Source organism: Sylvia atricapilla, chromosome 3 (assembly GCF_009819655.1).
Source record: "Sylvia atricapilla isolate bSylAtr1 chromosome 3, bSylAtr1.pri, whole genome shotgun sequence".
NCBI classification, from domain to species: domain Eukaryota; kingdom Metazoa; phylum Chordata; class Aves; order Passeriformes; family Sylviidae; genus Sylvia; species Sylvia atricapilla.
The window spans coordinates 73,823,320-74,111,677 of NC_089142.1; the positions used below are offsets into that span (position 1 = coordinate 73,823,320).

Genomic DNA, 288,358 nt, shown 5'->3' on the forward strand with positions numbered 1-288,358 from the left:
AACTGGGTGCAGCCTTGTCTGGATGTGGGCCACAAGTGCCTGGCAGTGTGAGCAGCTGGGTGAAGGGGACAGCAGGCTGTAGCAGTGGAACACCTGCAGGGACTGACGTGGTGGCAGTGCTGCTTGGTCAGAGTGGGTGGGAGACACTGGCACATTTCTTTTGCGGGCTCTAAGACCTGCTCTGTCAAAAGCAGGTGAGACTCACCTGAGCTGAGACTCTGGCCAGGATCTGGCCAATATCTCAGCAATGAGGATGGGACCTCAGCTGCCTGGTGCTAAGTGCCAATGAAGTCTGATCTGCCAGGGTTGTTTTCAGGACTTCTGAGAGTCAACGTTTGTATGAGTCTGTGTCATGGCATCTCCTCTATCTCGTGCCTGCCATTACTTTATCAGAGCTTCCTCAGGACTTTGTGCCCTTTTCATTTTTTCCCTTTCCACTCCTTTTGGGAAGTAGATGGTGTCCAAAAGTCCCTGGCATTTTTTGAGGCTGGATACTTTTGCTTTCTTTTGTCTGTGGTGAGGTTGCCTTGCCTTCAAGCTTCCCATCACCACACCACCCTGTAACTGTGACACTGTGTGGCCCAGAGCACACTTGTCTGCAGGACTCCAGTGTGCTCTCCATGCCTGGCCTTGTAGTGTGCAACCTTCTCTGGCTCTCCCAGAGCATTTGGGGATGTTGGGATCCTCTGTGCTTGGCTGGTCTCTCCAAAAACATGTCCTGGGCAAAAGCAGTTGTCCCTGCCTTGTGCAGAACCAGACTTGCCTGCAAACAGGCAGAGCTGTCCTCAGTGGCACCACCCCAGGGGGCTTGGCAGGGATGTTCTGCAGAGGGACCACCTCACCATGCCATGGAAGTGCAGGGCTCACTTCAGGAGAGACACAGCAGGAGCAGGCATGGCTACTCACCTCCAGTAAGAGGAGGTGAATGGAGAAGTATGAGTGGAGAGAGCAGCTGCTCTCTTGGCCTGTGTGGCCTGAGGTAATACCTGTAGTGACTTCTAAGCTCATAAAAGGTCCACAACTAGACTGGGTGCAGTCCTGGGGATGTGGGGATCAGGAGCAGTACGTGTGTGCTCAGGTGTTGCATTTCCCTGCTGCATAACTTGACATGGGGAAGTTTCTTTACCAGTACTTCAGGGCCCTTTCTGGGACTGTGCAGGTAGCTTGCTTATTGTCTTGTGCTCCATGTCCCCATGCAACTGCACATTTTAACATTTTTGTTATTCAGCAATTCTTCTGTCTTTTGTCTGTATTCCACGTGAGCTGAACTCTTGACATGCAGCTGGGACTGCAAAAGTTGTGACATTTTGATGTGTCTGGGTTTATGGGACTAAGGTCCTAAGAAGGGTTTAACATAGGCCTACTTGGGATGCAAGCAAGAGGCCTACAGTTTTCCAGCACATGTCCTGAAAGTGGCTGTAGTGAGTTTCTTACAGCCGGGTGGTGCCCACATCAATGTGTCCATCAGAACAACTTTCTCCATGTTAATGTGGGCAAACAAAAGAGCTGATGCTGCTGAACATGTAGGTACAGCTTCCTGTGTTCAGGCATCACTGGCATATCCTGCCCCTTACTGTTGCAAATGTTATGCCAAATCTAGCAGGTAAACCAGGTTCTGGTAAGGAAGCAGAAGTCAAACTTTCTTCTGTATGGAGACTGGGAGGGCAGTGGACTGGGCACAACTCTTCATAAGGCAGCATCAGTGGGGGCTATCCAGATGGTACAGTGCCCTTTATGGTCCCTTGTCTTTACTGGATACAGCCCAGGCAGAGGCTGTTGCATTGCCTGGCACCTTCCCAACACCTAGCTTGTTGTCCCTCTGGGCTGAGCCCGATGCCATCTCCATGAGGTGTCCCTGTGTAGATCCTGCAATATTGAAGTGCCTCCTGTGAACTTTGTCCTGTCTCTGTTGAGAAGTGCTTCCATAAGTCAGACACTGTGAAATAACTTGTCAGATCTGACTGCCTAAGCTTGGTTGCATTAGGAGACACTGAACACTGGCATGGTAAATACCTGCTAACCATTTTCCATGGATTCAGCCTTGGCAGCAGAGCCCATCAGAGCAGCCTGGGTTCCTCATCTACCTCATTTCTAGGTAGCACATGGATCACTGCATGCATCCACCCACACTGAGCCACCTGCCTTGGGAGAGGGTGTGGGACATGGGTCAGGAGTAAAGGACTGCAGACACCTGGATCTGAAATGCAAACAGAACTTATCAGATCATGTGTAGTGCACATTGTGACAGAAACATTGGTGCTGCTTGGCCAAAAGGCTGGAATTATTGGAGGCCCAGAACGAAAGCCTTAAGAAGCAGTGCTCACTAGTGTATCGGCTGCCTTGCAAAATGCTCCTGTTTCCAAACTGAGTTGTGTGTTTTCCCTGAAGCTTTTATAGTTTAACATGACAGCTGAGAGAATGTAGGGGCATTGTATGTGTATGTGTGCATGCTCAGAAGGAGGTGGAGGAGGTTCATGCTACAAAAACCCCAGACATTTGAAGGGAGGGGGAAGCTATCATCTTCTGTCTCTTGGAACTTCAAAGCTTCTGGTGTGGCTTCCAAAACTTTTTATAGTAATGGGGTGGGGCTTTTTTGTTGGTGGTGCCTTTAGTTTATTTGTTTTGTCTTGTTTTATGTAGAAGAGGGACACAAGTCCAGAGGAAAATGAAAAGGAAAACCACTCTTGGTGCTGCCTTTAAGTGAACTGCTGGGCACTGACTCATCCCAGCCTGGATAGCAATTTCATGTAACAGAAAGAATAAGAGGGGATATGTGTTGGAGGAGATACTTGCAAACATGAAGCCAGGGCAGCTGGGAGAAGAAAGGGATGATAATTTGACTTAACTGAGGTTCCCCAGGGAAATGAGCAGTGGTGCAACTTCAGGCCTGCAAGTCTGTGGATAAGGTGTGCTAATCTCATGAGATACATACATGAATTCAAGAAGGCTCAAATTTAATCTTAAATTGTTTAGAAATAAACAAAAGAGGAAGATCCATCACAAGATAAAACCTGGTTTGATAAAAGTGGATGTAAAAGAAGGCAAAAATACTTGTAGGCAGTGTTTCCTCTCTCTTATGCCCTTCAGTTAGATCCCCCTGTGCCCTCCATTATATGATATGTGGCATTTTGATCTGGCGGGGGCTGTGTTAATGCCCCTGTTCAAATGCCGAGTTGGTTTTGTGAAAGGCTACAGAACCTGTGGCATCCCTGCACTCTGGGCCTATTTTGCTCCTCCGTGAGCAGATGCTGCTGCTTCTGGCTGGAAGGGAATTGCAATCCCATCAGCTTGTGACTGCTTCTTCATAGCAAGAGCCAAAAGTCTTTGCCAGTAACCACTTCATTCTGCCTGTTCCTTGCATTTTGCAAGGGTTTGGAAAAGTGCTTCATAAAATGGAATCAGCAATTTAATAACAAATTAAACGTTTTTGTGAACCTTCCAATGCTGATTATGGTTTCTCTAGCCTGGCTAAAAGCAGGCTCTCTTTGTGGTATGGCTGCTGCCAAATCATGAAGCCACCCATGGAAATTAAATATATAATTTCAAACGTCAGCATAGGTTGAAGTTTTGCTTAAGAGTGGGCAAAAGGCACTGGCTGGTTTCATTACTGGTTTGTTTTAACCCTGTGATGATAGGTAGCTCTAAGCAGAACTCCTCCACCGCGCCCAATCACAGTGCTTTCTTGGGCTCTGCTGAGAAGAGTGTTCCTGGGTGATGAGGAAGATGAAGGGCTTGTCTGGAGGGGTTGCAGAGTGCTGTGAACTGCAGTGTGGGTTTAGCACTCAAAGCTAAAAAATGGTAAACTGCCCTGCACAAAGAGGTATCTTGCAGGTGCCAGGTCAAACATCTTCAGAGAGAACTGATAGAGACCTGCTCCTGTGCTACTCTGCTCTGCCTCGTTTCGTGCTGCCTTTACCTGTTCAGAAAGCTGACTGCTGCAAAGGAGCTAGAGACAGATTTGCAAAGGCTGAAAGATGTGTTGGACCAGCACTGCAGAGCTGGGCAGGCACAGTAGGGTTCAAGGCTGAAAAACCCTCCATAGCAGTTGCATGTTCTTCAAGATAAGGTCCTTGAGCAATCAGTTTCCCTGGCTGTGGCAAACTGAGAGCTGGTGCTCTAAACCCTTTGCCTTCACTCCCTTGCTAGACTAGGGAGTCTTCAGAGTTATTGCTGAAAGTCATCTATCCTCTTAATCCCGTTCCTTTGGCTGCAAGGCAAACCACCAACCACAGCTGATAAAATCCATCTGTAATGATAAATCCATGGAGAAATGTGGGCACCAAACTGCACCTTTGGGCCAAATTTTGGACTTGTACGTTAAAGGTCATTGTGTGATTATAGATAAGTTTAGATTTCTGCTAACTGTGTGTAAGTTTACACATTCCTGTGTCTATTACCCCAGACAAGCACTTGTTGCTGTTATGCCTTGGGGATTGTCTGGCAGAGTCCCATTTTCCTTGCCCCATCTCCAGATCTGCTGAATGGCCTTCAAGCCAGAGCATTCACATGAATCTTTGAACTGGATCCAGTTTCTGCTTTCTGGGGGGGGGGGGTGCTTGGCCTATGGGAGTGTGGAAGCTGCTTCCACTTTTAAATAAGGTTCTCTGGAGTACATCTGCATGACTGTGAGACCCTGGGCCTCCCAGGCAGGTGCTGTGCTGGTCAGGCTTCACAGCAGTGGCTCCTTGGCCACTTGGACACTAAACCAGGATACTGAGCACCAAAAGTCTTCACGAGGGCAAATTCTTATTTGCTGTGGTTTCTGCAGTGGGCATGCTCTTTGAGGAAGACTTGGAGGTTTCTGGATACTGTTGCTGAAATTATCTGCTCAGCTCCTCTACAGGGTGATGAAGGCAGCAGCATAGACTCAAGAAAAGCTCCTGAAGGCCAGTGCCATGGGTAGTTTGGGCTTGTGGTGCCACATCATATGGATGTGTGCCTATTTCCTAGGGCCAGCCAGGTGACAGGGCAAGGTGTGACATAGATGAGCACTGACTAAAATGTCACTGGAGGAGAATGAGACCCCAGCACTGGAAGGTTAACCTGTTGACTGCCACCAAGGCATGTGGATCATGGATTGGAAACAGCACCTCTCTATACTGGGCAGCACTCTGAGACAGTAACCCAGTGACTTGTCTGAAGCAGCGTTGAGAGGGCTCCAGCTTCAGTGCCTTCAGACACCAGATGGATGCTGCATTATGTACTCATGGACTTCACTGGAAAGGTTCTTCTCCTGATTTATGTTGTTTTCACTCTCTTTTTGTTGTGCCCCTGCCCTTGCAGAGAGCTAAGTTGTTTTAGCTTACATAGACCCATAGACTACATGGGCACTCTTAAGAACAGACACCTTTTTCCTGGTCCTTATGCCCTTCTATCTCAATATTTCAGAATGTTTTCAAATATCACTTTTCTTTCTTTCTTTCTCCCAGTGTTGGTATGTGTGTTTCAATTTTACAGTGAGGACTAGTTGATCAGGACAGGCCTTAGTGAATGAATGAAATCTTGAGGTCAGCTCTATGAATATCTGTCACATCTGCTTTTCTAAAATGTAATTTCAAAGCATGAAAGATCTAAACAATGAAAAATGACAGCAAAGAAGTATAGGGCCTTGCACATGCTGTTTTGCTTGCTCTCCAAGACATCAGTTACATATCTGAATATCCTCCTTTGGCAGGCCTGAGTGACTCTTGGGACAGAAGACAGTTCAGCTTAGATGTGGGAGTAAAGCCATTTCACCCTTACAACTTTTACGCTTCTTCCCTTCTGACACTGGGATTGAGCAATCACATCTCTATAACCCAGGAAATTCCAAACCTGAGAGTTTTTAGAACAAAATGTTAACCCTGCTGCCCTGCATATCCTATACACTCTGTTGTGCAGGTCAAACAGTGAATGATATGTTATGCTGACAAGAAAAACAGGAGTAGGGAATGCTGCATACTCTCAGTTTGGCAGAGTGAATGTTAATGTAGAAACTTAACCTTTTTGCTCATATTTGAGGGGTTTATTTCTCTTCTTCAATAATAAGTATTGCTGCTTTTCTCCTACAACAAAGATGATAAATAAATCCAAAGTTTTGAAGGGCAGTTTTTCAGAAAAAGAAAACAAAGAACAGCCCATTGCAAGTCGCACTTCTGTATAACACTTAAAAAAGTCAAATCCTTAAAATATGGGAATTTATAACTGCTGGTGGAATCAGCCCTTGTTACTTAACCTCTCTTTAAGCTGTAATCCAGGCTCCTTTAGTAGCCCAGCTGTCCAGAGACTAACGTGAGCTTGAAGCTGCTCCTGCATTTCATTTACCAGGCTGACATTCCTCACTGACACTTTCTCACCTGAGATTGCTTTACTGACCACTCAGCTTCCTAAATTCTGGTGGCCAGATTTGTTTTCTACCCCTCTGTTACTGCTGGAATCAGGTAAATTAAGGCATTTTTTACCCTGAAGAGATTATTTAGGAAAGCAAGAGTTATTACAGCTCTCTGGTTGGATACTTATGTTCTGAGCACCAGAGCACTGCAAGCAACACAGCAGCTGTTCTACATTCAAGGGTGAAATTCCAATAATAGTATGCTACATAATCTCTCAATAAATATTTGTGCTTGTGAAGGTTAAGTGATTTGGAGTACTATAAACTCCAGCTTTTGGGGCAGGCCACTGCAATTTAAGCCTTCTTGCAGTGACCTAACAACGACCTCTCTCCCAGTTTAGGGACAGGGTAGCTGCTGGTGGAAAAAAAATTAAGAGTGGCTCTTGAGGCCTCTGCAGAGTAATAATTTAGTGCACAGAACACATCAGATGTTGCTTGAACCCAACTGTTCATCTTGAACCTACTTCTCACCTCTAACATTGCTTAAACTGTCTTGAAGCTTCTTCCAGTGTCACTTCATTCACAAACCCTGCATGATGTTGTCTCACCACTAGTGTAAAAGGGTGACAGCCTCTTGCAGGTGACAAACAGCATATCACAAGCTGCTGTTTGGTGTTTTGTGTTTTATTCCTTTCTTAATCTGCAGGCACACTCCAAGGTTCTGATGTGTTTAACTTGCTTCAGAAATGCAAGTGAAACCATAGGCCAGATTACTTACAACAGTTGTACAAGTTGGGTCCCATTAGGATCTGTAGTTCAGGGCCTCTCAGCATTCACGGAGCAAAAATACCCCCAAACAGGCAAAGCTGTGGGTTTAATGAACTCAGCAGAGCTGGGACTCATTCCAACCATTTAACTTAAGTGTGTTTTCAAAAAGTTGTGTAATCCCTCATTTGCTTTCTAAGCTACATTCCAGAGGGATAACAGATATAGCCTTACTCATTTTTCTCCATCTCACTAATGCCATTATTTCCTACCTAAAACCAGAGAACAAAACTCCATTTAGTACAGCTGATGGGTTCCTTTACACTCCTACCTGCTGCTAGTGCATTAGGAATGACCCCATCCATGCTAGATAAGAAGAATCAATAAATTACGTGTCTCATTTTAATCCAAGTTGGGAGGAATATTTCTCTGGCTGCTTTGAAGCACTGGAATTTAGACTTATGACTTTTACTGAGAATTCAGAATGCACCCTTGGCCTTTCAGAAGCAAACCCTCCTAAATCAGGGCCCTGTTGACTTAGGGCAAGAACTAAGGAAACACATCACCAAAACCACGTCTTAAAGCCCAGTTTATTTCTCTACCATTCCACCATGGTGGGTAGCTGTTGTCAATACTTGCTATTATCTTTGGAGCAAGAACATCATTAGGAGCTTTATTGCTTACTAAGGCCATGTTGAGGATTGTTTATTTTATCTGGCAATTGATATCTAAAAGAATGGCTTAAGGACAACAATATATATTTTGGTCTGAGGAACTCATTAATGATACTTTAATCCACAGGAGTCTTAGGTTTTATTTTCCTTTACTCAGCACTGGGAAATTTTTTTTCTTGACTTGTCCTCTCTGAACTTGCCGAGCACGAGTTCCAAATCCCAGAGACTGCATTGATTCTGTTAAGTACTTTTGGCCAGGAGAGATGCACAGCATCACCAACAGTTTAGCATCACCTCCTAAAAGCAGGGAAAAGACAAAACATAGTTATTTACCTCATTATTTTCATTAAGTTATTCACTGTTACTATACTGATCTACATAACAGTGACCACAGATTACCATTGTTTTCATGAAGCAGAAGACTGCTCCTGAAGAGGGCTGTTGAAACAGACATCTCCTTCATGGTGAGTCTATATCTAACAATATGATATTTGCCCCCAAGCATTTCACAATTTGTAGATTTTTTTAAATTTTTTTTTTTAATTGATGTAGATTTTTTTTTCCTTATTGGTTTCATCAGTTAAATCAGCATGTATGTTATGGGTCTGGGCACTTATTTAAGTTTTGTCAAAAATTTGTAAATTTGGGGTAATGGCAAAATGGCTTGTGTGACAATAAAACAAAACAGACTCGAAGTTTAGAGACAATGATTAAACAAAGGAGGAAATGGCCATTTTCAGCACTTCACCAAAGTCATACAACAGACTCGGCTAAAATCAGGCTCAGTGCCCATACAACATAGCTCTCAGTTCTCTTTCTAGCTTTCCCTATTCACAGCAGGGGCTTTAGTACTAAGTGAAAATCAAAGCTTAGGCAAAAACATTCATAGTATTTCAGAAACTCTGAAGAACTGTTACCTCATTCACTGTCAATGCCTTGAACTGGAGATTAAAAGCATAAAGGCTAATATTTTCTGGCCGAAGAAAAATGGACTAATGTACTACACACATGGAGACAAACCTGACATTAATGCAGGAGTAACACTCGCTTTAAAACTGCTTCTGTGTAGATTAGGAGTTAAAGAAGAGGAAGTGACCCCAACACAAAAGGAATTTTTAGCACAGTGCCATGTCCTGTCTTCCTGCTTTGCCTTGCTGCTACAGGGCACAATGTTAAGGAATGTGCAAGTAGGTGATTATACCCTGTAGTAATAAAGATTGAAGTTTAACCTTTAAACTGTACCTGACATGAAACACCAATGAAATGCAATTTTTACCCTTTACACGATCCTGTTGAGATGTTGTTCATCAACTGAGCTTTGGAAACAGCAAGGTTTAGCCAAATTCAGTTCAGAACTGTCACTTGTGTATTCACACTCAAGAGTGTGTACAAAGACCTGAGCCAGTCTTTGACATAAAGACAAAGACTAACATTCAAGCAAGGAGTGTAAGATCATCTTCTAGTTTTACACAGCAAAGGAGAGGCAGAATCAGGAGAAGAAATCTATATTGTTGAACAAGAGTCAGAGTAACCCCTCACCCACGGAGTCCTGCAGCAGATGTGTAAGTTTGCTGTTCCGATACGGGATGTGAGCCCGTTGCTCAGCTATGGCTCCCAGAACGTCGGCCAGGGCGGACAGGCTGCGGTTAATAAAGGAGGTCTCTCTCAGCGCTGCCCCTGTCACTCCAGACATACCTGGTGTAGAAAAGGCACTGGTAACACTATAGCAAAGCTACTTCAAAAACTGTAATGTGGAGATTCTGTCTTCAAAACTGTACAAGAAGATTCAATGTCTACAGATAGTCCAAAGCATCTCACGGTAAAGTTGATCGCTGTAGATGTACAATGCATTTTTGGCTCCATACATATTAACAATAAGGAACCAAGAAAGTAGGAACATCTTAAGATCAGACAAGACCACACTGCTTTTGAAAACACAAGTCCACAATGGCTCAAAGAGAAGCCTATTTTGTCCACCATTTCTTTTTTTTTTATAATAGTTAGCTTCTCATCTGTATCCCTTTGGAAAAAGAGGAGAGGCACTGAGACACAAGCTGTAGAGAGAAAATTGTACAAGAGCCACAAGTGTGAAGTATTTGTCTATAATAAATCCTGTGGAGTGGTGTTTTATGGCATGGTTTGCTGTAAAGAAATGGATAAAGGAAAATTATGCCCTTCTACCACCCAGCCAGCATGACTGTAGATAGTTCATACAGTATGTAGGCTGTATGTAATTCAACCTGTTTAAACTGCTGATTATCTGCATTTGGTTAGATGAAATTTGACAAAGCATTTAGCCAAGTTTGCAAAGTGAAACATGGTTTGCTAAGAAGGGACCAGTTGGCTTGTAAATGCTGCAAACAACCAGGCCAGTTGTACAGCCAGCAGGGCTGGGTGCTGGTGTGTGTGGAGAAGCTTGAGGTACTGCTGCTCACTTAGATTTGCCCCCATTTTAAAACAATTACAACTTAACGCTGCCCTCACTTTCAGCAGAGTATGTGCATCAGCACAGCTGATGGCAGAGGTCAGTCTGCTGCATGTGCTGGGCCACATCTAACACTGATGCGAGCACAGCTCTTCTGGCTTCACTGGAGGATCTGGCCTGTGGAGCCCCAAACCAAGGAAATGTTTGTCCTCCTTTAACTGAGAGAACAAACACACGCCCTGTTGCTCAATTACATGTTTTCAGCATTTAGAGAAAATGAAAAAATAATGTATTATATTATGTTTCTCTGTAGAACAAAAGTTTAACAGTGAGCAACAGTACGAATTCTTGGCAGTAAAGTAAAAGACTCTTTCATAATACTGGTTCACTTTTCAAAACATTATTTCTGGAATGATACATTTGGCTGCACGGTTTTTCTTGGTAAGAAAGCTTGTCCTTTAGGAAATAATCAGGTTTTTGAAATTATTGTGTGCTTAGAGGAGGCAGGAGGAAAATGCTTTGAAGAAACAATGAAAACAGTATTATCTTTTCAACACTAATTTCCTCCAAGACTTTTTCCACAAGAAAGCAGAAAAATCCACACATGGTGATATCAATTATTACAGATATTTGTAATATTTACATAATTTATGCCCTTTAAACATTTCTGTACCAAAGACATGCTAATTTTTAGAGTAGAAAAACAGGCCTAATAAAAGCAGTCTGAATAAATAGTGTATCTATGATATGGGTAACCATCCTGTGCTTATTTCAAGCTTATACAGCCATACTTTAAGTTAAACTGATCCAGTGTAAAACTGGATCAATCAGCCCTCAAAATTTTGTTTATGCCAGGATCTGTGGGTTCAAACCACCCCTGTGTGAGAGCAGGGAACCATGTATCCCTCCATAAAGAAGTAAGGCATTTACTGTAACCTACATCCATGAGGATCCATGCCCACAAACAGACACGTTCACTTACCAACACACTCACTCCCAGCCAGGTCCACCAGCTGCAGTCTCGTTTTGACTTGTTTAATTTTCTCAGTTGCTTCAAGTTGCACTGGTGAAGAGGCTCTGGAAGAAGAGGTGGATTTATTGTCTCTCATTTTTTGTGGAAAGGTGCAGGAAGCCTCTTTATTTAGTCTCTGACTAGTTTGTTCATCTTCCCATAAAGTACCTGGTTAATGGAAAAAAACAAAAGAGAGAGAGCTTCTTACTGACAGTGAAAATTGAGATGGGGAAAAAATGGAGCATTAATAGGGTATGTACAGTATCTACTGCTTCAGGCTATTCTAACAGAAGCAATGTACAAGCCAGAATCCATGGCACAGGCAGGCTAAATAACTTTTTCTATCTTATTTAAAGTTTTACTCATCAAACTGATTTTACCAGTTGGTAACAAGCTTTGGTGTTAGACTCTGTTGTATCCAATATCCCCAGTGTTCACACATCTGTGTGGAAAACAAGAAGTGGGAGTCCAGTAGGGACTTTAGAGAAGCTTTTTTAAAGTTTTAGACTGATTGCAGTGAAAGTGCTATTTCAGGTGCTTGGGAGCAATAGGCTCTGGAAACTGGTTCCATGTATTTGAAACATCACCTGCTGGTGTTATGGGGAAAAAAAAAAATCCTTACCCTGCCTGTTCTATTTTTGTCCTTTGCTGCCGTTTCCCCTAGACTTCCTTCAGCCCTCATATCTCTCTGCAAGATCTCCACCTGATGAGCTATTAGCCATAATAGTGTTATTCCCACTTGTTCAAGTTGGTTACCTACTAGTATCATTCCTCAGCAGAAGCATCTGGCTTTCTCTCTTTGCTGGGAAGGAACACAGATTCTCTGGGAAAGCTCTTTTGCATTAGCTTAGCAGGAATATTTGCAAAATGGATTTCCTAAAGCAGGTTTGGTTGTTTTGGTTTTTTTTCTTAGTGTTTTGGTTTCTATTTATCTCTCTGTTTCTCTACCTGAAAGAACAAAATAATAAAAGGCACACATTCTGCTACAGGTCATAGAGACAACAAACCTCCTTGGGTACTTACAGAGTTCTAGTTGGAATTGTAGAATATTTCCAACTGCAAAACTTGACTAGGGAGCAGACTGACTTGCATTACAGAGCTCTGTACTTCTCCAAGTAGGCTGCTGCTAAACCCTGAGCCAGCTCTTCCCAGTGTAGGCAGAGCAGCTGTGTTGGTTTACACACAATAAATGGCTTCAGGCCATACAGTGTCAAACTAAGTGTTCTCACTCCTCTTCAGTTTTAGATAATCAAATTAAAAAACGGCTCTCCTCAAACAACAGATAATACTGATCAAAATGCTAAAATACCTTCATCGAACCTGAAAATGTGCTGGCTAGTCAACCCTGGCTTTACATGCAGAACTCATCACAGACTTTACAACTTTTTATTTAGTGGCTAAGGTGCCTGACCTTGAGACATTTGACAATAGCACCTGGCTTTTAAATCAGGAACCTTTCCTTTTAAGCAAGAGACAGGCTGTGCCGTCACACGCTGCTGCAGTGCTGCTCTGTTCCCTTACAGTACACATCTTCACCCACATGCTGTGAGTCAAAAGCCAGAGTCTGCATTCAACAACTACACATTTTTGCGGAGCTTTGCTGCCAGGCAACGCTGCACACTGGGGTGGCTGCAATTAGAAGTGGCAAAGGGAATTCTGAACTAGACAAGATGGCTGTTGTGCTAATGGTGCAAGCACTGACTCCAGAAAAGTACCATCAGTCTAATTGACAAGAATCTGGAGCTGGCTAGACTTAACATGGGGAATGCTGGAGCTGCAACTTGTTAAGTAACTGTGTCTTTTGGCAAGGCCCATAGGTAAGAGAGGCCACTGTTTGTTCTGCTTTGCTGATACTGTTGGTTTAATTTCTGATAGCCATCTAAGGGAAAAAATGTTAAATATTTCCCACTCTCTAAAATCATATTGTTGTTGCAGAGTATGAAGGAGATGGACCACAGCACTGAAAGCAGAGAGCCTAATTATAACATGAGCAAAAGAAAACAAAGTTACTCCCAAGAGGCCCAAAAGAAAGTTGTTGCTCAACCAGTAAACTGGTAAGTCTTGGTGTGGTAGTGAAAAGTAGAAGTATCAATGTTTCCATAGTAAATAGGACAAGTATTTTCTCTTTTCATACAGTGGCCTATTATTACCAGTTCAGAAGATTCTGAATTTAAAGAACATTTTTGCAAGGCAGACAGTAAATAAATGTAATTCTTTCTCAACCAAAAGCACATGATGATCCCTAAAATTTATGGTTAGCTTAACCACAAACTTTGTATGACATGTAATTATTCATTCTAAGTGATTTAACGACTTTGAGTGTCTATCTTATCAAGATCTTTACTAACTTATACCTTATCTTACGACTTTCTGATAGCACTTATTCATTAGTTGCCTCATGCAATAAAACTTCAGCAACTCTGTAAGTCAAGGCATGTAAAGAAAAGTGCTAAGATTTTATGAAATTGAAACTTCCAGTAGCATTCAAACATGAAAATGGTCTGTTGTTTAAGAAGGAACATATAAGTTCAAAAAATGGAAAAGAACTGAGGGAATGTATCAAACACTGGTAAAAGGAAGAAAAAGCAATATCAAAACCTCCCAGTCCACAGACTGTTTTTCTAAAAACAACTGGCTCTAGATGGAATTTAGTTACATCCTACTTACCAAAGTTATCTCCAAAGACAACTGTGGTTATGGTCAATGTCACGACCAGATGAGAACGAGAGGAATGAGCATGCACCAGTGTTGGGTGTGTGACTCTCAGCTGTAGGCCTTTGTTGACTAGATGCAAAAATTCAGATGCATTTGCAACAGTCCTGAGAAGTAAAGAAACAGGATATTTAACTGACTCGCAGGAATAGTCACACAAAGAAGCTGACAATTTAAATGAGAACTTCAGCATTTCCACTTCCCTGCTCTTGTCCTTATACTACTCTCAGTTTTGAGCCACACAAACAACTGTATTAGACTTTTCAGGTGGGATAAAGTTGAAAATTCAAGCCAAAAGTCCTGAAAGTGCTGCAAAAGTGGCCTGCCAGCCTTGCAGGTCCAGAGGTACTGTAGCTCAGCTCTTGAAGCAACAGACATTTCTATATCTCCACACTTTGGATGAAAAGGCACCAGTTTAGACATTGCTGGAATCTCTGGTCTTACAAAAGTAGATTTGTCCAATTTATGCTGAGGTAGCTCTAGTTTTCTTAGGTACAGAATTAGGCAAAACCCCCCAAAATTTCTCTGCGCCTCTGGAAGTCATATTTCACATTTGGAATTAAATCCAGAATCCCTGGAAAAAAAGTCCAGTTCCACTGTTCAATAAGCACAATGTCAGAACAAATAGACTTAATTTTTTATAGACCATTTATCTCATACTATCTGTTTTCTTTTCTTGTTAAAGGAAGTACTGCAAATATGATCAATCCAAGGGCAAAGATCTAACACACACAGTGAAATGAACACAGAAAATGAAATAAGCAGGTTAGGTCAAGAAAAAAAACACTGCAATTTTCTCTAGGTTTGCAAATGTTTAAAACAAATGAGATAACAGTGCCTACCCTTTTCTTTCACCGTGTTGCCTTCTTCAATAATAACTGATTGTAGAACACCTAAACAATTATTTTTAGATGGGAGTATAAATTATGATTGTGTATCATAGCCTGGTCACTGAATGCTCTGTAACAGCACAACCATTAATAACTCCCATGACAGGCCACAGATTTGGTTCCACAACATGGCAGTCAGCAAAAGCAAGCATGTAATAAAAGGCAATGTCTTTATGACTTAGATCTGGCTGATTTCATTAAAAGTCACATTGGGCACAAACTTATTTTATGCTAAGAGCCATACTTGGAAGAGTTTAGACACAGAAAAACCAAAAGAAAACAAACTATACTCAACTAAAACAATTTCCTGAAAAAACAAGGCAAGGGCATCTGAAGCACAGAAAACCATTCAGCCACACTCTATCTATAGGCACTTAGGAGAAGCAGCCATCTAAGTGCAGTTCCCTGTGTATCCAGGACTGCATGAGGTAAACAATCACTACAGACCTCCCCTAAGTCCTGAGCCACACATGCCAGCCTCCACTGTAACACCTCCACCTCTGGGCACCCCCTGGGGATGTCTCCTGCTTGTCTGACATGCTGTCAGCAGAGAACTACTGGCTCTAGTTCCTGCAGTCAGAGCCTGACACTGGGGTGATCTGACTATTGTCTCACATCCAAGGAGGCCCACATCCTGCCTTCACAAGCCTTGAACTTTATTTTTCAGTGGCTAGTCAGCCAGGACTAGAAGGCCTGACGGAAGCAGCCGTGGCTAGGTGTCTTGGTTTGGAAAGACAGGTGTCTGCCAGGGAAAAGCCAGAGCTTCCCTTGGAATGGAGAATGTAAACCCCCTCCCTCTGAATTATTATAATTTTGAAATTAAACAGCTTTCAGGCAAAGACACGGGAATAGGAATAACAGTTCTTTACTAGGAATATTAAAACCCCTAAAACTGTAGTAGTACAAAAAAGCAAACAAACAAAAAAAAAACACTGCCAGAGTCAGAATACGACCTGAACACCCTGTTGGTCAGGGTGTTGGTAGCAGTCCAGTTAAGGCCTCCTGGAGTGACAGATGTGGTTCTGTTGGAGTAGAGATGATCCTGTGGAAGGGTCCAGGGGTGGCAAGCTGGGTCCAGTCTTCCACTGGGAATCCAGTAGAAAACAGGCTGTCCTGGTGTTTTGAATCTCAGCTTTTATCTAGGTAGGAAAGCTTGGCTCCTCCCACTGGGTGGAGCATTTCCCAATGGGATGATGTAATTTTATCAGTCATGTGGTGAGCTTTAATGGCCCATTAACAGCAGATACCTCGTGGGGGAGGATGGGTTGTGGAACAGATAAAGAAGCACTGCCCTACCTGGTTTTAACAGCTGGCTCATTAACAGACAGACACCCATCCCTCCCCCCCTGAGTTATGAGATAAAGAAAAACACCTCTCCAACTGCTTCCAGCAGATGGGAATAGAACACACCTTGCATTGCAACCCAAGACACTAGGGTGCAGCACTAGGTTGTTGGCTTCTGCAAGCTGCTGCTGTGAGCTGGCCAAGTGTCAGTGCTCCAAGCTGCTGCCCCGTCCCTGTATTTGCCAAGGAAGACAGGGCTCCGGGTGTGCTGTCAGTGCTGGTCACCCATGGCTGGGAAGCTGCAGCTGGCTTTGAAAGCAAGCAAAATCCCTAGCCCAGTGTGGTGACCTTGGCACAGTAGCTCCTGCGCAGGACTGACAGAAATAATATTTTAGTATAATCTCTACAACTTCATCGTGCTCTATGTGCTGCACGTTCCAGGACCAGATTCTACAAAGAGAAGCCCTGTTGTGGTTATGTTAAAAATTTGATGCTGAAAGTTCTCCAAAGTCAACCAAGCTATAAAAGAAGAAAGAGACTAGGGTTTTTGTGATTCAGTAAGATGAACATGTTAGCAGGAAAGAGACTACTGTACTTTAGTGGATATATGGAGAAGCTAATGAGACCCAGCAGGCCAATATATTCTAGATCAAATATTATCATAAATGAGGATGTGTTTTTATTCAAAGCACCAGCTGTTTACTTTAGATTTTTAGGCAGCTGGGTGGCCTCATTCAATGGTTCCTTCACTTTGTTTGGGTTTGTTTTTTCTTATTAACCTTTCTATGTAATTATTAATATAACCTGTTTATGGATTGGACTTTTTTCACTGCTTGCACTGTAATTGAGATACAAGTCCATATTTTTATTTATGTTTGCATTAGAATTTAGTATTAACTGATTGAGATAAGTGGCTTTTAAGAGTTTTAGTTCAAGGCGCCAGGCTCCCTCGCCATAAATTATAATTTGCAGAAATAAACAGAGCAGCCATTTTATTAACTGGAAGGACAAATGAAACCTTATTGCAGCTGCCTTTTTTTGTTTGGTTGGTTGGTTGGTTTTTTTGGGTTTTTTTTGTCTCTATCACACAAGTCCCACTGCTTCCCACCTCTCCCTTTCCCAAAACCTATGAAAAGAGTATGCAAAGCTCCCTTGGGAAGTGGAACAAGCATTTTTCAGGAATAAAATTATGCCAGGCCAGCGTCTTAGTTACTGAAATACCATTATTAAAAACTACTTGGAGGTTTTGATGAAACAGGAGAAGTCATGCCTACACTACATGCACCAGTCTTCACTTTCTAAGTCATATGGTTCCTTTCCTGTCTAGTCAAAGGAAAAAGATTAGCTCCTCCAAGAAAGATTCAGCACACACAGGTTAAGTTCTGCTCCCAGCCTCTTCTGGAGTTTTTCATTCCCTTGCCTGCAGAGTCTTAACTAGACACTAAAAGCTTGGGAGTCTAGAGTCACAGTTGTGGAAATACAAGAATAGAGACAGAGAGAAACTAGTCAGCATAATACAGACAGAAAGGGCAAAACGATTCATCACTCTAAGCTCCAGTCACTTTTCATTCATTCCATGTTCTTATGGAGCATGCAGAGTGCAATCAAGCTTGCAGAATTTCCATGGAAATTGTATTTAACCTCAAGACCAAAGAGCAGGCAAACCCCAGATACAAATGTTAATCCTTCTGAGAATATTGCAGTGCTTATTATTTCATAGAAATAAAGGAGAGTCCTATAGCTCCCATAGTGAAGAAAACTACTTGACAATTTCTCTGGGTTCCCACTTTTCTATGAGCAATTACATGGCTAGAAAATACAAATCAATAAATGTGTATCACTAGGTAGAATAAAAGTAGGTTTGCACAATCCTTCAGTACATTCTTGTATTTTAATCAAGGCTTGCTAGGAATAGTATTAAATCTACATAAACAAACTACTGTCTGCTTATGTGACTAAGTCCCACAGGACAAAATTATCTCCACTGATGATGCATTTTATTTAATTGGCATGGGATGCATTTCATATCTGATTGCTAATTCCCCTAGGAAAAGTAGAGATTAGACCATGACAAGAATTATTATAGAGAAGTGAAGAAAAACATCACATTTCCTCAGAAACACAGAAAGCACTAATGCTGTTCGAAACATTTCACTAGAGCAAGATGTTTCTTTTCACAAACATTATTTACTCAAGGAGCAGGAGGACACTTCTTTATGTGACATCTCGATAAAGCACATGCTCCCTTCTGGAATCTGTTCTCATGCTGGATGTTCACAGAGAGATGTCCAGTTTAATTCCACTGGGTACCATCACCTCTCTGGTGCCACTAGTACTGTTTATCCTAATTTATGTTTTTTCTAGCTAATATTGATACTACTAGCATAAGGCCCAAAGAAAGGCCACAAAAATGGTGAAAGGCCTAGAGGGGAAGCTACATAAGCAGAAGCTGAAGTCACTTGGTCTGTTCAGCCTGAAGAGGAGATTGAGGGGAGACCTCAATGCAGTTACAACTTCCTTGTGAGGGGAAGCAGAGGGGCAGAAACCAACCTCTTCTCTCTGGTGACTTGAGGGAACAGCCAGAAGTTGTGTCAGGGGAGATTTACATTGGATATTAGGAAAAAGTTCTTCACCCAGAGAGTGGCCAGGTACTAGAGTGGGATTCTTGGGGCTGTCCTGTGCAGGGCTAGGAGTTGGCCTCAGGAGTTGGTCTTGTGAGCCCCTTCCCACTCAGGACATTCTATGATAGACAACACAGCCATTATTAAAGTGAAGCATCTGAAACAGATTCCCTCTTGTTAATGGATGAAATTTTATGAACATGTGATTTTTAATATCTAATTACCCAAGGTAAGTTTTTTTATATATAACAAGAAAGCACTGTACATTTGCTTTGTATGCCACACTTACCTAATGCTAAGAATCTTTTCCATGAGTACTAGAACAAATCTTCCTAATGCTCAGTAAGTAAAAGAAGGCATTAAAGTAAGTATAGCTGTAGCCTTAAATGCCCTAGCTTTCCCTACCCTGTCAAGTTGTGTAAATAAAGATCAAACCAGGCATACACCAATGCTGGGAAGGTACATCTTGAAAGTGAATGGTGAGAAGCTTTTGCTGCTTCTTAGCTTTTAGTTTGAAGAACCTCGATTTACAAGACCTACAAGTTCAAGTGCCAACATAACAATTCCAGCTTTAACACCTCCAGTAATGAAAACAGAGCATTAAGCAATATTAAGATGGGTATTTGTATTAAAAGATCACTTAAAATCTTATTCTAATTTTTTGTAACTCCAGTGCATAAAGGGAAAGCTAACACCCTACAGCTGCTTAACTATTTGCAACTGGTACGTAAATTTCTATTATAATCTGTAAATTTTACAATTCAGCAAGACTGAATGGAAAGTGCTTTGTGACTAGATTATCCCTACTTTTTCTACAGCTGAAAAGATGCCAGAGATCCAGCAACACCTAAATATGCAGCAGTCTTCAGGCATTCTGAGTCGAAGGCACTTAACACAGGAGGATAACTCAAAGTAATTGTACCGTTATTTCTGGAAGTATTTTGACATTTGCGGCCAACTGCAGTCTAATAGACTGAGCTAACAGAAACAGCACTATTCTTTTGCATATGGTAAGGACATTGTTTGGAAGCAATCTGGTGCCTATAATGCAGTTTGGTGGCAGCTCTAAAGATCGTGTTTGGCTGGTGGGAACAAGCCGTGTACTCACTCGTGTGTCAGCAACGGCACATCGCTCTTCCCTTCTCGGGTTGTGACAACATCGCGTTTGATGCCAAACACTTTTCCATAACTGTCTTTGGCCAGAAGATCAAAGATTTCATTATTATACACTTCTACAACAGAAACCTCAACCCAGTAACTTCCTGGTGGCTTTTCTGAAATAAGCCTGGCAAAATAAAAATAAAAAAAAAAAAAATAAAAAAAAAGAAAAAGAAATTAAAATTTGAAGATCAAAGCCCAGAAATGTAGAAGTCAACCCCCAAATGAACAATCTGTAAATAGACATCTATTCTTTAATTGTCATATAATTACAATCTGATACAAGCGTCTACTAAGTATCTGCAGGCATGGAATTGCCTCATCCATATATTAATGTTAACTTGAAGTATCAGAATATACAGTTTATTTATACTTAAAGAAGTAAATAGAATTTAATTTTCCAAACAGCTGTGCCCAGCTTGCTTTTTCCACTAGCCTCCCACCTCAGGATTTTTTAATACCATTTCTCTGCTGGCAGTAACTGTACTCAAAGCTCAGAGTATAAAATCTGGCAGACTGCAACCAATGAACAGAGATGGGAAACTATATCTTTAAGAAGTTATCTGTTCACAGCCCGAGAAAATCGATAAATTAAGGGCTTCTCTATTCAGGAGAGTATTTACAGTTAGACACTTATTCATACAAAATTGGTAGTTTGATTTAGCTTATACCCTTCTCCAAAACAAAACAGGCTTAGCTGGAAATACTAAAAAACTTCTAAATTAGAAGCTGGAAAAACTTGTAATGACTCTTCTGCTATAACATAGCAGCGTATTAGTTCAATCCAGTATTAGGTTCAACTTAAAAAAAAAATCTATGAACCCTAAAACAAAAACTGACTGTAGTTAAAAATTCTATTATTCTTCTTCCTTGGGACTGGGTTCTAATCTGAATCCTCTTCATGTCAGTTGTCAATTTTCACATAACTTTCTGGAACTTAATTATCTTTTGGACTCCCACAACTATGGGTTCAACTATGGTTGAAACATTTTCAAAAGTTTAATTAGAGTCTGAAAGCCAGATGGACAGATAACACACAGTAAAACTGCATAATCTTATTGTTTTAGAAAATCGGATTAAGCAGGAGAGAGACTAGAAATCTATATAAATATCAAATAAGTATCAAATACCTCAAATATCAAATGGTGGTCAGAGAAGCTATAAATATTAACCATTGTGAAGCTGAACTCTGTAATGATAAATACATTACAATCATTATTTAATCCTTTCTATACAGGTTAGAGTGACTGCCACTGACAGCAAGGCTTTACTTAGTTATTACCTGAACACTTCTTGGGTAGCTCGAGGAATAATTCCAAGTTCTGATTCCTCTTCTATGGAGAATGCTAAGTTCCCCTCTAACTGTGGTCCCAACATTGTGTATGTCTTCCCACTTCCAGTTTGCCCATAAGCCATGATACACACATTGTACCTGAAAAACAGAAGTGCTGTAATTTATTTTACCGTTACCAAATGTGTCTGTTAGGTGGCAAGTCAAACTCCAAACAATTTGGGAACACAAACCTAAACAAGAAAATAAAAACACTGCCCTGATTTCTTTCTGCAGATCTCGAAGTCTGACAGTAATCACTGTTCATAACATCGTCTAAACAGATTTTATTTTTTAAGCAGAGTTAAAGGGATGCTTTTAAGTAAAAGTTTAAAGGATCCTTAGCTTGGAATGATTGATACTGTTAGACCTCCTTGCCTGCCCAACTTTCAGCCTTTGCACTACTGAACTGCTTTTTAATCAGCTCCTGAACTACTTCAGTTTACAGTATAGCATTTTAAAGTAAACTATTTCCGGGCTTGATTTGTGTTACAGTGCTGTGTTGCAAACCACTGCACTTGTATCCTAACAGCTGGGAACAACTCATCTCTCATAGCCTTTTTCAGACAGGCTCATCAGTCACAACCCTCAGAGAAGACAGCCCTGAAAATAGGAGGCACAAATTTTAAACCAAGAGCACCAGTTGAGAATGAACATGCACATAATGACTACTCTGGAACAAAGGTGGCAGGAACTGCTCTGATAAGGACAAGAGGAAATGAGAATGTACAGTGTCAGTGCAACCTATCAAACATCATCTTCTGAAGCAGACAAGTAAATATGTCTAATGAGCAGAACTCTGAAAAGGCCTCTTGACTGCACTGAAAATAATAATAGAAGAATTGTTCACAGCTGTGAGCAGTGTTGTGGAGTCTGTGCCACAGGGATCTGAGCTGAGATATATGAATCCTATCTAGAAAGTGTGTTACTAACACAATTAGATCAAAGTCAACATCTTAAGCAGAATAAGTGGGTGGATACAGATGCATCCAGCCACAGTACTGCTTTGCATAGAGGACCAACACTGTGCTGTGCAGCTGCAGTTTTGTCCCCCCTTGGCTGTGCCTGCTCTGCTGCCCTGCCAGCAACTCAGTGTTGACCACAGTACTCTGCGAAACCCTTGGAAGACATGCAGTTAGGCTGAAAGGACTGCTCTCTCCCTGGACTGTCTTGTTTGTTCAGAGATACATTAGCAGAACCTTCATACACAAGAAGTGCTTCACAGGTTGCAGAAACTTCTGTTCTGCTGGAGACTTGCAAGAATGAGCTTGCTCCTGTTCTGCCAGGGAATAAAATTTCACTGCCTAAGCTACCTCCTCTGTGGGCAGACCTGAAACAGCTGCTTTTGATTATCTGATGCTTTTCCTCATATCAAAAATGTAGTTTCAAGCACATGCCAGCTTATTTCAATGAACACTCCCCATCTAATTGTTTTAAATGTATGGTTTCAAGTAATGAAATACTTACACACATATTAAATATGCCTAGAAGCATTTCAGGAGGATTATTTTGAAAGCTTTCACTTGTTATTAAGAAATGTGGGCTGATAAGCCACATGGAGAATACCTGTGTACCCTTTCTGGGAATGTGAAGTCAAAGTTGCAGTCAGTGAGTCTATAGGAAGATCCCTCCAGATTTTAGCATGCACTGCAGAGTATAAAATTGAAGTCTAGTCATAGATTTGATGAAGTAAAGGAGAGGAGATAACTGTAATTGAAAACAAAGAGCACTACAGTAAAATTAAATGTGATAGCAATTAGGGCTGTAAATCTGATATGACGGATTTCTTGAAATATTCACTGCTGACATAACTCTGTACCAAAGTTCCCACTAATTTTAGTAGTTTTTAGCTTGACTAACAATGAGTAATTTTCACAGTTCCACCCCTCATACACACTGCCTGGCCAGCCTGTACCTAATTGAGACTTCTAGCCTTTTTTCAAAATTAAACAGATCTTTGGAACTAAAAAGGGATCCAGATGCTTTTCCTTAGGAAAAACAAAATTATTCTTAACAGTCTCATCTAAAGGACCTTCCTATAGTCTAACTATTTAAATTTTCCTTAATTGCTGTTAGCTATCAGACAGGAAACATCATGGACAAAATAGTTCTGACAAGACAGGGATGATAAGATTAGAAGTTCAGTGGGCAGAGGATTGTAACACTGAAGACAGAGGTGCACATTGGGTATCAATCAGTGGTAACTTCTCTGCAAAGCCAAAAGAGTGTTTCAGTTAACCCAAATGAACTAAACCTGGCCAAAGCAGTATCATATCTAAGTAGGTATAGGAAATGAATTGTTGGGGGATTCAACAAGAGGACAATCAGCAGATTACTTTATATTTATCTATATAATAATAGTTACTTATTATAGTTTACTTCATTGGTGTTCTAGCTCCAGCATAAAGCTTTCAAATGGAGAAGTCTGAAGATTTTTGACTTTTCTTCACCTATGTGCCCTGATATTTTTCCTTCTCCACTTTATTATTACATATAACAGTTATATTCCCATTTAGAAAAGTTCTTATTGCCAAAATAAAATACCAATAGTTTTGTAGCACTCCTGTCCTGAAAAGAGAGACTCTAGCAAAACTCTTTGCTAGAGTTCACTCTAGCAAAGTTACCCCTAGGAGAGAACACTGTTAAAGGAAATGAAAAGAGGAGAAATTAATTCTTTTAAATAAACAAACAAGTTGGATTCTTCAACACTGTAAAGAAAAGAAAAGTTATCTTACTCCCTTGTTGGCCCTGTATGACTCAAGGTAAACTTTGAAGCCTGCTATACTTTGTCTGGTTCACATATGGAACAATCTTTTCTTCCTGTATATTTGTACTGAAAAATGAAAGAATCCATTAAGACAGAAAAACATAGAAAAAAATAAGGAAAAGGAGAGAACACTCCCTTCTACTCAAGCTAAAAGTTGTTACAGACCACTTTAGAACCCAGACTAAAACAATCAGGAGCAGCAAAGAGGTTCAAGGTTCAGACTAAGTATGTCTGTTTCCCATTTACAGTGGGAGGGCTGCTGTGCTCAAATGCATGGACTTGCCTTTCCTGAGAATCTGCTTCTGTACAAACAGCACTTCTGGAAGAACAAGACAGGTCTTTTGTTTTCAGTAACAGAACATTTCCTAACTGAATACAAAAATCTTAGCTTTTAGGACACGAGTCTCCCTATGTAGGAATTAGTAGGTGGGAAATGCAGCAGATCAAGGTACAGATCAGATACGTCTGAAGACACTTAAGGGACGCGTTGAACCAAGGCAAAATTATGATCGTTGCAAAAGGAAAAGTAGGGAGAGAAAGCAGTAGCTTTAAGACTTCTTTAAACTCCTGCAACTTAGTGGTCCTAGGTTGGTCAGCTAAAGAAACTGTGGTTATTCATCACTGCTAAACAAGAATAATGCAATCTATACTTCCCTCATCCAGGGAGCCCATGGGGACCTCTCTGTGGCATATGGAATTCCCAATATTTCACAGTATCTTTAGATACCTCTTACAGGATGCTTTTAAGACTTGGAAACTTCAGTGTGCAGACTTCTGGGAACAAGGATTGCCACTGTGAATGGAAAGGGACTGTCTTTTCCTCTACAGAGAGCAGAAGGTCTGTGACAGCCCTACCATATAATTAAGTGGTATTGGAACAGGGATAAAAAAGGAGCAGAAAGGAAGTTATGTATAAAACTCAGTTCAAGTCTCAAGGAATATAACAATATGCACATCAAAGCTTCTTTGCAAGAGTAGCTTAAGTTGGCTCAGGACTTAAGAAAAATCACACTTTATGAGCTTCAGTAGCTAGAAGTAATTTCATATATTTGTTAGTGCTTTTTACTGATCAGTTTTTATTCAAACCAGAACTCTGTTTTACCCCAGTGATGGAAGGAACAATAGAATGATTGAGAATGCTCAGTTGTGGTTCAACCAGGAATTGATTGCAGCACCTCCTATGGCTTGTGCAGGACACAAAACCAGAACAGAGAGTGGCCCTGGCAGGCCTTTTGCATGGAACACAACGTTCACAGTGAACACACTGATGGAAAAGATGTATCGTACAATGTCTGCAACTGGAAAGGTTATAAAACATAACCTAAAGAACACAAAGAAAAAAATACATCTTCCATTATAAGCATCAGTTTCACAGAAGCAGATTGGGGGAAAAAAATGGTGTTTTTTTATTTTTACGAATTTGTCTGCTCTGCTAAATTTTGTAAACCGTATTTTCATTGTTTATACTGGGAAACAACATTCACCTGGTGGTAAGTAGAAAGAAAACAGGAAAATGGAACTGCAAAGCCATAAAACTTCACTAGATCACCATTATTAAGTATTTTTTTTTTAATTTATAGATTTCAGTAGATTATTGTGCTTTAGCTTTTTTACTGCAACCTTTTAACTTACCCATCAAGGAGAGATGTAAGCAAGGGGGCCACATCTGCAAATACTGCATCTTGAGACTCCAAATCATTGTAAACTCTGAGGAAAAAAGTGCAATGATTAACCAAATCAAAACTATAAATGTTGTCACAAGAACACAGACCATAGAAACTGTAGGCCAATGTCATAAAATCTGGGGCCTGCTGGTATTTCCATTCGGAGAACTGAAAATCAGAACTCCAAAATTCTCACTCACATTTTGGGAGTAGCTGTTGTGTGTTTTGGGGAGAACAACACATAGGTGCATCCTTGTGGATTTCTGAGCTCATCCTAAATCTCCTGCCTGACCCTCTGGCACACAGAGTCTCTTTTTTTTGGCTGTACTGGATCCCTGTAACTTTTCCCCACCTACTAGAATGTGAAATAGCCCTGCTCCCTGGGTTTCCTATGTATCACATTATGGAAGACAGTGGTCAGGTTGTACTGCCCCTTTAGATGTAGGTAAAGTTTGGGAGAAAAAAAAAAAAAAGACTGCAAACTTGCTGAGGACTTGTCTCAGAAGACTCAGTGGCATAGAAAAAATCAGAATGCTCCTGAAGGTCATGTTTAAGGATGTACTGTCTTTGTGAGCAATATCAGCCTAAGGTATTTCCATCCCCAGCCCTGATGAACTACCTACTCTGAAATCAACACTTTTCACTCAAGTGAAGACTTTCTTTTACATAATGATGTGGAGTGCAGATCTATTTAAAACAGAATGGAAGACAATTAAATTGCATGAGTTATTCCACCTCTTAGAAAAGAGCAACAGCCATTCAATACTTGGGCCCTACAATGATGTCTGAAACAACTCCATATGTTTTTTGAATGCAAGGAGAAAAAAAAACCCTAACAGTTATCTTCAAAGAAATCTTTCCTCCAGCTCTTTCAGGTTTGTACAACATAAAATCAAGATCTGAAAATAGAAAATCATCACAGAGAGGAAATTCTGATCATAAAACGTGGATATCCTAACTTGTTAATTTCTTCTGTAGCACACCAAAAATGTATCCTCCCCAAGATTACAGCCTTCAGCACCCATTGTTTATGCAAGATGAACAGAATCTAAAATATGAATGTCATTACCCACAGTAAAATATCTGAGGTATGAATGTTTATATTTTTCAAAAGCTTCCTTTTCTGGTGTCTTTCTGTGGTGGTGTTTGTGTGGTTGTTTTTTTGGTGTGGTTTTTTTTTTGGGGGGGGGGTTTGGGGTTTTTTTTTGGGGGGGAGGGGGTGGTTGTCTAGCTCTGTTTTCCAGTAGGTGATATATTTTCTTTATAGTTCACAGCGAAATGGCTGATTAGAAACAGGAATTTTGGTAGCAGCAAACATTACAAAGCGTAGTCACTTCTCTGTGTATACAGTACACTTAACAGTATCCCACAGACTGTACAGGATACTACAAGGTTAACTGAATAAAGACAAAGTGTGCTCTTCAGCATTTATTCAAGCCTCTTTGTATATCTGACCATGATCTGTCTGGTAGAGTCTACAGACTGCGCAAATAGAGATTTTGTATTCATGCTCTCCATAAATAAGATTATACAGAGGGATCACTGACAAACAGATACAGAATTGGAGCCAACACACTGAACTCAGCATTTTTCCTGACAACAGCCAGAGGAAGGAGCAAGAAACAACATGGTGGCCAGAGACACAATAATTCATCTCTGTGCCTCATCCTAATCTTTAAAAGCTGTATACTGGCCTCAAAACTGAAATATGAGTTGAATCTCTGTTTCAAAAAAAATATTATTAGAATTAGCATTCAGTTTCTTTCTGCATTTTGCTAAATTCTTGGCCCAGAGCAACATCCTGTGGCAACGTGTTCCACAGACTAATTGTAAGCTACATGAAAATGTACTCTTTTTAATCAGGAAAGGAACACTTGTCTGGCTTGATGGACAAATACTGCTTGTATTGCCAACTGATCCACTGATATGCCATCACAGTGTGCTGAGAAACCAACAAATATGCAGGGATGTGGCTGGGAGGACACAGGCACTGAACACTCTGTCCCTGCTTTGCAGGCACATGAGCATATGCTTCAGTAAACTTTGCACATCCAATCTGCAAGGTCAATATAAAAGAGTAAAAGCATTTCCAAACACTTTTGTCTGCTTCATCTATCATCTGCAATTGATGAAATATTCATTAGCACCCAGTTCTCCATCTTAATCAACCACGTCTCTAATTCAGTATGTGTTAAAATATTTTTTCTTTGCACAATAAAACATCTCAGAGCTACTACGTAAATTAAAAAAAAATAAAATAAAAAAGGGAGAAAATACTAAGAAAGGCATTTTAATGATTAAAACATTCACAGTTGATGACTTTTGTTGCCTAAGAAAGCAAACACATTGCCACTGGCCACAACCCAGGCTAGAATCAATCAGTCTTAGCAGTTAATTTGCACAGCAAAATAGAATTACTGAATCGATTAGCTTGAAAAAGACCTCCAAGACCATCAAGTCCAACTTTTGACTGAATGCCACCTTGCCAACTAACCCATAGCAGTAGGTGTGACATCCAGTAGTTTCTTGATGGTGGCTCCATCACCTCCCTGGGAAGCCTGTTCCAGTGCTAAAGTACCCTTTCTGTGGAAAAAAGTCTTCCTGATGTCCAACCTGAACACAGGCTGGACACACACCTAAGCCCTAGTGCAGCTTGAGGCCATTTCTTCCACGTACAGCCACAGCTGGGGTCAGTACAGCTGTGTCAGGGTCAGGCTCCAGTAGCTGATCCAAGGAAAGGCACGTGATTCCATGCTACAGTAACTACTCAAATATTTGCTCAACTTCCTAAAGGGGTTTTACTGCCACTACTTAGCTGCTGTGGTTCAAATGCTATCCACAGTGAAATAAAGTGGTTTAAAGTAGTCTTGAACTAGTTTATGCTACACTGTAACCACAGCCTTGGCTGAAGCATGGACACTCACTTCATTAGCTATCTGAAACCATGAAAGATGCTGCAAATCCAAAGAATCTCTTTCTAAAACCCCATGTATTTTTACCAGAATGATAGATTTGTCCCTGTGTACTGATTAATGTGGATTTCACATTGAAAACTCTGAGCTTCCTTTTTATTTTGCTAACTGATTTGCCAATAAAATTATAAAAGCATAACATGTTGAAAGCTGGAATTTTCTTCCTGAGCTGAAATCAAATATTTTGACATTTATTAGTTCCATAAAACATTGCTAAAAAAATAAATATTTTAGAGTTCATAAGAAACATATGCTTTTCTGTTTATAAAAAAATAGCTGTACTGGGACACTAAAAAAACATTCCTGGAGAACTGCATTCTTTGGGGGATTTACATTTTTTTAACCCTTTTCCTGATTACCAGGATCTACACCACATTTCCAGAATCACAGCACCTCTGTGTCAATAGCATTAACTCTGCTGCTCTACAGAGCTGAATTCCAGCATTATTCTGTGTTTACTTCAACTGGTATGGCTGGGTTAGGTACAGTTGAACAATTAATTACTTTGAGTAACTTAGCAACATGTGTGGAGGCCATGAAGAGATCTCATATGCCTTGAATTAAAGAAATCCTATAGCCTGTAGGATCAGTAAAGCTCCCCCAAGATCTGCGTTATCTCAGGATTTTTCAGGTGCTTGGTGGCCTACATGACAGCAGTCCCCATTCTCCTGTGAGTAGAAAACTGCAGCAGTTTAGAAGAACGTCTTGAGGAAAGGGTCAATGACTAACAATATTTAGCAAAGCTACAGAAATTTTGGCTGAACAGGCTCAGGCATTAAGTTTAAACCAGGACAGATACTTCATGCTGGGTACATCTGACTTCAAATCAAGTTTTGCCTTCAGGCAAGGAAGCATGAAATTGTCCTCCTGTATTCTGTTTCTAAAGGGCTTTGCATCATGGTTCACAGTAGACAGCCTCCTGAGTCATTGCAGTATATAGATGCAAAGTTTTCATTAGAAAGAGGCATTGGGATAAAATTTTGTATTTCTTCATTTACAGAGTTCTCATTATATTATTTAACTCTTCATTCCTGTATTCAGAGGTCCAGGTCAGCACCATTTTGAGAGAACAGAAGGCACCCTTCAGCCTGACTCCCAGCAGTTTTCTGTCTCGCTGACAGAGACTGGCAGTGACTCTGGTATCCCATTAAAGCCTTATCACCAGTGGTGCATTCAAAATCTGATTCCTCTCTGTGGACTTTTGAGAATTTAATACAGAAAGTAGTCCCACTGTAGGCTTTTTCTTCGGGAGCACTAATTCCCATGCCACTGCTCTGCCTTGCTGCCTCTGGTCAGTTGTTTGAACATCAACTCATACAGGTGCTCAGTCCAGTTTCTGCCAAAATCCTCTATGTCTAATGCTGAAATCTTGCAATCCACCTCAATTCATAGAATCAATGAATTGTCTGGGTTTTAAGGAACCTTTAAAGGTCACCTAGTCCAATCCCCCAGCAATGAGCAGGGACATCAACAAGATCAGGTTGCTCACTTGGCCTCAGATGTTTCCAGAAATCTGCTATCTAGTCCCTCTCTGGGAAACTTATTCCAGCATTTCACTGCATTCATTATGAAAATATTCTTCCTTATATCTAGTCTCAATTGACACTCTTTGGGTTTAAAACCATTACTCCTGTTCCTATTGCAACAGGCTCTAATAAAAAGTTTGGCCCCATTTTCTTATGAGCTCCCTTTAAGTACTCAAAGGCAAACAATACTTCCTTACCTTTAACCTTGCAACATGTTGCAGGGATCAGGACAGCTACTCAGATTGTGAAAAAAGTCTCTATACAGGTTTCAAACTTAGCTGTATCAATAGTCTTTACTGAGAGGGAAGACTCTTATCTATTCCTTGAAATGCATTATTTTGTCCTGGGAAGAACATAATTATCACATTAAAAAAATCCAAGAATTTTTCTCCCTCCTTCTCTGCTCCAAAAACCCAACCAAAAAGAGCATTATCCTCTAGCTAGTGCCTACTAAAAAAAATTAGTCTTCACTACAGAAATCTTCCAGCAATGCAGATTTCCAGATTGCTACACAGGACTACCCACCTCTCAAACTGAAAAGTCTTGTTTACTGAGGCATGACCTGGACGGCTACACTTGACAAGGACAGTTTCCTAAGAGAAAAAGGCAAATTATCAATAGTTAATATCACAGGCACACACACAAACCCAAATATGAATCAATCCTAATTTATCAGGTGACAGCTTTAAGGATCAAGAAGTACAAAACCCTTATCTAGCAGTCACCAATTCATGAGGCTTCAGAGCATGTATGATGCAGAGAACTTACAAAACCATAAGAGAGGTTCTCAAAACCCATTCAGGTTATTAAATAACAACCAACAAAACATGCACTTAACTTCAAGAGAGAGATCCAAACCCTTACCTGAACTTTTTATCGGACCTAGAATGTCACAGGCAAGTATATGCAAGCTCCCCAGCTGCCACTACAGGCACAAAAAATTGCAAGAAAGAGTTCTTTTTTTCAGTGTTGGGCAAATTTTCAGAGTGCCTTTTCAGATTGTTTTCATAGATAGTTCTGTCTAGAAAACTAAGCAGAAGATGCACATTTCATTAAGTAACATGCTAGCCCACAACTAAGAGAAAGAGCTGCACTACAACAATCTGTAGAATTCCGTGAGTTTTTAGTGGAATCCACTTTCCAGATAAGCTATACAGTAACTCTGTAAGTCTGACAAATATGTAAGCAGCTCTTTAAACTCTTACCAGAGTACAATCACAGCAGTCTGATGTGGCTTAGCTAGCAAATTCTGTGCTCTTCTGCTCCTCGTAGCAAGTGTTGCTTAATTGCTGAGAAAAGCAAAGAAAAAAGATGTGGGGGCTTACAACAACTTGGTGGAAGCTCTCCAGCACACAAAATAATTCATCCAATTCAAGGAGATTTTCTATCTTATTAACCTGTGATTACATTACTGCATTTGATGGGAATGCATAAATTCCTGAAATGTGCTTCAGACAAGTAGGTTGGAGTGCTAAACTAGTGGCCTTCAAATAAGTATTGCCAGAAGTTATAAAGAGCTGAGCAAATAACAATCACATAACAGTATGTCCAGCATGCAAAAGGCTAATAAACATCACATTTCTTCCTTTGAGTTTATGAGTATTTCTACCTCTTTGGAGAAGAGAAATGTATAATTATCAAACTAATGATGACAAAACACTTACTCTACAGAATGAGCTATGTTACCCACCCCACTACTGGCAAATTTAGCTGAGTACAGATGTCAGTATAACACTGTTACAAAATGGCCAGACATAAAAATTCTAATAGGGTCAGTAACCAACAGGCTCCTGGGGAAGGAAAAAAGTCTGAAAAATATATAGAATTATGGAATATATTTCTAATTCAGATATCAAATTTACTTCCACACCAGCTTTCTCCAAAGTGAGAAATAAGAGAAAAAGCCTCTACTGGCATAACATAGAAAGAAAATAATTGACTGTTAACAGGCAGAAGTTTTCTATGAGCATTTGTAATGACCACATGCAGTCAGGTTTTGAATATCTCTAAAGATGGAGATCCAAACCCTCTCTGGGCAACCTGTGCCAGTGTTTAACTGCCCTGACAGCTTCTTCTCACGTTTAGGCTGAATTTCCTGTATTTCAGATTGCATTCATACCCACTTGGGCTGTCACCACCAGAAAGAGTCTGTGCATTCCACACCTCCTCATCTGCTCATTTTCTCAGGTAGTGACAATGTCAACACTGTTCAATGGCCTAATCTGTGTGGAGTGGCTCAATCTGATGTGTGGTGTGCTCACTCTCCACAGTTATTGCACAACAAGCTTCAGAAGAAAGGCTCAGGCAGTTAATGTTATGTTGAGGAGCTGAGCATACACAGGAAAGCAAAAAGAAAACTTAAAAAATCTTCAAGTGACTCAAAAACTGAAGTGCAATTCTCTTCTATACATCTAGTAAAATCTTAAGCCTTTTTTAAACTTAAATTCAGAATAATGTTTCTCTAGACAAGATGAACAATATGTTAGAAAAGACCACGTGTCTTAAGAATGATATGAATTTCTAAACAAACAAAAAAAACCCCACTCAGAGACCAAATGGAAGTAATGTAGTTTCTGTGCATCTGGTTCTCAAATGTGGCTCTGCCTTCTAACACAATCATGGCAAATAGCTGCCTGGTTATGTTACACACAAGTATTTTCAGGAAAAGAATCTGGAGAGACAGCCATGATCTAAAAGGCAAAACTAATAAACTCAGCATCTCTACCACATACAGTCTTCTTTCATCTTGATCTAAAATTTCCTTTAAATCATTGTCTGGGAAATGGTTAACCTGTTTCCAGAAATACAATCTTTGACTGTGTTGCAATAACAAGTCAAGCTTCATATTTTAATCTGAAAATTGCACATTTATCCTAGCCACAAGCTAACAGCTTCAGTTGTTAACAGCAAAGTAAACAGGCAATAAACATTGTTTTCCTTTACTTGTGTAAGATTAGTCTAAATGGACTGCTTTTTGTAAGAAGGATTCTTGCAACATTTTTTTTTTTCTTAAAATAAATTCACATTAAGAAACTAACAAAAAGACTAGAGGTGTTTGATCAAAACTGAAAAGTCTTTTAACTAAATAAATGTCAAGGCAAAATAAAACATTTGAAGTCTATGTTGTATTTTCCAAAACCAGGAAGTTAGTATTTTGCAAATTTCATTTCTCAGTCAAGCCCATGCTTATATTTATATTCCTAGAATATTTAACAAGATTGAAAGTCATTCTTTCATACAAACTAAAACTTATAAATTGGGATAAGTAAACAGACACTGCCTTGCCTGTAAACACATCAATACTGCAATACATCAGATATCTATATTAAATAATCCAAAACCTAAATATTGCCTAATTTCATTCTTATGCAATAAAATTTATTGGTCAGAAATTATTGCACTATTTTATAGTACAATAAATATGTCAGGATATCCAGAATACTATGTCTACCATTACAGACCCCTGTTCTTTATCTCCTGACATATTTACTCTTTCTTCATCTCTTTATGAGTTCCATTAATTACCTAATTGCACAGATATAGATATGGATATATATAATTCTCCAGAATATGCAAGTGAGAGCTGCCTAATAAACCTATAATTTGGGAGATTTAAATGCATAACATACTGTAGGTAACTTCAGCAATATTTTAAGCACTACACTATAAAAGAGAATTTGGCTCATCACCATGTAAGTAACAGCCAATTAAGCAGCCAACTAAGAACTATGGCAGCTATGAAAATTAAAACCCAAGTTAATACTTTGACCTTAGTTCACATTACTGTTCCTTTTTAAATTTTTATATCTTGGTAATGGCCTCAATTAATGCTGGAATGTCATTTGAATTTGCAACCTCAATGACCATTCTTCCTCCAATGGATCTAAGCCAGGATACTTTAACATGCTTGACTGCAGCACCACATAGGCTGCTGTGGTTCACGAGGTATCAGATTTCTGTCCTAATGCATTAGTTGTGTTGCAATAGTAAAATCTGAAAAAAGCCTGACATAATTTTAGAAATAGCTACAGCACATACAAGTGGCTCAAAGGGACTGACAGCAGGAAGTCAGCAGTGGTTTGACTGTTGCAAATATTCAACCTCCAGTTAAAGGATGGCTGCCCCAGCAGAAGCTCCAAAGTTATTACCACTACAAAGAGTCAGGCTGAAAATAGCAGAAACCACCTGCTATTGGACCCATGGGTAATCAAATCTGAGCACCACCCGACCTTGTTGTTTCAGGTGTTTTAAACTCATGATTCTCATGCCCCTTTTGTTTCTTCTAGTATCTATGAAGGTGCTGTTGAATTCCACCATCAAATACTCACATCATCAGCTGCATATGCTGCTTTTTCTGAGAAATTTCTTTGCCTGTAAGGGAAGAAAAAAACATCAAGAGGAGAAAAAGAGGTACCTTTCAAACCGTAAGTGTTCCACTTAGCTGAGAGAAAACGATGTTTAAAGTGTCTGTGGATTACACACCATCTGAAGAGTACCTTTCAGAATAGCCAGTATTATTGTGCCCTATGTACATACTAACACCACAGTTAATTTTGGATAAAGAACAAATTAAAGTGCAATCAAGCAAACTAATCTGCTTTAGAAAAGACATTTAGAACAAACCAAATTAAGATGAATGCACATGCAAGCCATTCTATTATTTTGAGATTGTTGCATGAGCTTGAAACAAGAGGCTTTCACTTTAGAAAATTAAAGTGAAAAACACCCTCTTTTCAGGTATTTGTCCCCAATCTTGAATTAGTGATTAGTCCAAACTTTGACTTGGATTACTGAGGTGCATAAATCTATTTATGTGTGCAAGTTTTTGAAGAATCAGTCCATAGTTTTACAGATAAGTTTTCTTTAAATTACTTTTTGATACATTAGGAAAAGCTACACGTGACAATTGTTTGCTTGGCCCAGTCCATCCTGTTTTACACTGCAAGTCAGCATCTGATTGCGCTATTTCATACCGCAGCAAAAAAAAGTAAGTGGGTTCCTTCCCATGTACACCAAGCACAAGTGAATGCAAGTTTTAACTTCAGGCTTATTGAAATTTCTTGTCTGTTATTTTTTATATTGTTTTAATTAAAACTTTTTTGTTTTGTAAGATTTGCTGAATGTACTCTTTTGGAATTACCTGGTAGTAAAAGAAAGTCCCAAATCAGCTATTTACTGATAAAGCAAATTATAATGTTACTGGTTTCTAGCCACCCACCTAGTTTTCCCCTTCTTTCTTTCTTTCTTTGTATACATTTCAATCCCTACTTTCTTTCATGTTAGTCATCTATTGAGAATTCAGCCTGTTAAGCAGATACTTGCATCTAATCCCTCTTTTCCTTTTGGATCTTGGAATGTTTTGACACATCAGTTACAGTAAACATTTTATAAATTAGGCTGAAATAGAATTACCAATGTTTGTGGTGACAGCCAATGTGTTCTACAGCATTACAAAACAATTGTAACGCTGAGTGTGTTTCTCTACCCACGACTTTTGGCAGCTCTCACATTACAGCATCCCAGAATTTGTATAGGATAGTGAATACACTCTAAACTGATTGCAGCTGTGTTACTTCTGCCAAGCCAAGGATAATCCTGGCTTGGCAGAACAACTATGGCTTTCTATTGAGATGGTCATACTTTTAGTCTGGGGGATGAGATTGGCTAGAGCCAATTTAGCAGGAGAAAGAAAGCAGCAATTTGTTTTTATGATACCATCATTGTGTCCCCACACACATAAAACCAGAAGAATCAAGGAGACTGTTGTTCTCCTATAAACATAACTATTGTTTTCTCTGTATTTGAATTATGAGTCAGATAGGATCTAACACAACCAAAACTGATTACCTGTCTTGTGATACTGAATGTCCAGCAGCATCATCAAAAGGTAGCAATGGTCGAATCCTGCAGTGGACTCTGATATTTCCTCTCAGTTCCTGGGATAAGAATATTAATCTGTATTTAACACAAGTGACTGGAGAGGATAAATACAGTGAAATTTGTCAACAGACATGAACATGTTTAAGAAAGCCAGTGTTTACCACATCATAGCCCTAGACTCTGCGGGGAGAAAAAGAGAATCAATATAATTTGTCTTAATAAGGTAGGAAAAAGTACTTGAGGAAGTATGAGCTCTTCAGAGCACTGGAATTGTATAGCCCTTTCCAGCTCATATGGAAAAAAACCAAAACAACCTCTGAGCCATTTTTTCCTTCCCTTCATGTTTCTCCTTCCTCCTTACCCGAGCTTTTTCAGATACCTCTATTAACACAACAGACAACATTACACACTCTATTTCTCTTCCACCAGTCCTGAGGAAAATGTGGAATATAAAATATGTTGTATATTTTCCTCTCCACTGTGTTCCTACATGATTAAAAAGCCAGTAGCTGATTTTTCACTCTAGGCCATTTTAGACCTGTTTCTCTCTTCCATTTGCTGGTGATCAGTTCTTCTCATTTTGTATGATTGAACGTAGCTTGCCTGTGAGGACTATTGACTACTGGTATTAATGCCCCATTGCTCTGGGGAATATCCTTTCAGTAAACTGCAACACAAGGTAAAATTTAGAAGGTAAGTACTTTTTAACAAGGAGATTCATTGTCCCAGGTAGAAATACTTTAAAAAATTTTGTTTGAAGGAGGCTTGTGTTTCTAAAAACCAGGTCCTAAATCAGGAAACTCAAAACTAGTCATTTGTGGGGATAGGAAGAAGACTAAATTTAAAGTACAAATAGGAAAAAATTAATCCCAACTGAACCATCACTAATGGCTGAGCAGGATACAGCTAGAGATATCTGGAAAAATAAAAGATGGCTACTTTGCAATATCAAGTTAATAATGTTAAGAATTTTAACACAATTTCAGAAGCTGCAAATTTAGAGAAGAGGATGAAGAAACTCAACTTTTGTTGACTATTCAAAATGGATATACTCCTTAGATCACATGAGTGCATCTGGAAGATCTTGTGTAAAAAGAAAGGAGTGAGGTTTGTTGTAAGACAAATGTGCCTCAGCAAATAAACACATCATATATAGACAGCTGGGGCAAGTGATATATCCATGTGAAATATATTCTTTACTTATATTGGTGAGAAAATAATGGGAATAATTTCAACCAAATAAGCCAATGTTCTGTTGTTAAATATACTTACAATTAAGCTGTTATGTAGAGCCTTCCTCTTCTGCTTTTCTTTCTCATACCTCTCTGTCACCTCTTGTAGAGACTGCTCAAGATCAAAAGCTTTCATCTGACACACTAGAAGAAAGCAGTTTCAGAGATATAAGCTCCATGACTTTACAAAAGGAATTGTCCAGTAGCACCTCATGAAATACAAGCACAAACTTTTTCAACTTCTACAACATTTCAGTTAGGAGGGTTAGCTTCTGATTTACTAGACACTTATGAAAAATCTCAACATAGTTCTTGCTATGTGAAGCTACAAATAATTACCACAAGTGAAGTCTTGAAAAGCAAGCAATAATGTAAGATATTTAAAGGCATTTCAGTTGTGTCAGTTTAGTTAGAGTGATGTTACCTGCCACTGAAGCCTGAAACCTACATTTGAAGCTGCCTGCTGCTAGGATGGGGCAGTCACTTGCATGGCTCATACCACATCTGCACTTATTAGACTCATGTGGGCTAACTTTACAAGAAGTTAACTTGTCATTTATCCTCAGCCTCACTTACAGTGCTACTAATTCTTTACAACAGTTGTAAGGCTTCTCTTTAAAATAGGTCTATCATTCCATGAGGAATTCATAGGAAAGATGGATCATTTGAACCCTAGAGAATCTCTTTCACCAAACTGAGAAGACTTGTACAGGTCATTACAAAAGCCTTCTGACTTCACTAATAGTTTTATTTCAGCTCAATTACATAACACTGAGCAGGCCTAAAACAAACATACAGCCCAGAAGACACATGATGTGACTGTAAGCTTGCGTAAAAAGCAAGCTTTTAGGAACTCCAGCGGGAAATCAATATCCCCAGCAATTAGTGAGGAATTTAGAGATGCAGAGCATCATGCAGTCAAAACTAGGGCCTGAGAGCTGAACTAGTAAGATGGCTACCAGCCTCAATGTGTGCTGCCTTCCAGAGCAAGGAACAGACTTAGTATCTCAGCATGGTCACACATACAATTTAATCTCTCTGGTACAGACCAAAAATCAGATCATTTCAAGGACATTTCTCAGATTTTTTTTTTTCTAATACCTATGCTGTTCATCTCCAGCTCGCAGTTTTCCTCCACAAGTGTATGCATGCAGGGGAAGCACGATGTTAATAGCTGGGGAACCAACATCTAGGAGTTTTACTACAAAAAAATCCTTCTCTTGCATCAAGCATGTGGAGTAATCAAAGCATGCTTTAGTTTGGAGAATCCCATGCAAATATGTTACCATAAATGTTCAAAAGGGCTGCTTACAGTCACTGACCCCTAATCATACTATAATTTTTAAAACACAAGGTTAGATTCAATTGATTATTTCAGTAACCTCCAAAATAAGTATCTTCCTTTACATATTTGTGTACACACACTTCGAGTTCCCTAAGTCTCTTAAATAAGCAGTAAGGTAAAGCAATAGATGCTGAGGGTACTCTTCCATTATTCCAGTCCTGAAAGGAAAAAAGTTTCCTAATGCAAATTTTTTTTTTTCCTGAAAGTAGAGTTAATGCAGTTACAAATACAAACACTCATTTAGCATTTTCCTAGTTTTCTGCTTGGCATCAGATGCAAGCTATACAGGAGTTACATTTTCATCCTTAACCAAGGGGCAGACATTGGGTACATCTGTTATAAAATAAAAATAACACACTCTTCATTAGGCAAGAGAAAGAATCACCACATGAACACAGCCATTACAGACATCCCTTTTCCCCATCCTTTGCCTATTCCATTGATGTGTATGGAAATTTTTTGGGAGCTTGGAATACCAGCAACTTTTCTGTTTAAATGTTACCCATCACAGTAACATCAGTGTAACAGTTGTGATGTCTTGCAAGCCTATGCAAGGCTGTAAAGGCTACAGTCCCTCTCCTTTAATTGACAGTCCCAGAGCTTTTTATTCCCTCCCCTACAGTGCCGCACCAGACATTTTGCTCTGCTCACACAATTGTTTCCTCAGCCACACACAGGTCTAAAAGCAATCATTCCTTCTGAGGAAATTCTCTCCTGGATGATGTGTGGTTTCACAAAGAGTTATACAAACATAACAGAAAGGTCCATAACAGGGACATGAAAAACAGAAGCAGCATAGCCCAGCACAGCCACAGCACATCTGAGATACAGATTTGTAGCCGTCCCCATAGTTCCCTGGGGTTCTTAATATTTCTTGCCAGTCTAGAGTCCTTTTTAAAAAGGAGATCAATCTGACCATGTCTTCTAGGACATACTGCAGCTATAATACAATAGACTTAATACCAACACTTTTGAATTCAGCTATATGTTATATTCCATACTGCAACATTATTTTTAGTATGCCTGTTGTAATAGGTCAAAGGTTTTAAACTAAAAGAGGATGGATTTACATCAGATATAAGAAAGGCAGCTTTTGCAGTGTGGATGGTGAAACACTGGAACAGGTTGTGCAGAGTGGTGGTGGATTCCCCATCCCTGGAAACATTCAAGGTTAGGTTGGATTGATCTCTAAGAACCTGATCTAGTTGAAGATGTCCATACTCACTGAAAGAAGAATGAAAATAGATGACCTTTCAAGATCTTTTCCAGACTATTCTGTGGATTATTCTTTGGCCTGCTACAATACTTCTGTTGCTGGATCGGAGGTCCCTCTCCTACTTCCTTACTCCACACTAAGTGGAATGCTGTTAACAGGCAGCTGACCTGGTGAAAATCACTTGTGGAGTTGAGGATAAACGATGATAGTAGTTCACATTCCACCAATACAAGTAATCAGCACAGTGCAGAGCTCACTTCCTACAACAAAGGCAAAGCACATAGGTGCTAGCACGTGGACAAAATGGAAAGCTTCTTTTTTGATCTTCTCCAGCCCAGAGAGAAAGTGTCCCAGAATTGCAAAGCATATCTAAGTTATTAGGCTTATAAGTCACCACAATTTCCTCTTTCTGATAATATCTGCATGGTGAAGCAATCTAAAAACTACTCTTAAATTTTTATGAATTCTTACCTTTCCAAATATCTCCTGAATTACTGTCTCAGTAGTATCATTTCCATTTTGGTGGCCAATATTTTTAGCAAAAATTATAGCAGGTTTATCCCTGAGGGAAACAGGCCTCCAACAACAGAATAATGAGCACTTCTCTCTCTTATGAATTGCTACTGCTTAAATTCCAATGGGAAAGGTGGCAGAAGCCTGGCTTTCAGACGGTGAACAAATATTTCTAAGCAAAGGACTACTCAGTTATTATAAGAAAGTTTTATAGTTTGTTGCATGTCAACTACAACCTTGAAATTTACCTACTCAAATGCTTCTTCTGTAATTTTCTCCCTTGTTTTCAATTTCTATTTTAAGATTAAACTGGTAATATATACTGTCTCCAGAATATATACTTAGGGCTTTCTGTCTACAAAAGATTACATGTAATTTGAGGATAGCAATTCCAATGGTCATGTTTAACCTTAACAATAGAATCTCCATCTAAAACACTTGACAGAGAACTGAAAACCAGCAAATTCAAAACAAAAGTCATCCAGCAAAGTACCAACAGACTATTTTGTTACAGTTAGGGAAGCTTCTCCTGTTTATGATTTCAAAGAACAATGCACCAGGAAGTGCAAATTGGGAACAGTCAACACAATTTTCCCAAGCCTCTGAAGGAATATTTATTATTTATTTACATCACAGTAGTTTACGTGCCAAATTCAATCTCATATCTGTTCATTTAGCCCCCTGCTTCAAGAAGAGAGAAGCTCACTTTTTAGATAAAGTAATTTTCAACTTTGAGTTTTTTCCTTGATGGAGCATTTTCTCTACAAGAATAATACAGTAATGGAATAAATTTTAACTCAGTACTTAACATACAGGAATAAGTTCTGTAAACACCCATCACCAAGTGTGCTGTTTGTTGCTATTGACAGGAGGAGTCCCACCAGAATCAAATCAGTCCCAAAATGAAATAATTCAAGGAAAGAAAATGTACCTTTTGAATGGCAACACATGGATATCAGAGCATCATAGAGGGTCTCTGAATGTAAATTTGTGTATTTGTTGTAGTTCAAGGCTACATGTCAAACAATTTACTGTGTGTTCACTGCTACACATCAAACAATTTAAGCATTGCATGTGCCATGTGATCCTCAGGCCTGGCAGCAGCTTCACCAGAATCAAGGATATTGAAAGCAGGTGCAGAAATCCACACCATGGGATCCAGGTGTAGGACCAATGCACTTAACCCTCAATGATGAGGGCAGAGTACACTGGCTCTCTTTCCTATGTAGATATGAACAAAGAAGTTCCTGAATTCCAAAATAGCAGTCCATCTGCTGTTAGTATCTACAGCCCAGAAGATGCAACTGGTTTTTGATTCTGAAGTAATTTTTTTTCCAGTAAATACACAGGAATACTAAAAATCAAGTCTATCCTGATTTCAGGCAGTATTTTCAGAAACCTCTGAAATCAACCAAGTCCTTTCCTAGTACAGTCAAAAGCAGACACATTTCAGCTTTATAAAGCAATGCATTCTTTATTCGGCTCTTCTAAAATAGCCAAATAACAAGCCTGAGAACTTCAGTTTAAAAATGTTACAGCTGAGCCAACTCAGCAGCAGCCTAATAGCAGCTGTAATCCACACAAAAGACAAATCCAAATTATCAGTCATAACTTCTGCAGAGTTATTTGTACTTCTAATGCTTCAGAACTCCTTGATGATTTAATGTCAAACAAGAAACAAGGGGTACAATTTCAGTGACACATTTCTCAAAAGTCAAACTCAACCTTTTAATGTTAGTAACATCGAACAATTACATTGTTGATGTTGCATGTTTGAAATCTAAGTGCAATGAGCCTTACTTTGCATTGCTTCATTCTGCAGCTGCATCCCCTGGACTGCTGCCAGAACTTGGTAAAGACAAATCTTGCTTTGACGTTGGAAGTCTTTTGAAAGCTCAAGAGCAAATGAATGAAGGCTCTTCAGGTCTTGCTTAAGCCTCTTCTCAGCAAGAAGAAAAATATGTTATAAAGACACAGAACCAGCAGTTAAGAAGAATCAATATGCAACCCAAATTATTATGGTGAGACATCACAGACAAGGAAGAACCCTCTACTTGATGGAATGAAGCCCTCAGGGGTATATCTTTCAGTATGTTTAGAGAAGAATCTTGCAAAACATTTAGCAATGTAATTTCCTAAAAGTTTCTGAAAGACTTTATGGATCCTTATAATTTTATCATACCTATTTTGACTGTAACACAGCTTCAGGTATAACCAAGTCTCTATTATTTCATCAGATAAAAATAAGTGTGTGTGAGCATGTGTGGGCTCTGTCCACTTTTAACTCATATCCAGAATTAGCAATGAAAAACTGTGATCCATATATCCCTTACTACTTTCATTTTCCTCACTTTGATCAGAAGGTATTTGCTAGGATTCACTCAAGGCATTTCTTGTATAGGCCAGTTCTATGTCTTCCTATGAGAAGAGATGTATTTTGAAAAGATCAGAAACTGATGTTGTTCAGAAAACTATTGTGAATGTAACTCAGAGTAATATACACGATGAGTTTTAAATGTTTGTAAGATCAGCCTATATTCACTTGCAAGACCACTTAAATAAAAACAAATTTACCTGATTTTAGAATCACTAAACTTCTTGACATCCAAGTCCTGAAATGGCCATGTAAAGCCATCTCCAAGGTAAACTTTATGTCACAGAAACAGTGTGATATTTCGTTGTCAGCCTGTGTTACAAAGTGCTACATATTCTGTGACATTTTATTTTTCTAACTGTGGTACTGACCTTGAATTGATAAATTAGTTTCAATGATAAAAAGGCAACTTAAAGTAAAGGGACAAAATCATTGCAATTTGCACTCTCAAAAGCTAAACAATGTAAATGGGAAGGAGTATTTTTTTTGCTATTGTGGATATAGGATGACTGTTCTTCTAGACTTTAATTATTTAGAGAGCCTTGCTCCCTCCTAGTATTCATTGATATCTGATAGTTTACTGCCTCAGTCCACTGGTATTGCATCACAAGCAGTTCTGCCATTCTAGCTAACCAAAAATGTAAAAGACCAACACAAAATTTACAAAGCAGAACATCTGTAATTGGAATAAATCAGCATTTTTACATTGGAAGGGACCTACAACAATCATCTAGTCCAACAATGCTGCAGTTAAGCTGCATCCTGTTGTCTGTTAAGAGTCTGATTTTTTTCCTGAGATACTTGTCAGTCATTTTATGCAGCATTCAGTGCTGCCCTGAGGAAAGCTGATATTTGGTAGTGTCCCTAAAAGGAAGTCACTACTCTATGGAGTAACTTCATAAAAAAGTACTTCCACAAAGGCAAATGTAATGGCACTGGCACTAGGTGAACAGTTTCAGCCTTTCTGACACAAAATTACAACCTGAGTGAGCATACAGCAAACTACCCTTCTTGTGAGATCTGCCAGTGAACTCTTAGTAATCAGTGGAGCTCTCAAATGCTTTTTTTAAAGGATTTGCCTGCCTGGTTAACAAGTATCACAATTACTGTTTTTAGGGATGGTCTCTATGACAGTCAAATGGGGAACTGTAAAGTTTTGATTACAAAAATATCTGTCTCAGGTATTATTAGCACCCTATATGTAAGATCCTGGAGCTCAGGACCATCAACTTTTACCAGCCTCTCAGATGACTTTGCAGCCTATTACAGCAAAATCACTATGAAATCATTCCTATACCTTACTGTAAGCTCTGTTGTGAATACAGTAAAGCTATAGATCAGGTTCATATCACACCATTTTCTGGGGTTTACTATATTTGATAAGCATGTAAATGTTTAGGGTGTTGATTATGCCTACATTATTAGTAAATGCTTTTACCTTTATTGCTCCATGCAGCTGGGTTACAACAGAACTCCTCTGCAATTTCATCTGTTGGCCATGAGCAGCATAGAGCTGCAATATTTCATTAGTGCTTCTTCCAGCCAACCCTTGATACTATTAAAAAAAATCACAAAAAATCACTTAAACCACTCATGTTTCCTATTGCATTCTGACCCCTTTTTCTCTGTAAATATTTGTAATTCAGTGAACTGATTACATAGGATGTTGCTAATACTAAATTTCTTTGATTTTTACCTTTTTCTGAGTCATGTGAAGAATCACCTCATGGTAACAGGCCAACATCATAAAATTCTACTTTATTAGGGTTGTAAACCTGAACACCAGGTTACTAAAATGCTTTTGCAGTACCTAAACCCTCTTACTTATGCTTGAGCTGAATCTACAGGGTTAAAACTGTGCCTTCACTTAGGGAAAAGAGCTGGTTACACAGCTGGATTATGTGTCTCTGGCAACTAGATTTAATGCAGAAATCACTGTGGAAGGACGTGAAACAGAACAAAGACAAATATACAGGTGTTAACTGCTGAAGTCCTGAAGTAGTTGGTAGTACACAGCCCCCAGCTTTGTGCCCCACCCTAACACCAACCCCACGACAATCAGTAGGGGTGCAATGGTGCCAAGATGGGCCAACAAAGCCCTACTGTGGGTCTTCAGAGATCACAGCAAACCAAAACACATTTTAAAGTTTGTGAAGAAGAACACTTTCTAACAATCTAAAATTACCTATTATGAAAAAGAAATTTTTAAGGCGAACTTGGGAAATTTTTGAGATGTTGAAATCAAAAGGAAAATAGAAATAATGCACCTTTAAACATGTACAGGCATGAATGCAAAAAGAGTCATATTGGTAGAGACTTCTTGAGAAATTTGGCAATATGGAAGAATCTGTATTATACTAAGAAATGCATTTTTGTAATTTTCTGACAGTCTTGGTGATTAAAATGAGCTGCAACTTCTTCATCTGTTTTCCCCTGCCACCTGTTGACATCTATCACACCTTAAACAGTACCACTTGCCTCTTCTTCTATTTTTGAAATGCATTTGTCTCTTGCACAGACTTATTTCCTACTTTATTCACACCACATATTCTGTGACTGCTATTCTCTGCTATTTAAACTAGGAAAGCATAGCACAGTAAACGACATGAAAGAGGTAAATTTGTTCACACAATGGATGTGATTCAATTCCAATCATGTGATAACAACAGGTAAAAAGCAAACATTTTATTGCAGTTTAAATACAGGCGATATTGGCAAAACCAGTACAACACCCTGAAGCTGTTAGGATAAAAAAAGATTGTATTTTCAAAAGAAAAGTGCTTCATCACCTATCGAAACCAATATTTTCATTTGGCTTTTTCACCTTCACAAAGCATGACTCTTCTATTTCTACATGCAAGTGGAAGCTGTATGACAATGCACCACCTTTGCACTAACAGAAAAAGTTCTTACAAGAAATAGCAGGAAGAAGATTTTTTTTAATTGTTACAGGCTTTAAGCTCCTAGATATTGAGACTGATTCTATACAGTGCTTAGATGCTCTGAAAATCTAAGGATTTTCAAGACTCGCGTTACTCAGATGCAATTTTTACAAACAGCTTCACAAAAATGCACAGGAGTAGTGCACCAGAATCAGTATCTCTAATCACACGTGAAAAGTTAAGCATATGTATATAAGCAATTGCAGTACTCAAGCCTTGTTGCTAAGTAAGCTTAGGACAGTTAAAACCTCTTTTTAGCACCTAATCTGCACCATCTGCACAGATTCCCCTTGACCCTCCACATTTCTCAACACTAAGATAAAAGCAGAAAGGTCGATGCTATTGTCATTGCAGCTCTTCCACTATCAAGTTAATATTTATTGCAAATGTTGCCTCGATTTTGAGGTTTTCTCCAGTAAAAGTTTTAACATTCAACAGAGTTGTTCATAGGCCAGCACTTGCAAACCTGTGCTTAAGCATAGAAGCAAAAAATGGACTGAAACATTTTTATAGTCAGCTTTCTTATAAGCAGAAGTGAAATTGAACTACTCAGTAGAGTTCTCCAAAGGGAAATCTCAGTTTTGCAATCAGATTCATTCTGGCAGACAGCTTTATGTAAAGAAGGCTACAGGGTCAGGACCTCAAAGACTGCTAATAAGAGCAAGGGCTTTTATTAGGTAGATAAATAGACTTCCAAACAGGAAAAAGCAGGGCAAAAGGAGGAAGAAATAATCTGACTTCCTACGTTCAGTAACAATCCCTCCAGTATGCAGCTGGGACAACAATATACCAGGCTGCAGAACACAGGAGAAATGTTCAAATTCATCACTGTCACAAGGATGTAAGAGAAGGTCTACAGCAGGAGACAACGTTTTAATAAGACCGATGCAACCCTACAGACAAACATTTACACTGAAAATCCTTATTTATGGCAATGCTCATAAGTTTGTCTCCAAAGCTTCCCAGCTCACTCCAGCCAAAATGAATCCAATTAGCTTTTACAAGTTCAGAATGAGACCTCTGTTAACCCTGGTCCCTGTGACTGAACATGTTACAGCTCGATCACTCAGGCAGCTCCATGGGCAGATCTGAAGGATCAGGGACAGACAGACAAGGGCAGGAGCTTTTCTCACCAGCACAGCTGGTAGAATATTAGGACATATGGTGCAACATTGCTCAACCTTAAATAATACTAATTTCAATTAGTATTGCTTTTAATAGAGAGTCTTCAATTAAGGTAAAACTATTTCATAGATTTCAGTTCAGCTCATATTTTCAGATTGCTGGGGCAAATTAACCAAGAAGAGGCAAATTTTGAAGGTGTATTTAAATAACTGCCTGAATCAGTGCAAGAACCATCAGCTCAGGGTTAATTGCAAAGGATTTAATTTGACATTGTTTCTGGCTGATGGTGGTAACACAACCCATACCTTTTGTGTGTCTGTAGGTGCCCACTTCTTCCAGCACATTTTTCAATAAAATGAAGCAGCTCTTTATTTCAAAATAGAGGCTTCATCCTCTAATACACAGGCAACTCCTTCCTACATCTGATACACCTTACTGACTAGAATAATTTCTTTCTTGTGCTTGTGAGGATAAAAAAATAATCAGCTGAAATACTCAAGGCTTTCAATGAATATTGTAAAGCAGAACAAAGACAATAAAACCATTTCCTCAAGAATAAATTAGCGTTCTTCTGTATACCTAGCAAAACTCATTTCAGATATACCACCTGTTTCCAGTTAGACTTTGAAAAATGTTAAACCCATTTTTATCCATGGGTGTTAGCAAACCCACAAGGAGGGCAAATGGCTTCCGTGAGGTCACCCAACCAGTTAATGTTTCAGCCCAGATTAGAAACTCTTGGCCAAGTTTGTATTGCCACTAATACTCACAGCTGGCTCTGCTCTAGCAGCCTAGATCTATATTCAAAATTCTTTAAATCTCTTGAAATCCCCCCTTTGAAGGCCCTAAGCATTATCACAGACTGCTCTTTATTTCAGTGAGGGTCTAGGAATAGCTTATGGTTGTGTAGAAGGCCATAAGGGAATGAGGGCATCCAGCTGTTGCTGTATGCTGTGTGACAGGGCACATGTGCAACAATACCAGTATTAAAAACACAGACAGCAGGGCAGCCCTGGTAAGTCTACTCCTAATGCAATGTCTCTCCTGCGCTCTGTGAACAGTTCTTTCAAAACATCATCCCAATTGTCTATAAATTGTCTATAAATATTCCTGAAAAATCTGCCATTGTCTTTTAGACAAACATGTTCCCTATAAGAAGAAATAGTCCATATTTAATGCTTCCCAAGTCATTCCCTCAACTTAGCTTTCTAGATTTAAAACAATAGCAAACATTAAAATTCAAGCTGACTTCTAGTTACTTATCAGCCTGTCATTACTGCTACCATTCATGATTCTGAGAAGAGATGCTGAGCCTTAATCCCTTCATAGATTTTCCCAACTGGTAAAGAGGACAAAACCTGAAAAGAAGATGGCAGATTTCAGTGTCTTTTTTTTCTATTTCCACAAAAATTCTTTTTGAAAAAAATAAACAACAGTCACCTCTGCAAGTTTTAGATGAAGAGCAGCATTTTCAGTTTCCAGGACAACTATTCTTTCTTCTTTGGTCTAAGGAAGAAAACCCACCCAAATACACAAAAATGAAAATTCAAAAAAACCAGTCTGATTATCTGTTTCATTACCATATTCCACTGTTTCTCGAACTTCTGAGATCAATAGATTACCTACCTCATCTCGTAATCACAATAATATTTGTATATGAACATGTAAAAATTAGGATAAACTCTTAATAAGCCTTCATTTCTGTCTTTTCTGTGATGCTGCTTGCTCGTGTGGGAACGCATAGGTACACAATTCAAAGCGCTTTTGCTTTGCGAAACCACCTCCTCCTCCTGCCATTTTCCAGAACCGTGGTCCTTAGAAAATCGCTATTTTGTTTATTTATACATAAGCACGTAAGTTTCACTTCCAAGGCAGCACTACCGGAAGTCTTCGACAGTGTCAGACGCTCCCTCCGCACCGGGGCGCCTCCCGAGAGCGCGGAACGCCCGCCCTGCCCTGCCCTGCCCTGCCCGGCGGCGGGGCCAGAGGGAAGGGGCGCTGCCCGCTGCTGACACTACTCTGCCCCAGCTGGAGCGGGCTCCTCCAACACCCGGGGGCCGCCGAGCCCCAGCACCGCCGGAGCGCGGATCCCGCCCGGGACCGAGCAGTGCCGGGAGCGCGCCCGGCCCTCCCGCCCGGCGGCCGAGGCGCGGCCCCGCAGCACGTGCCCGCCCGCAGGCCCCGCCCCCGCCCCGCGCCCCCTCACGCGCAACCGCTGCTCCAGCTGCCGCAGGCGCTGCGCCCACACGGAGCCCGGGTCGAGCCCGCGGCGCGGCCACATCATCCTCCCCGGTCCCGCGCCGAGGCGGAGCGGGAACTCCTCCGGCTCCGGCTCCGGCTCCGGCGGGGATTTAACCCCGGACGCGTCTGGGGCGGTAGCGCGGCTGCCATGGCGACGGGCCCGCCCCTTCCCCGCCCAGCCAGCCGTGCCCTGTCCCTGAGTGGCACAGCCATCAACCAATCCGTGAGCAGGGAGCGGGAACGGGGCGGGACCACGGCGGGCACCAGCTGGGGAGAGCGCCCCCCGCAGGGAGGCTGAGCAGGGAACGGGCGTGACCCTAATGGCGGCCTGGGGTCACTCCGCCGGCGGCGTTCCCTGGGACAAGGGGCCTCAGACGTCCATACCCATTATCCAGAGGGTCGGGGGATCCCTCCGCCTGTGGCGTCCCCATCTCAGAGACCAAGGCCGAGGATTGGGGCAGGGAGTGCAGGAATAGAAGGAAGGACTGGAGCTCCCAAGGCTGCCCGGTTCCCGGGCCCAGGGGCACAAATCTCACACCCGCGCAAAGGGCGAGGAGGAGAAGGACAGAGTTGGGAGCTCTGATGTTGTCTACGGGACTTCCCGCTAAGCAGTTGGTGATGTGTGCTTTGGGCTAAGGCTGTAAGGGCCACAAAGAAGATTAAGGGATAGGAACATCTGTTACGTGGAATGTGCTGGGGGAAGCGCAGCCTGGAGGAAGGGAAGGCTGAGGGGATCCAGTCAGTGTGTGGAAATACCTGACGTAGAGTATGAGCTCTGTGGGGACAAGAGGCAGGAGTTATTAGGTAAGTCAGTAAGGATAGTGTAAGCATAGTCAAACACTGGCGCGGGCTGCCCCAAGAGAACATGGAGTCCCCACCCTTGGAGCTACTCAAACCCCAGTTAGACCCAGCCCTGGGCAAGCGGCTGTAGCTGACCTTGCTTTGATGCTGAGCTAGATGATGTGCCACAGAGTCTGCTTAGTAACTGCGACCATGGCTGGCATTAGGGCTGGTCTTAGGACAAAGCCTGTGGGTTCAGGTGGTGTGGGACTCCTGAGAAGCTGCCCAGAGCAGGAGTTATTCATCCAGGCTATGGCTGGGGGTCTCACACTAGGGCTCCCAAGATGAAAATGTCACATGCATTGGCAATATTACTTGGTACTCTACAGTATTGCACTGAAAGATTTACACGGTCTTGAAAGCAGTCATTATACTATTTGGCTATCAAACATGTAAGTATACCAGATACTGAAATGTCAGCTTCTTGAAGTGGGAAATAGCACTATTTTTGCACTATAGTTGTTTGGGTTTGGTTGTGTTGGTTTTTTTTTTTTTTTAAACCAAAACCAACATGATAATTACAGAGGAATCCAGTTCTGCAAAATAGCAGTCTCAAGTTACTCTCTACTGATCATGGCAAATGTGCTCTCACGCAGGCAGTAGAAAATCGAGAGACCCAGAGCAGTGAATCCCTCCATGTTTGGTACAAAAGGGACAGTGTTCCTTTACTGAGGAACCCAGACAGAGCCCATCTATCACAGACCAAACTAAACACCCCTGTGCAGCTCTATCCACCATCTTCTGGGATCCTGCATCTTCAACAGTTGCTACAATCTATAACCTCTTTTAAAAAAGCCTCTAGTTTAAAAGAAAAAAGACCCATCTGGCTGGTTGGGTTTAGGCTTGGCACACAAAAGTGTAACTCAGCAGTTCCTCCTTGCAACTAGTTCTGGTTTGATGGGAAAATGAGAACTGACAAATGGATACAGGCTAAAAAAACAGTTCAGAAATGCTGCAATGGTGTGGATGTTACAAGATGTTTGCACTAGGTAAGGCAGACAGGATTTTAATCAACATCAGCTATTTGGGGGAGGAAGATTTAGTTGCTTGCCGGGTGTGACTCACCGTTCTTGACAATGAGCTGTGGTTTTATATGTAATGCTTATCCTGCAGCAGCAATCAAGTCAGAACAATGTTATTTTCCAGCAAAACTCAGCCTCATCCCAGAAGGATCACCTCTGAAGTGTTATGGGTAATCTCTGCCTTACTGTGGATTTTACCCACTATTAATGAGATTAAGGATCTTGTTTCTGTAGGCTGTAACAGACAATACTTAATTTACCATCACTCTTTGAAGTAGTAACCTAAAACTGAGCATCCACTATTCCTATTTAGTCATTTCTCTGTGCACCTCTGAAGGTCAAATAGTACTAAAAATTGCCTCTTCAGTAGAAAAACAATGCACCTCAGTATGATGTGTGACTCATCATAACAGCAAAAAATCTCCTTAGGGATCTTCCTTCTGTTTTCAAAGCTCAGGAGAGGTTGCTTGATGGGCAGGGAACAAAACAGCCTGTTGTTGATACTGGTCAAGAAACAATTATAAAATCCAGCAATCTTCTAGAAATGCTGCCAGACCGTACTGCAGCCCATCCTTCTACACTGATTCTCTGCTTTGAACAATCTTTTTTCCCCAAACTTTTACCAACTTGATCCCATATTTCCCCTGCAAATGCAAGGCCCTGCCATATTACAGATCTTTCTGTGGAACTTCAGGGCCAGAAATTTAATGGAACTGTCTAAATCCACATTTAACTCTATTAATTTTAGCATCAGTGAAATACTATACATGGATTACAAAATCCATCAGTGGATTACAGATCTTAGGATACTATTAAGTAAGCATTGTCTTGAATACTTCTCATGCATTTCACTTTAACCCCAGCAATGGAACCAACGACACCCAAGAGGTACCAGCTTCATGAACTTGCGATGAGCTGTCCATTGCACCATTCCTAAATGCAGTAACAAGAAACACAATGGGTAGAAAAGCATTTGGGAAAAAGCCCAGGAGAGATAGCCACTCTTCTGTCAAACACAGAGAGATTCTGCTGTACGTCCCCATGTTTTCTACTGCCTCTATGAGGTGACATTCTCCACACTCAGATGGTAACTTGAGACTGCTGTACTGCACACAGCCTCTAAAGATTATGTGGTGAAGCTGTAAACCTTTCATTGCACATTTTTTGGTAACTGCAGTTCAGCTCTGAGCACCTGTCAGTAATGATAAACTGAGATTCTCTGGGGAGGTGTCTTGCACTGTGGTCTCATTAAGTTTACCTGCTATTACAGCTGAGAAGGAAGTCAGGCAACTCCAAATTTTTAACCTGTGAGGCTTTGCCTTCTGGGCCACACAGCCAGTAACTGACCCTGAGATAGCAGTAGCATTCGAAAAAACAGAAGGAATTTTGTTCCAATTCTTATCTTCACATACATGAGTTGCTACATGTGTTTTATGATTGTTATCACTGAAGCTCATTTTTTACCAGCACTATGTTTTGTTATTTAATTGAATTAGCAGGTAAAGAACAGGTTGTTTTATTCTCCTACTTGGGTACCCATTGCTTGTACAAACAGCAATCTCTACGATCGAGTATATTGCTTATTATTTCAGGGAACAGGATGCATACTATGGACTTTGTCAACATCTTCATTTCCCTGCCTTTTCCTCAAACCCCGGCAGTACTGTAGTACAGACTACCTAAAGGAGTTGAAAATGTGTCTATGGATGATAGGTGCACAAGGGAGAACTTCACACAGGTGTAAAATGATTGGTTTTGTAGCGGGCTGACTGCCAATATAACTTCACACAGTTAGCACCGTAAGGGCCATGGTCAGTAAAACCAAAGCTGTGCTGCCAGGGCTGACAGCTCACGTCCCTAAAGCACAGCAGGTGCTGCACTGCCCTCCAGCATCACACCGCTCACTGAGCAAACCTGACCTCAGGGCATAGCCCAAAATATTTTTCCCACTGAAAATGCATTGCTACTGCTGCACATCACACATAGCTCCTCTCTCATCATCCCTGGAATAGTTTGGTCTAGAAATAAAAGTTTCTATTACAAGTTTCACAGCTGCAATATCCACAGACTGAAATACACCACATTTTGCTTGTACTGGCTCTTTTGTTTAGACTGAGGGACTCACATACAGAAGGATTGTTTCCATTTTCTTCAAGTCTAAGAAAATTTCAGTATTAAAAGCTGAGTTCTTGTGAGGTTATAGGTGGCTCTCAATCCCATCTTCAGCAGATGTGCAGCTACAGCAGAAGGCATCCACAGCACTTCACCTCCCCAAGCAGAATTTGAACTGCTGACTCCCATTAACCACGGCAATCCCAGTTAGAGACTCTGCATACACTGTTTACTTTTCCAAAAGACGCCATGTTCTAGGTTCTTCTTTGCTGTTAGGAAAAACAACTTTGCACTTAAGGAAGATACAAATACAGTGTGATTAGTCTGTATAATCAACACCACTGGTATTGACTACTTTGTAAATTGCTGGTTGTGCTGTAAAAATCACTTCCTTCAAGTCATCACTATAGGTATCAAACATTAGGCTAAGAAATTCTCCTCTCTGATTAGTGAAGGTCAGTCTCTGTTGATTCTCCATGTAAAAGTAATTTAAGGTTTTCATATGAGATACACTGACTTCTCTTGTAAATAAATTTTAAGAGGACAGGCAAGGCAAAAAGATATTAAGAGCCACTCTGGCTTATCACAATGTTGGCAGGAATGCAGAATTAAATAAGAATACAAAAAACATTTAATGCAAAGTTAAATACAATACAAACTTTATTAAAAATAGGTTGCAAGTGAAATACAGTAGAAATGGGAAACTACAGCAGTTTTGATGTTTTTTTCAAATAATGCACAGACAAATATGAAAAGCACTTTTACACATATTCACACTTGACCCGAATGCCCAATAGCGGCCAAATCCACTCGACTGAAGGTTATAGGTATTTTTTGCTAAGCCTTTTTCAGAGTCTAGCAGCAACAGTAATTCAGCCACAGCGTAAGTTTTTTTTCCTCAAGAAAAATTTGTCACTGTAAGGCTGCTAGTGTTCTCAAGATAAATTGGGAGAGGCTTGCTTTTGCTGATGAACAGACATAGCAAGCATGCAGATCCTTCATTAACACTTTGAACCAGTTTAATCTTCTACTTCATATTTAACAGGTGAAACGGTAAAAGCACACTTTCAAATAAGAAACCTGAAATACGTAAAAAATATTTACACTCCAATTTTCATTAACTCGCATTTATTTATCATACAACTCTTATTAAAAGTGATTCTTTCCTAAGGCAGTGAAAGTCTACCCCTTTGTATTTGGAAGTGTGCACAAATCCCTAAATATATATTTATAAGAGAACAATATGATACAGGAAAAAAAATCATCTAAAGCCAGTAAAGGGCTTTGTCAAATAGAAAATTTGTTTGGAATCACAATATATATTGTCTTAACATCACACAATGAGAAAGACTCTGATGAGGTCCTTATTCCCAACATCATCAGCCACATAAGCATAGCTGAGGAAACAGTGGGAGGAAAGAGATTAACAATTTAAAATTAAATAAGGCTATAACAGTGTGAAAAAATAGCTTGAACTGCCAAAAAGGCTTTCAGTACAACAGTAATAGGATGTCAGTAGAACAGCTGGACAGAAGAGGAGCTCGCTAGCACTGCTTTCTCAGTGTGAGCAGGGATGGTTCCTTGCCTGCACACTAGCTCTGTTAAAGCTCCCACTTCCAGACTGCAGTATGGTATTTGAAGCTTTACACTTCAGTCCTCTTCTCTAATATGCCAATTCACACATCTCCATTGGAAAAAAAAAATAAATCTATTGCTGAACTGATAATAACAGACTTATCAATACTGTTCCAGGCCTAATAACTTGTCCAATAACTTCTGATCTGAATTTCTCAGAAAACATTCCCCTGTGTTCTGCTCACCTTCTAACTGGAATCCTTGCCTTTAACATACTACTAACATTTTGGTCCTAGCTGATGAAGGGCCACAAAGTGTAGCCTACTATCTATTGCTTATGTACTTTTTAATGAAACAGTTATCCAAAGGTTGTTATCTTCACATTTTTCAAAGTTTGAAGCACATATAGTGAGGATGCATCAACATAGACTTTTCCATAACTACAGATAAAATCTCAGGCATCCATTTTAGACCCAACAAATACATAGGAATAGAAACATTTGTATTCCAAGATGCTATCTAGAGAATGTGTGTTATGCCAGTACTAAGTAATGGTAAGATCTGTATTGATATGTTGATCCTTCTATGAACACCATACAGTATGTCAAACTTGAATATGCAACCTTATTTAAGGTGACCCAGACATTGGCGTCTTGTCAAACAATCTAAAAAAAACTAATTTCTAGTGCACAGTTTAGTTTAGGCAGTTCAAGCTATTCTCACTCTCTCTGCTCAGCAGCTAAAACAAAAGTGTGTCTGTAAAACACCAGGAAACAGAACTTATCTTTGACAAGTGCTACTTGGTCTGGTGCAAAAGAACTTAACCCCCAAAACAGAAAAAAAGTTACCTTCACGTGATTCATATCTTTAAAAATTTACAGTGCTTTCATTGTATAAACCACAAGCTCCTGGCAAAGTAATCAGTTTTCTTGCTATTGCAACATCTCTAAGTCTTAATTAACAGTCTTAGATATAGAGGAATCAAAGTCACTCCTTTCAGAAAACATTCATTTTCTGTTCATACTTAGTAGTGTGCCCCCAATCTCAATCCCTCAATTTGGAGATCATCTGTTACATCTGATAAGGTGCTTTAATCTTATTTTGTGTTCAACTCATTTTCCAGTTCCATTAGTTTCCTAGAAGCTTTTACTTTATTGGAGACATCCTGACCCTGTGAAAAAAGTCGCTGGCGTTCCCTGAACGTCAAGTTTTCTGGTGCTCCAGGTAAATCTGCATCTTGACTGAAAGGGAAACAAAAAGTACTTTTTATAATTCTTATTTACAAGATCCTTAAACATAATCATCCTTGATGACATGTAATGACTACAGCAAAGGAGTCTCCATTCTGTGTTCTAAAAGGTTTTGTTCCTCACACATACCTTTAACTCTGACACTGTGCTATCACATTAGAGAAATTTATGACTTGACCATTTATTCCATGTCCAAATAAACAGAAATGCTTGCGAATTTCCAACATGAATGGCAGGTATAAACTAAAGCGCTGCCTGTATTAGCACAGCATTACTGCTTTGGCTAAACAAGGAAGCTTTTCTGTGGTGGCACAATTCTAAGTAAAAGCACTGGAAGACAAAGCTTTTGTTGTCTCATCTTCAGTATGCTAATGGTAAGCCTGTACGAGATATATACACAGCTTACATTATTTATGCTTATTAACAGGTTGGTAAGAATCCCACTGGAGAAGTACTGTTCAGATTTATAAATACACCTAAACTTGCTGAAGTTGCTCACTTATGGTGATCATTTTGTGTACTTAGTTGTAGTGCCAAAATTTATTGCTGTGCAGCAGTGCTTCAGATCATCTAAGGATCTGTGTAGAGAACTTAGTGCGTTTTACAGTAACCCATGAAAGAGCCAACTCTTGAGTAGCCCCCAGAGATCAACTACAACAACAGAAAATACTGCAGAAGTTATCCAAGTTAGTTGTATAAAAATTAATGGACTCCTTTCTATCACCTTTTAGATCTTTTGTCTCTTGGATCCCGATAAACTTCCCCAGCAGCTGCTCCTGTAGATCCAGTGTATGAATTTATTCCTTATGCAAAAGAAAGAAGTAAGTTTAAGGACTGCAGCTACAACACAGAAGTTTTATACTGTATTCCTTCAAAAGGTGCAGTGCTTCTTTCAAGAAATAATCTCAAATGAAAATCATAAATAATCAGAGGTCATCTGACCTCTAGAATCCCAGTACTATTATATGGCAACCCTCTTAAAATGGCCTAATTTTTTATTCCTAATTTTGAGTCAAATCCCACTTTGTTTAGATTATCCAATACATGCCAAATCATGGTCTTCATCTTATTATGGCTTATTGTAAGACACTAGAAGCTGTTCAAGGAGAAACACAGAAAGAGCAACACTTCATTACCCTGTGACAAACTCCACAGGAAGTAAATTAGCTCCTTCTCCTTCTGAGGCTAAAAGTAAGCAACGATTAGTATGTAACATCTTTGCAATTCAGCAGAATCAGAATTTTAGTCTCGGTTAAATCTGAGTGCACAAACTATCACTCAGAAGATGGCCCCTTCCTCCCTCCCTTGAATTTAAATTTCAAGTAACTTGCAGCACTGCACCTTTAAGTTGATATAACACACAGGTTTTACACATTATATTAATTCTTTGTAAAGGCCACAAGACAAAACCTTTTCTTTCCAATCAGAAGTTAAAAAATTTAATTTATATTTAAGACCACATTCTCTTAGTAATTGTCAGGAAAAGAGTAAAAAGAAGTGTCAGCACACAACTCAGATTTGTCTTCAGACAGTTCTGGTCTCAATACCATACATGTTATGTCTTGTGAACCTTCTTTGGTACAAAAGGAGATGTTTGCTTCTTCCACTGGTACATCTAACTTCCCAGAAATATTCAGTAACTCTGAATGAGGCTAGAACACACAAGCCAGTTTAGCCTAATACAAATTGTATTTGTTGTAGGCCAAGTTTTTTCCACCAAAAATTTGCAGCAAACCAAATCATACTAGGTATGCCAGGCATATTGAAATTTTTTTCCTCTCAGTTGTGAGTCTTAGATTCCTCTAAGTACTGCCTTCCCTACTTTGAAAAGCTTGTGGCTGGATCCACAAGCTGTGGTTCATAGTTTCATTTGCATTAGGATAGTGGTTTTCATTTGAGAGTTGACTTTTTTCCTTGGTGAGCTGACAGACCCTATGGTCTTTAGAGACCCAGTGGAAGAAGGCACGAGAGCAAAATTTGCAGAAGCATGGTTTACTAGAGTTAACACTCAGAACAGGAAAGAGCTGTAAAGGACAGGAATGTAACAGAGTCAGCAAGATGGGAGATGGTCAAACTGCACAGTGAATTCTGCATTTTGTGCAAACGGCTTTGTACGTTACGCAGGCAGTCTTCATAGAAGCTTGAGCAATCAAGTGAAGTTAACCTGTTCTCATGGCTATTTTAAAAATTATGAAATAAGAGTATTCAGAATTAGTTGTATGGTTTATGAATTAGGCTATTAAAGGCGAAGCATCATACTACAATATTCCTTATATGTTACCAAAATCTTAACTATATTTTTGTAAATTGTCCTTTTGATTGTTTTCCAGGAAAAACAAATGTGCACACACAATATCACTGAATGTTTCACTTCCCTGAGGTTCATTTTTCAATTAATATTAACAGAAACCAGGATTAGAAATGCAATTATATACTAAATGGCATTCTGAGTTGTGGATGATGGGAGGCAGGGAAAGTGGTGGTGACAACTAGTGACTGATGCTCTAGGGTTGCTTAATTCATTACACGTACAGCCTTCAAAATGCCAAATAGGGAAGGGAAGCAAGGGCTTTTACAAGCCTATGTGCTGTGATGGAAGGCACATTTTACTCTTTATTACAGTCAGCTTCAAATAAGAATTTCTACCAAAAGAAAGTCCTTTGAAAGAAAAAAATTCTGTACGGACATACAGTACCAAAGTTTCATGTCAGAAGTCTGCCATTTCAGAATATTCTTAATTCTTTGTGATATCTGGTGTTCAAAACCTTAAGTCCTTCTGATACAAAATTGGCTGTGGGTTTATCAGTGGCTTCATGTGCACAGTGGTTAGGCAAAATGGTAGTACGCAGCAGGTAGCGTCCAGAATGTCTACTTATACTCCAGTCTAATGAAAACGCCTTGAAAAGCTAAAACCTTCCCTCACCTTCCTTTAAGATTCAGCACCTATTCAGCACCGAGCCAGACAGGAGTGACAGATGGCCTTGCAGAAGAGAGGCTACTACATCCTGAGATCTCACAGGCAACACCAGAGTAAAGGACCAGGCTTTCCCTGCCTTTACAGGAGAATCACTGCAGATACTTTTTTTTATGCAGCTTGGGTGTTTGTGCTGACCACAAACAGTTGCTCATCACCAACTGCACCAGTGGGACAGTAATTATAACCGAGCTAAATTGTCCCTTCAGCAATATTAAAAACTATGCAATACTGTGCAGAGCTTCTGTTCAGCACTGGAGGCAGTTCAACTGTAGCAGAGACTAATTTGCCCTGCAAAGGAAAGGATGCTGACTTTCCTTGCTGGAAAACGATGATTTGAGCCTCAACTGAAAAGGATGTGGAGAAATGGTTCAGTGGCCTTGTATATATCCTAAATCAGATTCACATATTATTGCAGCTGGATTAGAAGCGCTTCTAATAGATGGAACCTATTTGGTGTCTCATATCCTCCCTATGCCCAGAGCACACTGCTGAATAAAGCAAGTGAGCAATTTTCCCAATTTGTTAGGCAGCCAAAAAAAGTGATCAGGGGTATAACTTTTATAGGACTCCACTTGCTTCACTGAGACTACAGCAAACAAGCTGACTATTCAGCTAGAAGCCAGCATAAACACTTTCCCTTGGGATCTCAGGTGACTTACTACCCTTTCCATTTTAGAAGGATGAACTGATCATCTAGAGTTGGCTGTCAGGCACTTGTTAACCTCCAGCATAAGTAAAAAGAATGTCATGGCCACCACCTTCAAAAGAATATAGAAGAAAACAAATGTAGAAGCACCAGCAGATGCTGCTGTTTAAAGACAAAGTATTATATCAATAAAGTGCAATCTTATCAGAGTGAGACATACTCAAAGAGTCAAGTATACAAGACTTCTCCTATACAGCAGCAGTTAAAAATAAATCCCAAAACTTTGGATTAAATTGGCTTTGAATTCAGGAGTATAGTTCACCTAGTACTCTGCAGGTAAAATATGGTGGTGAAGTTACTGGCAGCTAGAGCTCTAACTGAAATTAAACTTCATTATGGTTGGCCGGGAGTTATACAACAAGATGAGGAGTCAAACACAGAGGTGTGGAAGGGAAGGAGTAAAGTAAACAGTACTAAGATGAAATCTAGATTTTTGTCTCTCTGCAGGGAAACTGCACTGTACAAACCAGAATTCAGGAATGGTGCCTAATACATTAAATTAACTGCAAGACCTGTATTTCTCTTGGTGCTTGTGTATTTAAGAACTACATCTACACATGTAATTTTTAAAGCCATTTGCACACACTATTAAAAGAGAGAGAACCCTGATACCAATAACAAAGCAGAAGATAAGTTCTGTCCATGAACCCATTAGGAGAGGTTTCCTGTGTTCAAGAAAGGTGCACTTCCAGATGCCCTGAGTAAACAGTGGTCAGTCACACAAAACAAATCACTTAAGAGATACAGAGTGAAAGCCAAAACCAACAGTACTTTGATTGATCGAGTAGCAGTTAAAATCATTTTTGATTCATACATGAAAGATGGAATTTTTGCTTTTAAAAAGTCTGGGTAAAGAGCAAGAAAATTTGAGAGATCAAAATAATTAAAAATTGAAGGATTCTTATTAATATCAAGACTTAAGTTAGATCACCAGAGTGAAAACAGTGATTAAGGGAGGGGGAAATCACAAAATAAGTGATTCAATCTAGAGCAGTGGAGTTGAAAATACGAGGATAGTTTTGTAGAGATGACTTATTTCATTGTTTCTACCTTTAGAGCTGCTGGCATGGATGAAACTTGGTTTGTTTGGTGGGGGCAGGGGCTGGCTTTTTTTGACAGCAGTACTGTTGGCATTGACAGGAGATGACTGGAATGAGTTGGAAAGAAAGATGCCATCTGAAACTGGGCGAGGCTGGCGGGAGGGCTGCTGTGGCTTAAGGGTGGCAGGAGGAAAGTCACCATAAGATTTTCTTGTGCTGGAGTACTTATCCTGACCTGCTAGATTGGAATCCTCCTCCTCATCATCATCATCATTGTATGCAACAAACTTGGCAGTATAAATCGTGTCAGGGGAGAGGACCTGTGTTTTGAGGTAAGAGGTGTTTCGCTGAGGTGGGGGAGGAGGAGCGTTAGATGAAGGGGTTGGGGATGGGAGTTCATATTCCCGTGGAAGCGGAGGTCTGTACAGACCAGGCTCGTCAGGTTCCAGCAATCTCCGTTCAGCTTCATCGTGCTGCCTGCGCCTTTCAGCCTCTAGGCGACTGTAATACTCCTCTTCCTGGCGCCTCTGAAAGCCCAGAGGAAACAGAAACACAGTGGTCAGACACTTCAATCCATGAGAGGTAAGCTTTCCATCCCTGAGCCAGAAGCATCTTGCGTCAATCTTTTTTGTCTCCTTTTCTAGCAATAAGCAGAGCATCTATATGGACTTGTACAAAGAATATTTACTACTAAGAGTGAATGATTTTCATGGGTGCACTGGTGTTTGGCCAGCGGTCAAACTGTCACGTTTGCAAAAAGCCAGCAGCCATCCAATAACAGTGTAGCTGTTATACACAGATTTAGTGGTCACTGAGGCAGGTTACTGCCTGTGTAAACTCAGGGCATTCCAACATTTATTACTCAAACTGTAACTGCAGTTAATAAGGTGTAGATTTACTAAAGCTGTAGAGAATCTGTGGGAGAGGAAAATAACTAACTACCATCTTAAAAAAGGAACTTTGTAATTTTGTTTCATGCTTATACAATGTAAATTAATCAACAGAGCCTTGGAATAGATGACTCCTAACAAAGTTTCCTGTATTAATACCAGGAAAACTACTTGCACACAAAAGTCGATTACAAAGAACTTTTCCAAAACAGGTATCAAATAAATGCTGTTAAAAAGCATTTAAAACAGAAACTATGCTAATGATATTTATATGAGGTTACTGACCATTTAAAAGGTAATGAAATATCTTCTATGTATTCCTCCTCTTGAAAAGACTGTTCTGTTTTAAAACTAAATAGTATTTAATTCTGTTCAGCTCTTGCCTCAAACACATTGTAAATCAATACAAGGGTTTATTCAGTAGCTTGATAACAAATGAGGTGTATTTGGGAACTGTATGTACGTTACAAAACCCTTTGGGTATAAGCACAGTGGTAACTTCTGCTGGGAATATATGACATTTGGAATAATCATAATTTTTGGTGTTAATCCACGTGTTTAAAAAAATCCACCTTATCTGTTTATCTGTCCAACACTGAGTCAGTTATCCTGAAAAAAATAATTAATAGATCTGATCTTGTCTATCTACATCAAAGACTTGAAACTCATCTTCTCGTACTACTCTCTAAAACCATTTTACTGATGCTAATGAGTTCTGAGTTGACAGAAGTATCTCAGTCAACATCTGTCAGTGAAAACTCTTTCCAGTGAGATCCAACTGTCATTTATTTGGCTGCACCATTGTCAGAAGTTAAGAAAGCCATAGCTGTCTTCTCTTGGTTGCATTTTTTTAAGCTCCCCACAATGTACTTTTAAATACTTTCCTCTATCCAGATACACCTTCCTCACTTCTCTCTTATTACCACCTCTTCCACTCATCAACCCATGCTGTTTATAGGAAACAATTTAACAAAGCTTGAAAAATAAATGAACGTAGTTAATATATCTAAGGTTTGGGGGCTTTTAAAATGTTTTTAAATATTTGCTTTATCTTCCACGATAAACAACTTTAAAAGCCAGCCTTCTTTTTTCCTTTCTGAAGTCAGTGTTATTAACAGGCAAACTGAACAGAAGTAACTGCTTTTTCTAGGAAGAAAAAGGTCTTAAGAAACATACTGAGTCAAATAAGTTGCTTTGTTTTCTAGTTTTATCAGTTAAGCTTCTCATATTCATGTATAATGTTTCAAAGGAACCTGAATTTTTATGATTTGACTGCATACTTATCTGATACTTATCTGCTGAAATTATTTACTTGCTTTCTAGAAACCACTTCCTTCCCACAGTCCAAACATAAAAAACAATATGGAATATTCATCACTACTCCATTGTATTTCATACTTCTCTTGTATCTATATTAAAAAATACTAGAGAAATATCTAAGTGCCATCCGTGGGACATAGGAAAACCCAACAGCACTAACTGAGCCATGAGAATAAAGAAGGTATGCAATTTATGTTGGGAGTTGAGAGAAACAGGAAGTACCTGATTTCTTCCATAATGTTCAGAAAGGCTTTGAAGGTAAGAGCCTTGGCCCTGCCAAAAACCTTCAGGCACTAAGCCAGCAGTACTATTTCTGCAATACCGCTCAACTCCAGCCAGCAGGAATGGACTGTTGGTTTACTTTTTGGTTTGGATTGGACAAAGTGAAGCGTTGGGCCACTACCGTTACCACCAGGGCTACCGTGTTTAAATGCTGCTGACCCAGCACCGAGCTGGCACTGGCCAGGCTGCAGGGGAAAGGCCTGCAAGAACCCCTGTGGCACTCAAAGACCACAACCTTTTCTTCAGCCTCTCTCCTGGTCCGCTCCTCCTCTTGCTGTCGGCGCTCTTCTTCCTGCCTGGCCCTGTCTTCTGCTTCTCGTTTCCGCATTTCTTCCAACTGCTGCTGCCGTCTGCGTTCTTCATCCTGTAACTAACAGAGACAATTTTAATTGGTCACTCACATGGGCAAGACACGGGTCAAAAAAATGTAACCAAATACTGGCATCTAAAAATAACTATGCTACAGATCCATCAATATAATTTCCAGCCATTAGGAGTAGGCTTTGTTACACTGGCTTGCCTAAAATCCCTAAGGAAAAAAAAAAAACAAACCAACCAAAAACCAGAGGTGCAAAGAACTACATACATAAAAGCACAAAGTAACAAGGAGACATTTTTAGCAGTCATGTATGAACCCCTAGCAGAAGACTGAAGTGACTCATGTTCCAAAGAGCTTCAACAGCCATAGTCTCATAGGTACAGTAAAATGAAATCAAATACTTGGAACCAACAGTCCACAGGCTCCAGCAGTCACTTGTTTTTTTCATTCTGGATTAGAATTTAAACACCGGAAAATCATGACTCATTAGTCAAAGGGTCAATCCATTTAAAGTAACAGGCTCATTCAGCAAGTCTGCAAATAGTCTCAGGAGATAAATAAAATCTCCCACTGTATCTGCAGCAGATGTGTTTTGGAAAAAGCCGAGTGAAGGAAAGCAAACTTTTGACCAGTGGGATTAAACAGCTTACAAGAACAACTCATGTCCAACAGACAATACTGGTTAATATATGTGTATGGTGCTGGAAATTATAGGAAAACTGCGCACAATCCAAACTTTGCATCATTCTTTAAAGCTAACAGTATGTAAGCCCTTGATGGACAGGAATATTCACTGGCACAGTTATACACATAGGAATTAACTGGGCTACATGCTGCGTTATTTCTTACTGAAGCATATATTTTAAAGTAATTTTTTCCTCCACACAGTTTTTTTTAATCCTTATTAGTATAAATCAACAAATAATTTGATCTTGCTATAAGCTACATGTAGCAGGGATACTTTTCTACTCCTGAGTTTTATTTTACAATCCAATTTGACTTACAGAAAAAGACCCTTAAGACACAAAGCAGTACAAGAGAAAGAGAAATAAAACCTTAATAGACTTTGTGAGGACAACCTTAATCTAAGCATCTTCCTCCTCAATTAATTAATTAATTATTTTTAAAAGTCTAAACAGTTTGGCTAATTTTCTTACAATACTTCCTCCCACTGTTCATTTTTGAGCATGAAAGCTAAAGAACATTAAAATTAAAATTAATTAATTTCATTTAGGCACTAATTTGGTGAATGCATTCTAGAGGATGCTACTTCCAGTTCCCCTTATTTACAGCTAAAACTTTGTCATTCCTAACTGAAAATGACAAATATAAAGATCAAGCTCAGTTTGCACTGTAGAGCAGGGAACAGAGTAGTTAACTAACTCCCTGCTTGGATTATGACTTCTTGTCTTAGTTATTAGAAAGACATTATTTTAACAAAGGAGGTAATATTGCTGTCAAAAGGAAAGACAGCTAGTAACTCTCAAGTTTATACAAGAGAAGTCATTTCCTCTTAATAAAAAAAAGGCAAGCAAAAACTGCATGGTGAGGAAATACAGGAAACTTCCTGTCCAAACTACATTTAGAAAAACACCCTGAACATGGATGGTAGTTACTGCTCCCAGGTTATGGCATGGATACCTTCCTGCTTAGCAGCAAATATTCCTATTCAAAAGCACTTAAACAAGAATTTCCAGCTAAATTAAAGAGAAAGTAATTCTGGTTTATTTAATTGTCTTCTGACTGTAACTAAAGAAAGAAGGCAAAAGTGACCAAGCTGCCCACCTGGAACTGTTGTTAACATCTGAATCATAAGAACTGTGAAGACAACTGTATCCAGGTCAGAGGCTATTCTGCACATAATACCTATAGGAAAGTGGCTAAAAATTATATGGAAGGCAGAAGTGAGAATACAGCAACTGTTAAGAGATGACATTTCATTTCTTTATGATCAGTAACTAGTTTCTACTTTGGAGCATTCCCAGACCAAGGCAGGGAGCAGTGGGATGATGGAGTATTGCAGAGCACTTGCAGGCATTTGTGTCTGTAATTCTGTGTGTACAACAGTAGCCAGTTCAAACTTCACCCCAAATTTTCAAGACGCAGAGGAAAATCGGCTTTGTATCCCACTTCCAGTGAGAGGGCTCTAAGATTCCCATGTTGAGTATTTTGATTGGATGCTTCTCTATCCTGATCAGTTTCTCTTGTTCAAAAGTCACGTTTTCAACTGATTTACTGTACTTCCACATCTCCTCCAAAGCCACATGTTTATATTTTAACAGGGAAGAACAGCTAATTCGTACAGCCAGAGTGATGGAGAAGAGCATTCTCACAGCTGTAACTGAGCGAAGCAGCTGAGCACAAAGCACCAATTCTTTTCCCCTGCTCCAAGCCATCTCTACGGCAAAGTGCCAACCATTCACTCAGGCTTTGTTGGCGACAGGGAGACATACACTCGCAGCACTACTCCTAGGAGGGCAAAGAAGTCCACCTTCCTTCTGAGCTATTGCTCCTTGTAAAGGGCTGTATCAGTGGGCTGATCTTATCAGGAATGTTAAGATATTCACAGGACTGGCAGGCCATTCTGAAATTCAGGAAGTCTCAAATTTCAGACAACATTCATTTCTCCAAGCACTGCTTAGAATACTCTAAAATATAAAAATGAGAACTTTAAATTTATACCCTTTTATTTAATGACAGCTAAAAAGCTGGGTCAGATCTCATAGTGTGGCCTGGGGAATTTAAAGAACAAACACTATCTAAGCTGTTCATCCCCTTCCTTCAGCCTTGTAATTAGAACAGCTGTCAACAACGCTCACCCTTGACATACAAAAAGAGCATCAAACATGAGAAAGTTTTGTTTTTAAGAAACACAGTAGCAATTACTTGGTTATACAAAGTGACATTTTTTAGATGAGTTCATGTCTCCAAAGTCACATGAATGGAATAAAAATCGTGAAATTATGAAAAAGCTGTATTTGCTGGGAGTAGTGTTCAGCTACTTCAGAATTAGCTTGCTGCCTTTTTTAAAGCTGTGTTTATGAACATCATAAATCATTGACTAATCCAGGCCACGCATCCATTTCGCCCAGTATTCTGCAGCCTCTGACCATGGCAAGAAGAGCTGCACATGAGCCTGGCCTTTTTTTCTAGCACTCCCCTGGCATTTAGCACACTACCAGAGATGTCAGCTGGTACAGCCTTGTGTAATCTTTTGAGTAGCTGTTTGCAGGCGTGATGTCTATGCACTTGTCTAATCCGTTTTCCAAGCTGATGATACTGTCTGCCTTCACCAACCTCCTGTTGCTGAAAGATACACGTTTGCAGTCTTGCAAAAGTACTTTATCTATCTAGTTGCAGCTCCAGGAATCATGGTTTGAGCAAAAAAATATAGGTGTAATAATAAGAAAATACTGATAAGATACTACATCTGAAAAACCCGTGACTCCTGGGCTTGTCCATTAATTCAGAAAGATGAAATGCTGCACCTGTTCCACTGCTGCAAACTGCTTAACACTCACGTAACACACAGATACAAAACTGAACACCTTAGATTTTATAAGTTACCTGAAGTATGCATTTTAAAAGGTGATTTTCTTTTTCATAAGGTAGCGCTGAATATCCAAATCCATATTTTGAACCGACACATTTACAGTTTTTTCAAGCAGCACAAATTAAATTTTACTAACAGGACTTGCAAGCATCACCTTTCTTTCAAACTGGTGCACTGATTGTACTGAAATTGACTTTGAAAGGGATGCATTTCTGCACTGGAAGACGACAAAACTCCTTTTCCATGTCCCCATGTCCAATGAGTCCAATAAAATACAGAATTAGCTGGAGTCATAGCAATTACTGCTCCAGCTTGATGATTGCTGTAATTGCATTACAGCCTGTAATGTTTTAGATGCAAGAGAATAGTATTATTCAATTGAAACTGAAATTGTAAGTGAAGGACTGCATGCTTATGCAACCAACTTGGTAATACCAGTTCAGAAGTAATTTCTGAGTTTACAACCCATTTTTATGTAGATGCCAAAACCAAACACCTGTAACACCTGCGAACAACAGGATGTCAGCATGTGCTGAAAAAGTATCCATATTATATGGCTCTCATAGAATTTCCCTTCAAACTGGAAAGGAAGTGTTCCTAGAGCTCTTCTAAAATCTGCATGGGTGGGAAAGGAAGCAATCTTACCTCACAGCCTGTTCATTCAAAGTTATTAGCATGATTTTATAAACAGAAATTGTACAAAACAGCAGATATAGTTTTGTGTTAGACCACTGCTGCAACAAATAAATCAAGTCTGGAAGCAGAACACATCTAAGAGGAAGGAAACACAGGGAAAGGAATCACCATATCTGAAAACATTCAAACGCATGCTTGCAGTTAACTCACTGCTTACTGTATCATAATGACACCCAAAGATGCCAAATCATCATCCAAAGCACACAGAGTTGTTATTAATAATAATAATAATAATGAATTGAAATGGGAAAGAGATATTGAAGAGAAAGAAACAAACATACCAAATCTAGAACAGAGATTGCTGGCACAGCAGTCTGCTGCAGGTAGTAAGAAAGGGGAAAAAAAAGAAAGATGCACAGTGTAAATAAAGATAGGTTAGACTTATGCTATTTCAAAAGCACTTTAATTTTTTAGTTGGCTGCTTTAGAATGAGCAACTGAATAGACATAAATGTGAAATACAGAAATGAAAACAAATAATCCAAAATTTTTATCAGTATTGACTCATGCAACTACCTCAGTAGTTCCACAGAGATGCTACTTAACTGCATCTCTAAAAGTGAAATGTAACCAAAATGCAAACATGAAGTCAGTTAAAGACCACTGTTATTCTTCAGTTTCAAAATGTTCCAAAAAGCTAGAAGAGCTTTATGCACAAACAGTGTTTTAAAGCCAGCAGTTGCAGAGAAGACTAATATTGTTATGCAATATACAACTGGTGGTTTGGGGTTTTTTTAATGACACATGGCTTTCTTAGCCTTGCCACAGTAAAATTTTTAAGACACTGTTTGTTAAAATGGCAGTTCTACATGAATTCTTTTCATGTCCATGTCTGTGTGCCCAAATTGCCTGTTAGCAATGCTGGACTTTAGGGCTACCTGTTTGCAAATATATATTCAGCTTTTCCTTTCTTCAGTTTCCAAGTTTGAGGTATCTGTTGTTTCACACAGTAATAAAGTTAGGCACAAGGAAAAAAAGGAAAGCAATGCAGACTGCAGCGAATATGAGAAGAGTAAGGTTAGGAAATTGAAACTGCCAAAACAGTCCTGAACTCAGATCCTACTCAAGCTACTAGCTATTTCTGAATGTCAAAACAAGCATGTCAAAACATTTCTCAGGAATTAAACATTGCTTATCAAAGAATTAAGTCAACTTCTCAAGACAAACACAGAGAAGACACTGAACATATTACAGAGCTAGCTTTTGAGCCAGGAAAAGCATAGCTATTGGGATGCAACTTGGGAATCCATGCTGTTATTCAGAAAAGAACAGATTTTCCTGCAGAAACTTTTTCTCAATAACAGTAGATTTAGCAGAGTCTTGGGAGACAACAGCCATCAGGAAGAGTGGTTGAAAATTTAACCATACTGTTCAGTTGTATTATCTTATTACATATATTATGAGCTTTCACAGAACTGAAGTTAAGGTAGGCAAACCTCAGAGGCTGATTAAGGCCATGAAAAATGCAGCCCTGTAGGAGCTGGAGCTCTAGACAGGGTGTATTAGCTATTACACCACACAAAATCACACAACTCAAGCAATGTGCCCTCCACTGCTGAGGTCAGCACTGAGGGGTGGCAAAGGTAGAGGTGGCAGCTGGCTCAGACCACCAAGCTGGAATGTCTGTTCAGCACATTATTCCCTGGAAAGTGTTTCATTCCAATGCATTCAGTGTTTGTGTTCATGTCCCAAGACTGTAAGTAAAAACTTTTAGAGGTAAATACACTGGGGAGAGGAGGGAGAAATCACACTTTTTTGTTTCTGATTCTCCTACAAACTTCCATAATTTCAAATGTTTTTGCTTACCTTTCTGCAACAAATTTCAGCCATATTCTACCTTCTAACTATACTCTAGGTACATTTATCCACCCTTTATCCACAGTGGACTTTCTCCCCCAAACCAGAAAGGTAAATTCAATTGCCAAATTGAATTCTATAAAAGATAGCTTTGATACTTTCATAACACATTACTTAACTGATGAAACCACACTAAGTTATTAATTTTAAATTCAAGCCATTTAAGAAAGTGTTAGCCTCCTTTACCCTCTAAGAACATCAAAATACTCAAACTAGGAAAATCCACCAAGCTAGAAATTTGCAGTATTTTTTTCTAGAAAGGACTATGACCCTTTTACCCTTGCTCTTCTTTCTGCCTCCAGTCGCTGCATGATGAGCAGAGTATCCACTTCATCATCCTCCTCTTCATCATCATCTTCATCCTTTTGCTTTGATTCCTGCAGTCGCTTTTGGAACTGCCACTCAAGCATGAGTTTGCGGAGCCGGTCATTTTCTTCCGCCGTACGATCAGGCTTGTTCTGAAGTTCCTGAATCTCTTTACTCAGCATATCCACAATGTGCATCTGTTGCTGCTTCTCCAGTTTCTCCTTTGCATCCCGTTTCCACGGATCTGGAGAGAGGCTATCACCAGAGGACAGTTCTTCCTTGCTGATAGTAATGTACTGCAGATCTCTCCGCTCAATAGTCCGTGGCTGCTGTTGGGGCTGAAGCTCTCGAATAACTGTTTCTTGAGACCTCTGCAAAGTTGAGGGTTTTTCTGCTTTCACTTGTTGAAGGGAGACAGGAGGAGCCACTGGCTGAGCAGGAATTAGTGGCTGGGAACGCATTTGACCCAGTTTTCTTTCCTGCTCCCGACGTTTCCTTTCTCGTTCTTCTTCCAAACGTGCCTTTTCCTTTTCATACCACCTCTGATGCTCTTCTCTTTTTTTACGCTCAGCAGCAGCTACCTGAGAGGATGCTTGTGCTCCTATCTGATTTGGAGGAGGAGGGGGAGGCAGAGGCAAATCCATTTGTAGTTCATCAAATTCGGCAGCATAATGCACTGGAGGAGGTGGTGGCGGAGGGGGAAGATCTGTTCTGATGGGCTGGGAAATGGCCACTGGAGTCGGCTGGCTAGTGGCTGGAGTTTTCCAACGGCCAGGTCCACTTTTAGTTAAACAAGAGCCAGGAGACACTGGTTTGGAGGAATGGTTCAGGTGTTCCTGGCTGGATGTGCTAGAATCCACAGATGAATTCATCCACTGATCGCTGTCTGACTTCCGATCAATGTACTCCACATCCTTCCGTATAACAACTTCCAAACGATTCCTCTCTGGCTGGAAAACTTTGTCTCTGAGCTCTTCCTGGGAACGAGCTACACGCTGAAAAATATTAAACAAGGCATCTGTATCACAGTTCATCCACATTAAAACATATTTGAAAATTCCTTACAAAACACCTTCTTATTACTGAACGAATTTCAGCATTTCCATGCACAGTAGGTATCCCAAAACAAACAATAAAATCAGTCTGATTCTCAGTCTCCTTAATTCATTCAAGCAAGGGAAGACTTAGCAAGCTCCTGGGAACTGCCTGGTAACTGGACTGGGAGGAAGGATAAATGCAAAATGGAGTTTCAAGCTGAAAACCTCCCCAGCTTGCAGAGTTTCTCAGCACCATCCCTGACACCCCTTCCCCCACATGCCAGTATGAGAGTCTCCTGGTAGCTCTGAGCAGTGGCTCAGTCATACCAGCTCTGCCATTCAGGCTTCAGCTGGCTTCACTGAACATCTTTACTATTGGGAAAGCAAACAGAAAGGCTGTGGGGAGAGAGACAGAGCATCTCTGCCCAGCCTGCTCCATTAACAGGCGAGATGCCCTGCAGGAAGCTCCCATTACTAATGCAGTTCAGAGTACAGAAATCAGGCAGGCAGTCTAATTCTACCTGCTCCTGGAACATGAGTATAATGCTCTGAGATTTTTATCACTTAGTGCATCAAACACCAAGTTTTCTTCTACAGAACCTCTGGGTCCCATTGCACTAAACAAGCACCTGAAAAGGAACACTGGATGATAAACCAGGATTATTAAATCTGTTAATGATTTTCTTGAAGCAAATATTCATACTTCAAATGTTAGGAACTGCTAAGCACCGAACACATAATGCACCAATTATCAACAACTGAGAGAAGACTAACAAAGCAAACTCCTTTTATTTTTCTCCATCAATGACCTTAACCATGACCTCTAAAGAATGCCTTCTTTGAGAGGAACAAGTGTATTTTTTATGCTCTATTAGTCCAGCAGAGCTGAACACACAGTTATTTGTGTTAGATTTGCTGTAAAGATGCACCTAGCCAAAGTTTGCTAACGCCTTCAGAACAGAAAGCAGGCATTTAGCAGCTTTTTTTACAAGCCCAGTTCTCTCTGCAAAGATTAAAGTGGATTTTTTTATTTTTGTAAAATTTTTCTTGTGTTTTCTTCTAATTTGCAACTTAAAAGAACTATTGTCTGGCAAGGAAAAACTATAAACACTTTCAGTGCTTGTAAGGAGTTAAAGCTTCTGTTTTGCTTTAGCAAAATCCTTTTCTGCCCTGCCTTCAGCCTTAAGGCTATAGCTCAAACTCAGTGTCTTCTGTCAACAACTTTAATAGACGGGCTTCATCTTTACCAGTTTTAACCACCTCATCTAAGGTACTCAAGTTTGTTTTAAACAGGGGAGGGATGCATGTCCAGGCAGCAATTATCACAGAATTCAGTTAAAACAAATGGGTAGGAACCATTCTCTAGAAACACCCACCTCCCCTTCTCCCATCACTGACAGACAGCACATAGATGTTAACTATGTAGCTCAGATTAAGTGAGATGAAACACGAAATGTGGAAGAGTTAAGCATGGAAATTCAGTAAAATATTTCCGTATCTATTTGCCACAGTCATTCAACTTGCAGCATTCCCTTCCAAAAATACCATCCTATTTTGCACAAAACATCCATTTTTAACAGCCCAAATAACAAGAATCTAATCTCTAAAACATTAAAAAAAGGTGACTTTTTACTGAATTCACTTCCCCAAACATGTGTGAGCAACCAATAAACAATTCTTTCTTTGCTTACTCAGAATCTCAAGATAATTTACACGACCCTTTTCCAAAAGTAAAAGATAAGCCTGGTGTAAGGCTCTGCTCTTATCACTGATTAAGGAAAAAAATCTGGTGGATTAGAGAAAGAAGATCATCCAGTAACTAGATTTAGTAGATCTAGGTTTAATTTCCTGTATGGATTTAAGTGAAGTTCTCACTAACATGAGGAGAACAACACTGAATTTCTGAAAGTACAATGGGTATAAATTCATTCCATGTCAAGATGCATCTACATTTTGATAACAGATATAATTTAAAATTATGTATTTCCTTTTTTAACTAGTATCAGGGAATGTGTTTCAGTGAACACCTTGAATAGGTCTCAAAGTACTGTTTTATTTCAATTTTAATACTTTATCACTTAAATAACACACCCTTCAGGCAAACATTTTTTCCACATAAACCTTGGAAGAATGAAGACTTGGTTTGCTTTTCAGAAAACTACGAAACATTTTACAAGACGAACCCTGCTACCATTTACACCCCATTACCTCTAACAGGATTAAAATATCCCAGATAACAGGTCTGCAGAACATGGTAACAAATTCTGTGAAAGGATGGGGGGGAAAAGGCAAAATGAGAAGAAAAAAACCCAAACCATAGGGTTCCTGAACTGAAGCCCATCTTGGCAAAAGTATAGCTGTTTCCATCTTATAGTATAGTTACAGAGAGCTGACTATCCTGAAAAAGGTCTCTAGTAGTCCAGGAATGGAAAGCAAGTAGTTTCTTTCTGGTTTGTTTCCTTATACTGAAAAAAATTACTTCTCACCTGCATGGTAGAATTGATAGAATGATTACTTTCTGCCTGGAGCTGTGGTTTTTCTTCATAATTTGGCCACTGACTCTGAGCTGGACCCATTCGATCCTGGGACTTTGAAGCTGGGAATGTGAAATACTCTCTAGTATATGTCTGTGTTGGGATGGGATAAGCTTCAGGTCGTGGTGGCAGAATCTGTTCCTGAAAAAGGGAGGAAAAAAAACAAGGTAGAATTCTCTAATCACATAGATATGTATGGAAGATTGTTCTAAACATTCATTTTCCAAATGTTTTCTTTTGGCTCCTCAGAGCATTACTCATCTGGGACAGGAGATGAAGAGGCTGCCTCGTATCAAATATAACTGTGGCTATGACTCATGTTTTTATGGTCTCAAAGCGAGTATGCAATGTTGTACAAACCTAAGAAATCACAAGGACAACTTCATGAACAAAATTTAATGAAATTACTGAAAACTGTCTCAACCTTTCATTAGCTGTAAGCAGCAAAACCCCACCCAGTCACAAGTGCCAGCATTGTGAACAAATAAGACACTGGTTTGACACAAGCACACGGACACTACTGACAGATAAAGAAAGTTTAATAGCCAGCATTTTGCTTGCCACTTCTGACCTCTGTACAAAGATTTCCAGTAGAGACTGAGGTTATTTTGGTGGTAGTTCCAGATGCATAAGCATTCTTTCCCCCAGGGCTTGGAGGCTGATCTGTTGGAAAGTTAAAGGAAACATTTACACGACTGTTAATAATAATTTACAGAACTTAATAAAGACTTTAAAAAGTAACAGTATTCACAAAATAACTACGATTTTGTCTTTAAGTAGTTCTAGGAAGAGGCTTGCTCCAAATGTTACCACAACACTGGTATTTTAAACTTAATCCATTTTTAAAAACAATCACCCCCTTTTGAATACCATGGCCTCTAAAACTAGTGGAGGAGGCATTTATCCCCAAAAGAAGGATAACCTTTCTTACTTGCTACATTGGGACTGGAACGATGATCAGCTCTGTTCTTCATCAATCTGTCATCCCCTGGCAGCTTCTTTGGTTCACTGTACTCCGTCCACGGCAGCTGAGGACTCTCAGGTGATCCATTTTGCGTGGAGTTGTTATACAGCTCGAAACCTTCACTCTTTGGTCGGGGTTTACCTGAGCCACGGCAGTCAGAAACTGTAACAGTTGGGTATGTAGTTTCTCCCTTTCACTTAACTACTGCCTAGCGTACTTTGTTTCAAACCAGAGCTACCCTGAGCTTATATTTAAAAATTAAGTTCCCAGTAAAGCAGATGCTAGATTGAAAAATCTTTATTCCTTCAAATGTGTAATCCCAATCTTGCACCAAATATAGAGAAATCCTTCAATTGGTATACTTCAAAACAACTTCTGACAAGGTACTACAAGAATTGGAAAAACTAAATGCTATACTGAAAGGTCTCTGGATGACCGAGGCATATGGCATCTGGGATGGTGCTGTGAACTGTGATAATAAGGATTTATTCTTTTAACCCGTTCTTTCCTATACTGTGGTACTACCCTGTATGTAGAAAACGTCTTCAATGCCAAAATTGTTTCCTTTACAATAATATTTTATATTGGACATTATAATGTGTCTTTTGTTAGTACCCTGAATTAGGATGATAAAATAAAACACTGGAGAAGCATCCAAGAACTTCTCATGCTCAGACACTGAAACTTAAGGAGCTATATTTATGATTCAACATTTCTAACTAAAAAAAAAAAAAAAAAAAAAAAAAAATTCAATGGCAAAATACATTCCAGGGCTTCTGTTTACATTCATTTCCCTTCTACTAATTACACTGCATTCTCTGGTTACAAGGAAGACATATTCCGAGAGGAGGGTAGCTCTTACGAAAGGGACAAAAAAATGCCATTAAGTTTAATGCCCTTTATATTCATTACATTCCATTTGTTAAAATAAAAATTAGTTCAAATCAGAATTGTGTTTAAATGCATAATTAAATTTTGGAAGGTACATGTGCAAAGGATTTATTAATTACTAGACTAGGAAAATTTCAAGCAGAATTTAAAACCAGACGAATTTCTGATAAGAAAGGAAATGTCTTTTTTTCTATGCAATTGTATTTTTTTTTCTGATTTAACAGTATAGTAATGCTTGGTAAGATATTGTAAATTATTATATTTTCTGCATTCTTATAAATGCAGAAAGCAGACTTACAAAGCTGTTATTGACATCAGTATAAGTATCTTTACCTCTTTGCATCATTGGGGATGGCTGATTAAGCAGGGTTGCCAGACCATGGTAAATTGCTCCTTGTTTTGCTACTTCTAGTGTTACTACAGAACCTGTCCTAGTCATAAGTTCAGCTGCCCTGCAAAAAAAGGCAGAGCAAATAAAACAAATTAAATTAGGTACTGTATTACTTAGTTACCCTTATTATCAGTAATCTGTTGCTTGACAAAGCACTCTTTTTCAAATTAATTCTTAAAATCACTTTGAAAAAAATTACAAGATAATGACAAGATGATAGGCTTATGCACACAGACAACAAGCACTATTTATTTCCAGTTTTTGCTTTAAAGGTTAGAAGCCAAAGTATTTAAAATTAGAGCTAAATAAAGATTGTTCAAAACCAAAATCCAAATGTATAATATAATCTCTTCTATACAGATAACCCATACTGTATAAAAAGAAAGGAAAAATAATATACAAACAGTTAAACTCGTTGCCAAGGTTATCCACAGGCAGTTATCAAATGCCAAGGTAAAGCCTAAAATGTAAAGAAAATGAGCTTCTGCCCATTTTGGTATGTTATTAAGCTAACATTTTCCTCACATAAAAACAACCAAGGAAAGCACTCTGTACCTCTCCTGGGACAGGCCCACCAAACTTCGACCATCCACACTAAGCAACTGATCCCCTGCGGCCAGGCGACCATCCTAAATACATATTCAAGAGAAGAAAATTCATCCACCAGTGCTAACATGATCTCCATTAAAACAATCAATCATTCACATGAACTAGTAAACAAAGGATTTTAAAGCATTTCCAAAGGCTCTTTCTATTTTTGAAATTGATTATTAAGAATATTACTAACCACATCTGCAGCACCTCCTTTCACAACAGACTTGACATATATTCCAAGTTTGTCTTGACCAGCACCCTACAGAGAAAGAGGTATTAATTTAGTTAATTTATATTCGATCTCTTAAGCACTCCACAAACTTTAATCAAAATTTTACACGGCTAACTAAACCTCTACTTTCTCATTAGTTTTATATATTGACAAACTGGAGAAAAACCAATTATACAGAGAAACATTACATTCAATTATAGTCATATGAAAAATTTAATATCAGGCCTATTAAAACTGCAAGCTTTGTTAGAAGCAAAGAATATTTGGTCTTAATGCAAGTTTGAATAAGAAAAAAATACATTAACTAAAACTTAATCTTTAGAAGTTTGCTCTAGTCCCCTTCTAATAAGAAATACTTATTTGCGCTTTTACACACGTTGTTATTTATACCTCTTTGTATTATGTTTTTAAAGAGAGCACTGTACCCCAGTGAAACAAGGTAAATTGCAGATTACATGAAAAAGGAATAGGAATGGTTTTTACATTCATTAGGACTGTAAAGGAGCCAGTGTAAAGGAACAAAGAGTGCCTCTAGCTTTACATAAACAAGTAAAGCAGACATAAGTATTGTAGAATTTATAGAGCCAATATTTAAATCTACTGCAAAACCATGCAATTTTGTTCATAAAATATCTTTCTCAAAACTGTTCTGGTACATATTGAAAGGACTGTTAACAGTGAACTTATTGCAAGACAGATACCAACAGATACCAAGATACGAGAATGAAAGCATCTATTCAAGCCATGCTGTTGTGTCATCCACATGCTCCAATATACAAGACACCACAAAGATCAGTCCAAATGTTAGTATCACAAACCTTTAAATTGTCTCTTATAATGTAAGACTATTACTCGTCATTTATCTACTACAGCAAACGGTGCTGTTTTACTCTGCAAGTCACTTAGAAGACAGAGCACAGACTTAATTGTACCATCATTTTTCTAATATAACCCCCAGGTTGCTTTGAAATTGAACATACAGCTTCCTCCTTTTTTCCCCTCCTCCTTTTCAGCTCTTTTCTTTTGGCAGCAAAAGCATGCATTGCTCCCACTGCTATAATAAAGTGTCAAGGTGAAGATTATTCAAAAGCTAGTGTTACACACACATGGTTTTCTACACAAGTGAAAGACCTATTTTCATTAAGTCTTAGGTTAATCCCAACTATTTACACAAAAGCCGCAGAAAAAGAATTCCATCAAGTCTTATGATTCCAGATTAACATTCTGTGTGTCCAAATTTTTCATAATAATTGCTTAACCCATACTTAGGGATGGAAAGGAAAAAATGCAAAAAATAACTGAAATACAGGTACTTTCTTTGTCTAGAAAGAATACAAAGACAATTAAAAGAATTTAGCTCCTTTTTGATTTTTTCAAAGAGCTCTAAAGAAACACTGCCATAACAACAGAATATTTAACTTTATACCAGAAAAATTGGCTAAAGCTATGAGAAACACAAGTTAGAAGACAGCTAGATAAATGCAATTTGCTTCACAAATCTCTTTTTCTTTCCCCCAAGCAACCCAGATGTACATGAGGAAGGATGATCTAGCTGAACACCTAGACCTCCAAGATGGACATTACAAGATCTTTTAGCAGGAGTTCTTCAAGACTTCAAGGTGACACGCAGTAAGAAAAAGCTTGTTCTCTTGTATTAATACTGGGTTGAATAATAGATCAAAGGTTGTTAATTTTCACACGGAACGGAAGCTTGCACACAGGAATATGCTGCTCACTATGCTCATACGCATTCCAAAAGAGGCAAACAATAATGTAACTAAATGTACCAAATAGAAGATTCACCAAATAAGTCAAAACAAAGAGTTGGAGATGGATCACATGATGCTGAACATTGGAGCAGTAATGGGATGAAGACGTACTTCACTGGTTCAAATGTGAAGTAAAGTTTGAACCTTCTAAGGTGCTGGTTCCCATCAGGGCACCGCTGGCAGAACCAGTTACCACCTTCCCTTGCTGAGAACTGAAAATTAAATGATAGCATTTATATGTCCCTTCCTCTACCTCCAGCCATTGAGTATACTGAAGGCAAGCTCCTTGAATTCCAAAGGGCAATAGAATCAACAGCAACTCACCCATTCACCCACCCTTGCAGTTATAACCTCATGTATCACATCTGTCATTGCAGGAACCAAACAGCAGGTTTTCCTGGTGGCCACACTGACCAAGGATAACCAGACTCCTCTGAAGCCACCTGGAATTGGCAGCAATTTTTTCCAGTCCTAACTTCAAAGGATGCTAGCAGAAATCCCTTCCCCTTAGGTCCAGAAACTGAGACAAAGATCTGTCTCATACAAAGATTAGGTAAAAACAAGCAAACCCTTGGAGGAGCACTGCCACTTGAAACAGCACACACTGTAATCATGCAATTTGGGTACTCATGTAACTACATCAGACACTATATTCATTCACCTACATCACCTTTCTCATGCTTGACTATGACTCTTACTGCACATTAAAGGAAGTTGCAACTTTCTGTATAAGCCTATGATATGTGGCTTATATTGAAAATAATGATAAATCTTTTCAATTGCACAAATATCTGTAAGAGTGGTTTCTAAACTGAAAGCACTTTCCTTTCCTTTCTAAAGTTTAGTCACTGATTTTAGAGCCATCTTGTATCAGCTCAGAAATCTGGAAGTCAGCAAAACATAAAAGAACAAAACAGAAACTACCACGGTCACTAAAAATCTTTAAGGGTCACTCTTACAGAACTGTTTAGAATTTTGATTATTCCCTTACAAAAACACATTAACAGAACCATAAGGTTCAGGAGACAACAAGAATCATCAGAAACACGGAATACCTTTCTTGAGAGAACCAGCTAGGCAGACATGAGCTCCTCAGCTCAGAATCAAGGAACTGAAGGCCAGTGGGATTATGAGTTGCATTGATATTTATCGTCTCTCTAATCAGCCAGTAGAAAACTTTCTAACTTCTTGTATCATATCTAGCATGTTTTAAATAGTAATACACAAACAAAATGCAACAGACCTCTGCCCTGCAAAACGTTTTCCATAGGATTTCATAATTAAATTGGGAAACAGCCAGGAACAAGACTGCTGAAAGATGCCAAAGTGTAAACAGAATCTGAGACTCTCAGTAGGGCTCTTTGAGCTTTAGAGAAAAAACAACCAACCAACCAACATACCACCCCCCCACACCCCTCCCAAACAGATACAATGCACTCTGAAATTACAGAAAGCTAGAAACCAGGATGAACCATAGAACAGTTTGGATTGAAAAGAACCTTAAAAACCATCTGGCTCCAACCCGCTCTGCACAGACAGAGACACCTTCCACTAGACCGGGTTGCTCAGAGCCCTGTTGAGCTTGGCCTTGAACACTTCCAGGAATGGGGCATCCACCAATTAGCTAAATAACCAGTTCCAAACCCTCACCACCCTCACAGTGAAGAATTTCTTCTGACCATCTAATGATGGTCATTAGACCATTCTTTTGACTAATCTAAACTTACTCTTTTTCAGTTTAAAGCCATTCCCCCTTGTCTTGGCCTTCTAAGAAGTCCCTCTGCAGCTGTCGGGCTCACCCCCTTTAGCTGCTAGAAAGCCACAGTTAGGTTACTCTGGGGCTTTCTCTTCTGGCTAAACAATCCCAATTCTCCCTCACAGGAGAGAAAGATCTTACACTTGTTTTTGTTATGTTCTTTGGCTAAAGGCACCACAGCTGGCAGATACCACATCAGTCAGATTTCTGCTCTGTGTCAATACTCTAACCCTGACAATAATTCTTCATTATGACTCAAAGGAGCTGACATGTTACTCTTTATAACTTCTTTTCCAACTTTTTTTATGATGTCTATACAGTTTGTCAATCTCTTTCCTGTTCTTTTAAAGGAAGTTATGAGCAGATGTCTTAGCTCCAAGTCATCTCACTTAAATACTAAATTAATGCATTTTGAAGACATAAAAATTATTTAAAAATAAATCTCTGTTGAAATGACATTTAAAAAAATCTTATCAGTTACCACATCTATTCATGTCTTACTAGGACCAGTGAGATTCTCCTCTAACTCACATGTCATTTAACATGTTTCTAATGATAGGCATGTGCTTTCACATGCCTGGGAAGACTTCTCGCTAAATACCCTTAAAATCAACTCATCACCTTCCCTTCAACTTTTACCCTAAGCTTTGCAGTAACCTGAATCCAAATTCCTAATTTCTGTTGAAACAGACTTGATTTTGCTTTGGTTTTACCATCCAGCAGGCTGCATTAGAAGGAAATATACAGTTATTAGAAACACAAAAAGATTCTTAATATGTAGCCACCTATACTAAACTCCAAGTGAATAAAATTCTCATACATGTCATATGGGTTTTCCTGTTTTCATTTACTGACTTTACAATAAAACATATTTCTTTGTGAACTACATATGAAACTGCTCTTCTTTCAAAGGAATGTGAAGGTCAACGTAATTAAAACTATTCCCCCACAAATAAAACAGAGCAGTAACATGTGTGCATCAGTAATAAAAATATGATAAGCCTTCATTTCACTTCATTTTATTTTCTCCAGTCTTTAATACGAGAACCACGTGTATCCTTATGGCTTTTAGTCCAAACAGAAGAACACAACTGTAAAGTAGTCAGATGACTGTGGAAAGCAAGAATGAAGTAAGCATAAAGAAATGGCTGATTCACTTTCCCCAAGATTAACATACTGAAACATACAGGACATTTTCTCAAATATACATAAAAATTACAAAATTTCAAAAACATTTAAAAGTATTTTTCAAAAAATAATGTAAGATATTCTATATTTTAAAAAGCCTCATCCACTGCACCACACTCTAGTGCTACCAATCTGCCCATTTTCTTTCACACTTGATGCAACTTTTTCCCGCAATCCTTGCCGAAAGTAAAAGATACACTTTGGAGGAAAAATTTGGGGAATCCTCCCCTTTAAGTAGTAATTTAAGGAAAAAACCCACTAAACTATTACTGCTGCCTCAGTTCACCTGGGTGATAATATTCCTGAACTGACTACAACACTACTCTAAAGACTTCTAAATTGTATCTACTTTTACAATACACAGCCAAAACAGAACCCTAGGGGGAAAAATGTTCTATAAGGAAGGTATTAGCTGAATAGAATTCACCAAATAGTGAACTGGGTACTAAAGAAGGGAACAAGGTATTTAAAAATGCTCATACCTGAAGTACCTCAGACTGAAACTTCAATATGGGAAATATCTCCATTCTGTGCTTTTACAATTCAGTTAAATAATCAGTACACAAAAACCTTTTTGCACAAATAAAGTGCATAAAGCAGGGAGAACTACTCTGGAGGCCAGCAGTGAAGCACTATTTACACATTTCAGGATTTTTTAAATATTATAATAATAAATTAATTACAGTGACAGTCGTAGTGCACTTATAGAGAGTGTCAGGAAGAAACCCACCTGTCTGCTCCCATGTTGTCTCACAGCTGGAGCTGTGCAGGCACTACTGTCTTGAGGCAGGTCCCATGACAGACCTGGCTGGAGGCTCAGCTGATCCCCGTCTCCTGTTCCCCTCCTCCCAAATACAAGCTTTGTTTCCAACTTAATCAGCTTCCCTAAATTGTTTACAGCACATCATGACTGTTCATAACAGTGCAAGAAAGGAGGTTGCTAGGAGGGGCCTAGATCATTAAGGGTGGTTTGATTCCATTACTTAAGGTATAATATTATTTTCAACCCAACAACTTAAACCATTTGAAATTCCTAAATCCTACTATAGCTCACCTACTGACTCACTTTTCAAGTAGCTCTCTATAGTGTCTGCAAAACAACTGCATTCTAGTGGGAGCTGTGCTCCAAAACAATTACAAAACAAACACCCACGTACGTGCAGGTTCCCACACAGAGAAGCAAACTACAGAGTAGAAAATGTCTTCATTTTAAGCTTTTGAATGCCTGCATGGCAAATGCACTGAAAAGACACTTTCCAATTTTGCCAAGCCCCACTCATTCTCCTTCTAAATGTAAAAAAAAATTTCCTAACTTTAGCAAGGGATGAAGATGAATAACTCACGTAGAACTGACAAAAATGCATTTTATGTGCATTTTATGCAAAGCACTTTTACTCATGTAATTGCACAATGGGATAAAAATGTTGTTCCTGCCCCCCCTTTTATTCTAGAAAGCTTTATTAGGTCTCTGAGGCAAAAAAAAGATTCTTGAAAATTATCTTCTCCACACTTGAGCTTATTCATCTTTAAGATGCACAAAGCCAACACATGGGGGAAACTGAGGCAAGCTATTAGATCCAGTACCCAAGATAAAGCCACACATTTGTGTGAGATGCAATACCTGTATAAAGATTTTTAATCATCTCACACTTATCTTAAGAAGTAATTAAATGCTTTAAAACAGCACAAGTTGAAAGATGTTAACACACTGCATTTGCAAGTTTGTCGTGCACATGGAGTTTAGTCAGAGCATGAGAACAATAATTAATCCTAAATTTGCTGTGGTTTACAGGCTGGAATTCTATGACAAAGGACAACTTTTCCATTTAACTGGAATTTTAATAACTATTTTTAAAAGATTTTCTAATCCAACTTGGGAGGTAAAAATAGACACGGGACACTTCTGCATACAGAAGTCTGTTTAGAATGGTAACTTGGGTCTTTACCTAAATGAAGAACAGGATGTATGGGCAAATGTTTAAGTGACCAAACTACCTTGTAAAACCTAAATAAACAAGGAGTCCTCTCTTGCTGAGAACTAGAATAAAAAAAAAGATACAAGGCAAGAGGATAAATGAAAAATTGAGGTATGAAAGACTATCAATAAATCCAGAGATTAAAACTCACAAGCAAGGAGTTCTATTTTTCTTAGCTCTACCTTTATTTCATCTATGTGGCCCCTCTACAGGGTTTGACAATATTTAAAGTGGGACTAAAGAAAGATATGGAAGCTTTTAGAAAACAGGAGTAGCTTTATTTTTTACAAGGCCAGCTAGTTTGAAATACTTCTTATCACAGAATGAAAACATGTTTAGAAAAATCTTAGAAGATGTAGTCTAAAATTACAACCCTAAGGCTATAAATAAAATTAAAAAAACCAAAGGAAAATAAAAAGTAAGGAAATAAAACACCAAGAGGGTTTACTAGGCATTTACATGATGATGATGATGACTGTTGAGTTTTCCATCGGTACTGTTCACAGGCCATGAGTTACAGAGTTCACACAAACCTGACTTCACCTGAAAATATGACTGAAGGCTGTGGAGCAGAGAACAGTTAACCAGCTGGAACTGCAGCAAGACCTTCCAGTTCTTTTTTTAAAAAAACACTACTATTTATCTTGGAGATTAATGAATTCAGGCAGACTGGAGCCAACAAAAAACCCCATTAAAATCTAACAATTAAAGCTGAAATTAAAATCTCACCCGAGAGATTTGCAAGCCCCTCCTTGCTCTAATAAAAGGATTGTGCCCAAAATATTGCATTTGCTTAAAAATATCATTAAGAAAACTGTAGAAACAAAAGAGGCAGCATTAAAAAACACCCAGGCCAAACAAACTATCACAGCCACTTCTATAGGGTATTCAGACCAATGAAGAAAAGAACAAGATAAACTACAATGATCTAAAAAAGAAACTGCTAGTCCTGCATCAGGAGGATGTAAAATTGAGGATGCACAAAAGTTCCACAGTAATGAATTAATAAGCATGACAGATTTAATGAGCATAGTTAAGGAGAACAGATTTTATTGCTAGTGTTGCTATGTCACCAGATGAGTTTTATAAAACTTTCTTGTCAGTAACATACATAGGAAACTCTGGCTCACAGACATTCCATCAGCCATAAAATCAGGACACACCATATAGTACAACTGTATAGAAAAGTCACAGTTTGAGTAACAGGAATATCTGACAGACTTCTTAAGGGCAGCACCACAGCAATCCCATGAGCTGGTGAGTCACCACAGAAGCATTAAAAGCAAGCAGAAGAAATTCTGCTTGCTCCTCCTTCCCATCTGGTATCTGCCAGGACCAAAGCAGCTGTAAGGCATGGCAAAAACAACAGCCAGCTCCTTCTAGTGAGAGTCACCATGCAGCTTCATTCCCAGGTGAGTAACCCATCCTGTGACACGCTCATGGGAACCTGCCACCTTCAGAATGATGGCTTGGAGTCGCTGAGACACCACACAGCCCCCACCAGTGTCCCCCTCTAAAGAATGAGAGGGACCATCTATTGACCAGGTGCTAACCTCAACAGCTGAACTACTCCCATCCCCACACGTCATGCCTCACCCAGCACAGGTGGATCACAAACCAGCTCTGCTTTCTGGGAGGTTAGCAATATTCTTGCAGTTTTAGGAGACCTGTAAAATGACCTGGATTTCAATACCTATAATGAGAACTAGAACTACAGAAACTATTATAAAAACACTTTTCCAGTTGTTAAAAGTAATAGTAGAATGGTATTACGTAATTCGGGAAAAACTATGCATCTGCAGAGCAGATCTGCAGTACAGCGCCTAACCAAACTGGTGCTGCTCCGGGCAATTAACAGGAAGGTCTTGTCATTACTTGTTCTGAAGCCTTTTTTTGCCCACACTCGTTGTGCTTCACATACTTTGTTTATCACCCCGATAAAACTGGAGCAATGAACAGCTTCCAGTGAAGACTGGCAAAATCACACCTGACTAAAACCATCTCCTTCAATAACATTTTTTTTAATGTTAGATGTATTAAAAGCCAACTTTCATTTCCATAATCTGTCAGTGCCTTTCTAATGACCTTTCAATTTAGAAATGTACATTCCTGTCTTAAATACATATACATGGAAATGCTTTCACATTTCACATTAACAGTAAAAAAAAAAAAAAGCCCTGAACTGTAAGTATCTTCACTCTCCGATTATACTTTGAATCCACAGAAGTGTCATAGTCACCAATCTTTTCAAGTAATACTCCAATTTAGGTGGCTTCAGACACCAAGACTGTATGTCAAAACACTCCAGTAGTTCACACAGATCTTTGAAAATAAATAATTTTCAATATTTTCTTGAATTTTTCATACTTATGCAAATATGAAGTAAGATTTTATTTTAATAATGTAGGTATCATAAATATGTGTGCACACATACACAAATATACCTTACTAAAGGTATCTTGGATGTCTCATAATGCTTTACAGCTGACAGTTTTCCCAAGTCAGTTAAGCTTCCATGGTATTTTATAAAAAATTAAAACAGTTTAACACAGGATGAATCAACTGCAAATAAAATGTGTTAAAAGAAAAAAACACAGAAAACTAGCTTGTCAAGCCTTATACCAGCCCTATATCTTTTATCTGCCTACACCCAGAGTAGATTTGACTGATTTTTATCAAGGCTAATTCCTGATTCCAGATTCTTATGCTTAAACAGAAGATCTCTGGAAGTTGTAATAAACATCCTCCAAAGCAAGTTTATGGAACAGAATCAAGTCTCACTCTTACTGCCCTGACAAGTAATTAGTCTAGAAGTAATTAAACAACCCAAGCCTGTACACATTTTAAAAAATAACTTTAATAAGCTATGCAGCAAGTTTACAAATTCACTCTCTAGGAGGCAAAAGCAAAGGTTTTTGACCACCCAAACACTCACATCCAAAAAGCTGCGTGCATTCTTTAGGTTGTATCTGGATGAGTATTTATTTTATCTACTTTAGGTACCAAATATACTAAGTCTAAGACTCACTGAACTACTTGCTGTGGGCCCAGAGGCAGGAGAAAGGCCAGCTTTGTAGCTACTCTAGCTACTCCCACCTCTAGCAAGGGCATAATTTTTGTGGGGAAAAAAACAAAACAAAACAACCCCACTTTGTCAGAGAAAGCTAAGGCCTGTGTTGCCTCAAGACCAATGCAGACACTTTGGGAATCTGTCATCATTAGAGAAAATACTTTTCAAATACAAATGAGGTGAACTAGCCTGCTGTATCTAAAATTGATGTTAGCTGTGATTACAGCTGCACTGAGTCATGTTGTTTCCTGACTTTAAAAGAATTTTAAAAACTGACCCATGCTCTACATAAAACATACTTCTGCTTTCCCATCTCACATACTCCACCATGTCGGGGGCCAAACCCAAATGTTTTTGGAGCTAGACAAAGTACAAATGGTAAAATATTTGCCCACAAGTGGGCAAAATATTTCCAATCAAACAAAACCTGTACTGTAAGTTCAAAGTTTGGCAATAATCAACATTATTCAGCAGGTAAAGAAAAGCCTGTTAAAAGGCAACATCTGTAGTTTAGACCACTGAGGTGAATTAGTACTGAACCCTAAACAAAAAATCTGCAAAAAAATACCTCTACAAAACAATTTTAAATCTTATTACTTATTAAGCATTTAAACTGCTATGATCAATTCCACAGCAGCTTTAAATTGAATAGGAAAAACAGATGAAAAATGTCTTGCTACTCAGAGGGGAAAAAAGGTAGATTGACAGCAACAACATCTGAAACATCATTAACCTAGAAACTTTATGTCTGGTGTATCCAGATGCTCTACTTACAAGAAATCTCTAAGGGAGTAAAGAGAAAAGACTGAAGAGTTTTGTTGCTATTTTTAATGGAATAAGGGTTACGTGATACTTTTTAATAAAACAATGTTTGCAATCAAGATTGACTTGCACAAAGCAAGCAAGTGAATACACTCTTATCTTCTAAATGTGCTTCTCACAGGACAACTCAGAATGCTCTGGACTCCCTAAAATGGCATTAATAAATTACTGTACTCTTGTGCATATGTAGTTGTTTGGGGATTTTAACAGTGTTCAGCATGGAAAGCAGGTACACCGACATAAAGAGCTCTAGCGTCTTCTGTGCTAAACAGAAATATATAAATACAACAGCATGATTTCTCTCACACTCCAGGAATGCAACTGGCCTAACATTTCCTTCTAAGACTGAAATCAAGTATTCAACAGTTCCTAAATTATTTTACTTTAGTCTTATTCTCCTGAAATGGGAAAAGTGTTAAGTATATGCAAAAGGTTTCATATGCAACATTTGTAAAAGCCTAAGCAAACTTTGTTCATTAGTCTCTTAACCTCTGGGAAAAAAGTCTTTATTATTATACATGCTGCAACTTAATATAATATTCTACAAATGCATTAAAGGCACTTTTAATTTTCAAAAAAGAAATTAAATACATTTTTGTATTGTTTGTTTCCACTGTTTGATTCCACTGCTCTTTTGTTTCAAAGGAAAACTGAGCTCAAAGAAAATATATTGCTTGAGCTCTATTTCACCAGACAAGGGTTAACCTATTAATGTACATTTGCTATAAATACTCCATGAGCACTGACACACCAAGGGCTGCTCAGAGTTGTGTACAAACCTACAAGTTATACTGCAGGTTCTGTGATGCTCTTCCTCGGTAAGTCAATTCTGATCATATGTTTCAGCTTATTTATGTCTGCATTGGGCTTCACAGGAAAGACATACTGGGCAATTTATTTGAGAAAAAAACACCCCGTATCTCTGCATTTTTCAAAAAATGGCACTTGCCTCTATAGCTGAGGATAAATTACAACCCAAAAAACCCAGAGAATTAGCTTCCACATAATGCAGGCTCTGCAGTTTCAGATGGATACAAAGTAATCCAGGATCAGTGTGTACATTAACACATACTATTAAGCATCTAAATCTCTACTCTAACTGAGATTATTACCTATACAGTAGAAAGTCAACAGAGAACTTCATAAGTTCCAAAAGTCTTTGTCATTAATAGAACGGAAAAAAAAAAAAAAAAAAGTGTATTAATATGTATCTAACCAAAATTTTCAAAGTTATTTGAATACCAGAATTTAATGAAGTCTGGTAGAGGCATTCTACCTACAGCGTATGTAGTATGTGTAGTACATATTTAAGCAGGCATGCAAAGAAGTGCCTGCATACACAGGGTATTCGTGCAATGAGGAAATTACACGTGAATTTTAAAATTCACTTTTTTTCAGAAGGCCTAGGGTGACCATGTCTGGGGCACCTATTTGCAGTATCAGTCTAAATATACACAAATGAATAAGACAAAACCCACTCCACTTGAGCAGAGCTGAGATCTCACAGCTACTGAGAAAAACAATCACTCTTTGATGGTGTAACCTTCAGATTTTACACAACACATAAAAGCATTAACTAAACTTTGTACATCCAGAGGGCACCAAAATTTAAGCAAAAACTGCTAGAAGTTAGGAATCAACAAAAACCAGGCAAATTGCTAACACAGAGCTACTTATTTGCTCCTGATGAAGACTAAACCAGGAACCTACATACTATTTGATTTCTGTGAGACTGAGAAATCTGTTCTGGAAATTAGAATTATATACTGTAGTTTCCCTAAGGTTCTCCTAAGAAGCCTGTTAAGGTGACACCAGTAGTTTAAACCACTGAGGTGAATTAGTACTGAACCCTAAAAAAAAAAATCAGAATCAACAAAATAACACCTCCACAAAACATTTTTAAATCTTATTACTGAAACATTTCAACTAATTCCTGCTGGGAGGAAAACATGAATGCTGCCAGAAAATTTCATGCTGCCAAAAAATTTCCTTAAATACTTAGAAAACACAGTCACAGGAAGACTTCAAATATTGAGGTATCTGAAATCTTAAGACCTAGCACATGTAAAAAGCTAACCAAGTAAAAAAAAATAAAAATCCTATCAACTGTCTATATTCACAGACACAGGTTAGAGAGATTCATGTTTGTATATTGTTACCGGTATAATTAACTAAAAGTATAATTTTCAATTTTAGGGAAAAATAATTAAATGAATGTTTAAACCTGCTCCTTCTACATGGATCTCTTATAAGATATTTGTAGAAAAAGACCTGCAGAAAAATTTTACATCAAAATTGATATTCCTGTAAGTCTCAAACCCTCCTTAAATTTAACACCTTGAACTTACTGCTAAATATAAAATGACAAACAATGGTTTACAATTCAATGCAACTTAGAATCATTTCACTTATCTTTAGGAACAAACAAGGTTGGCAAAAAATGCGTATTAGTTATAGGTAACATGTTACATATTTGTTTTTAGAACAGTAAGCCTGTTCCCTGTAGTATTTACTGCTGAACTGTCATACTCATGTTTAAAATGCTTCTGTTAAAATAGGAACACCTTATCATCTCTTATACTATTTCAGTAAGCACCACTCAGTCTGACTACCTGTTAAAAAAATCCTAGAAAATACACTCTGATTTATGTGCCACTGGGGCCATAAACATGTATTTTAAGGTCCTTGTATATATTTTGAAGTAACCTTTACTGTTTATACTAATAAAAGATGCCTGGACAAGAAGTTGAAGTGTGACACACTTTTAAGAACTAAATCACAATACACTAGTGAATATAACCAGCATGCAAAAATTCATCAACAAAACTTGCTCATTCCTGCAGAACACGGGAATCCTTCCTTTTGTGCAGTACTAACCTAAACAGAATTTAAATGCCTCTCCTCTGCGAACATGTTGAATAAGACACCCTAACTGCAATGAATTTGCATGTTCTGGTCTTTTCAGAAGGGTCTACAGAGTATTAAAAATCTTACCCTGTTTGGGACATTGATTTTAATTATTCTACTGAGATTCAATAAGAGAAAAACAGACTTTTAGAGGAACCTGGATTAAAGCCAACTAATATGACAAGTAAACAGATCACAGGTCATGCTATTCATGCTCTGGCACAGTAAAACAGGAGTTATCACACCTGAAACTTTAAATATTAATAGTCACTTCCACAAATTTCAGAAGTACATATGAAGAACAAGCTATAAAATTAGTTTTTTCTTTCTAGATTTTAGAAAGTTAGCTACTAACATCTGACTATATTTAACTGCATGCTGTATTACATAGTTGCTACATGAACAAATAACTACTGGCAGGTTTAAACAGGCAAGAGAGCAGGAAAAAGTACAGGGATAGTAAAACTTCAGAGAAAAACAGTCCCAACAGAAACCTGAACGGACTTACCATGGATTCTGTTCTTCCAACAACAGAAAACCACATTTTGATCTCCGGGACTACAGATCCTTGAAAGAAAAAAAACAATTCTCCACTTCTCTTCCAGCCCTCAACAGCAACCACCAGCTCTAGTCTGCTGGATTTTCCAAGATACCCATCAAGATAACTCGGAGCTCGATGCTATGACACAGTGTAGCATTTATCAACACCAGCTATAACCAATACAATATTCAGACTCTTACGTAATCAGTTATGCTGTTCTGACTTCCATTTACTTTAGAGGCTTTATTAAACTCTGAAAACTGCTAGAAAAAACAAAAAGGGAGCCCTTTTGTACTAAAGACAAAAACCTCCAAATTAAACAGGAAGTAATGTGCTGGCCCACAGATGGCTAAGAAGTCACATGCAAAAGCCCCCAAAAAAGTGATATATTTTTAAAGTAAACTGCATGCACACGCAGCTTCCAAATCATCTGGATTTCATAAAAACTTAACCACAATGTGGTTTGGAGTCTGGCAGCTTTTAACATCAAAACATCTTTCAGGGTTAGAACAACCAAAGTCTGCACACAACCTCAATAGGCAACACTGTTCCCTGTTCCCTATGCCCGACCACTCCTACCAACTACATTTCCATATACCTATTACAAAAGCTATTGCTAATAAAGATACAGAGTATTACTGTAAGAAAACATGCTATATCCACCAAAGGGCAGAACAAGAAGTTATTCTTCTGGATCACATATGAAGCTATACAGCTTAATTTTAAATTAAAAAGAAAAATCGGTTTAAAGCATTCAGTTAAGAATTGCTGTTAGGTATTTTCCCAATTTATAAAAAACCAAAACAAAACTTAAACAAGCACAACACTGTTTGAACTGCTCTGGAAGCTAACAGCTGTTTCATAAGTAAACTTGCTTTCTCTGCTATGTTTGCATATATCATATGCACTTACTACATGTTTGCTCAGAGGGGCAAAGAGAACACCAAAGTGAGGTGAATTAGATGATTCACTGATTTTCTGCTCTCTGGCACTCCTGGCAGGCCTCTAAAACTTCTAATTAAATAAAATACGAGTAGCTGTGATTAGAAAGTGAAAGAAGTAATGCACTTAAACATTTTACCTAGCTCTAGGTGGGAAGAGGATCCAGTAAAGGATTCCTCAGGGACCTAACACTTTAATACACTGCTTGGCTCACCTTCTCAGCTTTTGTTTTGGTTTTAATTGTATTAATGTACAGATGTTTGCAATCACCTAGTATCTCAAGGTGATACTTCTGTCATAAGAATAAGCAAGTATACAGCATTTCAATGCAAGGTGCATCCCTTTTTTTTCTGCTTGTACAACCTTTGCTTCCATCCTGGTTTTTTTGATTGCAGAAGAGAAGGTGTAACAATCACTTGATAATTAGGAACATTTGGTGTAAAAGTAATATATAAGGTATGATTTCTAATTTCGTCATTAGAAACTCTTAACTGGCACAGACCTTTAGCTAATAAAACCACAAAACTAGTAAAAATTCAAAGAATTATTAGATTACAAGTTTTTAGACGTTTCCTCAGAGATGAGCACAGGTTTACTAGGAAAGCACCCATTTTTTTTGCAATGGGTAGAAGAAAGAAAAGCAGTCCATTGGTATTATTTTTCTTTATGATCTCCGGAGAATCTGCCCATTTTGTCCACCTCTAGAATATCATCATCAAGCTGCACATCAACAAATTTCATCCAAAGCCCGTGACAAGTTTGAGAAGCCACGTAACACATAGCAAGAAAGGCAGGTCAGCACTGACATGCAAAGGTAATCTCACAACATGTTACTGAAAGCATGTATTTTGTCACATCACAGGAAAAGAACTGTTTTCCTAACAAAAGCTGAACAGACTCAGGGTTATCCTTCACTGGTTGGAGAAGGGCCTGTCGACCAGCTGCATTTTCTACTGCTACAGCCCTTTTGAAGCATTGTAGAAGACCAATAATTCAATAAACACAACTGGGTCAGCCATCAAACTGGGCTCCTGTGCAGGGCAGCAGCAGCTAGGAATTTCTCAAAGTATGACCTTTCATTTCTTCAACTTTATGAGCCCTTAATAGCCAACCTTTTACTAGTTTAGAAAAATCTGAATCTGTTCTCATACTTGCCTCTCATTTCAGCTATTCCATCCAGTTAATGTTTAGAAAATTTAAAAAAATAGTCTATTTGATTTCTTCCTGCATTTTCAAACTGAAAAATGAGAGTTTTAACTTTTATGCTGCTAAAAGATACACTACTTGAGACACCGTAGAAAAAAAAAAGCTCGTAAATATCATCAATATAAGGAATAGAAACAAAAAATCCACCAACCCTTACTAGCTTCTCAGTCACACTCACTCAATTCTCTAAGCTGTTCTGCTCTGACCAGACTGAGAAAATTAACACCTGTGTATTCTTTGTATTCTTCTTTACTCTCTATTTTTAATGAAGCCCATTACAGGAAAAATACACTGATAATTACTCAAAGTAAGCAATTCAGAACCTCTTGAAAATAATCCTACTTAAACTACTACAGCAACTTGTTTCAAACAATGAATACAATCATTTCTATCCAATGAACATCCTGATGACTTCATATTAAGCAGAAGTTTCTATTGTACATACATCAAAACTAAAACAATCTGTTTCTTGCTTATTTGAGACCAAGATTTAAAACATAACTGTTTTTATATCAGAATTTCAATATTAGAGCAGCACACAGCAGTAAGATGTAATACGATTGCCTGAACCAGTGTTTCCGCAACTGTGCAGATGAAAACTGTTCTTTCCATGACTGATCATGGAATGTATTTAATAACTTGTAAAAAACTTTCAGATCGAGCTTATGCTCTTGACCAGTAGCACTGTTACATGCTGCTAATGGAAGCTAAATGTCAGTTGTTAAATCAACATCTAGAAGCAAGCCAGCTCCAAGGAAAAAGGAAACTTTTCTCCCTGTTACATGCTGCTTCACTCTAGATGAGAAATTAAGATTTCAGAGAGTAAAGTAAAAAAAAAAAAAAAACAACAAAAAAAAACTTCCATGGCACATTTTGAAACATTCAACAGAAATGCAGATGGCAGTCACAAGTCCGATATGTATTTAATCCAGTGTCAAGACCAAGCATTTGCTTCTCAAATTATTAACCCACTCCACTAAAATCAGAGCAGAATATTGAATTACATTTTTCAGATCCTGAACTGTTTCCTCAATAATTGCTGATTGTTTATCACTATATGCCTGACACCAGGGGATCCTTTACAGATGTCTGAAACAATTCTTAAAAGCTGACACCATGCAAGATTACCATTTCAATAACAGACTATGAAATGAGTGAAGTTTGTAAAAAATCCAAACAGTGCTGTTTAGAACCAATTAACTACGTGAGGTAACTTAAAAGTAAAACAATCACGTTTTCAGCTCATGCACTGAATGCCAAAGAGTGTCACAGTATTCTGAAGTTTTACATACTACACAGTGAACAGACATTAGGAAAGACTTGTTCCACCTATTGTACACCACACCATCATAACACAGACTTTTGAGTATCACTGTTGCATAAATTATAACAAGTTTTAAACTCAAAAGATTATGTCTGCTATTTGATTCAGTTAATAAAGCAAAACCAACCAACTAGTGGAGTCTTCCATCTGGTGGCTGGAGCTGTATGTGCATTCTATACATTACTATGTAGTGTTACTAGCTACAGCATACACCCACAACTTTGGTTATTATGCAATAAGTCTCCACTGTAAAGAAACAAAACTGAACCCATTCTTGCACCTCTACACTGTGTAAAAGGTGTTGTCTTCATGGCAGAAAGTATTCAAACTGCAATGCATACATTTGAGTTAATCTGTTTATTCATCAATTAACCCACACATGGATTCTTCTTTTTACTTCTTTACTTTCGGCAGGAGTGCTAGATACACCTGTTCATTAATTCTATTTAATAATAATGCTAATTTTTGGCTCTCAAGAAACTAAATAAACTTGTAGCAGAGGTTTGAACTGAAATGTCCTAATAATTACATGCGTATTATGTTTCCATTTGTATTGTCCACATCTGTGCATTTTACAGAAACAGTCCCCAATCAGAATAAAAGCATGATCAACAGAATGTGCACAACCAACCAAAGGGAAATAGACTTTGTCCATTAACATCTTCCGCTGCAGGCTGATAAAAACAGAAGCTTTTTTCAATAAGACTTAAACAAACTGACTTCCATACCTTGGCAGCAACAATGCTCAGTCCCATTCCATTTTGTTTTTTTAGTGTTACAGTGATAATTTCAGGTTCTTTTCTCAACGGCTGAGCCTATCAAACAGAGAAGGGGAAAGAAGAAAAAATTCTGAAGTTCATATTCACTGCCAGACTGGGAAAGTAACTAAGCAGAATAGTTCATTACAAACAAAACTACTTTGTTAGAGCAGCAGGTCTCACATCCTATAATATAATATAATAATGTATCTGGTATCTATTTTACAGGTGGAATATCTAACATTTAATTATTGGATTTAATTAATATGGATTCATATTAAGTATTAACAGCTGTGTTATACTACACTGCTGAAACTTTGAGGTCTGCTCCTTGTTTCTCCTTCTTTAACTTACTAATGAATCACAAATCAAAATGTAACAGGTCTATAAAATTGTAGTAACTTTTAACCAAAACTGAAGTTCAGATTCAATTACAGGACCCTATTACAAAGGTGAGGGTGACATACACAGAGAGCTCAAGTTTTAGTGTTGCATCTAGAAGAGAATATTATCTTTGCAGAATTATTAAGAAGCCAATTAACTTCAAAGGCAGAGTTAAAGCTTTGAAATAAAAGTTCCAAAGAATTTCACTTCTGAATACACTTTTTTTCCTATCTTTCAACACTGCCAGTTCCTCAACTCAAAAAGTTGTCATCTCACTCTTCATTAGCTGAAGCATGTCAATTGGAGCACATTAGCTTGTATTCATACTGAAATGTAGCTGCAAGTTCCACAAAACCCATGACAAGTAAAAATGTAACGCAAGGAGAGTAATTAAAAAAAATATTAGTACTTTCTGATTAAGTATTAGAAATGCAAGTAGTTTTTAAGCTGAAAGTACTAATTTAAAATACGACACTATTTCTGTTCAGTTGCTATAAAGATTATTTCATGTAAAGCCATCATCTTTCCAAAACCAAGCTGTTCTGCAACTCTGTTCTGTATTTAAACAGACAAGCAGGAAAAGCCCACCACAAACCAACCCTTATAACATAAAAGAAAAAATTCCTTACCTTGCACTGCAGAGAGACCCTTTTTAGTAAGTATAATGCAAAGGAAAACTAAAGCATCAGACTAAACCTTCATACTAAATATTTGGTTGGTAACTGCCAATTTATGCATAAAAGCAGCCTGTAGTTCCATTCATAAGTTATTTATAGATCCATGTCCACATATATTTTACCTGTGTTTAGAAGAAATTTCTTCACTGTTTATTCTCAGATTGGGGGAATATGACGAAGTTTGCTTACCTGAAAATTATAATCATGCTACAGCCTAGAAAAACAGTGACTTAAAAAAAAAAAAAATCACCAAACAGTTCCTTAAAGGCACCAACTCACTGAGGAACTACATGTTTAACAATGAAGCCTATTTTTCCTAATAAGGGCTAAAACTGATCACATAAAGCTCAATACCTTGCCATAATGCCTTGTCAATAATTATTCACTGAATCAATACCTACCAGCTCAGCATTATCATGAGACAGGTGGCTTTCATAATCTGCACCTTCAAAGTATATTGTCCATGTGCCTGGTGACCGTGAATGAGGTGTTAATCTACAAAAACCTAGAAGAAAAGTAACATTGATACAGTCATGGCATTTTCTCAAGGAATTAATTAAAATAAAATAGTATTAATCTTTTTATAGTCACTGATGTGTCAAACCTTGTATCTCAGATGCCATTATGGGTTTTGCTGCAATTTTACGCTATTACCTACACAATCCTATAGTTCTATAGCTGTTGCTTCTGAGAAACATACTTATTTAAAAACATTGCAAGCTCATAGAAAACTACTGGGCTGCAAAATATTGCTTTTATCAACCAGATTCAGCAGAGACATGAAACACCAAATAATCTTTTAGCATACAAACTACTAGAACTCTGGTTAGAACAGTGCTACTGAAATCTGCTTTGCAGAGGGTCTCGTTAACCAGTCTCAGCATAGATTTAGCAGAGGAGAAGCTTTGTGTGCATTCATTATGGTTTTAAATACATCACTGCAATTAACAGGTATTTCATTTGATTTACTTTTTGTTATTTGAAAAATTCCTAAAATTTTGAAAAAGAAGCCACAGCAGTTCAGACACATCCAACATTTTCTCCTAAATCAGGGACATTGACAACACACATCACACAGAAATTATTAATCAATCCACGCAAATATATTATATTCTCCTCCTCATAAAGACCACTTTTTAGCAATTCAGTTTACACTGCTTCACCCTAAAAAGTCCCTCAGCATAATTTAAGGAATACCCAAAAAGTAAAATTTTGAAAATATGCATTAAAAAATGCTTACTCACAATGAATATACAGCCATTTGTATGGCAACTGAAAGAATTTATTCTACTAGTCTACTTTAGTCTCAAAACTACATCCTCTGTTATTCATTGGACTTTCAAAACAGTCTGTTTCCTACTTTTCTTTTAAATGCAAGAATATAGCTTTTCTATAAACAAAGTTGGAAGCAATAATTGCAAAGGTTCACTGTAATATAGAATGAGTCTGCTTTTTCAATAGCCTCTTTTGCCTTTTATTTACCCTGACATTCCTGTACAAGTTTTTAAACCACTGCTTTTAAGCAGAAAATTAAGAAATTCTAATAAAATTGAGTAACACCAAATAAAGATTGTAACATGTTCATTTACTGTAAATGCTCAGACAAACGCCCTGCTTTACTTCTGCAAGTTTAAGTCAATTTCATGCAATCACAAGATCTACTTGTCATCTGAAATTCTGCTGGACTACAAATGCCAGAACTGTAAGTTCTTACACTGATGAACAGTAAAAGAACTATTTTAAACTCACGGGGTTTTTTTAATGTTACATGGAAGCAACTGATGAGTTAAAAAAAATATATTTTAACTATTCAATTCACATTATTTTAAAAATCAAAAATTTTGGAGCAAAGGCAAAACAATGTCTCAGCAGGCACTAGTAACTCAGCACTGCTTACTTAGAACCTTGAAACTGAAAGAAAGGGATAGGGATAAAGGGTAAGCCTTAATAATTTTAATTACTTGCATAACCAAGCACTTGAAGAACACAGTATAAAAAGACTGAATCATACACAAAGAAGAAGTGGCTTACACCTAACTAAAATATATTCTGCATTCTGTCTTTGCTACACAGACCATTGTAAAACAACTAAAGAACTAACCTCTTTGACAGAGTGGATCTAAAAATTCTTGTAAACCACTTGGAACATTTCTGACGACATCACAGGAATAGCCATCTTCTGGTAAAAGAAAAGGTAGCTGTAGGTCAGGATCCTCTTCCAGCTGGACTTCTCGGCCATCGCTGCGAGCAAGTTCATCAGCTGTATTTTCTGCAACAGTTACTACATTCTCTATCAACTCCTGCACAGAAGGCAGAAAGACATTGTTACTAAAAAGGGATAATTTCATTACCTTAAAAAACCTTACATTAAAAGATGCTAAGATTGCAAGAAAAATCAATTTTAAAAATAAATTACCAGACATAAAACTACTTTGGCTCTGCTATGTAGCGTCAGTACATTGCATTGCTTTATTTTATGAAATCGCATAGATAATTTTATAAGCAAATGTGACAGAAGCTCTTATTTTTACTTCAGGACTTTCCAAACTTGCAGTGCATGTTTTCAAAATAATAATAATAATAATAATAATAATAATAATAATAATAAACCAAACAACAATGGATTTATTATACAATACTACCTATGTGTAAACAGGTAATATAGGTTATGTTCTTCAGCAAAAGACTTCATAGTTTGGTAGCCAATACATAAAAGCATCTCCAACCTACAAGTCCTTCTTCCCATTCCCCCAACACCTTTTGAGCTGTTGCATGAGTGCTTCTGACTTAATAAACAAACATATTCGAAATTAATAAAAGATGGACTTTGTAGACAATGCATTCAGCTATATAAATATTAGACTGCCTCTGCCTTTCTTTTTTGTTTGGTATCATTGAACTATCAAAGTTTACCTAAGGACTGTTTTTTACAATTCTGCAAGAAACACAGCTGTCTTTTGAATTTTGGATAAAATTTAGAATGGTCAGCTGTTGTAATATATATATTTTCCAGGTATTAATATGTTAATCAAAGGACAATCTGTCCACAGCTTGTATGAAGGGATTCAAGATCCCAGGATATTTACATCCTACATGTCAAAATGTGTAGTGTTTCTGAAGCTTTCCTTTGATTTCTACAAATTATGGAATTCTGTTCCTTCTGGTTACACACAGAACCAGATTTTAGGGGTGCTCTGTTCTCTCTTCTAGCATCTTTCTGTATTTCATGATAAATGGTGTAAGATGCAACGACACTTCCCTGAATATGTGCAAAATGGAATGGTACCTTCCTTTCCAACTCAGTGTTTGTTAACACCCTGCTTGAATCAGTGAATTACATCCACCAAAGATAAGATAGCTATTCACAGCTGGCACTTTTTTAATCTCAGGTATGTTAAAACTGCTCAATGAGTGATAGAAGAGACTTACTGTTGGGATGAGTGGTTCATCTGGAGCACAGTGATAATTCTGCAACAAAGCTTGTAGCTGCAGAGAATTCAGCTTAAAGCAAGTACTGTTAATATTTGGAACATCTGCATGTGAGTATTTGTCCATGGTAAGCAATGTGGTTGCCTAGTGGGGAGAAAAAAGTCCCAGATGACAAATACAAACCAGAATAAAACCTTAAGCCTTGTGTCTAAATGTCCTTTAGATAAGAGATAGGAAAAGAGAAAGCAAGAAGACAGATTTGTAAGAGAAGCAACATAAATAGCCTCCCAAACAAACACTAAATGCATCCCCTGTACCAAAAGATTAATTAATATCAAATCTGTCATAAATGAAGCATATCAATTTTTCAGCTACTCTTCCTGCCTGTTCCATGTAGTTACAGCTCAATCTTACAAATGGAAATTTAACAGCCATGTTCACTATTAATTTCACTTGTAACTTAAACATTAAGATTATTTAAAACATGTTCAGTGTCTTTACCTCAAAGCTACTTCAGTGTTACAGGATTGATTCACACAAGCAGTACTTGTCTACATGCTATTTTCAACCAACACAGTATAGGCAAATATTCTCTTTGAATATACAAATATGTGAGAAATGTTAATCACATGTACACTCTCACCTGCACTATTCTGCTCAGGTGGCAATCAGCAGCCAATTCTAAACCTTGTTTTTCTGCCCAGGCTTCAATGTGGCCGAGCTGCTGGCGAACAATAGCTCCCCAGTAATGTGAACATAACCCTGAATCTGGGGCTGTAACTAATCTGTTAAAAAGCCACATGTTGATAAAATGAAACAGCTGGGAGAAGAGCTGTATGGTGAGAGCAGCATTCACTCTGCATCGCCGCAACAGGGACATGGCTCCAGTCAAGGTATGCAGCACATCATCTACCGAGATAAAACAAAAAGTCACTCATGTTCACAAACTGCAGGGTACACCTGGTTTAAGCAATAACACAAAGACACGAAAGTCAGGCTGGAGAATGCCAGGTGATATCTACATGTATTTAAGTTACACAGAATGTATTTCAAAAATACATTTACTGCTCCATGACTTTAAAGACAGAGCAACATTAAAATGCTAGATGAAACGCAACCCCTGAAATGAAAATAAATTCTTGGAGAAAGTATTTATCATACAAGTAAATAACTGGCTATACCTGACATTTAACTCACATCCTCACTTTAGTAAACGGATTTTTCTATTAGTTTTTCTAACAAGTTGCAACCTCCATATTCTACTGTTTTGAATGCATATTCCACTTATTCCATAGCTTCTTCTAAGTATCAAATCCCACTCAGAAATTTCAGAAGTTATTTGCATTGTATGATGCACTTAAACTATAGAATGCATCTTCTGTTTACACATCAAAATTTTGAAATATTATTCAAAGTCCCATTTTCCAATTACTCCATTGCAGTGTTACCTAACACGCAACAGGGACTTGTATTAACGTCACCATGAGCAAACACCCACATAAGCTTCCTAGTGGAAGCAACACATTCCAGGTCTTCTTTAAAGCAATACTTTTAATCAGACATCTCTTTTGAAGAGACCATTAATATTTTTAGAATTGAAACTCAGGATTGTGTCTGAAAAAAATATCTGTAGGTTTTAAGAAATCTATAAGGCAGCTCAAAAATAACTGAAGAACAGCATCTGCTTTTATTCCAATATCAGTTTGCTACATATTCTGGGTTAGTGTCCCCAAAAGTACTCTCACAGTATAGGGCACTACAAACATCACAGTGCATCTTCAGTCTTCCTTAAAGGCTTAATGCAGGAGAAAAAGCAAGAACAGACAGCTTAATGCATAAAGTACCAGAAAGTATGTATGAAATCTGTATAAACACTGTTCGTAATTCAATAGAATGCTCTATTTAATTGCTCTGAAGATCACTTTTCCTTCACTTATTGAGGCATTAGAAGTCTGAGCACAGTCACTGAGCCAGGATTACAGACACAGGGTGATAGCACACATTGACAGGGTGCTTTGATGGACAGGAACAGCCCAGAAAGGTTCACTGCTGAGAAAGAAGCATCGTGTTTCAGTTATCATGGCAAGGAACCCTGTCAGGAATCTACTGCCAGCCAGCCTGACCCTAGTAGCTGGGAGGTTCTTGATCAGGTTCTCCCACAACATCTCTACAGCAAAACTGCTGAGGTGAGGACTGAACAAACTGAGAGCAACACATGGAGAGGATTTGCTGCACCATAGGACTTGGTGGATTTGCAGATACAGTGTCCAGCTGGCAATCACAGATTAGTGGTTTACCTTGTGTTTTGAGGTGAGATTGTTTAATTAATGACTTTAATTAATGATCTGAGGAATCTGATAGAGCACTCACAAGTGCAAGTTCACAGGTTATACCAAGAGGGGGCAAAATACTGATACACTAAAGAGCAGCAGTACTTTTCAGAAGGGCCTCCTCGGTAGGCTGGAGAAATGGGCTGACAGACTTCATGAAGGTCAAAGGCAACTGCCAAGTCCTGCACATGGGACAGAGTAAGTTTGTGCAACAGCACAGTATAGGTGTCACCTGGACAAAAAGCAACCCTGATGAAAATTATGGAAAGATCCTAGTAAACATCAAGTGGCATGTGACTGAACTACTGTTGCTCAAAAGGTATCCAGTTGCACACTAAGCTGCTTAGTCAGCAGCAGTGCAGCTAGCAGGAGGGAGAGAGGGAAGCAATCCTTCCTATGCATTCAGCAATGCGAGACTGCATCTGGAGCACAGCAGCCAGTTTCAGAACCCCTGCCACGAGGATACAGATTTAAGTGACCCAAATTCAGCAGAGAGCTAAATTATCCATACAAGACTGATCCAAACAATTCTCAGGGGTTAAGGTAACTTGTAAATGTAGTACCACTAGTAATACATAAACTTTTTTTCCTTAATAATTCATGGTACAATTTAGAAGACACTAAGATCAAGTAGTCTAACCTATTTTAGGCCTCTGAGGATTATTTTCTTCTGGATCATCAAGGAATGCTGGCATGTAGTTATTAAGCTCGGACTGCAGACAATGAACCAGGTACCTGGAAGGGAATGGAAAAAGTCAATTTTAAATCCTTCATGTGTGCATTACAAATGGTTCTAAAGAAAAGAGTTCTTCAAATTACAAGATTCCTGAAATTTTTCTGTTATGAAAATGATTATTAGGAAACCAAATAATACTTTTTAAAAGGCCTGAGAGACCAATTTTCCCATAAATTTCCTAAAAACATGGGACAAAGAATTAGGTTGTCTGGGAACAAACACAAACATTTACATGCAACACTGGTAAGAGACAGTCATATGCTACACGCAGAAGTGCTGTCAGGCCAATCTTGGGTTCCATAAGTTTGCAAGAGTATTTTTTTTCTAAACAGATATAGACTTTTCTTTGTCTTAAAATCTAGCAAGACTAGTACTTAAAAAAAAATGATGTTGTGACTCAACACACCAAATCCTGAAATGGTCCTAGGGCTTTCTGTGAAAAATTTTCTGATTTTTTGATTTTGATTCTTACCTTTAACTACCCCAAAATGAAAATCTATTTTCGTATCCTTTCTCTTTGAATAATTAAACTTTCTCTTTAACTTTGTTTTTGCTAATTCATTTATATATTTTCTGTTAAGAACTGAAACTAAAAAGGAATCAGATTGTAAACACATGTATACAAGAAAACATTTCATGGCTTTCTAAAACTCCTTCGTTTCACTGGAAACATTTTTCATTAAACACCCACAATTGCTAGAAATTAAACCTGTGGTAATTTCAACAAGTCCTGGAGTATGCCAGTTATTATCAAGTAATATTTTCACAGCAGACTTCCTTCTGTTCATGCTTCAGTTGTGCTTTTTTATTTGCCTTCTAAGTATATATTCCAGGGGTCTCCAGAAGTTTAAAACATGCATTTGGAATCTGCCATGTTACACTATACTTAGGGAAAATCCACACAGGTAAAACTATTCTAGAATAATTTTGCATCCAGACAGCTCATAATGTAGATAAAGAAATACAGTACCATGCCTTCTTAGCCACAGCAATATTCTGTCTTTGATGCCTACTTGGCCAATTAAACTAGCAGGAAGTTATTTTAAGACACGATTTAAGACACTGAGCTGTGGCAAAAGGCACAGCTTCATTAACAGCTAATGATTTAGGGATGCAATAAAAATTGAAAGACTGTCAAAATAGCTACTTGTTATACCCTACTTGCCAAAAATTTACCAGCAGAGAAACAAAAAGAATCTGTGGGAATTTGTATGTCTGGTGCTCCCCTGAAACCTTTTGGAAGTTCAGAAAGCAGTGACAAGGTTTCACAAACTACACATACTGCTCTTCTGAGAAACACAGCCCCTTAAAGTTTAACCACGGTTTGGTCTCCCAGTCCTGTCACTGTATAAAAAGAGCACACAATACAGTATTTCGTATTACAGAAAAATGAAAACACTATATTTAAAATAGTCATCCTACAAGTGGGAATAGGCTGGGTCTAAGTGACCCAAGGTGCACTGGGACTTCTCTATATATTAGTTTCTGATTTGCAAATTTGCTGAGAAAATACTTGTCCAGTAGTGGCTCAGGGAGAAGAAAAAAAATCTGAATATAAACAAAAATTAAGCCTTTCTTTTTGATTAATGCTGTGCTCAGCCAATATTGTTATTTTTATTCAAGGACACTTTCCTCTGAGGGTTTCCCTTCCCATTTGGAGATTTCATTCAATTTTTCCTTTAATCAGTATTGTAATTGCCTGAGCTGACAAGTATAGCTTGATTTTTACCTCAAGCCAAATACTGTCCTTCCTTTTTAAAGGAAAATATGTGCAAAAAACCACTCTGTAAATTGCTATTTATGAGAATCATGAAAATAGATTATATTTAAAAGCCTTTAAAGAGCATAAGATTTATTACTTTGAAGACCCAGGAATTTACATGCTAACAGTAAAACTAACCTTTCCTAACAATTTCACATTTAAGAGAAAACAATCAACACAAACGAAATTTCCCTAAAATTGTCACTGGCAGCCTCAACTATCAAAAGATCATCTAACAGATGAAACTCATGCACAACTCAGTGATCCATATTCACAAAACAGGGCATCTCTCTAAAGAAGTAAGTCTAGACCGTTCTTTTAAGTTTTCCTCTCAGATATTTAACAACTCACAAAGGACATTATTGCAAAGTCTAAAATTTGGCAGAAATGTGAAGTTGTTCTATAAATCAGAGAAACAGAGAAAATGGCAATTGAAACGGAAGTTTGATAGTCTTACTTGAATGCCATTTGAACCAAGTGTGCCAAAACATCTTGTGCATCCACAGTAATTCGGCTAAGATCTCTGTCTTGCTTTATGAAATTGAGTAATTCAGATGCATTTGCCATCCAAAAGGCAAGGGCTCCAGCAATGTTCTTCTGCTTCTGTAAGTGGAAAGAAGCAACAAATAATACAGGGAAATAATTTTCTGATAAAGCATGGCAGCTTAAAAAGGCTCCAAAAGATAGACCAGTACCTCTTCCCATTTCACCAAACATCTCTCAGATACCAGATATTTGCAAAATGTTTGTACGTAATACCGCAATTGCCGTAACTACTGCCGTGAGTTCAATTTTAACATGTTCACTGAACACATGAAATGCTAACCAATTGCCAATAGCCACATCAACGAAAGCCACAGTGTAAGCATCTCATTACACAGTGCTAAGAGCTTAGCAGATGCAGTATCTGGTAATCTGTGCACTTTTAAGCGCATATTCACTACTGCCCACTGCCACGCTGATACTGCGCTCACTGGCTTTGATACCACGTGATTCAGTATCAAGTACTGATCTATCTCACCATCTCCCGACCACAAATGCCAGGCCAGGCAACCTCAGATGAAATCCAAAGAATAGGAACCACAGACAACAAAAAAAGAAAATAAAGGGAGGAAAAAGAACTTTGGTCATTTCATATCCACATTGAAGTGCGTTAAGCAGAAATTATGGAATGCCGTAAAAGTTGCAAAGTCAAAAAAGGATTTTAGTACTGCATGTTCCAGTTGCTGAATGAGTGTTATGAACTGTTCAAGTCCAGCTGTTTGAGTATTGTATTTTGATATGGAAGCAGCATGAGAAACTGAGCTAAGCCAACATAGCTAGGATCAGTTCCCAGCAAATATATCCTACCTGATCAACCTGGTCTACCTCCTGGAGAAAAACGGACGAAGGAAATCAAACAGAATAGAAGAAAGAAACTTGTGAACAATCATGAAAGCTTTAGAAATCAAACACTAAATATGAAGGTACAACACATGTTCACAGTTATACACAGATGCATTAATCAGTAGCTACGATGCAACTGAGCTCCTTCTAAAAAGTTAATTATTTTAATAGGACCAGTAGCACAACAGCTACGAACTGAAGTGCCTACAAGTCATCATTAATTCAAGGAATTAATGCCTTTATCTAGTTGCCATCCCAGACTGGTTATTCCATGCTCAGTGTGCCAGAAAAACCTTGCAGAAATCTTTGCAGGCAATGGAGTAACTAGCCATCCAAACAAGATCCTGAGAACCATTTGCCCACACTGCTGCAATAGACAATAAACAAACACACAGAAAGAAGGAACAGAAACCCCCCATCCAAAAAGGAAAAAAAAAAAAATCGAAAAAAAAAGAAAATCGAAACATGCAAAAGCAAACAAAATACACAGAACACCTAAGACAGATTTAATACATGACTTTACAATTTAAGAACAAAAAGACTGTTTGAAAAAAACAGAAGAGTCAAATTAAATATCACACTAAGTTTCTCTAATGTTGGTAAATATAAATCTACACTGAGTTAAAACAAAAAAGAACCCACCAAATGTTTGTCTGACTATTTAGAACTGAGCTCTTAATTATTTTTTGTTCTCTGTTTAGATCACTCTCCCCCACCTGCAATACAGTGAGCTTAGATGCAAATATTTGAGGTGTTACTATTTTAATTTTAGTTAGAGCTCAAGACACCAAATTGCTGCTTTTTTGTTTCCTCTCCCTTTCCAACCAAAGCACTCTTAACTGACTGAAGATGTGTTGGCACAGAACAAAAGGAAATGCTCCTTCTACAAACAAATGTTAAAATTTAAAAAAGATGGAAAATGCCACAGAATGATTGGGGGGAAAAAAATAAGGTACAAAAAAAAAAAAAAAGGTTTTAAATATGAACTAAATTTCTAGTCCTGCTTTTTTTTTTGAAAGCACTGAGCCTTCTCCTAAATCTCTCCTATTTTATACCTATCTCATACAAAGTCATCTATAATATTTCGATACAAATATTACATATCAAGTCACAGATTTAATTTGTTAGCAAATACTTCTTGAGTAACTTCACAAAGACACTTGATAGCTTTGTGATCTAGGCAAGCAAAATTTGGATGCCAGCCATTAATTTACTCCCACAATACAGCACACGAGTTGGTACACTTCCTCACTACTTCTGTTTTGGGTGCCTCTCTTCCCTTGCCTCTCATTAGTTTTCTCTGTCTCTCATACCATCAGATCCTCTTCAGTGCAGGAATGCCTTACACAAGAAAGCTATTGTGATATAGCTTATGATATGGCAATTTGACTGTGACAGCCATAAATACAACCACTTATGTCACACCTTAGAAGAAATAATTTGACTTAGCTTAGCTTGTACTGTTTCTACTCCACTAAGAGAGGTCCAAGCTAAAGACATTTTACTGGTCGTTAGAAATAATGTATTTCTTTGCCTTCAGCCTATTAACCTTGAAATTCACTCATATTTTACTCTTTTCTCCCTGGTGTATTTTCCCCCCTTTCCTCTGGCTCCTTCACCATGACATTTGAATGAACCTCCTCCCAGTTTTTATGCAACTTTTGACTCCTTTCAGGTTATTTCTTGCAACTAGGCAACATCTTTCACAACCAACAAATACTGCTTCCTTGCTGGTGTGTTCCTTAAGATTTAGTTCGGAGATTAGATTCCAGCTGAAGTAACAAGGCTGTAGAAACAGTCTTTCACAAAGGAGAGTTGGGTTTAACAGTTTTGTAATAGTATTAGCAAGATTTTAGAAAATACATTTGCTTACAACTACAAGGCTGCATGTGACTTGGGAAGCCCTTCTCAGTGTGGTAAATGAACATTTTCATGGGATAATCTACTTGCTGGCTTTGTTTTCAAATCAAACCCATTTTTGAGTCTACCCTACTAGTATCTTCTAGCAGCCATCTCGTTAGCCATTCAACAGGAAGAACAGAAAACTTTATCTCTGCTTTCCCACTGTGCCCACCTCTATGAGTACAAGTCTTTTTAGGTTCATTATAACTAGTATACATTAGTTATATAAACTGAGTGGCTCTCTTTGACTCAGACCTGTAACTTCCAGTTTATATGTGAAGCCTACCCTCCCTGTGTACTGTCCGTTCTAGCCACTGAATTGCTTATGTGCAGTTCATATTCTCCCCTGTAGCCAGTCTCCTCTCTTCCACTCTCAGATTTAATTCCTTTTTTTTTTCTTTAAATAAGAGTCTGAATATTAATCGTTGATATAGTTTCAATTTTATCAAATATCCATTGACTGTGGCATCAAGATTCAAAGCAACATACTAGTTCTTCCCTTCAGAAGCAAACTGGTGCTCAGTCTCTGATCAACTTTGGAATGTACACAAAAGGCGAATCTTACTTTCTTATTGCAAAGTGTCCTCAACACCAGCATTTCCTCCCCATCTTTCTTGTGAAAGGTGGCAGCCTGTTGTACAACATTACACAGGCGTCTAGAGCAAACATTCCACTGATGAAAACTTCCCTAAATCTTTCCAAAACCTGAACAGAAGCTGAACAAGTTTGGTTTGCTGTGAGCTTCACGCGACTCCTGTTGTTTACTTTCTTACTCTCCCTCAATCAAGCTGTTGTGTAACAGTTGCATTGTAAATTCTCTAAGGCAGGACTGACACATTTGTTATGCCTGTACAGCACTTAGCGCAGCAGGATCCTTGCTGCTATTCTGGCAGCACTACTTGCAACAAACACACCTGTTTTAATAAATACAGAAACAGATTTCAAGTTTTCTTCTGAGAAAAACCTACAGACAAAGAAGTTTAATTAATTAATTACTGAGGATACAAGAAATAGCATTCCTTTTTGAGAAAATGACCGGTCTGTTTTATCAATAAAAGGTATACAACGTAAGGTATTGTCTAATATCACAGACAACCCAGGAGATCTTATCCTGCATTTCCACACAAAACAGAATCCCCCTGTGATGTGCAAGAAGTCTTGCGCGTATAGTAGCAAGAGTTTATATGTGTTCCAACATATAAAATGTTGTAACATTTGAGAACTTGTATTTCTCTTTACAAATCACTTGTGTCAGCTTGGTTCAAGATGTCCAAGTTTTATGTTCAAGATGTTTTATGTTTTGTGGTTACAAAAGTTGCAAAAGTAACAGAGTCAAAATTTAAAAGTCATTATTCTTTTTAATATGCTCATTTCAAGTATCAATCAGTGCAAACAAATGCTACCTATACAGTATTCTTTAATGGGCCCATCCAACTTGTTTTACAAGGATTTACAGACAGAAATGTTTGCAAAGATCTTACCTTCTAGAAAAGAGTCATCCCTTGTCAGAGAACATAATCTTCAGAGCAACAGCCACTCCCTAACTTCCCACATTGCTCAGGAGTTTCTTACCACTGACATTATTCACTGACATAAATGCAGTGACTGCCCTTCATAAGGGCAGTCAGTGCAGGTATTATTGTTTAATCAACGACTGTTAAGGCTCAGACTAAGAAAAATGCTAAGAAGCTTGATAGATTATCAACAGAATGTAGGTAATTCCCTTGACATATTTTGGCAGAGTAACTCACCTGTATCACTCCTTCCATCATGTTCACCATCTTGTTTACTATTGCAATGACTTTGTGAGTACGCTCAGCAGGAGTAATGTCAGGTCTGTATTGGCTGGACAATACATACCGACATGTCATATACAAAACATATGTTGGCGACAGCTTAAAATGAACTGTCGAGCTATTTGTGTAATTTATAATGGCAGATAAGAAGGCATCTTCAGCTGTAGACAAAGAGGAAAAGAAACAATGTGTCATAAATCTAAAGACAGCAGGAAAATTAAAGAAAACTATTTCATACCTTGAGGCATACAGGATTTTCTTTGGGAGAAGGAGAGGAAGGGGGAGCAACTTACAGGAATTTGAACTCTAAGTCGTCGATTACATACAACAGTTAGTTAGACACACTAACAAAACACTTCTATATAAAGCCAGAAAATCTGATCATGAGGAAACATTTCTGTACCATTTCCTATCTACTTAAAGTTTGCATCTTCAAGGGAACAAGAAAATGCAGGATTTCTCTTTCACATTTTACTCCAACAAAGCCCTCATACTGATAGAAAACAGTCTTTGCTTGCACACAAATCTATTCAGTTTCAAATATCTGAAGTATGGATGTAGTATGTTATTTTTCTACCAGATGTGAGCCTTTAAAAACCTGGGCACAAAAATTCAACTTTAAATGACTATGTCAACCTAATCAGATTTTATAGAAAATGGATTCTGACCAAGATGCAAGCTATTACACAAGGCATACAGAACTATACAGAAGACAATGAATCCAATGAATCCAATCTTGTTGAGGAGATGGGATTAAATTTTTTTTCACATTTAATCTGAGTATCTGAAGATAAGGAGTGAAATGCAATCAGAATTAAGATACACATGAGCATGCCTCACTATCAAAAGTGATGTATCAATATCACCCTCCCAACACAACAAGTTAAACAAGTTATACTACTAGACTGTCTGTATACATATGTTCAGCCATAGTTCTTTCAATCTTTACTTAAATTACCATTAAATTTTCAAACTGGCTGAAATATTACAGTATAGAAGAATGTATATATGTGTATACAAGTGTGTATATGTATATATATATATATATATACACACACAGTATAACAGGTTAGTATTGTAACTTCACAATTTACTCACAGCTTTCCCTGAATTCAATACTGGCAGGCAGTATCAGTTCTGGTCCATGGGTATCCTGAGATCTAAAGAAAGATGACCAAAATTGAAACAAATAATCCACATGGGTGATATTAATTACTCTAAGATTACATATTTCTCCAAATACACTGGTTCCAAATATTGACACGACCACCTTTCACAGCATGACCCTTTTTTACCTTTCCTCCAGAATCATTCAAGCTATATTTTCCAACAACTAGACCAATAAAAACACGGACTTGGAACTGTGGAGTCTGTGATATTAATGAACACCCTCTTGAGTGCTGCACAGCAGACTGACAGGATCAGTTTGCCATCTGCCATCGACAGGATTCAAATAACAAATTATTCATGGACACATGGAAGAAATTTAATGAAGCTTTGTCTGAAACATCAGCTTGGTTACAACAAATGTACTTTGCTGTCTTTCATGCCCTCAAAATTCATGAAGACTTAGTCAACCTATTTGTCCTTTTTTCTGGTAAAGAAGGAAAGGAGGTCAAACACAGTCCCTACCCCCACCTAGCTACTGCTACACTACATTAAGAAACAACAATCAGAATTGTACTAACTTGTTGGGATTTCTTAGAGCTCTTAGAGAGTGAAGATATGATTTATATTTGGATTGATTGAGGGTGAACAATTCCAGACTGGGCCCTCTGGCCGCAGAGTCTGTGGGCCTCTGAGGCTCACAGGGCCTGCAGGCCACAGTGACGCAGTTAGAAATTCACGGTTGTGGTGCAGTAGAAAATTCACTGTTTATATTAAGGTGTTTTGGGAAGTAAAGGGTTTTTAAATGTAGAATTGTAGTTCTAACACTTTTGCCACCTTAAGACTTAGATAAATAAGGATTGTTTGCATTCTTTGTATAGCCTGTAACTGTAAACTATGTGGTGAACCTATATAACTCGCTGTGGGCTGATTAATAAACTGGAATTCGACATGGAAGCCGCATCGGTTGAGACGTGTCGTTTGTCCTGTCCGACCTCCAAATAGTTAGGGACCCTTGCTACACTCACTGAAACTGACTGCAGAGCTACTTCTTACCAGAACTCATCAGAAAAATCACAGAGTAGAAAACTGAGAGATTTGACTTTTCTGCTGCCTGGAAAAAGTGAAATATGTATTTCACAGGATGACAGAACACCCTGAGCAGGAGGGACCCATCAGAATCATTGAGTCCAACTCCTGGCCCTGCACACGATGCCCCAAGAGTCACAGCATGTGTTTGAGAGAATTGATCAAACGCTTCTTGAAGTCCATCAGGCTGGGGCTGTGACCACTTCCCTGGGAAGCTCTTCCAGTGCCCAAATACCCTCTGTATGAAAAACATTTTCCTAATTTCCATACCATCATTATTGCCTTAAGCAAAGGCATTACCTGAGCTGCTCTCTGTAGTCAGGCATCTATTTCTAGGAAATGAGTAAAAGCTTAACATCGTCTGCATGCAATAACCAATTTAACCACATGTAACACTACAGGAAGCTTTCTACTTTCCCCAACAACTTTGATAAAGAAAGGAATGTAGCATAATATATTAACCTCATTCTCCTGAAGATTATTAGTTATGCCATAAGGCAGAGATACAACACTGAAAGCCTTTATTCAGTTATCTCCTGTAGTAAAAATCCACAATATAATTTTGATGGCGGATGTCAAAAGATCTAAAACTAAATTTTAGTATACGGAATCAAAAAATCTGGGGTACCTTTGGGTTTTGGTGGGGTTGATTTGGTTGCTTGCTTTTTAACAAATTTGCAAAACCTTAAACCAGCAGAGAACTCAGGTTATGCCACCTAGACAATGACTTCTTATAAGAAGTGCTCAGCAACTCCAGTTTCTGGGGAGCTGAAAGTTAAGGAACAGCAGGCACAGCATAGCAGTATGTGCACGAATTTCTGCCATTTCACTTACATTTCAAACATGACAGCATTCTGTCTTTATGAAAAGTATCCAGCTGGTGTGTAAATTGTAGTATTTTGTGTACTTTTATTGCTATAAATTTTAAATTAACTAATTTGTCACTACTTCCACTGTCAAAAGTGCACCATCTTCACTGAGAACTTAATTACTTCCATAGAAAAATTACTTATACACGGCATTATAAAATGGAACAGTAGTGACAACTTCAGAGAAATTTTTAATCTTTCATTATAGGAATGGTAATAAGAGAGAAATATTTTAACAAACTGGCTAGTAAACTAGTGACAGATTTCAGCTGATGATTTATTTTATTTTCCTTAGAACAAAATGATATTGATCAGTTTCAGCCCAAACAGAGGAACTGGATTCCCAGCCAATGAGAGACAATGTGTCATGAATGATGAGACCTGATATTAATGCAAGATTGCTTATAGACTTCTGGAAATTTGACACAGGAGGCAAATTAATACAAAGTATTCTTTAAAAATTGCTAATTTAATTTTATTTGTATATTAGTTGTCTAGGAACTGATGCAGTAATCACTTATTAAAGTGAATGTATCTGAGAAAGAGCACATGATAGATAGAAGTGCTGTATTTACATAAATAATACATAATACATGCTACAGACATGTAAGATACATACAGAAATAGAATATCAATGTCAGGGCTGGTGATGAAGATCTCCAATGAAGATCTCACAAATTTAAGTGTATTCTAGATGCCTCTAAAAATATTTCCTGCACACAGGAACCATGATGAAAAAAACCTTTGTAAAAACTAGCAATGAGTACTCTTTTTAGAAGGAATTTCAGAAGCTAAAAAAACCCCAACAAAATGAAGCCAAGATACAGCTCACAGATGGCTGTGTTTCTGAAATATAGAACTACAGCACAAAATTACCCTCTTCATAGAAATCTAAAAAACTTCATACACATAATAGAGGCACAGGTAAAGAAATATTAACAGCAGAAGCCTCAAGAACTTCTGACAGGCTATAAAAAGTTCAGAAAGAAGATCTGTGCACCCTTTATGAGGAAAATTACAATTGAAATACTAGTAATTCAAGAAGGAGTTGAATCTTCACAACCTTAATAAAATTCTAAAAAACAACCTGAAGATGACCAGGCACTCTAACAAGAGAACACAGAGTAGAACTGAGTTGTATTCTAGTTTAACTTCACTGGAAGTATTTAAAAGATACCCCTGCTAGAGAACACTTTAACACCCAAGTTCAAATGGAAGCACAGTCTTCTGCCCTTTTTTGGTTGTATTTTCTTCCTGCCACTCACATCTCGGAATTTTCTTTTCTGTCTAGTGACTAATATATCAATTTAAAGGTACAAAAAGCTTCATACTGCAAGCTTCACAACTTGGATAACTGCACATTTTAACCGTGCAGCACATTTACCTTACCTTTCATCCATTTATCACAGCTGTTCATCAATATTTAAAAGCTGATTTATGTAGACAGGAATACAATCTTGTATTTTTTGAAGGATTTGAAAAAAAATTTATTCACATTCTCACTGATTTGCTGAGGTGTAATAGGATACTCTAGAGATCATCTCATCCAACCCCCCTGCTCAAAACAGGGTTAACAAGAGCAAGTTGCTCACTACCCTGTCCAGTCAAGTTTTAAATATCTTCAAGGACAGAGACTCCACACCTGCTGACAACAGCACAGCAGACATAGCAATGACCTGGTTATTTCACTCTCCAGAGTAAATCACATCATCTTGACACTGACAAATGAAAATTTTAAGTAATTGTACTTTTCATTTCATATGACATACCTAACCACAGATCAACAATGATGTGACATGTCTATCAGCCTGACTTTACAAAAAGAGAACCACAAATAAGAGAATACTGAAGAAAAGGATTTTTTTTTTTAATGTAATATAAAGTTTTTTGCTTTGGTTGTTAATCCTGGGGTTTATTTGGAGAGAGAGCTCAAAGGAAATCTCATTCCCCTTACAGAAAACCAGATGATTTAAAACACTTTAACACAGCACTTAATCTACTGGAAAAACAAATCCATTTTTTGGATTCTGAGAAGTAATGGCTCCCACTTTTCCTACCTGCTGTCCTGTCTGCGGTAATCCTGCTGGTCTATTCTGATCATCGGCTTCACCATTCCTCGCTCAGCTGTGCTGGATGCAGACGACGTCCTGTCACCGTCCAGCCTGCTGGTGCTCTAATTCAGAACAGAGAGACAGGTGCTTAGCATGCAAGCACTGCATGAGCCACTGTTTGTGCCTAGCACCACTAAAATGAAGCTGAGGTCTGAGGCTTGAAAAGAGACGGGGAAGCAGAAGGAAGAGAGCATGGCACAGGGAGCGACAGCTCAGCAGGCGCTTTCACCACAGTGAAGCACTGAAGAGCCTGCTTCCAATGCAACAGGCACAACGGCCACCTAGGAGCAGCTCTTCGGTAATGCACTGCTAGAATTCCTAATGTAGCTTTCAGACATTTTTAATCAAAAGCTGTATAGCTATCAGTACAAAGTAAGAATGAGTTGGGAATCAAAACTTTGGGTAAGAGACAAAGGTAACAGGATTTACGAAATTAAAATTGGTCATGCTCCCCCACTCTCCTTTTGCAATAGTTCCAAGTGTTTGCACTACTGATCTGTAACATAATTTATCCTGATCTGAAGGAAAGTCTGATCTTGGCAGGCAGTACAAAATTTCCAAGACAAGAAAAGGCAATTAAAACTGTGGAGTTTTTTATGTACCATTTGTTTACTTTTGGTGTCTCACACTCCTTAATAGGAAGCTTTTCATTTATGATTTCTAAGTCAATCAAACTCTATCAGGAATGAGACAAATATGCTGCTTTAAGCAGCAAAATAAATAGCAAAATTTTCAGCAATCTTTCAGCAGAAAGAACACAAAACAAGATATCAGTAAAATAGAAAATGTTTCAACATTTCATAAGAAATTTGTAGGACTAAATAATTTGCTTCAACACAGGAAAACCTGCCAACAAGTGCATCTCAAAGCAAGAGTTTGAACTAAATCACTTATCACCACCACATCTCAGAGAACTTTCATCAAACTTACTGTAACCCCTTTTCCAAACAGAAAAGCAAACTTAGAAGAAAGCAAATGTTAGAAAATGAGTGATTCATCAGTGCTTTAACAAGATGCTGTACACAGTCTCAAGCAGTATAACTAAAAAAGAAACTAAACTTTCCCATAAATCCCTAGATCCACTAGAAGTATTTTTCTAATGACTGTGAATAGGATAAGAAGTATGTTGTATAATAAAGCTAGAAACTCTTATTATGAGAATTTTTAAGACATTCACTAAGTTTCTGTTCTTCCTTCTAAATTATCACTAAAATTCCTATCAGAAATAGGTAAAGAACACATAAAAAGCACTATCTGATACTATAAAGAAAGTAGAGAAATTGAATCAAAAGACTGTGATAAGAAAACAAGTAAGACTAAAAATACATTCAAAAGCTATCACTACTCCATTAATATCACTAGTTACAAGTATTTCAGTTTTGTAACAGTAGAAATAAAACACAGAAGGGAATGCAGTTCTGAGAAGATTATTCCATTTCATACTGCTGAAGTCATTCATTCTCTCATTTCATCTGAGGCACGTGATCATAGCAAGTAAGGCATTAACCACTATGTCATTTACTCTACTTGTTTGCTCTTGGAAAAAGCAATTCTGACACAAAATCTATTAACAGAAAGTACAGAAAGAAAGCAAGAAAAGATTATCACCTCATAAAATGTTTATAATTATGACTGCAGAGACAGTTTGTTTAGTCAATGTGTGTACAGGAGCTCTATTGAAGTCTAAAGTCACATCCATTAAATTTTAAAAGCCTAGTTAAAGGAAATTGAACACCTTTTCACATTTTATATAAAACATTTATTTACCCCATCACAAATCACAACAGCCATATGCTCCATACACGAGGTTACAATGTACCAGTTCTAACAAGAATCTCTACCTGCAGGTAATCTCCTTTCCAAAAGTCAATTTGGGGAGAAACTACTTCAGGTTTGGAAAGTTTCCCTTTCTAAAAGATGTTACTATTCCTGACATGAGATGCATGCCCAATGCCAATGCAAATTTAAACAAAAGGGTTTTGGGAAAAAAAAACCCAAACCCCAAATCTAAAATAGTAATGCATATAGTATCCGAGCCTATCCACAAAGAAAAACAGCTCGTGAGACTGATAAATTTGCCACACTACCCCAAATACTACTGATGTTGTAATTTTGATTTAACTTACACATGCTCTTATTTATTGCTAACTTAGTCATAATACAATACCTTGCTTGCTGGTAATGCTGTTCCACTGTGAATATCTCCCTCCAGATCAAATGTGGTTTCCTGGACAGCTCTATAAGCAAGATAACATTCCCAGTATGTTTTAGAAATTATATTGTTAAACATTTAGCAAACAAGGAACAGAGTAACTAAAATTAGTAAATTAAAATTCAAGGGTTATATCATGAGTCCATAATACTAACTTATTTTTAATACTATATTAGTTCTTCATATTACTAAAACCTAGAAATATTTCTACAGATAATTTCATTTGCAAAAAAAGATTATTAGGTAATTTCTTTCCAGTCAAGTGAGAAAATTTAAATATACATAAACATAATACACATAAAACATGTTCACTATATTGCACTCACCACAGTAGACTAGCTACAGTTTTTTACTCAGCTCTTTAGTATTAAATATACAACACAATGTATATAATTCATAAATCATAGTAATGCATATAACTATTTCCTCATTCTATAGATTTTTTTTAAAACATTGATTGTTCAAGCTGCAACAGCCCTTTGCCATAGATTTCATTGTCCAGATAAAGCTCTGAAGTAATACAGTGCTTTCCAGTTGACTGTATATTTGCAAGTGCACTTATTTATTGATCTGCAGGCTAAGTGCAGAATGAACTCAAGATTTAAGGAAGAATATTACATGATAGCCACATGGCTGGAGGACTAACTGCAGACAGGGCCTGCAAAAACCAGTGTCCTTCCATAATTTCTTATTACAGTGAAGAAAAAATAAAAATGGTTAAAGCATACATCTATATTAACTCAGCAGATAAGCTTAGTTTCCTAGGTATCTTTCTCTCACTCATCTCCAAGCCAATTTGTTACTTTTCTAAATGACATTATCAATAATGTGTATACTAACAATAGTAACTTCGCTTGGACCCAGTCAAGATGAAAAATAAGATGTTGCTTTTTTCCTCTGCTATACAAACTGATTTTAAGATTAGTTCAATAGCTATAGAAATATTCAAAAGAAACAAACACCTGAACCCCTATGAGGCACAGTATCTATTATCAGTATTTTTATTATGCACCTATCAAAAATACGAAAGAGAAACAACAAGGTTGACTTCTGGACTCTCAGTCCTTGCAATACAGAAACCAGTGAGGAACCACACTATCAAATGTGGTTGTTATATTGAGACATATAGTTCCCTGTCTTAACAGTGTCATTTCATGATTACGTCATTTCCAAATCCTTTTAGTGGAACTTTGAAAGTTATTATCCGAAAAAAAAAAAACCCACAAAAACCACTCTCAGAAAACATTCAGCAACTTCTTGACTTTTCCTGGAGCTTGGATGAACTGTGAAATACATGAAAATAAGGTATTATAGTGTTTTTAACACAGAAGTAAGCATGAGGAAAACTTGTTTGAATACTTCATAATGAAAAAGACACTTGCTAATCCTACATAAAATCACAAGGTGGAGCTCAAGTATTAAAATTATATACTTAACACTTTAAATGAGTTCACACACTAGTCCACGGCCATTCATAATGCTCTCATTCTTTCCCAAGGTTCCCCTTCTAACCTCAGTAGGATGAAAATGAATTTTACTCACCCAGTTTTGTGTCTTGGACCTTTGACCATAAGACTTGCATCAGTAGATCTTTTGGAAATAATATGGTCCTGAGTAGGATCCACAAACTTAAATACATGAGAAGACCCAAACTGAACCTTCATTCCACTTTGCAGCATGGTGGTTTCTGAAATTCGCTGACCTTCCACATAGGTTTCAGCATCAATGCTTCTTGGGGTTACCGTAACAACTCCATCCATATTAGTGAGATCACAGTGATGAGGCTGAATTCCTGGACCAAATAACTGGGAATAAAATTAATTAACATAAAATAAATTAAATTGTACTGTAACAGAAATTAAAAAAAAAAAAGACTAAGATGTAGCTTCCCCTATTTACAGACCAGCTATTTAACTTTGATTATGGATTTACAGAGATGAATGGTACTAAAATCAGTTTCACTTCATTTTTCAATGCAACAAGAATAATAAAACACATTTAACTAACATGTGCAGCAGACATCCCTTAATGAAAAATTTTTCCCTGTTTTGGTCATATACTGTTTTCTTCCACTTGCTTTTTAGAAATCTCACAATGCAATTAATTATAAATCAACTAAATGCATGGCATGGACCCAGGGTACTGTAAAAGACTCCCTGACATGAACTTCATACAAATATCCTTGTTTTATACTCTTAAAAAATCCCACCTCAATGAGATTAAGACTAGGACTTGAAAGCCATTAAGTAGTTACAATAACAATGATATGCACTATTTGATCCAGTTATGAAAAAGAAAACCCCACTTTAAATAACAAACCCCCTAAATAATAAAAATGTGACCTAAAATAATAAAACCCTTCTGTTAAATCAAGAGTGGAAGTAAATTAAAACAGACAGTTCTGACCATTAATAAGAAATTTCAGCAGTATTTTATCCTTCAAGCTTTGAAGGGTATTTACAGCACATTTAGTAGTTTCCACAACGACACATAACACACCAGAGATCAGATCAGTACTGAGATGTAGAATGAGTCTGCTTTTTTCCATACCTGAATGGAATTCTCATCAAACTTTTCGGTTCCAACTTCAGTGACACTTAATTGTAGACGATAGAGCTTTGGCTTATCTCTGGAGTCAGAACCATCTGTACAGCAAGTGATAAATCTTAATTTGCAAGCTAATAAAGTTCAAATATTCACAAAGTATTTCTACATTTACTGCAACTTAGCTCAGAATAGCGATGTTCACAAAAGAAGAAAATCTGAGTGATAGCCTTTCAAGATTGTTGGGAATTTGGTTGTTCCTAATAATGTAAGAACCCTGAAAGCAGAGAAAGACTACTTGGAGCAGCTGTTTACTACAAATGCAAAGAACAAAGTAATCAAGAACTGAACATATTCTGAACATACCATGAAAAATCTTTTCTACTTCCTTAGTAGTTTAAGCAATATGACAGTTTTTGTAAATCTCTAAGATTTTACATGGATATACCAGTAAGGATTTAGAAGATAAAGAAAATAAACCACCTGCAGATTCCCACATTAATAGTATGTACTGACCTTACTAAAGTACACATTATCAGCAGTACCTGCTGTGAAGTGATCCACATACGAAACTGCTTCTAATTCATCAGATACTGAACTAGAGCAATATTAAAAGACAATCCTGCAAAATGTTTACCTATGACAGCTTTAGTCTTAATATACAGGACTTTAGCACGTCTGGCCTCATCTTTATAGTTCCATCAAGCTATATTTTCATCTCACAGAAAACAGGTAAAAAATCAAGTCCAAATTCCTACTCCCCTCAGAAATACGTGCTGTCCAAATAGTATAAAATTTCACAAGATCCACTCGACATACAAAGTGTACACAACTTAGTTGGTGCTTTCACAGGCTAACACAAATGGGTTCGGGCATACATATAAAGCCTCCTCACTTTCTAGAAAATCCTACAACTTTAAATATGAGCAGAAACTGAAGTAATATTGTCTTTTCTCACTCCTCTCTTCTAATGCCATGGCACATACATTGATACTACCTGCAAGTGGGCTACTAGTAATCTTCAAATTTTTAAGTGAAAGTCAATATAAACAGAAGTTCCATAAATCTAGTTGTAAACTCCCAGAATCTGTTTATTAAAATCAGAATGCAAACCACTTAAACATATAATGGTAGTCATTAATAAGCTTCTCTTGGCGCTGTTGGGATGTTATTGGGACATAAAGACACGAGGCACAGTTAGCCCATAGACTGGTACTGTAAATACTAAGGTTAACTGCTTATTCTATAGTAATATGCAGTTATTGAACATGGAAACACTACCATAACATTAGTATGTCATCCATCACAAAGGAAGGATTAATCATAAGACCACTCATTCTCTAAACATCTTTCAGGTAGAGGGATAAACCTGTTATGAAATCTCTATATTTTAGTCTAGAGAGGCATATACTTAATGTCACAGTAACCCAGAAAAGATAATGCTAGTACAATGTCTTCAGCAATTTGAATTGTGAGCAATTTTAAACACTGAACAATGCTAATCAGAAATTATATGACTGCATCTTCAGTATCACTAAATGCAGATATGTAATAGATTACTGAATGCATATGGCTGCTTACATCAAATTCCCTTTTTTTTTTTTTTTTTAATTATGTCTCCCCACAACTGACACATCAAAAGCTACAGTAGCTCCTTCATTTATTTATTTATCAATCCAAACATCAAGTATTTCCTCCTCCTACCCACATCTTAGTTCGGTAAAACTGGCACCCATGTGTTCATGCTTTCAAGCAACAATTACTCAAGAAATGTATATTAGTATCACAATGTTTCTCCTAATGCAAATTAAGACCTTTGTTTCTCTGTAGTGTCTTTGAAAACACATTGTATTAAAACCACAGCACTAGATACAAACACAATTTTTTCTTCTACAAAAAGGAAAAAAATTTAAGGAGTTATTCAAAGTTATTTGAGTTGTTTGTTGTAGCCCATCAGTAATAAAAGCCAATTTCTGCAGTAAAAGGTATCCTAATCTTGAAGATAATTACCACAAATCCTAAGAGTGATGAAAGGCCTTTTTGTTCTAGGGGAGGGATGTAGGAGGGAAGGACAGGTTGTGTTATACTACAGTGTGAAGTGTATTTCCCGGTTTTCAACAGCTGGAATCTCACCTAAATGGTATTTGGAATGTATCCCTTATAACTCACTGCAGCAGGATACATATTCTGCTATACCTAAAGTGAAGGCCCTACTCCCCAGGCCATGACAGTCCAGAAAGGCTGATCGTAGCAAAAGATGCAATACAAATAGATTTCATTACTTGGTTTATGCACTTAAGAGTTATCATTCACACTTCAAATACTAATGCTAAAAAAAACCTGTAGTGAACAGAAGTGAATAGTCACTGTAAGGACATCAAGTCAATGGTTTGTAACACAAACACGTATTTTTCAAACAATAGAGAAAAAAACCAAGACAGGCCACCCCTCATGGATATATTTTAAATATGTTACTTCACCACTGAAAGGTGAATCCTGCACCCACTTTGAAAATTATAACTTCAATTGATTTCACTAGTCCAAAGCTCGAAACAATGCTGGGAAATAGCACTGACTTAGCATCAGACCAAATCAAATTATCAAGTTCAGCTCACAGAAAAAGTTAAACAAAAATGGTCACACAATGAACTTTACCTATTGAGTTAAAACTAGTTAAGTCTACACTTGAAAAGCATATTTCCTGTACAAGTTTTTAACTACTAAGGGTTTAAACACTAATAAGCTTAGGAGATAGTTGGGCAGACCTGAAATATCATGTCAAATTCAGGAGATAATTCTACTATTAAATTTCAGACAAGATGTGCACTTCCAGCAGAAGGAGCCAATAGTGAACTTTTTATTTTTATTGTAACAGTCAACAAAGACTCCTGTGCAAAAGTGTTACACATGCCATTCTGCAGTTCTGTTCTCGAAGGAGGTCGGCCAGGAAAACACCCCAGCCCAGGCCTTCCACTTCTCCAACCTTCTGCAATTCTTCTTTCCAAATCGCTATACCTCCATATCTCTCTCTGCTATCTGTTCTACAGCTCAAGGTTGCTCTTTTTTGTGGTGAAGCAGGGAAAAAAAGCCTTACGGGTTTGCCTTTTTATTTTTTATTTATGCTTTGTAATTTTAATTTCAGGCTTGTAGAATCTGAGGTTCACACCTGAAAAAATGGAAGTTCGGCATTTTTCTCAGCCTTTAAATATTATAATTGTACAATTGAAGTTATTAACATCCCTAAACTCACCAAAAGCCATATTTACAGATAATGCAGCTGGAATCAGCTATTCAAAGTGCTGCTGAATGCCACTTCAGTCTATCCAGTCTATCAGATTCATCTCAGCATACTGGTTCATTCACTTGACTTGGATACAGAAACAATTGCTGACTGCCACATGGACAACCACAAGCTACTGAAGTGCATCCTCTACCATACAGAATCTAATATTCAGTCAATGAAACAGTTGTACAAACAGCAACATCAGCAGCTGTGGACAAGTGGAAGAAGTGGACATACTCCACTAGCAAACTTACTGAGTTTGTGCAATTGCACACTGCACGAAAGTGAGCCTGCTGGGTTCTTCTGCAAAAATATAAACAGCCTCTCCTTTGGCAGGAGGACATTCCTATTACAGTTATTTCTATAGCAAATACAAGTATCTTAAAGTGCTTTATTTCCAAAGACACAGTTTGACTCTAGTGTATGAAGATCTCTTTTCACACACTGAGATAAAGATTTAAAAAACTATTTTTTTTTCCAGTGACATGCAACCAAATTTCAATCTTCCTAGCTAATGGTCAAGTGTTCCTGCAGAGCCCATCCATGATTTTGCATTCAGCCCACTCTATGAAAACTTTCTGCTCTCTGGAATAACAATGTTAACAAACTGGAAGTCTGAATTCAATTCACGTAACTGAGCACAGGACACAAATTCCAATACAGTTCTTTAAACCCCAGTATTGCACTCCACGCCCATAAAGGAAAGGGTGAGGAACACTGACTACCACATTTAGTTCTTCTATAGCAGTCTAGAAAATAAAGTGAGAAATACAGAAAGAGGTAAGAAAAGATATTCTGGTAGACGTTTCACAGTGAAAAGAAAATGGCTTTGTATTCTTTGCTATTTCATCAAACCAGAACATATCTGCACATTACTCTAAACTCTAAGGAGAGTAAAGATCCACAATGATTTGCACATTAATTAGGCTATCAATTTCAAACACTACAAAAAAAACCTGAACAAGTCTCTATGGTCTAAAGTGCTGAATTTTTGACATACACCACTAATGTTAGACAAACTAGGCAGCAAAATACCAAAGGATGCTATGGAACACCGCGGAGTAGAAAGTGAGGTCATCTTCCCTCAATGGTCCAAACACTACTTCACACAGAAATCACCACGGATTTCATCCACTGCATCAACACAGTCAAATACTGAAAAGGACAGTTAAGTTCCGTGTCATTTACCCAGTAACAGCTTTAACTATGAATTCTTCAAGCAAATGGATCAAAGAACTTTTAGTTCTACTGTAACACTGCTCATAAACCACACTCTGAAATTCAGCTGTTAACTGTAGCTAGAAGGTTGAACTCTTTGGGTAACAGCATGTTCATGATCTATTTGATGCTTGTTCATAGATCAAATAATTAAATGGCAGCTGACAAAACAGGTAACTGCTTCATAGAAGCAGTCCCTTGAGAAAAAACCCTTAAGGTAAATAAGATAGTCCTTCATTTGTCATAAAGAAACACAAGATTTACAGCTGGAGAAGTTTTAGTGACTAATGAGAGAACGGTATCAAATACAGCGTTACCTTCGTAAGCGTGATAGTTGTAGTAGGCAAAGTGATTCCTTCTCCCTGGGGTTAGAAACACATGCAGAGGACCCAGGTGAAGCAGGACAGATACCATGCAGAACACGCGGAGGAGGGCAAGAAAAGAAAAGACAGGAAAGGGTGAAACTGTAGCCAGACAACACCTATTTAATTTATAAGGATGAAGTTCATTGAACTCTTTCAATTTTAGAAACTGTGTAGAATATAAAGACATCAGTACTACAAAGCTACTGAATGAAACAATCCTTATTGTTTAGAGAAGTGACAACAAGCTGTTAGAAGAAAAACAGGAACAGGTCAGTCCCATAGGCAACGTGTGAAGCTCAGCACACAGCACTGACACCTGGGCACTTCAGACTGGGTTCACCTCTCTGTTAATGGGTGTCTCGCACCACTGCCCGAGCACAACATTTTAATGATAAAGCACCAAATCCCACAAAAAGTAAGAGAACAAGAAGAGATATCAACAGTACTATTAAAAGAACCCAAAATATTAATATGCAAACCAAACCTCAACCTGTAGAACATGACAGTACATTTCATATGTTCTGTGTACTGATAATTTCATCTGGATTTAAAACAAACAAACAAAACCCCATGTTATTTGACTATAAATTTAACCCTTTTTTTGCAGTTCTGATCCAGCAAAGGTTTCAGCACTAATTTCCAACCTTGCTTCCCAAAAGGTATACAACCAGACTTCAAACTGTAACATTTACTTGAATACCTGAGTGTATTCAAGTTACACTTAATAGGAAAAAGAGCTGTATATAACTCAATCACCAAAACCGAAACTCCATAGCCAAATCTATAAACACAAGGATGACAGAAATTAAGAGCATAAGTTACGTATGTTTTATCAGTAGTTGTGCTATACACAATCATTCCCCCCTGGCTCTTCCCAGATCATAAAATTAACTGCAAATTACTACAAAGCCCAGCGAGTTCTAATTATGCCAAAATAAAACTCAGCCTTGCTAGTGATTTTAAAGATCCATATAGGCTGAAAAATGTTTAACATCTAAGTTTGATTTAAGAATTCATGTTCTTGTCCTGTTAAAAAGTACGATTTTCCATGTATGGCACTGTCAAATACCAAGCATGCTACCATGTACTTGTGAATGTAAAGGAAATCAGATATAAGCTTAGTAAATAATTTCTCCCCTTTTTTTCACTCCAAACATTTGGTGCTAAGATTTTGATATTAAAGCAATATGCATCTCTACCTTTAGAATTGTTACCTCCAATTCAGAATCTGACATCAGAAGAAAAACTCACGTGGCATAGACTTTTGTCACAGAGTTCCTTGTGCTTACAAAGAATGTCTTATTTTTGAAAAATCCAAATGACTACATAATAATGTAATTTAGCTTATCAGATAACCAGAATTCTTACCTGGGCTTAATTCTACCAGGTATGGTAGCTTCTCAGGAGGAAGGCAAGAGCCATAACCAGACCCATCAACTCTTTCCTTCCCCTTTAATGGCTTTCCATCAGTTATCTTCCTGGTTTTCTTTGGGACATAATCAGGAGGCCTCCTCTTCAACTGAAAGACCAGTATTCCTAGAACACAGTATGAAACATCCTTTGAGTCACGCTACCAGCAAATAAGCACAAAACCAACATCTATTAATCAGCAGGTGTCCCATAAGATAACTTTCAGCTTACTAAATTCCTGCCACTTATTTTTCAGTTAAAACTATTCTAAAGAACTACTCACAGATTAAAAGCATATCTCAGTATAGTGAATAATTTAGAAACTTTAGGATAAATCGCAAAACCTTCCTACTACTTAATGAGGTAATACTACAAAGAGTACATAATAAAACAATAAATAACTCTAACACTTCCTAGTATTTCAAGTGCCCAAAACCAGAACACACTAAAATATGTGTTAGAATTTCTTCCTTTACAGAGGTTCCACAACATGGCTTACAACCCAAGGCACAAAAATATCTTAAAGGTTTTTGGAGATACCTTTATCACTAGGCCACTCCCTGAATATCTGCAGTGGGCACTCATCATCATCAAGAATAGTTTCTTTAGCACCTTTATCATCCGAGTGCTGAGCACCAGGAGGCAGCATGACCTAAAAAAGAAGTATCAGTTTTCAGAGCTGTTGGTGGACAATTAGAACATTCAGGGGTACATTCTCTGATAACTTTTTTTGCATGTGTTGTTTATAGCAAGAAATACAGCCAAAGAATTCAGTAACTTGGTATGCATTTTGTTTTCCAAGATTTTCTAACACTCCTCCCTCGCCTCTTGCTACAGTTAAATCACACTTCCCAGAACATCAAGTAAGTCTAAAAAGCAAAGAAAAGTGCAAGTTACACTTATAGTAGGCGAGATCTTCTTTCAGTAAAAAAAAAAAAAATTATTCCAATTTCTTATCAGCTAAGACAAAAAAAGGAAAAAAAAATCTGTGGAGATGATAGTCCAGAAACAGAACTGAACTTTCCATTATTATTTCACACACTGGAATCAGCCTTTCATTTTGCTAATGCCATTCTGCTAATGTAACACATATCTTTAAAATGACACAACAAGCTGGCAAAGACTATGTCATACCTGTTGTATCCTAGTCTTACTCAAAATTTACCTGGTTTACAAGGAACTAATTTATCCAATTTACAAGGAACTAAGGACACAACTGGACCATTTCATACAGCTGCTTCATGCTGGCTAGCTCTGAGGAAGAAACAAAACCAAGTATACTTTTGGAACAGAACTACAGACTGTTCCCACCTTTTACAGCTATATCTTTACAAGGCAGAGGAAGGGGGAAACCTTGATTCACGAAATCTGATCTTAGAGGAGGTACAGCCTGTAATTTCATGCACTACTGCTCCCCACAGCAATCAAGAACAAGTAACAATGACAGGCAGTATTACAGTTATTGAAGACAGATCTTTCAAAGCTGAATCAAAAAATAAAATATATTGTACTCCCACATTTGAAATCCTAACCATGTTATTTAAATTCATAAACAGTTCTATTTTAAACAAACTACTCCAACTTATTCCCATCTCTGAACTATGACCAAGGTAAGACCTTCTGATGGGATGCAGCCATTGGCTACAGCACCTACTTATACAGCAGCCCTCTAGAGACTTTCCACTCTCATTTGTTCCCTCCTTTCCACACCCATTTCTGTGTTAACCAAGTTCTCACAGATCCACCTCAAGCATCCTTTCATCTTTTTCCAAGCAGGAAACAACTACATTTAAGATCACAAGTAAGTAATCCCTGAGCCATTTTCTATGCAAAACTTGGCTAAACATAGGACTAATTAAATTATCTTTAATTAGATTTTCAAATAGACAAGATATTATAAAAGAAGGAAAACATTAAAATTTATAAACCAGAGGGAAACAGAAATACATCTACACTCAAATCTTACCTTGCCAAAATATTTCACATCTCATATTTTAAAATCAGTTACATATACAGGATAATTAGGGTAACACTGCGTTTCAAGCTGTGTTCCACAAGCAACAATCTTAAAATTCCAAAGCCCTTGAGATGGAAGGTAGTTAGTTACAAAGCACAAAATACACACAAGACCAGGACCTGATCAATACTGGACTGGAGAGGAAACCAAAGAAAAATCAAATGCAGTGAAACCAGAGGAACAGATGTGTTACAAATGCCCACATTGGCATTGTATGCCCACATACAAATCAGGTGCTAGCTGAACCTGATACTACTTCTACCATGGAACTTGGATAAGCATCCATACTTGGTGCTGGGTTTAAGGGCAGCAATGGTGACCTAGACAAGCTCGAGAACACGGGTCACAAAAGCACCCTCATCCTCCCAGTCAGTTGCCATTCCCCTCCTCTCTCAGGAAGCATGAGCTGGCAACTCAGACATCCCTCACTTTAAAAATATCTGAGACCTAACCTGTAGAAAGATACAGAACACCAGGTATCTGAGCTCCTTCAGGCCAGGAGGCTTCTAATCATTATGATGACATTTTAGAAAGCACCTCTGGTTTAGGTGAACGCTGCCTCAGTGCCATCAACAAAACTGAATTTCCTGTATTTTAGAATAATGGAAAAGCATGGGAATAAGTCTGTATAATGATTGGGTTTCGGCTTATGTGTAGAGATTTGCTTGAGTTTTTCAAAATAGATGTGTTTAAATACACTTTTGTGAATTTTCATTTATACAGACTGCTGAGTCAAGCACAGACATTTCTCTGATTTCTGCAACAGCACAGGAAATAGAGATGGGTCAAACCAGCCTAATATCACAACCTTTGGACGCAGTCTATAAATAGAAAAAAACACAAAACTGAGAATTAGGAAAAATACACTCTGCTTCATCATGAGTGTATTCACAAGCATATATAAATTATCACTGTCATTCCATTATATATTTATTTAATATGCAGTGAAACATCCAAAAAATATAAGCTAAGAAATTTAAATGAAGACCAACTTTAGCAACCTCAAACTTAACTTTCAAAGCATGTGTTGGAATAAACAAGTAAGAGAAGGTAAGTATTTGAGTATTAAGCCCCTTGAGATAAGTAATAAATAAAGACCAAGTTATCAGACCCCTCCTTATTAAAGTCTCACATGAGAACACTCCATGCTGCAACAGGTCTTCAATAAGCTCATCTGCCATTTTAATGTTTTTTAAGTAAAAGCCCTCATATCTACTGCGTATTAGAATATATCTACTTATTATGATTTAATAATCTACAATTTTCCTTACAAGCTGGGAATGCAGGCTCCGCACATGGCCCTACTAAAACAAACAAACACGAACAAAACCACCAAAACCAAACAAAAAACATACACACACACCAAAACAAACCCCAAAAACACACCTAAGAAAACAACAGCAGTACCATAAAAAAACCTACAAAACCCTCCCAACAGAACTTGCTAAAATACTTAATGTCTTATGTCTGTAATGACTACATCTTAAAAAAACTCTCTAAAACTACTCATCATGAAATGCATATTTTTGCTTGGCATTACAAGAAGTTATTTATGCGTTACCCTCAAGTAAAAACATAAGTGCATGCTAAAAACAGAAGTCAAATCAAGATTCTACTTTCAAGAGTTAACTGGTTTGCTGCATGCCTGAAGTCTAATGCCCTGAGTGAATATGCACAGGTAGCTTGGAACACTGTCTAATTAATTTGACATCTTCAGAGATGTGCAGTGAACCTCGTATTACTCAGGGAAACTCAAACCAAGCAAACTGAAACAAACAAAACACACACATTGGAACAAACTGGTGTCTACTTGCTTCCACAGAAAAGCACTTTAGAACCAGGCATAAAGGTACAGCCTGATACACTGCAAACCAATGTGCAAAAACAAACAACCAATAGGAAAATGCCATTTACAATAAAAGTTGACAAAAATGTTATGAAAGAGTCTTACAACGTTTATCTTTCAACTGAAACTTCAGGAGTGATACTTATTACAGATCCTTATTACAGATACTTTAAGTTACAGGTCCTGTAACTTAAATTTCATCTTAGCAGTTAAGTAAATGTCAACTGCTTAAATCTTCAAAGACGCTGCACCTGGCACTCAAATGTTTCAAAACTCCAACCAGTAAGAAACTGAAGTTGTATGTTCCACTGAAAATAGCTGAACTTAACAAAATGTAATGAACAGGAACATGTACAAGACCTGTCTTACACAGAGTACTGCAAAGTGCCAGAGGAACAGGGGCAAAAGCCAAACCAGGGACAGAGAACACCTGTGAGACTTCAATATAAGGAATGCCACTGGACAAATTTAGTGGTGCATTTGTGAGTTTCAAAAAAAGACAACAGTGATTAAAGACACATCACGCTAATTCTTGGGTATTTTAATGTTTCAAGCCAGGAAAGCAAACAAACCAAATATGAAACATAAGGAGATTGTGCTTCAGTAACTTACACGAGCAATACAATAATCCTTGGGATTTTCTTTTTCCAGGCCATATTTTTCCAGTGCTTCAATAACTGCAAAATCTGCAGTATCTGTAGTGGACAGCAGGATTGTCTTGTACGGTATATTTGGTTTTAAACTGTCTGCATAAATTCTCAGTGTCCCACCTTGGAAACAAAATGGAATTAACAATGCAACCAGAGAATACAAAGACAGACATGAAGTCATTTATTATACGAATGACTGTTAGAAATATATTTCTTATTATTTCTAATAAGAACAAAGTTTTCAGAAATAATTTCATTACTCTAGTAATACAAGAAAAATTACATAATGTCCCCAAAATAGATTTATCTCAGCCATCGTTAAAAATCTCCAGTGATATTTCCATAATTTATCTCAAAGTTTTTTTCACATGTTTCACCGTGCTTAGTATTACATGAAGTTTAAATTAAATAGTTGCAATAACTGGTTGAAGAACAGACTTTTCCCATCTTGACAGGAAGTTTATGGTGGCCTCATCTCTCTTTAACAAGCCTATTTAAGATTTCCCTCAAAACAATCTTTTCTACACCTCTACCTCTTTCTTCACTACTATTCCATGAATAGAATACATCATTTAAGGTTTAATCAGTTCTAACATTTCTTCACTTGTTCTTTTCTAATGGTATTTATACAATTGTTGTTGTATCCCCACCCCATGAATGAGAAATATTTAATCAGTGTTACTCACAAGATCTACCAGAATCATTCACATGCAGAGCCATCAGTCCTTTACATCCTTTATTTTTGCTACTGATTGAATTTTCTCTTTCAGGTTATTCAGCTTGTTCTTAGTACAATAAATGTCAGCTATTTCAGCCAACCTCTTCAGTTTGACAGTCTAAATCTATCCTACCTTTTTTCCCAGCTCAGCACTGTTAGCAAGCTCAATGAGCATACTCTCTATCAGTCTGCTCACCCTGAAAGTTTTGACCTGCACTCACCATGGAACACCCTCCTGTGGAATCCTACCTTTACAAATCCTTTGTTTAGTCGCACCATAGATAAAATAGCCATGTGCAAAAAATGCTGGAGAACGCAAAAGCCAATTTTACAGGAGTTGCTGGCCTTCAAGAATGTTCTCCTGATAAAAAGCTTCCTGTTTATAACTTAAGCAGAAGAACTCTAAGTACCTGAGTCTGGTCTGCCATCAGAACTGCGGAATTCCTGCATTCTCTTCTCCAGTTTTTGCTGTCGCCGCCGTTTCATAACCACCTCAGGATTGGATATTGTGCGAGTGAAGCTGGTCTCAGGCATATCTTTGTAAACCTCAGCTGCAAGGCGAAAATTCTCACTGCCAAGTTAGTTTAAATAAAAAAAAGTCATTAAAATCTTAAAATACATACAACATTATTCACATAGGATAAAAAAGCAGTAATATTCATAGACACAGGAGCTCATTTAAGTTATTGTAAGATAGTAAAAGTGAAGTTCATGTAGAAACTAAGGTTAATGCTGTTCATACACCCATGCTCATCTGATAAAAAAACTAATTTAAGCACTGCTAGTTGCTAGTTTTCAAAAAAACAAAAGGTCTTCTACCTCTTAAACATGGGGGCAGAGGAAAAGACATTAAAGAAACTTTATATTATACCCCTAACTTTATTATGATTTCCATTACTGCAAAGCGTGCGAAAGCTGAGTTAGCACGTGCTTGCAAGTCATGCTTTTTCTTTTGCAAATGCACTTAAAAACAACTATCATTTAAGTTTTTAAAAATAAGTTTAAACCACTTACATATCATCCCCATGAAGAAGTCTATCATCTCTATCTGACGCTTGTCGCAATGCCTCTTTTTCACGCCTCTTTTTTTCTTTTTTTTCTTTTTTTGAGAGAGTTCGCTTGAAGTTCTGAATTACTCCCTCTTTTTCTTGTTTTTCAGGCCCATTACTCTGAGCTTTCTGAAAGAAATGAGTTTAAAACAGCTTCCGTCAATTTCAATCCAAAGCAAAGTTAGTACTGGTATTTAACTTTGCAGATGAGTCTGTTTAGGACACAGCATCACTGACCCAAAACCAACACTCCATTACACAGCGATGGGACTAATGCTCTCGAGGAAAGCACAGAGAAGGCAAATATGTTATGTTCCAAAGAAGGTATGAACTGATTCTACTCAACAAAGTGAAGAAACTGCAGAATTTTACTTGAGTAATGCCGCTATCTACTTGGCCCCAAAAGATTAACTGAAGGCTGCAAAACAAATTGTTGTTTCTGAGTAAAAATACTCTGTAACAACGCTGTGCCTAATCTGCTTTCAAGGCAACTGTGTTGGAGCACCAGATAAGAAAAAACTGCATCAGGAAACATTGCAGAGGACTTGTTCCCAATGATGTATTTTTCCAAGTTGTTATTCCAGTGTTCTCCAATTCCTGCCCCTTGCATACACAAGATACCTGTAATCCTAGGCTCATTTGCCTTCTGTAGAGAAGATTACAGAACATGAGAGAAAGAAGATGCAGATTTTCTCACTTCTATCAGGAAGTGAAGAACACAGAGGAGGAAGATTGCAAATCACTTAATTAAATTAATAGGAATAGCAGGGTTGACACACGCAGTGCAAATACATCATCAACTTTCCCTTCCACCCTGTAACATGAAGGTATCCTGTAGTCTAAAGCCCAGTACAAGCTCACGTACCTATACCCAAAGTACTTCTAAAATTAACAAGCTCTAGTTCCAAAAGGAAAGGAAATTTATTGCTCAGCACAAGATAAAAAACTTGCCTTAAGATAGCCCACACGGTACAGAACGTTTTCCATAGCTATAGGCAACCAAGCCACATATACTAAATATAATTACATGACTTCAGGAGCTAAAGTCCAATCTAATGTTTAAATTCCTAATATTAAAGCAAAGTTTTGTACAGCTGATGTTGGCAGCTCATTCATTTCGCATTTGTAAGAGAAAAAAATAATCAATAACCAGAAAAGCAAAACCAGAACAAAAAACCCTGCACAAAAGGGAAAGACTCTTCTACCATTTTTTTCAAGGAACAGAATGTCACCTAAGGAGGTAATAATTTTTTGCTCTTTAACTCCCCCTGGCATTCCCTTTTAAAAGCTTTGCAAGAGGTAGGGTTACCTCCTGGTATTTGCACCATATACTATTAGAGGAAATTTTCAAGTCATCATAACAGAAGAAAGCAAGCTTTAAGTTCTCTAGGCATTATATACTCCAGTACTAAACAGCCTCACAGATCACAGCATCACCAGCCATAGAAAGATAACAAAAATGCTGTGTTGCAAAGATGCACTTCAAGTATTTGCTCCAGATACTGACAGTCATGAGCAGCAGTTGTTTCCAGGAATTAAAAAAGCAGAAGTTATGTTCTCCTACATAAGCAAATCCCACAGATTTCACAACTGCTGTTACCACTAACATGGTGGTAAAGACTCACCTTTGGAGGAAGCGTATCATTCTCATTCTTGAGGACAAACCTTCCCTCCCGATCATCTTTGTTCCAGTTTAACTGTACAACAAGAGGCTTCTCATCCACATCTAATCTTCTTTCTTCTTCAAAAAAATGAAAAGCAGTAACAGTTACTTGGTATCTCAAGAGCAAACATATTTAGAAATAAGTTAACCTTTTAAAAAAGGGAAAAGCTAGCTTAAGAAAACACACCAGTTGATATTTTCCTGTTAAGTATAGGGACAGAAAGAATTCTTGGGAATGTAGAATTAATTGCATGTTCCCTTTCCAGCAACAAGCCCAAGTGTATTCCATCTATCTACACAAGCTAAAGGTCCCCCAATAAGGTAGTATTGCGTAACTCCTCTGTCAGAGCCAAGTCTCAGAACACAACATTACCACTCTGGAGGAGATGTTAGATCTAGAGTTGAAATGTTTAGAACTTTGTAACACCCTGGACCTTCCAATTTTCCTTACTTTAAATTTACTTTAAAGTAGACCATAATCTGGTTGCAGCCTGAGAAATACTATTCTAGAAAAACTGCACAAAAATAAACAAGATTACAATATTTAAACAATAAAACAAATCAAAAAACCCCACAATATTATGCAGATCCAAGACATTTAGTGCATTACACCTATTTTAAGTATATGGAAGAACAACTGACAGAGTTGTTGAAAACTTTAGGCAAGTCTTGCCATTTGATTCTCCCTTTGAAAAGTAGACAGTACTTATGCTTAGGAAAACAATGATGTCTTTGTGGTTATTTTTATTTAGTAAGAAACACTCCTTGCATGCCTCAACCATGTTTTAAAAATCAGGAACTTGCTCTGCAAAGAAATAAATTTCATTTTGACTATAGGCACAGTGCTAACAGATTTTTAAAGAAATCTAAAGCAGAAAAAATTAAATTATTTTCAGTCTTTCAAATGCACAATTTAATGTCATTCAAGCACTTGTATAAACTTCTGAAGTACAGAAATAAATGCACAACCAAAAGATAGTTTCTCCTATAACCATCTCCACCACCACACACACTATCACCTTAGAATCTGAAAAAGATAAATTTTAGCAGTACTAAAGACTATTTAGATATCAAAGTTCTTCACAGGTAACATCAGAGGACCTGTTTAAGAAACACAGTGGCTTCAAGCAATATTAAGCTGACTTTCCCCAGTTTAGCAGTAAAAGAACATGAGTTATAAGGCTACCATCAAAGGCCCACAATTTTAAAGAACAGAAGATATACTCTTAACTAGTCTAATTTAACAATCCTAGTCCCCCATTATAAATTTAAGCTTTACCTCCTAATCCTAAAAATAGCAACCCTCTCACAAATGTCAACAAACTAACAGGATGCCAATTACAGCACTTGATAGATCATAATCAAATCTTACATAAACTCCAGGCGTAGTATTCAGAATTAAGTTCTGAAAACGACTCCCTGCAAAACAATTAGTAGCAACATATTTGGGAATAAAAAACCCCAGTCTCACGAGGTTCAGAAACTGGGGGCAAACCTGAAGATACTTTAGCTGGGAGTAGATAAGATGGTGGTGTGGACACAAGAAGGACTTAAAGGATAAATACAAACCTCCACTGACATGCACTTCATAAAGTGAGTATTTAGGGGATGACAACATTCGCATGTCTGGCCGAAACTTCTCTGCAAGAGTTTCAATCACATCTTGAGTTGTGGCGGTACTAGAGACACGGATACATTTTGTTGCAAAATTTCCAGCTGCTTTGTCTTGAAAGTAGAATCTCATTACTCCATGAAACTCGAGATCCTGTAAAGAAATATAAATACAAATCTGAGTGCTGGCTAACAGCTATAAGGGCCAGAGTTCTTGTATTATTTGTTACAAATTTATTATCAAAATATCAGACTTTCAAATATTACACTGGTTTTCAAAATTTTCATAACAGTAGAATTAAAAACCAGGAACTATAAACTTGAAAAAACAGGCTATCCTGCAAAAATAAATTAAGGACTATCTATTAATGAAAATACTGAACTTGAATCTTAAAATATTCAAATTTACAACTATTGTCAGGAGAACTAATAAAAACTCTATTCTAACACCTAAACACACATCTTGAAGACTAACTGAGAACAAGTCCCTGCAGCCAAAGTCTATACGTATGCTCAAGGAACAGCAGAGTGTCTTGAAGAGAACACCTTTTCTCTCCTCTCTCCACCCCCTCACGCACCCCTCTCTCATGCTGGCATCTGTTTGTCCCAGAAACATCCTTTTAAGAAAGTTAAACCATTTGACTTGTTTGTATTTTTTATCATAAGAAAGGTTAGTCTTTGGTACAGCTCCCTAAATACTCTTTGAGGGAAAAACACCTCCAGCACTAACATAAGGTGAAGAAAGGGATTGCAGCTGTAGGCCAGGTGGCTACACTACAACTGCAATGGCAATTAGTTCAAAGTATTGTAAAATCACATCCTCACATGTTTTCCTTAGCCACTGGAGCTTGTGCTCTACTGCAGCACACCAAACTTCAGGAGGATACTATCTGCTTATACTCCACTACTGATCTGAACAACAACTCCAAATACAAATTTTAGTTCCAGTGGTCTCCACCTGGGCAACTTTTGCCCCTTGCATAAATCCCAGCAATCATGGGGCCCTGCACTCCAAGGGAATCAAAGTCTCCAGCTGACTTTGCCAAGTTTACTCTATAGTTTAATAATCATTGCTCCTGTCTTCACTCTCCAGAGGCTTTGAAATAGGCAAATCCTTAGGTGTTGAGCAAAGTGATAGATTTTATGAGCTAAGCACAGTCCTTTTCAATACTACATCTGATCACAGGACACACATTGCAACGCTTCTTTGAACAGTAAAGAATTGAGGCATTTACTGAAGCTACTCTATCATTCAGAAGACCTTTGCAAAAAGAAAGGAAAAAAAGAAGAATATTTTAAAAGGAATTACAAAGTCAAATAACCTACACTTAGACAAACATCTGTGTCGGCTAGATACATGCAGAAGTAAGCACTGTTCTTTCCAGGATACTCCCAAGCCCACACCAGTACAGCAGTCTAATGAAATGCACCATGGACCTTCACAATGGCCAATTGTGTTTTGTTCTCTGTTGTTATCCTAACAATTTACAGAATTAATCTTTCTGAGCCGGCACTGCTGTTCCCACAGAACCATCTATTGTACTTCCAAACCAGTGTTCCTTCCTGCAAGGAGTTACAGTTTCCACATTCCTCACTCCACCTAACTCCCATCTCTGCACACAATCTGAACATAACTGCAATTATACAACTGTAGGTATAATTCCTCAGTTGTGAACATTTCTGTAACAGCTACAACTCACCTCTGAAAAGCATCCTGACTACTTCATTTCTTGTCTTTAATTATATATACCAAATTATTAATTAATTATCCATACAAGGACTTAACCCTCTCATGGAGTAGGCTACCAAATGACTTCTGGAAATCCTACCTACCATAGCAAATTGGAACTTCCTTACATGTGGTCTTGCTAACTCCTTCAATGAGTTCCAAAAGGTCTGAAGCACAACTTCTTTTCTAAATCCTGTTGACCTTTCCACAGTCTATTATAACAGACACCACGTGTCGAGGAATTCTGTAGGTTAATGCAATTTCTTCTCACACAGATTACATCACCAGTGAGTGTCCTTTGTAATACTGACCCCACACTACATTTGCATCCAACGGCCTGAAGGTGTCCACCTAACAGAGCCATTACAGATCACTTGGAAAAATTACTTCATCTCTCACTTCCTACAGTTACTGGATGAACATTCCTCTGGTTCTAGCAACTTGCTTTCTTGCCTTTTTCTCTCTTAACACATGCTGATTTGAAAGCTTTTTTTTTTTTTTTTTTTTTTTTTAAATCTCAGGCTTTTATATTCGACTTGCCAGATTTTATATCCTCACAATTTTCCTCATTTGGATACTACTTCAGCTTTCTAGTAATTTATCTTTACCTGATGTTCAGTTGTGCCAGCTTCCTTTCACACTTCCCTTGATAGCTGGCATGGCTTTTGGTCTGTACCTCCAGCACAGCATCTTAAATTCTCAGCAGGTGCAGGTACTTTGCTACTTACTTGCCCCTTTTAGCTCTACCAAACTTTCCTAGGGCTGCTATGCTGCATTTCCAACTGGGTTGGAAAGTTCTGTACTTTTTGCAAGAAAAAGGAATCTAAGTGTGTCATGATCTCTAGAAAGTAGAGCATTCTCACATGTAATATTCTGAGCCATGGTCCAAACATGCTTTTGTGCAGATTTTGTTTAAATGGTTGCCTCTTCTGCTCATACTCCTGGACTGTAATGCTTCACAAAACAGCCACAGTATTTTTATAATCAACTTAATGTTTCAATCCACTTGCTTGATCATTGCAAAAGATAACACACGAGCCTTCTGCAGAAGCATCATGAAGCACAATCATGTCCCACTTAGAACATTTATTTCCCTTTATAAGAGGTTTTCCCCACCACCATCTCAAGGTACTGCTGAAGCAAGAATTTTAAAAGAGAAAAATGAACATATTGCTAATCTTTTCCATGCATTATGTACCATGTGAGCTCCTATACAGAGATATGATTCCAGTAGCTTTTTCCAATTTTTGTGGGTTTTTTTTTTTAGGGAGAGGAGATTATTTTGCTGCGGACAAATTCCCCTGCAAATTAGCCATGCTTTAATCTGCAGATTTTTTAACAACACAGCAGAGATTGAAGAGCAAGGGAATGGAACACAGGCCCATTCAGAGAAGATGTAAAAAACAATGCAAGTAGCTTTCTAAACCACTGTGGTTGTTGTTGTTGTTGTTGTTGTTAATACTAGTAATACCAATAATAATAACAATGTAAGTTACAATTTATTTCTACTTCCAGGCACTAACAAAGCAGACAAGACAAAAGTACCTTCTGAATTCTCAAGATACAATGTCTGTATAAGCAAGTTTTGTTCTCATTTTCCAAAAGACGTAATGTGTTTTTCTAATATTGCCATTTGACAATCTGGATATAAAAACAACTGAATGCACTAAACACTGACTGTCCATTTTCCCCAACCACTTCTACAAGAGCTTATCAAATTGTATCCCCACAAACCATGCCCTAGTCCCCTCCCCACTACTTTTTCCGAAGTTTTCTGTTATTAAAAAAACAACAACTGCACAACAGCATCACAATCTTCTATCACTTCTCCATATAAAATTCTTTTTAATGTTTCATTTTCATTATGTTCCAAACTGTACCTTGGGGCATTGCTAGACTATTACAGATTTAAATAGAAGTATTTGATGACATGGAAGAAACTGGTTTCACATTTCAAAAAAAAAATCAGGAAATAGGAGACGACAAGAACAAAAAACCCTTCTAGTCTTCATTATATTTTTGATATCACATGTGCATTTGTGTGTGTGTGTATAGCTCCAGTTCAAGCCATATTTAACTTTCTGGCCACATGCTCAGCAGATAAATCCCAACTACACAGAGACAGACGCCACCAATCACACAACAGGTAGACACACTCTAATTCTGCATTAAATAATTTTTCAGAGTTTTGTGTTTTATCCTCAAACTCATTCACTTCTGAATTTCTTTGTGAAGACTGCTAGGCACATACACTGCAGTTTATAATATTAACTTGTGTCAAGAAAAGAGGCTAAAGAACAAAAATCACTTGTCCTAAACCAGGTAGGTAGAGAAGTATTTATTATTCCTGGATATATTCTTGTAAATGAAGGGATCTCCCCAAAACACTTAAAAATCTCTTGAACCATCTTTCTCTAAAGACTTGTCATTTATCAGTTAACAAAAGGAATTAGTATGTTTTCTGGATTTCAAGAGTGACTAATAATTTAAGTGTATGAACACTCCTAAATTCCTCTTAGGAGTTTCTATGCATCAAAAGCAATTTTAATAATTTTAATAAGTTCTATCACCTGATCACATTTAATATTTTATGTATCTGCTGTACAAGTTCAGGGCTCATGTAGGAACACAAGGATACAGACCAGTCTTTAGCCACATAAGTACAGTTAATTTTCACAAAATTTTAATTCTGATCATCTAGACTGCAAAACATATTTTAAAGAGCATATAGTGAAAGTCAGCTTCTTAAGCTTTCAAATAATAAAGGCCACTTTCCTCAAATACACAGCATAATTATACATTTTTATCACTATCAAATGCAGTTATGGTTGCTTCCAAAAGCATATCCTACTCAAAAGGTTTCAACTTACATAATAATTGCCAGTTAACCATAATTTCTTCTTTTACAAACAAAAGTAGGCTGCATCACCTCTTCATTAGACACAAAGGAAAGAGTTTGTAAAAGCATTTCAAATGCCCAGTTATGACTTTTTTCAAAAAGTCAAAAATGGCAGGCAGTAATTGCTTCAAAACCAATGCGTTAAATGTTCAAAAGTGTTGTCTTCAGAAAACAAAAATAAAAATACACAAAAGCATCAGAATGAAACACCTGAAACAATGCTTTTGCAAAGTAAAATTACTTCAAAATTCTACAAAATCTTGTGAAAAGCTTAGATTAAGCATTCTTAGAAAACATCTGCATTCTCAGTGCAATCACTCCCCTTTGACATTCTCCTCGAGGACCTCAGACTATCATTAAATGAATAAGAGCACTACGAAAGCAGCAAGGAAAGAAACTTTAATACATAACAAAGTCAGTCACACAGAACAGCCAAGTCACACTTAAAACTGAAGATGTGAGGTACAAGTTATCACCTCAATTATCATCAATTCTTTCCATGAGGCTTCACAAAAGTGACTCCTGTTTCTCAAAATCTTGATCTTTAAATCTAGCTCCCAGTTACTTTACTGTCAAGGGTGGATTTCTGCCTTAAAGCAATAATCAGTAACAATCAAGATAACTCATTTGAAGCTATGCTACAGAGAAATGCAAGTAAGTAAAAGAAGGAGAGGAAGAGCATCTCAAGCTCCGCTCTCCAATTATGAGGAGTGATTATACACACATATGACAAGTGTTAATAATTATGGAAGGCAAAGGTGTTTAATACTTTGGTAATTCAAAACAAAGAAAATCACCATCAAAAAAAAAATCATCTCCAAACCTCTCTTTCTGCCAATCATCCCACTTTTTTTTTTTTTTCCACAAGAATATAATAATCAAGAAGGAATATGAAAAACAAGTAAAAAGAAATAAAAAAGACTGCACTATACATGAAACTTGGAAAGAGACTGCAGTGTGACACAATGGGATTTGCAGCAGGGAAACCTGGACTTCCTGAAGAAGCTTCTGCAAACAAAGCAGTAATATCCAGGAGCCATAATCTACAGCCATGCTCACATACGAGAAAGGAAACCCCTCCTTTAAAATCAGAGACAGTGAGAGTATTTATCACAATATGTAGGGTACAGCAATGAATGAGATCAAGACTACTATTCCCACAAGCCAGCAAAGAACACCTATAGACTTTTAAACTCCTATCCTATACCTGTATCCATCACAAAGCACTAGGTAGTTCAATATTTAAGAATATTACACACTACCCATTCTGTAAACTATTCAATCTTCAGAGCACAAGAGAATATACAAGTTTCCCTTCAGAAATCCTCAGAGCACTCCCTCCAAGAGGCTTTGATCTCTTTCAGTTGCATTGATAACACTGTTTGCCTTGCAAGTACATTCTGCATGACTGCATCTAAAAAATACCAAAATCCAGCACTAAGAACATCACATCTTTCATCATGCCCCATTCAAATTCTGCAGGCAAAATCTGCACAGAACTAAGCTGCAATTACTATTCAGGTACATGTCCTTGTTGCTCAGGAGTTTTTGCTAAAAGAATATAAATAACAATAAAACCAATCCACAGTGCAAAAATTAGAATTAAAGCACATACAAGTTGCTTTCAAATGAATTCAGGTCGCAATATTGATACAACAGGTCAGCACAGCAACAGTATTATCACTGCAGGATATTCTGAAACACTCATATAATGCCTTTGTATCTGACCTGTCTACACAGCAAAATGGAATTGCTTCCTCTCCCCCTCCAAAAGCTGTATGTATGCAACAAATCTATGGAATTTTAATGAGTACAAGAATATTAAAAAAAAAGAATTCCTACAATATTTTAAAACCCACTTAAATCAGTAAGGGAATAAGCACTGTGAAATTACAGGAGGGTGAGGTTTCTAGCACTCACTCCCAGTTCTAGCACTCAACTCCCATAATAACTGCTCAACTTGAAACTTGAGGACGGACAACACTATTAAAAAGAAATTTCAAATAGGATTTTTTTTAAAATCCTGGTAACTCTTATAAACTGTCTTCCATGCAGCAAAGAAATGCAGTGATCTTGTTAAGCTACAGTTTTTGAGTTAACTTCAAAATGTGCAGCTTCAAGATAAAAGACTAACTTCTAATCTAACAAAAGAAAGGAAGAACAATACAGATGAAAAAACAGCTCCTATAAAAAAAAAAAATTCATCAGCTTTACTTCCTCTTCCAAACCTTTGACACCTGGATCAACAAAGACTTTCCACTACAGAATGACTCACTCTGCCACAACAGTTCAGACGCTGTGATGTTCACAGAAGCGGGACCAACAGCTGACCTTTCTGTCAGAGAGAATTACCAATAACCCACAACATGAAGATCATAACTAAGTGAAACCTCCTCTTTATTTTCCTGAGGAAAATTGCACCTTAGGAACCAGCCCCACTACAGTATGAAACAAAACCTCAAGACCAAAAGACAAGAGGTACTAATAACATTTTCACAATATACATGTAATGCAATGAAGTCAATGCAAAACCCGTTGCAGTATATGACAAATGGAACACAAAATCTTAAACTAAGGCCAAAATTCAAGTCTGTAACTATCATATCCACAATCAAAAAAAGGATTAACTGCCGTAAATGCAGCTTGAATGCCCACGTGAACCTTGAATTATGATATATGTAAATTTTTTACTGTATGCTTTCTATGCATTGTCCCTGCTTCCTGTTGCCTATCTGTTCCCGACAGCAAGATTAATTAACACAGAAACTCTTGGGATGAAACAAACATTACAGTAATCTTCAATACTTTCCTGCTAACTTACACCTCACAGACCAAAATATTAAGTTTCAAAAGAGACCCATCACCAGGTAGATGAAGCAGGGTATTTCCTACCGACTCCAAAACAAAACAAGTTGATTTCAAAGTAGTCTTTTACCACCACATTCTGTGTGCAGCCATCAACCACACTTTATTCTGAATACACCAAAGAGTTTCATAACCTTTTACAAAAGGTATTATTACAAAAGCAACATGAAGTGTTTTCAGCTAAGATTTATAAGAAAAGCAGCTACTATTAAAAATGAAAAAAAAAAAATTGCCAAGGACACTCCTCAGAAGCATGACAGACATTACCTTCCAACTCTTAATTTTCAAACCTACAGTATGTGATCAGCAAAATCAGCACAGCACTTTGCAACACAGCTGCTGCCTGCCCCCTGCAGGGTGTGCTTTGTTCAGCTGCAGTGGACAGCATTTACACAATCAACCAGAGAACACGCAGATCTGTTCTTTGTACAAAATGAAACCCACAGTTAACTGAAGAAATCAAACAAAAAGTGTTTTCAACAATAAGCACCACCAACAGTTTGGTAACTATTTAATCATTCATTAGGGTGATGAAATTAAAAATACAAATAAAGCTACATAAGATTAAATCATATCCCCAAGTTAAAATATACCACCGTTTATAAACTATATTGATGCTGGTATCATATAGAGACTCTCCCAATACCCTTATACTGAGGACCTTGCAGCAACTGTCAACACACACTCTGAAAAAAAAACCACCCAACAAAAACTTGTTAAAAAAGTTATTATTACAATTATTGTTGGAAATCGTTTGAAGGCAATGATATGATAGTAACAAAATGGAAAAGTGACTGATACACATCTAGTGTATCAAAATACCGTGAAGGCCTCCAACACCAGGAGAGAGGTACAGGCAGAGTTCAGTCATACCTGAAACCAGGTAAAAAGTGAGTCAAAGCCAAACAAAGCCTCCTTTGAATTAATAATTACATATTTAAAAGAGAAAAAATAACAAACAGCAGTGAGCCTCAATAAAATATTGCTTAACTTTCTACTATTTATCTACAACCTGTCACTGTTGTGCAACTAAGACAATTGCTAGGGAGCAACACCAGAAAACTCAGAGGAGAAGAATTAAAAGAACAGACAATCCCCTGTAACATTTCTCAGATGCATCTTAAAAACTCACCACAATAAATCAGAGTTCTCCATACTATTTACTGTGTTAAAGACTGATCCTCGTGAATAGTCCCATTTAGAGGAAAAGAAACAGGTTATTACATCCACCTCAAACCAAAATACAACAGGAAAATTGAAGGAGGAGAAGGAAAGTTCAGACACTGGAAGTCTGATTTTTCACTGTCATTGCTACTTGCAGAGCTGCAATCCCTGTATTTAAAGCATCTTCAAGCATCAATCAGGCCACAAAAAAGACTGCCCTTACTCACCTTAAGATTAAAAGTGTAGACACACAGTCAGCAACAGAAACTCTAGTGCTGCAGAAAGCACTCACTTCCTCATACTGACACTCTCATTCCCACCGCCTCTCTTATGCCAGGCACCAGCTTCCTGAAGCTGTACAGCAACATGAATCAGGTCAGCTCAGAAGATATTTCCCTTCCCTTCATTCCATGTGGAGGAAATTGTCAGTGCTGGCAGTTGGGGGAAACTATCCTTCTGCTGGCACCTTGTATTAACTTGAAGGAATCATGAAACAGCAACCTCTGCCAAGCTGGACACTTCATTCCCACTTCTGCACCAGCATCAGCACACAGCTGAGGCCAGCAGGATAAGCCAGCAGGCACTTACTGGTTTTTGTCTCAGGCTAGGCTGGCTGGGCTGTGAAGTCTTGACACAGGTCAGATAAGCACCAGACCAAAGGCGGCAGCAGAAATGCAGCAGCCTAGACAGATTGGCAGTCCTGATGAGCTAAGTGGAAACTGCAGTTTGTAACAGGAATGGCAAAGCTCTGAAATATTTTGAAGACTTAGTCCACAAACACATGGCATTTAGATAAATTAATTTTCTACCGTCACAAACTAAAATTTAGAATACTGTAAACTTAGGCTATTTCTATAGCTGGCATAAAATTATTAGATTCCAGAGTTACATGATAGTTTCTCTATAGCTTTAAAAGACTAGCTTTTACTCTATAATAAAACTCTGATAGAGAAATGTCTTAGAAACAGTCCTAAATCCATAAAAAATGACAAGTAGTTCGCAAATTCATCCCTGAAACTACTAAAAGCTGAAAAGATACTTCTTTTTGAGTGAAAACTCCATCTCTCTAACAGAAATGTCAACTACTTAAAGCAGAAAATGGCATTACTGAAAAAAGCATTTCCACCAGCAATCAAACTCATGAAGCCTGGTTTCTTGTGGCTGTCTTCCCAAAACTGATCACAGTTTTATTATAGATGGCACAAACAAAATTATTCCTAACATTTCCCTCCCACACGGATTTTCTAGTGTCCAGAAGTACATACACTACTTAGTACAAACTAAATCAAGTATCTTGTGTCTTTCTGACCACTAACAGTGGCAACTTCACACTCCTGACACAGGCTGAAGAGTCAATCAAAGAACCAACAGACCAATTAAAACCCAAATTTGACAAGCTGGTACTCACTGATAAGCTGTCACCAGCAAATACATAGAGCAGCTCAGAAACCACACCCACTTCAACCACCTGACATTCACTTTACAAAATATTAATACTTATTTGCTTTCAGTATCACCTCTATATTGGAAATAAAAAAAAAAAATAAACTCTCACTACAGACAAAAAAAAAGTGACACCAACAATCTTTTAAACGAACAGCTGTCTGGATTAATTTCTTGTAATCAGCACTGCATTTTTACTGAATTAGTATCAAACTTTAGTATGATGAGGGTATCAAAGGAAACCATAAAAACAGAGTCATTTTTACATAATGCAACAAGGGTCACACCATGTATTTATGCTGACACAGCCAGTAAAGTTGGAGCCAACTTCTGCTCTGCAATGATAAACTAGATTGTGTTACCCTGGTTTCTCAGCGCTGTGGGATGAGCTGGAATCAGCACCACACAGGGTTAAGACATCCAGCTACGCTGACTGAAGGAGAAAAACGCTGGTGCTATCTGATACTCGGCATGCAGGAGCTTTGGCAACCAGGCTAATTAGTCAGGAGTTCGAAGTAGGAATGCTAAGAAGCCCTAATAGAAAAACAAGCACCTGATTCTCCTGAAGTAAATACACGAAACCCAGAATCTACATGAACCACCCCTCCCAAAAAAAACCCCAAACACCTCAAAACTCAATATTCTGATTTAAATACTACCTATGAAGAGATTTCAAAAAGTTATTTCCCAAATAAGTTAGGTTAGTGAAGCAGGTTTAACATAATAATATAAGGTCAAAATGTACCACTAAATGCAATTTTATCGTAACAAATTCTGTAGAAATGAGGCAAAGGATCTCTTTTTGAACTACTACTGTTTTTCTTCCCTACTTGAAATACTTACTTTCCCCTTTCCTTTTTAAGGGCAAACCAGCCATACTTCAGACTATGGAATAATCAACATCTGCAAAAATACTTCTGAAAATCTGCACTGATTAATGAAATTTAGTGAGCTGATCTGTGTCATAGCCAAAGAAACACAACCACACTTTTATATATAGCTTTTTCTAGAGTAAACATACACAGGCTAGGACATCCTTCTGGTTACTTCTACCTCACATTCAGAAAACACTGTATTCATTCACTAGATACAACCAAACATGTAATCAACTTAACACATGAAACTGCCACACAGTTTTCGACATTAGAAAGCATTAACTTGAACACTTAAAAAGACATACGGGGTTGACATTACAACTTCCACACAGGAGCATGTCCTATAAAGAGTTGTTTTTGTTTGGTTGGAGTTTTTTAATTCAGTCATTCAAAAACTCCTCTGGGAAGTGTCATTTTGAACGACTTATTTATTTTTATATTTAAAGGACTTGGGTCATTTCTCAGAACTTACAAAGCAATTTATTAATGCCATTAGTTACCTTAAGGCTGGTTATCTTAATGTTGGACTACCAAGGCCACAGACAGCTTGTGAAAAATCTATACAGTAATTCTAATAGTTTGGTAAAATTCATCTGTTGATAGCCTTCTCTCTGCAAATCCTATTTAATCCTGTTGTATAATCTTTGGCAACAATTTCATCAAGTACTGTGCTTTGTGAATGACATTCAGCCTCAGTTAGTTGCATTTAAAAACAACTACTGACAGCTAAAAAAGGGCTTTCTCTGTAGTACGACCATATACAGTATCTTCATACGGACAGTGGTTTTGCACTCCCTGTGTTGTGATGGTTTTTTTTTTTTTACTGTTCCCACAGAACAAAATCCTCCATTCTAACACAAAACTTAGCTCAAAGCAGTCCCAAGCATATAAGGCAGCTTCATCCTAAGGCACCTGCACAAGTAAAACATTGCTTTTCTTCTGATTTTATTCGCTCACTGCTCTGTTCACTTTTAGATTTGAAAGAAAAGATACCATGTTGCTATCAACATAACAATACACTCTAATGTTTCGTACTCGAGCTGGCGCCCTTCTCACTGAAGAAGCATTTTACATTCCAATTAACTACCGACTTCCTTTTCCCCAATGGGGTTCCACACTTGCTCCCAATCTACAACAGTGTCTGTTTTGCCAGACTGGAAGCAAATCCATGTGCTGAAAGGTCCTGCTCTCTAAACAAGCTTATCTAACAAGAAAATCTCTATACCTGAATACTTGCTTATTTTATGTATCTTCCATACTATTATTTTTATTATTATTGAATGTACTAGTCACATAGACCTAGAAATAAATTCCCCCAAGAAGTCCCTAATTGTCGATTATTAGATGGCTATCTCAAGAGAAAAATTACTCTTAAAAGTCCTGTTTGTGGCAGCAAGAGAAAATATGACATTAAGCTACTCCAAAGGCAACTAACAGTTACACTGGAAGGACCTTTCCCTATCTACCCCCACTCCAGCTGTGTGACATTTTAATTGTTTCAGCACAAGGATTAGGTGAACTGTAATGAGCCAGTTCAGAGAGAAAAGCCCAACAAAAACTAATCCTAGTCTCCCAGCTTCTCTAACAACTTCACCATGGAGTCGCATAAAACCCAATGCCAGCATAAAGGAGGGATTTAAAAAAAAACAAACAAACCTGTTCAATTGAAGAAGGAGTGAAGGGAGTACTCTCTCGAAGCAAGAAAGCCATTTTACCAGCTTAAGCTATAAATATGAAATCTCATCCACATACTTTTCCCTTGGGCAGCTATTGACACCCAAAATAAAACCAACAGCAGTAGCTTACAGAGGTAAGGAATGTTTCTGCAGATTCAGAAATCCAATCAGTTGTATGATAGAGGCTGGCTTCCACAGTGGAAATAAACCGGTTGTCTGTGGGAATATGGGAATTTCATCATCCCTGTCTAAACATCTATTTCACTTGCCTAAGGATGAACAAACAAAACTTTATGAAAGTAATACAGTATTTAAGCTCAGTATAATAGACCTAAAAAAGGCTATTAAAATAAAAAAATAAAATAAAATAAATAATAATTCAATTATTAAACATTTTGATGTACTAGAGGACATAGCAACCCATGCCTATGAGTAGCACTACACACAAACACAGTTTTCTAAAATTCATTTTTCATTCAGTTTTCAGCTTCACCTAAAAGTAACTAAACATATCAAATACCAAGGTGATGTTATTCTCTACTGTAAATAGTGCTTTCTCCAAAACATCAGGAGCCACCGAGTGCCGAGTATATTAGAGCTCCAACCACCCAGCTTCTAACTCTAGCCTCCAATTTTTTTTACATGTCCTGAGCATAAAAAGGCAAAGTTTCAGCTCAAGCAGGAATGACACAAATGGCACAGGAATTTGTGCAGTGCCAAGAGATCTTCCACAAAACACTGCCGCATCAGATGTTGTCTCAGATGTTGTCCACAAACGCTGACATAGTTTTACAGCCCTGACAGTCTCCAAAGTCCTGCAGAGACCACAGTAGCACCACTCCAAGAAAACAAGCCAGAGGAGGAGAGTAAACAAAATTATTAAAAGACAATGAGACGGAAAAAGCAGTCAATTAACAAAGTAAGTCCACAGACAGGGTGGGCTACACATGTTGAAAAAGCTCAATTAGATCTGCTGAAGGTAACATTTCATTGTGCCAGCAGTCATTAAAACAGAGAAGCACTCAAAAACTTAACTACGGGAGTAAAAAGCTACTTTCTTTCCGTCACTGCAGTATTTCAGCCATGGCCATCGTATTTTCTTTTTCTCCTACTGCTTCACAGTCTCTTATTCCATGCTCAAGACAACAGTACAAATGCAGCAACTGTAATTGCCAACACTATTCCCGATAGAGGAAACAGCAGTTGACCAGTTGATTACATAGGAAGCTCCTCATTTCCTTTGCAGTTCTCTTCATAATAGCAGAAATAATCTAGAGAAAAGTTTCATGTGGTAGCAGCATAAAGACCAACTCCGGTGACTTTTTGTCAGAAGGAATTCAGTCAGAATCCACCATTAGTTTTTCAAACAATAGTCGACATATACACACACGCCAGTTCAAAAAGAAGTCTGATTTATTATAATTGTTGATCATAACCTCTCAAATATTTTGGAGCTGAGTCTCTCATTCGAGTAAGTGTTCTATGCAAGAGTACTCATGTTTTATGAAAAATTATGCTTCTCAAGCAGTAGCAAGGCAGCTCTTTTCCCAGTTATAAACACTAATATATCATTACTTCTTTAAAATTATATAAGACACCTTAAATTATCATTTTGTTGCAATATAAGGTAACGCAGAAAGGCAAGTGTAGGATTGATTCAATTAATTAAGTATGCTTCCAAATATGAAGCAGTCAAGAATCACTTGCTCACTTCTCATTTTATCATCAGAACAAATCCAGCCTGGTAGGTCAGCAACTAAGTTAATACTGCCCCCTCATTTTGTAGTGCCTTGCTCTTCGTTTCACAAAGGGCTGCCACCGCCTGCTTACAGAAGAGTGAGGAAGTTTCAGAGGGCAGGTCAGTCAGATCATCACTTACAAGGCTGGGTGTGTGGAGTTGGGAGGAGATAGGAACAACAAGAAGACAACTGAAAAGCTGAATATTTAATCATCACATAGGCATCCTTCACATCACTACTTTCTTCCTCACCCTTCCTACCCACCCTAGTTTGGAATAATGAACTTAAAAATAAACAATGCGTTTCTGTATTAGTACATTGCTTAATCTAGGCAGCAGCTTCATTCCTAAAACTGAGAGAGCAGATGATTACAGATCTTAACAGAATACAACTCAGTGGTTCCTTTCCAGAGTTTGTTCACCCAGCATTAAGACTTCACATTGTCATAACCGAGGCAGTTTCCCCCCACCCACTGTTGTGACTGTCTTCAGCTGAACAGATTCCACTTATGCAAGGAGACTATCAAGAAGGATCCTTTTCTTGAGGAGCTACAATTCTGATCTGAACTTCTGGGGCAAACTAGTCCTGATCTAATGACTTCCCAGGGTGCACAACAAACCTTTTTAACCATGTTTTTTTGGAAGGAAATCCTAGAACAAGCATCTGGACTTAGGGATTAACAGCCAACGTAGTAGTTCAGCTGCTTAAGAATGGCTAGCAAATTTGGATCAAAATAGATTCAAACATAACATGTAGAAAAGGTGACCTAAAGCTTCTTTAAACTTAATATCAACATGAACAAATTAACGACAAGTTTCTGAGATTTTCCTTACTTGGTTTATTTCAGTTTAAAATTCCAATTTTATTAATACTGGCCTACGAACATTTGCAGAATTAACAGACTAACACTATCCAAGTTTCAAAACAGCAACTTCAATTTCAACAATAAAAATACTCCACTGAAGTAAATACAAATATCTGCGGCCAGACAAGATTACAGTCTACTTTCAAAAGAGTACTTCAGCATTTGTTCCATCAAAAATGGGACTATCAGCAGAGCATATTTTTCAGCATCACACAGAGAACCACGTCACAATAGCAGAACTCTAAACAAGGACCATGAGGTTGAATACGAATAACTGAACGAGTCAACACACTATACTGTAAAAATACAGTTTTATACACCATAATCAGGAGTGAAAGCAAATCTTTACTCCCAATAAAAACGTATCAACAAAAATTATCCAGCACAGCTCATTCACTGCAGCTGTCTATTCCAGTAATGAATACAGGCATGTGATCTGGAGAAGGAAGAAGCACAGGAACAGAAAATGAGAGCAAACCTGTGCAATTTACACAACATACAAACACTTCCTGTCCTGCAGCTCTAGGACCTCACCCTATCTCCTCTGGACAATCTATCACACAGAATACATTGACAGAACACAGTTTGCTTAAGTCAAATGATACATAAAATGATCCTGAAGCATTAAGGTATTTTCAGTCCTGAAGGTTGTGTAGGACAGGTAGAAGAAAGCTGATTCTTCAGGAAGAATCTAAGCATTTCAATATTTAAAGTTTTCAAGTACCTGCCTAAATGTTTTGCCAAAGGAAATTCTTCAAGGTGGGGGTTTAGGTGGGTTTTTTTTGCTTTGCTTTTTGTTTGAGGTTTTCAGCAGCTTTTCATTTCAACAGAATTCAACAAGGGCAAAAGGAAAGTCCCGCCACTGAAAGGTAAAATGTCTTGCAACAACACCGGCTTAAGAAACAACTGGCTGAGAAGAAGCTCTGCTAAAGAAAACCTGAGGATCTTGGTGGAAAGCAAACTAAAGATAATTCAGATGCATGCCCTGGCAGCAAAGTCATCATGCTTAATTGCATTAACAGGAGGAATACAAGCTTTAGGTCAAGTAGAACTATTGCACTGCTCTACCCAACACTCTGGTTTTGGGCTGTCAGTACGGGAAGGACAGAAATAAGCTGAAGTTCAGCAGAGCTACAGAATGATCAAGAGGCTGAAGAACCATCTCAGGAGGTGAGACAGAAGGAACAGGGTTTCTTGCTCCTGGAAAAGAGCTGGCTTTGGGGAGACCTACAAAGCTGCTCACAGGATCTGCAAACAGGCGAAGAAAACAGCAGTGATCAACAGGGCATGGTGGGAGGACAAGAAACACTGGACATAAGCTGAAACAAAAGCAGCCTTTCAACTGACTATACAGAAAACCTTTTTCACCATTAGGACAGTCAAGCCAGTGAAGGAGGATGCCCAGAGTTACTGCAGTTACTGGTTCTTAGATGTTTTCCAACACATTATGAGAAAAGCTCTCAGGGGCAACAGGACTGACCTTGCTTAAAGAAGGAGGTTAGACTAGAAATCTCCTGAGGTCTATTCCAAATCAAAGTATGCTAGGATCATATTTAAACATATGTGGAGGACAGGCTAATTTTCCAAGACTGTTCAGCTACAGAAAACACTGTTACAGCAGCCAGGCAGGCAGATACCCTTAATTTAGACAAGATGACCTCCAACCAACAGGAGAGCTCCCAACACCGATATGACCCAACACATGAATCTTAAGTAGGGCCAAGACAAATGAAGGGATGAAAAAAGCTAAATAAAGTCGTTTAAGTGGCAGCACAACATTTGTATATTTCTCTTCAGGTACAAGCCCAACTGGTAAACATTAGAGACAGTAAAGCCTACATAAGTGGTTCTACTACACATAAGAAGAGCAATTAATAATGCAATGCAATCCATCACAATTAGAAATAAACAGGAATGAGTATATACACCACAGAAGCATCTAAGATTACAGGATAATTCAGGGAGAAAGGAACTCCAGGAGTTTCCAATCCAACCTCCTGGTGAAAGAAAGGTCATCTCTGAGGTGTTATCAGGCTCTTTTGCAGCTTTATCCAGCCTGCTCTTAGAAATCTCCATGGGCAAAAACTGCACAACCTCCCTGTGCAACCCGTTCCACTACTTGACTATTCACTGGCATCTGGAAGTTTTCTTTAGCAGAACACTTTTGTAGTTAGTGAACTGCATAATGATTTCACTTTTAATACAGACAAAATGAACTGTACGCCTGAAATAATTCATTTAACACAGAAGTTCATTCTTCAAGAAAGATTATATAACCAAAAACCAATGAAAGATCAGAAAACTCAAGAGAAACAGAAATTTAAGGCAAAAACTCAGAAGTGGCTTTGGGGGGGGGAAAAAAAAAAAATCAGTATTCCTCACCCTCCCTACCTCCTCAAACCAGTGAGATTTCCACAGGTTCTACATGTTCCTTTTGAAAGCAGTTCAGTCCTGATGCTCCACACAAGCATCTGAGTGGAACAAGGGAAGTGATTCACTGCCACCAATAAATCTTTGTTGCGATCCTATGGTTGCTATAGGGTATGTGCAGCATAGGAAGGCAAGAGTGGGTGGGAATATTATTATTAATAATAATAATCACAAGTTGACCACAGCAAACAGCTTGATTTTGAGAACACCACAAAGCAACAGAACATCAGAAGAAAACAAATTCAGAAAGCAGGAACAAAAGGAAAGTGAGGTAGACCAAGATAAAGGAGATCAGGAGAGGAATTATCAGAGGGCTGAGCACCTCACCTATGACAACAGCTGAGACATTGGGATTGTTCAGCCTGGAGAACTAAAGACTTTAGGGAGGCATTTTCATAGCAGCCTCAGAGTACCTAAAGGGGGCCATGAGAAATGTGAAGAGGGATGTTTTACATCGGCATGTATTACACAGGACTAAGGGGAATGGTTTTCAACTGAAAAAGAATAGATTAGTTATGAAGAAATTCTTTACTGTGAGGTTGCTCAGAAAGGTGGTGGATGTCCCATCCTTGGAAGAGTTCAAGGCCAGCAAATAAAATATTTTTTCCCCAAAGCCAAATTTTTCAGACATTCTTCTGAATGACATAACTTCCTCTCTAAGGATGTAGGTGTGCATTTCGTAAGCTGTTGTCTTTGGACTAATCCATACTAATAAACTTAAGAGGGATTAATTTACAACATCAAAGTCAGAAATGGTAGTTCCAATATCCATTCATTTTTAAACTATGATCAAGAACTACTGAACTTAGACGTGTCATTACTCCCTGTACCACATGCTACTTCCTCTACCGCATCAGTAAGGTTTACAAAAATAAGCACTGAAAATTTTCATCCTTGTTTCAAGAAGAAAGTCATCTCAAAGAGCAGATTTTGACAATAATTAAGCCCAGATCAGATGCATTTTTATTAAAGCAATGCAATTTTTTTTTCATTTAAGTAAAATTTGTTCATTATCTAAATTTTATTCTCCTGGAATATACTTCAGCTTTATGAAAAAAATGCTTGAAATGCTTTTCATTTTGAAAATACAATCTAATTTTTCAATCTATTGAAGTAAATTTTACACTGCAGTTTCACACTTGCAACTGCGGTTTTTTATAATATGCCTCAGACATACAAAAAACAAACTTTTTTTATTTGTAGAGAATATTATTATATACCCTTCTTTTAAAAATATAGAATAAGAAAGTGAGAAGTATTTCCCAAGTTAGGAAAATAACTTTGCTCAGGGGAGTCTACTCATAAAAATGCTCATTTTGCCTTCAAATAGCACATTTGGTTACCAAAGAGCTATGTTTTAGAAAGTGCTACCAGCTCTATTTTACAGATTTCTTCCAGAAGAGAACAATTTACTGGTTCTATCATGTAGCACTGGTTAACAAAACTGGTCCCTACAGCTCTGTTAATCAGGAGTTACCAGAAAAATGTGTTCGCCAGTGCACTGTGCATGAACTCATACTTTCAAGAAGTCCTGCACTTCTGCCTCATAGTTAGTTTTGCAGCCCATTGGCTGCAAACGAAACAAACAGGGTCTGTATCTTTAGTTAACTTCTCTTAAATTCCCACCTTTCATTTGTCATCTCTACATTGCAAGAAACTATCAGAAAATTAAACGGTTGCTTACTTTCAGGCATTTTCTTGCTCTAAAACACAATTCTATCAAATATCCTTAATTTCATCCTTATCAAGGGACTGTCATTTGAGTGGCACACAGCAAGGACACGTTACAATACAAACATGAACGCAGATGATTAACTGCGAACAGGACTATTTCGAGTTTAAACAGGCTCAGATTACAAAAGCATTCAGTAACTTGGTTTGGCTTACTCAGATATTAAAACATAGTTAATGAAGGCATAAATGATACTACTGTAGAAGATTTCAAGTACACTCTGACTCACAACGAAACAATTTAGGCTTTAACTAACTGCTAGTATTAACCAAACAAACAATCTCTGTAGCAAATCAGAATTAACACAACTGAAAAGTTACACCAGAGAGGTCTATCCTCTCATTAGTGAGGAAGCATGACACAAGATTATGAGAAGATGACGCAAAACAAAAATTCTGTCAGGAAGCAAAGATGGCAGTGTGTAGAAGCAGAAAGGAATTTACAAATCTAAGGAGTCTCTAGCTTCTTTTCCTTTTAATTAACAAACAATAATGTCTCCCAGTGTAGTATGTATGCTAACTACAGCATGTGTTTCTCTACTACTGAGGACAGTAAATTTTTCCAGACCTATTCCTACAAATATTTTTTATTTATATAGAAACAAAAACAAATGAAATAAAAACCCAAACCCCGAACAAAAACACATGTACATTTTATATACTCTTAGTTAACACTATATCATTTGTTCTGTGAATTTTTTATTACTCTCCACAGTGAGACACAAACTTTCCTCATGATTAGAGTACTTAGAGTAACTCATTCAAAAAATATTTCATTTTTATAATTATTATTGCAAAGCATTTGGGGATTTTGAATTTCTTTGTAGTCAGTGTTCACTTCAAAAATCTTAATAAAACATATATGCTTTCCTTAACTAACAGCTTACAAGATGTTAGAATACCAGAAAGACACACATGTGGAAAAAGGAAATTATTGGGGGAAAAGCTAGATTCAGCCTAGATTCTTCAGCCTAAAAGAGAAGGTTGTGTAGGAATCTCAAGCAGCCTTCCAGTATCTGAAGGGGGCCTATAGGGAAGCTGGAAAAGGAGACTGTCAGGAACTCCAGTGATGGGACAAGGAGTAATGGGTACAAAGAAAGAGGGGAAAGATGTGGTATTAGGAAGAAGTTCTTTATTGTGAGCGTGATGAGACATTGGAGCAGGTTTCCAAGGGAGGCTGTGGGCCCTGGCAGTGCCCAAGGCCAGACTGGATAAGCCCTTGAGCAACCTGGTCTCCTTGGAGGTGTCCCTGCCCATGGAGGCGGGGATGTAATCAGGTGATCCTTAAGGGCCATCCCCAACTCCGTGGCAGTCTGATTCATCACATTTGGAACTTAAGTTACCTATTTACTGAAATGAGGCAGACTCATGTACATTTGATACGGAAGTATTTCTGGAACCAACAAACAAAACCCCAAACATGAAATTCATTCAAGTTTTCTATGAAGATACCTAACACTCTATACTGTATGCAGCTCCCTAACAGAGAAAAGGAGCATTCTTTGCTATCCCAAACAACTCACTTAAAATTTAAACCAGAGGTGGTGCTGCTAGATGACACTCTGAAGTGTGATTAACTCCCTTCCTCCTGTTTTATGAGATGCAATCTCAAACTAGGACAATGCAGAGAATTGCATACATTTATAAAAGTCTAGCTTCTCTTTCTGTAGTAACTAAATTTACAAGTTTTCAACACATTATTTCCTGTATCTGCATCACTTTTCCCATCCCATTGTCCTGGAAACATGATAACAAAATGAGAATGTTAGATGTCTTTTATACAAACCAAGACGATTTAAGAAGATGATATAGCTACTCACAAGTACAAGCAAGGCATGATTTAAATAAATTTCATCTTAGAATCACAGAATGGCTTGAGTGCAAGGGACCTTAAAGATCATCTAGTCCCAACCCTCAATTTCGCTAATAGCAACAACTTGGAGAAGCACTCTAAGGGGAAAAAAATCAAATCAAGTAATATAACTCAGTTCCAAACATACTTGAATGACCATTGCCCACTTTGAAGAATTACACTCAAAATTGCTCATTACATGAATAAAATGTATCATAAATATTCTACCTACATAACTGGTTTAGATAGTCAACATAAGGAAGTCAGACAGCCACATTGTTTTGTACTGGCATATACAAACAGGAAAGCTCAGTAATTAAAGAAAAAAGTGTCCTTGCATATAGCAAGTAACCAACTTTTCCCAAAAACAAATGCAGTAAGCTTAAGCAAAACCTAAACTTCTTGAAGTTTTTGGGTTTTTTTACCTAGATTTCCTGCATGTAAATATATAAAGAATTTTTTTAAAATAAAATAAACTCCAATTTTAAAATGTTGTCAATGTTTAATGATGTTTAAGTCAGACAGACATTGGGAGTAGAGAGTAAGGCAGAGAAAGGGCTGGCCAAAGCTCCTGAAAGCCACAGTAAAAGGCAGCCTACAAATTTAACTGCTACCATGTACTTGTGGTTGCTGTAAAAGTCAGTGTGATCACCACCACAGAGCTGGATGAGAATCAAAGATGGGCAGTTCTGCGTGGCAGAAGACAGAACCCCACGACAGCAATCAGACAGCAGTAATGGCAGGAAGAGGGGTCAACACTGCCCACTTCCTTTCTGTGCCTCAGAAGTGCTGAGAGGTGGGTGAGGAACGCTGTGTGTGTGTACCTGTGAAACTCTTTTACAGTTGCTGAGGTGGAAATAGCTTCAGATTACTCACACATCCATCAGCCATGACAAAGAACACTGCCATTCAACATTTCACTTCATAAATTAAGATATAAAGGTATCAGAAATATGGCAGCTCATTTGGCTTGCAGGTTTCTACTACTAGTGATAACATGATATTGTCACAGAAGGAGATAGTTGACCCTAGGAAAAAGGCATGTCTATGAAGGATCAGAGAAATTGTCCTGACCCCTTTGTGACATAAAGAAACACCCTGTTCATCCTCAGCATTTGGGTAAATTAAGCTCTACACACTTGGAATACCATCCTTACTATCTCTGAGGTGGTTAGGAAGGGTTTTTTTCCCCTTGGTGTAAGATTTCCTTCTCAGCATCTAAGGAATTCAGCATAAACTTAATCCAGGAAACTCAGTCTGTTTCTACCTAACAGATACCCAGAAGAGATGGCACAAGCCAAAGTGCTATTAAAAGGAATCCTCTCCAAAATAAGGGAAAAGTATCTATAGTTGTAACAGTTGTAACAGCAAAAGAGCACTTGCTTAGAAGAAAACTCAGGTGTCACAGCCACCATCAGCACACAGACTAGCTAGTTATAAACAGGTCCAACTGCAAGGCCACTCCAAACTACAAAGTCCACGCGGCAGGTGCAGAGGATTTAATGGCCGATCTGTAACCTCACGGGAAACTCCTGACAGAGGCAGATAATCAGAAGGCCAGTCTCTGAAGCCAGTGTAGCAGGATGAACACATTTGAAAACTGCTCTAATAGGCATTTTTCCCTGAAAGTAGAAGATTGGAGTGCCTGGTTTAGGGTTGTGGATGTGAGATTTTTGGTGCAGAGTACGTGTGGGAGAAAATGAGGGAGAAAAGGTCTCAGCACAGGTAAGTTTATTGAGAGAGACAGATCACTGCATTTATAATTATATACATGGATATTTATGAGCATCCATACACAGAGGAATGTTCAAAGACCTGGAGACAAATGTGGAACATTGAAGATAAGACAGGCCCTTCAGTAAGTGCTGAGTTTCAAAAGGTTTTTACAAACCACCAGTATCAAAACATTGTCCAACACTTGAGCTTCAGTACATGACTTTCTCATATTGGTACAATGCTACTCATTTTTGTGCTGCCACTTGACACCACTCAAAATGAATGATGGCTACTTTGAAAAGGCAGAGTTTTCAAATTTGTCCAATCTCTCAAAAATTTGATGCACCAATCTTTTGAGTTCAAGCTTAAACCTAAAGCAGGTGAGAAAGCAAATTGTGAAATAAAAGTATTCTGGAGCTTGTAGTAGACCACAAACAATTTATTTTCAACAATAAATTGGAACTCCTTCAGAACTTCTAATACTCAAGATACTGAGCCAGTATCAGAATGTTACGAGATACTGTTGATTATTGCTTCAGAAAATTCTACCAGAAATTTGAACACTGTAAAATGCCAACACTAATTTCATCACAGATCCTACCTTACAGGTCACCTTTAGTCAAAAGCTACAGACAGGCAGAAATCAGAAGGTAATAAAAAACTAGATGTTTCACTGTAAATCCTGACAAAGGCTCCAGGAGAGAGCCAAACCCTGTCTTCATTCACTTCTCTTTTTTTCCCTAATAAATGGCTAGAACACCTGAGACAGACTGTAAACCCAGCTCATACACTGAAAACCTCCCAGAACTGCAATAATGTCACCCCTTTGGGCTGGTTAGGTCTTCGGATGCTGATAGATGGCTTCGGTGAATATATCAGCAGTCAGTGCATAAAATGCTTCATAGTTCTCTCTTTTTTTTTTTTTTTTTTTTTGGGGGGGTGGGGGGTCTACATATCAATCCTTATCTGTCTGAAAACAGTTTGCTATAGGCATAACAAGTGAATTTATTGAAATAGTCCTTGCTGCACTATGGCAACAAGAACAACTCTCATGAAATACTAGATACAGTTTCAGTATTGCTGGAGACTTTATCAAAAGTATTACAATACATCTCACACGAAACAAAGAAGGGCCTTGTTAGAGCATTTCACTGATTTTTAAAGAAGGAAACAGTTGTTTGGCCTTTTATTTTTTTAAAGGCTTCAAAAAGCTAAAGAATTAGAATGCAAAATGCAGTAATCTTAAATAATCCAAATTTTGACTGTCTTCACTATACAGCAAACACTAAAAGGGAAATCCAACAAGATCAATTAGCAGGATTGAGAAATGTTTTTTTTCATTAGTAAACACTGTCTTTCCATCACATTTTTCAGATTATTCCCCCTTTCCAGATATGAAAAGAAACTATCCCCATCTTTCAACAGCCAGAACACATACAGTGGGTGCTAAAGAAGCCTTAAAACTTTCATTCTGTCTCCACTGAAAATAAGTAGCAGCCATGTTCAGTAAGGCTATCACTTTAAGTGGAAATCACTTTAAGTGGAAACAACTTCCCATGTTTCCCAATAACAGGCATAGCATTCTAGAAGAAGTATGCAATGCTTGGATATGATCCGAACGCAGAAAATATTATCGAACTCTGCATGGAAGGTGAATGCAAACCAGATTTCTCAACATAAAAGAAATGACATTATGAAAACCATTTTAGCAATGCAAGCTTTCTAAAACACAACCTGGTTCCATTTTGTTTGTTTCCACATGGACATTTTCCCATCCAGGAGGACACTGTATCATAGACAGCACTGTCCTGATGTTTTTTTAAATAAGGAACATGGCTTTTTTTTTTTTTTTACTAAAATAGAGAACAATAAAAAAATGTTTAAAAGGCCCTTTTCAATTTCAAGCTGATGTACTGCTCAAAGTAGAACACCTGGAGAGCAAGGGAATGAGACCTTTTCTTGGTTTAGACATTGGGGAAGGGTTTCTTTGTCCTTTGACCTCTTGCCCAACCACAAGCTATCCACCAACCCCTAATTTTCGTTAAGAAGTGAGATTCTGATCTTCCACTGGGTTTTGTAAGCAATGCAATATATGTAAAAGCAAAATGTAAACATATGTAAAAGCATGACACTGATATCAAACTCTGTATCTTGCCTCAAAGAAAACAGAGGAGTGTGGACTGACAAGTCATCTAACAAAGAGAAAGCTCTACTAAACACAATCATGAAGTGCTTGAGAAGTCTATGCACTGAAATCTTAGTTCACAGATACTGCTCCCAGCAACATACTTTGTTGGCCAAATAAATACCATTGCCAGGCAACTCCTTCTTTTTCACTTTTTCACACTGTAAAAGGTGCTTTTACTACACAGTAGAGCCAGATATTGAGCCATACTCTGGGACACAATTCACCAAGGGGGAGCCTTAAGGCCAGGTCACTAAGAAACTATCACCTACTACTAGGTAGTTTTTGTGAGAGCTTTCATATTCCTGAGTTCTAGTTACAAGAGTGCAAATTATCAAAGTAGTAAGAAAAACACTGACCAAATAAAAAACCCCACCCTGCAGCCATTGTTTCAGTCTGCCATCACTCTATAGCAACTACTACTGTAGTGCATAAAACCCATTCCAAAATATTTACCCAAGAGTTGACCTGGCATTAGGAGTCATATCCAAACACACACTGAATTTCCAGTTTCATAACAAACCAGCCAGTTTTCTAATGTTCTTGACAAGAATCACTATAGTAACTCTTATTTTTTAAAGTTAAATCTATTTTACACTCTTAGAATACATAAGTAAAATCATAAATTGATTTATAATTATTCTTAAGATATAACAAGCACCATTTAATAAAAACTTAAAACTTTCAAAACCGATGATGTTTAATTTCCGCTCTTCACTGAAAGAGGTGACATGAATAAACTTACAGGAGCATACACAATTTCATCAGTACAATCAAACTCTAACAGACTCTTCTATTAATATGATGAAATTCAAAGATAAATAACAAACATATAACCAAGTAAAATCTACATTTAAGTGTGAATTTGCACTTAAAACTAACACCCTATACTGATCTTCTAGATGACAATCCTAGTACAGAACTTTTTTCAGTTCTTCCAGGATTCAAACTCTAAAGAAATTTCCCAAAGTAATGAGTAATCTGCAACAAAATTCTGCAAGACAGACCAGGGCAATGAAGAGCACAGGGCACAGAGAAATGAAGCAATCAGTATCTAGCCAGAAGGCATCTTCATAGGAGACAAGAATGATCACGAATCAGAGGAATGGCTTCCTAGTAAGAGTATCTGTGCTGGAATATCATCTGAAGAGGAGCTGTCTAACTTACAGGGGAACACACAAGGGAAGAAGGCACGTCTAGAAAATGTAAAATTAAATATATAACAATCAATTGATAACCTTGAGGGCAATGCCCATAACAGAAGATGACCATTATCATGAAGCACTACACGAAATGCACCTAACATGAGAAAACATCAGTCACATAGAATAAGGAGGTGGGAGGAAAAATAGGTGATTGCTTAAAAAAAAAAAAAAAAAAAAGAACACAGGACTTCTGTCAAAGCAGATGTTTTTAGTCTTACTAACCAGATAGCAGCAAAAAGGCAGAATTGCAATTCAATTACTGAAGGCAACCAATCACATGGAAAATTTATCCCTATGCTGAAAAAAGTTACTTTATAACGTTATACATCTTCATTATGCAAAAGCTCATGAGGCACAATACAGCCCAGGAAGATAATTTGACTGCTACTGCTAGGTCTGAACTACTACAAGAATTTTATCTCTGTTGACTCAACTTTTCATCTTAGATTATCATGCTTTCAGACAGGGACAGTTACAGAAAAGCAGTAATTTTTACTTGCAATTAAAGACCTGAGGGGAAGAGGGAATCTCTGCAAGAAGTTTAACAATTATGAGCCAAGTCGTGCATGCATCCAGAGCAACTATCAATTACCTCTTTGGTTTATCTACCTAACAACTTTAAGAGCAGAAATTAACAGGCTTTAGCCTTTTCACAAGAGAAAATCAGCATCACTCAAATTCTATTCTACATGCAAATATTCTTCCTATCCAAAAATCTTGAAAAATTAACAACTACCTAAATAGTGCTTTACTCAAATACACTTCAGGTGAGACTTCCATTAGCATGAAGTTCACTTTGAAAGACACAGAAACATTTCATTACATATCTGTAGTATCTGCTAAATTAGACTTCTCTCAAGATTATCGCACTTAGTTTACTAATGCACACTGTAATTCCCAACTCCACTTTCGTCAAAACAAGGAGTTACTTTATGCATGTTCTAAATTTTACACAGATACAATTTATTTCCCTTCATCTATAACAAAGGAACTACTTCAACAGATATTGACACAAAGATAAACGCAAGAGTGGTTTCTTATCATCTACAGCCTTACCACAAACACCAGTTCATTTCAACTTTTATCACTTCCCAGCTAAGTTTCAATTTTTGTTAACCCCTTTAGATGACAAAAGTATCTAGACACAAAAGCAGAATTTCACTGCTTATAAAGCCAGGTTTCCCTCAAAAATCATAAAAATGTGTTGTTCCATTCATCTTGGTTTAACCTCTCTGAAAGAAATGGTTTTGACAGAAAAAACACACTTGCATAAACAAAGCAAATCCCTTACATGTCGAGAGGACTAGGGGGTTTTTCAGCTGAAAACTAATGCTTGTCAATGGCATTTTAGGCATGGAACAGATTCACACATCAGGAGGGAATTCTTAAAAGCCAGTATGTCTGAATTGTATGGACCTAATTAGCCACTAGATCAAGAACTAACTTATATAAGGAATATTAAAAACAAAGCCTAAAACTTCTTCCTAGAACTATTTTCATTACATTATGTTGTCTGTAGACTGTGATCAATATCTGAATTAAAACTTTTAACTGGGATTCTCTAGAAAGCACTAAGACTTCATTTGTAATGACTATTCCCTTTGACTCAGTTAAAGGAAAACTGGCCTCCAAATACTCCTTTTGATGCATATGAGCAGGCCTGCATCCCTGCCTTCTTTTCTTCAACCATTTTAATGCAGAACTAGAGCTCAAGAGAATCAGTAAAGTGCAATTAGTAATCCTGAACCTCTAACTAATGCCTCAGTGTTTTTATCTCCTCTTGTACTGTGCCTGATTAGTGGTAGCAATTATTGAAAAATATTCTGTTCACTGAAAGGCACAGGCATCAGTCCTCAGGATTCCAATCACCTTTCCAGACTGATTAAATATTAGTTTAAGCATTTGTTGCAAAGAGTTTATTTTTCACACCACAGATTTGGGAAATTAAACAGGACACTATTTTCAGATATACTACCAGTTTCTTGAGATCTATACAGTATGAAGAGCTGCACTTGCTAAAACTACTGAAAGTGGTAGAATCCAACTAGTGGAGACAGCACAAGCATTTCTACTATTTAGATCGTGTTTCCTCAGCTGCAGACTTGCATTTCCACTACTACTATCACCCACAACACAATAGGTTACCAATTTTAAAAACAGGTCTTAAAAAAGCCTCAGAGCCAGATTCTTAAAAGGGTGAGATCTTTTTATGGGTGAGTGAGTAACCATGCAGATAAACAGCAGGAGGGTTAAAACCTAAAAATTCCCATTTCTTATTGCTTTAACTAGATTTAAACAACAAGCTTGCATTAACTACCACTAAAAGGCTATAAGCTTATGTCATATACCAGTCTTCTCTGTGATGCTTAATGAAACAGAATCAGATCTGAACCCAAAAAGTGAAGAAAAAAATTCCAATATCCTGCCACACAGTGTACTGTGCAACATTTTCTGTTAATAGATTCCTTACTTGTACTTAAAGCCAAAGAAAACAATATCAAACATACTTATAGACCAAAGGTATATAAGACAACACAAGGGAAGTCAATATTAAATAAGCCAAAACAAAGCAACTCGGAAAAAAAAAAAAAGGCCCCACCCACGTTCTGAAGGGTCATTTCTAATACCTTGTTGCTAACACTACATTAGTTTCTACAGACAAAAAATAATCAAACAGCCATGAAGACTTTTGAAATTCCTTCTTTTTTTTAAAATGATGGCCACTTTAAAGTCAAACTCTCAGGAGTTATTCTTTAATGCAAAGCATGTTATTTCTCTAAGCTTTTCAATTACACCTTTCTACTTTTGCTAACAGAGAGGTGTATTAGTCTAGAACAACATTCTCCATCAGAAAACAAAACTACAACAGATCAATGTTTCTGACAACAATCCCTCAGCCCTTGGGCAATTGTTATAAAAAACCCCCACTTGTTCTAAAAAAGTGTTTTGTCTCAAAAGATTTAAATGCAATTTACATTCCTAGCCCACAGACCACGTTTAGAAAAAACACACCACTTCTTTTCCTCTCATATCCAGCTATGCAAGCATACATTAAAGATGAAACCTTATTTTGTCATCAACAAAAATTGTAACACCCAGTTCATAACCTGGCATTTTATTAGATGCACTTGAACAGTGATAAATGCATAGTCTACAGCACCCCTCCATTCCTTCCTCTCATCCAAAACAGCCATGTATCAACTCCACTTAGCACTTTTATTAAAGGAGGAGGTTAAAAAAGCTAAACTGTATAAATGCAAATCATTTCCTATCTACAAGTTTCCAAACAACTCTATGCACTTATTACAAAACCATTCATTCAAATTTACTCCTTTTTGAAAACTTTGGGTGCTTTAAGCCCAAGACTTAAATCAAGATCAAACCATTTTATCTCCTACTGCAAAAGGTCTGAGTCTTTTCTAAGTCTCTTTACTGTGATTCTATGCCTGACCCAAAAAAAAAAAAAAAATTAAAAGGAAAAAAAAAAAGGAAAAAGCATCCACAAAACTTGGTAATGCTTGGAACAAGAGAAAGGGAAAACTGAAGAAAAGGGTTAACATTCTGCTTCATTTTGAATCTGTTCATTTATCTACAAACAAAAACATGATTCATGCCACCTTCCCCCAAAAAGTCCAGCATTTTTTTCAGACTTGCCAAAGTGAGCAGCTGCCTCATAGGTTGAAGTAGATACAGTAAAGCTTAATCAAGTATTAAATGATGACCAATATTACAGAGGTCTTTAGCAAGGGTCTGTACCTAGCAGCACTCCTGAAACATTATCATATACACCTCTGCTAGTAAATGCAGTTTTGGTTTGGTTCATTTATAAGCTGCTCGAGCCATAGAGCTTCTCTGATCTACTTTCTGAATAAAAAAAAAAAAAGAAAATTTCAGAGTAAAATAATGCAAATTAACAGATCTCTCAGAACAGCAACAATGTTTCAAATAGCTAAACACCTAATAAATTTAAAATTACCACTTTGCTCTCAAGCATGAGTCCACAAATTACTTCAGTGAGAGCAAGTGGAGATATGAAACTCTCACTCCCAAGAAGTCTTCAGCTTTCCTAACAGGTGATACAGGAGAGAAGCTGCAGCTTTAAGCATGCAACAGCAAAGTTTTCATTTCTGTTTTGCTGGGGGAAAGCAGCTCTGAAGGACTTAGTTAACTACTAGAGTCAAAGAGAAGTTAAGAAAAAGTCAGTAACAGAATTCAACATGCCCTATCCAAGGCTCTTGCTCTTCAATGTCCTACATACCTCAACAATTTGTTCCTGAAGTCTCACACAAGAGGTAAGTAAACAAGTAGATTTCTAATCCCTTAGAACTAGTCCACTCGATAAAATATTAACAGGAATTCAAACAGATTAATTTCAGGAACCACTTCTCTGAAAAAAATCCCACACATTTGAACTACTTTCAAAATACTGCCCAACCTTCAGCACAAAGTTCCATTTCACACACTGCAGTAAAGTGAAGAGGATCTAACGGAGTTGGAACAACTGTATCTCACCAAAGAATGAGACCTTCCAAACTAATACCAAGGCACATCAGCAGGTCACATGTCAATTCCTTTCACTGTCACTGCATAATCTATTTCAGAACTCCAGTCAATTTACATTAGATTTCACTTTTCCTTTGCTTTACCGAAAATATAAACCTCTCTGAACCCCACTGTAATTAAGCCTGTAATTACCCCCTCTGGAAGATCCTTCTCTCTAACATAGGAAAGTTACGAGACAAGTCACTTAAACCAGGTTATTTTCATTGAGGAAATGCCTGAAGGATCACTACAAGGCATCAACTCTACTGATACATCCAGCCAGCAGCTCCTGGATGACAGCCTGCAGTTTGGGCTACAAAGTTCACCCAGCCGGCCAACACTATGTCTGGATAGCTTAAAATGATTCAGTTTGACCCAGCTCAGGCACACATTGAGCAAAAAGTCATATCCAAGTTACTCCATCTCCCCAGATGCCACACTTGCTGCAGTCTCTACAAAAAGCAAGATGTGCCTTATGGTCAAGCCGAACCTGGAAAAACAGGGAAACAACAGAGGATTGTCAGTTCTCAAGCAGTCTAGTAAAAGGGCTTTCATCTAAGCTGACAAACAGTACAAATGGGAATCACACCATCATCTGAGTAGAAAATATTGCCAAATCTGTGTCAGCTCAGGGTAAGACTGAAAATAAACGTGAACATTCGAAAGTGCAATTATTTGGAAGGAAAATAAACTTTATCTACAAAATTGTTACCTGCTGCCAGTTTGGTGCAAACACACCTGCAGCCTTATCAAATGCTTTTAGAACGAGAAGGCTAAAGGGCTCATAAATTCAAGGATATTATGCATGCACTTCATTTCTTTACCTTCAGTAGTTCAACTGAAGTGTCATCACTGACAGTGCTGAGTATGCTCTTACACAGGGTCAGAGGCTTAACTGCACAAGTGTGGAGTGAATGCAAGCAAAATTATTTTTCCTTTCAGTGATAACTATAATGAAGCTGGTGACTTCTGTGCAAACTCTAGTTAACTATGATAATAAATAGGCATGGCTGACCTAAAGAAAGTATGATTTGTTAAACTACTTACTAACAAAACCACAGGAGCACAGTCTGCCATAAACGTGAAGAAGACAGGCTGGAGTTAAAAGGTACTGGGAATGGACAAACACATTAATATGACAAAAAGTTCAGTCACAGGCAATTAGCACTCAGCCTGCCATTCCAAAAAGACAGTGCTATGTTCTTGAACACAATCATGAAGGCTTCTTGACACTGGCCTCAGCCCACTTTTTTGAGACAGTGACTGTCAACCAACAATGATACTGTTAAAACCTAAGCAATGCAATCAAGGAACTAATTACGATAAATCTTGCAAGATGTAGGGAATAATGACAGAAAACCGTCATCTATGTGCTGAAGAAACTCTCTGCAATGAGCAGAACTGAAAATACCCGAAGGTGTCGTAGTTCCTAATCTTAGAACTGCTTTCAACACTTTTTCGTGGCTCTGCTAGCAGTCAGCACCTGAGTGCAGAAACAGGAGCCAGCTCCAAGACCAAGCCAACGTGATTCTCAGAGGCTTCTGTTAATAAACAACCAGGGCCAGGCCAAGAGCAAGTGTGAATTTCCTCCTTTTCCCCGGGAACACGCACATGATCAGCCTCCACCCTCTGAGCAGGGAGCCCGCTGTCACACACCAACAGGGCTGTAACCTGCCCTCCCCCTACCCCCCCTTCGCCGCTTTCAAACCAGACGCGCAGCACGATCCAGCCAAAGGGAACACGACAAGGGGCAGCGGGAGGGTGTGGTTTGGCTACTACATTTTTATTTTTTTTTAAATAAAGGACAAACCCCAGCCTCTCTCGGCCATCAGAAACACCCACTTTCATGAGGCAGAAATTACCCGCTGTGTTTTTCCAGTACAACATGTGAACTCGAGTCTAGGAACCTGCTCCTGGTATTTACTTTAGGCGGCGGGCTGGCAGCCTGCAGGCTCGGAGAGCCAAGGCGCTCCGTCCGTCACGCCCTGGGAAAGCCACTCCGGGGATTGCACCAGCAGCCCGAAGAGCCGCCGGACCATAAGCGGCAGGTTGCTTTTTAACAGGCGCCTTCTGCACAAAGACGAATATTTAAAGAAACAAACAAGCCAGCAACAACAACGAAAAAAAAAGCGCACAGTACCGGGATTTTCAATCCTCCTCCACCAACGCCTGTCGGTACTGTTAAAGTCACAGACAGACAAAAAAAAGCCCACAGGAGGTACCCGGTGTCGGGCTCGGGACTGGGGCAGCTCCACTATTCTCGCCCTTGCCCGCCTCCTTTCGCCACCTGCACCTCCCAGCGGGCTTCTCCCCTGCCCCGGAGCCGCCTGTCCCGCAGGGTCAGGCCGGCATGTGCCTGCGGGAGGGAAGAGAGGGAGGAGGGGAGGGCTCTGGCCCTTCGCTCCCTTCCTCTCCCCGGCCGCTGCAACCTGCCTTCCCGCGGACACGGCGAGGGGCCCGTCCCTCGCCCCGCACCGAGAAACGGAGCCGCGGCCAGCGCGGGGGAGCCCGTGCCCGAGCCCCGGCCGGGGCGGGGGGCGGCGCGGGGGCCCGGCTGCCGCGGGGCGCGGCCTGGCCCGGGCGCGGCGTCTCACCGGGCCGGCCGGGCGGGAGGCCCTCGCCGGGGTCGCTCACCTCGGTGGGGTCGCTGATCTCGAACAGGTCCAGCCGGTTCGCGTTCCAGTGGTTGATGATGTCGGCGAGTTTGCGCCGCTCCTCCTCCCGGCTGCCGCCGCCGCCCGACATCCTCGCCGAGCCCGCCGCCGGGGAGCCGAGCCGGGGCCGGGGCCAGGCCCTCTCAGCCGAGCCCCGGACGGAGCGGGGGGTCCCTCAGTCTCGGCCGGAGAGGGGAGGGACCGGCTCTCCCCGCGGCCGCTGCCGGCTCGGGCGCCGCGGAAACGCCCCGGGATCGTGCCGCCGACAGCGATCGGCCCCGGCGGACAGTGGAGAAGCAGAGAAAGAGAAGGGGGAAGGGCGGGCGGGGGGCGGGGAGGAAGAGGAAGGATGCCCCGAGTCGGCAGCGGCCGCCGTACCTCCCGGCTCGGCAGCGCCTGTGGCCGCTCGCCTGCCCTGAGCCGAGCGAAGCCGCCGCTGCCGCCGCCTTTCTCCGCCCCGGGATCGCCCTCCCCTCGCTCTCTCCCTCACACACCGGCCGTGCGCGCCCCCGCCCGGCCGCCCGCCCGCCTCCTCCCCCTTCCCGGGCGTGTGCGCGCCTGCGCGCGCTCCCGGCGGCCGTCGCCTCCTCCGGCGCGCGCCTCCGGAGAGTGCCCTCCGTGCCCGCTTTCCCCTCCCGCTCCCGCAGCCTGGGGAGGCGGCCGGGGCCCGGCGGGGGCCGGGGCGGGGCGAGGCGAGGCGCGGCCAGGTGCAGCGGGAGTCCCCGCACGGCGGCCGGGGACGCGCGGCGGCGGGGGCAGCGCGGCCCGGCGGGGAGCGCGATGCCGGCCGGAGGCCCCGCGGGAGAAGCGGCGGGAGCCTTGGGTGCCGCCTTAGCGCGGGGCCCGCGGCCGGGCCGTGGCACCGACAAAGAGCCGCCGCGGCCGCGGGAACAAAGACCCTGCGGGCGGATCCCGGCGCGGCCCCGCCGTGGCTTTCCCCGCACGAAGGCGGGCGGGAATGTGGCGGCCCGGCCCGCCCTGCCCGCGGGCGGAGGTCAGCGCACGGCCCGCGGGCGGCTCCAGGTCAAGGCCGCCCCCTCGCCCTGCGGCCCCAGGGTCGCCGCGGTGCCTTGGCATCTCCCGGCGCAGCCAGGGGAGCCGCGCTCCGCTGCTGCTCCCGTCTCTGCTGCGTTTGATAATGGTTGTGGAGTGCGTTGGGAGTGCCGCGTGTAAGGAATTGTCTGAAAAGGCTGTATTGACAGAAATTTCCACAGCTTGAGATGAACCTGATAAGAAGTTAAAGCATCAGATACGTTTTAATGGATTTTAGACGCGTCATTTTTCTGTGGTTTCTGACAAAACGTGTCAGTTGGCCCTAAGAGGCATCACCCATTGTGTTGGAATTCAGTCCAGCTCTGGGGGTTTGGCTTTGTTTCTTAACCCGCAGAAGTAAGTAATAGTGGAAGATGATCCTGATAGTTCAGCAGTCATATTTATTGTGCATTGGGCATCCTCTGAGACTCAGTACTTGAGCAATCCTGTTTGAACTCGGTTGTCCAAGTGTGTATCTTTTTTGGTTTCGTCGGGTGGTTAAAAAGGTTAATACTGTTTCCTCTTAGCATACCTGGCAGTGTACTTCAAGTTCCTCTTTGCTGAAGGAGCTCAGAGGAGTGAGTTTTGCTGATGAAGTTTTGATTTGGCTGGGTTATTTAAAGAAGGAGATTCCTCAGAGGCCTTGTCTACATTAAGCAATGAAATTATTGTTGTTACCCAGTAGCACAGCACCTGTGTAACTAGCAGAAGTTCTGGTTTTACAGGTGAAGGTCAGTTATACTTTTGCCCTACATATGTAACTGTGCCATATTCAGGCTTTCCAGTTCCAAGGAAGGAAGGGATTCCATTCCTTGGGTCCCAGACTTTGGGAGATGTTGAAAGCCTGTCTGAGAGCCCTTGGAGAACTTAACTGGGGTGGGGGGACACACAAAACCTCAAGTTCTTGTAGTGCCATCATTCTAAAGCTGTACTGTATTCCTTTTAGATGTCAAGTGTAGAGAAAAGGAAAAAATCAAACATAACTCTTGTTGCATAAAAGGAGAAGGGAAAATAGGCTGATTTTTTCTCCAAATCCAGTGCGTGCTACCTGATAACATTGGCTGTTTTGCAATGCCTGCCAGAAACCATGTAATATCTGTGATGTGATAGCTCACCACCCAAGGCAGATATCTGTGTGCTCTGTCACAGATGACATTTGCAGAATGTTGTGCTGGTTTCTGTGCTTGGTTCTGTCTGCATATTGGTGAAATGGGTTGGTTCAATCCACAGGGTGAGAAACAGTGGCGATATTGCTTCAGGATTAGGTACTAAGGAGACATAGGCACAAAGTGTGCACAGATCAACGTTTTGCTCTTTCAACCTACAAAGACAGAATTGGTTTTCCTGTGGAAAAGAGGTGGTTTCTCTGGGAAAACTGGCTACTGAAAGTAGTTAATTTAGCGTTGCTGGCATGCCTGGGTTTTCAAATGCCAGGAATGAAATTATCACTGCACTGGACCCACACGATATATATAATTAGCTGAGAATTCATTTATTTCTATTTTAGTTGTGTCTAGTCAGCGTTTCTAAACCATAGCTAGACTCCAGCCTGGATACAAACAAATCCCTCAAACTGAGCAGAATTGGAGCAGGCTAATAATGTTTAGATGTCACTTCTCAGAAATCCCAAATGACTACAATGTGTACTTACTTCTGTGCAGCAGGAGCAATGGGAATACTACTGCTGGTCAGACAGCAGCAGCAACTGTGCTGCTGATAAATTCTGCCATGAGCTGGTCAGTGCTGAAGCAGCACTGAAAGAAACCAGGCCTGCTTGTACCTGTTGAACAAGCTGTTGCCATCAACAGTCAAATGACAGCATCTTTAGTACAGAATCAGGATTTAAGAAAAATACTAGTGTAGACAAAAATGTAGATGTCTGAACGAACCAGCAGGACCAGCATACGGAGACTGTACTGTGGAAGATAAAACATAAGCCCTGATTTCCTTGGAAAAGCAAGTGTGCAGGAAACTAAAGCATGAAATTACAGTGTACAAGCTAGTTTACAGTGGAAAATGTGTGCTGTTTCACTTGCAATCCCTATTTCTTTTCATAGGGCCATTGCAATGAGAAGTAAAACAGCTGCTGTAAAGCCTGGAGAGTGACATGATTCCTGTGAACAGTTGTAAAAAAATTTAGAGATACTTATGAATGGAAAGCATTATATGTATTATATGTATAAAATGCATTATAAACAGGATTGTGTGTTTGACTATCATCAAGGCATCTTCCATGTAAGTTAATGCATAAAGTTTTTTGAAACCATTAAATTAAATTTACCTCTATTCTTTATGAGATTTTTATCATTTACACAGTGAGAAGACAATCCTATTTGAGGAGTTTTGAATTCAGGCTATCATTCCTGCAGGTGTTTCCACTGAAGCTGGTGGCAGAGTTAGATTTAAGTCTTTAGAAGATCACACACTAGATAAGAAATAATAGGGTAAGTGAAGCAAAAGAATGGGAAACAAAACCTGCTTCCCTTGCAAGTGATGGTATTTTTTTTTAAATTTCTTTTCTTGCTGAACAGTGTTTTTTTTCAAGGTGCTAAAGATAACTAAGCTACTGTAAGCCATTATTCTGCTTGTTTGTTCAGCACTCAATATATAATATGCATTTTACAGAACAAATAAGATAAATGCCCTTCCCTGTAGAGCCTGCAAGCTAAATTTTGTCACAGGTGAAAGCACCAACTGGAAGAGAAAACCATAAAGAAGAAACACAGATACACAAGGAAGCCTTTGCCACCCTCTTCATTCCCTGGACATCACAAAGTCACAAGTGCCCATGTGATTAGCTGCCACAAGGGTCTGTGTGCTGTCTGTGCAGCTCCTCTCATTAATCACATCGGCTCACATCGGCCCCTGCGGGATCTGATGGTTGTGAGCTACAACCATGTACAGGATCCTTTTATTTCTGCTCCCTGGTTAGTGCAGTCCATGCAAACAGCTCTCTTGCATAGGAAAGGTTTGCATGAAGGTAGGGTCATGCTCTGCTGGTCTCCTGGCTGTTTGCCAGCTGCCCATATGGTTGCCAGAATGCAGCATTCATTCTCCAAGGCAGCATGCATCTGATGTATAGTGCCATGCTGTGTAAGTCAGCAAACTACTGAAGGCTGTAAATTCATATGTAAGGCTGAAATTATTAAAGTAACCCTTCTCATGGCTTCCCAAGTGTGTGTGTATTTTGAGGGCAGAGGTACCAGAGCTGTAACTTTGCATAATGCAATGCAAAACCTTATGTTAGAGCAACATTAACAAACCTGGGTCATCAAACTGCAGTCTCTACATGGATGACAGACCCACTGAGGAAAATAAATTATCTAGAATAAGGATTGCAGCTTTGGACACTATAAGCACACATTAATCAGGAAGAGAAAAGAAGTTTTTTTGAAATGCCCCATTATCTCACCTACAGGAATTGCACACACTTGTACATCAAAGTATCAATTTCATACCCAAATTGGTAAACATAGTATATGCAGACTACATGAGCAAATTCATGTTACATGAAAAATCTTTACTATGTGTTTGGTTCCTGCTTTTCTTACTGTTTTAAGGCAGAAGCCTATATTTAAAAACCTTGACCTCTTTGAAATACGAGTAAAAGGGGAAAACAGAGGAAGTGTGGCAAGTTATGTAATTGGGTTCTGGAAATCTTCTCAGTTTTTCAGTTCAATTATCCTTGCTCTATTTTTAGGGAGGGGGAAGAACTGTATAAAATGGCAGCTATCTTAATAAATGTATCTTACTTTTTAGTTTATGTATAGATGAATTACAAAAACCGTCAAGAGACTTCCATTAAGGAAGCTGCTTCACTTTTATTATGTATAAATCTTTCAAAGTAATTTATTAATAAACACTTCCTGGATCAAAACTTCTGGAGTTATATTTGTACTAATAAAATAGGCAATGTAATCACCTTTCTCTAGCCCTACAGCCAACGGACCTAGCTTGACCACCTCCATGGTTTAAAATTATTTAAGCTCTAAAACATAGTGGCAGCATGCATATTGCCTGCTGGAGTGGTTGCTGGCACATGCTCTTTCCTAGACCGTGCCCAGGAGTTGTCTATGAGCTATGCATTTCACAGCCAGACATTGCTATCCACTTAACTTACAGATAGTCGGGCATGAAGGAGTGGATCTGGATGCTGAAATGGCCCTGGGCATGATATAGCAGTAGAGGAAGAGCCTGGAAGCTCTTCTTATGCACCTGGCTTCAACACAGGGTCCTCTGCCGGATGGTGTCTCAGGCATACCTGTGTTTGTAGGTTCAGAGCACAGACAGCCTTTGTACTGTCTTTACTGAACTGTGCTGTGATCCGTGTTCAGCAAGGTGGATGAGAGTCAGACTGTCTTGTAGCACATGGGCATTCATGTGGACTTCAGCAAGATGTGTGTTTGTCCTCAGGTGAGCAGCTCCTGGAAATCAGAAGCGCATGGGAAGAGAGTCCAGTCCCAGTAACACATTAGCACTAAGTGTTATCCTAATACTGCAATATCTGCTGAATTCATTTTCAGATAAACATTGAATGTTTTTTTCTTGAAAACTCTTTACATACAGGGCGTGCTTTTCTCAAAGCAGAAGTATAGAGGAGGAATTTGATGACTGGTGTACACATTGGATGATCAGATGATATCACCTGGCCTTATCCAATATAATCTTAAATGAAATCAGTTGAAGTGAAGTTCAGAGCTGCTGCAGGTATGAAAAAAGCTTTCTGATAGTTTTTGGTTTTTTACAGATCTCTACTTTAAAGTATTTTCTTACCAACTGCTTTGTTGTGAAAGAAGATGAGAAATCAGCTGGCCATAAGAAATAGAGTCTATGTAAAATTCTCAAGTGGACCGTGTAAATAAACTGACATATCATGTCTCCAGAAATTTAATTTATCTCTCTGTGGTATACAGCATTATTTTTTTTTAAATAGTAAAGAAGGTAGAAGTTACACATTTCTTTTAAGCTGAGGGTAGTCCTCCAACCAGCAGTCCAGACTAGGCTATTAGTTACAACCATGTGTTAATCATTTCAGGGCTCTTTGAGCAAGATGTAGTGGGTGTTTGGTCATGTAATTAACCTCCTGCCATTGGCCTCACATTCTCTCCACCCTGTAATTACTTGACTGAAAAAATAACACCTTTCAAAGCATACATGTATAGAAAATTAAAAGAGCATTAATTTTAATCTTCCTTCACACTCATATGATAGCTATAACTCCTATGTACATTTCGCTTATTGTCAGAAGTAATTTGGCCACATCTGAGCAGCTTTTTTTAGAAAAGTTTGATTTGGGAGCAAATTGGGTCAGCATGCTCTTGGCTCTTGGTGTTTTTGTTTTTATTTCACCTTTTTAGAACAAGTCCAAAAGCACCAAAAGGATTTTCTTGTAGAAATATCCAGTGAGCTGAAAATGTAATGGATATTCTATGGTCCAGCAGCTGCCATTCTTTTAACTCATATAATGTGCGTGAGTTCTGTATGTGGAGAGCTTCAGCCTTAAAACAAATACTTCAGGAAGCTTGTAAGTGAAAATATTAATGTAAACCCGTGAAATGAAAGAAAAAAAAAGTCAGTCTTCTCCTCTACAAGTTCTCCACAGTAATGCTTCTACATTTTTGTTCATCCTGAACAAGTATGGAATAGAAGTGGAGTTTGTATGTACAAATGAAAAGTAGCAGAAAGCACCAGGGAACTCCTATGTAGAAACCTGGAGTAAGATTTATATTAGCTAACCTAAATTATCTAGAAGTTACAAGAGGGTAAGTATAGGCTCCTGTATAGGTAATGCAGACAGCAATTGACACCTATCTTGTTACAGGACTAAACCATAATTTTAGAAGGCTACAGAGAAGTAAGACGAATCCTCCTTTGAGGATAATTCTGCTGGGTAATCCCCCATCTTCCTCAGAGCTTTAGTCTGTTGATTTTGGCATAGGCTTCACCTCCAAGCCATGTATTGCTTTAGCCAATTATGCTATTTTTCTGTCAGGTATGGTACAACTGTATTGGTCATCTCCTTTACATGGAGATGAGTCTCTCCATCTGTGTTACACCAAATGTCTCAAACTCAATGAAGAAGCTGAGTTTCAATTTACAGTTGTCACAGCTCACCCCTGCCCAACTGGGTAAAGAAGGAAATAGCCATGGAGGAGCATATTAAGAAGTAGATATACATTGCAGAAATGGAGCTACCTGGGCTACATTTTAAAGCATGTCCTTTTCAGGTGGCTAAACTTATCCAGCTGAAATTCTTTTCTATCTCACCTCCTAGACAGCTTTCTATGATGTCTGTGCTCAAGACCGCATCTGCCAGCACAGGAATACGCGATAATTACACTTAGAAATAATCTCTTCTCTGTGAGATCAACCTGTAATATGAGGTTGTGCTTTGTTTTTATTGCTTTTTCTTTTTTTTTTTTTTTTTTCCTCCTTTTTTTTTTTTTTTTTTTGGTCAGACGCCCTCACCTTTATCCCATGCCACTCCTTTATTGTGGGAAGACACTCAGGCAAAATCACAAAGGTACTTCCTTCACACCTTCCTAATTCACTGCAGTTGTGAAGCTTGTCAAGTACTAGCATATGGATAATGCTCTTGGTGTGGTGTGACCTCTGTTTGCTATGTTAACCACAAGCCTCACATTTTTATCCTGTTTTCCACATCTCTCCCGTTTCTGTTTGGTCATTATATTCCTTTATATGTTACAGTGTTTTGGTTTGTGCTGGGATTTGCGTATTGGTTTGAGGCAGGGACCAATTTTTTGTGCATATGCACAGAACAGCTCAAAATAGCAGGGGAAGGTTGCATCTCCATGTGATTAATATTAAAGCTTGCTGGAAAGAAAATGGGACTAGCAGACCCTGGTATAATCAAAATATACAAAAGCATTTTGTATCCTTGGCTCTCTCTCCCATGAGTGCAATTTTGTACAATAACAGGGAATGGAAAAATCAGACCATCTCCTGGCCAGAACAGTCATGTGACACAATAGCAGCTACACCTTGCTGTTAATGACACTCATAGGTCAGCTAAGAAATGTGTAAGAGTGTCCTTACTTAATGTTATCCAGCAAGACACTATGGAATTTATTGGCTTAAGCAAATCCTGAAGACAGCATACTCTACCTTGTAAGCACCTTCAGGGTCAACACCTCCCAGAAAATCTTTCCCAAATGTAGTTTTTCTAAGTGCAAAATTTGTCCCTACATTGTTTTCACATTGTAAAAGTGTATTTAGATGTTACCAGACAAAAAAGAAAACCACACCATAGACAGTAGAATTTGAAGTAGATCTGACACAAAGAAAGTACCGTTTCCAAGGCATATATCCCAAGGAAGTTTATTCAGATCCAACCCTGCAGGCCAATCAAATGAGAAATCAAGAATTCAAAGATGATTGCAGACAAAGATTATGGAGGAGTACAGCTCTGTAAGTGAAGGATCTCCTGAATTACATTACTCCTACATTTCAAAATGGGAAGATACTACTTTCTTGCTGAATGACTAAAGTTAGAAACACATGCACAGAAATAGGCGCCTAGATTAATGACCTGTTTTCCAAAATGTAATAAATTCCCAGTCATCAAAGGCACCTTCAAGTCTTCATTTACAAATTTAGACCACAAGGCTTGAAAAATGTGTCCTTTGCCTCCCAATAGCAGCTATCCAAATATGGGAATGCAACAGAAAGGCTCTACAAAATTGCTTTGCCTGACATGGTTATGGCAGATGGATGTAAACTGCTTAGTGTGACAAATCACCAGTGTCTGGAGGCACTGCTCTGAAGCTGGGCAATGCTGCCAGGCTGTGGGTTTTCCCTTCCAGGGGCTCTGCCTGCTCAATCCTGGCCCCAAGGCACGGTGACTAGCTGCTCTGGGCCCATCAATGCTGTGCTCACTGCCCTGTGTTCTGCGCCGTTGCTAGCAAGGATGCTGTGGCAGCAGGGAGCTCCTTAAACCTCACTGAGCACGATGCTGAGCCAAGGGGTTGGTCTGGTAAACCTCTCTGCTGCCAGGGTATGCTGCTAGCAGCATTTTACAGCTAGGGCAGTGTGGTGTCATCCCAAGATATGGGCAGTTCAGTGTGAGTAGGGTGTTTTGAAGGCCCAAGCCTATGCTGGATTTCCCTGCAGTTATCGACCTTAATCTGACATCATCTTGTGAGAAGGCAGTATGAAAAGATTACAGCTCCTTCTCACTATAACTTTTGATTTACAATGGACTAAGTAAGCTTCATCTGCTAAGGAGACATAATATATATAAAATGCTCTGCTGCAGGCATGGACTGTGGCACAAGTGCCACTGTGCAGAGGGAGCAATGGGAAAACTCATCCGTATAAGGGAGAATGAGCAGCAGATTTGTTCTGGCTTGTTTAATGCAAACTGTAGAATTCAATTCAACTGGTCTTTAGAGTAATTCAGTGACTTACATTTGGTGAAGTCCCATCTTTCATAACAGCTTGAACTCAAGATGGTAAGAGACAGAGGATAAAGAACCTCATGGGGTTTGTTCTAGCCATTAATCATTCTTGCTGCTGAGAGATGTGCCGTATCCAATGTGCCCAAATCCAACTTCCAGGTGCTAATACTTGCCACGCTTCACTGTTTTGTTGAATGGCCCTTTGGTACATTCTGTTTTCTCTCTTTTAAGACACTCGTATCTTACCTGCTGGTTTAAAGAGACATCAGTTTATCATCTTTCTAATAAGCTAAACAGACAACCCCCTCTCTCATCTTAACACGGTTTTTTCTACCTTAGAAGTAAGAACTAAGGCTGTTCAGTGCACTTGCAAGCACATTTTTGACTTTTCAGAAAACTTTTTGACTTTTCAGAGGGAACATACTAGCATCCAGCAGAACAACAGTTTATATATATGGCTGTAGGAGTTGGAGCACAGACCACGATCTCTACGGCCTCCTGGTACAAAGGTTAACTCTGCATATATCAGGCTGTACTTCTCATATCAAGTTCTCCCTGAACTTCCAGTATTGTATTGTTTCATTTGAGAATACAAAACATTAGCAAATTAATTTTAAGAAGTGCATATTAAAGCAACATTCCTTCATGTGCACAGTAGCATTCTTTCTACACATATGTCTCTTCAAAAAACTTAAAATACTTTAAGGAGAAATAAATTCTGTCTGCAGTAATACAACTAATTTTATTCCATGAAACCAATCCTGTGATGTCTGAAGGTGCAAAGAAGCTTCTAATCACTCACAAATCTTTCTAAATGGAAATAAATAGATACCATGTTGGGGTTTTTTTCCCACATCAAGCTTTTAGGCCAAGAAGTGATTCATTAGGGTACATCAGGGATGGTCTAAAGTTCTGTCCTAATGATCTGGTGGGTTTTTTATGGAGGAAATGCTAAAACATCCTTAAAGAAAGCAGTGGTGGCTCTTTGCAGTGAATCACAGATTGCTTGTAATGGGTCTGAAGACTGTGTGTATATATATGATAACTCTCCTATTGTTAAAGATTATAGTCTGTTCTGTTATTGTTAAACACAATAGTGCAGGTCAGACAGGACATGGTTAAAAATTCCTATGAACCACAGCTTTGCTCAGTGGCCAGTTTGGGGGTTTCTGTCTCTGAACAAGCTACAGCATATACTTTTCAAAAAGGAGAAAAATTATGTAGGGGTATTAAATGTACTTTCAGAAATATTTACAAAATGTTTCAAAGTCCTAGTTACTTGCATTTGTCCCTGGGAAGCAGATATATCAGTGTTACAGCCTTCAGCATTTCAACAAGAGTAAAAAAGTGTAACAGATTTAAAAGAAAATAGCAATTTCATACTGTCATATATAATAATGTCTTGAGCTCAAGAGGCTCCATTAGACTGAGCAGAGAAAAAAACCCAGTCCTCAGAAAGTATTATTCCTTTTAAATATAATTATTTTCATTAAGAAACATCTTAAAGTGACTGCAGCTGCCCAGCCTTGCTTTCATATCTGTACAGCAGCCTGTTGGATTAACTTCAGAGGAGATTTTAAAGGGCTATTCTAGGTTCCACACCAGTGGTGGAAAAATAAAATTACACCAGACCCAAACTGAATTAAGTAGTTAAGAACCCAGCCTAACACGTTATAATCACCTTCTTGCTATTGATGTCATGTTTTTCAAGCAAAGCCACTATGATCTTTAGCCCCTGATATAAATGGATTTACTAGTGAGTGTAGTGATTCAAAATTGAGGCTCATTTGTGGTTCAAGACTTTTTGCGAAGTGATTTGGAACACTTAATGGTCAGTGATAAAACCAAAGCAACACTGAACCTGTAATCGATGCACAGGGAAAGGATGAGGGTAGAATAAAATAAGACCTTGTCCATTTTAGAAGTTCCTCTTTCCACTCTACCTTTTCCATTTTTTCTGTTCTGTTTTTCTCCTTCCTTCCTTCCTTCTTTCTTTTACTTGCATTTCTTTGCCTAGCCTTGCCCATTCTAGAAGACAGTTATATATTTGCTGAGTTACTCTTTTGAAGAATGTAATTCAGCTCATGCTATGCTTACATGTCTTTCCTGACTACAGATATTTAGGTGAAGTCAGACCTTAATTAGAATCTTCAAAGACTTCTCCAGCTGATAACAAGATGCTCACAGAGGCTGGGAAAGCCACACTCACTGCAACTTCTCTGTTGTTTAATAGAGGCTCTCATTCATAAAAGGGCACTTCAGGACAAGATTCTCTCCTCACTGTTCAGAATCAACCCCTGGAAATTATTCTCTTCCTCAATTTAGAAGCAACAGCAGGAAATCCTTTCCATATTACAGACCTCAAGTCTTGTCCCGTGCCAGACCCCACACCCTGTGTGTGAAAGTCCCACACCCTGGAGCAAGGTGTTTCTGTCACTGTTTCTGATGTTCATCGTGTGCTGTCTCTGGCCCCCATGGGGCTGGAGTGGGCAAAGGAGCCCGGTGCATGCCAGGTAGGGGCAGATGATGCGCTTCAAGCTCACTGCTACTATGTACCTGGGAGCTGAGGGACACCCAGTCCCTCAGAGTAGTGTCAGCTGCAGCAAATATCCTTTTCCTGGCTCTTCCTAGGGAGAGAATGCTGGGTAAAAACTCAGGATGATCAATCCACCACATTTATTATACTATGTTTTCTTATAGGATGAGCATGGCACACACATAGGTAAACAATGAGGACGAGGAGAAGACACAGATGCATGTTCCAGAGTGTCTTGTCATGCTATGGTGGATCCTCCATTGCTTGACACTTTCACAGCTGTGCTCCAATCTACCCTGTTTTGGCACTTGTCTTGTTCCTGCACTGAAGTACCTAATGATGTCATGTTCCTGAACAAATTCCTGTGCTACTCCTTACACAGGACAGAAGGAAATTCACCTACTGGTGAGGGAGATCTTGATCCTATCTGATACAATTTGAATATCCAAATTAGGCAAACAAGTTCCCTTGTGGGAATAGTACTCTTCTCTGACATGCCCAACTGGTGGGTTTTACTGCATTGTTGGAACTGCCATGTCTCAGGGTAGGGTGTAAACCTGCCACATGAGAGGGTTCAGTGTCCGCTGACTACTGAGTCTTTACAGAGCTGGGGAAGGAGTCAGATCATGATCTCAGTTTGATTTTCTCTTTGACAGAGCTTTTCAAAACCATGAGCAAGCCTAGTAGCTACTTATGAAAATTAATCATAATGTGCATCACCTCTCTTCATCCAGCTATCAAAAGTGGGAGTGAATTTAGAAACTCCCATTGTACAGAGAAGGAAGCAGGTTCTGAGTGACTCAATGAGGCAGAAAGAGGAAGCAGTCTCCTGATTCCTCCTATCCACTCACCCCCTCCTCCCTCTCTTGCTGCTCTTGACTGTCATTTGTGAGAGGTGTTAGTAAACACAGCTATTCTTAGCTGTGCCTGGGCAGACCCATGGACACCACCCCGGGCTGAATACCTGTCAAGTACCCTAGATATGTCCAGGGTCCTTTTGCTGATCCGAATAGTTTCCATTCCTGTGGAGAGGGTAGATGGGAGGTGCAAGTGCCTTTCCCACGTTCAGCAGCAGCAACAGCCCCAGCACACCACTTGCCTTACCAAATTCTCCCAAAAAGGACTCCTTGAGGACCTCCCCACTAACAATCTGTTCCTGTGATGTACTACTTGCAGGTGAAGAGTTTTGTTACAGAGGGAGGTCAGCAAAAGTGTGTTTGATTCTCAGCAGCAAAATCTCCGCATTCAAAGGCAGGACACTACACTCTACTGAGTTACTTGGTGGAATTTGAGGTACAATTAAAGTAAAAAACCTCAAATGTAGGCATCAAGCAGAGATGAGATCCTAGAAATTCAGACTATGCCTGAGAGATCATGCTGGAAAATGTCTGGTAGATGAGCTAGCAGCAAAATCCGCAATGCCAATGTGGAAGCCAGAATAGATTGCAGAGAGTCTTAAGGGTTACTCAGATTATGTGCTCATTTATGTTAGCAGTGCTGGCAATTTGCCTTCTACATAGTGGCAGTGAGTATCAGCTTAAATCTACTTTGTAGCTCTCTAAAAAATGAATGCATTTTCTTGCAGAGCCTTAAAGAAAAAGAAAAAGAAAAAACAAAACAAACCAACCAAACAAAACAAAACAAAACAACAAAAAAAAAAAAACCAACAACAACAACAACAACAAAAACCCCAAAAAAACTAAATACAAATTGACCTATCCTTTAGACAGGAAGAAATCACCAGGTTATTTCATTACTAAGTGCAATATAAATAATTCTTTTACTAATACATGATAGAACTCTGACTCTAGCTATCAGATAAGAAAAAGCTTAGTCAAAGGGATGAGAACTGGAAGAAGTAATTAGCAGCAGAGAGGCAATTTGAACAGTTTTGTGTTTGATTCCCATGGAGAATTTCATATATCAGCCACAGTTTCTAAACAAAAAAAATTTGGCAGTCCTGTGGAAAGTAGTATATATACAGATAGACTCATTGGCTTGCTTTCACCCAAGCTTGTTTTGATACAAAGAGATAAATGCATTAGTTGTTTTATGAGTGTCTTAAATTTAGATTTTTTAGCTGGTACAAGTCAGTGGGCTTTCAGTGATTCAGGTCTGAATTAAATTCACCAAAGTCAAGGCAATGCACTGCAGTGAAGCTAAACTGATTTACACTTGCTGAAAATCTGGTGAATTTTTTAAGCCTCTTTTGTAGTGATATAAATACAGCGCAAAGTCAGTGTGAAATCACGGATGCATAAGAATTTTAATACTTGGCTGTGACACATATGTATGTGGCTATGTAACTAAAAATGGATGAATATTTGTTTTACTCCCCAGTGTTTGTCACAGATTTAATGTAAGGGAATACAACCGAGTGACCCAAAGTCCGATCATTCCTTATGAGTGATGCTTCTGGTGCCACTTCATCTGTAGATAAAGGTGGATCTTTACGCAGTGCTCATGTTCCTTCTCTATTGTTGTGGGACTTGTAGCTCAGGTAGGTGTGGAAACTCACATAGGTATGACCATCAGCTCCAGCAGCTGTCCATCAATCAAGGCTTCCCTCTGTTCTGACTGTGGTAACAGCCCTAGTCAGGAGCTCGGGGCATATTAAATACTCCATGCTCAAGCCTTCTGGTAGAGGAAGCAGAAACATAAATATAAAGAGTAAAGGCTTAAAAATGAGGGATAGCAGGACAAGAATTAGTCCAGGCAAGAGATGCAAAGCAAAGCATGTAGACCAAGGAGGCATGGGCAGAGATAAAGATGACAAACTGTGTCAGGGAAGAAACTAATGAAGTAAGAATAGTTTTTAAGCAATTCTGCAGGAAGGCTTCTGCCCAAATCTCAGAACCACAGCTTTGAAACTGTCTCTGAGTCATAGCTCCCGATGGTGTCTCTCTGTTAATCTACATCTGCAGCCTGCAGAGTCATTCCTTCTCAGCACTGGCAGTTTCTGAGCAGTTTTCTGTTTGCTCTTCTCTTCTTATTGTGGGTAAATGACGAAATCTGCCTTGTAGAGACTCCATCATGGGACAGTTTCCCTGTAAGAGTACTTGTAGCACTAGTAGTTCTGCCAACAGGATGATTTAGCCCTGGTTTTCAGGACAATGAATTAGTTGGCATTTATGCTTCTATTCCCATCTAAGAGTCACCATGGCTGTAATGTTTTATGCCTTGTTAATCACATTCACCAGCACAATGTTTATTTTCTTCTGTTTGCTCTGACTTCAGACAAAAGGTGGCTTGCTGTGGGATTCAAGGAGAGAATGATGTAAATGTCTGTGTGGATTCATGTAAATAATATTTTCTACTGCTGCTGGTATTGTGAGATGGTAACATTCCCATGAATGCAGCTCCCTGTGAAAGTAACATTATGGAAGAAACTTCTACAGTATTTGCTATATTTTTCAACCATTCTCTGTTCTCAACAATACAGAGCCGTGATGTCCAGACTTCCAACACAGGAAGATGAGCTAAGGAATGCAAATCTGCTCTATACAGTTTATTCCTTTGTGTAGATTTCACTCCTGAGCAGCTTTAAAATACTTTTCTCTTGCAAGATGAAACTTCCAATTGACAAACAGCTTGACTTGGAGCCCATTCGAGTGCTAGTAAAACATTATATATCAGCTCTTTCTGGGGAAAAAAAAATCACCATAGTGAAACTTACCTTTAGAATAAACATGCTAAATATCTCTGATGGGCACATGCTTGATGATGAATGTTTATCATGGCTCCTTTTAAAGTAGTGACTTCTATTTTTATGCCGAACTTTCTCTACATTGGTGACACAATGTTATCTCAAGACCTTTCAGCCAGATAAGACCACACCAGTTTCCTCAAAATGGTCTTCTGTCTAAGGTTTTTGTACATAACTGGGCTAGGGAGGCACTGTGGGAAGCAGAACACTGACTATATATAAATTACTTTTTAAAGCAGAATTCTTAAAAGTTGATGTTAGTTAGGGAGGTGACCTGAAAGTTTTTGGTAACTGATGTGACTTCAAGATAGGCCTCAAACCAGATTTGTCAACATACTTTGGGAAGCTACTCTGGAAAGCAAGAAGAGCTGGCTCAAAAACGAATAAGAAAAATCTAAAATCTCTATGACCTTCTACCTTGGGTAGAGAAAAGTCACAGCACCAAAAATCACCCCTACCAGCTTGTGACTAGGCATCTTGAATGGAGTTAAAGCCTGTTCAAGAGATGTGATGACCAGCAGATCACCATCTGCCTTATTGGCTGCAGTCCTTGGTTTTACTTTGTACAAATCCAAAGTCTGAAAGAGTTGATATGTTCTCAGAATTCAGCTATCTTCAGAAATTTATTATTCCTTTCCCCCCAACCCCCACCATTCTTCTATGCTGTGAAATGCCATGGTCTTTTTATGTTCTCTAATCTGATGCGTGAAAATAGGCATATCAAATGCATGCATATGAGCACATGGCAGCAGGTCAATCTAAGGGAGGCTTTGCTGTACAAATAAAATTTACAAAGTTGATTTTTAGAGTCTATTGTACATTTAAAAGTCTGAAAAGAATCAATTATCTACAATTCTTTGTAAAAAAAGTTTTCAAACTTCTTGTCAAATAAATAAACATTTCTGATGGTAGAGGCAGGGAAAAGCAGCAACTAGATTTTCAAGGTTGCCAATATGATTTTCAAAAGCACAGAGAAGGCTGGCTGTTTCAGTACTCAGCCATTCAGCAACACAATTCTAAAAAGAAAACTTTAATCATGATTCCTAACACAATCAAATTGTCACAGGGTAGTTGTATTTCAGCACAGAGAAGGTTAACATTTTCAATCACAACTTTACAGGTTTCCGCAAAAGTATTTCTCTTTCTAAACAGAGGACATCCCTCTTTTTAAAATGCATAAGGTAATTGACTAAATTCCTGTATAATACTGAGGCTCATCTGACTTTGGTATGGCAATTGCAATTAGTTCTAAATTAATTATGTTAGACCAAACCTGCCAGTATTTGAAGGCAGTGTCCCTGGCTCTCCATGTGCCCACTGACATGGCAGTGAAATCACTGTGTAGATGTTTGAGGGTGGCTTAGCCATTACTTAGTCATTTGTGTGACTTACAACTTTCTTCTTCACTACCTCTGCTGTCCTGTTTGTCATACAGTTGCTGGAACTGCTTGTGCAACAGTCCCTCCACTGCTGCCACTCACAGAGGGATGTCTTGAGCAAACCAAAATCTGCAAGTCTTTGCTTTCCACTGCTTGTCTGGAAATCACAGAAGCTCAAAACTGAATAATGAGCAGCACAGGGCCAGGTACAGCAGGCATGGGGAAGACATCTAGACCATTATTGTATCAGACATCATTCCCCAGGACAGTCCACTCTTAAAACAGAGGCTGAGGGTGCTGTCCTGATTGCGGTCTGGGGACAGCTGGCAGAGAGGCGGCGAGAAACAGAGGGTAAGAAAATCTCCCAGTGACTTGTGAGAAAAGCATGAACCAAAAATCTCATTGCGTCTTAACCTGAAGAAAGAGTCTGCAGATAAATCTGGAGCTGCTGGATTAAATGAGAAAGATCTGTAAAGAGGGAGTGCCTTGCTGCAGCCTGCCTGTCCCTAAAGCAAATGATCTTGGACAGCTGCCTCTTGCTTTCTCAGGCAGAGCCATGTGTGGGCACAAGAACAGGTGTGTTTGGTGGCTCCCACAGTGTGTTGTAGATCAGAAGTAGACATGAAGAGCTACATCCAAGAGAGTTCAGGTGGCTAAAACCAGGACATGTAGAATTTTGCATCTAAACCAATGTTTAGGGGCTTGGTTGCCTAGGGTGAGCATGGGGAAGGGTCAGTGACTCAGAACAGGACACAGAGCAGCCAAGGTGAATGTGCTGCTGCCAAGTGTTTCTGTGTAGAAACACCATACTTGCTGCTAGTAGCTAAATGTTGATGAAGAGCATGTATCTCCTGTGTGTGAAATAAATTGGTGGCTAGGGAAACTATGAAAATACAGAGGGCTTCACACACCCAGGGCCTGCAAGCACAAAAGCAATGCACTGCATTCTGCTAAAAGGAAAATTGCTCAGTACTTTTTCATCGACATGCTGTTATGTCAAAAACTTACAGTTTAGGGCATGAGTATAAAAGTATCTGTGTTGCTGATTTCTGGGCTGAAGATTAGTGCTTCTGGCCCACTTTATGAATTCTGAATGCCATCTGTATTCCAAAATATCTAAACAATGACTGTTCAATAGACACACTAAGAAAGTGCTAGTATTTTACAGAAATTGTTGCATACGTTTCACTGAAGTGACAGGCAGAGCAATCCTATATTTTTGGTCCCCATATACAATCTACTTTGAGGGGGGAAACTAGGAGGTTCACAGAGGTTCCTTGCAGCCTCAGCTGTTCTGTGATTCTGTGGCTTGGTGATTTTGTGCACAAACTACTTGAGGAAAATGCTGTTTTTTAGCCATTTTCCATTTTAGCCTTAATCTGTAGAACTGGATTTGTTTCTGAATCAACAGTGAAGTGAAGATCCTGATATAAAAAGAAAGAAAGATACTTTCATGATTTCTGAACAAAGTGGAAATGAGAGAAATCACAGTTGCCTCACTTTCACCAAAAGGAGAAGTAAAAACCACAGGGGAAACCATCAAAACTAATGATGCCACGTCTTCCTGTATGTAATTGTTAGCTTACTGTTTTACTGTTACTGTCTTACTGTTATCTCTCAGTGAGTATCCGGTGCATTTATTTAATCTGATTACCTGTTTGAAGGCAGCTGTCAAATATAAACTTCCACGAAACATCTTTTTTTATGGTGAAGACCTCTTCTGCTCAAAGCCTTAATTCTACCAATTTGATTTTTAAAAAAGAAAGAAACAAAAAAATAATGCTCTTTTTCATTTAAAAGAAGATAAAAATGGCAGTAAAGGAGGTGTAATTTAAACTACCTTTGTACCATGCCTGAACTCAAATATATATCCTTCCTCTTTGGAAAATTTTGCTTCTCCCACCTAAATTTAAATAGTAAGAATGCTGAATATAATTTTGATGATTTTTAATTTGTCAGAATGATAGTTTTGATTTCAAAATGTTTTGCTTTATCTTCTGAGATAAATTTAAAAGGTAAGTTTTTTGGGGTTTTTTTGACCCTTTGCCTGCTGCTTGTAGAGGTGTGACTGCCAAATTCCTCAGCCAGTGCCTGCTGGGTCCATTGTGCCAGCCAGCCACAGTGGTCCCCAGCCAGCAGCCACCCTCTCTGGCCCTGCCACTGAAGCCAGGGTGACCTGCCTGGCCTGAGCAGCCCATCAGACACCACACCATCTCTTCCTCTGCTGGCAGTCCCCAGCATTGGGCAGATGTGGGGGTTGGTCTGGGGAGGCTTTGCTCTTCCCTGTTCGGAGGTCTGAGGTTACCTGTCCAGGGATCTCTCACTGTTTTCCCTTCTGCACACCCTTCATTTCAACTGCCCCATCTGTGCCATTTCTTCATTTGACATAACTTGTCCAAGACATGAACTGAAAGTAGCACTGTTCATTTGTGCTTTTTCTGGCATGTGCTGGGCAGGAGAAACAACTTTAATCATTTTATGGCCCAAGTATTGCCAAGTGCAGCTCCCACTAGAAGAGGAAAACTCTCGGCTGTCTTGTTGGTCACCCATAGGTATTTGCTTGAAGTCTATAAACTGATATCTTTAAGCTTCTGCATGAGAAGTGAAGCTCAACCTGGTCTATTTCCATCATGGGTCAAAAGGAGGATGTGTGGGCTTGAGCTAGGGTCACCCCACCTGCCGTCTGCCCCTTTTGCTGCACTGCACAGGCCAGGGACCAAAGACTTGACCTTGCTGTTTTGGACAAGGCCCTGTGAGCACAGAAGATGGACAGCACTGTGCACTTCTGCTCAAAACACGGTCTTCCCTGTAAGTGCCATCACAGTCACAGGGATGATATGGATGAAGAAGCACTATGCTGGGAGATGAATGCAACCAGGAGGAGGAACAGCTTAGATAGAAATCTGCCAGTCCTTTCAATGTGGCATCTATATAGCACTTCTTGTCGACACATCTCTAAGTGCTTCCCTGCCTTTGATTCCAGATCCTTGTCTGCTCTTTTTCTTTTTTTTTTTTCACACCTTGCTATCAACTTTCTAATAAAAGAGGATCTGCACTATGATGATTTCCAAACTCAAGACTATTTTTAAAGGTCGAAGAGCAATATAGCTCCTTCTAAGGCATACAGGAGTGCATGGCTTGGAGTTATTAAAATGAGCCCCTTTTTTCTGTTTTGGTTTTTTTGTTTCTTCCTGAGCATTCAGAGTGTCCCTGGTAACCTTCCTTTGATTTCTGGGAGCACTGGGGGTCAGTTGCCTGTGTCCTTTACTCCTGACTGTGAAATAACATCCATGCAGCACATGGCTGCAGTGACAGCCACCTCCTGGGAAAGGGACACAGTGGCTACCAAGTATATAAGAGGGTGGGAAGGAAGATGAAGAGTTGCACAAACCTCCCTGGTGCTGATCCATGAAATGCATAAGGCTGTGGGTCATGTCTGAACATGCAGTCCCCAGCATCCTTCTCTTGGGCTTCAGCTCTCAGAAGCTGTACGCTGCTGTGCAGGGGTAGCACTTTCTGCATGCAGATGAGCAGTGCTGAACACAGGTGTGCTTGTGTCTGGGCTGCATCCTGGCTGGGCTTGTGTCAAGTGCAGCAGGGCATCCTGGAGGCTTACAGCTCTCAGTGTGTATCCACCAGCACGCTGCTGCCCACAGTCCCACTGGCTGTCACCTCCTGAGGTCACACACATGCACCATTGCTACAGAGAGGACTGTTCAACACACCAACAACAGACAACATCCACTCAGTTTTAGGTTTTTTTTCACCAGGACCTGTGTCCCTATGCTGGCAGCCACAGTGCAGGTCAGCAAAGGTGTTGTGGAATATACTCCCACTCCAAGCACAGGCAGTGGCTGTCTTATTCCTTGCACTGTACCTGCTTTTAACTCTTGCCTCTTCTCTCACATGTAAAATGGGAGCAAAAAGGACAGAAGAGGGAAAGAGAAAAGCTGATGAGAAGACAAATAGCAATAAATAGTATTACAAAATGAGTAAATGTCAATAGCAATCTGCTCAGGATACTGGGCAGAGGATGATGAACTTGCAATCAATTAGAGGTGGTGAATATGCTGTATATTAGAGTCAGCCAGCCAGCACACAATCAATCAATAGCAATGCAGAATTGGAGGATGGGGAAAAAAAATCTAATAGCAGACAGGTAACACATACATTGACCTCTTGGTGGAATACTCCTAGAAGGACCGTGAACTTGCATGTCTGGAAGTCAGAGGCATGAGGAAGGGAGGGTGCTGACAGAGTACTCTTGCACATCAAAGAGGTGTCCAGTGGAATGGCTGTCAGGATACTCATACAGATTCTCTATCAGATTTCAGATGTGCTTTGAATTCATGCCACACCTTGAGGAAGAATATAGAGAGCTGTCCATACAGTTTTCTCTCTCAGGAAGACATTGGCAGGTAAGACTGGAGTATTTAGTGGCAAAAGGTCAGCTCTCATAAATGACTGGATTGTGGCTGGGATTTCAAGATTCTCCTCCATCCCTCACCCCAGTATATATGCAGAGAATTTCATGTACCCTTTTTACTAATCTTGCCCACAAAATAATGTTCAGATGCTGCACATAAAATCAATCTAACTGACAGCGGGCAAGAAAGCATAGCTTAGATGTCCTTACAAATGCATCATTCTCCCACCTGTTCCCTAAAACTGCTGGCATGCATCCTCCAGGACTTTGGATCTAAGAGTTCCTTGCAGAACATAGGGAGGACATTTTTAATCTGAGCATAAATATCTGCTGATCAAGATAAAAAGAGGTCATTATTAATAAAAGAGAAATCACAAAGCATCTGCAGATTTTTTTTTTTAGTTATAAATTTTATCCATAGGACCTGACCTGAGTTCCTGGTACACGTCTTTGAAAAACATCCTATCTCATTTTAGCTTTAATCTGTAACTCCACTGGATTGCTGCCATGCTCCCAGAAGTGTGCTATGTGACATATGCAAGTCTGTTGCACTATCTCCCAAAATGTGTCAGAAATACGCATATTTTTTAGAACATGCCAATAGCAACCCGATATCCTATGCCATCCTGTCCTTCTCCCAGCCAGGGCTTTCAAATTGTGGGATTTGCCTGCAGGAGGCACCTGAGCACAGCACCCTCATCTCCTCCCACCCCTTTGTGCACCAAGCCTTGCCATATGTACCATGCCCAATAACGAATGAAGAAGGGATGGGATAATATATCCAAGGAGGGAAAGAAAGCTCAATCCAATGAGCAATTTGCCATATGAGCCATAACATATGGCAAATCTCTTCAAAAGGGAGCAGCAGTCATCTTCTCACAGTTTCCTTGCAATGACCTATTCCAGCTCATCTAAATGATGGGGTGAGTGAAGGCTAGCTTGAGTTTTCTTGCATGCCATTCACGTTGCGTGGCTCCTTTACATCTTGTGCATGCTCCCAGGAGTGCTTGTCGCTAGTTTTTGGACTTCTAAAGTGCTGAGAAATGCTGTCTGAATACTGAGCTGTCAGTGGGAAAGAAGCTGTGCTGTCAGGCTCTAAGATGCCTTAATGCTCTTTATCATGACGTGTCCTTGAAGCTGCACAAAACAGCTGCTGCTGAACAGCTTCTCAGGACCTCAGCTCACTGGAGTCACAGCATTTCTGCCTCACCACCTGCTCTGGCTGACTCTGGGTGAGCAGCATGTTTTGGCACTTTACACTGGGTGACTTGGACGGAACAGAAAGCCTGGAATGATGCTGTGCAAGTCGGCAGCATGGCTGCTGCTCCCCACAAGAGCCAGCTGGAATGATACTAGCTGTACCTGGCAGGAAAAATGCAGCCACCTTTTTGTTTGCCTCTACACCAGAGGGTAAAGTTCACCTAGAAAGACATTGGTCCCACATTTCATGGCAGATCTGGAAGCTCCCAGCACAGGTACTGGTCAGCATCCTAAGAGAATGACCCTGGAAGCTGTGAAAGCAAGGAAGATGTAGTCTCCACTTCTGTGCTCACAGGCTGCTGTAAACCTGATCCTACTGAGCACTAAACAACATGTGAGACCTATAGGGTACTCTTTAGTAATCTGTATTTCACACTGATTTTGTGTAATTGAGATCAAAAGCAGTGAATCTTCTTTTTTTTTTTTTTTTTCTTTTTTTCTTTTTTTCTTTTTCTTCCTGCTTCATACAGCTGATAACAAACATTTGTCTTGTTTTTGGGAAAGGTGAAAAGTTTTCCTGGGATCCACAGTGTCTCTCTTGCTGACTAGCCCTTTGAATGTGTGTCCAAGGAAAAAGAAATGGTGTTTTGAGTGTTGTTCCAGTGTGGAGCTGTATGATGACATTTTGCTTCTGAGTTATGTCTAAGGTGCAAGAAAATGCTTGTGTGTCAGTAGAGCAGACTGCCATCCTGGTTACAGCTGCTTGATGGATGACAGGTCACAGGAGCACAGAAGAAAAGGAGAAGGCTATGACCCAGGAATTAGGGGCTTCTTTCTAGTGGCAAAGAAATATAACAGAAAGGGGCAGTCAGTGGCCCAGCACAGTGAGTTGAAAGGCCAGAGTATGGCCCAGAGTGGAAAGTATCGCCTTGCAGAGGGTTACCATTTTTCAGCTTATACTTTCTCCCACAGTCCCTCAGAATGGGGAGAGAAAGAAGATAAAATAAATATTCTATTTTCCCTATCAGAGCTTTGATACATCTCTGCAGACAGCATCTTCCTCCTTCTTGGCAGTCAGATCATTTTTCTCTCCCAATAAAAGAGCCTCTGGAGAGCAACTAAAATTAACAACTTTACTAGAGCGGCTTAGGACAGCACGTGGCGCCCTACATGGCCAGATTGAAATCTGAACTTCTGCCCCTTCCATGCGCATGAGTTCATATTTTGGCAAGTCTGTAGAGTTTCTAAACAATTATATGTTTAGTTGACTGGTTCAAAAGGGGAGGCCACTCCAAATGAGTAAATAAGATACAGAGATAAGTTTCTTGAGAAATTAGGGTCTCAGTGAATACAAATATACAAAGGATGTATAAATAAATCACATTTATAAATAGTATACTTGTGTAACATTATTCATACTAGCTTTCTTCTCTAGTTACTGTTAAAAACAAAATCATTCCATAAGCATATTTTTCTTAACTGTATTCAAGATGGCCAACATGATGGCTTGAAATCATTAGAACACACAATAAAAAGATGCTGCCTCCCTACAGTACAAATAAACATTCCTGTATAATGGCTCTCATTTTAATTTAATGCATTCAGAGAAGTTATTAGTCTTGCTCATCATAAAACAATAGTTTGTCCTGTTCTCCTCTTACCAGTTGCAGGGAGCAACCTCAATTTCCAGCGTAGTTCACCTTCTCTCACTGTCCTCAACACCAGAGCCTGTGGTTGCTGTGAGGACAAACAGGAAAGGAGCAACCAAAATAAGCTGCAGCCCTTCTGTGTGTTTCAGCCACTCCACTAGAAAGCCCAACTCAGGGACATTCTTGGAGTTTTTTGTCTTGTTGTTGAAATATAATCTGGAAAAAAAAATTCTATGTTACAATGCCCTGTAGACCTGGGCAGGTCTCATTGGTCAATTTTATGTGGGGATGGTGCCAAACTCACATTTCTTATGCTGACAGTGCTCCTGTGCAGTAGGAGGAAGCTTCGTAGATGCTTTCCAAGTGGGCTGTCATGCCCAAGGGACAGGCCAGCAGAGCACCTCTGAAACACCTGACACAGGTAACTTGCTCAAGGGCACACAAGAAATCAGTAGCAGAACTGATTTTGAAAGTTAGAGTGTCAAACTCACATCCATCTTCCTAACTGGTCTTTTTCTGGCAAATAATAGGGCAATGCATCATTAACTGGAAGGTGATGGCTTGGGATTTTCAGAGTACACTGTTCATCATGATAATGTTTCATGGCTTCAGTTCCAGTTTGAGACAAAAGTCTAATTATCAGAACAAAATAAACTCGCTTGCTGACAAACAGAGTTCTTAGATTCTGTTAAAGTTGATACTTCAAATATGAGGCAGCCAAAAATCACTAACCCGGTTTTTAAATCTTTCTGCCTTTAGCCATCATCTGCCTTAAAAAAAATAAAAAAAGCAAAGAAAAGAAACAGAATTTCATTCATTTTAAGAAGCTTATGATGTCACATGTGAAATGTCAACAGATAGCAAGTTAGACTAATCCCTAAAAGATGACCTACTTGAAGGTGTTTGACATACCAGGCAGTCTCTCTATACTGCATCAATGAATGACATTTTTATGAAGACAGATATTAAATGCATCAGATTTTGTGCTAACCAGATGATTTACTGTTGGATCAAGCTTTGATTTCCTAGTCTAACGTTTAAGACAGAAACTGTTAAAGACACAATAATCTCACAATAACCTACAGACCTGAATTTTTCATGTTCCTTTAATTCATTTTTATCTGATCTGTTCCTTTTTATTGCCACAAATACAAAATTGGAATTTTATTACAATTGCTTTTCTTTCCACAGAGATCTAACTCCCTCCAGGTTGATGGCTTGCTCTTCCTACAGTCAAGGGAGTGTTAGCCACAGACTCTGGTGGGAGCAGAAGTATAAGCCTAACAGATGCAGATCAAAATTACAGTGAAATATATATCATGTAGACAATTTTAGGGAAAAAGAAAATTCCAACCAGTCTAGACGTTTCAAATAATCATGAAGAGGTTTTTCTCCCAACAGAGGTATTTTTTCATGTGGCACCAAACCCTAGAGATTGGAGATTGTTTCAAGATAATAAAGATGTTAGCTGAGCAAAATTCAGCCCTGCCCAGAAGGCCAGCCCAAGGTCTTAAATGCTTGAATGTCTTTGAGCTGACCCCTGACTGTCTATGCAAATGAAATGGGTAGACATGCCTGCACTGAGGCTGGGAAAGGGCATGCGCCAAGTGTGGTTGTACAGGCCATTCATTTCATGCTCTTGTCTTCTTTAATTCCTTGTTTCGTCATTACTTTTTGGCTTAAAGTTAATGACTCCTGGATGTGCCTGTAAGAGGTCTGCCAATTAAGAGGTATTTGGTCGGGAATGGTTGCATAGATCCCCTAGAGGTGCTGAGAGAGGGATTCTGACACCCTTTAGTGCAACCTGTATGTGGCCAGATGGGATGCACTGGAAATCAAATCAAACATTACCACAGCCCCCTGACACACTCCCATGCCACAGGGATGGAGAGTCATAAGTGCTCATTAGCACGTGAAAGAGATTCATATTCTAGCTGCAGGTTTTTAGGTATGGAAACCTGTTCCTGTGTGCTGCCTGATGTGAAGAGACTTGTGAGGGGCTGGTTCAAGGACCTGCCACTGATGGCTTAGTGAAAATGAAAAAGCCTGGTGAAAAGAAAAAGAGTACTAAAGTAATGGAGTCAGCACTGCAGAATTAGGATCTTCCAAAAGGCAAGATCATTTTGGGAATGTTTATGTGACAATGCTAAATGCCTAGCACATTTTATAGCACTAAAAAACACAAAAAACCCGAAAAAAAACACCACCAAGCAATCACAATAAAGATGATGCAGTAAATAAAACATAATTAATATGTGCAAACTACCTATATTGACTGTGACTATTACACAGATCAACTTTGTATTCAGAGACAGTTTCCAAACCTAAGTGAGAAGCAAGGGGCATAAACAAATCTTGCAATGCAGAATCAGATTTATGGAAGTTTAATTTCTTGCCTGTGTCTATTGGCTTCAATCAAAACTGAAAAGCAAGTCAGAATGGATGCAATTCTTCTTTAAAATGCAGAAGGAGTACAGAAAAGCGAGGCCTTCTGGAATGTTACTAGCTGTTCTCCACCTCCACAAAGGGAGAATGCTATTACACATCACTACTACATTTTTCAATAAAAGTAAAGCCTGGCACTTTTGTGAATGGTATGAATATTTTATTGATCTTATCCGCCCACTGTGGATCTGACAGAAATAACTTTTTAACCCAGAAGAATATTAAAAGAAGAAAAATAAAACTGAAACACCAGATAAGCAATTGTCAGAAGAATTGGGGCTTACGTGCTTATCACATTAAATGAAACTATACTGAGTCTTTATTATGATAAGCAGTTATCAAGGTGATCTCACCTACACCTACTTGAATTTTGCCCATATTTTACAGAAAGTGTATTAATATTTTACCGGCATTTTTCTCATACAAGGGAAAAAAGCAAATGGGGGACAGTGGGATAGAAAATCTTGTAAGCCTGTAATAATGGAAAGCTCCAAACAAAGCTTCCAGTAGACAACAAGTATGGATGAGAAAACAAAGCAGCCTATTTATTATAGCACTACAATTATCCAGGCTGCAGGATCAATTTTAGACAGACTAGCTGGTTATTTTCCTTAGGTCTATAATCCTCTGTTTCACTTTCTGTGATATGAGCTCCAACTGTTCAAATGAGCCAGGCAAAACCTGTTCTAGTGTCTGTGATGGTTTGTGTTCTGGGGGACCACCACCTGTGGCACCCTCTTAGTATTGCCAGCACAATCAAGAGAGCATGGATTCTTTTCCCTCTTTTCAAATCATGGTGTAATTTCTGGAGGGAGATTTCCTTATGACCTTGTGTGAACTGGAATTTTACTGACAACTCACTTATTTTAGGAACAACAGAGAAAGCGTGTGCTGGCAATTTTGCTTGACTGCAGAATTGTGTTCACCTTTGAGTCTTCTTCAGAAGATATGCCTTTTGGTTGTTTTGTAGTGCCAATATTGTCTTATGGCTAACAAATATATAAAAATTCAAGTATGGGCAGTGAAATACTACGTTTAATCCTTTTTGCTAACAAAAGTCTCTTATACAAGATAGGAAACAAATGCAAATTTTAATTGCAGTCTGATACAAATTGTTACACAGACTTGGCTTTCTTATATATTAAATTTCTACTGTAAGAGATAAGGTTGTGCATACTCTCATATATGTTGTTCCAACACTTATTATTATTTATTTTGCCAGTTTTTGTGTATACATATATGCCTATATATATATATATATATATACACACAAAGAAGACAGATATGTCCATGTATATTTATACACAAGAGTAAATGCACAGGACAGTGTCAGTGTGATCTACTCTCCCTCAAAATATTTAGGGAGTTTTAAAGCTGTTAAATGAGGATGAAAATACTTGCTCTAAGAAAGGGCATGAAGTGACTTAGGCTCAGTGTTGTATTGAACTTTGGGCTATTCAGCTTAGGAAAAAACCAACAAACTATCAAACCCTTTTTTGGTGAAGAGGCTATTTTCTAAAGTCATTACATGAACTGGGAACCAGTTAAATTAAACGTCTCAGTTTTTCCAGTCTCTGAAACCCAGGTCAGAACAGAATGAAAAGTGAAAGTCATTACTCTTTGGGGTGCAGCCAAGATGGGAGATGTTACTCACATCTCTACTTGCAGCAAACTGCATGAATTATGACCAGGAGTGCGCCCCTGAGGACATTCTGCATTTTTCAGTTCTCTTAGCCCCTGTCCTCTCTTAACAGGCAGGAGTTTTGCAGAGCTATGCTGCAAAATTTGTCAGTGATGACATTTTGTAGGCAGAGAAAAGGATGCTGAAATACAAACCATTTTAAAATGTATGCTTATACATAGAAACACACATGATGTATAAATATTTTATTTATTTATTTATTTACATAGAGAAAAGTGACTTCAAAACCAGGCTTTGCATGGAAACATGATAGACTTTCCAGGGGACATCATAGTGCAGTTGAGCTGGCAACTAAGGCATCTTTTGAAGTGTTTCTTGAATGTTTTCTGCTTTTGTCAATTTAATGTGTCTGTCCCCCGAATGGAATAATCACTTAGATTTCAGAACCCTGTATTTTCTGTAGGATGGTTCTGTTTTGTTTTTTGATTCCAGACTATGAAGTTTGCTTAGTGGTTTTGGGGTTTTGATTGATTAGGGTAATTTTAGAATTTTTTTAAGTACATGCTTTGAGACCATCTGTTTTAGTTAATGCTACACAAGTTCCTGATAAATCTCTGCCAGTTATGCCGGTTGATTTTCTGCTCTTAAACTTTCTGCAGCTGGGAAATGAACAGTCTCCCAGCAGCAGCCTCATTCCATCTTTTGTGTAAGTGTGCAATGAGTGGAGTCAAATGAAAGGGCTATGATCAATTGAGGGTTCGTAGCAAAGTGAAGATAACCTAAATATTTGATGATAAACAAACCAGCAAAGAATATGCAGAAATGTGTGGATGAATGTCCTTGTGAAATCCCACAAAGACTGATTTATTCTAGGCTAAGTTGGAAAACCCCACATGTTTCCAGATAGCCCAAATACTCCTGATTTCCATCCGGTTTTCGGCTATATGCAAGGCTGAAGATTGTTTCAGAGACAATAGATGAGACTAGGACTCCTTAATAGGAAAATGGTCATGGAAAATGCCTCAAATTGAAATGAATTTGTTTTCCTTGCTTGAAGAGAAGGGCATTGACTCTGGATCAGACCAGTGGTTACCATGACCTGGTGCATGGTCTTGAACAAGAAGTCCAGGTGCCTAGGGGCTTGCATACAGGGTTGGGGTTTTGGGTTGTTTTTTATAATTTCCCAGCTACCAGTGATTTCTAGTCTTCCATGAGAAAGAGAAAGTGCATCTGTATTTAATTATCAGTAGAAAGCCCATGGAAGAAAAATTACTTCTTAAGCCCCCTCCCCCCCAGTCAAGGTACAGCATTATCCAAAGAGTTGGACATAAGCCTCTGTTGCACACTGTTGTTCTTGCAGTGGTTGGGACATTTGCAGCTCTTGGCAAAGGCCATTTACTTACCAGTAATTCAGCCTTCAGTAAGCAGCACAATGGTGAGACTGTTCCATGGCAGCTCAGGGACAAACTTACAAATCCTACCAGCACCTCCCTCTCTTGTGCATTTTCTTCCTTTTCATGAGGTGGGAGGAAAGATGTGAAGCCTTCTGACATTTAAATGCATGATCTGATGAGTTTTTTCTGAAAAACACTCAAAATAAAAAAGAATTATGAGGAGACACTTGGTTCTTCCTAATCAGCTGTAGCAACTTTTTATCTCCTAGCCTTTTCTAAGCTTCTACATTAATATTACATTCTCTACTCTTAGCATTTAGACTAATTATGTACTTCACAGTTAACATTTTTGTTACTGCATTTTGCTTGAGTGTCTGATCTCTGCTTCCAAAACAGAAGCTGACTTTTATGCAGTGTCTCCAAATCAGTTGCTTTGGATTGCCCCCACACCATGCCTCTGTCAGCCCGTAAACGAAATCTTGGGTATCTGGCACTGTGTCAGAAATATGTACTAAATTAATATATGTATTCTATTAATCTATTTATCAGCCTAAAGAGACTGTACTGATTGCTCATGTCTGATAATATTTTCTCAGCAGATCTGCAAGCTTTTTGTCTGTAGGTCTTTGACTGGACCTCTCATAGCCTTTTCCTGCCATCTACCCACCAATGCACCAAAGCAGAGTGGCAATGTGTAATACTTAAACTGCATTTACCAACAGTCAAGGAATCAGGAAATTTAGCTTAAATGACTGGATTTAAATGAAGCAGTTCTACCAAATGAAAGGATGCAATTAGTTGTGGATTAATCCTGCTATTTACAGTGATTTGGAGATATTTTACTGACAATAATGCTGAGCTTCCCCTGAACACCTTTTTGCAGGACCACATTGGAAACACACATGACCTTGTCCTTGGAACTGGAAGGCTGGTCCCTTGGGGTGCCACCACTAAGCATCCTCTCAGTGCAACAGGAACAACATTCTTCAGTCATGTGGAGACACTGAAAAAGGAGGGTGAATGCAACACCAGGGCTGCCAGGTCATGATGATGGTGCAAGCTGGCACAGACCCTTAAGTACACAATTACTAACCTGATAGAAATGAGGGCTTGTTCCTGATCTGGATTAGACCTGTATGGCCAGATGATACAGAGTTGTTATTAATGAATTTTGAATCACAGACTCGATGAATGATATCTAAGTCAAGCCCACTCCAAGCCCACAAATTGCTGCTGCTGCATGTATCATGTTATGCTACTCAATGAACCAATGTGATGAGATAGAAAATATTTTTATTATTTATATTGCCTCAGGCAAGAAAGTGGATGCAGGTGAGGAATATAAGAATGATTAGATTGGTGATTAGAGCTAATATTAGTCTGACTGACCTGCTTTGACATTAAATGCATTGGAGAATTCCCTCTGCCAGTAGAAAGTGTGCTTCTCTGCATAAGTCTAATTAAAAGGGGGCAAGTTTCATGCATATGACATTGGAAATATGTAAGAATATCTCAGCAGGTCCAGGATGATCCTGGTAGCAGCAGAACCAGTGTGGAGGTACAACATGATCACTGCCTTCAGAGGGAAAAAAAACATTTTCTGCACCATGAAGAGGTGGGCCACTATTTAAATTAACAGAAAAAGGTGGCCAAAATTAGTTTAGTTTAATTTCTGTCTTAGGCAACATAGCAAATAGTTCATGGCAGCTAAGTGTGAGACAGATCATACTCTGCTCATCCAAACAGGTGGAAGGATGGGAAGAAATAGTGAAGGGCAAGATCCCCCCTCTGCCTTCCAGTATTTTATAAGATGTGCACTCCTTTTCCACCGAATAATAAAAATCACAGCTCACCCTTAAATTCTGCAAGTCTGTTTTCTCCTGCAAAGTCGTATCAGTAAGCCCATTAAATGCTTGTACATATCTGCAAGTTAGCCCTCTGGGGAAGCAATTGGCCTTACTACTACCACGACCACTGCTCAAATAAAGAGCATGGTTCTTTTCAGGATATCCTATGGTTCAGGTGTAAGTGTGATGTAAGTCAGTAATGAGAGTGAAGAATAGTGTGGAAATTTAAAACCTTTCAGATTTTGCTCTCCTCTTTTGCAACCCAGCACCCAGGCTAGTGGGATATTTGGCAAGTGTTCTCATTCCTGTGGCAGCTTGTTTATCATAACATTTGAATTCAGCTGTTTCAGCGTGGTGCATGTTTGCTGTTAAGCTCAGCTGGTACAAAACGTTCAGTATAACTGATGTGCTGGGTGCAAGGACACAGGAAGCAAGAAACTGGTCCAGACTCAGAGGATGTTCAGATGTGCATAAAGAGGAGCTGACCAAATCATTAAAAATGAAAACTACTTACAGGATTGAATTCAAAGCACTTTTTCTCTGGTAGTTAATTTTTTTAACCAACTTGCAGTGAAAAATGCTTTGGGGTTCAAAATATATACTGTTGTACAAACAATAAAGAGTTAAAGCTTGTGCTGAAAACAGAATACCATACTACTTCCATAGCCATACCCCTGGAGAGGATACAGTGTGGATAGAATGGGTCTGCTTTAAACACAGCAGACCTCCCGTGTGGCACACGTATTCTTTGTCTATACTAACAACCTTGATACAGATGTCTTGGCAAGCCTTCCTGCTGCCTACAACTCTTCAGTATTTTTACAGATGAAAAAGAGATTGCCAGCAGGGAATGTCGCAGCATGTAGGGAATTAATTATAAGTGATAATAATCCAGCAGACTTATACTGAAATTGAAATGTCTTGCAGAATCGTTTTTGTCCTTGAAAGATGGATACTGGCTTTTTTGTACACTCTAATCTAGGGACACACAGGAAAAAGGCTCTCTTGCAAGTCCTAAAATGAAACAAACCATATCAACAAAAGCACTTTGCCACTAGCAAAGTGCCACAGGGCATCAGCTAACAGAGCTGCAGCAGTTTGCTCTGCAGACTTTCCACACTACTGGCAAAGCTCGAAGATGGATCAGGTCCCAGAAGCTTCTGAAGGTTTTCCACAAGCGAAACTACAGCTTTCCAGTCTTTTGGCTAGCTGTGCTATAAGTTTTGGCAGAGTACATGATCTAATCAAAGATGATGATCTTGGTGGCCAATGTATTGTATCTAAACCCATAATAAGCCCTTCATCACCTTACCAGCAGTTTGGGAGGCAACAGATAGCAGCAGAGTCTCCTGCAAAATACTTTGTGCCCAGATACTGCACAGGGCTGCAATCACTGTGGCAAGGTGGGTACCAGGCAAGAGCACAGCCCTTTTGGCATTGCCTACGCAACCCTTGTCCTGTATGAGACCTATTTGTGGCATGGGGGACTGCAACCTCACGATCACTCCTGTTAAGGCCTGCTCTGGGTGCTGCACAGTGGCAGAAGGAAAAAGGAAACCACAGAGCAGCTGCCCCAGGGCAAGTGGCTGGGAGATGCTGGCTGATCCCTTAAATGCCACCGACATCACCTCACTGTGTCTCCCTCTTGTTTCCTCTGAGGCAGGAGATGGTCTGACCTTCCAACAGCCACAGAAGGCTGGGGATTGTAGCAAAAAAAGGGCTTTAAAATGGTAATTTCCAGCTTCTGTTATCCTCAGCACTATGGGGATGATGACAAAAATGAACTGGAGGTCCAGAGGTGAAACAGACCTTCCAGGCCAAACAATTGACCTAATTCTGCCCACTGCCCTTGGCAGGTGGGATTTCACCCGCAGTCTGAAGCAACTGTGAGGAGGGACCAGCCACTGCTTACCCTTGCCAAAGACAGGTCTACAGAGCTTTGCTGCTTCTGGGTCTCTCAGGCCCTCTTTCAGCAAGGTATTCATCTTCAGTTAATGTAAGCAGCTACCCATTGTCACACTGGGATTATCCATGTGTTTATGGTTCTTGCTGAATGGGAGTCTTAATATATTATGAGGAAAACATTAAGGAAGTTGGCTTCAAGGCTTGGAAAAATCATTATTGTATCTAGCCAGACTGAAAACACAAATTGTTTACATTTTTTTTCCAGGTAATTAACAGATCCTAGTACATGATAATTAACACCTGAGCTGTAAAATCTAACACTGGCCATTTTTCCTATTAATTAAGCAGCAGATGGAGTTTAGAATAGATATGTTTATTAGATTTGGGATGAAACAGTATTTTTAGAGGAAGTATCTGGTATACTGGTTTGGGAGTGGTGATGAAACAGTGCTTAATAGTCCTGTTATCTTACCTACTCATCACACAACAATCCAGGAGCAATTATCTAGTATCTTATGAGAAGCTGTATGAGCTGCCAAACTCGCTGAGCGAGTATCTCAGCATCCAGATGGGTGACAATAGCCTGGGAGCTACAGGGCCTGCTGGGATGTTGTCTGTCCTGTCCCAGCCAGGAGAGCAGCAGCATCCCCAGAGGGCAGTCAGGATGGGTTCTTCTCATGGGGGATCCTGCCCACACTGATGAAAAGCCATTTGTCTTTCAGAGGCTGGGAAACAGACTAAAAAGCCCAGTCCCTCATAGACTCAGAAGTGAGCATGACCTTTTCTGAGCACATTCTCCTTTATCTTCTGCTCCTCAGTTTCAGTTTTATCAATTCCCCACATATTCAACCTACATTTACTCTTTTCTCACTCTCTTCAGACCCACTGCAGGCATTGCAAGAGAATGCACACAAAGGAGTTTATTCTCTGTGGTTAAGCCTTATGCTAAGGCTGAGGTGCCACAGGCATGAGCAACCAGAAAAAAATTTTAAAATCTAGATAGCTGCTCAGCTGCATGATGTAACACTCCCATTTACAAAAGACAGGAGACACACCTAGAAGACCTAGTTTGGAAATAACAATAACAAAACAACGTGTCCTATCCACCCTGTTTGAAGGGCAAAGACGCATTGAATGCTTAGGGGAGAAGTGGTTCTGAAACCCAGTTATTAATGTTGTTTTCCCAAAACAGAGTCAATGGCTAAAGATCAACAAGGCCATGGCAGTTTTCAGGCTGCTCAGAGAGCTTGAGAATGGTGACACATGGATGCTTTAGAGTAGTAAAAACCTTGATGTTAACCCGGATGTTTAAACTTCATGGTGTTCATTGTTGTTGAGATTCAAGTTCTTTTAGCAGATGATGCAAACAGTGGCTACCTTCAAAGAGCTCAGATTTTGAACAGAGCTTCACCAGGCGATATTCTGACTTGCCCTACAGTAAGAGGCTTTTTTTTTTTTTTTGTCAAATCCTGGAATTTGGCATCTTCTACCTGTACCAGTTTGATTTATAGTGTAAATCTAATTGAGAACATTCCCCACATTAGCCCTTCTATATAAAATGGCAACATGCACTTCCTCATAAGCATCTCAGTTTTGATCACGCATTACAATCTGGGGTATTCATCTGTCCTTCATCTAAAAGCTGAGTATGGAAATCTGCAGCCAGTAGGGCAGGACTAGGGTATAACTTTAAGAGAATTTCATCCAGCTGCTTTCCGAGTTGCTAGAACAAGGAATACACAAAGCACATTTTTCTTAAATCAGGGGATTTGGATTTTCTTTTGGATAAGGTTAGTTGGTGAGTTGTTGGATTTGGAAACCTTACTCATGTCAAAGATTCCGTGGGGAAAGAGGCATGCTGGGGTTCTTGCAGAGTCTTAGGGGTCCAGCTTTACTGGGGAAGTAACCAACTCAGGTATTTAGTCCTGTCATTACTGAGCACAGTGCATCTAAGACTTGTTTGTTTGTTTGTGAACACAACAGTACACGGACTTTTAGGGGTAAAGCCTCCCTGTAACGCATATCGGCTGTGTCAGGAAGGCCTCCCTGGAAAGAAGAGTGACTTTGGAAAACATTTAAAATCCTGGAGTTCTGAGGGATTACCAAACAAGTTTCTCACTGGCAGAATAATACCAGTAGCTGAATTCTGATCCGGGTGGCTTTCTGCTGCCTCACGCCATTGTGCCAAGGTGTGATTTCATGCCACCGCCAAGGCTGTGCGGTTGCGTACCTCTGAAATTGCCAAAGAGCTCAATTAGCCAACCCCATCATCATACACCTACCACTGCTTGTTCTGCTTCTGCCTTTCCTTTTTGACTTAAAAGGGTGGAGGAAACTAAGTAAGCACTTTGCTTATTAGCAGTTAGCATCTCCAGCTCCCAGATCTTGGGAAAGGAGGGCTCTTGTTGATAACTGGCAACACAGGCGGTGTCTTTGCCCAGAGCTCCCTGTGCTACCCAGTGCATGGTGTGGGCTGGGTGTGGTGAACAGGCTGTAGAGTGTGCCAGTGACGCTTGGAGTTTATTCAGTCTACTCACAGTGGCCCCTATATCTCCAGGTTGGGAATCCTGGATGGAAATGAGCATGCAGAAGACACGTGCAGAGCATGTTAAGTGTCTCAGACCTCTAGCATGTATCCCACACAAAAATATAATACAGCTAAAGAATCTGTAGCAAACTGAGCCTGCATCATGTGTGCTGTACAGTGAAGTGTGGTAAATCAAAGGTGTCTGCCACATGTGGGACTTGCTGAGGAAGTGGGTGTCACTTTGGCAGCACAGACACAGATGGCCTCCCTTGTGCATAGCTGGTGTAAGAGCGTGTGTGTAAGTGTGTGTGTGTACAATGGCTCTGGAGTCAGTGTGAAGCTGTCTGCTGAGACAAAATGTATTAGACATCCGCAAAATCTGGAAAAAGTCCAAATTCCTTTTTAGTGTCCTCATTTAAACAAAACTTTTTTTGCTGAAAAAGAGGGCATGCTCACACAACCCCAGACTTACTGGACCCTAAACTCAAAGTGTTTTACTCTCCTGAAAGCACTTGTATGGGTGGGAAGGCATTTTAGTACTTGACTCTCTTGCTCCCATGGAAAATGGAGAATTGTATTTGCTGAAGCGAATAAAAAAATATTATTCAGGATACAGGTGTCTCTCACACACCTGTGCTGCTCTGTTCAAATTAAGTTGCTGGTGATGGATGTGCAATTGTGTTTGCAGATGTGTATCTGATGGGATCTTGGAAGTGTTTGCTCAAGAACAAAAGGAGCAGCGCCCAGTCCACTCCCCTTTGGCTGACACGGCTCTGCAGGGAGAACTAGAGAAAGCCAGAGCTTCAGACTTGTCCCAGCCTTGACAGTGATGGAGATGGCTGCATTACCTGCTTTTCAGCGATCTTGCAGGGTGTGCAGGGCTGTGACAGTTTGGGGAGATTTTAAGAGTTGACTTTGGACCTGCCAAACAAGCAATGTTGATGTGGGAATGCAGGACAGACAGTGAGCACCAGCCCTGCCTACCCCAGGGGCAGAGGTGGCCACAGCTGCCCTGCCTCCTGCCCGAGGCCCAGCTCCCAGATCCTGCTGCTGCCTTCTTGCACCCAGCCCACCTGCTCTTCCCACTCCTCTTCCTCCTCCTCCCAGTCTGACCGGCTGCTCCGTGCCCTCTGCTGCCCGTGTTTCTCTTGGCAATTTCTCTCATGCAGGTCGGTGGCTGCAGGCAGCCCAGGCAAAGTTTCTTGGAGGGAAGGAGGAAGGGAGAGAGTAGCCCAGGGCTACAGAAAGATAATCTACTGTGCCTACAAAATTAATCTGTTGTGTCAAGGCCAGTATTAAACTATGCCCCTGTTCTTCTCATCACTGCGTTCATCAAGCTACTCTGTGCAATCACATAACCCATTAAGTGCCTTATCCACACCAGGTCCTTCCTGTAGCCCTTCTTCCTGCTCCTTCCTTTTCCCCATGGAATAATCAGAAATATTCTTAATTTGCAAGCTGTGACTAGTCACTAATCCCATCAATATATTTTTCAAGGACACATATAGCAGATTCCAGGCATGCCTGCAAAATCCAATTGTTTTTAGTCAAAGAACCATCATTTTTGATTGCTATGCTCCCTCCACACTAGATAGTTATTCTCATCTTATTGTATTTTATTCTACTTCTTTGTTCTGGTTTACAGCAGAGGAAAACCTGTTCAATGTAATATCCAGTGTCACTGATAAATTCTGCATGACATACATGATTAAATGATATTTAATTTTTTAATGATGTTCGTAAGTGTATATGAGTGTTCTCCTGGGGAATATAAATTTCCATGAAGAAACACTGAGCAATAAGCTACTCAGAAACCTGATGTGCTAAACAATTCAGATGGGTCAGATGATCAAATGTGGCTGTTCAAGGTTTAACATGGTTCCTGATGAACAGAAACAATTTTACCGTGCCTGCAAAAAGAAATCTTTCCTTATTTGATTTTGTACTACAAACATCACCTGGCAACTTGTTTGTAGCCTTGCCTCTCATCTGAGTACATCCATCATGATCCATCCTGCTACAAAAACATTATGCCTTTTATCTTGATATTGATCTGTTTGCCAAGGATTAGCATACAATTGTACAAACCTCTAAAAGCTTTATCATATCTGTAATGCAAAACTCATATAAACCCTTTTCTATTGTGACAGAAGAGTCTATATCACATCCCTTAATCTGACAGGCTTCTGCAGGAATGAAAGATGTAGATTGCAGAGCTTGAAAGTCCTGTTCTAAGCTGGTCCAGCTGCCTGGCAAAGGAATCCAAAGAATATGTATCTATGCATCCTACTGGCCTCCATTGCTTTGCCAGAGTTTTGTAACGCAAGATGCCTGTACATGATGCTTTAAATGCCCCATCTGCAAGTGTATCATTAAGTGTATTCTGTATCCTTTAGAATATGCTGATGAAAATCTGTTTTTTAAGATTGATTTTACACCCTTTTGCCTAATGAGCACTATCAGAAGCAAATCTTCTTTTATACAGAATGGAATAAATCATCTGTGATGATAAATATTGGGACCACATTAGTATAAGCTGAAGACCAGTGGAACGACTTTCGTGTGCTGCTGAAAGACTTTAGGTAGATAACGATGCTGGAATCTCTTCCATGGCAGTCTGCCTTCTCTGCTAAACCCAGTACTTGTCAAGCATGACAGGAGAAGCATTTGTTCTCCTCTTCATTGCAATCTTCTGACCTGTCTTAAGCACCTGTATAATATTGTTGTGGCTAACTGGATCAGAGTAAACTGTCCAATTGTCCTAACACAATAAATGAAATGTATGTGTTGTTATAATGACCATAGCACATGTGGCAGAATTAATTTCTTGCCTTGCCTTCATACACAGTCACAGGCTCTGCTTCTTCCTCTCCCTGCTGTCCTTTCCTCCTATTCTAGTGTCTCCTTCATTTTGATCTGTTGAATAGCTCTTTCTTTTCAATATTCTTTTGGTTGGAAGAAGTGAGAGGCAGCAGGATGGGATGCCAGTGGAATCATTTGACAGTCACAGTGTAGGAGCTGGGCTCAGGATGGAATTCTGACAGGCCTCACTGCTGCTCATCCCAGCCTTGACTGGAAAATTGAGAGTTTGCAAGACAGAGACCTTACATCTGAAACCTTCTGAAGCAAAGGTGATGACTTAGTTACCAGAGTGTCTAGTGAAGTACAGACTGGGATGCTGGATAGGCATACTGCAGTGCACCTACATCATAACACATGAACTTATTGTGAATTTATTGAATAAATCCACTGATTTATTTGGATGGACTTCAATCAATTTTCTTCCAGTTTACTGGAAAATGAGTCTTACAGAGGACAGAAACTACTCAAGTTACTATCACATGAGTAATTGAATCCTAGAGTGCATGATACATCACCTTCTTTTTTCTTAGTCTATGGACAGTTAGCTCTTGCTGTTCACCATCATTTCCTTTTATACACAAAAGAAATTAATATTGAAACCAAGAGTAGTTTTGCCTCCAGTGATTTACACTGTAGCACCACAAACTAGGCAAAGCTCAGCTGCAATCACCCTTTTTTGTCACCAGGATATCCAAATAGTTTAGGACTGACAGGCTGAGATGGCCCAGTGTCGCAGTGGTCCTGGTGCTCATCCAATGACACTTTAAGGAGAGGTGAGAAAGATGTTTTCAAAGTGACAAACTCTGGATAAAAATAGGAAAGTCACCCACACCCCTTGTTTCCAGTGAGTGATAATAATAACTGGTGTGGCATCATTGCTCTGGCTGAGCTCTGTGGAAGCTGGTGGAGAGACATATAAAAGATAATCAGAAAGATCCAGGAAGCCACATGTGTATAGGGGCTGTGCAAGGAGGAAGGGGGCAGGCAAAGCCCAGGGAGAGGGCACCCATGCAGCAACCTTGCATTGAAACCAGGCCTTTTCCTGCATTGCCTCTACATCTACATTTCTCTAGCAGAGAAATCATTCTAGAGTGAACTTCCTCTGTGGACCTCAATGTGTTTTCCCAACTCAATGTTGTATGTAGGCAAGCGTTTTGAGTTCAGATTTCTAAAGGAGAGGGGGAGAGAATTCTTTCCTTGAAGTTGGCTCTGGGCAGTGTTGTGTGTCTGCTGTTGCCGGTCTTCTGTATTTCCAGCCTCTCTCCCTTTCACTGGAACCCTTGCTCCCCATCTGCATCAGGCATGCCATCTCTTCAGTGACTCCTCCCTCTCCATGAGTTTATAGGGTCTCCCTTACCTGGCTATTCCCTTCACTGGACTAGAGTTTCCTGCTTGAGTCTCCCCATTTTAAACTTACAGAATGATGCTTTTGCACTGTCTGGAGCCAACACTCAGTCAAGATGATGCAGCCAAAGCACTGTAGAGAAACAGGAACAGATTCCCTCACACATACCGTGATCCCCTCAGGAGTACTCCCTTGGCCACCTTTTAGGAAAAGGTCATATTTAGCTAGCTGGATTACTTGCCAAATCTTTTGCAGATCCTAAGCCAAAACCTCTGACACAAACAGGACTGGTATGCGACAAAGTGATACTAAATTATTCAATCAGTTTCTATTCCAACTCAAGCTGGCTGAGGAATAATAAATGATGCAAAATGCTGGCTCCCCAAAACGTTTGGCTAATCGATCCCTTTATTTCTGGATCTAATCAGTGTTCCAAACTAATATGCATTCAAGCTTGCATTAAACATTTCTGTCGCTGATCCAAATCTCCTGCTCTGCATATTTGGAAGCCCCTCTGCTGATTGCCTCTCAGCAGGGGTGGTGACAGCTGTCCTGGGGCTGATGGCTGCACCTCCAGCTGCTGGGACTGGGGAGAGCTCAGCATCACGAAAATGCAAGAGCTAAATTTTGCCTAAGGGTAAAAAAATGAGGGGGAAAAAAGGTGAAATCTGAACACAGGCAGCATCAAAATGAGATTGGCACATCAGCTCAAGGCGGCTGGGGGAAGGGACAGTGCTGCAGATTGCTGGGCAGCTGCTCAGCACTGCCAGCTTTGCCTGCCAGCAGTCAGGCTTTGGATTTTTATTTTCTCTTGAAATCTCTTGAGGGTTAAGATGCTAAAGTGCAGTGAAGAACAGGACTGCAAATCACCAGCCTGTCTGGCTGTAATGATTTGAGGGCATGATTTTATATTGCATGTACTTCCCCATCTGCATCTCCCTCTGGCAGGCACCCCAGCTGTGCTGTGCCCTGCTGTGCTGTGACCTAGCCAGCACAGGGAGGCCACAGCCTGCCTTGCAGCCAGCTCTGCCAGGGAGGGGAAGGAGAACCCTGTCCTAAACCCCATTCATTTGCCACTTCACATTGAAATCCTGCAAGAAAGGGCACGGGAGGAAAGATCGACATGTTCAGTAAACCCCATTAGCATTGCTGCAGTCCCAGTTAGGAAATACCTTGTGTGCTCTCCAATATCCCTTGACAAAGTGAGGGATTTTTTTTCTGTAGGGAAAGCAAGCCATCCAGTGCAGCTGAAGCCAGCCTGCTCTTTCTGCCTGGTGCTGGGGGGTACAGCCTGACACATCACTGAACAGGATCCACCTCTTGAGCATTCAGGAGTTATGTCTGACTCAAAGGCCAAGCAGCATAAGCATCTGAACCTTTCTCATAGCTGCCATTGCAGAAATTTTCCGGTTAGTTGGGCATGGAAATAAATACTGGGCATTTGCAGGTATGCATGAGGTGATACATGTCAGTAGCCCCGCTTCGGAGAGCAGGCTACTGCTGAGATGGGGTGCAGGAGACTCTTTGATACATCAGCAAGACTGGGGCCTTTGCACATCAAATAACTTTTTCGGTGTCTTTCCTCTGCCATTTTGTCAGCAGCCAGTAAGCTTCATTAAGAAAGAGCCCCAGGGCTGGGACTGGCATTGCTCCAGAGAAGTTGCTCTGCCCTTCTCTGCAGGATTGAGAGATCATCCTGGTGTTCCTCCCTTGGGTCTTTGTGGATCATGGTGCCAGCTCATCACGGCCAATGCAGTCTGGAGAGGTGGCAGGAGAGGCTTGGGGTGTCTATGGCTATCAAACATGGTCCTGCCTCCCTGGGCATGAAGAGATCCTTGGAAAACTGCAGTCATTATGCCAGGGTACATGCCAGGCAGAGGCAGCAGCAGTGAGTACAGGCATAATGTCAAGGGCTCAGTCTAGAAAAAATTACTAGAGCAGATGAAAGGAGGACAGGAGAAGGGATTTAATCAGCTTTATTTAAAGTCATATTTAGTTTCTGGGAAAGAGAAGTCACAGAGAATATTTTTTGGAGACCCAGCTACCCTGAAAGATTTGAATCTGACATGGCTACCACTTCTTTCTGACTTGAAACACAGGAGAGAGAAGGAATGGTGTCTGTGAGGCAGATCTGAGAGCTGTGAGTCATGCTTATCACCATCCCACTAATGCATCTAATTTGGACAATTATGTTAAACTTGATGTTAACCTTCCCCACAGTTCTTTGAAAGCAAACCAAAGTATCTTCTGGCTAGGGGTACATAATCCTCCATCTTCCATGATTACTATCAAAGGACCAGCATGCAGCTTAATTTGTCATTGGTTGCAAGGTATGCTTAGATCTCAGGATGGTTGTAAGAGTGCAAAATATATATTTAATAATGAGTAATTATTAAATAGCTCCATAATCTGTGGCTCTCCCTTCCTTCTTGATGTGTTCTCTTCCCAGCCACAAAGCACAGGAAGCCTTAAGCATTCCTTTATGTCATCTTAAAACCATTACTCCAACACTTTGTTCCACTCATTCTTTTTCTCTAGATTATAGCTACATGTTCAGACTACGAACTATATCAGGCAGAGATCTTACCCCCGCTATATGTGAAAAATATTTGCAACAGAATAAAAATATTGCTAACAGAACACTGTAGCAATTTTAAGTAGTCATTGAATTTTAGGACCTAGTGGTAAAAGTAGATGCATTACTTGGTCCTCTTACCCAAGGATAAGCACCAGTCTGCTGTAGCACACACCATGTCCTGATGGGAGATGAGAAACAGAGGGTGTTGAAGTGATTGTCAGAGAGAGACCATAGGGAGGAGAAGCTGGGAAAGACCAGCACAAACTGCTCCTTTGTGGGAGGAACTGGCCCTGTGGGTAAGAGCATCTCCAGAGTTCACCTTTGGTGTTTGTTAATATTGTCACCATATCTATATATGATGATACTTTTTTGTTGATTTCGCCATTGTTGCTACTATCATTATTTGGTATTGTCACACTGTGACTGCAGACATGGTGCAAAGTAGCTTAATTGAGGCAGCAGATGGGTATAAGAGCTGCTTCTGCAGCCTCCTGGCTCACACCTGCCCATGGCAGTGCCATTGCTGGTGGCCAAGGTGCAGCTGGAAGCAGCAGAGACAAGGGCACAAATCCTCTGCTGCTGCTGCCACTTGCCCAAGTGCCGACAGCAAAGAGCCCTGCACACAGCCATGGGCTGCAACAGCTCCAGCTCCTGCAACCAGATCTTCCTACATGTGTCACTTGGGAGCCAGGGATCCCCTCTGCTCACATCACATTTCACTCAAGTTGCATCCAGCAGCATTTAGGGACATGGAACTCATTAGCTGCAAAGTATTTTCCCTCACTCCACTGAATAATCTTTTCTGACATCATGTGTAGGATCACTAAACCATCTCTTCTCAGAGTTTCCCCTCCGAAGTAACAGGGAAGGAGCAAGATGCAGCTGCTGGGGACAGAAAGGACAAGGATAGGGGTTTTTTTTGAGGGCCAACAAGTGCCTAAAGAGCTAGTCACAACACCCTTTCATCGATTTTGTTCAGCACTCAGCAAATGCAGGGCCATTGATTGTCCACTGAATAGCCTGTAGAGCTCTGCTTTTGCTGAGTTGTACGTGGAACTGAGCCAAAAGGAGAAGAAATAATTAACAGTCTGCCCTGTCCATATGTTTAAAATACACTACAAAATGAAAACAGTCCTGTGGAGAGTTCTCTGCATTAAAGCTTTTCCATCATGTGGAGTTGGAATATTTCCTCTATTCCTTAGAGGGGGGACTTAGGACAATATTTGAGAAAGCAGAGTTACTAGTAATTTTAAGGCTCTTTCTTTCCAATTCTTTCAATTCATTATTCATACTTCACATGCCTGTATAAAAAAGAATTAAGTTATTGTATGAATTGAAACTACTTCAGATGTTCAGAATTCATAAGTATAGTAAAGAAAAAACTGAAAGGAGCTTAGATCCTGATAGTACACTGTGGGAAACAGAAGGATCCTGTTTAAAGACAGATTTTTACTGGAACTTTATGGTCCAGACCAATTTATTTAAAATAGATTGGACATCACCAGACCCAAACTGGGTCTGGTGTTTGAATTTCTCGGGAAAGAAATAACATTCAAAAGCCTGTTAATAATAGGGGGTTCTTTGTAAGGAAGGAATTCATGTCAGTCTCCACTGATGTGACATGGAGCGTATGTATCCATGTGAAGGCTGCCCGTGCCTGTTTAAACAACTAATTTCAGAAAATCTCCTAAGAAATCCTAATAGCTCCTCTGCTCCTATCACTGCCTGTTGGCTTCATTATCAGACTCATTGCAATTGCTTTCTGGTGATTCACCAGTGCAGGAGATTGAAGCAGAACCAGCCAGAAAAGGATCCTCACCTCCCTAAGTAATCTGACTAACTCTACATCTGGTTGAAGGACTTGCACAAAAATCCAGACTCTCCTCTTGTTGCTGCTGATGTCCTCCCCATGGCTTTTCTGGGCCCCTGCATCAAGAGTCTATGAAAGTAAAACTGGCATAACTAGCCTGGTTTAGGACAGATCCCAAGATCAGTGATCCAGCCTGCACTGAGCGGTATTCTGAGCAGAAAAGCCAAGTGCTGAACAACCTACAGAGCAGCCAGCGGCTCAACCCTTAAACAGGGTCCTCTGGATTTGTTTCACCCTTTTGGCCCTTTGGACTCATGTTCAGGTCTGCTGGCAGAGCCAAGTGGAGATTTCATTGGCACAACCCAGACTGCACCTGTAGACCTTAATCTCTCTAATCATTAATCTGGCACCTTGCAGTGCAAATACTCCTAGTGGATGCATAGCCTTCTGGGTTGGCTGGACGTGGATCAAATATTCCTTGTGGAATCCCAAACATCTGCTTGGCACAGACATTGCTGGACCTGGCACACTGGTTGTCCCCAAGGGTAAGCCAACTATTAGTTCCCCAAACAGCTGGGGATGGTTGTTGTATAACATCAGCACCCTCTCCCTGCTCTCCATGTCTCAGGGGCTTATTTTTTCTGTGGTCCCTTGTCCCACAGCTCTGACTGGTATGGCAGGTTTTCACAGGGCCCTGCTTCTGTGTTATGTGTTCACAGCTGGAGCACAGGCTAGAGTTGCCTGTGGTGGCAGGGATAGCAAAAACTTCAGCGTAAATCCTCTAGTTTCTGGGGAAAAAAGTGAACAAAGTGTATCTAGGGTGAAGAGATATGTATCACTGGGTGAGCAAGAGGAGTGTCAAAACCTTCTCTTCTGAGAAGATAAAATCTGCATCTTATCTCCGTTTTGTTCAAGGGAACTAATGCTCTTGTCCTGCCGTATTTTCCCAGCAGAGCCCATGTGTCCCTGCTCATTGCTGCTCAGGCCTCTTCTCTAGCTGTGAATGCTGGAATATAGTGGCATTACAGAGACTTCACCTTTCTTTTATTTTTCCACTAACTGAAAGGTCAAAACAATTTGAATTAAAGAGCTATCTGGGTAATTCAGTTATTAAAAGCTTGTGAGGAGGTGTAAAAGCTAATCACAAAAATAAATAGTTACCCAGTAACTTCATTACATTAAGAACTGTATATGCTGCATAATATAATAGCACCCTAGGGAGCTGAAACCACTGAGAAGCCCTAAGTCATAGTTGGAATCACAGGAGAAAGCTCACCTTATTGTCATGGTCCAGGCTTAGGGGCAGCCTGGGAAACTGATCCCTGGGCACAGATGACATCCTGACATTCTCCTAAATTGAATAACATGCATGCCCTTGGGTACTGTCTGCCATGTGCATATGTGCAGCCTCCATTTCCTGAACTGCCCAGCTGAAGGGCCAGGGACAAGTGAAGGAGTGGGGACAGGTAGGCTGGAAGTCCTTGTGCTGTAACCAGCCCCATGTGTGGAATTTGCTATGGGAATTAGTTTGCTAGGTAGAGTCAGAAGGGCTGAACAGGAGTCTTCATACAAAATGGAAAGGGGAGTGTCAGGAAAATAAGGAAAGTCATTATCATATCAGTAATGTCATTTAAATCATTCTATCCTAATCTTGTCCAGAGGGGAAAAGCTGGCAGGCATCTCCTGACAGCAGAGTAGGAATGTCCTGCAGAACAGGTCGCACCTCTCTTTCCTCCCCAGGTAGAATAGAGTTCAATCGGGAAGAATGGTTTGGAATTCTTGAGTATTCTCCTAGCACCCTTACTATTGTTGAGGGCAATAGGCCACCGTTCCTTCAAGTTTCAGGTCACCAAAATATAGGTCTGGATTGGGCTATCATGGCTCACAGCAAGGCAGCAGCAACTCTGCTGCCAACAGCCCTTTGTAGACACAGAGATGTCCTGTGAGGTGAGCACAGGCTGGACATGAGCAATGAGTAGCCTCAGGAGAGCTATCAGGTACGGTTTTACAGATCTGGAAGTGTCTCACGGCCTAAATAACTGGTATCTAGCTTTTAAATCAAACCACAAAGTCCCTGGTAAATGGGTAACAGCATCTTACAGGTGGGCTCTTGAGCAGTAGTCACAGCAAGAATTTCAGCGATTGTGAAATCCGCCTAAAGGTAAGGGGGAAAATACACAGGCAGGATATTTAAATAACAGCAATATTGTTATTTAAATAAGGAAACACGCCTTTCTGAAGCAGCTGAAAGGACAGTTAAGTCTTAGCTAAACTGTGGGCCTTAGAGCTAAAAGAGACACCTCCACTGAGTCTTGAGGAGAAGCAGACCAGGGAGAACCACAATTGTTCATAATACAACTGACACATGAGAAAAAAACCAAAAAACCAAAAAAACCCTTGTCTTTTGTTAGAACTCATATTTTCTTTTCTGTTAAATCGTTTTGATCCTGCTGGGGTCATCCCATTCAAATAGTTCTTCACATTGCATAGTTAAATTTCTGTTATCCCCAGATGCTGAATTTTCTACTCATCCTTCAGGGCAGCCAGTCTGAATGAGAAAGGGTAGAGGGCCCTTGTCCAGACTTTTTAATTTTAATTTATTGCAGTCAGTACTGTCCTTTACCACTGCATAGCTAGGGGGAAGGGAAGAGAGTTGAGCCTTCAGCTGGGAGATTGCAGTAACCTTGGTGTTCAAACACACAGCCAGTGCACAGCAAGAATCTGCTTTGCCTGTTATATGCTTTTCCCCACAACATTAAATTAATTCATGTTCTTAAAACAGGTCTTCCCAATCCAAGGATCTACTTTAGATACAAAGTCAACATTATGAAGTGCAACACATCACATTTTACACTGATGAATTGTGAAAACCAGCTATCAAAAGCTGAATCTCTTCTGTGTTCTTAGACAACTGTTTTTCACTCAGCCCAAATAGTAGCTGTGCTGTTAGTAACTAGAGCAATACAGTCCTGCTATTTGCAAAGCCCCATCAGCTCAGATATTTAGTAAGCTTTGGAATTAAATAACTCAGTTTCAACATTTAATTTTTGCAGCATGTCACTTTTAAATGGTGAGGAATCTACTTTCAAATAATATGAAAGGAAATAAAAATTGTTCACCAAGTAAGAGAAATCTTAAATTTTCTGAAGCATTTTATGCTTGTGGTGGTAAATTCCACCCTAAAAATTGTACAATTCACCCTATAACTTTCACATTACCAGTATGTAAACTGACCAAATGTGAAAAATGTGATAGTATCTACAGGCCTCAATAAAATTACCTTCTTTTGTGTTGGAAAGGTCTGCAAGGTTACCATGCTGATACAGTATTATTTCCAACCAGTCAGAAATTCTTCTGAGTTTACAGATCCCTGAGTTTTGATCACTAACGAGGCTCTTATTTGAACCATTAAATCACACCATGGTCCCCCAGTTCAGCAAGATGTTTAAGCACTGAATCCGAGCTTTAATGCCAAATAAACAAGCGTATCATACTGTTTTGCCATTTAGGCTGCTATACAAACTGAAATAAAATGCATCTAGCTTAATGTGTTCATTAAACATTCTGTGTAAGCACACAAAATTACAATCTTAGTATTGTATAATGAAATCATAACTGCTGCCTGCAATAATCTCACCATAATTCTTCCTGCTTTCCCAAGGAAGCAGTGTCAGACGTCTCTGAAATCTGCTCTATAAAAGCAATTAAATCATGAAAAAAACAAACAAGAAAGGTCAGTCAGGACTGAACCCTCAGCAGACAAACATTATTACACTCCTAGAAATCTGACTTTTGTTTTTGTTCCCATCTCAGGATTCATTCCTGTACCATCTCTTCCTTCCAGTGCTCTTTTGGCTGTTGATTGGAAGATCTTGCGATACTCAGCATCATTACAAGTTATGACTTCATTCCTGTCTATTGATGTGTGTAGGTTTATGGCTCTTTGCCAGCCTCTTGAAGTTGTGATCCAAACCTTCAATTTCTCATGTGTGAAAGCCAGAAAAGTCTAGATAGCATTCAGAATGCCAAAAAACATCTGATGTTGGCTTTCTTCATATATCAGATGATGCACTGTCAGCAGCACTTACAAAGGCCGGACACCAAGAAACCCACACTAGTCTTTTTAGAACCCGTACTGAAATATCTTGCTAACCTCTGTTTCTTGCTAAAGAGAAAACTCTCTTTTCAGCTTATTAACAAGCACAGGTTTTCATTAATGGCTATTAAGCCTATCTAACCAATCTTTTTGCCCATTCCTGCCTAGTGGGTCAGGCAGATATGTGAGTATAGCGCTGATGGTTTGCATTCACCCTCTGGGTATTGCTGTGCCTTGGCAGAAGCCAGTATCACTCTTCCAGCCAGGTGCACACCACCATAGTCACTGAGAGTAGAAGTACAAATCCCAGCTTAGGATGGGTCAGTGCTCCAAATCTAGGTGGCAGCAGGCTGAGCCCTGTCCCTGCTGTTTCCCTCTGAAGCAGCCTGAGGAGTGCCCAGCCTGGCATTGGCACCAGCGTGCCAATGGCATAGTGATACCCTAGAAGGTGGAAGAGCTCTAGCCAGGACTGGACTCAAAGCTATGCTTACCAGAGCATTTAGGCATGCTCAGAGAAGCACAGGTGAGTGCTGTCTGTCCCCTTTGCCTTCCTCTTCAGCTTCATCAGCTGCCTTAGTTCAAGGTTGAAATGTTCTGAGTGAGAATGGGGTTCCTCACAAAACCTGCTTCTACCTCATGCTCCAATGGTCCTGAGCAAATTTCTGTCTCAAGTCCTTTCCCCATCTGCTGTTGTAGGCAGCTGAGCCCTCTCAGCCAGCAAGGTTTCCAGCTGAAGCCTGGACACAAAGGGACCTCTGCTTAAGTCAGTGGACTCTTGGTCTTTGAGGCCTCCATGAGGCTGGCCAGGGAGCCACTCAGCCTGCTCTGTGTCCCTGCTGGGCATACAGCCTCTCCCCGGATTAATGAGCCCTTCTGTTCACTAGGTTATTGCTAGTTTTAAAACAAAGCAGGGAAGCAATGCTTTGATTGGGAGGGAGGATATGCTAAGGAAACATGCCTTAAGGAATAGGCTGTTATTGCTTTTGCATTGAGATTGAGGAGCCCTGAGGAAGAGACAAGGAGGAGGCTGGGAAAGCAGACCCAGAGCCATTCGAAGTGGACAGACCAGATTTAAAGCGCTAGACACTGATAGCAGGGATACTGGTCTTTGATTTGCAGCCTCTGTATTTGCCTGATTAGCAGAGTGACATGTAAACACTTGATAGGGAAGTCTGACATTAAACTAAAAGCAGCAAGAGTTGAAGTTGCAGGCTGATTGCAGGAAAGCTTGGAGCCTTGTTATTTTAATTGTGTCTGGACTTCAGCTTTTGGGCTCGAGCTTAGTGCTTTTGGAAAATCCAGTTTTCATTCTGAGTCAAAAAGCTGCTACTCTTACGATATTACAGAACATATTTGGAACATATTATTCAGCCCACGGCTCCTCCTGCAATTTCTCAGGTTTTCATAGTCCTCCATTCATTCTTTCCAGTCTGAGGAACACCAATGCTGCAATAGCCCTAAGGAGAAAACCTTAATTTAAAAACAAAAACACAGAGGCGTTTTCACAGAAATCCTTAACTGTGTCTTGATGCCAATGGCTACCTGAAATAAATGAAATGTGCTGTTGTATTGCCTAGCTGTATTTGGTTAACACTATGCCAGAGAAATATTTCATTCTGTTAAAAAAGGAGGAAAAAGAACAAGTTTGGGACACTCGAAAATATTTTTCAGTACAGGCAGAATGTGGCTCAACTAACCTAGCTGAAAAGAAAAGGAGAAAAATTGAACCACCATTTCAACATTCAAACATGCCCCGTTTATTTTAGAATAAATTATGACAAAATTGAAATTTGAAAGCAAAGAGAGGAAAACCTTAAAGAAAAGGAAATAAAATAATCTGAATTATCGTCACTTTTTTTTTAATCTCTTTTTAAATATTTTATTTGATCACAGACCAGAGAGGAGTGGCATTCAGCTAATTGGAGAGCCAAAACAAAACAATTGTTAGCTGTGATCTAAAGCTGGTGTGACCCAGCTGAAGGACATCCATGGCTTGCTGCAGGCTTCAGGAGACCTGGGTTTAGCTCTAGGAGAGACACTGTATGCATTTCACTCCAGATCCTCAGAGGTGCTCTGGCAATTGTGGGCCTTTGAAGCCAAATTTGCGGGCTTTTGAGGGAACAAATGCCTGGAAAATGTGCCCCAGGGTCTCCATCAGTCCTCAGTGGCCTTAGGACACCCAAGTCAGTAGCAGCTCAAGCTGCTTCCCTCTCAGGCTTTGTATCTGCAGCTCTGTATCTTGAGGCTCTGGCTGGAGGGACCAAGTACCAACTGTTCTCAGTACACGTTCAGGATCCGATTCCTTCCCCCATCCTTCAAACGGGTGCTCACGAGGTGGGTCAGCACCACCGTGCTCTTTTTACCTGCAGGAGACTGAGGTGTTGCCTGTGGGCAGCCTGCCAAGAGCAGCAACAAGCTCTCCCCATCAGTGCCAGGAAAACACAGCCCTATTTCACACTGTGCTGGTTTATCTGTCCTAAATCTCTTTGACGCCCACAAGCAGAACAGACCATCTTTAAAGCTGCCCCCCACGCTCACTACAACCCCATTAAATGGGAAAGGAACGGAAAGAGGAGCTGAATCCAGGTTTTACACACAAGGTGGATTAGGACTGAATTTGCTACATCTCGTGAGAGGGGTTCCAACTTGATTCTGTGAGGAAAGATGTGTTATTAATTTCGCTACCTACCCTTCTGTCTGTCTGTCATTCACATGCTCCCTCAGCAACATTTTAGTTGGCTGGGTGATCTTAAACACCACCCAAGGCAGAAATGGTCTCAAGGGTGTTCCTGAAGGATTCAGTAGCATCAGCAGCTGGGTCCAATCAGGGCAAAAACAAGCTTCATTAGCTCTGCTGTTCACGGAGTGGCTTATAATAGTGTAAATATGTTTAATACCTTACTGCTTCTGTCCCGAAATTTGCATTTAAAAGAAGAAGGGAACTGGCAGATTGAAATGTGTTGTTAGGCCCCCCTAATTATATTTCTCAAAAATTATGATGCCAGGTAAGAGCACAGTACCATAGATAAGAAGCATTCAAATTTTAGCCTTGTGTATGTGAAGGACAGAGAGTGGGGTTGTTTCTTTGTATGCAGGGCTGGAAAACCCAGGTTTATCCCAAAAGATAAGCAGGGCAGTCTCTAAATGGCTCGCTGACACATGGGATTAACATAACGAATTATCACACAATGTGTTGCAGTTTGAGGCACAGAGATTAATTGCTGAAGGCCAGATGGGAGTGGGTATGGGTAAATACAGCCTTTTGTTGAAAGCAGAGGGAGAGGGCTGACTGCAAAGCTGCAGGAGAATGTGACTGCTCCTGGGGTTTTTGTCTCGGCAGGGCAGACACAGCAGAGCAGCCTCAGAGAGACCTGCCCTGAGCTGAAGAGCTCACACCTTGTGCAGAGTCAGCACATGAGCACCCCCATCATCTGCCAAGGAATGGGGCGGCACTGTGGTGTCCCCAGGTCTCCCTACAGGGCTCTCCAAGGTGGTGCCACGTTGCCTAGTACCATCCCTCCCCTTGTACCCTTGTTCCTGGGGCTTGCCTGTTCCAGCCTGGATACCAGTTGTACTCAAGTTGCTGCTCCTTGGCTGGCAGAGTTGAAAGACCTTCTTGTTTTCTCCTCCTGCCATTCCAGGACCTGGCTAATATTCTTCTGAAGGTCAAGGGTTTTTAAGAAAACTTTAAAGTGGTTTATGGAGATGACACAAGCATAAAGTCATAGTTCATATGGTTAAAAGTTATATGTAGATTATTAATGAAAGCTGGCTGGGGCAACTAATTTAAGTCATTACATTTCATGTCATCACTGAAACAGGAATGCTTGTTTACAAGAAAAGTCACCTCTATTTTAATATGGATCTAGAAACCATTGCTTACCAATTTGCTGAATATGTCTAAAATGCCTGCTTTAGAGGATCCTGCCTTCCAAATATCACCATCTAGGGCAACATTTTGATTTGACATTTAAAACTGAATTGGTAAAATGACTGCCAGTGGGGCTAATTTACAGGAATGTGCTTCAGTAACACACAAAGATAATAGAGATGTTTCCCACTATAATTTCAGCATTGATGCATTTCAATTGATTTACCATCACAGAAAGCATCTGAGCTCTAGCCCAAGTGCTTTTCTATTATGCTGATACCTTGCTCGTTGATTTAGGGGGAAAAAAGAAATTAACACAAATACTATTGTATTTACTGGCATTTGCAGAAGGACACATTAAAACATGGTGCTCTGGAGCACTATCATGTTTGGCAGCATTTTGTATGTATCCTGAGAGTGGATGGAGAAGGAACAGATATGTGTTTGGTAAAAGCAGGAATTGCCAGTGCCACCAACAATTCCACTTCATCAAATCAAAAACACTAATGGGTTTTAAGCTCTCCCAACCATCCACTGAAGTAACACGTTATCCCCCTCTTACACACATTGCAAGCCTCAGTTTCTCAGGTAATACCAAATAGGACCATCTATACCCCAGTAAGGGACTTCTATGCAACTCCAGTCTTATGCTTTGATGCTAAATATGTTTGTCTGTCTTTTTACCATTGAAAACCAGCCTTCATTTAGCTGGGGAATAGGTACATCATTTGTGGAATGTGTGAAGTAGGACTTAATACATGAAAGAGGCAAAACACTCTGAGGAGGACATCAAGAACCCAAAGACAGATCTTAGTCTTGGCCATGTGAATTGCACTCAACAGACTGAAAAGAAGTTGCTGAAAGGTCTCAACTACACCTGCTCAGAAATTCCCAATCTGAATACGCAAAACTAAGAAGTCTTTTTAGTAGTTTTTCCATTTTGAGAAGGTTCTGTTGACAAAATTCCACTTATTTAGGTTTTTTGCTAGTCGCTGAGGCAGGCTGATGGGGAAGCCATGGTTCCAGAGTACCTGGTTTCATGGAGACCCCACCACAGAAAAATCTCACTCAAGAGTTTCAGACTCACAGCTGCACTTCAGGGAGCCTTTGAAACTTGCAGAGCCAGCTCAGGCCAGGGGTTTCAAAGTTTAAGGTTCCCAGGATCATAGGAACTGGGCACAAGCTCTTTTTGTTGAGGTTGATTTTTTTTTTTTAAGGGGAAAAAAATCCCCAAAAAACAACATGCAGAATTCAGCCAGGGAGAAGCATTTCACTTTGGAAAAAAACTTAAAATTCCAGAGCTTATTTTCTCCATGAAGTTCTGGAATTTACTGCTCTGGTTCTAGATTTAGCAATGTTGGAGTTTTCCATGAATGGAATTTTGACAGCTTTTTATTTATCACCCTCCCACTGAGAGGACCCAAGTTCTCAAGGCACAGGAGATAATGTTGCAATTATCTGCATGACCTTCTGCCACTGATATCTCATGTTGCTGGGATGGGGCGGGGGAGAGGAGAAGGAGTTATTTTGCAGGCAATTCTGATTTTCATCGTTCCTTCCCATCCTCCCTCATAATCTCAGCAAGATAAATTTCACAGAAATCCAAGCCTATGTTTCTTTGGAAACTTACTGAACAGCATGTGAGTAGTGGAACTGCTGAATCTAAGCAGCTGGTAGGTCTATTCCCTTTCATTTTTGTTTTAGCTGTTGAATTTCTGCAGAGGCAACTGTCATGTTGCTTCCAATATAGACCTCTGCTTTGTAGTACTCCATGCGTATTTCCAGTCATCAGGGAAACAAAGAAACCTTACCATATATAACATATGCCTCTCTTTTCTGTAGTTCATTCTGTGTTGTTATAAAGGAATTTATATGGATTACATCTATTAGAATTTAAGTTGTGAAGGAAGAGAATTTAAGATGGTCAATATTTTTTTCCTTGCCAAATAATGTATATGTTCCTTATTACATAATACTGTCATCTTTCAGGATATATAGCTGTCATTACCTAAGCCAAAACAAAAAATCACTTCACAATAAGATATCTTGTCATATTTTACAGCATAAAAAAAGCCTCAGGGACAAATAGACCAGGGAAACAAAATAGACAAAACCAATGTATATTGACCATGGCTGTAGCTGAATGAGCTTTTGAGATGTAGTATTAATGCTCACATGTAATTTAATTTTCAGAGGCAGAATTCTGTGAAAGACTGGCTAGCTATTCATTAGGCCATCATGCATTCTTTAGTCATATTTTAAAGTCTAAATTTATGTGATGGGAGGGCCATTTCAAACAATTCATTTAAAGCTAATACAGACACTAACTGATATGGGTAATAGTTTCTAGAAAAGCCATTGATCTACTGCATGCACTTGAAATTCAGCTGGAGCAGAGATATGTTTAATTTCTTTTTATTAAGAAAAACCAAAGAAAACTGTGGTCCCCAGTTAGCTAAACTTTATCAGGTTTGACACTTCTTACTGCTTTATGTATGCAGCTTTTGAGAAAAAGTCTGCTTCTTGCTGCCTTTCAGTCAAGAGAGGTGAAGAGCAAAGATGATAAAAGGTGTGGTAGATAACAGCACATGGGCCATTGCAGGACCACCATTTCTGTTCCTTTTGTGCCAGATGAGAGCCAAACTCCAGTGTGCTAAGCCACAGCCAGGAACTGGATGCCATGCAGGCACTAGCATGAAAGCCTACTGCAAAGATTTGTGATGGAAAGCTCCAACACCTGAACTTTACCTGGATGTTTTATGTTTTGGGTGGAGTCTGACAAATCCTTATGCTGCAGGTAACCATGTAAGTGCTGGTAATGGGAAGAAACTATGCAGTTGAGCAATCATATTGGTGCAGAACTGAGAGGAAGCATGAAACACCGATCAAGAAAATAGTTTATTTAATAGGAGTCATCAAAACAAGAGATGTCTGGTTTTAACCTTCCAAGAAGGTTAAATCAAAATTTAGTCACTGTAGAAGAGATTCACTGTTTAGAGCATTCGTCTTAGATGTGGGAAAGCCAAGCTCCAGCCCATGACTGAATCATTTACATAGATGATTTGTGCACGTATCTTCTGCCTCCCCAGTGAGTGTCCCAGCCAGCAGGCTTCTGCCTCATTCCAGGAAGGGAAGATACTTGGAAAACTCTTCATTTAATCCCAAGCAGAAGCAGGGAAAACTTCTGAACTCTTGCTTTTTTTGACAAAAGAAGGTCGTGTTCCTCTTCTGACTCTGATGTGGTGTGAAATGACATTGGGCCCAGCCTGGTGCTTGCACACAATCTCACAGAAGAGCTTGCCACTGCTCTCTTAGCAGACAGGAGAGCGTGACTGTTGCTCACATGCTGAGGTGTCACCAAGCAGACCCAGCAGCAGGGTAGGAGGGAGGCAGAAACACTGCCATGCTGGAGAAATCCTCACTGACTGCTTTGTGCCCAGAAAGTCACGCTGAGTTTAGCAGTGAGTTGCTAGAGCAGAGGGAGAAAAAGCCTCAGGCAGGAAAAGGTAGAGGAGAAAGAGGATGAGAAACATTTACACCATGCATGTTACCAGTTGTAAAGGCAGCAAAACTTACAAGTCATCAAATTAATCTAACCCAAGAGCTTACTCCTTCCCCATAGTTTGCCACTTGTTCTGGCATGTACTTTTAAACTCTAAGCCTTTGTACAAGCTCTGTCCATAGTTCTAGGAGATAAAGTTCTCTTCAGGAGAGGATACTGGACGACTGGGAAGCTGCACAATGAGGGAGGCTGTAAACACAGCAGTGCAGCTTGCAAGCCTTGGTCTGGTAGCATGTGGTGCCAGAAAGGGGATCTGGGTGCCTTCATTGCATGAGACTATTGCTCACATAGAGCATGCAGTGAATGGCACCTTTGCTACCTCGTCTAGAGAAGGGTAAATCCATGAGTTTCCAGGCCTCCAGGAAATGGGTCTCCAGAGCCTGTGATAGGGCGAAGATCAGACCCAATTCCCATCTTCCTTGTGCATAACCATGATGCAGCAGAAAGCCTGCCCTGTGGAACTGTGCCAGACAAATGAACAAAGACTCATTTCCCTGCCCCTAGTGTCCTCTGTTTCCTTTCATTTTGCAAGTGAGGAGCACGACAACGTTTGGCCCCAAGCGTGGATGGCAGGAGAAATGCAATAATGACTTCACAAGAAATACTGGCCAAGCAGCTGAACAACTCCCATTGCCTCACATGCCTATTGTACCTGAAGATGAGTGGCTTTTGGTCAACTGCTTATTTACATAACAGTCATGTAAGACTGGTCTGACCGAAAACAGATGAAATAAAATGTCACAAACTTACACAGTTGCAGGACTTGCGTTAACTAGGACAAAAGTGCATGACCCTCCCGCATTAAATGCATTAAATAGTAAGGGTGGAACAGGAAAGCTAATGTTCTGTCAGGAATAGCACAGAGAAACATTTATTTCAAAATAAACAGGTAATTCTTTAGCCTCTAAAGCCAGTATATTGCTTTCCTTCCTGCCAAGGATGACTGAGTAAGAGATTATTCTTAGACGTGTGACTGAGAGTAAGAACAATCATAACCCTTCTTCAAACCTTAAGAAAAAGTGTATCTAATGTTTTATTTAAACAGGTCTTTGAAAAATTCATCAAAACTATTCCAAGAATGCATCAACAAATTACTCCACCACCCTTAACACCAGGGAGAGGCGACATCTAAGGCAACATCGTCATGTTGTCTGTGACCGGTTCTCAAAGTTCAGTAGGTGGTTCTGGCCCTGCCCTGCCTTACTGCCATCCGTGACAGCTTTGCCTCTAACCTACACTGCAAGAGCTCAGTTTAATATTTGTACAGCAAAGGAACAATGTTGCTTTGGGAGATCCATGGGACTGTGGATCTGATCCAACACAGGCTTTGGTCATATCTCCTGCATGACACCTGGCAAGCCCCAGAAACTCTTCCTAAATTTATCTGCTGCTCAAAGAGGAGCACTGCGACCATCAGGGAAGGAAGATTTGGGGCTTAACCATCTAGTAAATAGAAGAATGAACCTTGACAATGAACTTTGTTGTGCTGTTGCTTTTATATTAAACCTGTTTTTACTGATACCTTGGCCAGTGATTCTTTAAGCAATCTTAAAACACTCATTCATGATACTGGACAAGGAACTCCCTGAATAAAAAGACATTGTTTGGGGTGCCTACTTGCTCCTCCACACAAGTCCACACAAATTGCCCACAGGGAACACATCTCCATAAGCATCTCACTTAGAGGTTAGCTTGCATTTTTGTTAGGCTGGCTCCACATGAGAAAAAGCCTCTTCTCCTGGAGATTGTTGGGTAGATTGCTTGAGCTAGTAGGTTCAGTTGAAGTTCAGATTAGCATCTAGACTAAATTAACAAGCCTTTTTGGTTGGCCTATTATTACTTCTTAAACTGGGAGACCACATGAGTTTCTACACCTGTGACTGAATAAGTAACCTGTAAAGATGCACACGTAGAGGTTTGTCAGTAAGCATCTATTGGGACTCTGGCTTGGCCCTGATTTACTGGGAAAACCACTTATTCTTTGATTTCTTTTAAAGGTCAGATTCTCTGTACGTCATTCCAGAGAATTTCATTTATAGACTGTTGTTATCATGTTTACTTTGATCCTAGAGATACTCAGTTGGAAAGAAGTATACAAGGAATTCAGGGGGCATAATTACTAGAATTCCTTATACCTGCCAATCTGGCTTCATTTTGAAAACTCCATTAAGTGTATTGGAGAAAACCTCAGGAAAGACACAAAGAATTTAAGCATCACTTACCTTATTAATCTGTCTAAAAGCATTGTTCCAAAGAGGAAGTTGAGTATAATTTCAATTGTTTTACAGTCACTGCAGTTAAATACCTTCAATTAAATCTCTATGACTGTATAGCATCATAATAATACCTTATACTTGAAGGGTCTTTAATCAAAAGGCCTTAATAATTTTATAAATCTCCTTTCAAAGATTAAGAAGCTGGTATTCAAGCTACCCCCTGAGATGCGACTGGACTTCAGAATATCTATTTTGCAGAGCATAACCAAAGCATTCAACTGCTCTTCCTCTAGTTATGATGTCTAGTTATGACATAAAGGCCCTGAAGGACTCCCACTTCAGGAGCTCTTCTCATGCAGGTCTGCCTTAGCAGCCTCCACAGTCTGGTGCTTTCTATCCTGACTCCTCTCAGGCTGCAGAGAAATTAAATACTGAAAATTCTGATGCATGCAAAATGGATTTAGACACTAACTGTCAGGAGCACTGCTATAGTGTAGAAGAAAAGCTACAGAAACAATATGCTTGCTTGTGATAAATATATTATAGCTGTATGGCAGCAAACATGTCCTACAAAACACAGAATATGCCAACTGCTTTAATGAGATGCATTATTGTTAAGATAAGTCTTTAAATGCAGCACGTGCCCCATAGCTGATTATCACAAACTCTGGCGTGTAGTACAAGCCTTGTACAAAATACTTCATTTACAGATACTGCAACTATCAGATGAAGGAAAGGCTTCTGAGGTGACTCAGGCTCCAGCTGGGAGCTGCTGTGACCTCTCCTCATGGATGCTGAGGGTATGCCCCACTCACTTTGGATAACTGGTCTCTTTGAGGCAGGGGGCAGGTTTCAGAGCTGTCTTTGATCTTTGCGCCTCCCATCATGTCACCTGCTGTCCTCCATCTCCTCACTTCACCTGAGGGTGTGTTGCTCTACTGATTCAGATCCCGCAGGCAACCAGAGGGAGAACTGAAGAACCTGTGATCTCAAAGAAACCACAAAATAATTCTGCTGTGACAGCTGATGCTGCACACACTTCTGAGGTGGTAAAATGGCACCTCAGCCTGCTACATAATACAAATAAAGCAGCTTCTTGCTCTGTGCCTTCATTTTAACTCCTCTTTGTTTCAGTCTGGAGTGTTGGAAACTCTGAACGGGGAGTTTCTGCACCATCATCCCCACCCCACCCATCCCCTGCAAATGCTGGGTATGTTATTTTATCCCAATGACTTCTACCACTCCCTATCTCCAACACCCCATGAACAAGCAGGATGGCATGTTGTGAGCAGATCTGTTTACTAAGCACACAGGAATTTTCAGGATTTGCTCTCAGACAGGCCAAGAGTCCAGGAGACCCAAAGACTGCTGTCCTGGTGTTACTGTGTGCAGAGTTCCCAGCATTTCATGGGTCACTGTAAATGGCATTTAAGTTTGCTAATCCTTTTAAACTCCTGCACTGGTTCTTTTCATTGGGTTACTATACCCAGCAATTACATATGCAGGGCAATGGAAAGCTCTGCTTTTCTCTCTCCTCTGGCTCAAATTCTCAATTCTTGGGGAAAATAGAAACAACCCACTGTATAGAAGCTGTCACCTTAATTTTGTGGATTTTGTCATTAAAGGGCAGCTTTTTTGCCTGAAAATGTTAACACAAAGATAGCCAAACGCTCGTCCAGCCAGTACCTTACACAGCAGTTGCAGATACCTAGATAGGAAAAAAGACAAGCAGAGATACTTTCTGCATATTATCTCAAACTCAGCTTGGGGCTCTGGTATTTCCAGACCCCAAAGTAAATTCTTTGTATTTGGGTTCCCCACATCATCCCTTCCTCCTGTGTTTCCCCAGTTGGTTTTTTTTTTTTTTTTTTGGACTCATATACTAGACTCTAGGGGTTTAAAACATGTGGTAGTAGTATGCAATTTACCAATGTACCATATGAAACAGACACAACTCTTGCTTTTTCTGAGCCTCCCAAAACCTCTTGTTGGGGGAGACGACTTAAAGACCTTTTTTGCCAGCCCTGTTTCCACCCTTCCCAAGCACCACTGTCCTGTGGATTACTGCAGACTTGCACTGGCTAAGAAAAAGGGCTGCCAGGGAGCCATTGTCACAGGGTATTCACCTAGAATAATCTCACAAGTTAAAACCCAAAGAGTGAAGGAGAGAAAAGACAGGTACAGCCTGGAGCTTCATGCTTATTTTGAAAGAGTTTATCACTAGAGATGAATGCTAAGGGGATGAACACCCTGCCATCTTTTGTTTTCTCCTGAGGACTTGAAGTTTCTGAGGACACCAGAACAGACTGAGCCTTCCTGATGTTACCTTTTCCATAGTATACCTAAGTGCAAAGTGCTGGATGCAGATGGCAGAACAATGCAGCTGTGTAAGGGCTCCTTGCTCCACAGATTTGAGCAGCATGGGTGAAGCATCACCACAGATGGCTCTGCTGCTTGCAGCTCTGGAGCTTTTTAAGCAGTTAGCCCATTATCAGTCACACAGTTTTAAAGCATAACAAACATAATTCAACCAACCACCATACATCATGATGTGAACACGCAGTGGTTACAAAACATGTTTTTCCACCTCTAATTTAGCAGAGTCCTTCCCACAGTCCTTTTCTCCTTAGCCAAAGTAACAGGCCTGAGCCATGATTTCACAAGGCCTTCCTTTTGTAAAGTTTTACTTATCAGTAACACATCCCAAAGAGTTTTCCACTCCAGTGCATTCCCAGGAGCTGCAGAAACACCATTACTCTTAATTTCCTATGGAGTCTCCTGAAAATTTCTTCCAACTTTCTTAGTGCTATCACTCAGCATTGCCCTCGCAGTCACATATACTACAGTGCAAGGTGTCTGTCACACACCCAGCAGGCTGACACTGCAGAGACTTTATTTTCCCATGGCTGTAGTGGAAATGACTGTATGACATGTGGGAACAGGTTTTCTGCACATGAATGGCAAGAATGAACATAGTTATCAGAGTTGCCAGCCCTTGTATGAGCTGGACTCTGCTCGAGGCCTTTTTACTTACGATTTTTTCCAAGCTGGCAGTGAAGAAAACAGTCTGAAAGAAATATTGCTGCAACAGGCTGGAATCTTGCACACTTGATATCTGCTGGGCTCAGCTGGGGTTTCTGATCCAGAACTGTCTGGGCTGAGCCAGCAATTTAGCACTCCTGGGTGCCTGAGGCCAGGAGTGTGTTTCCCTATCTGAAAGGACCGTATAGACCCCTGTATGTCTGGAAGTTAAGTCCAGAGCTAGGCTGGCATGAAGAAGGGCATGCTCTCCTGGCAATTCAGCCCTAAGGCATGATGTCTGCAAGAGCCAGAGGGAAATACAAGGCTTTTACAGAAGCTGGTCAAGTGATTTATACAAAAGCCACCAGCAGAACATACAGGGTCCTTGGGTTCACCTTCATCTTCTGAATTTTTAGGCGAAGATCACTCATTCAGGTTCAATTTCTTCAACGGTAGGTGAGAGAAAAAAACAGTAAGGGCTCAGTCACCACCAATTTTTCTTTTCCTGTTTGAATTTCCCCCCTCCAAATTGTTAAGAGGTAGTTTGTGCATCACCAGTGCCCTTGTCACAGTATTTGAAGGATTTCCTGGAAGACAGCAAAGAACACACCAGCAAAGAAGTAACTGACAGCAAAGGAGATGAACAAAACCCTCTGAGGGTGTTGGAGCAGTGGAACATCTCATTGCAGGGAAAGTATCTTCCCTTTGCCCTTGGTAGTCACTCATGGGGGAAGAAAAGAAACCCCAAACCCAGCACTGCCTAAAGTGATCTTCCCTAAAGTACAGCACCCTTCCAATGGATGACCACCTCAGCTCCTTTCCTTCCTCCTGGTAGGGCTTGAATATGGCTTTAAAATGATCGAGATGAGGTAGAGAACAAAACATGGTGAGAAAGAGGTGCAAGAGGAAGTAATACTGGGCCGGAAGAGCAAGTTTGCTGGGAAAAGCAGCCAAGACTAATCCTACAGAACTTTTGTCTCATTTATCCTGTACTAGAAAGAAAAGAAGGCACATTCAAGTGTGCAGCTGCTACTGTATTACTTTAACTTCTCCAGTTTGAGTCAACACCAAACCTCAGTAATGCAAGCATCCTAGTGACTTGTTCCCATTAGCTGGAATCACCAAGGGACTACTTGGGCAAAAAGGCACCCAACTGCAGCCCAATATTACTGCTTTGCCTGCCATATATTGCTAGTGCTTCTCTCAGACCAGTCACTTGACACTGAGAGCCTGCTGGGTTGATGAACAGGCAAAGCCACGTAAATCCTACAAAAACAGTTACCCTAAGATGTTATGACACTTCTTCCCCTGACCTTGCCACCTCCCAGACTTTCTGCTGCTGCTGCAGGGGCCTGAGCACTGCAGACTAACCATCACATTTGAAGTCAACCAACACAGTTTAATATATTGTCTTTGCCTGTTAGGAAGCCTCAGCCCAATCACACCCTTAACTTCATGGTGAACTTGTCAGATTGGACAACAGAGCAGAACTACCATGAACCTGCCCTATTTGAGATCATCACCTCCACCCTTCCCACCACCTACACGGACATTTCTCCTCAAGCAATCACATTGCCACTTCTCCTCAGGAAGCAATTACATTGCCACTGGCTTTAACAAAAGTTATTCAGCGTCTGAACTGGCCTTCAACAAGGCCAGCATCAGACAGGCACATTCATTACAGGCTCACCCATAAATATCAACCCCTCCCTCATCCAGGAGGCTTAGCCCACATGAAAGTTCAGCCTTTTGGGAGTTGTTTGCAGCATTCTCTCCACAGAGTTCTCCAAACAAAGTACAACTCACATTGATCAAACAGGTTAGCCATTAAGCAACCTCTTCACTGTCAAGCTATACACACAAAGTCCTTTCCTCTCTTAAGATGTAAAAGACCTTCCTTTAAGGTACGAAGCCTAAATAAATTCAGCTGCACGTGTTATTAGACACAGGATGGGAAGTGCTGTCTGACTGAGGGCTGTTCTGGGCCAAGGAATGAAGCAACAAAAGAGCTGGATTGGCTCAGAGCATGTATCAAAGGCCAAGATGTATCAAATCCTATGTCCCAACAGGGAAACCGAATACCTTCATGCTTCATGACTTAGAATTTTCATTTTCACATCCTGAAGTTTTTTTAACCTCATTTTCTTAGGAAAAAAGGCTTAGGCTGTGCCTTGTTTTATGCGTATGTGTGCATGTCCTTACAGACTTTTCAAGTTATTGGCCAGTTTCAGCAACATTTAACAGATTAAAATATAAAGTTTTCACGGGTTTTGTGGAAACTGACTTCTGAGAAAAAGACTAGAGACCTGAGTCAGGGGCAGCGTGAGATCACCCAGTATTAGTTAACAGTGACTACACTTTAGAAAGGGCCCTTAGAAGTGCTGAAAAACTTCTTTCAGATGTTCTGAAAATACAGTAATTCAGTGACTTGCATATTAGCTACCCAAGGGTATGGCCAGCCTTGAGCTGAACATCTGTAAGAGATCAGTCCTTCATCCTTCACTCCAAAAGTTCTTGTTTGAGTTCTTACAGACCTTGACTCCCATCCTACTCCCTAACTCTGTAGATTCAGCTCTTCCAGTCCTTCTCACTGACTTCTTTCCATGTTCCAATGCCATTTGTTTTGTCAATTCTGTGATAACTAGGTGCCTGGATGGATCTGAATGTGGCATGAAAATAAACTCCCTGATGAATAATGCATCCCTCTAACTCTTACCTTGCCTCCCTTGAGAGTGAAAGGTTGTCACATTTGTTTTCACCTTTACATTCAGCCAGCTGAAGAAAATTGCTGGCATCTACGCCTTGTGCAGTCTCATAGAGAGGCCAGATTTGCAAATTCATGCTCCTTATGCCTGCATCATCATTACAAGTTGGTAGCTTTTTCTGTGAGCAACACAAACAGTGGATCTTCTCCTTCTGCAAAAGTCTGGTAAGCAGAGGAATGGTAATTTAATTTTTGCCCTGATTTTCAAGCAAAGAGTGTGGAGAGTTCAAAGAAGAGGAATATTTTTGCACATCAGCAAAATGAATGAGAGAGAAGACAAGACACCTTGTCAGTGAAATGTGAAGGAAAATTCTGTTGTGAAGTGTCCAAACTTTCGAGATTTTTGTAAGTCTTTAGCTCTTGCAGAGACACAGATCCTACTCAGGTCACTGAGGATTTCTACCTGAGCACAGATTGAATGAAATGAATAGGTTACAGATACAGCCCCAAGAGGCTGAAACCCTTATTTCAGAATTTGGTTTGTTCTAGTACATGCAATAGAAGTTGCTAGTGACTCTTTTGGGCACTTTCCTATATTTTTCCTTTTCTATAAATAGGGAGCCTATGGAACAAGATGAAAAGTGACCACCTCTTAACCCAGGGACAGGAATAGTCCAAAGGGTTGCCATAGAAGTTTTTCCAATCTCCACCCTGCCAGGATAATATACTGCCCACTGGGAAGCTACCTCTGGGCTAAAAGAGCCGTGCAGCCCCCATGCTGATTTGGGAGTTTGGCCTTTCTGCTGTGGCTGCCAAAAGTGACATGAGTTAGTGCTAGATTTGCTTTCTATTAACAGCTGTGCTGAGGTCATGAGGTTTCTTAAGCTCTCAGTGTCCGACTGAAAACTTTCAGTCAGCAGTGCTGTTTTCTGATGGGATCACACTGGTGACCTAGAGGTGAAAGATGATTTCATCTGTGTTTCCACTAAAACAACTTCATGGCTCAGAGTTCATTCTAATCCATAAGTACTGTGAAAGCAGTCCTAGAAGTGAATATGAACATGTGTGGTTGCATCTATACACAGCAGCATGTCTTTGAGCATCTGCACTTAGATGCAAAGAACTGAACCACCCAGAGTGAGTGATTTAGACATTTGTAATTATGGCACAGCCTGGGTTAATTAAGGCTACTCATTAATGAACTTTGAAGTATACTTAAAATGCATAGAAGTGGAGTGAAGATGAGGCAGGTTCAATTTCAAATTAATGGCTGGAATACATTAAAAGGGCAGTAACAGAAATACTGGGGATCCATGAAGTCTGTCATTACACCATATTCTGATGGAAAGCAAAAAGTTCTAAAGGTGCACATGGCTGTCATACAAGGAGTTCTGACTGAACCTCTCTACCCACTAAACACAGGTCTAGGCTAACTCCATGAAGTAGTTGGACCGAACTCAGAACCCAGCTATTCTTACTAAAAGTAACAGGTAACAAGTCTATCTACCAGGCCCACAAATAAGTAGAATGGAACCATAGAATATGCTGTTAGAAGATATCCATCAGGATCATCAAGTCCAACTCCTGGTCCTGCACAGAATATCACAAGAATCACACCATGTGCCTGAGAACATTGTCCAAATGCTTCTTGAAGTCTGTCAAGCTGGGGCTGTGACCACTTCCCTGGGGAGCCTGTTCCAGTGCTCAGTCACCCTTTGGGTGAAAAAACTTTTTCCTGATACCTAATCTAAACCTTCTCTGACACAGTTTCATGCTGTTAGAGATAGAATTTTTGCTAAAATTATTGAAAAAGTCCTGACAATAATTTTTCAGCGCATCTCATTAAATTTCATGAGCACTCTAAAACACCAGTGAGACAGTTTCTGATGCCTTCTTCTTCCTCCTGGTTTCTCAACACTAAAATTGGAGATGGGCCCAAGTCTTGTTTTAGGTACAGACTTGGTTTACAGGTTAGCTTTGGCCTAAATCTACAGATGCATCCTCCTAAATATTTTAATCCAGGTCAGACATGTGCTTTTGAAGCATATCTGCTGGTCCTGGCTACTGCCTATTATTTGGTTTATGTTGCAAAAAGGTCTCAGGGCACATGAGACCCCTCTCAGATGGAACCAGGCAGTAGGATGTATTCCCACTGTCAATGACTACAGGACCCTGACTAATGTGAAGCAGAGGCATCAGGATGTATAATGTGGTCACTGGATCCTCAGCACCAGTGGTTCAGGCCAGCAGACCCACTCAGGCCCTGCAATACATCTGATAGAGACATGACATAGCATAAAAACTTCTGAATAGACATTAGGTACAAAGCATATTGCTTTGTGGGGTTTGCACTCCTTCTTAAAATGTGTGTGTTCATATTGAAAGAGAAGGAAACAAGCATTGTTGTCATGAGCAGAGACCACAGCCATTGCTCAATGTAGTCTTGTTTCAGACTATAAGGTGAGTATTAGAAATGCTGTTTTCATGCATTGGTAAAACAGAGAGCAGGATGTCAGCGCAAATGATTCCTGCTGCATTTCCTGGGCTTGATTATTTCCTGGGCAGTGTGTTTGTGCGAAAAATAACACAAGCAGAGCAAAGCACTGGGTGTGGTTGCAGATCTCAAAACTGCTCAAAACTGTCAGTACAGAGGTAAAAATGTGTGCGTGGTCTGCCCTGGGAGCCCAAGGGACCCTTGACATAAGGGTCTGCCTCCAGAGCAAGGCACCCTCAGGCATGTCCCCCCGGCAGTCAGCCAGATGCCTGTGAGGTCTCCTGTTGTTGGAGGGGCGGCTGGCAGTGGGGCAGGGCAGCTTTGGGATTGCCTTCTCCAAGCAGAGTCAGTACCTCCCAGCTTGTCTGTAAGCAGTGCTGCTGCCAGGAGCCTGCCTCTGACTACTCTCAAACCAGTGGTTTGAACTCCAGCAAGGAAACATTTTCTGACCTTTCGTAAAAATGTGATTTAATCTTAACTGTCCCAGTAGGCTGTAGTCTGCTAAACACACAAGGCAGATTAAGCCTGTTAAGATACTTGTTTACTGAAGATGATTAAGAATGCCTTTAGAAATTGTGTGTAAACTGTGGTTTAGCAAGACTGGGATAAATATATAGGCAATATTTTCCCACCTTAGATTTAGTTATGATATAGGAAATAAGGGGACCAGAAAAGTGTTGGAGATGGGAAAACAAAGAAGTAAACTCTGGGTTTTCTGTTAGCAGTGTTTATCATGACAGTCTTATCACAAATGGCCAGTAGATTGATTTATCACCTCATACAGGATAATATAACTGTGTGCAGTGCAAAGTTATTTAATATGAACACTAACACTGATCACCTTAACAACTATAGAGTATTTCAAATTAAAAGTAGCAGAACTTTCCGGAGACATTAGAATTATTTTGTATTAGTATCAGATAGGAAGAAATAAGATTATATGAGAGGCTTTGGTTCACACTGGGGTTTTATAAATGAGTGTCCATCCATACTGAAACTTATACCTGCACATGCCCTGAGATTCTCTCCGAAATAATCTCTAAAATTTGTTGGGTAGTTTCTTTCTCCTAGTAGGCTTCCTACCTATACATGTCCTGTATCACGGATCTTCAGTTTTGAAACAGAATGTTTTGTCTCTCTAGGTTGTTATCCACATAATCACACAATTATTGATTTCTGTGTCATTGTTGCCTATGAATTCTGCATGCCATTAGCCCTTTTTCACAGCTCTGTGCTCATTGCATCCTGTGTTTACCTATACAAGTAAGATTCTTCTCTTCCACTGCAAGTTCCCAGTTTCTCTGCGGCAGGTTTCTCCCAGTGTCACAGTTGCCAGCCCATGGCTAGAGGTCAAGAGGCATCAGAGCTTAACTTTCATCATATGGTAATAAAAGCTCTTTCTTTGGCTGAGTGCCTACCTGCTGCAGCTGAGCCTCTGCTGAAATGAATGCAAGACAGTCCTGGCTTAAACAAAGCCCTGGGCACTTCTGCAGTGCACACCAATACAGTTCTGTTAGTGCCCCAGAAGACAAGGCACCCCTGCAGCTCCTTTGAGCCCTTTGCACCCTAGTAATCAGTGTAATGAGCAAGCTGAATCTCTCTTCACTGGCTGTGCGCTACAGAGCAGATGACAAGATGGGCTCATTAGCTCTTTCACATTAAAAATGCCAACAAATATTTGACACAAACCATCCTTTCTCGCAATACATATGAACTTGCAGGAAAAAATAAACCAAAAAACCCACAGCCTGTCTATATTCCTCGGCCATCTTAATACAGACCTGCTGTCTGATGCCCCATCTGCTCCAGAGTTGCTGCAGTGTATCCCAACCAAAGGATTTTTCTTGGGCAAAGATACGGTATCCTCCTCATCGGTGGAAATGAGTATAGCAGTAACTCTTTTTCAGCTATTCAAGATGAAAAACAAAAGAGACACAAAAGTGACAGCAGTGACAGCCCTCTGTGATAAGGTCCTGAAAATTGCTGCAAACAAAAAAATGAGTGAAAAATTAAAGGCTGATGGATGGTTTGCTGTTTAACATGGGGCACTTAATCCTGCAGGAGAGGCATCTTCTATGTTATACTTGGCCAACACACAGACACACACACACCAAGCCTCAGAGGCACAGCGGGCTTGGCAGATCTCTTTCCTGGCTTTGCAGTCCCTGACACTCCTCTCCCTGCACACTTTGGAGTCCTGCCAGCGCCAGACACTATTTGATACACGCTGGAGTGGCAGCAAAGGTGTGTCATGAGAGAAGAAGAGTTTGGCCCTCACTGTGAGGGCGACACTTTGAGAGGTTCAGGCTACCCCCCACCAAGGGGTTACACCATTTCAGGCTCCCCAGAGCAATGAGGCTGTGCCCAGACCAGATCACCTTGGCTTAACTGGGGCTACTACTGCACCACCCTGCAGGGCTGATTTTCCCCGAGATTGAATGTCCCTGCAACTGCCCCACGAAAACAGATATCATCTGAATGCTGACCTGCCTCAAAAGGTATTTATGAGACTTGTGTAATTAAACATCCATAACTTCAGCTGAAATACAGAGATGAAAATGCAAGATGTAATAACAAAGCATTATTATGGTGATAGTGTGGCTAAAACTGAAGTGATCCACGAGAGACAGCTCTCCAGCCTTGCACATTTTAGTCAAGATCTTTGACTCCTTAGGGATTAGGAATTGAGAAGCTGAGTGGCTAGACTTGATGTATGTTGCCTTATTTCTTATGCGGCCAGCAGCACTGCTGAGCATGGCAAGTAGGACCCTCTTGTGTTCCAGGACATGAGGACTTTCAGTGACAAGGCATTTACTCACCAAGAACTATTGAGAGGGAAGGAAATCTCTGGAGAACCTGTCTGCTCACTGTGTGAACCACAGTTTTCATTAACTGCATAAGTAACAGCTGAAATACAAGATGAAGGCCAGCCTTATCAGTTAAAGTGTCATCCCTGGTTATGAGACACACAATGTTCTCATTGGGGCTTCTCTCTCCTCTTTGGCATCCCAAACTGCTGGTAAAAAATCTTGAGAGCAAGAGCAAGACTTGCTCAAAGGACCTTTAGCAGAGTGTGTCGAAATAGGTGGATTAAAAGCACTTTTTTGCTTGTCTGAGGGTGGAAATGCAACTCAGAGCACTATTCCCAAGGCACCTCTTGAATATTTGGGGGCGGAACAGTCTGTACCTCTCTATCACTTCACCCTGGACAGATTTTAAGTAACAGTTACAAAGGCAAAACAAAGTGAAGCTGAATATTGGTTATCTCATCCTGCTCCACACTGCCTCTGACAGGAGACACTGCCTCTGCTCCCAACTCCTTTACATGCTCCTACCTAGGGAAGCATCACCACAACTGTATGAATACTGAGGATGATGAAGAACCCAGCCACATCTGGTACCACTAGCTGTACCTGCACCAAGAAACGAAGCAGGGTAGGGCATGAGCACTGACACCTCTGAGTGTCCACACCACCACATTTTGAGCATGCTGACTGACATGATTTTGGCCCATGACAGCTAGTCCCCACCAGGCAGCAGCTGAGGAGAACATGAGGTGGGGAGAATGTAATCCTGTTTTGAGGACTAAGAAAGTTCAGCAGCACAAGCAATAAACCGTAATACCTCAGTTTGCCTCAGAGTTCAAAAATGTTCTCTGGGCTGAGTTATTTATTTGTATAGAGGCCTGGAGCACAGTCTCTTATCTATTACAAAATGTCTGCTAGAGCTGGCTTTAATCTCATTTTGCTTTCCCTTCTGTGGGTAAACCCGAGTGACGATGCTCAAGGGCTGTCACTGTAGCCGTTGGTTTCAAGTGTCTACCCCATGGCACTGCTCCCATGAGGTCTGCAGAAAACACGGGGCTCCTGCAAGAAACTGAGCCCCCTTTCTTCACAGTAACTGTCATGGGTGGGAAAACAGAGTCCTGGCTGTGAGGGCATCAGCCACAGAGCAGGTGGCATGGACAGCTCTCCCCATCCCCTCCAGCAACCTGCTGGGTGACTCCGAGATCCTGGGGTATGGCTTTTCTGTCAAGACAAGCTGAAGAGTTAATCTGGCAGGTAGACCCAGCTTGAATTGCATGATCTGAATTCAGATTGAGTAAGTGTAATTAGATGATGAGAACCTCATGGCAGGGCGTGCCCTAGTTTCAGTCAAAGGTGGAACATTATTAAGTACCATTTACATCCAGAGAAACACCCACTTTTGAAATCGCTGATGTCAGTAACACATGCTTTGCATTTAACTCACTCAGTGAAATGGGAAGTCAGCGGCAGAACACAGAGTTTCTAATTTGCTTGCTGCCAGCACGGTGATTAATGAGTTTCAAAACACCCCATCAGCCAATTTTGATGGATACTAACACTTTAATAGGGATCTCTGGCTGGATCCTTGTTACTCGGATTTAGTGCTCAGACCAGTTAGACCATAAATTATTTTCTCTCTGGGAAAAAGAGCAATCTTCTCCAAGATAAGCAACTCAGGGTTTTTGTTTCATAGAGACCAGCTGCAGGAGCAGGGACACAGTACGTTTTGTGCTGCTTGCTGATCAACATGCCATCAGGAACAATCACTCTGCACCGTAGGCCACCCTTCTTTGGGTGGGTGGAGGAAAGGCTGGGGGCAAAAAACCCTCTAAACCTCAATTTAAGAAGCATGCTAAGGCAGCGAGCCCAAAATGTACACCTTCACAAAATGGACGTGTTGTAGTATATTATTAGTAATAAAAACAATTCTGATCCATCTGCAATATTGCAAGAGTATATGGTGATTTAAAATGAGGCAGAGATTTGTCTTCCCCTCATGAAACTTTTGGGGAAAAAAATATGGTGCAGTAACTGCACCTCACTTGTTAGTTTGCTTATGTTTAATTTAACTCAGATGTTAAATATAAAATGAGAAAAGAGAATTCTATTCCCCCGAGTGAACAAGAACAGGTGGAAAAAACATTTTGGGGTTTCCCGTATTTGCATATCCTCTGTTTAAAATTTTGGGCATAAATTAACTCCTGTACACCTTGAAAAAGGAGAGTGTTTCTCTCTTCTATTACCTGTTGCACAACCACAGCAGTTGCCAGTGCAGGAGCCTCTCCAGTATCCAGATGAAGAAGAGTGTGAGAAGCCAGTCCCAACCACTGCATAGAAAAAAGATGCAAGAACTCTTGCAGCTGGCATGCATTGAATAATTATTCTAACAGAAGAATAATACGCAAAAATATTTGATCAAGTTACTTTTTATTACAGTGAAGTGGAGCACGGTGGCTAGGGTACAATGAGATTTCCACAGAAGATCAGATCATCTATCCACCCATCCCAGATGTCTGCCTCTGGCCATAACAGGAATAGCTTTAAGCCAAGTGTGCTGCTGTTCACTTAGGGCCCTGTATTGAATTATACTCATTTACAGCTCCCCAGAGAAGCTTAGTGTCTGCCTTTGGCAACAAGAGAGGAAGGAAAGAATGAACCGCTGCTGAGTTTTCATCCCTGTGCAGGAGCAAGCCCATCTCCTGCAACAAAGCCCCATACTCTTACCCTGCAAATGGTTCCAGCTCCAGGTTTTGCCAGGAGACCTATCCCTCCTCAGCAGCACCACCACAGAAGCAGCAGGACCATTTCTGAAATGTTTGAAACAAATGCTCCTGTCCCAGTTTTGTGCCCCAGATCTATGTGAGGGTGGATCACTTCCAACACCTGCAATGACACATCTTATTTATCTAATATAGAGTTGCTAGCTGCAGAACCATCCTGTGTGACTGTCTACTGTCCTATAATGTCAGAGCACCCTGAAAAATTGCTTTTGTCCTTGGATGAGGAGCACAGAAGTGATAGGGATCCTTGCTGCATGTGTCTGGGGAAAACATTTGCCTCAGGCAGTAGTGCTGCTATTTCCTCCACACCTCACTCATACTGAGGGGAGAACTGCAATAAGTGGGATTCCTCTCTGTCTATCACAATTTCTTATTATTCCAAGCTGGCTCAAGGGGGCTTCCTCTCATTAAAGAAATGTTAAGAGTGTGGAATGTGAGTATAAGGGTAAGGAAAGAAATGCTGTAGTATCACCATGTGAGTGATGCCCCATCTCTTCCACCCACTTTACCCCTTGCAGGGCTTTGGAGGCTTCAGGTTGCCTCCAGGAGTGGGGAGTGGAGCAGAGAACAAGAGGAGGTGACAGCAGAATAGCTGAGGCCTGCCTAAACTAAAGGCTGGGAAAGTTCTGCATTTGGGAATCACTCTAGACTCTATTCTAGAGCTTCCAATAAATACTCCCCATCTCCATGGCAGTTTGTGGAGCATGTCTATAATTCCTGCTGATTTCATGCACAGCAGGGCTTCTCACAAATCTGTGGTTCCACAGGCCAGCTGGCACCTGGGATTGATGCTGCCCATGGGTCTGTGGCAGCAAACACCCGTGCAGGGTCTGTTTATCTATAGGACCTTTGTCAGAGTTTCTTCAGCCCCATTGCAACATGAAGTATCATTGCAGCAGCTACCACAGACCTGTCCGTGGCCTGCACTGAACCCTCTTGCAAGTGCAAAAGATGAAGCCTTTCCCCTGTCAGCTCATCAGTTAAACTTTGGTGCAGTGACTGATAGCAGCAACATACTTTTATACTTTTTGTCTCTAATACAAATGGGATGTGTTTGTGGTGGGAGAGCGCATGTGCAGGTCTTGCTGCTGCAGCCGGATCCTGCCACTGAGACAGCTGGAGATGGGAACTGTAATTGGCAGTAGGGCTCAACCAGCATCTCCCTTCTTCGGTACAGGTCCTTCTGGCCATCGGCATCATTTGTCCCCAGAGTGTCTTTGCATGTTCCCAAGTGTTGGTTGGACTTCATGGAAATTAGAAGGTGGAAGCTTTCTAAGCAATCGATCAAACTGCTGCTTATGGACAAGGTATAAGTAAGGATCGAAAAGGACTCTTCTTTGGTAAGGATGTTGTCCAAGTCAATGGACTTCTCTAAACTTCACATAGCAACAGGAAATGTAATGTGCTCTCACCAGGAGCTGCTCAGCTTTGCTCAGCCCTCTTCCAGCTTGGGTATCATCCTCAAGGACAGAGGTTTCAATTCCCTTATTCCTTGCAGCAATGAGGATACAGAGACAGAAGTCACCTGGAGTTGTTTGGTACCATGTTGGCTTGCCAGTTCCAGCTTAGGAACTCTGTTGTCCCAGGTAAACAGCACCCTTCAGAGATAAGTGCTGGCTGGGAGCACCTCGCCACAGTGTTGTGACTGGCCTCTCTCTTTCCAAATTCTGTCCCAGCCACCACTGTCCCAGCACCGACTCCTGGAAATTTTCCTTTAGTAAGTGGGAGGACACTCTCCTAATGGCACATCAATGCTCTTTTTAGCAGGGCAGGCAGTGCTAACTCCTTTTTCTCTCAAGCCTCTTCACAGTCCTTCCTCTGTCTCCCAGCTGAAGCTGGGTGTCAAAGCCACACAGGTTTGGGCCTGTGCAGTGAATTTGTGTCATACCACATGAGAACAGGCCTTGTCGTGTCTGGCCTCACCCTACAGCTTCCCTCCAGTTCTCCAGCGAGCCAAGCTACTGAGGCTGCTCACCCAAAGCCCAGCACCTGCAGAGTCTTTGGACATGTGCAGCCGTATGCCTGGAAAAATCAAACCACATACTCCAGTTCAGAAGCAGCACAGCTGCTACAAAATACAGACCATTTAAAAGCAGGGCATTTATTTCCTGTAAAGGTCTTCTGCCTTCTGCCCATCACCTCTTCACAACTAGGCTGCTCTTCATTCCTCTCTTCCCCTCAAACCCATAGCATTGTGGTGTGATAAAACTACGAATGGGATGAATGGAAGGGATATTAAAACTAATGGAAATGAAGCTGATTCTTCCTGGCAGTATTCAATTCTCAGCTCTGGAAGAGAGAAAGGAACAATAATTATTTCAGCTACTGAAATTCAGATAGGCAGTACAGAGCCTTGTGAGATTGAGGAATCCAAGAGCATCTGCGATAAAAGACAAACAAGAGGAAGATGCATTGAGCTCCAGCTGCATAAAAAGTGGTCCAGGAAAGATGGCAAAGTTCATCTTTTCTCAGGATCTGCTGGAATGGATGTCAGTGCTGATGTACTGGGCTACCTTTTAGTGTCCTCTTCATGCAATCAACATTTTTCCCTGGGTCAAGAGTTCCTTGCTACTAATGGATCAATCAGTCCAGGTTGATCATATGCCACGTGACCTTTGTTTAGGGCTGTTGTCAGAAGCCATAAATCACAGCCCAAATTTAGTTAATTCTCACAGTTAACAGCATTTTTCTGTCCTTCAATAGACATAGTAACACCTGAGCCACCTGCACAAAGTGTGTCAAAATACCTTTTCTCCTCTATACAAAAAGATCAGTGTTCTCTTTTTAGCAAGAGTCTGTGAAGATTAAATACTCAAATTATTTGCTAGTCAAGGTGAATTTTAAGAATGTCTCTGTCAGTAGCCCCAACCCAAATACAGAGATTGCTCTTCTCAGTATACTGCTTACAGCAAGAAAACTCACGTAAAAAACATGGTTTTGGTTCTTATCCAAGAGCAATAAGGCACATTTCTCTTCCAACACAGGTAGAAAAAATTCCTTTTGGCTCAGTGATTTGATCTGAGTTGGCATTTCACACTTCTGCTTATCAGTTTGTATAGATTTCACCATTTCTTACATCTGTAAAGCAATTATATTTAGTAGATAATCACTACTTGAAATAAAAACTACCTGCATCACTACAATGAACTTGAAAATTTGCTGTCTGACCGCAACAATTGCTTTCTGGTGGCTACTTGGGCCCACCTTTAAAGTCTAGCCTGGTTGGGCACATTCAGCTGAAAACAGTATTCTTCTGCTTGCTGCTGTTTGTCCTAGAAGGGACACATATCCCCTGATCTAGTTACATCTAACCCCTTTTAAAGACAAAACTGCTGCAGGACACTTTGAAAGTACTGAGGCTGTCAACCAGAGTCTGGATGTTCCTGATACATGGAAACCTAATATGGGAGGATATGTTTCAACAAAAATAGTAGCTTTTGCAAGATAGTACTTCTCCCAAAGTTTCACCTTCTGTGTCAAGTAGCTGAAACATCCAGTTCTCTGCAGACCATAGGCACTGCCTGGTTTTCCACTGCTTTTTTTGCACAGTCCTCAAAGTCCTGGCCAGCAATTGTGATAACTAAAATTAAATAATGGACCTGGGTTTAAATAAGAGGTACATTTTATACAGGGACATAAATACTCATGGACACAGCTAGTCTGGAAGAAGTGAGTACATGGTACAGTGGGGCCCAGTGGGGCGGTGGCACAGCTGGGCTGGGGGTGGGAGAGACATCGGTGACACACTCTGCAATACACAGCAAGCTAGAGCTGAAGTCCCTCCCAGCCAGAAAGCAGACTGAAAGAGAAACCCTAGCCCAATTATTTCCTCACGGAATATTACTGAAAATCATTCCAAATATCATTTTACCTTAGAGCTTAGAGCTTCTCCCACAGGTGTTACAACTAAGGCTTATCTTGAATATTGCAACAGTAAAACACTTTTATAGGACTTTTCTGTCCCTTAGCCAGATAACTCTAGATGACTTTTTCCTGTCAAAAAGCTTGTGAAAATCTGACTCTAAGTTAGATTTGAGTAAAACCATTGTCCCCAAACCCTTATTTAAACTTGAGGTAATAAGCAACATGTCACAAATGGGAAAAAACTATCTTGCTTATAGAAGCATAATATATCTTTAATATGCCCTCTAAAATGCAGTAAAGCAACTCTTCCTTACACACAAAACAGTGGTAACTCAATGCTATTCCTGTGATTAGGGTGCAATAAGCCCAAGATAAGTGCATTCCTAAACATGGTACTTGCCATTCACCTTAAACACCATTGATTCTTGCTTCCAGACATACTGTTGTTTTGTATCTGGCATACATCAAAGCAAGTGACACCCACATGAACTCGAAAAGCCATTAAAATCCCACATAGCTTCCCTTCAAAGAGCATTTATGGAAATAGCAGGATCTATAAGCCATTAGAGAAAGACAAGAATAGATTCTCTTAGAATTGTTTTTCATCCTTTTCACTTGTCAACCTCAGAGACTTTGCAGGATGCTTAAAAAGCTACAGAAACTGTGCTTAATGAATCATCTGTAAAAAGGTATAAATGTTGTTTTCTATGAACCATTCAGAGAGTTTTATCTGATTCTTCAGAACATCAGTATTACTTTTGTACGTAAATAAATTTGTTATTTACATTGTTGGCATGTTATTGTCAGCAAAATCAGCAAACAAAGCCAAGCACACGTTGCTTTGCATCAGCTGCTCATCTCGATACAATGGGGTGAAACTGAGGATCCTCAGTAATGTGTCTGAGAGAGAGGATGTTTCTGCGTTGTGTGGCTTTGCTGGGAACTTGCCCATCAGCCATGAACTGGCTCCCAGTCAGGTGCCTCTGGTCATCCTGCCCTGAGGAGAAGTATGGTCCACAACACCCTGTCCTCATTCTCCACCAAAATGCAGCTGCTTTGAGCTGAAATGGTTTCAAAAGCCCCTTCAACCTAAAAGGAGGGCAGAATTGTGTTTTCTTCTGCAGTTCTTCCACATGGGAGGTACTTTTGCTAAAATAATCTGCTAGCAAGGTAACTGTTTAAACAAAATCCGTGAAATGCCACTAACACTTTCTAAACTTGACAGAGAACTCTCATGTGGTTGTGTACTTCTGACCTTGACAGAGTGAGCTCCTTGAGGCCAACTTTTTAGCCTGAATACAGCCTAGTCCATTGTAAGCAAATGAAAAATAGCAAAGCCTGAAGTCATTCTCCATTCCTTAGATACTCATTCCCGTATCAGCCTCTGTAGGAATGAGGCCATGAGCTGGGTATGAGGAAACCCCAAGGAAAGTTGCTCTTCTTTCCTCACACCATGAGCCTTTCAGACCTGATCATTCATTTCGACCCAAAGATCAGGAAAATAGCTTTAATCAGGCAATTAGCAGTCCTCTGGCACATCTGCCACATACGCATCATCGATAGCTCAGGTTTAACCCACAGGGCAAACCAGTCACGGGACTTCATTGCAGTCGGCAGAGTGAGGAATGCTTACACAGCACATTGACTCCAAATAGAGCTGACTGAAACAGTTTGGTAGAAATGTTTGTTCACCTAAAAAATAAACAGTTTCAGATGAAAGGAAACTGTTTACAAATGAAGTCAAATTTGTTAAAGTTTCACCCACACCTCTCAATCTTCCCTCCTGTGGAAAGCTTTGGGAAAGGAAGGGAAATTGTCCTGTTATCTTAGGAAACAAGATTTGCTAAATACCGCTGACCCCCATTCATTTTGCCAGAATAAAACTGCCCTGCATGAAAGAAAACATTTTGTTTTGGGCTGGACAAAGTGTTTCATTGAATCTTAACACATTTTACACAAGGCCCCTTTCTGTGACAAATCTAAAGCATTTTCATGCCGACAAAATTGCTAATTTTTTTTCACTCTTCCAAAAATCACGGACTCTATCTAGCAACCAGGAAACATTGAAATAATTACTGGTTTTGAGATGGCTTGGAGCTACTTCTCATACTTCAAGAAATCCCCTTGTAATAAAAACAGCTTCCAGGCAAAATCCATCAGGCTGCATTAGGAGAGTTTGGGATGAATTTTGAGTATGCTCGGGTCAGATTTCAAGTTCTATCTGACAAGCCTGTGGCTGTAAACTAGCAGGAACTGTCAGCTTTGAATATATTTCCATTCAGGCTGTGCAGAGTGTTGGGTCCTGTTATTCAGACACAGATTGGCAGAACTGAAGTCACAAGGACTGAAATTTGATTTAAAACCTGAAGCTTGTTTTAACATTTCCCCAAACTGAACTCCCTGTGGTATGACCTTAGAGAAATAAATACGTTAAATGTTTCTCCTTAAAGAGAGAAAACTCCATTGAAAATAAGGCCTCTCAGCATGACACTTCTATCATTTAGTTCCTCTTTTCTATGTAGGTCATATTAAAATACACATCTCCATCATTCTGAAAACATCTCAGCCTCCCCCTGGGTAGCATCACTGATTCGAGTGGCACGTCTAGGTATAAACCACAAAAAGCTCTTTGTGAGATGATGGTTATACAGACACATTGTGAAAGAAGGTCTGAAAATGGTCCAGAACACTGTCAGCATTTCCAGTTTCAGAAGCTTCCTTCAGCCATTAGCCTTGCTTCTACTTTCCTAATGCAGACCAACATTCTATAGAAACAAGAAGATTGTGCATGAGTATAGATTATATAAAATTAGAGAAAAAGACCTAGGTACATGTGTGGGAAAAAACCAAAATATGTGTTGCCCTGTTCAGCACAGCTCAGCTAACAGCAAATAAAAAAAAATAAGAGGAGTATAAAATGAATGCAACTGATAGCATATGGATAAATTTTCAGGAACTTTTGTCATCTAAAATTTTTAAAATTATTTATACTGAAAATTTGTTTATTTTTGTTATGGTCAAAAGCTATATTATGGGCCTATATAAACCTTGTTTAATTTAATCCTTTTAAAATATCATCATTAAAATGGAATTAGTTTTTTTAATTAAAACTGTACTCCAGAATGAACATCAGAATCTTTAATTAAAAAATACCAGAAGGAAATTCATCCATTTCCCCCCCTAATTCTCCATTTAAAATAAACCGGCTTGTTTTGTTGTTGTTGTTGTTGTTTTGTTGTTTTTTGTTGTTTTTTCCCCCCCTCCCCAAATTCATAATAATTGAAAAAATGTTTTTGGTGAATGTATGTTTAAAAAAAAATACGCTAAATTTTCTTTAATTATTTAAATACATCTCACCAAATCCTTGTGGCTGATTTTACGTGTCCTTACTGGGCATTCAGATATGCTTGATTTATTTTTTTTTTAACATAAAGGTTCCAGACGTCCTAAGGGCCTAGCTGAACTGTCTATGGTCTGTCATAAATTATGGATCAGATGGAAAATGGCAAGAAAACAAATACCTTTTATTCCAGCAAGAAGAAAAATACACAATATATCCCATAAAGATAAAGCTCAGATCCCAGACAGGGAGTTCCTGCTGAGCAGGACCTTCACATGTGAGGTGACAGCAGATGGGACCTGAGGGACCCAGGGCAGCAGAAGGCAGCAAGGCCACCCAAAAGTGCTCAGGGGACAAGTGTGACATCTGCACCTGCACAGCATTTTCTCCACCTGCAAGGAGGAGCACAGGCAGACAGGGTGGTGTCGGGGATGGCAGAGGAGCTTGGCACCACCTGGTGCTGCACCTGTGGTAGGACAGAAGCCACCTCAAGCTCCCTTGTCACAGCCCAGCCGTGAAGACTTCTCACTCTGCCCATGCTTCCTGGGTGCAGGAGTTTCCCAAGGTTTCTCCTGAAGACTTAGCCTTGTATTTACCCATCCAACAGTGTGGGATGATGGGAAGCATTACCAGCCAGGATGAAGGACAGGATTAGTGTCCTGTGGCTGGATGCTGGGACTGCTGCCAGAGGTGGAGTTCCACCAGCCATTAGGCTGAAGCTGGCAGCTCCCTCCCATCCCAAAGGGGCAATTCTGTGCATGGGGATGGATCCCAGAGGGGCCATCATTCCAGCTAATGTTGAGTTAACTCTGGTGTAGGAGAGCTGGTTCCTCCCCTCAGGCCCTAGACTGGCTCTCTGCTCTGCAGCTGAGACCTGCTGCTGCTGGAGGCTGCAGACACCCCATGGCTTCCTTGGATGGATTGTCACACTTTGTCCCAGGCACTGGCCTCTTGTACAGACACAGGGACACATGGCTAATGGGCATGAAGCTGGGCTGACATGTGTGAGTTGGTGCTCAGTTCCAAAGGTAAAATCTCTAGGTGCCTGAAATCATGAAATTCACAGTACATGGTGCTCACAAAGTGACAATGTGACTGTCTGACCAGGGCACCCATTTTCAGACATGTTCAGAGGTGAACAAATCTCGAAAGTAAAAAAAAAAAAAAAAAAAAGAAACCCAAACCAAAAAACCCCAAAAACCTAAACACCCCCCCCAAATGCCAAAATCTAAAGCAACAACCCCAAACAAAGCAAAACAAACAAAAAACCCCCCACCAAACAAAAAAAAAACCACTTTAAAAATAGCCAAGATCCACTAGATGATACTGTCTTGCAAAACAAGATGAGATGTCATGTTACAACAGCTGATGTGGCTTCACCTATGGGAACTTATAAATTCAGTTCATGGCCTCATGGAACAACAAAATGCCCATGAGGTGAAAATGGGGTTTCCCAAGTTTTTTTCTTAGCACAGTACAGTAATTCATGTGCAGTTAAGATGTGCAGCACATGTTTCTAATTCACTCAGGTGTCAATCACAAATAATTGCAGGAGTCAGTGAAGCAATACCAGTTAAAGAGAGAAAGAAGAGCATAGTTCTCCAAGTCTCTCCAGCTTACTATTACTGACAGTATTGCAGACTCAATGCATTTTTAGAAACATAGGTTTTGTGACATAGTTGCAATAGTTGGAATAATTTTGTATTTTAAATTTCTCTTTATTAAACAAAATCTTACATTCTAAAAATGAATCTTCCCTTGACTTCTTTGCTCTGATAGTGCTCCCATGCCAGAGAAAGGAGCTCTCTGAGTGTAATAGCACTGTTGTCTAGCCTAATTCCATATTTACTAATTTAATTTGGCAGGGTCAGGAAGAAACACTCTTGGGTGTGATCATTGGTCCTCAGGGACAAGCCCTCTCCTGACAGAGCAAACGTGTCTATTTTGAAGCAGTTCATGGCCTCTGTGATCTCTGGTTCTATGTGGGCTTAACTTGATACAGAATATGCAACTATACACTCTTTTTAGGGGTCCACTGTGACTTGTTTACACATGAACCATTATTAATATGTGTTAGGATACATGCACTGTAGTAAGTCACACTGACAAAACAGGAGTTACTGCAGGTACTACTGCCCAGCAAAAACCCTCAAAGTTATTCATCAGCACACCCTGGTGTGCCCTTTTAAATTTGGCTTAGCATGATAAGATGGATGTGCAATTGAACTGACAGGTTCAATGTTAAGGAGCAGTTGATTCTGAAACTTGAGAAAAACTATGTATGCAACACAGACCACTCTCAACTGAGGAAACAGTATTGCTGTAAAACAGCTTTTCCTCCCACACTCACAAAATGTTCATGGCCTTTAATTTTTTTTCTTTTTTTTGTTCTGATGGCCAGTATGGATTTGCATTCCATGCACGGTCTTGGGGTATTTTATAGAGCATTCTACTAGTACTTCAAAAACATTTATTTTAAGTGCTGGACAGTAGCCCATTTTCACAGAACATATTTCATTTGTCCACACACAGTATATATTGTCAAGACCACTACTATCAGCCAATAACTGCACCTCATTTCACTTCCTTGCTGCATCTTATCACAAGCCAAGTGCTGACATCCTTGCATGAATGTAACTCCTCCTGCAATGACTGATGAAAGTAAAACTGCTGAAGCTTTGCAGATGAAGGTTTCCATGGGATCAATTCAGGCTGGGTTCAGAGTGATTTCAGATGATGTGAGTTAAACTCAGTGATTTCAGATGATATGAATTAAACCCATTAAAGAAATCTCTTCAGAAAACCTGTGGCTATTTTCCAGAATATTGCACATCTCCTAATTACAGGGCTATTGATTGCACAAAGCCACAGTGCTGCACCCATCACAGGAGGCACGATCCAGCAATTGGAACAAGGGACTGCAAGTCATCATCAGAATGCAAATTTCTGTACATGTGGTCTTCCATTTCCCAGGAGTCACCCATCCATAAAGCAGGGGTTTTAATAAATTGTTAATAGTAATCAGGTCATATAGGTTTGCAAAGCACTTTTCAGTGTCAATCTAGAAAATATTATGAACTGTGTTGACATTTGCGCTTGGACGTTATGCAGCATTCTGATCCAGTATTGAGCTGTAACCTGTGCAATGCTTTCAATGTCAGGGCACTAAATTTTTTTGTGCTGTAGAAATCAGTGCTAGAGGCTGTAGGATGTAATACCCTGAGTCTTTGTAAACATGCAAAACTGATGACAGATTTTCCTATGTCTTCCCAAAGCACGGAAGAGATAGAAGAGGAAGATTAGAATTATTTTCTGCATGTTTTCTAATTACATGCTTTTTGCATTTATGTGTCCAAGACCCTGATCATACTGGACCCACTTGAAACACAGGCAATTATTGGTCCTGTTCCTAGGTCATTTGTGAGATAGCCTGCTAGGCTGGGTTCCTCTTTTAGAATTAATAGGCAGTTTGGGTTTTTTATATTTGTATATTTGTACTTGCTATATGATGTTTCTATTACGAAAAAACACACTTCAATATAAACAACAAATACCATTACAAACCAAAAAATAAAATTCTCATGCTCCCATTGGCTAACCAGCAGCGTATTTTTTCCATATTAAGAGTACTTAATATGATTCACCCTCTGCTTTCCTTATCAGGTTTCCCCTTTCATTCAGCTGAATACTTCTTGTTTTGCATTTTCTTGCTTGTTCTTGTGCCTTATCTGTTTCCAACTTAATTGACTAGGAGGAAAGCTCTTAAAAACATCAATGTCATTTGGATCAGACTGTGTCTCCTCTTCTTTTAAACTGCAAAAAGATTTTGATATGGCTGCTGTAAAATTATGGCCTATGGATGTGCAGGTTTCTGATATCACTGCCAGACAGAACCTGATGCTGTCCTGCCCAACTCATGAGCAGGACTATGAACCGTAGTCAGCGCCTGCTTTATTCCTGGGGCATAAACCCCCACATTTCGTAATGGTCAGGGTAAGCATATAATGCATCCTATCAATACGGATGTTTGTTGAAAGATGACAAGAAATATTTTAAAGGCTAGAGTTCATTTGTGCCCACTTGCCTCACCATGGAGGAGGAAATTATTTACTGCCAGGCTTGTTTGAAACTAGGACTGGAATAGCTCTTTGGACTGGACTAGACTGGGTTGCAACCAAGCCCAAATCTTAAGACCTGGGTTTCCAGCAAGCTAAGAACCCCAGAAATGTATTGGCATCATCAAGCCTTGATGAGGAAGGCTGAGGTTTCAGAGGGTGCAATTATTGTGCCCTCCCAAATTACTTCCTTTGAGCTCCTGGTTTTCTCAGGGGAAAGCTGGTTTTTTTCTCCTTGTTCTGACAGACCTTCTAGTTTCAGGATCTCTGCTTGTGGTCACAAGGAGACGCTTCAGTCAGTTCCATACTACCAAAATCCACAACCCCACTCTCCCTCTGCTGCTGGAGAAAGCTATTTCCTCCATGATACTTCGATGGAACCCAGCAGTCTTCCTTTGCTCACCAGCCCCTCACGAGTATTGACCAGGTGTTGAAGAGAAAACGTGGCTGGGGCCAAAACCTGTTTTCTAGACGTTGTTTTCTCTGTTCTCTCTCAATGCTAGTCATGCTCACTGTTAAGAAGATACACTTTAGTACTCAGTTTCCACCATTGGTTCATGTTTTTTCTGCAAATAAATATCATTTCATGCCTGCAAAAGAAGAAAACATTTTGTAATAAATAGCCTTGTACTAAGCCTCAAATTGTTTCTGTGGCTTCTTCCTTCTCATACTCTTGAAGTTTTAATATAAATCTGCCAAAATGTTGACCACACACCTCACAACTCTGTTAAATTACTCAGCTCTCATCATAATATGTATCCATTTACTGCTTTTTCCCCTACAGACCGTTTATTCCCTTTTTTGCCTCTTCCACATTACTGCTACAATTTTTATCACCCCCCTTCTAGCAAAGTGGCCTTATTCTTGTCTACACGTTTGTTTCTATTATTTTCTAGTCCTCCCTTTGTCCCTTGCCTTGTGCGTTAAATAGTCACTTATTTGTCCCTCTTGCTATCTATTTTCTGTGTGTGATATATTGGTTTGTTATTTCTAATTGCATTCTCTTTGCATAGAGCCAAGGAGGCCTGTTAGCCAGCTCTCCTCTCTCTGGAGTGTGGGTGTGGCTTTCTGGCCAGCTAATTAGTTCTCTTAGAGGATTCCCATTTCTCTCTCTACACCTTTCCTCCCAATTAATTTCACTGGCAATTTTTCTTTAACTTTGGGAAATTAGCCCTTTTGAAGAACCAAACAGCAACCATCTTTTGTCTGCCCACTGAATGTATTCAGGTCATGATCACTGATCCCTAGGCAACCAGCTGCTTCTAGACAAGCGATTAATTCATCTTCGCCTATCCTAATGAGATCCAGAAGAGGGTTATCTCGTGGGTGACTGCAATACCTTTCCTGAGATATGTGGAAATTGTCTCCTGTAATTTTGACACTAATAGTGCTTACTCCTGGCTGCACGGAAGGTGTCAGCAGCCTCATCACACCAAAGCGTGTGCCCTTCATAATTAATGCCTCCCCACCGGAGTGCATGGGAAAATCCTGCAGAGAGGTTGGGTTTTTATCACAAGCTCTATACACTGCATTTCCAGCTGAAAGCAACCCAGCCCCACTGCTGGAGACCAAACTTGTGTTTGCAGCTGACCAGTGGGTAGGTGAGTGCAGCAGTGGTGAGCTGGTGCAGGGCATGGTTGACTGGCTGCCTAAGTCACTCTGGAGCTCGGCACTTCTCCAGATGTCACACCTTCACTTCCTAATTAGATCACTGTGACAGTTTGGTACAAGAGGCTGAGCCTGTGCAGCCTGTCTCTACTCCAGGAATTCATCTTCCAGAGTGCCCCTGTGACACCCTTCCCATCCACAGCACAGCCACCACTGCCCTCAGTTTGTCCCTGAGAAGTCATGGTCCAAGCAGGACTGTGCAAATCAGCTTTACTGGAAGAATGGAGTCCCTGCAAGGTTTTTAGCGCTTCATCAGGACAAGGCAGTGCATTTTCATCCAACTATTGATGAAATCATCTCAGCATGTGAAGCTGTGAGATTATCTATCCACACATTTTTTACACTTTGCATCATCATCTGGTTGCTATTTTTCTTTAAGATATGCACCGCTAGCAGCTAACTTTTATCCCCCCTCCCCTTTTACCACTATGCTTCTAAAGCACGTCCTGGCATTGAATTACTTGTGCTCAGCAGAAAGGTGGCTCAGTCCTTCTGAAAAACAGAGTTCTTTTCAACCTGTTCAGCAGGAAGCCTATCTCCACTCCTTAGCCCGTTCCAGGGGAGAGAGGTTGTGAATTAATTTATTAAAATATTCCTTTTCCTTCCACCAACACACTGATTCACAAGAGATAAAATCTCCTTACTTGACTCTGAGCTTCTCTTTGCCTCCAAGAGTTAAATCAGCACTGATCACAAAAGGCTCATACCTCTTCCAGCTGCAGAGGTAATTTGGGTGTCCTGCTGACAGTGAGAAGGCGAGGGTTTTAATGCCAGCAAGCTGTAGGTGCTCTAGTATGGGCTGTCTGCCCCATGCTGGTGAGGGTGCCCCGGGCACAGTGGCAGCAGAGACTGCTGCTGGCTCTGCAATGCAGGGGATGCAGAGAGTCATGCAATTACCACCTGCACTGCAGCAAGGACCCCTCTGAGCACTGATCTGAACATGTGCTCACATTTGGTAACAAAACAAAAGTCTGTCTCTATTCCAGCCAGAGGGATGGAAGATAAGTGAATTGCATGTGGTGATTGTGAGGAGGCAGTGGTGACATTAGTAAGACTGTTAGGATTTCTGGAAGTCCCTGTTTTGCTACAGAGTGTGCATGAACTTCAGCAAGTACTTGGACTCTTCCTGTCACCCTTTTTATCTCCCTATCCTAAACCTCTGCCCCTCAAGGCATGAGGGGGATCTGCCTTTGGTAGCTTCTGATTTTACATATTTAATTCTTGCAAGCAGGGAAGAAAGAAAATCCTGTGGAATGTTTGTATGTAGAAGTGTTTTCTGAAGTATCTGCCTTAGAAAACAATGCACAAGGCCACACATTTGAACAAAGTGAACATGTCTGGAGAATAACCTCTTCCTTTATGTAGGAAGAGATGCAAGCTGTCTCAGGTGATTTTTTTCTCCCCTTTGAAGCCTTTTCAAGAAAGCCAAAGAGAATTGGAGGCTTATTATAAATTGGGTTGAGCTCTGTGTCCGTTGCTGTTAGTGTCACAACTCCTAGCAAGGAATGCTTAGAGAGAGAATGCAGGAACAGGACAGATGTGCGGAGCTAGAGCCTTGATTTTTCATTCTCATCCCCTGTGACCTGCACCTTCAAGACTTCAGGAGTGACAATTGTACAAATCATTGTACTTGGTAACCCACAATGGACTCACCTTCTGTGAGTTTGTCTGATTTTTTTTGTTGTCAAGGGCATTGTGAAGTGACTGAATGATGAGTCCCACAAATGTCCCATTTGAGTGACCTGATGATTTTACAGGTTCCTGTAACGTGCTCCCAAGCCACCTCTTTTTCTAGGCTAGGAGCCCCCTTATACTTAACATGTCTTTGTACGTCCTTTCTGTATACTGATTCATCTCAGCTTCTCTTACTGCAATCTTCCCTTTTCTGCCACAGCTGATGGGGCCATCAGATGTACATTCAGTTTAAAAATGCAAGTACACCCTGTATTTATTCAGGAAAATAAAAATGGATCATGATTTCTTATCTCTTTCCTTTCTTCCCTAGTTCCTTAGCTATTTACTTTGTTGACCTCCCCAAATATCAAGCTGCCATTTCAGGAGTGCTCTCTCCCTGTCCTCGAGATCTCACTCTTGAAAGGTAGAAATAGTCCGTAGTCTTGTCAGACACATGGAATTAAGCTTGTGCACTCTTCCTTGAGCACTAATTTACATTTATCAGCAACTGAATGTGGTGTCTGTATATATTTTAGCACTGTAAAGGAAGAAGTGGCTGTGTAAAAAAGCCATCTGCCAAACCAAGCAAAAGTCAGGTGAGAATCCCTAAACATCACAGCCACGTGTCTGGGCTTACCTTTTGCACGGTGACAGATTTTGTAAGAACACAAGGAGCCTGGGTTTGCCAAACTCGGGCTCCTGCCCTGCATGCACTTCTTGACTGCCAGCCATTAGAACCACATGCAGAGCCAGCAGCCCCTGAGGCATATCCCAGCAGCCTGCACTCTGACCAGGAGGTGTTTGGGCTAGCCATTGGGACACACTGAGGAAAGGCTGCTTCTGAATCATACTCCTCTTAGGAGTTCAGGCATCTATTTCCAGACTGCAGGGAAGTCATCTGTCAGACCAGGATTCACAGTCTGTAATTCTCGTTTTGCATTAGATAGCTAAGCTAAGCTTCCAACAGGACAGCTGGAGGAGGGATGGAGGAGGAGTGCCAGTCTTTTCTGCAAAATACGGCTGGGGCAGAGCGCCCACACCTCTCTTCAAACAGGGGGAAGAGCAATACACCACCCATACAGTCATCAGGAGCCATGGATTCAGTCCATCTCCACCCTCTAGGAGGGTGAACCCATCTCCATGATCACCAGTGTGGAGCGCAGTCCAAGAAAGGATCATCCCTTACCCTTTCAGGTGGGGATTGACATCACCATCTGTCTTTCACAGTGACTGGCATCTTTTCTTACCCAGGCTTCTTCAGGAATTTTACGAGTCAAATTAGACTCATAAAAAAGTCTTTTCTTGCCTTATATGAGTTTGTACATTTTCAGGTCAGAAACTTTCTCTGTTGCATAATGTTCAGCACAAATGAGCCTCTGTTCATAGTTACTGTTAAAATTATATCATTGGAACTTCTATTATATCTTGGCAAAAGTCTTTTCTCCTCTTTGAGTACAAAGAGATGTGATTAACTGCTGCCTTTCCACACTTGGATTGAAGGCTTTGTGGGCTTTGTCAGTAGTTAACATAATTCACAAAAACAGGAATACAACCTTGAGGCTAAATGTGGCCCATTGAATTCCACAATAGGGCGATGGTTTGATCAGGGTGCAGCTTCTGCCAGCAGCAGAAGCTTTTGTGGGCCATAGCTGCATTGGAGAGATTAAATCAACCACAATCTGCTTCATTTTATGCAAAATAGGTGCAGCCCTCAAGCTCCAGGCAAGTCGCCACCAACCAGCCTTTGGCTGGACAATGTTTAGGCATCTTTGTGTAAGTGCTAATGCCAGCTGTTGGTGACTGGAAAGTTGCCAGGGACAAAGCGACTGCAGCAGTGTTTCTGGCTAAATATAGCTTTTACAAAATAATAATCTCAAATCTTTTAGTTCCTCCCAAAAGGACACATCTGTACTTGTAAGTTCCTCTGTCCAGAGCATCTGCACACGGAGATGACCTTAAAACAGCATTACAAATACAATATGTGATATTCAGACTGCTTATTCCATCCTCACAGTGGGAGGCAATGATAAATAGCAGCTATCTCCACAGCAGCAATTCATGATGGCTTAACACACTAACATTCATAGCCCTTCATATTTGATTTGCAACAAATCTGGATACGGAACACCATGGCTTCTGAATAAGACTGCAGGATCACATACAGTCCTATATGCTTCAGTGTTTTAAAATAATGTAACCATTTCAGCTCTTTAATGTCTGGGATATTTGCAATATGTGAAGTACAGATTTTCTAATATTGAGGATGTTTGCAGATATTCAGCCCCACAATATATGACAGATTAAATAGTATTTTACTCTTAGAGAATAGGCCAACATTTTCAACTCTAAGTTTCTACAGACAGTATGAAGTTTTTGACTGAATTATTAAAATTCGGTCTGTGTGAGAAAACCTTGCCTTCAGAAACACTCCATGGAAAGTTAAGGACGCACTGCCAGACTGCAAGAAGACAGCCTGCATTCCAGAGAGCAGCACACATTCCATAGAAAAATTCAACCTGAGAAGGATGTCCTGATGTCTGGAACACAAGACTGATGAAAACTTCTAACTCTCTCATGCCAAGAAATTACCATTTGGCTTTGAAGAGAGTGATTTATTTGTGGAACTTCCTCACCATCCTTGCAAGCAAATAAGTTAATTCATATCATCATGCCTCTAAGCTGCTGCTCATTCCAATGTTTCAGCTCTAACATACATCTTTATATATCTCTTGGATTGTGTTTCTCTGTCATTTGGTTTTCTCAGTGACCTCACCCCTCTAGCTCTTCACCCAAGAGAGTGCTCACAGAAGTGCTCCTGCCTGGTCTTGGCTCTGGAAGGCCCTGCTATTTTGCTGTTACTGGAGAAATGAGGTCTGCTCTATCAGGTGACCGATAGATGCAATTTTGATCTTCCACACTGCTCCAAGTCCAAGCTCAAAAGTTGAGACCTTCTTTTCCTCGGCTGCATATGTGACTGGGTCTGCTCTTATCAAATACAGTTCCACAACACCAGGTCAGAAGAGAGCCCCATCATCCAGGAAGATGTCTAGGTTAAGTCTTTGCTCTCTGAAAGACACATTTCTGTTCAATTTGAATTATTTTTTTTGATCTCAGGCCACTGCCTGTCAGTGAAGGATGAGGAACGTTTTTCAGTCTAGGCCTCTCATAAAGGCACCTAGGTGCAGTATTTCACATTCTCCTAGCAGCAAATGCACTCTCTAGAGTGTAAAACTCTGATCACTGTATGGAGTGGCCATTGTACGCTCTCAGTTACTGCAAACTACCGTGGCCAGAGTTTTGGTGACCAGCAATCATGGTAACAATCACGTTGTCACAGGGCATAAGAATCACGGAGGAGAGATTCACTGTGCCAGAACTCTGCCTAATAAAAAGGTACAAATTATGTTCTCTTCCTTTTGTATCCTAAGACCTGTTTTCCTCACAAAATCCTGCCAAATATGATCATTCCCCTCAGCACCCAGCATTGCCTGTGCAGCATAACTCCTACTTCTGTCTGGGGAGATGGGCCAAACCAGTAGCTTCTCTCACTCTCCTGTTGGGAAAGGTGGAGACAGGAAAAGCTTACAAATATGATTGTCTGCCAAGAGATACTGAAAATATAAAACCTGTGACTGAAATATCTTTGAGATGTAGGCATGGCAGGCAGGAAGACTGTGACTGTGGGGATGGCTTCAGCAACAGCAAACGGAGGGACACCAAAGGATCCAAGGGTGTAGCCCCACCAAGGTATCAGGAAAAGATAGATAAGAAAGTAGCTTTAGAGTTTAGCATACAGAATGATATGGCAATATGGAAGTTCTCATAGGCTGTATGTAAAGTTTGTAGGTTTTGTATCTCGCACCGGCTTGGTTACTGTAAATTAGAATATTCAACACAAAAGGAGATATCATGTACTTTAACAAGGACCTAGCTCTCTTAGCTTTTATCTCTCTTACCTCTTTTGCCCTACTTTCTTATCTTTTACCCTCCCACCCCCTGCTCTCTCTCTTTCTCTCTCTCTGTCTCTCTTTGGGCATCCCTTCATCCAAGGCTGGTGGCTGGAAGACAAGGCCCTGTTACCCACGACCCTTGCAAAAAAACCACGTGTTCCTAGAGTGTCCTCGGGTATTCAGAGTTCCTTCTCCCTGCCATCCACGGATGCTCCTACAGTCTCTCCCTTGTGAGGAGTTATCCACTCTCCCTCCTCTGCGGTCTCTTTATTTTTAACCAGCATCACGGGCGAGTATCTGTCTGATTGTACTCATGAGCACATAGCATACAGACTGGTTGCAGCGGGACTTCAATGTGGGGCATCAACATGAAAATAGAATAAAATAAAACATTGTTAAAGCATAGGTGTTCAGGCACACAATTCTGCACACAGGTTCTCAAGCTGTCATTAGAGCTGCATGTCAAGCCGCACAGATTTTCCATTACAATCTGCTCTTTTGCCACTGCCTCTCAACTTGTGAAATTTCCAGTTCTATTGCATGTTTTGCCATGACTATTAGTTTTGAAAGCAGAATAAAAAATCCTCACCCGTATGAAAAACACAAAAACACCAAAAATGCTCCAGGAGTTAGTCTGTTTTTTTCCTCCCAGCAATATCTCTATTGTGCTGATTCTTATCACTTGTCACAAGAAACTCCTTATAGCTCAGAGATCTAGTCTAACAATGTGTGATGGCTATTAGGCAACAAAATATCTGTTCTCAATTGGAGTAGTTGTTCATAAAATCCATTATCCATAGCTCCTTTTACCCAGGCATGTTTCCATGAGTGGTGTGAGGATTTTGAAGCTAGCAATTTAGACACAGTGGAGCAAACTCCTACTGCTGTAAAGATTTTAGCAACTCCCTTAACACCTTCATTGGCTCTGTTAAGCAGTTAAATGCCAATTTAATCCAAATGGCCCAGCAATTCAGATGTGAACCTTCTATAAGCAAAGACTGTTCTGTGACTTATGCTGCTCCTGATGGGAACATATGATGCAATACTTCAAATTATTCAGATACCATTTAAAAGAGAGTTGTATTTTTTGCCTTTAGTCCTGAGGATGACAGCGGTGCTACATGGCTACAGGACATATTAGTCTTAAATTCACTTTTCATTTAGAGCCAGGCAAGCTTTAAGGGGAGCAGAGATTTAAGCAAACCCTTTTCAGAGAGCTTTCCTTAGGAGCAAAGATGAATATTTAATACATGCCAACACTGTACTGTAGGCACATGCAGAGCATGCGATATAGATGAATAAAGGTTGAGCACTGGCCAACAGCATAGTTTTCAATGAAATGAACCCATTTCAGAAAAATTCTTTTGGAAAAATAAATATTGGTGCTTCTTTTTTTTTTTTTTTTTTTTTTTTTTTTTTTTTTTTTCCCACCAAAATCCTTTCCAAAAATCAGTCTGTGGAGGTTTTTTTGATTCAAATTGGACTGATCTGAACTTCGGAGTTAAGCTGCTCAGTGAGTTCATTAGCATTAGATGTAGTATCACTGACCCTTGAGAGCTAGCATGTAAGTGCCAGATTTCTAGTCAAATAAACTTCACTAGTTCAGCAAGTTGGTCTCTTCAGAAAATAGGTAACATGGAAACAAGGCAGAGATTTTAAGGAATCTTAACTACTGTGTGGCCCAGCAGCAGAAGGAAGGAAAGAAAGGGCATTTAATAGCTGTATCTTCTGCTCTATATTTAGAAAAAGACAGGACACCACAGTGATTTTGAAGTTGCATAGAATACCTTTTATTCCAAAAGTAACCAAGGAAAATGTTAAACAGCAGTTATTCTCTCTGGGCTCTAAAATTCAGAAAACTTGTAATCAACAGCTTCAGAAGAGCTGATGAATGGCTTCTCTGCATCAGTAATGTCAATTTTCAATACACCATGAACACTGGGGAAGATCCGGGGCACTGGGGGGAAGTAAAAATATGGAAATATTTAAAAAAGGCAAATGAGATGAATCCCATGTACTAGTCCTGTGAACTGAACTCATCTTTGCAGAATATCAAATAGGTGATAGTGATTTCATTTCCTAGGAAAGAAGAAAGAAAAGAGAAAGAAAGAAAGAAAGAAGAAAGAAAAGAAAGAAAGAAAGAAAGAAAGAAAGAAAGAAAGAAAGAAGGTGCAATTAGTACAAACTCATACAGTTTCAAAAAAATTAAAAATATTATTTTATTCTTTAAAAATCAGCTATATTCCAACTGATAACAAATACAATTGAACTAACAGTGTTCTGAAGATGCTTGGGTGGTACCTCTTAGCATTTTGAGTAAGAGACTAGAAGGCACAAAATCCTTGTGATAGATTAAAGACATGAAAAACCAGTTAATTTGGAGATCTGAAAATGCAAGTTTTAAATGAGAAAACATTTACACAGAGGCCTGAATTTGCAGATGCTCCATGAAACTTAGGTTTTGTACATGTGCTATTCAAACAATTGTTACTGATCTCGAAGAAAATGTAGAATAATCTCTAACAATGTTAATTGTGGTAGCTATGGACTGATTTGTATCACCTGTAAGCTGGATGCAAGGGAAAAGTACCTGCCAAATATTACCAGCTACAAAGTCCTACATATATTGGAAAAAGAGCACAAGTTGTATTATATAATAACAACAGTGTATTTAAAAATGAGCTGGGACTCACAATGTATTGAATGAAATATAGAAAATAGCACTGAAGCTGATTTTCAGCTGTAGTTTAGGCAATAGGTGTGGGAACAAGAAGGGAAGCAGAATGCATTACTGATATGCATCTGAAGTTTTCAAGGTGATTTACATCTGCAAGGGCAAAGATAAAGGTTTCTTTCTCCATGGGTTGCTGGGATCACTCTTAAATATTGTAGCATATACTCCCTGAAGAGGGGGGAGCATCTATGCCAAGCCATTGCTGACACAAAGAACAGTAAACATCGTCTTTTGGTACACAGAATATTAATTAGGACTAGATAGTTATCTTAATGTAGCCTTCTGTGGTTTATTCAGTGCAAGAATAAAACAAACCAAAGGTACTAGAGAGAAGCCAGAGGTGGAAAACACAGCAGAAGTACAGAGGAGCTCAGGCAGTTAATTTTAACAACAACAAAGTTTAAGAGATGAATTAATCATAGCATCTATTTAAGGAACAGAAATTGGAAAGAGGACTCTCAGATAAAGATGTAACTGGATCTAACAGCTGGAAGTTGAAGCTGACAAATTCAGTCTAGAAATAAAGCATGTATTTTTAATAGTAAGCAGCAACAGAGCAACAAACAGCTAACGCTTTTGGTGGCTGCTCCATCATCGGAAAGAACGAGCTAAGAGTTGGCATTTTTGAATGTCTATTTATAAAAAAGACAGCAGGAAATAATTCAGAGAAGACCTGTGGGCTTAAATTATACTGGAGATCAGAGCAGATGGTCACAGCAATCAGATCCAACTACATAATCTATGAGCAATCAAGAAATTTAGCTACCGTGGTCAAAGGCTAGCGAGATGGTAATGGAGAAATGGACCACCAAGGAGGCGCACATGGATGTGTCCCCTTTAGCAGAAGGCAGATATGCAAAGGAGGCAAATAAGCAGTTGTGCTGAAAACCAGAAGGAGTTTAGGAAGGTAGAGAGTGATTGTCTAAGTGAGTATCTGGGTTAGATGTCTGTGGGGGTCAGGAGACACCAAGGTGGGGGAAACCCAGAGTCTCTGCTGTGGCATGAGGAAGCACCATGGGCAGGGTGAGAGCCGTGACCAGGGAGGGAAGAAGGCATGCAGAAGAAGTCCATGGGACTACCCAAAGAGGTATTCACTGTTCTGGGGCAGAGGCCAGCTATGATGGGGCAGCTGCTTGCCTGCTCCTCGAAGAGGGGGAAAGCCTTCCAGAAGAGGCAAAGCTGGGAACTGGGGATGTCAGGGAAGGGTTCAAGCAGCAGAGGGTGAGGCCAAGAAAAAGCCTGGGGGGAAGTCTGGGTCATGCACGGTGGATTGGACCTAACCGCTCAGAGGAAGGCCAAGGATGAGGCAAAAGACACAAATCGTTGCTGTCAGCTCCCTCTGAAACAGCCTTAATGAGCTGAAATCCAACATATGAATAGTCAAATCTGAAAGGATGACAGTGTAAAATTGCTTTGGCTGTTAAAATTTTCAAGTGCTTTTATTTATTCAAATTACCATGACATCACCTTCTCCCTCAGAGAGAGAACTCACGTAATTGCTGTTTACTGATTCAAGGCCTTTCAGGGTAATTTCTGAGACTGTCTACTTCTAGGATGAAAGGCAATTATAGTTTCTTTGTCTTATAATGCAGTCACAATAAAATCTAGAGAGAAGCACTGCATGAGGTTACTTCTGTACAGCAACAGTGCATGGGGCAAGGCTGGACCCTCATATGGAAGCCATCCAGCTCCAAATCTTCCCTCCCACAGGAGAGAAGTTAGCCAGTATGTAGGGCTAGGAAAGGGGTGGGAGCAGGGAACCTGAGACAGGATGTGAGAAGAGGAGAGGAACAGAGGTAGAAAATGGCAAATCTTTTTTCTTCCTGGAGTAAGTCTTAAATTGGCCCCTAAGCATAAAGCAATATTAAATTGTGAACTGTATAGTATCCTCTTCCCAATATATGCAAACCTTCACACCCAAAGTTCAGTCATTAAATATCTCTCATTTGAGTGTGAAGTGCAGGTTTTACCTACTCTGAGATTTGATGTGGTGCTACATCTTGTAATGTCTAGTTTTCTCAAGCCTGGTAATAACGTGTAATGTCTCAAAGGACCAACACGTCATGATTTATGAGGTGAGTTCCTCATTGTAATTAATTTTTATTAGGATATAAAATATATATTCTGACTAAATATTAGGCTAATGATATTCAAATCCTAACTGCTCCAAAAGGGAAACATAGCAGACCAATATAAATTCACATGATATAAAAAATGACTGACAGGTAAGTCTTGGTCTTAGAAGTTAACAGTTTTATGCTAGGATGGTTGCAACTCCAGTGTTATAAAAATTATTATGAAAAAAAAAAAAAAAAAAAAAAAAAGAACTTCAGAACTATTAATTAAAAAAAAAAAAAAAAAAAAAAAAAAAAAAACAAAAAAACCCCAAAACCTTAATGTGTTGTTATTCTGTCCTACCGTATAAATAAACTGCGTGTGGCTTATGGATGTGACCCAGCCTGTCTTGACTGCTCCATCAAATCACACAAGTAAAAAAAAAAGTAACAGATTGTTAAACAACTTCCTGTCTAATTCCTGGCTCCTTCTGCAGCAGCCATCACTGAAGCTGATGCCTTGGCAAAGAATCATTCCCAGTTCTGGGCAGCTCTGCTGCGGTCACACAGGTACCAGCAAGTTTTTCCACTCTCTTCCCTCTGGTAGAGCAAGGTCCTGCTGGTCACGATTCAGAGCAGCATTTCTTTGAAGGCCTAGATTAGTTCGCCAACTTTTTTGTATTTCTCCAATTTAAGGAGGTCACGTAGGGACAGACAGCACAGCAGTCTTGACTTTTGTAATGTCACTGCTTATTCTACTCACAACTTGGGCAATCATTGTACATGCTCACCAAAAGACTCTGGCTGACGTAGAAATTTCTCCCTAATTTTAGAAACAGGATTTCACAACTCCTTTCTTACATTGAGGAAGGAATTTGCTCCGATGGCTGCATCATTCAAGGTACTGCATGTCTCTTGGCTCCAAGGAGAAAACTTCCCCCAGAATAAATCAGCACTGCCAACTGCACCTTCCCCTCTCCCTGAGCGCTCTGGGTTTGGATGCTGGCTGTGTGCAACTGGGGCCGCTGGCCCCACTCCGTAGGGTGGGAATATCCCTGGTCTCTGCCAGCCCTCCTGGGCCTGCAGAGCACACAGAGCTGTCACAGGGATAAGCAGGGAAAGGTTGGGGTGAGGGACTTGTTTATTACAGCATCAAGAGCTGCAGAGCCAGACGGGGTAAGGAACATGTCCCATTCTCTCCCAGGTGAGCCAGCCGAATGCCTGGTTTCAGGTTTCTGCTCAAACAACTTTTTGTTCATTAGAGGACTTGCTTTTGACACAAATCTTTGCTGTAGATCTGCTCAGATAGATGAAATACCGATTGTCTTTGGATCTAGCAAACGCAGGTCCCAGATCCACACCAGCAGGTGAGAAGATTGAAGCTGCAAGTCTCCCACTCCAGCTCAGCACTCCCACTCGGGTGAATGCCTAGGCCAGCCACAGGATGCTCCCACGCTGCCAGCAGGGCCCTTCAAACACCACAACTCACTGCCTGGGAGTTACCAACCTCATGCAATGGGGGCTGGGCTGGCTGCCTCCAGGCATGGGACCCTGTTTCTCTTCTGCCAGGCTGGGCACAGAGCTGCTCCTGCCTCTGCTCCTGCAGGTATCTCCGCAAAAACTTGTGTTACTTGCTAATCTCAAGACATTCACAGTGGAGAGCCATGAGGCTCTGTCTGCATCTGAACAGTATAGCCTGGGCCCATCTTTATTCAGCCCTGCTGCAGTATGACTCAGAGTGAGGCAAGGCAGAGTACTGATACAGACACACTCGTCCACACAATCACTTAATAAAATAACAGCTCATATCTTGTCCTCTGAGGACTAAGCCTTGGAGCAAAAGTAAACATGATTTTCAGCCTCTTGCTCATTGTCAGCTCTTTTCTTTCCTCTGTAGAGCAGCCAGGTATGAGCCCCCACGGCTGGCAGTGGTACAGTAGAGGGTCCTTCCAGCCCCCTTTCTTCCAGGATAGGATGCTGCTGGGATATGAGCTTTCACCATATGAGGGATTGCCTCATGTGCCTCCAAGTCATATCTCCTGGCCAGCCACTGCCTCAGCACAACTGCAGCCAGCATGCTCAATCCTTTGCAGAGCAGCAGTATTAACAATTCCAGAAATGTTATGGGGCTTTTCCTTTCAGCTCTGCTGGACAAGCAGGATGGAGGTCGTAGGCAAGTCACTCCATTTCCCCAAGCTGTCGGCATTTCCAAATGTCATAGGCATTTTTGACTTGATGCACAACACTGAATCAACTGAAGACCTTTTCTTCTCTACTCCTAAGCAATGTTTTGGAGGGGGCACGGCTTTCAGATGAATCTGTTATCTCTTGCCAGTATTTTTCCACTGGATTCCTTCCATTACCTTACTGGTGGTCTGTTTTGAAACTGCACAGACATTATCAACTTCAGGGGAGCTGAGTCCTTTGAAGGCTGTTGCAATGAGCACTGAAGGCATCTTCTCAGATGCCTGTGCACAGGGCTGGAATGTGACTCAGCCCTTCATTTCTGCTCCAGCCAAGCTCTTAAACGTTGCAGAGTTCCCTCCGGGAGCCAAAGGGGAAAAAAACAATTCACTAGCTCATCTGAGTCTTAAGGACCCTGTCCGTGATGCTGCCACCCTCCCAGGAGCTCACATTCAATGCCCACTACTGCCTCTCACCAGCTCTGCCTCTCCTCTAAACAGCACTTGAGGATGACAGCCTCTTTACTACATCAACAATCCCTAATCTAAAACACCTTTCCCCCCACCAAGTTAAATTGCTGGAAAAGACATCTTTCTCCGTGTTAATACCACTTCTCAAAAGTAAATTGCCAGTAGAACTTGATGATCTGAGATGCCCTTTGCTAGGGGCTGAACCCCTGGTTCACATGGGGAGAAGAGCCAGATTCTCTCAAATTTCACTCCCAGGGTCCACTGAAGCACAAGGGCCTCACCACTCCATAGCCAGTAGCTCCATTTTTGTTAGAGTTATGCACAATACAAACCAAAACAATATCACAAGCTACCCCAGCAGAAGTACATGGATTTGCCAAAGACCCGTACCAGGGAGTGGCACCATTCTGGCACTGTTTTCCATAGCATTTGCTCTGGGCTGCTGTCAGAGGCAGAGTAAGAAGGCAAATTTTGTTCTAACCCAAATAGCCTTTTTTACCTTCTGATATTAACAGGTTCTTTTTCCACAGACTGGGATGCCCCAAACCAATAGGCATTGCCACTCTCCAGGCAGCAATTACTGCTTTTTCTAATTCTCTCTGTTGCACTGTTCCTCTCCAGTGAAAGGTTAAATTTTTGCAACTCCGGTTTTGTGGTAGTTGGTGGTTGTGCTTTAAATTGCTTATGAACTGTGCTTAAAAAAACAATGCAGAAAATAATACTGAATTTTTGAAGTAATGCTGCCATTTCAGGTAGCAAAATAACTTGGCTTAGAAATCAATGTCATTTCTGCATCTTTGCCATGTAGCTGTAACCTTTGTTCCATTACGCCTAACATCAGGGAGTGAGAGCTTTGTCCCTGGCACCAGCTAACCCACCAGAGTAATGGTGTTTTCCTCTCTTTGGAAGAGCTCATCTTTTCATCCTCTGTTTCCTTTAGGAATTACCTTTGATTCCCTTCATCTTTCTCCTCTTGCCCTTTGCTGCAGGTGCTCCCAATCTGCTTATACTCCAACTATTTTTCTGCCACTTAATCTTCAGCATACTCCTCACTCTCCTCTGCCTCTGACTGCCAGACATCCCCTTCTGCCCAAAAGTGTGGGCACAGTGGCAGGTCCCATAGCTCATTTGGGAAGGGGGCTTTGGTAGCCAGTGTATCCATGATCACAACACAGGGGCCAGTGATGAGCACCTGCAAGGCATGGAGAATTGCATACCATGGTGCAGGAAATCCAGGAGTGATGTAGGGGTCAGTCTCACATGGCCTGCCTGGAGACACCTCATCAAATCCACAGAAGATTTTCACCAGTACCGATGGTAACTTTATTTTTTCCCTTCTGTTCACTTCTTCCCAGGCCCTTCATCTGTAGAATTGCACAGCAGGTGGAAGAAAGTGAGTTTTGTGGAAATATTTGGTGAGGCAGCTTATCTCAGGGTCACCAGTTGATTCACATGGAAAGAGACACTTGGGCCCCAGAGAAAGCATAATGGGCAGCTTGTGTCTTGTTAGAAATCAGTTAATTCAGCCACAAGACTGAAAAGAATAGGGAAACAGGCTTTGCTTTCTTGCTGCTTTAGAACAATCTGCTAAATCTTTCTAAACTAGTGATACATTGAAAGCAGCTGGAGAAAGGGCAGAAAGGTTTGGCATCCCATACTATTGCTAGAGCAGACCATTACGTGGCTAGCTCATGACCACAGCAGCATCTGAAAGGGCAGACATTACTCAGCTACTTGAGTAAGTAGCCAAAACACAGTTCACTAAACCCAGAGCTGCTCTATGAGGAGGACACATGTCTGAGGGTACCACCACCCCATGCAGAGGGATACTCCTCTCCTTGCATTTGCAGCTGAGATGCTGCCTGAGAAGGTGACTAGAGACCTCTGATGGGGCCTTTTCTGCTGTGCTTCACTCTGCCTGTTGGGTCTTCCTGTGACAGCTTTGGTCAAGGGAGGCATTTTCCATTGGAAACAGCTGTGTCATGGTGGAGAGAGGGCCAGGCAAGGACACATTGCACGCACTTAAGTTGTCACAGCAAGATGAGGCCTCATGAGCACTCAGGATGTTGTCAGCTGTCACCCAGGAGTGATAAATTACTCCACTCATTCTGGAACCAGGAGATCCACGGCAGAAGGACAAGACCATTCCGCCCAGGCTGCTGGCATGTAGAGCTCCAGGATCTGCAACCCACAGCTGGCTGGGACAGTCTGCCCCTGACTGTCTCCTTTTGGGACAGAAACACAAAGCCAGTGCCTGGCACAGCTGGAAGCCTTGCTGCTGCCAGGCTGCCCCGGAGGCACCCCTGCCCTGTGCCAGACCCGCACCCGTCCTGCCTGGGCACGCAGCAGCGGGAATGTCTGCAGTTATTTTGAGCAGGTTATGTCAGTCCCTGCCCTCCCTCTCCCTCCCCATTCTCCCTGAAGCACTGATCACTGTGGCAGACGAATTTGCCAGACTAAAAGGGCCAATGGCTTAATTGAATATGATATGGCCAGCTCATATGTAATCTCATTATTCTGTCTAGGAGGACACATTATTCTCTATTTCTCACACTTCTGTCATCTCAGGTCTGTTGTTCTCGTGCTTTGAGGACAACATAGCACACCTTTCTGTCCGAGAAATCTCAGTGGGGGCAGGAGCACTGGAGAGCCTTCTGCCGTGACAAAGTCTCCTGGGTGTGGGCTGCAGGCACCTCTGCCTCTAATCTTCATACAGCAGGTGGGAAATGCAAAAGGGCTGGCAGAGCAAGAGCCAGGGTGTCCTTCTGTGAGTAGCAAATTTGCTGGAAAATGAAGCCTTTGTGCCTGTGTGTCTTTGGGGGGTGTAATTTATTAGGGGAAATCAGTTTGCATCTGACAAACATAGCTTGCCCCCCAAATCTCCCGTGAGAAGGGCATCTTCTGCCAGCAATATGTTCTTGTGTTTTTCTGTGTTACATTGTCTTTTTTTTTTTTTTTTTTTTTTTTTTTTTTTTTTTTTTTCCTTTGAATCAACCCACAGCTGGAAGAAGAAAGGAATAATATTCTGAACATGGCAAAAATCCCCAAACAGTTTCAGGTGAAAAAATACTTGGTTGATTGAAATGTTCTGACACAAACATCGAAATGTTCCTACACATCCTCTCCCCTTTGATTTTCTCACTGAGCCTTAAAACAAAATAAATTACTGGGCCAGTTCCAGGTGTGTTTGTGCTCCTGCTGCTTTAATAACAGCCCGTAGTGGTGCTGCTGCTGACTGCGGAATCCTCTGACAGTTCAGTGTGGCAAACAAAACCGCGGCTTGTTAGAGGGATGTGCCTGCAAGGACTCCACAAAGGAGCACAGGACGCGGATGTGCGTGCAGGGGTCGGGAGGCCAGGGGCTGTGGGAGGGGAGGACCAGCACATAAAAAAGTGTCAGGCAGAGGCAGCCACTCACACGGCGCTTTCTGGGCTCGGAACTGAAAAATACCTTGCAGAGGATGGGAAGCATAATTAGCACACTATGCCGTAGGATAGATGCTAAAACAGTCTGTCTAGCAGACAAATACTACAGTACTGAATAATATAGACATTAAACCAATGACCCAGAATCTAGCCAGCTAGAATCTTAATCCCCCTTAAATAGATTCACAGACATCCTTTCACTGCCAACATTTGATCTGAGCAGACACTGGATGCTGTTGTGTTGTATTTATAGAGCACCATGACAAAAGTCTGAGGTGTTTGTGCTTAAATAATGCTATTTTCCCATATTAATTTGTCAGCACAGTGCTGTCTTTGTACAACATGCTTTTGAGATGGAAAGAAACAGAACATCAGCTCTGGATCCATAGGCATGATAGCAAATAATAATTTAAAAAAGGCTCTGTGCACAAGGCTGCCCATGTAACACAGAACAGAGGAAAAGAGAATCCAAGCTTGGAACCAGGGCAGGCTTGACCCGGAAAGACTTTTCATCCAAATACGCCCCAGGCAGGGGCTTGGCAAATGTTAGTGGTTAAGTGCATTATTTGACCAAAACAAATCCATCAATCCAGCAAAATGGAACAGTTAAAAATATCTGTGAATTTGGTTTGCATTCATTAGTTTGGATCAAAATAAGGAGGAGAATAACCTGCAAACTTTCATGCTTTGGCACTTCTGGAAGGAACTGCTTTGATTTTGAAGCTATATTCAAGGGTGGATTTGCAAAACTGATGAGTCGAGGGTGTCTGTCCTCTGGTTTCTTGGGTGTTAGCAGACCCAGGAAATGGGTCCCAGAGTGGGACAAGGTTCAAATGCATTTTCTGCCAAGACACAGACAGAGGCTGAACTTAGGCTTCCCAACCCATATTTATCAAGCAAATGTGCTACCAACTGAGCCATAGAGAGGTCTAATAAAAAGCCCTTTTCAGCATCTCCTTGTAAAAATATTTGACTTGCGTATGTGAACAAGCACAAAGGTGGAGTGAAGGCTAGTGTTCAGCTATTCCCACCACTTGAGCCATCAGGCTACCAAATAGCTCCAGCTTTTCTTTTTTTCTAATTGTGTTTAATAGTTTTGCAGGGGATATCTATTTCTAAATGAGGAACACTCATTTAGCACTCCTGTGCCTGTGTCCACAGCTCAGAGAGCTTGGATGGGATACTGAAAGTTTGTGTCCAAGATTACAGACCCAGAATTCAGTTCAAATAATCCTTCTGCCTAATTCTACCCCTACTGCTCCACTCACGCACTCCACCTCACTCACTCACTCACTCACTCACTCACTCACTCATCATATCCCCATGGAAAAGCAATGGTTTATTTTCTGGTTCCTTCATTCTAGAAAATACTCAGGATTTCCTAAATGAAATCCATAATTTGAACCATACAGCTTTGTCTCTTCAATTTAGTGACTATTAAAAAGCAAATAGTTTGGTATTATTTCAGTGACCTGGTTTATACTGCCTGTCTGGCACTGAAATGCTGGTGGCATGGAGCAAGACTGTTTGCCACTGGGTCCCTGAGCCTTTGGTAAAGACTGTTGCAGCAAATGCAATGGAAGAAGTAAATGCATTGAAGTGAGTCCGTAACTTTCTTTGCAGGCAAGTAATGCTCAACACAGGTAAACATACGTGAGTTTAGTTTTCCCTTATCACTACTTCATATTTGTTCCTTATCTATAATAATGCTTTGAAAATTTTCAAGAGCCCCTCTGCTCTCTTCTATGTTAGCAGAAGTCAGAATATGGGCAATGGACTTCATTTTGCTGATAGGATGACCAGCAACTGTATTTCTCATTCGGGAAGTCATGCTATTCTTTATTCTAATTATTCTTGCCAGAAGACAAATGCACGACCTCACTCTTATGATGTCATAGAAATCTTCCAATTTTCCTCTTCAATTTATTCATAGATAATTTATACACACTATTCTGTGCCCAGTATTGTTCATCTCCCAGATCTTTTCAGTTTAGTGGCTTGTGAGACACATCATATCACTCTCAGGCTTAATTTAGCAAGGCAAACAAGCAAAGTTCTCCTACTTCTCTTTCTGTAAGATGGGACTTTTATTTCTCTGTGCATCCTAGTAATCCTTGTTGCCACATGTTTCAGCTTGAATCTGTTGGTCTCTCAAGCCTGACCTCCAGAACTACTGCAGTTATTTCAGGTAAGGTGTTATCAGCATCTCAGGATCCAGGATTCAGATTTTTGCGACTTCATTGGAAATACTTACTTGGAAACACTTAAAATAAAAGTTAACATTCTTACTTTTTCATTATGCAGGCTTCTCCATTACCATTCTGAAGTGTGAACCTCTGTGTCAGGATGAAAATTCATGTTATTAATCTACAGTACTTTGTACATATGAAATTCAGCCCCTTTTGCTATTATTATTCTGAAAGGCATCTACAACTCTCTGGATGATATCTGCATCCTGCATTAATTCTTATTGTGCCCTTAGTTTGGGTCATCTGAAATTTTTATCAGTACATGCTCTGTTTTGTATTAATTCTTCTGAACCAATATCATCCAGAATTGTATTAAATCAGACCAGTTCACTTCCGTAGAATTGTAAAATGGGATATGAACTACTTACATCTCATTTTCTACTCTATGCACAATCGTATCTAACACTTTCTAACACTTTTTTTAAGGAGTTGTTTAGGCCGTTAAGTTCAGACCTCTTTTCCAAGTGCTTGTTTTATTCTGCTGAGCCGCAAGTTATTAAGGGTTTTGAAGTCCTGACCTTAAGGACACAACAAACTTACATTTAAACCACTGGCTGTCCATGCCACTTGGCTTTGTTAGCTCATTCCTGCACACTTCTTGAAGTTTGTATTGGGAAAAAACCCACTTCAATGTGTTTTAGTCTCTCTTTCATTTAATGAGTATCTCATGATTGGTTCACTAACTCCACAATTACTTTCTAAGAGAGGCCTGTCTGTAATATCTTCACTAGTTATCAAAACTACATATAAAATGTTATAATTTTCTCATTATTACATTTTTAGTGATGAAAGTTTTGGCTGTCGTTCTAGGAATACTGGACATTGAATGATAAGCTCTGCAGTCTGTAGCTGGAAAGATAACATTTCTATAATGATGCTGTGCATGGTTAATAGCTCTCACTCTAATAGTGGAGAGATGTCTATTCAAATTCCAGCCCAGAGCTTAGAGATCTGATGTGGATATGGAAGACTAATATGCAAAGCCTCTGCTGCTGTTTTTCTCCAAATGACTATATCAAAGTAGTCCACTTTACCCTTTATTTCTCATGTTCCTCTGTTTATGACACCATCAACACTCATTACGTGCTAGCTTACCACACACATTTTTACCTCTGTGTTTCTGGACAATGCAGTCTTGTATTCAAACACAATTTCTGGTTTTTGGTATTAATTTATTTCAGGAAAAATAAAGCACTCTCAATGCCTGGGAGAAATACGAGCAGCAATAAAGCTAAAGCAACCTATATAGAAGACATTCTGTTGTTTACAAACTTACAAGAAAAAAATCTTCAGAAAAGGCTGTTGTGATCACAATTATGTTAGTGAAAATATCAGGTCCTAAGAGAGGCTGCCTTTACTGTGTGTCTGCCCTTGGCATTCCCTGCATTTGGGTCCTGGACAAAAGAAAAGCACACTGCTGAATAGAAAAAGATCTGGCAATCCCAGGATACAAAGATTTGAGATTGAAAGTGGCTATTGATGCATTGATTAGTAGAGCACTTAAACTCAGGATTCCAACTGGTTTTGAATAGAACACTGGCCTGACCAATATTAGGCAGATGCTCTGTTATCTCACAAAACCAGAGCCCTCACAGGAATAAAATAATAAGTGTGTATGGCTCAGCTATCTCTTTCCTAAATGAATAAATAGAAAATAAGAAAAAGTACTTCTAGCTCTGCTACATGCTTCCTAAACAAAGTGTATGACAGCCTAAATATCTTTTAGAGGCAATGACTCCTGATTAAGAAGTATTTATTGTGATGCTTGAGGCCTCAATTAAGAGTATAAGAGGTAAAGCAAAAAAGGAAAATATAGGCTGAGGATCAAGAATTTGCTGATGTTCTATTTTTGTAAGCCAAGAGCAAGCAGAGGCTTTGGACTCGCTGTGAGTGGGACCCAGGCAGAATAGTTTCAGGAGGTCTAATTTTTCAAAGGGCAGTTTGGGAGGAAATTCTGTAGGTCAAGCTTTCTTTGAAGTACTTCCAGTTAACACTCTGGGCAGCTTTGCCATTTTGCTGAAGCCACATTATAGCCCCATGGTCTCTTCTGCAAAGAAGACACACATCTGTATTTCACTTCTAGGCTCTTAGATTTTATTTCTTTCTTTTTTTTTTTTTTTTTTTTTTTTTTTTTTTTTTTAAAGGAAGTAAAGAAAAATCCCAAGAGAAGAAGATACTCTTGCTTTTTTGGATGATTCTTTTTGCTCACATCAGTGAGCTGGTAAAGGTCAAATGGCATCTGTCTTTGTCATGAGTTACTAGACACTTAGAAGCTTGCCTGTAAATAATAGGTTCAACCCTGTATTTCAAATGCAGACTGAGTACTGAGAAATTTGCCTGTGAAAGTCCTGTGGGATTTGACCAGCAAGGAACAGCTGCAATAATGAAGAGAGAACTTGTTAAATGTTTAACCAAATTAACCAACTGCACAATGTGGTGCTTTCCAGCTCCACCAGAGTGTCTCCGGGAGAAGGCAGGGATACAGAATTTGCAGATGTTTGTCTGGGTGACTGAGATAACCTTGCAACATCTGGAAATGAGAAAGACAGCTGATTAGGGAGTCTGATGGTGTCAGGGGTTGTCACTAATTGCAGGGACACGTTTCTCAGTTTTTAAACACTGCAGCAGAACAGCTCACTCTTCAAAGAGCAGCGAGCATGCTGGTGTTGGGTTGCAAATCCCCTGCCACCCCTGCTCCAGCATATGTTATCTCACTGGGATTACCAAGGAACTTAAAAGATGCGCTTCTGTCATCCTAAAACTGACAAGTGGGCTGAAGGAAAACATTTGCTCGGAGTGTAGGCTTAATGAGGTCTGATGTTGTCTTTGAGACCAAATGCCCAGTGAGTATTCTGAATGAGCATATGGGCTGCTTTAGTGCCTGCCGCCTTTCCCTGACGGTGAGCAGGTCCAGGCAAATCAGAGAGGACACAAGGAGCAGAGCTGCAGGGCTCTGTGGGCCCTGTGGGAGGGCTAGTAAGCAGAGTCCATGAGAAAAAAGCAGTTTTGGGGGCTCCTTCAGGTTCTGGTCACACCAGAACAGGACCATGCCCTACTCCACAAAACTGCCCCTGCCTGGCTGATTGTGGACTGAGATGCCTTTTGCTCACTGAAAGCGTAGCCCTAACAGTTCAACAGAAGTGAGCCCCTTGTCACCTCCCTATTTCTACTTCATTCCACGTTACCGTGGCCAACCAACCCCATGTGTTACTTGGGGGATTGTGGTGATGTGACCCTGAGCAGAGCTGAGCTGACAAGGGAAGGCGTCTTCCCCCGATAGTCCTGTTCTGGGAGCAGGATCGGGAGTGAGACAAACATGTCACTGTCAATTAGCCGATGTTTGTACAAGGGATGGTTGAATCCCGTGGAGTTTTGTTAACCTTGTGGCCTCTCTATAAAACCTGCCTGAGTTCATGAACCTATCCCCATTTGTAAATTAAGCCACACATTCTCCTTTGAGGTGGGGTTAATAAAAATATGCTTTTAGCTGAGAAGAGTATAATGCTATGCATAGGGGTAGAACATTATCCCTTAATTTAGGCAGGCTGCTGCTCTTGGCAGTACAAGGCTGTACATACACCTCTATTGTTTTTCCCTTCCTCCTTTGCTTCCATTTCACAGCTACTTGGAAACTATTTTCCACTAATTGCATTTTCTCACTCGATTTCTTTGCAGCAGTTTGTTTTTCTGGCAGCCTCCTGAAGGTGACAAGGCCCTCATGACTTAGCAAATCTAACCACGAGAGCATAGTCAAGTAGGTTTTGAAAATAGGCCTAATGGATTCCCTGCTCCTTTGAAAGCAGCTTCTATCAGCACAAAATATCAAATGCCACCAGTATCTTCTGCCTGCAGAAGAAGAGACTGTGAGAATTCCCTTTGTCTGGACAGTCTGACCACGGGTCACTGTCTTCCATTACTGCTGCTGGTGCATAGTGCCTGCATCCTGTGACTATTGTGGACCACAACCTCCTGACCTACTCAAGACTTGATTCCTGTTGTGTTAGATTATGAAAAGTATCCCCAAATGGACCTGTACTAACTACTTTCAAAGGCAAGACTGATTTTGTTCCAAGTCCAAGTCATTTCCCTCACATTAATAATGTCAAGACAGTATTTCAGAGTGTAACAGTTAAAATCATGTTATCATCTAAACATCTCACTGCAAATTCAGTGCTCACAGGCAGGCTAACAGCTCTGGGATTGGCATCAATCCAGAACTAAAATTTGTGGACCTGAATACAGTGCATTTTTTAATGTAACATATTTGAGTGAGTTTTTCTGGGGTGGGGAGGAAGGGTTGGTATTTATGATGTCTTATAGCTTCAGGAATTCAACTTACTTACGTAGCGCGTTCATGTTTTATTGAGAAGCATTCTGAAATTTTGAATATGATTATAGGTAGTATTTGAAATTAAAATGTTTAAATGTTTTAGTATAAATGCATATTTTTTGATCCATGCTGTAAGTCATATTAGAGCAATCAACAGAGCAATTTAGACTTGACCCTTCCCATTTTCTAATGCAGGAAAAGTATAGAAGGAGTAATTTTTAAAATCAGGGTATGAAAGAAGTAATTCTAAAAATAACTAGTCAGCACTTTGGCTTTTTAGAAGATTTACTCCTCACTCATTTAATCTTATCAGACAAGGTAAATTTATATACACAGACACAATCTGGTAAGGTTTTTTGATTTATTAATATGCTAGCTGGCTTGTGTGCCAATGCTGACTTGCCACACACACACACAAAAAAATTACTTTTGCGAAAATGCATTTAATCACATGAAAAACCACTTCATTCTACTGGTTTGCCTCATTGGATTTGGAAGCCTGGTGACATTTTATTTAGTCTCCAGGTCACAGAGCATTGCTCTGACATCACCAGCCTGCAAAAAGAGATGTGCTTTATACTTTCCAATGTCTACAGTGTAACTCCTTCCCCTTTTTCTATGAAGATTTCCCATTACATTCATTTGGCTCCATTTTTTTTTTCCTAGAGAAGGCTTCTTTCTATAGCAAAATGATGGCACATATTGGTGTCCAAAGTAGTTTCTTCCTCCAAATCTGTTCACTGTGCCTGTGAATGTGTCATCAATGTAACCATGAGCAAGACTGGACTGGGTTTATCAGCCATTCCATCAGAGTCAGTGTTTGGTATCTTTGGTACCCATGACATGAGATGTCAGCAAAACAAAGTCAGTGGGCAAGTTTCTCTTGAACAGACTACGGTACACAAACCTTGCCGCCACCACTTGGCATTATTTTTGGCAGAGGGTAGGTATTGAGTGTTTGAAATGAGTGTCTGTGCAATTTAGAACAGCTCTACAGAAGCAAATGCTTCTTCAGAGGGTTTGAAAAATCATGGTGAATGTTGCCTTTTTCTGCCAAACTCCAGCAGGCTTTTCATGGATTTGCTGGGTGATCTGTGTGGAATCTGACCTGTCCTCTCATGCCTTCAGGTGATTGAATCACAGAGCTTCTCCTACTGTGCTTGCTCTGGGTTAAAAGAAACATTGCTCTCTCATCTGATTTCTTGAGGATTTCCTATAGATACCATCACTGAAGACAAAGTGCTTGCCCAGCAGGGGCTATCACACAGGAATAAAACCTGAGGAGTCCCTTGCACCAAGGAGAGCTCCAGCTGTTGTGCAGGAGCACATCCAGGAGCACCAGAGCCTCCTGAGGGGGAGGTGAGGTAGACAAAAGTGTGGCCTATGAATGACATGGGCTGTGAATCCACCACCACTTGTCATGTACATGCTTATGGAGCAGCCTCTTTCCCTCCTCCTCTGAGTTCCCTTTCATAAATGACAGTACAGGCCTTGTATTTACTCAACCCCCACTGTGCTCTGCAGTTTGCACCCTCATTAGGTGCATGCAGACTTTATGCATAAAATAGAGTACAACTGGGGCTTTTAGAGATTTATCCTGCTGGAGTCAGCAAGTCACAAAGTCCAATTACTGCTTTTACCATTGTGGCACCGACATCCCCATAAAGTTATGAGTAGCTACTTCAAGATTTGTAAAAGCCCTTAAAAATAGAAGCTGGGGCCTAAATGTCTCAGCTCCAGTGCTTCAGTTTGCAATTCTACTTGGCGAGTATGTAACAGAAGAAAGATACTTTTTGGAAGTATAACATAACTAGTGGTAATAAGTAATAGAACTGTACACTGTTGTTGCTCCTATAATTCCTCAGCTGTTTGCTTGCAATGCAGAGAGAGACAAATGAAAGATAATCAACAAAGTATAGTGTGGAGTGATCTAGTCAGTAAGTTGGAGTCTCAGCCTAAGCTGAGTGCTATACAGTGCCACAGTCTGTAATGTCGTTGGTTTCATGACCAGCTTTTAGAGGCAATAGCATCAACTAGATTGCAACAGCATATAATACTTTAAGGAATGAAAAAGCTTTACAGAGTGAAAAAGCATCCTCTTGCCTATCCTTGTGGCAGCATGTGGATAACAATTGTGTTTTTAATCTTCTCCTATAATTCATTGGATTTAAAATCATGTACAGGTGTTCTGATTACCAGGGACACACAAAAAACCAGCTCCATCCTTCATAGAGCCTATTTATCCCTAAATACATATTCTTGGCTCCTGACACTGCTAACGGTACATTGAAAGGGAATTTTACTCCCCAGTCTCTCTGCATGAAACTCTATCTTGAAGCCCCATCTAATAGCTAGGTATTTTGATAAACAAAATATAACAAATCCATAAACTGTCCAAAGGGAGCCATTTGGTGCTTCAAGAGCATTTTACACTCTTGAAGACTCCGACATAAAGACAAAGTGCAGCAAATTACCAATAGCAGCATCAACTGAGCTATGGTAATTGCAGAGAGACATGCCACTTAAATTGCTCTAACACATTTGGAGTAAGCAAAGAACTTAAAGGCCAGTGTACAGAAATTTTTGGAACTACCACAACTCCATTATGAGTCTGTGTATGAAGTGAAACCTCTTTTAAATACCAGTCCTGGGGTGACACACATTGGTATTGCAGTACGTGATGTGTAAGGCGGGAAATTCTCAACTGGGACAGGAAAAGAAAGACCTCCCTGGTCTCTGGCAAACACCCAAGTGCCTGGATCTTTTTCATACACCTGGCAATGACTGTTAAATCTTAATTAAAGGTAGCATGAAGAGGTTCATCTAACGGCCGTGCCTGTGCAGCAGATAGGAGTGTGTCCTGCTTTTTGTTCCAGTTCATTCTTGTCTGGTTTCTTTGGGGAAGGCCGTTCTCCACACAGCAACGGATCTGACCATGAACCAGCTGTATTTTAGCCCTTCATGGAAACAGGCTAAAGGAAAACTGGGTCTTCATCTCAGTACTGCACATTAAACATGCCAATGAAATTTTGGACATGATTTCAAGAATCATGGAGATTAATTTAGCAGTCTTCCATTTACCAAGAATACAGCTCCAACACTGAAAGTGCATAAGAAGGACTTTGGCACTGTGTCAGTATCCATCCACCAGGATCCAGTGGAGTCAGTTTAGTCTTCACATTCATTCAGTGTTGAACTTTCTGCTGAATATATTGACAAAGGGTGGAAATTACAGCAGCAGTTTTATAAAAAAAGTTATCTGTTTCTTGACATCAGGACGAGGTCTATGATCTCACAGATCCTTGAGAAGTTTCCAAGTGTTAGTGATTTTTAGTCATGCTCTCTATGCTCTGAATTAAAGTCAGTTGTCTAAAAGAAAAGTATAAAAACAGAGTCCAAACTCTAACTCTGACTGAAAGTTGTAATGGGCTGCCTTTGCAGTAGAAGTGTCCCCAGAGCTCCTCTCACCAGTCAGTTGGGTTTTCTTGGTGTTTGGTGATATGGCCAGCTCAGAGGCTGCTGAGTCAACATTAATTGTAAGTTACACAGAAACCGAAGACAATTGCCAAGTTCTCAAAAACAATTTACCGCAGTCAGGCAAAAGGATTTAAGATTTTTTTTAAACAAAGCAAATAGTCAAATGCTTGGCTGCCTGACCTCCTACTGAGAAAGTTCTCTGACTTGAGGGAAGGGCCATTCACAGCATTTCAGTCAGACTGAAAAACAGCTGTACCTGCTGAGCAAAATAGGAAAAAGCTCAACAATGTGTTGCAGGATGGACTTCCTCCTCACTGGGAGCTAATTACTCCTTCAAAAGAGGAAAGGCTTAAGGATTTTGTTAAGAGCTGGAAGAGCAGGGATGGGATCAGAACTGAACTGGCAGTGTACAGAGGGCAGGCCAGCTTAGAAGAGTATGTGGACTCACCTTTGTATGGAACACATTTGCCATATGTAGAATAGGTACTATTTTAGCTTTTCTGATCTGATGAAGAAAATGGGGTTTCCTATCTCCAGTGGCTGCTGATACAATAGAATATTTTACTTTAATTGCATCACTGTACAAGCAGATCCAAACTCATCTAGTCAAATGGAGCTTTTTTAAAGGGATAATAGAACTTACAGTACTACCATTTAGAATCTTTTAATATGCAACTACTTTAAAGAATGTGGTGCTTTTATGTTTTCAAGAATTTTTTTGATGAAATGTTCTTGTTGGTCAGGTCACTGACCCCTGTGCTCATTGATGTAGAAATTCACTGATTCTGACATTTTCATCAAGAAAGGAACTCAGGGCATTCTCAGCCAGGGTAGTAAATAACATAGCACCTGTTTCAGGGTAGAACCAAAAGTCAGCTTTAGTTGTAACCAGCACAACCTCGATGAAGACATGGGGACTTGAAACCTGGAGCCTCATCATCTGAGATGAATGTCTCAGACATGGGAATGTCATGGAAGGAGACTGTCACTTACCAGAAGTGAAAAATTTTGATCTGACACATAGCATGAAAAAAAATGCAGTCTTTTAAGATTTGTTGTGTGAGGTAAAACATTTCTTGCCCAGGTGTGCTGAGAGCATGGTATGACTCAGTCTCTTGCCAGATGACAGAGCTGATTTCAGCAGGGCCTCAAATTGCAGGTGATCACCATCACGGTTTCAAAATCCTGGTGTTGTAAATGGAGTCCTGGAGTAACGCACTTGCACAGGCCCTGAATGTAGAGATGATCCACATTGCAAACTGAGTTTAGTGAATTGCATCTAAATCTGAGCAAGAAGGTCAAGATAAACAACAGAAAGATTATTAGCAGGAACAGAGAGAAAAAGAAAGTTTGGAGATTAAAAGAAACTGTGTTATTTGACTTGCACTGTCAGATCAAGCTTTAGCATGCCCTTTTCCTCTATTCCTCCTCCCAGCCCTATCAGTGGACTTTCTCAATGAACTTGACCCTTATGTGAATGAGCCTGCTGCTTTGGTATTTCTGGTATCTCTGCAAACAGAGCATAAATTCCCCTCCCATGATGTTTTACTTCGTCAGAAGACCATCACAACTACTTCTGGTCACTCAAAAACACACTTCAGTCACAATAGTGACTCAATATTCAGTCACAGAATATGCTCAATGTATCGAAGAGAGGCATAGAAGCAAAAAAAAAAAAAATTTTAAAAAAATTAAACTAAGTACAACAATCTTTCCTTTTTTTTTTTTTCACCTTGTTTGCTCTACTCTCATCACTGAGTCTTCTGAGTCTTTAAACTTTTTGAAAAACAGCTGTCCTTTGCCATGTCTGATTGAGCACTATGTAGTGAAGAAGGTTAATGAAGAAAAGTAACACTTTAAGGGTCAATACATTATGTTACTGCATTAAAACATCATGAGAGATCTGACATACTGTTTTTTACAGAGAAGTTAAGGCAGATTATCAGTGACTGAGGTGTTATGGTCATTTGAGTATGCATTATTCCTCATAGGCTACACAATTACTGCAATTCAGACTGCTTATTTCCATTCAATTGGTTGACTCACAGACCATTTAAGATCTGTGAGTCAACCAAACAGGGATATTTTCTGACCATGACATGTAGGCTTCATGCTTAAATTCAGTTGCTGGCCTAGAAAGTAACACGGCACTTAGAGATGTGGTTTAGTGTTGGACTTGGCAGTGCTGGGCTACTGGTTGGACTCAATGATTTTGGAGGTTTTTCCCAACTTAAATGACTCCATGAATTTATGTGCCCATACCCACAGAGTTCTTGCGTTGAAAGAAAATTTTCTGATTCTATAAGGGAAGTTGAAAGGCACCCAGTGTACACACCTGCTTATGGCGGCAGGGAGAGGAGAGAGGAGGGCATTGCTTTAAAACCATCCTCACTTTCCTCTGCTGACCCTATAGAAATGAATTGACATTTAATCCACATGTGGACAATGTACATGTCAGGTGGGTGAAAGCTGCTCACAATACCTGTCCTTTGTGCTTGCAAATTCATGGACCTTTTGTAACCATTTTACGTCTGTCTGGATGAGATTAACATAGTCAGCACTTTTAGAGAAAATGCTGAAATCGATGAACAGGTTGAGCAGGTGTCAGAAGGGAGTAGGCTTGTGGAAATCTTAATGCACATTACCCTGTTATCTTCACATTTCTCACAAGCATCAGGCACTTCGTGTCTGAAGTAGAATGCCTCACAGCAGCTCACAAAAACTCTACCTATTTGTCATCCAGACGTTATTCCAACTTGAACTTGGAATTCAGTACTTGGTTTGGTTTTTTCCCTGCTCTGTGACAAACAGAACATGAAAGCCAAACTCTGTCTCCTGCTGAAGATCACAGTAAGCAATACTACAGATTCCACGGGCAACACAGAGCTAACAAAACAGCCCACTCAGTTCAAACGCATTTCAGCTCAGCACCCTTGCTTTCTTCTGAGCTGAGAAAAGGATGCCATTGTCAGTGCTGCTTTTTCATACCAGTTGTGTGTGGTACCTACAAGGACTGTTTGGGCTTTTTTCATCCCTGTTTGCAAGACACAGGGAATAAGAACAACAAAACTTTGACAGCTTATATGGCAAGGAGAACTGTTTTGCTGTTGAAGCATGAACATTATCAGTGAGCTACATAATAGACCTTGAAAGACACAGTTTACAAAGCATTTTACACCATTTTTTCCAGCACAGTTACATAAACCACTGAAAAGAGATTTGAACTGATAATTCTGAGAGTTGTTTAACTTCAGCAGTGGTAGTGGGGGAGTGATATGGTTGGACAAAGATGGGGAGAAATGGATGAATGGGTATTCCTTGGCTATGCTGGCCAAGTGGATGCGTTACTGCAGCAGTTAATGTTCATATCCAAGTAGCATAATATCCATATTTCCAGGATGAAGCCAGAAACTGGGGAGTTTAGTACCCATGAATCTTTCAAGCCAGACATTAAACACTCTGCTCTTGTTTGGATTGTATGAACACTAATCCTCCCTTAGCACTTGCCCTATAAGTAAAACCCTTATTCACCTGTCGTGAGCTGAAGTGTCTTCACTGTTGGATTGCATAGTGAATATTTAACACTTGTACTCTGCACTGTGACTGCATCTTACAATGAGACATGATTACAGAGTCTTTGAGATGAAAACCATTATATCAATACACTCTCATGAAATATGTATTGAAAATACATTGTCATTTTGAATATAAAAGTTTTGAGAACAAGAATGGCAATTTACTACACATTTCCATATTTCCCACAACAGTGGGACCTGACCCAGCCTTTGGCTCTCTAGGAACATCATAACGCAAACAATAGTGACAAATTTAAAGGAAAAGTTTTTGTGTTATCAGCATTACTCCCAGAGATACAGTGTGACATTATATTGCTGCATAAAACCATGGAGCCCTGGATGATCAGACTAACTTCCACAATCAGGGCACTGTGTTACAGAGAACTAAAATCCACTTTCAACTCTCTATAAAATTTCCCGTAAGACCTGTCATGAAGTCTCCTATATGTCAGCTGAGGCTTCAGTAGAATGCAAAAATCAGTGCTCTGCTATAAAATAGCAATTGTACATTAAGCCACTGACATTTTCACATCTGTTGTTCATCATCACATCCATTGCACTCCAGCAATTAGATTTCTGTACTCAGGCTTGCTCTGAATCTGTTTCCAGGATGATGCGACCCTCAGTGTTGAGCTGCTTTAGCCTGCTTCCTTTATTCACAGAACTCAATCACCTCTTGTGAAGTAATTTTGGATTTGCACAGCCTGAGTGTGAGAAAAAGCACTTTCCTTTGAGGAAAGTGGTGATGAGGGCAATTTTTTTCAGCCCAGTGAAAAGACCTCATGAAATTGATTTCTGTACAGTCACCCAATTCACTGGGTAGAGAAAGCACGAAGGAACATGAGGGTGGATGGCTGGAGCTAACCCTCCTCTCTTCTCAAAAAACATTGTCTCTATGTAACTCAATAAACCTTTTGATCTGTTCTCAAAAAATTTTCTCCATATTTTTCCAGGAATCCTTCAGTATAGCTCTTGCCACTAAGATTAGACAACTGTTTTTTTCACCCAAGAAGTACCTTGCCATGGAGCAAGAGACAGAAACCTTTGGCATGACTCAGCTAATTGGCTGAAGGATCTTGCTACCCTTTCTGTTTCAGCATTGTTTTAGAGATATGAAACAGGGGGGAAGGGGTTAAAATCAAGCTCTGTCATGGCAAAAGATTATGCATAATTTTTACTCTACCCTGAAATGAGAAATGAGGAGGGAAAAGAGAGGGCAACAAAGGGAAGGCTGTTATTAAAGCCAACTGCCAGCCAAATCAAGCAAGTTCAGAGTAAAATGAAGTGATGGCTTAAGCCAAAGAAGCCACCACAAATGAGCCAGGCAAGGCAGAGTGGTCAGTTTTTCTGCATGTGCAGGATGTACTGGCAGCCTCTGCTTGGCTTAGGCAGGATGACAGAACAGGAGAACATCAGCAACAGCTGTTCCGGCTGCTGCTTCAGTATTGCCTGGCTGCCATCAATTTGCCATTAATTCCCTTCAGATGTACTGGGCTTGCCTCACTGCTTTTCAAAAGCTGCATGCTGCATGGCACGAGCCTATAGCTCTTCCCATCAGACGTTTGATAATTGCACCGAGTTAAAGATTGGCAGTGACAGGCATTAATGGGGGCATTACCAGCATTATTAATGTGTGCTCGCTTTACTGCTTCCCTTGCCTGCTCAGCTTGCAGATCTGTTCAATTGCTGGCAGTGAAATGACCTGATGCAAAATGATACAAAAAAGAGAAAACATAGTTATAGCACTTCGTAAGTGTAAATCTTCTTGCATGACACCAAGCTCTATTGCCATGTGTTATATTCTCTGCATGTACATCAAGGAAGGCAACATTCAGTATCTTGCATATGGAAACAAACCTACTTGTGTATGTTACTCTCCTCTTTCAGGTGCAGTACTTGGCAGTTGCACATGACAAGATTGTGTTCTGATATGGTGGTTTCCAGGATAGCAATGTGCTCAGTCTGGGGACACCTCTGCATCCATTCCTATTCTCACTCACAGTCAGGAGTCCGTTTAAATTCACTAGGGCAAGGTCATCCCAGGAGTGTTGCCTATCAAACTACAGAGTGACACCAGGGGTGGATGTGCCCTGTTTTCTCTGCTGTTACTCTGCAACACAGCTCATTGTGCAGCTGGAGTTCTTCTTCAGTGCCTCATGGCACTGCAGAGCTTCCTGACTTAGAAAACTTCTCTCTGTGAGGGCATATCACACCTTTCAAGTAAAAGGATGATATTTTGGTTTGATTTGTTTTATTAACCATGGAGCTTTATGTTCATGTAATGAATTGGAGCTCATCCTGGAAAAGAGTAAACTGTATTTAGGAATAGCCTGTGCAGGCAGTGCTGCTAATGCTGCCACAGTGAGCACCTGCTGGTTTTTAGTTCCTGTCTGTGATGGATGAACAGCTTTTACATTCTTAGAGTAACAACAGCTACCGGGAACAGGGTTTGTTTTGCAGCTGCCATGAATGAGCATGCATTTTGCCAACAACACTGAGTGCTGGGAATGAAGTCTGCCTGGCTTTCTTTGTTTCCAAATATTAACCTCCTGCAATAAGTGCCAACATATTTCACCTGTTTTAACACAGATGAGACCTCTGGAGAGGGACTGGGAAAGAGGGTCTGGAGAGGAGGAGAATTTGCCAAAGGAAAAGTAACTGGGCTCCTGGAATTTTTCTTGTCTGTGAACAAGGAGACAGAAACCCTCTGAAATATGTAAACACTGGCTTCAACATCTCAAGGAAATGCCTCATCTTGGCAACCTTCCATCGATCTCCAATATTTATTTCCTAGTCTCATCATTTACTGTGTGAAATACTGGTAGTGAGTCAGTCTTGCAAACAAACATGTCCTCTGCTACAGGGAGTAACACAGATTTGCCTGACTTCTCTGAGCAGATTTGAAAGTTAAAGAACTTAGTTTCATTCTAGCAGAGTCTCTCCCTAGGCAAATGCCATAATCAGAATATTGGCAGAGGAGTGGAGTACCCCTCCTCACACCTGCCCTGAGCCCACACAACTTATGGCATAAATGAGGGGCAATAGATGCTCACCTGAAGGGAGGGATATGAGTGTGCATCCAGGATATGCCTCAGCCATGACCCAGTGCAGGATCTCAGGGAGATGCCGCTCTGCACCTTTCCCTATTAGTCATCTGCTTTGGCTTTCCCTAGTGTGAGGGCCAGCAAGGAGACTGCCCTGAGTTTTAGGGGATTCATCCCCTTGTTCTGTATGAGAAGGATCCTGGGTGAGCCATCAGCATGCTTGGTAACCTGGCTGGATGTCCTTGCTATCTGGGAAAGCTGGAAAAGCTGTTACCAGTGAGGTAAGGGAACTGGAAGAAACTGTAAAATACAAGCTGAAGGCAACTGAAGACTGCTGTGGAGAAATTTCAGCTTGTCCCAAGTCTGAGACCTTGGTGCAGTGTCAAGGGGGTCCCTTCAACCAGACTTCTCATACATGGTTTTCAACTGGCATAGTGATTAATAATTTTTTTTTAAAAATAGTTTTAACATCTGCTTAATTTTTTTTTTAAATAATTTTAAAGCAAGATTTTAGGTTGAATTTAAAAATTGACTTTTAAGATAATAAAATAACAACAAAGTGATTTTTACATCCAAAAGCAACAGCACAACAAACACTATGCAAAAAACATTGCTGTTTCAAATCCAGAGAAAATGGATTTCACAGAGAAAAATGGAGTAGACACCCTCCTTCATTCCTCCAAACCCCTATTCTGACAGGGTTAGGGATTGTTTACTTTCCATTTTCTGATTTCTGCCTAAAAACCCTTCAGGCTGACTGGCCTAAGTGCTGGACACTTAAAACTGCAACTGTAGTACATGGGAAACTTGCTTTCACCTCCACCTCTTTTTGCCTTGTATTATTTATATGTAGAAAGGTGCTGAATTGCTTTTCATTGATAAGAGTAATTGTGAGAGGCTATTTCTAAACACCTGTGCAGAAACTCACTGCCAACTGTGAATTTCATGGGCAGGAGAGCTCATGAAGATATGAGTGATTCTTCCTGCAGTGGTGGGTGGTAAATAAGGTGAGGGACTTCACAGGACCAGCATGGAGGCAGGAATGTGCTCCACAGCTTCTCCCTGAGGGAATATCATCCATTGAGTCCAGGGGCTGAGGCAGGGTGAGCACAGCACGGATTGTGTGGCACTGGGAAGCTATGGACCACCACAGAATCTACACTCTGAACAGGATGAACGGGAGGTGTATGGATGATTTTAATCTGGGCATTTCCTAATACAAGTGCATGAATGTGCAGCCTTGAAAACATATTTTTATAGAAGGTGTCTGTGTGCACTAAACATGGTGCAGAATAAGTGAAAATCCATGTCTTTAACCAGCTTTGTTAGCAGCTTGTGTTCCTTAAAGAACAATCTCCTTGCTGGGCCTTTTCCCAGTATGGAATCCCAACATTTTACCCTTTTTGACCAACAAAAACAAAAAGCTAGGACAAATCAACTTAAAAAGCTCATTCTTACCAAGCTCACAGTTTTTAGGCAACAGTCATTTGGATATATTTCAGATAAGCAGCCAGCATTTTGCATGCTTAGCCAAACCCAAACCTCTTACAGTGTTCTCTCCCTACTATTAATCTTATATCCTATTAGTAGGATTTC

At 40.0% G+C, this 288,358-nt stretch overlaps 2 protein-coding genes across 22 annotated transcripts; both read right to left on the reverse strand.

The window, feature by feature from the left end:
• Positions 1 to 7,469: 7,469 nt before the first annotated feature.
• On the reverse strand, positions 7,470 to 49,069 carry KIF25 (kinesin family member 25). The gene is made up of 15 exons (XM_066315830.1): positions 48,944 to 49,069; positions 48,178 to 48,243; positions 44,109 to 44,225; positions 42,097 to 42,235; positions 37,263 to 37,366; positions 35,958 to 36,046; positions 34,439 to 34,481; positions 30,636 to 30,703; positions 25,581 to 25,655; positions 21,134 to 21,283; positions 19,802 to 19,978; positions 13,854 to 14,005; positions 11,157 to 11,354; positions 9,289 to 9,444; positions 7,470 to 8,046 (listed from the first exon to the last, which is right to left on the reverse strand). The coding sequence occupies exons 1-15, from the start codon at positions 49,019 to 49,021 to the stop codon at positions 7,889 to 7,891; spliced, it is 1,770 nt and encodes a 589-aa protein (XP_066171927.1). The 5' UTR covers positions 49,022 to 49,069; the 3' UTR covers positions 7,470 to 7,888.
• A 4,525-nt stretch (positions 49,070 to 53,594) lies between these two features.
• On the reverse strand, positions 53,595 to 168,843 carry AFDN (afadin, adherens junction formation factor). Of its 21 annotated transcripts, none has more exons than XM_066315808.1 (35): positions 168,339 to 168,843; positions 134,747 to 134,942; positions 133,140 to 133,252; positions 131,480 to 131,643; positions 130,876 to 131,036; positions 129,710 to 129,867; positions 125,775 to 125,886; positions 125,193 to 125,360; positions 123,777 to 123,821; positions 118,965 to 119,059; positions 117,957 to 118,219; positions 116,370 to 116,439; positions 114,149 to 114,264; positions 110,125 to 110,186; positions 108,982 to 109,187; positions 105,293 to 105,313; positions 104,400 to 104,545; positions 102,085 to 102,179; positions 99,758 to 100,023; positions 99,115 to 99,258; positions 97,787 to 97,985; positions 96,087 to 96,190; positions 94,595 to 94,681; positions 76,327 to 76,392; positions 76,095 to 76,168; positions 75,482 to 75,600; positions 74,225 to 74,419; positions 73,865 to 73,956; positions 73,246 to 73,434; positions 69,695 to 70,717; positions 67,842 to 67,877; positions 63,228 to 63,362; positions 60,511 to 61,027; positions 56,502 to 56,580; positions 53,595 to 55,768 (listed from the first exon to the last, which is right to left on the reverse strand). In XM_066315808.1, exons 1-35 carry the CDS (start codon positions 168,447 to 168,449, stop codon positions 55,624 to 55,626), a joined length of 5,772 nt encoding a protein of 1,923 aa, XP_066171905.1. In that variant the 5' UTR covers positions 168,450 to 168,843; the 3' UTR covers positions 53,595 to 55,623. The 21 variants fall into 21 exon arrangements, with proteins under 21 accessions (XP_066171905.1, XP_066171904.1, XP_066171906.1 ...); XM_066315807.1 differs by having other exon boundaries at positions 133,140 to 133,255; XM_066315809.1 differs by having other exon boundaries at positions 74,225 to 74,398; positions 133,140 to 133,255; positions 168,339 to 168,842.
• Positions 168,844 to 288,358: the final 119,515 nt, after the last annotated feature.

Bases quoted from the DNA above. Each gene is read 5' to 3' on its own strand.
- KIF25 (XM_066315830.1), bottom strand. From the start codon at position 49,021: ATGATGTGGCCGCGCCGCGGGCTCGACCCGGGCTCCGTGTGGGCGCAG. The intron at 19,979-21,133 runs GTAATAACTAAG...TTATTTTGCCAG, and splicing joins GCTACCCAAGAAGTGTTCAG to GCTTATTTCAGAAAAGCCAC. The intron at 9,445-11,156 runs GTAAGTGAACGT...TTTCTACACCAG, and splicing joins GGCTGGGAGTGAGTGTGTTG to GTATGTCTGGAGTGACAGGG.
- AFDN (XM_066315807.1), bottom strand. From the start codon at position 168,449: ATGTCGGGCGGCGGCGGCAGCCGGGAGGAGGAGCGGCGCAAACTCGCC. The intron at 125,361-125,774 runs GTATCTCCAAAA...ACTGTGTTCTAG, and splicing joins GGAGTGGCCTAGTGATAAAG to GAATACTGGTCTTTCAGTTG. The intron at 105,314-108,981 runs GTGAGTTACTCT...GTTTTTCTCCAG, and splicing joins TGATGGAAGGAGTGATACAG to GAGGTAGACCAGGTTGATCA.